General features: G+C 45.1%; 1 protein-coding gene across 1 annotated transcript; it reads left to right on the forward strand.

The window, feature by feature from the left end:
* The first annotated feature begins 8,344 nt into the window (after positions 1-8,344).
* NOL6 (nucleolar protein 6) lies at positions 8,345-118,256 on the forward strand. The gene is made up of 26 exons (XM_073618408.1): positions 8,345-8,482; positions 13,148-13,378; positions 14,832-14,948; positions 15,034-15,213; positions 24,350-24,518; positions 25,457-25,588; positions 27,023-27,189; positions 28,315-28,435; positions 32,047-32,105; positions 35,626-35,727; positions 46,314-46,429; positions 54,611-54,788; positions 57,200-57,322; positions 65,477-65,625; positions 66,015-66,090; positions 68,716-68,853; positions 69,130-69,247; positions 73,857-74,011; positions 75,040-75,203; positions 76,268-76,420; positions 79,162-79,259; positions 84,332-84,456; positions 92,485-92,574; positions 112,221-112,421; positions 115,386-115,487; positions 117,312-118,256. Exons 1-26 carry the CDS (start codon positions 8,462-8,464, stop codon positions 117,453-117,455), a joined length of 3,429 nt encoding a protein of 1,142 aa, XP_073474509.1. The 5' UTR covers positions 8,345-8,461; the 3' UTR covers positions 117,456-118,256.
* The last annotated feature ends 170,102 nt before the right edge of the window (positions 118,257-288,358 follow it).

A 288,358-nucleotide genomic window follows, 5' to 3' on the forward strand; every position in this document is an offset into this window, starting at 1 on the left:
GTAACTATTAAATTATAGGTATTGTAATTTCCTTTCAAATTTGGCTGTTAGTGAACGTAACACATACAAATTTATCCGAAGTTATGAATGATCCGAAAAAACGGAATGGAATGTAATTAATTAATAATAATAAATAACAATAATAATAATAACAACGTTTTATTATTATTATTTATTATTAAATTGTTCCGTTCCATTTGTTTAAATGCAGCATTCGTTTTGGATAATTCGTAACTTCGGATAAATTCGTATTTGTTACGTTCACTGACAGTCAAATTTGAAAGGAAATTACAATACCTATAATTTAATAGTTAGTTACTATTTCAGATTTTTGAATTTTCGGGTTTTTGGATTTTCAAACTTCGAATTTACAAATTTCAGAATTTTATAATTTACAAATGTACGATTTTACGAATGTACGAATTTACGAATGTACAAATGTACAAATGTAAAAATGTACGAAAGAACGAATGTACGAATGAATGAATGTTCGAATCTACGAATGTACGAATGAACGCATTTATGAATTTACGCATGAACGAATTTCCGAATCGCGATCATAACGAATGACCCGAAAAACGAAAAATAAATAATAAACTAATGAAACGAAAACGAAAATGAACGAATTTTTTGGCTGTGCACATGTCTACTGAGCATGCTGCCTGAGAAGATTGAGGAGGAGGTGAGCTCAGCTAAAGCACTAGTCATGGAGGAGGAGAAGGAAGTGAAATCCTCCTCCGCTCTGAATGCTGGGGCCTCGGCCTCGCTCTGCGGTGACGTGACTGGTTGCTAGACAGAAGTCGCTTACCCGTTGTATGTCCCGCTATAAGCCCCTAATGTGCAGCTACAAGTCGCTGATCCCGTTGTATGTCTCGCTATAAGTCCCTAATGTCCCGCATACATAAGTCGCGCCCGCATATGAAAACGGTGTTCAAACCACACATGTGAGGTATCGCCGCGATCAGTAGAGCGAGAGCAATAATTCTAGCCCTCCTCTGTAACTCTAAACAGGCAACCTGTAGAAATTTTTAAATGTCGCCTATGGAGATTTTTAAGGGTAAAAGTTTGTCACCATTCCACGAGCGGGCGCAATTTTAAAGCGTGACATGTTGGGAATCAATTTACTCGGCATAACATTATCTTTCACAATATATAAAAATATTGCACTAACTTTACTGGTGTCTTATTTTCTAATTTAAAAAAGTGTATTTTCGCCAAAAAAGTGCGCTTGTAAGACCGCCGCGCAAATACGGTATGACATAAAGTATTGCAATGACCGCCATTTTATTCTCTTGGGTTTGAGAAAAAAATATATAAATATATAATGTTTGGGGGATTCTAAGTGATTTTCTAGCAAACCCCCCCCCGATTTTAACTTGTAAACACTGAGTCTGAAAAATAGGCTCAGTCCTTAAAGTGGTTAATGGATGATTATTTTTTATTTTTTCAAATTACATTTTTTTTAAATTGCATTTTAGTGTAAATATGAGATCTGAGGTCTTTTTGACCGCAGATTTCATATTTAAGAGGTCCTGTCATGCTTTTTTTCTATTACAAGGGATGTTTACATTCCTTGTAATAGGAATAAAAGTGACCTAAATTTTTTTTTCTTTAAAAGGACAGTGTAAAAATAAAAAATAAAACGTCAAATAAATAAGAAAAAAAATTAAAAATTTAAAGTTTATTTTAATTAATTAAAAAAAAATTGGGCTAACTTTACCGGTGTCTTATTTTTTAAGTCAAAAAAGTGTATTTTCTCAAAAAAAAAAGTGCGCTTGTAAGACCGCTGCGCAAATACAGTGTGACATATAGTATTGCAACGACTGCCATTTTATTCTCTAGGGTGTTAGAAAAAATATATATAATGTTTAGGGGGTTCTAAGTAATTTTCTAGGAAAAAAACAAAAAAACAAAAACTGATTTTAACTTGTAAACACTGAGTCTGAAGAATAGGCCCAGTGCCTAAGTGGTTAATGCATGATTATTTTTTATTTTGTTGTCTTTTTGACCCCAGATCTCATATTTAAGAGGTCCTGTCATGCTTTTTTTTTCTATTACAAGGGATGTTTACATTCCTTGTAATAAGAATAAAAGTGACCTAATTTTTTTTTTTTAAAAGGACAGTGTAAAAATAAAAAATAAAAAGTAAAATAAATAAGAAAAAATATTTAAAAATTTAGATTTTTGGAAATTTAGGTTTAGATTTTTTTTTTTTTTTGCACCGTTGACAATCTCAGCACCCAACTTTTGCTCCTCTGCAGTAACTTTAACTCTCTACTGCCACCTAGTGTTTCACAAAGGTATTACAATAAGAGGTCATTTATTGCTGTGGATTCATTTATCTATTCCAGGTCTTTATAGAGTGCTGACAATTCTACAAATCACTTTCCATATTATACATTCACACAAGAGCTTACACTCTAACATACAAATTGGAGTTGCTAGTCCATTTAAAGCAGCATTAAACCCAAAATGTAACATATTAATAATCATTAGATGTGGTGGCTGCATTCGTTTTCTTTTTTAGGCTTTTTTTTCCTCCGTTTTCACCTGGTGATCTGGCCAGTAACACACTTCCTGTATTAGAGCACCCCCCCCCCCCCCCCACACACACACACACACTCTGGATGAAGGAGCACAGGAGGCATAGCAGCATTCTTAGTCTGGGCCCTGGGGGGGTGGGGGGAGGGGAGTGTTAGGTGTACTAGCAGACTTAAACACACTAACAAATTGAAGCCAAACTCCAGCTCACACTTTATAATTAGTCACAGTTCTTTTTGAGAAAAAGGTTTTACAGGAATAAATAAAAGCTAAAAAAAAATTGTAAGCACCCTGTCAGTGGTAAATGGTTTGTCTCTTCCCTGTAAACCAGGGGTCTCAAACTAGTGGCCCTCCACCTGTTGCAGAACTACAAGTACCATCATTCCTTTGCCTATGGGAGTCATGCTTGTAACTGTCAGCCTTGCAATGTCTCATGGGAATTGTAGTTCTGCAACAGCTGGAGGGCCACCAGTTTGAGACCCCTGCTGTAAACTGATACATTCTGCTGTGGAAACAACAGACTTACTGGTTGGATCACCAGATGAAAATAGATGATAGAAATAAAGAAAACGAATGCAGCCATCACATCTACTGTAAGAATTGGTAAGCTGCAATATAATGAATGGTTGCTTTTGGGTTTATTATCACTTTAATGGCTGATGATATAAAGATGACATGAGAGCTCTGAGTCTATAGAACATTGGAGGGGCTCTGCTGGGCCCTGAATTTTCTAAAGTCTGAAGCTGGATCCCCGAGCCGTCCCCACAATCTGCCCCCTCTCCAGTCTGTCCCCACAATCTGCCCCCCCATATGTCCCCACAATCTGCCCCCCCTCCCCACAATCTGCCCCCCCATCCGCCCCCACAATCTGCCCCCTCTCCAATCCGTCCCCACAATCTGCCCCCTCTCCAGTCCGTCCCCACAATCTGCCCCCTCTCCAATCCGTCCCCACAATCTGCCCCCTCTCCAGTCCGTCCCCACAATCTGCCCCCTCTCCAGTCCGTCCCCACAATCTGCCCCCTCTCCAATCCGTCCCCACAATCTGCCCCCCCATATGTCCCCACAATCTGCCCCCCCATATGTCCCCACAATCTGCCCCCTCTCCAGTCCGTCCCCACAATCTGCCCCCTCTCCAGTCCGTCCCCACAATCTGCCCCCTCTCCAGTCTGTCCCCACAATCTGCCCCCTCTCCAGTCCGTCCCCACAATCTGCCCCCCCATATGTCCCCACAATCTGCCCCCCCATATGTCCCCACAATCTGCCCCCTCTCCAGTCCGTCCCCACAATCTGCCCCCTCTCCAGTCTGTCCCCACAATCTGCCCCCTCTCCAGTCTGTCCCCACAATCTGCCCCCTCTCCAGTCTGTCCCCACAATCTGCCCCCTCTCCAGTCCGTCCCCACAATCTGCCCCCTCTCCAGTCCGTCCCCACAATCTGCCCCCTCTCCAGTCTGTCCCCACAATCTGCCCCCTCTCCAGTCTGTCCCCACAATCTGCCCCCTCTCCAGTCTGTCCCCACAATCTGCCCCCTCTCCAGTCTGTCCCCACAATCTGCCCCCTCTCCAGTCTGTCCCCACAATCTGCCCCCTCTCCAGTCCGTCCCCACAATCTGCCCCCTCTCCAGTCTGTCCCCACAATCTGCCCCCCCATATGTCCCCACAATCTGCCCCCCCTCCCCACAATCTGCCCCCCCCGTCCGCCCCCACAATCTGCCCCCTCTCCAGTCCGTCCCCACAATCTGCACCCCCGTCCATCCCCACAATCTGCCCCCCCGTCCGTCCCCACAATCTGCCCCCCCATCCCCACAATCTGCCCCCCCGTCTGCCCCCACAATCTGACTCCTCTCCAGTCCGTCCCCACAATCTGCCCTCCCCGTCTGCCCCCACAATCTGACTCCTCTCCAGTCCGTCCCCACAATCTGCCCCCCCTTCCGTCCCCACAATCTGCCCCCCCGTCCCCACAATCTGCCCCCCCGTCCCCACAATCTGCCTCCACCGTCTGCCCCCACAATCTGACTCCTCTCCAGTCCGTCCCCACAATCTGCCCTCCCCTCTGTCCCCACAATCTGACCCCTCTCCAGTCCGTCCCCACAATCTGCCCTCCCCTCTGTCCCCACAATCTGACCCCTCTCCAGTCCGTTCCCCCAATCTGCCCTCCCCTCTGTCCCCACAATCTGACTCCTCTCCAGGCTGTCCCCACAATCTGCCCCCCCGTCCATCCCCACAATCTGCCCCCCATCTGTCCCCACAATCTGCCCCCCCGTCCCCACAATCTGCCCCCATCTGTCCCCACAATCTGCCCCCCCGTCCCCACAATCTGCCCCCCCGTCCCCACAATCTGCCTCCACCGTCTGCCCCCACAATCTGACTCCTCTCCAGTCCGTCCCCACAATCTGCCCTCCCCTCTGTCCCCACAATCTGACCCCTCTCCAGTCCGTCCCCACAATCTGCCCTCCCCTCTGTCCCCACAATCTGACCCCTCTCCAGTCCGTTCCCCCAATCTGCCCTCCCCTCTGTCCCCACAATCTGACTCCTCTCCAGGCTGTCCCCACAATCTGCCCCCCCGTCCATCCCCACAATCTGCCCCCCATCTGTCCCCACAATCTGCCCCCCCGTCCCCACAATCTGCCCCCATCTGTCCCCACAATCTGCCCCCCCGTCCCCACAATCTGCCCCCCACCCCCGTTTGCCCCCACAATCTGACTCCTCTCCAGTCCGTCCCCACAATCTGCCCTCCCCGTCTGTCCCCACAATCTGCCCCCACAATCTGACGTTACAAAGATTTTTTAAAAGTCTTTCATGGAGGAACCTCTTGAGACTGTTGGAGCTGGAACCTTCTACCATCTTACAACAGACTGTAAGAGCGTTCTACCACGTTACAAGAGACCATTAGAGACTACTACAATGTTACAAGGGACTGTTACAGACTGTTTATACATTACAAAAAAGAGTGTTGGAAACATCTCCCATGGTGCAAGAGGTTGTTAGAGACTTCTATCGTGTTACAAGAGGCTGTTAAAGCTTTCTACCACATTACAAAAGATTGTTACGGCCTACAGCAACGTCACAAGAGACGGATAGAAACTGCTACAACATCACAAGAGAATGTTAGCTCCTTCTACTATGTTACAAGAGACCATTAGAGCTTTCTGCAATTCTACAAGAGACTGTTAGAAATAGCTACCATGTTACAAGAGTCTGTTGCTCTTGCTGCTTTCATCTCATATGACAGCACTGGTGATGCCCCCCCCCTTCAATATGAGCACCAAACTTCTAGAACGTTACAAGAGACTGTTAGAGACTGTTACCACATTATTAGAGACTTTTGAAGACTGCTACCACCTTACAAAAGACTGTTAAAAGATTGCCAAATTACAGGAGGTTGCTTGAGCCTGCTGCAATGTTATAAGAGAGTATAGCCTCGTACACACGATCGGATTTTACGCAAAGCGTCAGACTTTTTGTCCGAAGGGCGTGTGCCAGGAACTTGTCTTGGCATACTTGGCATACAAACGGCACACAATTGTCGGCCAACAAACACGAACGTAGTGACGTACTACGAGGAATTTCAGCTCTTGAGCTCCACCCTTTGGGCACCTTCTACTAATGTCGTGTTTGGTGAGCATTGATTCCGAGCATGCGTGTTTGTACTTTGGACTTTTGTGTGATGGACTTGTGTACACACGATCGGAAAATCTGACAGAACAGACCGCTTTCTGCCGAAAATTTACTAGCCTGTCATCCAGCATTTGTTGGCGGAAAGTTGGACAACAATTGTCTGATGGAGCGTACTAACGGTGGGATTTTAGGCAAACAGTCTGTCATCACACAATTCCCTGCCGAAAATCCGATCGTGTGTACGAGGCAATAGACTGTTAGCGATGGCTACGACATTACAAGGGACTGTTGAAGTCTTTTCAGTGATCGGGGTGAAGTGGGTGGGGCCGGAGCAGGCAGCACTGGGTACCCATGTATGTCCATGGCAGAGATTAAGGGGAAGTGGAGACAAGTGAGGCAGGACGCCTACAGTACAAAAGACTGTTAGAGACTGCTACCATTGTAAAACAGGCTGTTAGAGACTGCTGCCATGCTACAAAAAACTGTCGGAGACTGCTACCATGCTACAAGAGACTGTTAGAGACTGCTGCCATGCTACAAGAGACTGTTAGAGACTGCTGCCATGCTACAAGAGACTGTTAGAGACTGCTGCCATGCTACAAGAGACTGTTAGAGACTGCTGCCATGCTACAAGAGACTGTAATTCGACGTACACACGAGCGGACTTTACGGCAGACTTTGTCCGGCGGACTTTTCAATGGACTTTACGATGGACTTTCCGAATGAACGGACTTGCCTACACACGATCAACCAAAGTCCGATGGATTCGTACGTGATGACGTACGATCGGACTAGAACAAGGAAGTTGATAGCCAGTAGCCAATAGCTGCCCTAGCGTCGTTTTTTGTCCGTCGGACTAGCATACAGACGAGCTGACTTTTTGACCGGACTCAAGTCCGTCGAAAAGATTTGAAACATGTTTCATTCCTAGGTCCGTCGAACTTTTGGGGAAAAAAAGTCTGCTGGAGCCCACACACGATCGAATTGTCCGACAGACTCCGGTCCGCAGGACCAAGTATGCCGTAAAGTCTGTACGACATACTTGGTCCTGTGGACTGGAGTCTGTCACAGCATTAGAGACTGCTGCCATGCTACAAGAGACTGTTAAAGACTGTTGCCATGCTACAAGAGACTGTTAGAGACTGCTGCCATGCTACAAGAGACTGTTAGAGGGTGCTGCCATGCTACAAGAGACTGTTAGAGACTGCTGCCATGCTACAAGAGACTGTTAGAGACTGCTGCCGTGCTACAAGAGACTGTTAGAGACTGCTGCCGTGCTACAAGAGACTGTTAGAGACTGCCGCCGTGCTACAAGAGACTGTTAGAGACTGCCGCCCTGCTACAAGAGACTGTTGGAGTCTGCTGCCATGCTACAAGAGACTGTTAGAGACTGCTGCCATGCTACAAGAGACTGTTAGAGACTGCTGCCATGCTACAAGAGACTATTACCATGCTACAAGAGACTGTCTGCTGCCACGCTACAAGAGACTTTTAGAGACTGCTACAATGCTACAAGAGACTGTTAGAGACTGCTGCCATGCTACAAGAGACTGTTAGAGACTGTTGCATTGCTACAAGAGACTGCTGCCATGCTACAAGAGACTGTTACCATGCTACAAGAGACTGTCTGCTGCCGTGCTACAAGAGACTGTTAGGGACTGCTACCATGCTACAAGAGACTGTAAGGACCTGCTGCCGTGCTACAAGAGACTGTTAGGGACTGCTACCATGCTACAAGAGACTGTCAGAGACTGCCGTCATGCTACAAGAGACTGTCAGAGACTGCCGCCGTGCTACAAGAGACTGTTAGAGACTGCTGCCATGCTACCAGAGACTGTTAGGGACTGCTGCCGTGCTACAAGAGACTGTAAGGACCTGCTGCCATGCTACAAGAGACTGTTAGAGACTGCTGCCATGCTACAAGAGACTGTTGCCATGCTACAAGAGACTGTTAGGGACTGCTACCATGCTACTAGAGACTGTCAGAGACTGCTAGAGACTGCTGCTACATTACAAAAATTGTTGGAGCCTTCAACCATGTATGTATAAATACATGAAGAAGATACGTTTTTATATATCTCCAATATGTGTTTTTCCTCTTAAAACATATATGACTAGGGGCACTCTGCCAGTAACCATCATGGCTCCCGCTACTCTTCACGTGAGGCGTTTCCCTTACCTGACATGGCAGCGCCAGACAGTGACGTCAAGCTTGCGCCAGCGGCGCTGCCCAGTGATCGGGGCGAAGTGGGCGGGACCGGAGTAGTCAGCGCTGGGACCCACGTGTGTGTGTGTCCGGTGCGGAGATGAAGATGAAGCGGAGACAGGTGAGGGAGAGGCCGGCAGTCACGTGATGCGGGTGTCCCCGTCCCCTCTGGTGGTGGGGGGGGATGTTCCCCATGGAGGGGTAAACACTGGGGGGCAGTAGAGAGCATGGAGTGTGTACCAGTTAAAGGGGACAGGACCTCTTCCAGGTTGGTTGGGGGAGGGGCCTGTGTGTGAGAAGTGGAGTCTATGGAGCTAAAATGTATCAGGCAGAGAATTCTGTTATTGAAATTGGATGCAGATTGGACAGTGAATGGGCCCTTTGTTTGCACTTTGTACCATAAACAATTTCTGTCCCCCCCCCCCCCCATAAAATCCAGCTTCCGGCTCTGCTGATCTTCTACGGCTTCTTTCAGTCACTTCCTGTCTACATGCGCTCCATCCAGCGGCACTTCATTGCTCGGGACCGGCTCCCCGATGGTGACGACAGGTGACCTGCATGATGTCTGCTGGCAGGACTACTTGTAGACCTCTCCAGAATCAGAGTGACAACCCTGAGGAGCTATGGAAGTCCAGGACAGAGAGTTGTCACCCGATCACAGGAAGTGCCTGATCGAGGACCCCAGTGGCGGGATCACTGGGGGTTCTGGTAATGAAAGCTTCCACTCTACTAGCACACACTCCATTGCTGTAGACCGGCTTCCTGGTGGTGGACAATGTCGTCTCTATTATTTGGGACATCGTAGAAGAGAAAGTGAAAGAGCGGGGGTGGGGGGTTGTCACCCTGTAAAAGGAAGTGCCTGGACAAGGATCACGTTGGTAGGATTGACAGAGATTTTTGGAGGACGGCTTCAAATCTGTATATGTTTGTCCAAAGGCTTTGGTTCACAGGAGGTATGTGAGCATTTTTTTAATCCAATATATGAGCAGGAGCTTTTTTTTTTATTTAACCCGAAGTAGGGACGGGAGCTTTTATTGGTCCGAAAAAGGGACGGGAGCTTTTATTGGTCCTAAATAGGGACGGGAGCTTTTATTGGTTTGAAATAAGGACGGGAGCTTTTATTGGTCCGAGAAAGGGACGGGAGCTTTTATTGGTCCGTTAAAGGGACGGGAGCTTTTATTGGTCCGTTAAAGGGACGGGAGCTTTTATTGGTCCGTTAAAGGGACGGGAGCTTTTATTGGTCCGTTAAAGGGACGGGAGCTTTTATTGGTCCGAATTGGGGACGGGAGCTTTTATTGGCTTGAATTGGGGACGGGAGCTTTTATTGTCCCGAAAGGACGGACGGGTGTTAGAGCAGCACATGCTCCCATCCAGCTTTTTTTTTTTTTTTTAACCTAAAATAGGGAGAGAAGTTTTTATTGGGCCAAAATAGGGATGGGAGCTTTTTTTGTCCCGAAGGACAGACGGGTGTTAGAGCAGCACATGTTCCCATCCAGATGATGTCTTTTTCAGGGAAGTCCTCACATATCTCAGCAGGACAATGCTAAACTCCATACAGCATCTATGACAACAGTGTGGCTTCCTAGTAGAAGAGTCCGGGAGCTTAACTGGCCTACCTGCAGTCCAGACCTTTCACCAATGGAAAATATTTGGCGCATTTTGAAACGAAAAATACAACAAAGAAGACCCAGGACTGTTGAACAGTTAGAACCATTTATCAGGCAAGAATGTGACAACATTCCACTCCCAAAACTCCGGCAACTGATCTCCTCAGTTCCAAGACCCTAAAGATGGGATGCTACACCGTGCTGAACATGGCGCCACCCCCAACTTTTTTGAGACATGTTGCTGTCATCAATTTCAAAATTACCCTTTTTTTTTTTTTTTTCTTAAAATGGTTCATTTATTCAGTTTAAACATTTGATATGATTTCTATTGTGAATAAAATATGGGTTTCTGAGATTTGTACATCATTGCGTTCTGTTTTAGGCTCGGTTCACACTGGTGCGATGCGGGAAACGCTGCGAATCCTGCGTGGGTCCCCACATCGCACATGAATCGCGGACGGTTCACACTGATATCTGCAAACTGCTGCAGGTTTCAGATTTAAAGTTATTGACACCCCCATATCAGTTTTGCAAATCGCAGTGCGAACTGTGAAATGGTCCAGGAATCGGATCGCGTGGGTGTGAACTCCGATTCCAGTGCGGACCAAAAATTGGGTCCTGTGCCAACTTTTTGGGAGTTTGATTTGTACCTGGGGAAGAGATGGCACCAGGGTACACTGTGGGAAGAAGGCAAGCCGGCTCTGTCTAGTGCAGGTGATGCTTTGTCTAGTGTAGGCTTGTACCGATACTAGTATCAGTGCTGGTACTGAGTATTTGCACAAGTATCGGTACTCCTGCAAATGTACCGATACCTGAAACCGATACTTTCAGGCTCGGTTCTTTGAGCTGTCAGCGGGTCTCACCTGTTGACAGCTAAAGTGTTAAAGAAGTCCGGTAATTGGAGCTGTGAAAAAAAAAGCAGCTGGCAATGTTTATTCACAACATTGCTCAGCGCTGAAACACTAAGATAAAAAGAAACATTGTTTCTTTTTGTATCTTTCTGTTTCTTCATCTGCAGATCAAAGGGAAGAACAAATGTTCCTCTTTTTAACCCCTTAATTTACTCTAATCAGCCTTAATTAACTCCCTACCCTCTTCCATTTAATTATTATTTTCCTGCTTTTTTTTTTTTTTTTAATTTTTGTTCACGTCTATTTTATAAACGATAAACAATTTAAAAAAAATTATTGTTTGCTTTGTTAGTGAATATTTTTGCACATATATATTTAACCCTTTCATGACTAAGCCTATTTTTGAAATTTGGTGTTTACAAGTTAAAATCCATATTTTTTGCTAGAAAATTACTTAGAGTTCCCAAACATTATATATATATATATATTTTTTTAGCAGAGAATCTAGAGAATAAAATGGCAATTGTTGCAATATTTTTTATCACACGGTATTTGTGCAGCGGTGTTTTAAACGCAAAATTTTGGAAAAGGGACACTTTCATGAATTTTAAAAAATACAAAAAAGTAAAGTTACCCCAATTTTTTTGTATAATGTGAAAGATGATGTTACGCCGAGTAAATAGATACCAAACATGTCACCCTTTATAATTGCACGCACTCGTTGAATGGCGACAGACTACGGTACCTATGAATTTCCATAGGCGACGCTTTAAAATTTTTTTACGGTTACCAGGTTTGAGTTACAGAGGAGGTCTAGTGCTAGAATTATTGCTCTCGCTCTGACGATCGCGGCGATACCTCACATGTGTGATTTGAACACCGTTTACATATGCGGGTGCAACTTCCGTATGCGTTTTCTTCGCTGCGCGAGCTTGCGGGTACAGGGGCACTTTGAAAAAATTTTTTTTTTACTTTTATTGCTGGCACAAGGAATGCAAACATCCCTTGTGACAGTAATAGGTGGGGACAGGTCCTCTTTATGGAGGCATCGGGGTTCTAAAAGACCCCCGATCCCTCCTCTGCACTTCAAAGTATTCAGATCGCTGAAAACGGCGATTCTGAATACTGTGTACTTTTTTAAATTCGGCGCCATTGGCAGCCGAGTAAACGGGAAGTGACGTCATGACGTCGCTTCCGCATTTACAGTGAGAAGGCTGGAACGAAGCCGCCCACAGCTTCGTTCCAGCCCGCCCCCAGCCGCCGAAGGCAGACGATTAGACACCGGGCCTCCCGATCGCACGGAAGGCCCGGTAACAGCGGCGGGAGGGGGGGGGGATGTCCCCTCCCGCTCCTCCGGTATAACAACCGAGTGGCTTTTAGCCGCATCGGTTGTTATACTCAGGTAGCCGATCGCCCGCTGTAAACAACGGTACCGGGATGATGCCTGCAGCTGCGGGCATCATCCCGGTATAACCCGGGAAAGCCGAGTACGCATATCTGCGTACGGTCGGCGGGAAAGGGTCAACATGTATTTACACATCTCACATTGAAAAAGCGCAAAATGTAAAACAAAAATCAATTTATTTCATTTGTAAATAACTTTTCAATGCTTTGTACCATTGCTCACAGCTGAAGTGAAAACAAAACAGTTGCGGTAGGTATCGGTAATTGGTATCGGCGAGTACTAAAAAAAAGTATCAGTACTTGTACTCATTGTAAAAAAAAAAAAAAAAAAAAAAAAAAATGGTATCCCTAGTCTAGTGGTGTCCTTGCCTTGAGGGGTCAGGGCTGTAATGGCAGCAAAAGAGGGACCTACTCAATATTCGGTGGGTGATCCATGTAGATTAGTCCTTCTCAACCAGGGTTCCTCCAGAGTTAGCTAGAGGTTCCTTGATCTGTAGATGATGAATCTCCTATCTAATGGTGCCTATATAATCCTGGCCCCGTAAAGGGTGGTGATCACCATAGTAAGGGGCCTTCTTCCCACTGACCCCCTGATAAATTTATTTTTTAGCAGGGGTTCCCTGAGACTCAAAAATTATTCCAAGGGTTCTCCTGGGGGAAAAAGTTACAGAACAGCTGTTCTAGAAGGTAATTACCAATGCTCACGTAATGAACCTGCCTGATGTGCCTATGGGGAGGAAGAACTACAGGTGGTGGCCTCTCATGGGTGGTGGGGGGTGCCGATCTATTCTGCCCACCCTTGAAGGCTCAGCAGTAAGGCACCGAGGAGGACCTGCAGACAGTATTGTGAGCGGGAAGCTTAGATCTATAGAAAGGATTTTGGCCTTTTTCTTAAATAAACCCATGGACTATTCTCTTTTCTAGAAGAATGGCCATGCCGCAGGAGAAGCCTTGCCTGAAGATGTGGAAAAGTCGAAGAAGCCCTCTGCTCCGAAACAGAAAGGGAAGCAGGCTGCCAAGAGACCATCAAAGGCTAAAAACCCGAAACCGGCCAAGATGAAGAAGTCTGACCTCAACAAGCCAATGACTACAGAGGAACTGATCAAACTGAAGGAGGCGGAGCAAACTTATCATACCAGCCTCCTGCACATGCAGGTAACGACACCCGTTCTTCTTCTAGTCCTCTCCTGTGATAGACCTGTGTAAAAGATCATTTTACTTTCTTAAAAAAAATGAATAGCGTATAGCGTGTTATTTTTAGTTATATATATTAAAAGCAGACCTCCTACTCTCCACTTGTTTAATGGCAATAATAATACATTTTGTGCTGGATCTATAGCAATATAGTAATACAGTGGAACCTTGGTTTAGGACCAGCTCGGTTAACGAGCGTTTTGAAAGACGAGCAGGTTTTTTTTTGTTTTTTGTTTTTTAATTCTGACTCCGTTTGCAAGTGTTGTCTCGCAAAACGAGCAGAATTCAACCTAATGGGGTGTTGGCCAGAGGTGCGGGGCGCTTGTGAAACTCGAAATGGTTCGGAGCCATTCGGAAATACTCAGAAATACTCAGTTGCTGAGTGTTTCCGATGCTTTCCGAGTTCAGCCGAGCTGTCCCCGAGTATTTCCGAGGCTCTCCGGGCGCCCCTCCCCCCCACCTCTGGCCACATACGGTATTGCATGCAATAGAAGTTAATGCAGAATGAATTATCTTCATTTCCATTGATTTCAATGGGGAAACTTGCTTTGATATGCGAGTGCTTTGGATTACAAGCGTTCTCCTGGGACGGATTATGCTCGTAATCCAAGGTTCCACCGTATGTAGTTTCCTTAGACTTTTGTGTTACCCAAGATCCCTAAGTTCTGCCCACGTCACGCTTTACTAGACTGCACCACCATTTTAGCCACTTGCCGACCGCGATAAAGCCGAATGACGGGCTAGAGCGCGGACGGCCAGTTCTGGGAGGCCTCCCGTGATCGTGCCCCCACTGGCCCCGGGCGGCTTGCTCTGTGATCAGTGTCCGGAGGACGCTGCTGATCACAGATTGAGGTAAAGAGACAATTAGCGGCTCTTTACCATGTGATCAGCTGTGACACGGTTATCAGTGAAGCCTAAACAGTGCCCACCAGTGCTGCCAATATGTGCCCATTAGTGCCACCTATCAGTTAAATCTATTAGTGCCGCCCACCAGTGCAGCCTATTGGTGCCCATCAATGCCGCTTTGTAAGCGCACATCAGTGAAGGAGAAAAATGACCTGTTTCCAAAATTCTTTAACAATCTATGAAAACGTTTTTTGTTTTTTTTTAATTTTTTGTCATCTTTTTCTGGGGTTTTTTTTCGTCAGCAAAAAATAAAAAACCCAGGGGTAATCAGGTACCACCAAAATAAAGCTCTATTTGTGTTAAAAAAAGAATTAAAAATTCATATGGGTACAGAGTTGCATGATCGCGCAATTGTCATTCAAAGTGAGACAGCGCTGAAAGCTAAAAAATTAGCCTGGGCAGGAAGGGGGTGAAAGTGCCCGGTAGGCAAGTGGTTAATGTCTTACATTACCTGTGGCCACTGGTAATAATTAGTCTGGTAGATTCTAAAAAGATTTGTCCCCATCAGATTGAAGAGCTTCTTCAGGAAGTTAAGCTGAAGGAGAAGCGGAGAAAAACCATTGATGACTTTCTCAAGGAGATCAGCAATCTCATCGAGAAGATCCCAGAATCCCCCGAGAGAGATGTAAGTAGTGAGATCATTTCATGAGGATGTTGTCATTGCTCTTCAGTCTTCATTCTCATAGCGTGGCTCTGCTGTTTTTCTGTAGCTGGTGGACCAGACCTGGCTACCCAAAAACGTGAAGGTTCCCTTCCTGCAGGCCCCCTATCAAGTGAAGGGCAAGTTCCATTTTCGTCCTCCGACCTCCATCAAAGTGGTGGGCAGCTACCTTCTGGGAACATGCATCAAACCAGAGATCAATGTGGACCTCGCTGTCACCATTCCGCAGGTAAGGCACTGATTGTGGTCTCATACACTCTCTCTCACACACACACACAGACATTATATATATAACAGTTGTGCTCAAGTTTGCATACCCTGGCAGAAATGGTGAAATTTTGGCATTGATATTAAAAATATGACTGATCATGCCAGAAAACTCCCTTTTATTTAAGGATAGTGATCATATGAAGCCATTTATTATCATATAGTAATTTGGCTCCTTTTTAAATCATAATGATGACAGAAACGACCCACCTGGCCCTGATAAAAAGTTTACATACCCTGGAAGGTTTGGCCTTGGTACAGACACACAAGGCGACACACACACACAGGTTAAAATGGCAATTAACCCCTTGCCGACCGGCTCACGCCGATATACGTCGGCAGAATGGCACGTACAGGCATATTAAAGCGGAGTTCCGCAAAAAAATGGAACTTCCGCTTTTCGGAACCCCCCCCCCCCCCCTCCGTTGTCACATTTGGCACCTTTCAGGGGGGAGGGGGGTGCAGATACCTGTCTAAGACAGGTATTTGCACCCACTTCCGGCATAGACTCCCACGGGAGTCTATGCCTCTTCCTGTCCCTCCGTGCTGTCTCCTGGGAAACACACAGGTCTCAGGAGATAGCGGGGACCAGTTACGATGCGCAGCGCGACTCGCGCATGCGCAGTAGGGAACCGGGAAGTGAAGCCGCAACGCTTCACTTCCTGATTCCCTCAGCTAGGATGGCGGCGGCAGATGCCGAGAACCGAGCGGGTTATCGGCGTTGGCTGCCGACTTCGCTGGACCCTGGGACAGGTAAGTGGCCATGTATTAAAAATCAGCAGCTGCAGTATTTGTAGCTGCTGGCTTTTAATATTTTTTTTTTTTTTTTTTAGGTTGATGTAGGTGGACCCCCTCTTTAACGTACCTGTACGTTGCCCTTCAAGACACGTAATTGTGGGCGCCCGCCGCGAGCTCCGTGAATGTGATCGCGGGTCCCGCGGACTCGATGTCCGCGGGTAAACCCACGATCGTCTCATGAAGAAGAAGAACGGGGGAAATGCTGAAGCATTTCCCCCGTTCTTCCTAGTGACAGGACACTGATCACCGCTCCCTCTAATCGGGAGCAGTGATCTGTGTCGTGTCACACGTAGCCCATCCCCCCCCACAGTTAGAATCACTCCCTAGGACACACTTGACCCCTGCAGCGCCCCCCTAATGGTTAACCCCTTCATTGCCAGTCACATTTACACAGTAATCGGTGCATTTTTAATCGCACTGATCGCTGTATAAATGTGAATGGTCCCAAAATAGCACCAAAAGTGTCCGATCTGTCCGCCATAATGTCGCAGTCACGATAAAAAATCGCAGATTGCCGCCATTACTAGTAAAAAAAAAAAAAATTAATAAAAATGCCATAAAACTATCCCCTATTTTGTAGACGCTATAACTCTTGTGCAAACCAATAAATAAACGCTTATTGCGATATTTTTGGTAAAAAAAAAAAAATTTAGAAGAATACATATCAGCCTAAACCTGAGGAAAACATTTTTTTATATATTTTTGGAGAATATTTATTATAGCAAAAGTAAAAAATAATGCGTTTTTTTTTTTCAAAATTGTCGCTCATTTTTTGTTTATAGCGCAAAAAATAAAAACCGCAGAGGTGATCAAATACCACCAAAAGAAAGCTCTATTTGTGGGGAAAAAAGGACGTCAGTTTTGTTTGGGAGCCACGTCGCACGACCGCGCAATTGTCGGTTAAAGCGACGCAGTGCCGAATCGCGAAAAACTCTCTGGTCTTTGGCCAGCCAAATGGTCCGGGGCTTAAGTGGTTAAAGGTTATTTTCCCACATTTCTGGCATTTAAATTGCAATTAGTGGCTGTGTACACTTGGTCAATGAGTTTTTTTTTTTCCTTGCATTGATGCACTGAGCAGGCTAGATACTGAGCCATGGAAAGCAGAAAAGAACTGTCAAAAGACCTGCGTAACAAGCTAATGGAACTTTATAAAGATGGAAAAGGATATAAAAATATATCCAAAGTCTTAAATTTGCCAGTAAGTACCGTTCAGTCACTTATTAACCAGTTGCCGACCGCCGCACGACGATGTACGTCGACAGAGCGGCACGGGCAGGCAAAAGGGCTTACATGTACGTCCTTGCCTGCCCGCGGGTGGGGGGTCCAATCGGACCCCCCCCCCCGGTGCCTGCGGCGGTCTGCAAATCTCCCCCGGCGATCGGTGGTGAGGGGGAGGCCATCCATTCGTGGCCCCCTCCTCGCGATCGCTCCTAGCCAATGGGATCATTTCCCTGCCTCTGTATTGTACACAGAGGCAGAGGAAATGATGTCATCTCTCCTCGGCTCTGTATTTTCCGTTCCGGGCCGAGGAGAGAAGACTGTAATGTGAGTGCACCAACACACTACACACACAGTAGAACATGCCGGGCACACAAAACACCCCGATTCCCCCCCCCCCCCCCCGATCGCCCCCCGATCCCCCCCCAATCACCCCCCCCCCCCTGTCACAAACTGACACCAAGCAGGTTTTTTTTTTTTTTTGTTTTTGTTTTTTTTTCTGATTACTGTATTGGTGTCAGTTTGTGACAGTTACAGTGTTAGGGCAGTGAGTGCTAGGCCCCCTTTAGGTCTAGGATACCCCCCTAACCCCCCCTAATAAAGTTTTAACCCCTTGATCACCCCCCCGTCACCAGTGTCACTAAGCGATCATTTTTCTGATCGCTGTATTAGTGTCGCTGGTGACGCTAGTTAGGGACGTAAATATTTAGGTTCGCCGTCAGCGTTTTATAGCGACAGGGACCCCCATATACTATCTAATAAATGTTTTAACCCCTTGATTGCCCCCTAGTTAACCCTTTCACCACTGATCACCGTATAACTGTTACGGGTGACGCTGGTTAGTTCGTTTATTTTTTATAGTGTCAGGGCACCCGCCGTTTATTACCGAATAAAGGTTTAGCCCCCTGATCGCCCGGCGGTGATATGCGTCGCCCCAGGCAGCGTCAGATTAGCGCCAGTACCGCTAACACCCACGCACGCAGCATACGCCTCCCTTAGTGGTATAGTATCTGATCGGATCAATATCTGATCCGTTCAGATCTATACTAGCGTCCCCAGCAGTTTAGGGTTCCCAAAAACGCAGTGTTAGCGGGATCAGCCCAGATACCTGCTAGCACCTGCGTTTTGCCCCTCCGCCCGGCCCAGCCCACCCAAGTGCAGTATCGATCGATCACTGTCACTTACAAAACACTAAACGCATAACTGCAGCGTTCGCAGAGTCAGGCCTGATCCCTGCGATCGCTAACAGTTTTTTTGGTAGCGTTTTGGTGAACTGGCAAGCACCAGCCCCAAGCAGCGTCAGGTTAGTGCCAGTAGCGCTAACACCCACGCACGCACCGTACACCTCCCTTAGTGGTATAGTATCTGAACTGATCAATATCTGATCTGATCAGATCTATACTGGCGTCCCCAGCAGTTTAGGGTCCCCAAAAACGCAGTGTTAGTGGGATCAGCCCAGATACCTGCTAGCACCTGCGTTTTGCTCCTCCGCCCGGCCCAGCCCAGCCCACCCAAGTGCAGTATCGATCGATCACTGTCACTTACAAAACACTAAACGCATAACTGCAGCGTTCGCAGAGTCAGGCCTGATCCCTGCGATCGTTAACAGTTTTTTTGGTAGCGTTTTGGTGAACTGGCAAGCGCCAGCGGCCTAGTACACCCCGGTCGTAGTCAAACCAGCACTGCAGTAACACTTGGTGACGTGGCGAGTCCCATAAGTGCAGTTCAAGCTGGTGAGGTGGCAAGCACAAGTAGTGTCCCGCTGCCACCAAGAAGACAAACACAGGCCCGTCGTGCCCATAGTGCCCTTCCTGCTGCATTCGCCAATCCGAATTGGGAACCCTCCACTTCTGCAGCACCCGTACTTCCCCCATTCACATCCCCCAACCAAATGCAGTCGGCTGCATGAGAGGCATTTTCTTTATGTCCTCCCGAGTACCCCTACCCAACGAACCCCCAAAAAAGATGTCGTGTCTGCAGCAAGCGTGGATATAGGTGTGACACCCACTATTATTGTCCCTCCTGTCCTGACAATCCTGGTCTTTGCATTGGTGAATGTTTTGAACGCTACCATTCACTAGTTGAGTATTAGCGTAGGGTACAGCATTGCACAGACTAGGCACACTTTCACAGGGTCTCCCAAGATGCCATCGCATTTTGAGAGACCCGAACCTGGAACCGGTTACAGTTATAAAAGTTACAGTTACAAAAAAAGTGTAAAAAAAAAAAAAAAAACACACACAAAAATATAAAATAAAAAATAATAGTTGTCGTTTTATTGTTCTCTCTCTATTCTCTCTCTCTCTATTCTCTCTATTGTTCTGCTCTTTTTTACTGTATTCTATTCTGCAATGTTTTATTGTTATTATGTTTTATCATGTTTGCTTTTCAGGTATGCAATTTTTTATACTTTACCGTTTACTGTGCTTTATTGTTAACCATTTTTTTGTCTTCAGGTACACCATTCACGACTTTGAGTGGTTATACCAGAATGATGCCTGCAGGTTTAGGTATCATCTTGGTATCATTCTTTTCAGCCAGCGGTCGGCTTTCATGTAAAAGCAATCCTAGCGGCTAATTAGCCTCTAGACTGCTTTTACAAGCAGTGGGAGAGAATGTCCCCCCCCCCCCCCCCCCCGTCTTCCGTGTTTTTCTCTGGCTCTCCTGTCTCAACAGGGAACCTGAGAATGCAGCCGGTGATTCAGCCAGCTGACCATAGAGCTGATCAGAGACCAGAGTGGCTCCAAACATCTCTATGGCCTAAGAAACCGGAAGCTACGAGCATTTTATGACTTAGATTTCGCCGGATGTAAATAGCGCCATTGGGAAATTGGGGAAGCATTTTATCACACCGATCTTGGTGTCATCAGATGCTTTGAGGGCAGAGTAGAGATCTAGGGTCTAATAGACCCCAATTTTTTCAAAAAAGAGTACCTGTCACTACCTATTGCTAGCATAGGGGATATTTACATTCCCTGAGATAACAATAAAAATGATTAAAAAAAAAAAAAAAATGAAAGGAACAGTTTTAAAATAAGATAAAAAAGCAAAAAAATAATAAAGAAAAAAAAAAAAAAAAAGCACCCCTGTCCCCCCTGCTCTCGCGCTAAGGCGAACGCAAGCGTCGGTCTGGCGTCAAATGTAAACAGCAATTGCACCATGCATGTGAGGTATCACCGCGAAGGTCAGATCGAGGGCAGTAATTTTAGCAGTAGACCTCCTCTGTAAATCTAAAGTGGTAACCTGTAAAGGCTTTTAAAGGCTTTTAAAAATGTATTTATTTTGTTGCCACTGCACGTTTGTGCGCAATTGTAAAGCATGTCATGTTTGGTATCCATGTACTCGGCCTAAGATCATCTTTTTTATTTCATCAAACATTTGGGCAATATAGTGTGTTTTAGTGCATTAAAATGTAAAAAAGTGTGTTTTTTTCCCCAAAAAATGCGTTTGAAAAATCGCTGCGCAAATACTGTGTGAAAAAAAAATGAAACACCCACCATTTTAATCTGTAGGGCATTTGCTTTAAAAAAATATATAACGTTTGGGGGTTCAAAGTAATTTTCTTGCAAAAAAAAATAATTTTTTCATGTAATCAAAAAGTGTCAGAAAGGGCTTTGTCTTCAAGTGGTTAGAAGAGTGGGTGATGTGTGACATAAGCTTCTAAATGTTGTGCATAAAATGCCAGGACAGTTCAAACCCCCCCCAAATGACCCCATTTTAGAAAGTAGACACCCCAAGCTATTTGCTGAGAGGCATGTCGAGTCCATGGAATATTTTATATTGTGACAAAAGTTGCGGGAAATAGACAAATTTTTTTTTTTTTTTTCGCACAAAGTTGTCACTAAATGATATATTGCTCAAACATGCCATGGGAATATGTGAAATTACACCCCAAAATACATTCTGTTGCTTCTCCTGAGTACGGGGATACCACATGTGTGAGACTTTTTGGGAGCCTAGCCGCGCACGGGACCCCGAAAACCAAGCACCGCCTTCAGGCTTTCTAAGGCCGTAAATTTTTGATTTCACTCTTCACTGCCTATCACAGTCTCGGAGGCCATGGAATGCCCAGGTGGCACAAACCCCCCCCAAATGACCCCATTTTGGAAAGTAGACACCCAAAGCTATTTGCTGAGCAGTATAGTGAGTATTTTGCAGACCTCACTTTTTGTCACAAAGTTTTGAAAATTAAAAAAAGAAAAAAAAAATTTTTTTTTTTTTGTCTTTCTTCATTTTCAAAAACAAATGAGAGCTGCAAAATACTCACCATGCCTCTCAGCAAATAGCTTGGGGTGTCTACTTTCCAAAATGGGGTCATTTGGGGGGGTTTTGTGCCACCTGGGCATTCCATGACCTCCGAAACTGTGATAGGCAGTGAAGAGTGAAATCAAAAATTTACACCCTTAGAAATCCTGAAGGCGGTGATTGGTTTTCGGGGTCCCGTACGCGGCTAGGCTCCTAAAAAGTCCCACACATGTGGTATCCCCGTACTCAAGAGAAGCAGCAGAATGTATTTTGGGGTGTAATTCCACATATGCCCATGACCTGTGTGAGCAATATATCATTTAGTGACAACTTTGTGCAAAAAAAAAAAAAAAAAAAAAAAATTGTCACTTTCCCGCAACTTGTGTCAAAATATAAAATATTCCATGGACTCAACATGCCTCTCAGCAAATAGCTTGGGGTGTCTACTTTCCAAAATGGGGTCATTTGGGGGGGGTTTGTGCCATCTGGGCATTTTATGGCCTTCAAAACTGTGATAGGTAGTGAGGAGTAAAATCAAAAATGTACGCCCTTAGAAATCCTGAAGGCAGTGATTGGTTTTCGGGGCCCCGTATGCGGCTAGGCTCCCAAAAAGTCCCACACATGTGGTATCTCCGTACTCAGGAGAAGCAGCTGAATGTATTTTGGGGTGCAATTCCACATATGCCCATGGCCTGTGTGAGCAATATATCATTTAGTGACAACTTTTTGTAATTTTTTTTTTTTTTTTTTGTCATTATTCAATCACTTGGGACAAAAAAAATGAATATTCAATGGGCTCAACATGCCTCTCAGCAATTTCCTTGGGGTGTCTACTTTCCAAAATGGGGTCATTTGTGGGGGTTTTGTACTGCCCTGCCATTTTAGCACCTCAAGAAACGACATAGGCAGTCATAAATTAAAGGCTGTGTAAATTCCAGAAAATGTACCCTAGTTTGTAGGCGCTATAACTTTTGCGCAAACCAATAAATATACGCTTATTGACATTTTTTTTACCAAAGACATGTGGCCAAATACATTTTGGCCTAAATGTATGACTAAAATTGAGTTTATTGGATTTTTTTTAGAACAAAAAGTAGAAAATATCATTTTTTTTCAAAAATTTCGGTCTTTTTCCGTGTATAACGCAAAAAATAAAAACGGCAGAGGTGATCAAATACCATCAAAAGAAAGCTCTATTTGTGGGAAGAAAAGGACGCAAATTTCGTTTGGGTACAGCATTGCATGACCGCGCAATTAGCAGTTAAAGCGACGCAGTGCCAAATTGGAAAAAGTGCTCTGGTCAGGAAGGGGGTAAATCCTTCCGGGGCTGAAGTGGTTAAGAAGTGGAAAATTTGGAGATCTCTTGATACCAAGCCAATGTCAGGTACACCATGGAAGATTGCAGCCACAACTGCCAGAAGAATTGTTCGATATACAAAGAAAAACCCACAGGTTTCCCTCAGGAGATATACAGGCTGCTCTGGAAAAAGAAGGTGCGGTTGTTTCAAGGAGCACAATACAACAATACTTGAACAAAAATAATCTGCATGGACGAGTTGCTGGAAAAAAGCCTTTACTGCGCCAGTGTCACAAAAAAATGCTGTGAGGCGTGTCAAGGTGTTGCTGGGCATATTGTACAGGCATACCCCACCTTTAAGTACACAATGGGGGTTATTTACTAAAGCTGGAAAGTGCAAAACCAGGCTCCCTTCTGCATAGAAACCAACGAGCTTCCAGGTTTTATTACCAAAGCTTAATTGAACAAGCTGGGGTTAGAAGCTCATTGGTTTTTATGCAGAAGTGAGCCTGATTTTGCACTTTCCAGCTTTAGTAAATAAACCCCATTGTGTACTTAATAGTGGGCTATGCCTGTAATCTGTCTTTTTAGTGGTATTGGCGCAGTAAAGGCTTCTTTCTGACAACTCGACCATGCAGATAGTTTTTGTTCAAGTATCGCTGTGTTGTGCTCTTTAAAAACAACCACACCGTCTTTTTACAGAGCAGCCTGTATTTCTTCTGAGGTTACTTGTGGGTTTTCTTTGAATCCTGAGCAATTCTTCCACAAGTTGTTGCTGCAATCTTTCTTGGTGTACCTGACCTTGGCTTGGTATCAAGAGATCCACAAATTTTCCACTTCTTAATAGGTGATTGAACAGTACTGGCTGTCATATTTTAAGGCTTTGGATATCTTTTTTTATATCCATTTCCATCTTTATAAAGTTCTGTTACCTTGTTATGCAGGTCTTTTGATAGTTCTTTTCAGCACCCCCATGGCTCCAGTATATGGCTTGCTCAGTGCATGCATCAACTCATTGACAATTTATGCGCATTGCCTAATTGTAATTTAATTTAATTTATTGAATTTATATTGTATATGTATTTAATTTGTGTGTGTGTGTGTGTGTATATATGTGTGTGTGTGTGTGTATATATATATATATATATATATATATATATATATATATATATAGTTGATATATCAAAGGGGTTAAGAGCATCTGAGATGTTATGTCATATTATTTAACCCTTTGGCTGCCAAAGGTGCAGGGCTTACGACGGCAGCAGCCGCATTTACACACACTCCTGGCTGGCATAATGTGTATACTTCCTTATCCAACTGCCGCCCAAATTCTTCCACATAACTCGGTAAAGTGCTCCCACCCTGCGCAAGCCCCCCACTATGTATGCCGGGCTTCGGTTGCCCATCTGCGCGCCCAGAACCGGCATAGCGAGTGCCGCTCTCCTCCCCCTCTTGTTCCTGGCCTGTGTATGACGTCACTTTCAGGTCCCCGTTGACAGTTTCCCCAGTCAGCGTGACCGTTTTGTTTCTTTTGCAGGAGATTCTCCAGGAGAAAGACAACCTGAACCAGCGCTACCTGCGGAAGAGGGCGCTCTACCTGGCACACATGGCTCACCATTTGTCACGAAGCAAGATTTTTGGCAGTGTAACGTTTGCCTACATGAACAGCAACCACTTAAAGCCCCTGCTCCTGCTGAGGCCCCAAGGTAAGCTTGAGACGGACGACAGCATGCATTGAACAGGATCTCCTTTAAAGTGAGAGATAAAGTGGGCCTCCCCGCACTGCCAAGGGTTCAATGCTCATTAAGTCCAGGGATGGTGAATAGGCTGATAGAAATCTTTTTGGCCATGCTTTATTTTTTTATTTTATTTTTAATACCCCCCCGGAACAATTTGTAAAACCTGCTTGATCCTGCCACTGGAACCATTGGATCAGTGCTTCCTTAGATAGGACGACAACGCCCCACTTTCTGCAGTGATAGCCCTCCAAAAAGTGTTACCCTTGTGTCTGCTGTAGCTGCTTAGATGCTGGAAAAATAGATAGCCCTGTTAGCTAATAGTCACACCTATAACACCCTTCCACCCACCAATAACCCATGGTACTATGGCATTTTTTTTCCTTCTTATCTTGTGAAGGCAGGTATACTCCCCCCTAAGTCCCCCCTAAAGATTGCCCGTGTCTTCTGCCGATTCCAGGTGGTGCACCGATCCAGTGTTGCTGTGATGCCATCCATCCTCTTCTGGATCACATCCAATAGGAAGTGTTCACATCATGCAGGTGTTTCATCAGACCCGTCAGAATTGGTAACAGAAGTGATGTTCTGTTGCCGCCATCTTGCTACACCCCGCACTCCTCCACAATGAGGGTACACTGAGAAGGGGGCAAGCGGACATCTTGTTACACCCACCGGAGTTTTGCATTTCACACTTATTTTTAACAGTAAATGGAGCTTATATGGTGAAATACCGTATTTAGAAATCCGACGGACTGTTTACATGTTGAATTATAAAAGCAATAAAATTCAACATCTAAACAGTTTGTCGGATTTATAAATACTGTATTTCACCTTTTTTATAAGCTCTGTGTCCCGGTAAACTGAAAAAAGGGATGTATTTTACTGTATTTTACTGTTTCTCCCTCCAGGTAAAGATGAACAATTTGTGACCGTCCGTGTTCACGTCTGTCTTCCTTCCGGCTTCTTCAAATCCAGCCGCTTCTCCCCAAACAAGAACAATGTGAGGACGGCCTGGTACATGGAGAAGAGTAACCAGGACGGTAAGCCAGGGGCTCCCAGTTTGGATATGTGTGTACATTCACAGCTGTTTTTTTCTTTTTTGGCATACATTTAAAAATCAATAAAATGTGCTTTGGGTGCATCATTCATTTTTTAGACTTTTTTTTTTTTTTTTTTACTTATTGGGAGTCTGAGGAAGCAGGCGTGCATTCCACAGACCCCCATTAACCACTTCCCGCCCGGCCTATAGCAGATTGACGGTCGGGCGGTGGTTCAGTTATCCTGACTGGGCGTCATATAATGTCCAGCAGAATAACATGCCGGCCCTTGGTTCAAGCTGACAGGGAGAGCCGATCGGCAGCTCTCCCTGTCGGGGGGGGGGTCTGCGCTGATAATTAACACATTGATTATCAGCGCAGCTCCCAGGACAGGTGCCCACCACAGTGCTAATCAGTGCCCATCAGTAATACATGTCAGTACCTCATCAGTGCTACCCATCTGTGCCATCTATTAGTGTCCATTCACACAAATGCTCCCCCCCCCGGCGCCCACGTCATTGGAGTTGATTGACAGCAGCGGGAGCCAATGGCTGCGCTGCTATCAATCTATCCAATCAAGAGCCGAGACAACGGGGAGAGAGGTAAAGCGTGTCTCCGCCGTGGGAACGAACAGGCTCTGGTGAGTAAAACGGGAGGATGCATTAAAGGGGTTGTAAAGGTTCATGTTTTTTAAGGTGAAAAAACATCTGATGATTACCACCCCACCCGGTTTACTTACCTGAGCCCTCGAAAGTCCCGCGCTTGATCAATGCCCGGGCTTCTCGGCTCCTCATTGGATAGATTGATAGCAGCGCAGCCATTGGCTCGCGCTGCTGTCAATCAAATCCACTGACCTGGGGGGCGGGGCCAAGTCCTGCACTCAGCGGCTATGGACGCCGAATGCAGGACTCGGGAGCGCGCCCGCAAGGTACACCCCCCCCCCCCCCCCGGGAGAGCGCTTCTCCCAGGGGGTTATCTGAGACAGGGAGGAGCTAGGAGAGCCGCCGGGGGACCGCAGAAGTCGAGGTTCGGGGTCACTGCGCAAAACAAGCTGCACAGTGGAGGTAAGTATGACATGTTTGTTATTTTTAAAAAATAAAAATCAAACCTTTAGTGTCACTTTAAGGTGAAAAATCACGAGGGTTTGCAACCCCTTTAAATATGATTTTATAATTTTATTTTTTTCAACTTGCATTCCTTGGAGATTTCTTACTGTTTACCACTTATTATTTATGTTTGAGATATTGTGAGAAGTAATTGTGAGAGATATTAATATTGTTGACCATAATAGTGGGCACCTGGCACATCCTACTAATTTATTTTATTGTTCCATTTAAATTGCTGAGCTTGTAACATTAGCGGTAAGTTTTATTTCAGTACTAATGACCTTTGTGGTGTGTGTTGTGTTTTTTCTTTTTATACACATGTGGCCAACAGAGAGCGCCAGTGAGCCTCCAACACCACACTATAACAACGCTGTTCTGTGGGACCTGGCTTTGGAGCAGCATTTTCACCACCTCTCCAGTTGCATCACCGACTTCCCTGGCATGAGAGATGCCATTTTCATTCTCAAGGTTTGGCTGCGCCAACGGCAGCTTGACAAGGTAAGATCTGTGAAACGTTCAACCTTAAAGTGACCTTAAAAAAAAATAACAAACATGTTACACTTACCTGCTCTTTGCAGTGCTTTTGCACAGAGCAGCCCGGATCATTTTCTTTTTAAGTCCACTGACTGTGGTCCTGGCCCCCCCCCCTGCCAATTTGCCCCCGGTAGCAAGCCTCTTGCTATGTGGGTACTCGTGCAGCCTCGCTCCCAAATAGCACTCCATTCACACGTGGAGCACATCTCAGTCCTGCCCTCCCACTCTTTCCTCATTGGCTCACTGGCTGATTGACAGCAGCAAGAGCCAATTGCTCCCCCCTGCTGTGAGCGAGTGAGGAGAGACCCAGGAGAGCCACTGCTCTCATGCATATCGCTGGATCAAGATGGGTCAGGGGGGGAAGGAGTTGCACCCAGAAGGTTTTTTTTTTTTATCTCAATTCATAGAATGTTGGCGTCTTTAGAACCACTTTAACCACTTCTAGCCTGGAATAATTTACCACCTTACTGACCAGGCCATTTTTTTGCGATACGGCGCTGCGTCGCTTTAACTGACAATTGCGCAGTCGTGTGACGTTGCACCCAAACAAAATTAACGTCCTTTTTTTTCCCCACAAATAGAGCTTTCTTTTGGTGGTATTTGATCACATCTGCGGGTTTTATTTTTTGCGCTATAAACAAAAGAAGAGCAACAATTAAAAAAAAAAAACGCAATTTTTTATTTTTTGCTATAATAAATATCCCAAATGTAAAAAACAAAACAAATTTCAGTTTAGGCCGATATGTATTCTTCTACAATATTTTTGGTAAACAAAAATTGCAGTAAGCGTATATTGATTGGTTTGCGCAAACGTTATAGCGTCTACAAACTATGGGATAGATCTATTGTGTTTTTTTTTTTTTTCTATTGGGACTGCAACATTGCGGCGGACAGATTGGCGATTTTTACACTTTTTTTAGGACCATCGACACATATACAGCGATCAGAGCTAAATATAGCCACTGATTACAGTATAAATGTCATTGGCAGGGAAAGGGTTAATTAGAAGCAGCATCTGTTCTGTTTTCCACATTTAGAAGAGTGGTGCGAGCTTTCTCTTATAGTGAATGTATTGTCTTGTCCCTCCAGGGTTACGGCAGCTTGAATGGCTTCTTGGCGTCGATGCTTGTTGCGTATCTTCTCTCCAGGAACAAGATTACTCGAACGATGAGCGGCCATCAGGTGCTGAGGATCACGCTGCAATTCTTGGGTATAGGCTCAAATCATTTTCCTTTTTTTATTACCGTATTATTTATTTAATTCTTTTTATTGCACTTACCACTCGTCTGAATGATATTGGATATTAATGAATTTACTGATGGTGCATTATTAATCAGTGTGTTTTAGTATAACATACAACTCGGAGCTGATCTGTCCGTGTACTGTCCCTTAATACATTTCGGTTATTGCAGTGTCTACATTAGAGAGTCTTTTAATATGACTCTTACATTCTAAAATAAACTCCAAACAGATACAAGAGACGCACATTAATGGAGGTCTGTATTCATTAGTATGTTATTAACCTCTTCCTGCCTGGGCTATAGCCGACAGACAGCTACAGCGTGAGCTCGCATTGCCGGGAGGGCATCTATGATCCCCTGCGGCGCACATCGGCAGGGATCTGTGATCGCTGTATCCTTTTGGACACAGCTGATCACAGATCAGGTTAAAGAGCCAATCACAGTGGCTCTTTACCATGTGGCAGCTGTGTCCAATCGCAGTGTAAACAGTATTTGCTGGTTATTGGCAGTCCTCACCTCATGATGACAGCACGTGAGCCACACAGGGGAGTGTCCTGAGTCTTCTGATTATCAGTGCTGCCAATTGGTGCCCACCAGTGCTGGCAATCAGTTCTTCCAATCAGTGCCCACTAGGGCTGAAACGATTTATCGATTAAATCGATAATGAAAATCGTTGTCGACGATTTTCATTGTCGATTCGTTGGTCTGCACGCACCTTCCTCCCTGCCTGTCAGTCCTAGCTCCATCCGAATGTTACACAATCCCCTGTGTACAAGCCTCTTTCTCATAGTGGCGCTCATGTGACCGGGTACGTCCACCTCTCTCCTCCTCGCTGACGTCAGCGGTGTATTCTCAGCCCCACCCACTTTGCTGGCATCGTGGGAAGAGAGAGAAGAGAAGCAGCGGTGAGCGTCAAGCGGGAGCTGCAATAAGATAGCGCCTTACAGTGGCAAAACATTCGTACAATGACAAGTGCCCCACCATAAGTATTCCTGGGGGGATAGTGCCCCATCATTGGTGTTCCTGGGGGGGGGGGGGGGATAGTGCCCCATCATTGGTGTTCCTGGTGGGGGGGATAGTGCCCCATCAGTGGTGTTCCTGGGGTGGGGTAGTGCCCCATCATTGGTGTCAGTTTGAGGAATACACAGACCTCTCCTTCCCACACTCCGGTCCAGTTCCTCCAGCCCGCTCTCCCGCTTATGGGTCTGGTCCCTTGTCTAAACAAACTCCTTTTCTATCGCAACCCCCTCTGGTCCAGTTCCTGTCCTACATGCTTCTCTTCCAAACTCCCTCCCTCCCAACCTGCTCCCTCTAACGCCTGGTCTCCAAACTAGCTAACTCCCTCCCACCCTCCAGTACGGTCCCCTCTCCCATTCAGGGCCGGCCCCCTCAATGCATTGTCAATAATGAATGAGGAATTTACTTTAGTAGTTATGTTATGATGCAGTTTGATTGTAACACTCCATTTTTTCAATATTGTTTGAACTAACCGAATAAATGGCATATTACATTTTTTTGAATTATTTTATCCGATTAATCGAAACAATAATCGGCCAACTAATTGATTATGAAAATAATCGTTAGTTGCTGCCAATCGGTGCCCATCTGTGATGCCTGTCAGTGCCTCGTATCAGTGCCTCCTCATCCGTGCAGGGAAACAAATACTTATTTACAAAATTTTATGACAGAATGTATGAAAAACCTTCTTTATTTATTTTTTTTATTTGTCAAAATTTTCGGCCTTTTTTTATTTGTTTAGCGAAAAATAAAAAACCCAGTGGCGATTAAATCCCACCAAAAGAAAGCTCTATCTGTCTCAAAAAAAAAATGATGAAAATTCTGTGTACAGTGTTGCATAACCACGCAATTTTCAGTTTGACAGCGCTGAAAATTTGCCTGGGCAGGCAAGGGGGTGAAAGTGCCGGTATTGAAGTGGTTAAAAGGTTAATTTACCTTTAGGGCCAGTTCACACCACATTTGTTCCAGTGCACTGGAATGCATCAAAGCCGCACTGGTCCCCAGTACACTGAGGGCCAGTTCGCACCACATGCGGTCCAGTGCGTTTTTTTTTCTGCATCAAAAGCACATTGGATAGTTTGATAAGCGCACCAACATATTTTATCTTGATCTATAGCAACAGGTGTCACAGCACTAATTGGTTGGTTGCAGCTTACACATTTCTTTTTGGTGTTTTGCTATTTTATAGAGAATCCACATCAGCGCTTTAGTTTTCTTTTTTCACATATGGTTTTCAATGGCTTTCAATAGTTCAAACCAGTGCCGCGAGTTCCAAAAAAAAAAAAGTAGAACATGCTACTTTTTTTGTGTGCACTGCACTGAACTGTACTGGAACGCGGTAAAACGCACTGGAACACACGTCTCCATTTAACCACTTCAGTCCCGGAAGAATTTGCCCCCTTCCTGACCGGGCGATTTTTTTGTGATACGGCACTGCGTTGCTTTAACTGGCAATGGTGCGGTCGTGCGACGTTGTACCCAAACAAAATTGATGTCCTTTTTTATTCCCCCCACAAATAGAGCTTTTCTTTGGTGACATTTGATCGCCTCTGGGCTATTTTTGCGCTATAAACAAAAAAAAAAAAAGACCAACAATTTTGAATAAAACCCACAGTTTTCTTTACTTCTAGCTATAATAATTATGCCAAAATAATAAAAAAAACCACATTTCTTCCTCAGTTTAGGCCGATATATATTCTTCTACATATTTTTGGTAAAAATAAAAATGCAATAAGGTTTGCGCAAAAGTTATAGTGTCTACAAAATAGGGGATAGATTTATGGCATTTTTATTAGTAATGGAGGCGATCAGCATTTTTTTTATCAGGACTGCGACATTGCGGCGGACAGATCGGACACTTTTGACACTTTTTTTGGGACCGTTGACATTTATACAGCGATCAGAGCTACAAATAGCCACTGATTACTGTATAAATGACACTGGCAGGAAAGGGGTTAACACTAGGGGGCGATCAAGGGGTTAAATGTGTTCCCTTAGTGTGTTCTCTAACTGTAGGGGGGATGGGACTGCCTGGGGGAGGAGACCGATCGGTGTTCTTACATACTAGTAACACACGATCTGTCTCCTCTCCCCTGCCAGAACGTGGATTTGAACGTAATTTACACACACACACACACACACACACATCCCCGTCCTGGCTTTGTCAGGAGCGATCGCGGGTGCACAGCGGACATCACGGCTGACGGGCACGTGCATCGGCCCCTCAGTGACGTGGCGGCGCGCGCGCCCCTTACACCCCTTAAAGCAGCTATGACGATTCGCGCAGCGGAGCCATTCTGACGCCGTCAAGGGTGCAGTGCGGTAATCTGAATTTGACCTGGTATCGGCCAATTGCTATATACAGCAGAGCTCAGGCTGGAGGAGGGAGATTTTTCACAAGAAGACCATCGGTTGTAGTGCAGTGCAAGGAACATGTTGATAGGAGGATAGTGAAGAATGACCGAAAGAAAAGCTCACCATCTGCTAATTTTTTTCTTTTGTGGTGTGACTTATATTTTAATGCCCGCATTAGCCTTTTAGTGATTGTCTTGTTTACTTACAGCCAACACGGACCTGACAGTTGATGGAATAACCATGTGCAGATCGAGCGGTATGTCCCTGGTAAGTGCAGGTGTCATGAGGCATCATTGTGCATGTGTGTGCCTTGTAGGACTGGCCATATACCTTACAATAAATAGATGCAATTTTTGTATTCTGTCCTATAGCAGGGGTGCTCAACCTGTGACCACAAACCAGGGAAGCACAAGGCCATTGCTCTAGGATGGCGGGTCAGCAAGCCTGGATCGCATTCAATGGGTCACCGACCTGCCATCCCAGAACATCAGAGTGAATGGAGCCGGCAGCGGAGGAAGCAGGCTGGATGTGGAGGGAGAAGGAGCCGCATAAACTGATCCTTCCTCTGCAGCACCAGCTCCTGTTCCAGGAGGAGTGATGGCAACTGCACTTCACCTGGGACCTTTCTAGCAGCCTGGATGCCAGCAAAAGCTGGAAGAGGCAAAGGTCAGTGTATTAACCACTTACCGACCGAAATATGTATATATACATTGCGGTTTGCCAGTGGTTTACCCGGAATGTGGCTGAAGATGTCAGCCATAACCCCGGTATGGTTTTTTTTAACCACTTCCGGACCGCCGCACGCCTATATACGTCGGCTGTTTGAAGAGGGATATCTTTGTTATGGCAGAAGCTAGCTACCATAACCCTAGTATCCTCTTCTTCGGCCGGCAGTCCGGTTTCCGATAATAGTGGTCTCTGCGGCAGATTCACAGTGCCTCCGGTGCCCTCTGCCGGCTCCGGAGGCGGGTCCTCTTCCGTGTGTGGTATGGAGACGAGCGAGGGGAAGATGGCCCTCACCCGCCTCCATACCTTTGCAGGGCGGAAGCGACGTCAAAACGTCACTTTCGCCCATAGCTCTTTTTTTTTTTTTTTTTTTTTATTATTGCATTTTAGTGTAAATATGAGATCTGAAGTCTTTTTGACCCCCAGATCTCATATTTAAGAGGTCCTGTCATGCTTTTTTTCTATTACAAGGGATGTTTACATTCCTTGTAATAGGAATAAAAGTGACACAATTTTTTCTTTTTAAAAGAACAGTGTAATACAAATAAAAGGTAAAATAAATAAGAAAAAAAAAAAATTTTAAACGCCCCGTCCCGCCGAGCTCGCGTGCAGAAGCGAACGCACCCGTGAGTAGCGCCCGCATATGAAAACAGTGTTCAAACCACACATGTGAGGTATCACCGCCATCAGTAGAGCGAGAGCAATATTTCTAGCCCTAGACCTCCTCTGTAACTCAAAACATGCAACCTGTAGAATTTTTTTAATCTATGGAGATTTTTAAGGGTAAAAGTTTGTCACCATTCCACGAGTGGGCGCAATTTTGAAGCGTGACATGTTGGGTATCCATTTACTCGGCGTAACATTATATTTCACAATATAAAAAAAAAAAATTGGGCTAACTTTACTGTTGTCTTATTTTTTTAATTCAAAAAAGTGTATTTTTTCCAAAAAAAAAGTGCGCTTGTAAGACCGCTGCGCAAATACGGTGTGACAGAAAGTTTTGCAACGACCGCCATTTTATTCTCTAGGGTCTTAGAAAAAAAATGCATAATGTTTGGGGGTTCTAAGTAATTTTATAGCAAAAAAAAACTGTTTTTAACTTGTAAACAACAAATCTCAGAGGCTCGGTCCTTAAGTGGTTAAGCCGGCGGCTGGCTTTCTCATAAAAGCTTTCCAAAGCAGCGGGAAGGGACGTCTCCAACCCCCCTCCCCCTCCCGTTTGGTGTTTCTCTGGCTTACCGTTTCCGCCGGTTCACCTGATTAACGATCCAGCGGTGCGGCCAGCTGCTCCTGTAAGCAATCAAGGAGTAGATCCTCTTTGATCGCCTCCTTGGCCTGGTGAGGACTGGAGCGACGTCATGGCATCACTTCCAGTCCAGGCCAGAAGAAAATAATCTTTTATTTATTTATTTTATTCTAAAGTAAAAGATCAAAAACCTTCTTTTTCGTCTTTTTTTTTTTAAATTTTTTATTATTAAAATGTCAAGATGCACAAGTACAGTAAGAAGGCATTTGTAAACCAATACATTGTACATTTCAGGAGCAAGACCTGTACAGTAAACGGAATATACATAGACTATTTCTATATTTTTTCTATACTTTTCCATGGTTCCTAATATGATATGTTGGGGTATCCTCAGTCAGAGGAGAAGCCTGTCACCCCTATTGGGAGCATACTGTGGGCAGGCTAGTCTGATGTGAGTTCAGGAACTCCTAAAGCGACCCATATATTGGTCGCTTGGAGTACATGGCATTATCTGTCAAACAGAAATTATAGGAAAAAACAATAAAAGCAAACCATGTAAAGAAAATGAGATACTGTCTGTAGGGAACTATGATAAATACTTAGAGTTTTCAGTTTATGCTACAATATATTCCTTGTGGACACCCTTAGGTGGATTTTTCACTTATCAGAGATTTGGGGTCTTTTTGACCCCAGATCCCAACATAGAGGACCTGTCATACCTCATTACTAAGGGATGTTTACATTCCTTGTAATGGAAAAAAAAAGTAAATAAATAAAAAAAAATTAAATGAACAGTATAAAAAGTAAAATAAATAATAAAAAAGTAAAGTGCCCTCATCTCTCCATGGACACGTAGAGAAGACGAACGCATATATAAGTTACGAACACATATGTAACTGGTGTTCGCACCACACGTGAGGTATCGCCACAATGATTCTAGCGCTAGACCTCCTCTGTAAACAGATTACCTGTGAAGGTGTTTAAAGTGTCGCCTATAGAGAGTATCGTCGTTTGTTGCCATTCCACGAGCGTGCAAAATTGTTATTTTTTTGTTATTTTTGTAACATCTCTCACATTATACCAAAAAATTGGGGTAACTATTGCACTTTGTTCTATTTTTAAATCATATATTTTTTTTACAAAAAATTTGCATTTGCAAAACTGCTGTGTAAATGCTGTGTGACATAAAAATTTGCAACAATCGCCATTTTATTCCCCAGGGCAGGGGTAGGCAACCAGTAGCCCTCCAGTTGTTGTGGAACTACATTTCCCATGAGACATTGCAAGGCTGGCAGTTACAAATACTACCAGAGGCATGATGGGACTTGTAGTTCTGCAGGGCCCCAGGTTGCCTACCCCTGCCCTAGGGTCTCTGCTAAAAAAAATAAAAATAAAAAATAAAAATGTTTGGAGGTTATAAGTAATTTTCTAGCAAAAAAAATACAAATTTAAACTAAAAGTGCTAGAGCCTGGTCGGCAGGTGGTAAAATTTGTCCAGTCTGGTAGTGTCTTGTATACATATTTGTTGGTAGATTTAAAGGAGATTGTACAATCAGATTGTAATGTGTAAGGTCATTGCTGTGACAGCGCTATTATGTGTATGTACAAACCTTGCCTAAAAAAAACTTGCAGTCTAAGATAAATATTATCTAAAAATTAAATGCTTTTGTCTGCTGATATTTCAGGGTTGTTTGGTTTTAATTATAATTTTTTTTTTTTAATTAATTGTTTTTTAAATAAAATTTTACTTAATATAACTGTTTTTCATTCCTTGCACCCTTGCTCTTTTTCTTTTTTTTTTCTTCTTTCACTCAGCCCTCCATTGCTGATTTTCACCGGGCGTTTGAAGTTGTCTTTGTGGATCCTCTGGGATTGGTGAATCTGTGTGGCGATATGACAGCTGCAAAGTACAGACAGGTAACTGATTTGATTGCAAGTGAGGGTCGGATGTGTACATTTCTGCTGCCGGAATGATTATTAAAGTAGAATGAAACCATCATTAAAAAAAAAAAAAATAATAATAATAAGCTCTCTAGCTCCACCAGTATCATTGATGTACTATAGTAATTTTGCACCAAATTGCACCAAACATGTAATTTCTCTTCCATCAATTGAAGAACACAGCCAGATCGTCATGACGGGTGGTTTTGATGTCACTTATGCCTAATTCTTTGCCAGTCTTCAGTGTAGAATGCTAGATGCATCCTAAAACCATATCCTTGGGGCCACCCCCTGACGGAGGCCAAAGGCCTTATCTGCAATGCACAGCTCAGTGTTTTTGCCTAGTGTCTAAAGTGGAAGTCCATGCAAAAACTAAAATCCCTGCATCTATAGACACCAGGGATCTAACACTGACCTTTTTGGAGGCCGATCTGACCCGCTCCAACCTGATCTCCAGTGGCGGAAGCTCTGCAGGAGGACATGGCTGACAACGGCTGTGAAATGAACGGGAAGTGACGTCACCCGTAGAGTTACTATGGGGCGCCCGTTGTCCTTCGTCTCCTCTGCACCCGCCTACACAGTGAAGCTGTGGCTGACAGCACAGGGTGGGATTGAGTTGGAGTGGGTCAGATCGGCTTCCAAAAATGTATGCATACTCATTTTATTCTTTACAGGGATAGAGAGGTTAGTGTTAGATCCATGGTGTCTATAGATGCAGGGATTTTAGTTTTTGCATGGACTTACACTTTAAGAACCCTTTCACACTGAAGGCATTTTTCAGGCGTTTTAGCGCTTGTAAAGCGCCTGAAAAATGCCTCCCATGCCTCCCCAGTTTGAAAGCCCGAGTGCTTTCCCACTGGGATGGTGCGCTTGCAGGACGTTGGAAAAAGTCCTGCAAGCAGCATCTTTGGGGCGGTGTATACAGCGCTCCCAAAACGCCCTGCCCATTGAAATGAATGGACAGCGCTGCAACACGGGTACTTTCAACCCTTTAGTCGGCCGCTATCGGGGGTTAAAGGCGCCCTGCTATCGGTCGAAAAGTGCCGCTAAAATGACTAGAGCGGCCGTGGCTGAGTGTGAAAGGGGTCTTATGGGGAAAAAATGTAGCGCTAACACAATAGTGGGTGCAATAAATGAAAACATTGCATATAGTCCAACTTGTGAATACAGATATGTGCAAACAAATACGTGCAATGAATGCAAAATTGTGTAGAGTCCAACACAAACAATAATGTGACTGTGATTCTTTAACCCCAAATCCTGGTGTTATGGAAATGATTAAGAGCTCCAATCGAGCCCAAGGTTATCTGCTGCTGTCTCTAATTTGAAAAGTGTTGATATGCATGCATATAAAAGTAAACACTCTGAGACACGCTCAGCAGCATTACTGTTACACTTCTAATTTATTCAAGGCGGTGTTAATGTTTTATACACACAAATACGTCATTGCTATGTTAGTCTAATAGGTACATCTCATTGGTTAAGAAGATAAAGAAGATGGAGAATTTTCATAACGAGGTTTGGCTGTCTTTGGTCTTATCTTCAGTTCCGCGTTCTTCTGATGTGTGGGATGTAGGGGGTACCCGCCATCTTGAGAAAATATAGGAACAGAGCAAACCTGTATACTTATATAATGAGTAAGGAGAAAAATATGTATGCACATAAGAAAATAGACATTTTCAGATTACTATTATTATCTACATCACATTCCTTCACAATCCCCCCTAAAATGACTATTTTCTCTTTCCTGTCCCTAATACTAAAGGTCCCACTTTGGCTTGGCCCTTCTCCTCAGCAACTCTTTTAGGCTGTATATAGAATTGGGCAGCAACTGTTCACTTCCCTCCTCGATACAGCTGGAGAGGTGCAGTCAGGCGCTATCTATCCCTATAACCCTATAGGATTGTGAGGTTATGGACAGGGAGTGACTGTAGAGGAGTGAAGGGTTTGTCATCTTCCATCATAAGGTGGTCCTCTTCTTCTTGGTGGAGAAATGTAGGTGTGCTATTGTCTACAGCCTTGCTCATTAACTTTTTACGAAAGGTAGAATACAGCATACAATCAGGGTTAAAAGAACCAGGATTATTAATACCCTTACCTGTATCTGGGCGAGCACCTTCTGCCACCCACTCATCCAGCTAAAATATTGGTCCCATGGGTCTGTGATACCTGAGTTCTTCTTCAACTCTAGTGACAGATCTTCTAATTTCTTTATAGCTAAAGTAACCTTACCATTTGGGCCAATATTATCAGGAATGTATGTACAACAGGTTCCCGTTTTTTCCTATGATTTTACAGACACCCCCCTTCTCGGCTAACACCATGTCTAAGGCCATCCGGTTCTGGAATGTCATGTAGGAAGTGGGGGCTAACTGGTCAGCAATTCCCTGGAGGGCATCTTTAGTGTAATTTACACATCTCTGTTGGTTATAATATGTGTAGTGTCAGGTCACCTAGAGGCTGGGTGACAGATGCACACCGTTGGGATCAGGAATGCACCGCAAGGTAGTGGTCCCTATGGCTGACTGCTGCGGATTGAACCCTGGGAGGTTCAGGAATCAGGTCTACTGGATCACTGACATAGATCCCACTGGGAGCTAGAGCATAGATTCCCCAGGGCGCGGAGTCTAAGAGCCAGCAGGTGTTCACCAGAGCCTCTAGTGGTGAGGATGGACTGCGCTGCAGTCTGGCTCCAGGTCGCGGCCCCCGGGGTCTCACAGCTCACGCTCACACTACAGGAGAAGAGGAAGGAGGCAGCAGACTGGAACAACAAGGAAAGTAAGGTACAAGCCAAGGTCGGTAACCGGAATCAGATGTAGGAAACACAGCAAGTACACACAGAGGCTAACACACAGTGGTTGATCAGCACTGCTGGCTTGCAGTGCACAGGTTAATATAGGGTTCCCTGATAGGGCCTGGGGTGGGGCCATGCTTAGAGGAGAGGTTACAAAAGCAGTCAGGTGAGGGTCAGCTGGTCTCTAGAGATGAACACATGGAGACAGGTATGCTGATCGACAAACTCTATTGCATAACCATGATATGTAGTTAATCCAATCTACATTCTTGCTGACAGTTGTTATGGGGATCAAAGACTCAAAACCAGCTTTTACCAGATCCCTGGCTTTAAACTCATCGGGTCAGTGTATGTATCAGGGGTATCTTTGGTTAGGATATGGGGCTTTCTATTTTCATCTTTTTTGTCTAATGCACTCTGTGGTCGCCCAGTCTGGCCCTGTGTTCCAACCCACTGGCCCCCACAGAAACCACAACTCTGTCCCCAGTAACTGTCTGTGTGGCATACATATATGTCCTTACCGTCAGGGATATCACTGTACTAATGGCATCACCATGAAGGGTCAAACGGACAAGGTACTATGTCACAGTAATCTAAGGTAAAGATGGTCACATGTGTACCTGAAGAGTTACACCAAAATGTAATTATGTTATCATTTTTGTGATGGCCACCTCCTGGGCCCCTCCCCCCTAGATCAAACAGAAAAAGGATATGCAGCACCCGAAAACACGCTCTCCTGCAGTGATAAGCGTGCATTCAGGTGTTCTTCCTGGCCAACTTGACTGAGGTGGCTGTGGTCACCAAAACTTGGAATGGACCATCATAACTTGGCTCAAGGATCTCCAGACAGTAGTTGGTGTGTTCCTGTATCTAATTCAGGATCTGGAATGGAAGAAAACACCTGGACATGCATTCAGGTTAATTCTCGTGATAATGTGGTTAAATAATTAGTCAACACATCAGACTGTAACTGTAACTGTTGTAGAAAGTAACAACCAAGTCTGGGAGCTGAACCAAACAAAATTTCATAAGGGGATAGGGCATGTTTCCCCTGGGGGTGTGTCTGACACTGAACAGGGCAATGGGCCAACTCATGTTAGTCTCTTGGGCCATCTTTAACATCCTGTTTTTAGTGTCCCATTCATCCTTTCTACCTTCCCGCTACTTTGAGGGGTGGTATGGGATGTGTAGTGCCAACTGAACCCCCAGTGCTGCCCAATTCTCTTTTGTAAGGGTTGTTGTTAGGGCTGGTCCCTGATCTCTCAATATCACCTCTGGGACCCCAAATCTACATACTATCTCACTCAGTAGTTTCTTAGCTGTGGTCCTGGCAGTCGTGACCACTTCCACTAGGGCGTTTTCAAATCTGTCACTTCTTGGCACTTGAGAATGATCAATTTGCATCCTCTGGAATGGGGTATAGGGCTTTTGCCAGGTGCTTCTTCTGTGCTTCTTCTGTGCATCCTGGGTTACATTTGGTGCAGATAATGCATGATCTGCAGAAGCTGTCGGTCAGTGGAGTAACTCTTGGTGCAACACTTGTTGATAAGAGAGTTCATAAAAGTCTTTGTCAAGTGGGCAGCTCCATGTGCCCATTGCACCACGGCTGGGTACATACTCCTGGGTAGACAAGGCTTCTTGTTGCACTCGAATAGTCCATTTCTGAGAGTTGTTCCTCTCCGTTTCCAGCTTTCCTTCTTATCCGCACTTGTTGTTTCCTGTAGTTCTTTTAGATAAACTCTGTCCACTGGGAAAGTCTGTAAGGTAAGCACGGGGTGGTCTTCTTCTACCACCCTGCTGTCCACTTCCCGTGGACCACCAGCTGTCTGTTTGGCAGCTGTATTGGCTCAATGATTGCCTTAAGCTTCCTTTGAGTTCATTTTGTCGTGTGCTTTACTCAGAATAGTCACTTGAGTGGTGAGAAGCAAGGCATCAATCAAGTTTTCACAGGTGTTCCTGCAGCCATCAGGAATCCTCTGTTCTAGATAACACCATAATCATGGGCAATGTTGAAAGCATATCTTGAGTCCATATGAATATTGGCTCTTTTTCCCTCTGCCCATTTACATGCTGTAGTAAGTGCTTACAGCTCTGCCTCCTGTGTAGACATCACCAGTGGTAAGGCTTCAGCTTGTAGAACAGTGTTTTCAGTGGTGACCGCGTGTCCTGTGTGGTCATGGGGTAACAAGTCAAGACTCTACTCCTCCTCCTTTCCCCCCTCGAGAAGTGGAAGAAGGGTGGTAGGGTTCAGTGTTTGACAACTTAATAGAGTAATGCTGTCCAGTAGGAGGGAACACAGGAGTCTCAAGTGTCTGGTAGTGGACAAGTGTTTCGGCTGGATCTTGGTTGAATATGGCAACAACGTCATGGGGAGCAAGCAGAATGAGGCAGTGTCCGAGGACCAAGTTCAAAGTTTTGTCAAGCAAGGCTTGTGTAGCAAATCCAGCTCGCAGACACAATAGGCCTCCTCTTGCTACCTCATCCAGCCGACAGGAATAATATCCTATGGGGCGTAGGCTGATGCCGTGTGATTGGGTGAGTACACCTGCAGCATGTCCCAGACGTTTGGATACAAAGAGCTTGAGCGTTTTGTCGTAGTCTGGGAGCCCTAGCGCCTGAGATGGCACACTTGAGGGCCTCAAACTTAGATATTTCTTCAGGAGACATCTGGAAGGGGTCTGATTGCAGAGCATCAGTAGGAAGGCTTCTGGAATCCATGCTCTGCACTAGGAAATTAGTCCAAGGAAAATGACAGGTGTTGAACACCACTGCATTTTGGGCTTTGTGGTTCTGCAGCCCTGGTTGGCAAGATAGCACAACAGGCTTTCTGAGGTGACTTCAACAGGGGGTAAGTCAGCTGCACAAAAGAGAAGGTCATCAACATGTTGGAAGAGAATCACTTCCGGGTGTTCCTCTTGTCATGTGTCAAGGATGATAGCCATAGCTTTTGCAAACTGGCTTGGAAAGTTCTGTGCCCCTTGTGGCACAACTGTTTAGGTATGTTGCCGTTTCTTTCCGTGGATGAATGCAAAAAGGTACCAGCAGGAGGGGTGAGGGTGGACACTGAAGAAAACGTTTGTAAGGTCCACCTCTGTGAGGTATTTTGCAGTCAAAGGCATCCACAGTAGGTACCTGGTTCTCTTTTTAGGATTCTCTTCTTGGGGTTATTGTGTGGTTTCCGGGGCAATGATGCGCCCTCTTTTAGCTTGACTGAAACTGGTGGCACCTTTAAGTGACCGTTGTCTTCCGGTCCTGTGGACCATAGGCACGCAGGGATTCTGTCAAGTACTTCCTGCAGTATTGAACTTGAAGTTTTTTTTTTTTTTTTTTTTTTTTTTTATTAAGTGTCATCAGGAGAGGCAGAGAACACAAAGCAGATTAGTCTTCTAAAGATAGGGGAGTATGTAACTTCATCCCCCCTTCAGGCGTGTCCTGATTGAGGCCTGTAGTCTGGACAACACATCAGCTCCTAGTAGATTCAAGGGACATGTAGAGGACACCACAAATCTGGCAAGCAAATCAGGAAGTGGAAAGGAAAGAATTATTAGGCAGGTTCACCGCCCTCAACACACTTTTGGCTGCACCCCTGTCAATGAGGAAAGTGGTAGGTTTTTCGTCTGGGACATCTTGGGGCTCTGCATTCTTTTCTGAAGTGACCCCGTTTCCCACAGTTGTAACAGGTGATCCTTTCCCTGGTATTGGGCAGTGGTGGTGGACTAGTGTAGGCGGGATCTTCGTCATGGGTTACCATGAGGGGCGTTGGTTTTTTACCTTTTTGATTTTCTATACCTCTGGCCACCAACAATAAATCAGACATTTTCATTGAACGGTATTCAGGGCGGGCCACCATCAGGCCTTTTCTGATATCCTCTCTGAGCCCTGAAACAAAAGCAGTTGATAACATGTGTGTGTGTGCCTTTAAGAGTCTAGCATGATACTTCTTCACAGACTCCCCTTTATCTTGGGTAATATCTTGGATTGTGGTCTTCTGATCCGTCAACTTCTCCTTTGCCCAGTCATGGAGTTGTGCACAGAACTCCACGCTTGAGGTGTAGGAAGTGGCACTTGTCAGGCAGGCATCATTGAAGGCCATCTGCAAGACTGGCCAAAAGACATATCCTGTTTTGATATGGCATAGGCTGATCAAGTCTCTCCAGGCAGCTGATTAAGTTTCTTGTATCTGCACTATCCTGTGGTAGAAGGGAATTGGCTGCTTCTCTGGGTCAGGCAGACTTGTCACTAAGGCCGCTGCTTGTGATAGAGTAAAAGCGACATACATCACTGGTGCCCCTTCTGGTAACCGAGACTGTTGTTGGGGCAGGGGCTGGCAAGGGGCACTGTTCTTTACGGTTGCCAGCATGTGTTTGAGATCCTCTGGGAACTGAGAGTCTGGAGCCGGATTGGGGGTTAAATCAGTGGGTGGCCTTGCTGCCTGCTGTCGGGCTTCCCACTCAGATGCTTCTTCATCATTAACATATCCGGCCTGGGAATGTGATGCTCCCGTATTGGGGAAGACAGGTGTGTGGTATGAACCATCTTGGTGTAAAACAGGGAGGGCTGGGTACAGGCTGTTTAAGCTTACTGGGTGTACCAAGATGGCCGCCGGCAGGAAGTGCACTGGACTGGGTAGAAAGTGAAGGCATGGGTGCACTAAGATGGCCGCCGGGCTGAGTTGTCACAGTGGGTTGTGCTTGGGTGGTGAGAAAGGAGTGGTTGTTAGACAGAGGGCAGTGCTGTCTCTCCCCTCCTTTGTTTCAAGTTCCAACATATCATCAGCTCTGTGATACACATACATAATACAATTGCCATCTTTCTTAACTTCCTTTATCCAATTTTCTTTATCACACAGGATTTTTCTCCCTGTTTTCTTCAGCAACATAACTTTCGCCACTTCTTTCAACTTTGTTAACTATTTCAACATCTTCTTTGCAATATCACTTTCTTTTCTCTCGTACAACCAAGGGGTTAATATTTTTCTCAGCGTTCTTATCAGCAAATTCCTTCGGTGGGGGCTCATAAGACTAATGTACGGTTAATCTCAGAACAAGAACAAACACATCAGGGGTAGTGAGGAGCTACAGCCCGCGACCCAACAGATCCCCCGGGCAGCCCCCCCTCCGACCTTAACCAGTCCCCACCCCAACCCCTCTTGTGTATAGCGAACAGTAAACCACAAATACACTCACGACAGGACATTACACCTGCCACTCTTCGAACTGCAAAATTTCAGCAGGCTAAGATAACCACAAGGGCAGACCACCCTGCAAAAATAAACCCGTTTATAGACGTTTTTTTTTTTTTTTTTTTTCCCCGCTCTACACCAAGAGGCCGACAACTCGTCTTGGGGTGAGACTTCTGTAACAGTTTCAGACTGCAAAGCCAGCAGCTGAGATAACCCTCAAAGGTTCATCGAACCCAGAGTACACCCATCTATAAACGTTTGCCACAAGGGAAACAATCTCATTCCAGAGGCCGACAGCTCATCTGGAGATGAGACCACACATTCACGCATGTAGCACCCTTAGACTGCTGAGTTTCGCAGCCCAAAGAATGGCAGACAGTGAACAAATACAGTCAGCAGAAACCCATTGACAGGTTCGTTAAAACCACCTCAGGCAAGGAAATACCTGCCTCTAAGACAGTCTCAGCATACCGACAGAATCCAGCCGTCAACCGAAAGATAAGAGAGTCGTACAGTGGTAAGAATATAAATCAAACTTACCGTACTGTTAGGGCTGCGCAAAGACCCCACTCTCATCAATCAATTAACGCCCAAATGCTTGTCGCGGTATAACTTCGACTGTAGCCTGAGGTCCCGGGTTTCGGCACCATCTGTTATGGAAATGATTAAGAGCTCCAATCGAGCCCAAGGTTATCTGCTGCTGTCTCTAATTTGAAAAGTGTTGATATGCATGCATATAAAAGTAAACACTCTGAGACACGCTCAGCAGCATTACTGTTACACTTCTAATTTATTCAAGGCGGTGTTAATGTTTTATACACACAAATACGTCATTGCTATGTTAGTCTAATAGGTACATCTCATTGGTTAAGAAGATAAAGAAGATGGAGAATTTTCATAACGAGGTTTGGCTGTCTTTGGTCTTATCTTCAGTTCCGCGTTCTTCTGATGTGTGGGATGTAGGGGGTACCCGCCATCTTGAGAAAATATAGGAACAGAGCAAACCTGTATACTTATATAATGAGTAAGGAGAAAAATATGTATGCACATAAGAAAATAGACATTTTCAGATTACTATTATTATCTACATCACATTCCTTCACACTGGCTAGGAAATGGGAAAACAAAAAGCATACCTCGGAGGGGAAGGAGGGGGACAAGTGCCGCTGGAAATCACCGAGCCGTCATCTCCCCTCCGCTCGCTCGGCTCTCTCTGCTCTAACTCGGCTCGCATGTCACACACACAGTCCCGCGTCTGCCACCGGCATTGGACCAGTGTTCTGTCTATCACAGGAGCTGGTCCAATGCCGATGGTGGAGGCGGGACTGTGTATGTGACTGGCGACTGAAAGCCGAGGAAACAGATGACGGCTCGGTGATTTAATATGAGAGATGGTGAGCTGCATTAATGGGGGAGATGGGCGCAGAACAGGCTGCAGATGGGCACTAATCAGGCTGCATTGATTCTCACTAACCATTATTTTGCTTCAAAGTGGTTTATTTAAAAAAAAAGTTTTTTCCTGAAACTTCCCTCTTAAATTGGGGTGCGTGTTATGCGCCGATAAATACGGTAATTAATACAAAGGCTTTTGTGATTGGGCAGGAGGAGGAGAGGAGCAGGCATAGCAGCTGCACCAATTGTATTGTTGTAGATGCTTAGACATGATGCTTCCCAGAAATACAGCGATGGCCATCTTCTGGCAGATGTAAATATAAGCTCAGGAGATGTCATGCAGCTCTTAGACTTAAAACTTCATATTCCTGATATATGCCTGCTGTACCATGTACTTGTATGAGAAAGTCCCCTGTTCTCTTTGTATTGCTTCCTTTATGTGAAATCCCTGGTGTTCCTGCCAGTCCCTCTGCTTTCCTGTTAAAAACTGACCACACCAAGCAGGAGAGCACACCATGGTCAGTTCTCTAGCTGGGCCGGGAACTCGGTGTGCTCTCCTCCAATGATCAGACTTACAAGGTGATCGTTTACAATCACTTCAACTCTTTGTGTGCCTTCACTTGAAGGAGTTGAATTGCTGGCATTCAGCTTTAAAACTTTACTTTGAATTAAATTTCCACTTTAGAGGAGACCCTGTCAGCAGGACCATTCCTTTCCACAAAAATCTTCCACTAAAATCTTATATGTGCATTTAATATGTTTTATGCATGTTATGTGACCTGTAAAATCCTCCCTTGTGTAGACACCTGAGAGCCCTGTGATTGCCGCTGGGTGCCGCCACCTTGGACGCCATGTCAGCAGAGATGTCACTCGAGTGGCACTTTATAGCCCCGATTCCCGACACGTGGCCTGTGGCTGAAACACATCTGTAGCTCAAAAGCTTTGACTTCACTTTTAAGTCGATAGCATTTTCAGAAAGTCCACATAGGCTACATATTTTTCTTAGCACAGGTTCCTTTTGACCACGTCAGCGTTTTTTTGTTTTTTTTTGTTTGTTGTGTTTTTTTTTTTTTTTTTTTTTTTTTTTTTTATTTAGCCTTTTTTTTTCTTTTAGACTTTTTTTTTTTTTTTTTTTTTTTTTTTTTTTTGTAATGTGGACCCAAGATAATCTTTTGTTTATTTTGTCGTTTTCAGATTCAGTTTGAAGCAAAAGAGTCTTTGAGGCACCTGGATGACACAAGGACCAATGGCTTCCTCCTACTCCTCATGGTCCGCAAACCTTTCATTAGGACATTTGATCACGTCTTTCAGTAAGTGTACCATACAGAAAAAAACACTTCCGGAACCACTCACTGTAGGCGCATGGCTACATGGCAGTTCGGCTGTGCTGGATCACATTACATGTATGTGATCCAATATTTCCAGGGAGGGGGGCCACCCGCGCTGGGACTGTGTGGTCATTCGTTACAGCACAAGCCAATCGCCGGTTCCGGCCAATGATTTATGGCCGAAACCTGCTGAGCGAATGACAGGCGAGAGCTCTTTGCTGGTGAAAAACACAGCGCTCTCTACGGACAGCAGCAACGTGCCATTTTTGTTTTTTTTTCCCCCGGCACATTGCTTAGTAAAAACAGCACACATTTAGCCCTTTTGATTGCCCCTAAATGTTAACCCCTTCCCAGCCAGTGTCACTAGTAAAGTGACAATGTATAGTAGTATCACTGTATTAGTGTCACTGTCAGTTATTTCCCCACAAAGTATCAGTTAGTGTCAGATTGTCCGCCGCATTATCTTAGTCCCACTATAAGTCGCTGATCACCGCCATTACTGTTTTAAAATAAAAAAAAATTCCAGTATAAATCCCACTGTTTGTAGATGCTTTAACTTTCACGCGAACTAATTAACCACTTACGGACCGCCCGCCGTGGTTATACGTCGGCAGTTTGAAGAGGAGTATCGTTGTTATGGCAGCAGATAGCTGCCATAACACCCAGTATCTTCTAAAGTGGGAGGTCTGCTTTCAGATAAAAGTGGTCTCTGTGGCAGATTCTCCGCAAGATCACTTTTATCGGTGACAGTAGAGGAGTCACCCGCCGCGCTCCGGTCATCTCCACCGCTTACCGTAGCCGTCCGTAGCGGCGGAGACAATTGCGTCCGCTCTCCTCTGAGCCTGGTGAGGGAAAGATGGCCCCCACTCGGCTCCATAGCATTGGAGGACGCAAGCGACTTCGAACGTCACTTCCGCCCATAGCTCCTAAATATTTATATTTATAAATATAAATAAATATAAATATTTATATTTTTTTCAAATTACATATTTTTTTTTTTATTGCATTTTAGTGTAAATATGAGATCTGAGGTCTTTTTAACCCCACATCTCATATTTAGGAGGTCCTGTCATGCTTTTTTTTCTATTACAAGGAGCGTACGCATACGTAAGTCGTGCCCGCATAGGTGCTCAAAAACCACACATGTGAGGTGTCGCCGCGATCATTGGAGTGAGAGGAATAATTCTAGCCCTAGACCTCCTCTAACTTAAAACTGGTAACCCGTAAAAAAATTTAAACATCACCTATGGAGATTTTTAAGGGTAAAACTTTGTCGCTATTCCACGAGCGGGCGCAATTTTGAAGCGTGACATGTTGGGTATCAATTTACTCGGCGTAACATTATCTTTCACAATAAAAAAAAAAAAAAAAAAATTGGACTAACTTTACTGTTGTCTTGATTTTTTTAATTTAAAAAAGTGTATTTTTTCCAAAAAAAGTGCGCTTGTAAGAGCTCTGCGCAAATACAGTGTGACATTAAGAATTGCAACGACCGCCATTTTATTCTCTAGGGTGTTTGAAAAAAAATATATAATGTTTGGGGGTTCTAAGTAATTTTCTAGTAAAAAAAAAAAAAAAATGATTTTAACTTGTAAACACAGAGTCTGAAAAATAGGCCCGGTCCTTAAGTGGTTAATATACACTTATGGGGATTTTTTTTTAACAGACATGTAGCAGAATACATTTTGGCTTAAATTTTATGAAGAAACTAGATTTGTTATGGGATATGTTTTATAGCAAAAAGTAAAAAAAAAATTGTGTTTTTTCTAAATTTTTGGTCTCTTTTTATTTACATAATAAAATACCCAGTGGTGATTAAATGGCAAAAAGAAAGCTCTATTTGGGTGAAAAAAAAAGATTTAAATCTCCTGCAGGTACAGAGCTGCATGACGGTGAAATTTCCAGTTAAAGCAGCATAGTGCTGAATAGCAAAAAATGGCCTGGTCATGAATGGGGGCAAAACTTTCTGGAGCTAAATTGTATAATAATGTGACATGTTTAATGTGACCCCCGGCACTGTACCAACATTTTCAAGGCAAGCTGTAGCTATAGAGCTGTGAAAATAATAATAGGGGGCCTAAAGTTCAGCTCCTCGCATTTAGCGAGGGCAGCACAATAACGGTGCATTGAGGTACATTGCGTTGAGCTAGGCAGCCCATGCGAAAGGAATGGGTTGTAACACCTGAAAATTTTGGTTCTGCTGCATTTTTGCTCACTAAAGTGAAAGTTGGAGCCTTCCATTACGATGGCCATAATAACCCACAGCATTGATGGCAGTGGTGTTACCCCCCCAAGCATTGCTCACTGCTATTTAACCCCTCTTCCCCATTAGTCATTAGTGTTTTTTTTTTTTTTTGCCTGTTGCCTTCTCTGCTTTAAAGTTCATCTGGAAAATATTCACAGCGCTTCACTTTTTCTACATTTTGTTATGCTCCAGCCTTATTCCAAAACGGATTAAATTCAGTATTTTTATTATTTTCCCCAAAATTCTACAAACTATACCCCATAATGAAAGAAGTTTGTTTTGAAATCTTTGCAAATTTTATTAAAAATAAAAAACAAAAAAAAAAATCCCACGTACATAAGTATTCACAGCCTTTGCCATGACACTCAAAATTGAGCTCAGGTACATTCTGCTTCCACTGATTATCCTTGAGATGTTTCTACCACTTGATTGGAGTCCACCTGTGGTAAATTCAGTTAACTGGACATGATTTGGAAAAGCACACACCTGTCTTTATAAGGTCCCACCGTTAACAGTGCATGTCAGAGCACAAACCAAGCCATGAAGTCCAAGGAATTGTCTGTAGACCTCTGAGACAGGATTGTATGGAGGCACAGATCTGGGGAAGGGTACAGAAAACTTTCTGCAGCATTGAAGGTCCCAATGAGCACAGTGGCCTCCTACATCTGTAAATGGAAGAAGTTTGGAACCACCAGGACTCTTCTTACAGCAGGCCGCCTGGCCAAACGGAGCGATCAGGTGAGAAGGGCCTTAGTCAGGGAGGTGACCAAGAACCCGATGGTCACTCTGACAGAGATCCAGCATTTCTTTGTGAAGAGAGGAGAACCTTCCAGAAGAACAACCATCTATGCAGCACTCCACCAATCAGGCCTGTATGGTAGAGTGGCCAGATGGAAGCCACTCCTCAGTAAAAGGCACATGACAGCTCACCTGGAGTTTACCAAAAGGCACCTAAAGGACTCTTAGAAACTTCTCTGGTCTGATGAAACAAAGGTTGAAGTCTTTGGCCTGAATGGCAAGCGTCATGTCTGGAGGAAACCAGGCACCGCTCATCACCTGGCCAATACCATCCCTACAGTGAAGCATGGTGTTGGCTGCATCATGCTGTGGGGATGTTTGTCAGCGACAGGAACTTAGCAGACTAGTCAGGATCGAGGGAAAGATGAATGCATGAATGATGTAAACCTGCTCCAGGACCTCTCTGGACCTCAGACTGGTATGAAGGTTCATCTTCCAACAGGACAACGACCCTAAGCACACAGCCAAGATAACAAAGGAGTGGCTACGGGACAACTCTGTGAATGTCCTTGAGTGGCCCAGCCAGAGCCCAGACTTGAACCTGATTGAACATCTCTGGAGATATCTGAAAATGGCTGTGCACCGACACTCCCCATCCAACCTGATGGAGCTTGAGAGGTCCTACAAAGAAGAATGGGAGAAACTGCCCAAAAATAGGTTTGCCAAGCTTGTAGCATCATACTCAAAAAGACTTGAGGCTGTAATTGGTGCCAAAGGAGCTTCAACAAAGTATTGAGCAAAGGCTGTGAATACTTCTGTACATGGGATTATTATTTTTTTTTTTTTTTGTAAATATGCAAATATTTCAAACAAACTTCTTTCATGTTGTCATTATGGGGTGGTGTTTGTAGAATTTTGAGAAAAATAATGAACTTAATCCATTTTGGAATAAGGCTGTAACATAACAGAATGTGGGAAAAGTGAAGCGCTGTGAATACTTTCCAGATGCACTGTATAATAAGGCTTACCTCTAGGTACAGGGAATATCTCTTAAACTTATTATTTTATATATACTGTGATTCTGTCCTTGCCAAATATGCTGCAGAAATTTCCCTCCACCAAGTGTGGCTGCATCCATTTTAACGGTGGGCAGCTGAAGATGCTGCCTGTTCACTTCCTGGATTTAGACAGAGGCACACCTCCAGCTCTGAAGCTTTCATTGGCCCTCTTATGACTCACCCCCCCCCCCTCCCTTCCTGGCAAACTCTCAGGAGAGTGAGCGAGAGAGCTGTGCATTTTTGATACTTTTTTTTTGGGAACCAGTGACATTATTACAGTGATCAGTGCTAAAAATATGCACTGACATTGTGCTGACACTGGCAGGGAAGGTGTTAACATCAGGGGCGATTAAGGGGTTAAATGTGTTCCCTCACTGTTTGTTTCTCACTGTATTCTTGGTGGGCAGCCTGGGAAAACACACAGATCCACCTCCCTAGTCAGAACCGAGATCTGCCTTGTTTACACAGGCAGACCCCTGTTCTGTCTCTGTGGGGAACGATCGCGGGTGGCCGGTGGACATCGAGTCTGCCGGACCTGCTGATTGGCTCTCCCCCCCCGCTGGCCAATGGGCACGCCCGTGCCCACAGATCGCCATGTACGAGCCCGACTTACACCTACGGCGATTCGCACAGCCGAGCCAACCTGCCGCAGTATAACTGCGGCGGCTGCTCAGCAAGAGGTTAAACCTGCAGGGGGGGCACAATTTTTTTTTTTTTATGTGCCGGTTTACTACCGCTTTATCAAATCAAATTTCCTTTAAACAAGCTGCATTAAAACACACCCAATTTGTGATTTTATAGCTCCTTGTCTGTACACATTGGTGTTCCTAGTTTTCATACTGCCTTTCCCATAAAGATTGCTCTGGTCTAGTTTTAAAGTGGATGTAAACCCTCACATATACCCAGTAAAGTGAACAGCCTCAGATGATGCACAGAGATGAAACAAATCTCCCTATATAAGTTTTACTTGTATATCTGCTGTCTTCAGATTTATATATTCTTTAGAAAGTGCACGTCCTGTTAGAGATTTTCTCTTCCTGTTCCACACTGGGAGTAGATTATTGACATACAGCCAAGACAGCTGATTGGAGGAAAGGCATACACCCCCACTCCACGTAGGCGAAGGAAGGAAGGAATGTGCAGAGCTGTGCTGCGACAAGACAAGCTCTCTGCTAATTATAGAAACCTCCCTGACACAAATTTCAGGCTGTTTTTATCTGGGTTGACGGAGAACTCGCCAGAAGTTATCATGCTGATAACAGAGCAACGAAACAGCAGAAAGACACACAGGACTAAGTGCTTTGGAGAGAGATAAGAAAAAAACTACATTTTTATATTATATATATATATATATATATATATATATATATATATATATATATATATATATATATATATATATATATATATATATATAATGGGACGGAAAGAAGTATTCAGACCCTCTTAAATTTTTCCCACTTTGTTATATTGCAGCCATTTGCTAAAATCATTTAAGTTCATTTTTTTTCCTCATTAATGTACACACAGCACCCCATATTGACAGAAAAACACAGAATTGTTGACATTTTTGCAGATTTATTAAAAAAGAAAAACTGAAACATCACTTGGTCCTAAGTATTCAGACCTCAGACTTCATTTGAGTCCCGCTGTGTTTGATTATACTGATTGGACTTGATTAGGAAAGCCACACACCTGTCTATATAAGACCTTACAGCTCACAGTGCATGTCAGAGCAAATGAGAATCATGAGGTCAAAGGAACTGCCTGAAGAGCTCAGAGACAGAATTGTGGCAAGGCACAGATCTGGCCAAGGTTACAAAAAAATTTCTGCTGCACTTAAGGTTCCTAAGAGCACAGTGGCCTCCATAATCCTTAAATGGAAGATGTTTGGGACGACCAGAACCCTTCCTAGAGCTGGCCGTCCGGCCAAACTGAGCTATCGGGGGAGAAGAGCCTTGGTGAGAGAGGTAAAGAAGAACCCAAAGATCACTGTGGCTGAGCTCCAGAGATGCAGTTGGGAGATGGGAGAAAGTTTTAGAAAGTCAACCATCACTGCAGCCCTCCACCAGTCGGGGCTTTATGGCAGAGTGGCCCGACGGAAGCCTCTCCTCAGTGCAAGACACAGGAAAGCCTGCATGGAATTTGCTAAAAAAACACCTGAAGGACTCCAAGATGGTGAGAAATAAGATTCTCTGGTCTGATGAGACCAAGATAGAACTTTTTGGCCTTAATTCTAAGCGGTATGTGTGGAGAAAACCAGGCACTGCTCATCACCTGTCCAATACAGTGCCAACAGTGAAGCATGGTGGTGACAGCATCATGCTGTGGGGGTGTTTTTTAGCTGCAGGGACAGGACGACTGGTTGCAATCGAGGGAAAGATGAATGCGGCCAAGTACAGGGATATCCTGGATGAAAACCTTCTCCAGAGTGCTCAGGACCTCAGACTGGGCCGAAGGTTTACCTTCCAACAAGACAATGACCCTAAGCACACAGCTAAAATAACGAAGGAGTGGCTTCACAACAACTCTGTGACTGTTCTTGAATGTCCCAGACAGAGCCCTGACTTAAACCCAATTGAGCATCTCTGGAGAGACCTAAAAATGGCCGTCCACCAACGTTTACCATCCAACCTGACAGAACTGGAGAGGATCTGCAAGGAGGAATGGCAGAGGATCCCCAAATCCAGGTGTGAAAAACTTGCTGCATCTTTCCCAAAAAGACTCATGGCTGTATTAGATCAAAAGGAGCTTCTACTAAATACTGAGCAAAGGGTCTGAATACTTAGGACCATGTGATATTTCAGTTTTTCTTTTTTAATAAATCTGCAAAAATATCAACAATTCTGTGTTTTTCTGTCAATATGGGGTGCTGTGTGTACATTAATGAGGACAAAAACATGAACTTAAATGATTTTAGCAAATGGCTGCAATATAAAAAAGAGTGAAAAATTTAAGGGGGTCTGAATACTTTCCGTCCCCACTGTGTATAATGCACATTGCTTCAGGGTTCATTAGTTGCATACCTACATACACATATATATACATACAAACACACACATATATATATATAACACACATGAGGGAACACTCAACACTCAAAAGTGTCAGAAGTGTCCGATCTGTCCACCGCAATGTCGCAGTCCCGCTAAAAATCGCAGATCACCGCCATTACTAATAAAAAAAAAAAATTATAATAAAAATGCCATAAATCTCTCCCCTGTTTTGTGGACGCTATAACTTTTGCGCAAACCAATCAATATACGCTTATTGCGATTTTTATTTTTTTAAATTTTTTTTAACAATAATATGTAGAAGAATACATATCGGCCTCAACTGATGAATAAATTTAGTTTTTTATATTTTTTGGGGGGATATATATTATAGCAAAAAGTAAAATATAATATATATATATATATATATATATATTTTTTTTTTTTCCAAAATTGTCGCTCTTTTTTTTGTTTATAGCACAAAGAAAAAAAAACGCAGAGGTGATCAAATACCACCAAAAGAAAGCTCTATTTGTGGGAAAAATTTTGTTTGGGTACAACCAATTGTCAGTTAAAGCGACGCAGTGCCATATCACAAAAAATGGCCTGGTCATTAAGGGGGCAAATCCTTTCTGGGGCTGAAGCGGTTAAGGAAGACTAAGAAAGCTTTAGTCCGCTGTTAAAACCGATTGCTTGTTGAGATGGAAGGGGCATTACATATTCAAACCTAGTAAAAACCTGAGAAAATGTATTGGCACCCAAGCACCAAAATCCAAACACGATAGCCGGAGGATTCAATGATCCTTTATATTTGAAAGGAAAGGATTTGTGTTTTTCTGATTAGCTATCCAAATTTTTATTGATCTAAAGGTCATTGTTTGCATCCTTTTTTTGGCCTTTTCCTTGGATTGAGCATTTCAGGCTGATCATAGTAGCCAACCTCTCACTGCTAAATAGTACACACACCGTGTCATGACTCCATCAAAGTTGCTTGTTGCCCTATCTTGTCTTCTGTTAGAACCTTCGTAATAGTCGGTCATGTCACCTTGTTGGGGGGGCTTCATTGACCTGCAGCCTTGGTGAGCTGCACATCATTCATCCATTAAAGCTAATGTCTTTTCCCTTGCAGTATCACTCAAGTGGCTAAGCTACAGGACACGTGTACAAAGATGAATCTTCAGAACGAGCTGATAGACCGCGGAGGAGATTACGTATCCACCTCCCTTCCCTTCATACTGCCTGTGCTGAAGAGGGGTCTGGACCAGAGGCTGCTTCTGCTGTCCCACACCCTGCCCAACAGGCCGGAGGTAACACCAGCCAAGCTTTTCAGCGGGCATTTTTTTTTGTGTGATCTATTTTATTAAAACGTTGCTTGCTATGACCTCCGTTATCTAGAAAAACCTCTTTAACCACTTCCGGACCCGCCCTCCTGCGCAGGATTTTATATATATATATATATATATATATATATATATATATATATATATATATATATATATATATATATATATATGTGTGTGTGTATATGTATATATATATATATATATATATAGTGTGTGTGTGTATATAGTAAAACCTTGGTTTGAGAGCGTTTTTGCAAGACAAGCAAAATTTCTTAATAAATTTTGACTTGATAAACAAGTCTTAATATAAGAGTAGTGTCATGTCACAACTGAGTATAAAAGAGAAGAGAGGCGCCTCCTAAGTGTAGCAATATGGTTAAATTTTATGAAGGTCCAACATTTAGAAGCTCACATGGTTGACGATTAAGAGGCACATCTAAGTATGCAGCTATCCGGGGTAAAGCTGTCCACACCACCATCAATGTCATCCCTTTTTACGCTGCGCTCCATGAGCGGTTCACGCCTCGGTTTCAGATCGCTCTTCTGCAGGGTAGTCTTTCCGGTCAGGATTGCAGACTGACAGTGGTTTTCATTTGTGGATGGACATTTTATGGTTATGCAACCTGGTCACATTGTTATAATCTCTTTATATAGACTATACACTTGAAGGCCTTCTAAATAAATGGTTATGGAACGAATCATAAGTGCTTTGGACTACAAGCATGTTTCCGGAACGAATTATGTTCACAATCCAAGGTTTTACTGTGTGTGTATATGTTTGTATATGTGTGTGTGGGTGTATATAGATAGATATGTATGTGTGTGTGTGTGTGTATATATATATATATATATATATATATATATATATATATATATATATATATATATATATATATATATATTCACACACACAGATAATAGATATATCTACATATAGTGATATTGGGGGTGTTCAGCTCAAGTGATAGATGCATTTTTAGCGCAGAGAGTCCACATCAGACAGACGTTTATAGTTAAGGGCTTGGTAGGCCACGTTTATTAAACGGAAAAACACAAGTCCATTCAGGATTCCCACGCAGGGGTTTAACTTCATTTCGCACTCCTAAATGAAAACATACCGAGCCACCTGGCTCTCTCCTGCCAGCAGTTCCTCCTCCCGACAGGCTTCACGATTTCTTTCCAGCCCCCCAGGACTCGCTGGCTTCCTTCGTCTCCCCAACTCTCAAGGCTGGCCAGCCTTTCCCAGTCCCTGGGCAAAGAATCCCCCCCCCCCCCCCCCTCCCTCCCACGGGCTGCAGACAGCTTTCTTGGCACTGGTCTGTCTTCAACCAGCAGCAAGCTGCTCACACTCCACCTTCCACCCCCCTCTGCTCTTACCAGTCCCTTATTATATGGGGCTGTGTGCACCTGGGCACACAACCTGCTGGCTACCCACAAGACCCGGACACAGGGTTGGAGATCCCGTCCCACCCAAGACTTTTGGGGATCTCCAAACTACAGAGCCCCATCCGGAAATAGCAAAATCCAGAGAAAACGGTCAGAGCGCTTTTCTCCTCTCAAAACCTACACTCTGTAGCTCTGCAGTCCACCAATATGCAGTTCCTCTGTTCCATTTTAACCCCCTTTTCCCAGAGACAGGGACTCTCACTATTAATATATATATATACATACATACATACACATATATATATATACATACATACATACACACACGCGGCGCACATGCGCTGCTGGCGGGCCTCTTCTGCTGTGATTAATCACAACAGAAGCTGATCTGCGGGTGCTGGCATCCGCTGATCGTCTGTAATACACACAGAACAGGTATCTGCCAATGTAAACAAGGCCGGCGGGTGGGAAGAGGTTACCGCTTAGGGACCGCTCCACGTACATTTACTGTGGCAGGGCGGACGCCCTGTGCCAGATCAATTACCTAGTACCTGATCGGACACGTCCAGGTCTGGGGCGCTTGCCATCGGCAACCCGCTCCCGGTGTGATTATACAAAGTGGGAACTGCGGACTTGATGTCTGCCGCCGCCCACCGATTAGACATTAGAGAGGCAGAGCGACAATCTGCCTATGTAAACAAAGCAGACTGTCGTTCTGGGTGGACGTCATATGATGGCCCTCCAGAACGCCTGCTTGGGTAAGTGATCTGGCACAGGGCGGCCGCCCTACCACAGTAAATGTACATGGGGCGGTCCCTAAGTGGTTAAGGGAGGTAGTAGGAGATGCGTTGTAGTGCCTGATCTTGGGCAGCACTTTTACTTTTTTTCTTTGATTTAGGTTAGGTGGAGCAGATAGTTTTCAGTTATGTAATGGCTCATTATTGGTTGTTTGGATGTCCGTATTGAGAGACTGTTTGTTGTCTTCACAGTGGAAGATCACAGAGGAACCTGCAAAGCACACGGACGTTGGCATGTTGTCAATAGGCCTACTGCTCACGTCGGAGTTTTACAGCAGCGTCCTGGAGAAAGGACCTGCTGCAGACAGTCCAGAGGTAAGAAGATTGTATGTGCGTTCGTCCGTATCTCTTCTGACCAGTCCCAGCCCAGCTGTTACCTGAAAGAGCCCTAGCAAACCTTTTTTCTTTTTCATACATCATGGGACACAGAGTCAGGCTAATATTCATTACGCCATCTATACTCCATCTCCAGGTGAATGGACACTGGTAGACCAAAGGTCTTCAGACTGGAAGCGATCCCTTATATAACCCCTTCCATACAGGAAGCACTTCAGTTTTTTACCAGTGTCTGCAAGGTGGATGGCAGGGTTTGTTTGAGCTGTCTGAGCTCCGAGTCTCTAGTCCCACAAACGGTTCTTAAATGAATCAAGGGATTGACCAATCGGATCCATTTGACACCGGCTCTATACGCTTAGATAAATGGTACCTGAGCTTCGCAATGAAGACTCAAGATCCTGCAAGGTTTTGCCTGTAATGCGGCCTCCGGGCGCTGGACCCTGCGAAGTGGAATTCTGGACACTACAGGTAGTGGGCAGGAAGTGTACAGGCGGCTGCCTGGTTTGCCTAGTGGTAACGCCGGCCCTGTGTGACGGCAACCAGGTGAAGAGGACAAAGACAAGTGTGTTTTGCCTACAGTCAAGCATGGTGGTGGGAGTTTCATGGTCTGGGGCTACATGAGTGCTGCCGGCACTGGGGAACTACAGTTCATTGAGGGGACCATGAATGCCAACATGTACTGTGACATACTGAAGCAGAGCATGAGCCCCCCCCTTCAGAGACTGGGCCGCAGGGCAGTATTCCAACATAACGACCCCAAACACACCTCCAAGACCACCACTGCCTTGCTAAAGAAGCTGAGGGTAAAGGTGATGGACTGGCCAAGCATCTCTCCAGACCTAAACCCTATTGAGCATCTGTGGGACATCCTCAAACAGAAGGTGGAGGAGCACAAGGTCTCTAACATCCACCAGCTTTGTGATTTCGTCATGGAGGAGTGGAAGAGGACTGCAGTGGCAACCTATGAAGCTCTGGTGAACTCCATGCCCAGGAGGGTTAAGGCAGTGCTGGAAAATAATGGTGGCCACACAAAATATTGACACTTTCAGCCCAATTTGGGATTTTTTGTATAGGGGTGTACTCATCGTTACCAGCGGTTTAGACATTAATGGCTGTGTGTTGAGTTATTTTGAGGGGACAGCAAATTTACACTGTTATACAAGCTGTACACTCACTACTTTACATTGTAGCAAAATGTCATTTCTTCAGAGTTGTCACATGAAAAGATAGAATAAAATATTTACACAAGTGTGAGGGGTGTACTCACTTTTGTGAGATGGTGTATATCCCATAGTTTGTAGGAGCTATAACAAACCAATTAATATACCCCTATTGGGATTTTTTTAACCACTTGCCGACCAGCTGCGGCAAAATGGCACGGCTGGGCGAAACGATGTTATGTTACGTCGCTTCGCCCTGTGGCCACTAGGGGCATGCCCGGAGCCAATGCGAGTGCCCGGCGGGCTCCCGCGATTGCTCTAGACACACCGAGAACCAGGATCTGTGTGTGTAAACACACAGATCCCGGTTCTCGGAGGGGAGAAGAGACTGATCGTGTGTTCATACTGTCGTGAATAATCAGTCAGAATAAGTTGTTCCTTTTTAAGGACAGGTTTCCCGCACAATAATTATCATTGAGTAATTTTTAACGAAGATATTTTTAAGATACAAAATCAATCTATATGACACAGTCTATGCTTGTGAAACTTATTCACGGAGACGTGTGATCATACGAAATAGAAATTTATTGGTAAACAAACACAAATAATCACATGAAATTAAGATACCGATTGCGTTACATGAACGTCTTGAAAATCAATAAAACACTTGCAAAAATGGGCGTACCGTCCCTTTGACACAATACCACCATGATAACTTCTCCGTAGAATCAATAACCTTGTGAACTTGACAATTAAACAGAACATCTGTATTTCACACGTGCAACCGTTACTTTGCTGCAGGTAAGTAAGTGGTTAAAATTGTGAAATAAATTAGACGTTTGTTTTGTCAATAAATGTGGCAACTATGCAAAAAGAAAAATATAATGAAAAATTTTAATCTTTAGAGAAAAATCTACAAGGCGGTTATTGATTCGGGAGAATGATTGTCAATTGAATAATATTCAATGCATCAATATTTGAGAGAACATACAAGATAAAATCAACATGACATAATTACCCATTCCAGGATGGCTACTGTTCCTATCAGCTGGTTACCAGAGTTAAGATGGCTGCCGTGGTTTCAAGATGGATACTCTTAAAGAGGATTTACTTCTTGTGACCTCCGAGTTCTAAGTATTAGGTGTTGAGGAATCCTCATGAATGTAAAGATATGTATTCCTGCATGGTGCATGAGTGTCAGTCTGGGAGTGTGTGTGTCTCCCAGTGTCCCCCCTTCAGGGTGGATCCCTGAGCTCTCCCCCTGAGCTCTCCTCTCTCTTTTCTTCTCCCCTCCTGCCATCTTACTTGCCTCTAAATACCATTTCAGATAATAAGACCATAAAAATTATAATGGCTCTGCCCAAAAGGACGTGGCTTATTTCCCATTGGGTTAGGAGACTTAATTATTAACCTTCTCTGGAAATTTAGTGAGTTCAAATAATACCACCTTCAACCACCAGGTGTCTCACATGTGTTTTGAGTTGTCGTGAATTTTCAGTCAGAATAAGTTGTGCCTTTTTAAGGACAGGTTTCCCGCACAATAATTATCCTTGAGTAATTTTTAACGAAGATATTTTTAAGATACAAAATCAATCTATGTGACGCAGTCTATACTTGTGAAACTTATTCACGGAGACGTGTGGTCACACAAAATAGAAATTTTATTGGTAAACAAACACAAATAATCACATGAAATTAAGATACCGATTGCGTTACATGAACGTCTTGAAAATCAATAAAAACGCTTGCAAAAATGGGCGTACCGTCCCTTTGACATAATACCACCATGATAACTTCTCGGTAGAATCAATAACCTTGTGAACTTGACAATTAAACAGAACATCTGTATTTCACACGTACAACCGTTACTTTACTGCAGGTAAGTAAGTGGTTAAAATTGTGAAATAAATTAGACGTTTGCTTTGTCAATAAATGTGGCAACTATGCAAAAAGAAAAATATAATGAAAAATCTGAATCTTTAGAGAAAAATCTACAAGGCGGTTATTGATTCGGGAGAATGATTATCAACTGTATAATATTCAATACATCAATATCTGTGAGAACATATCAATATTTGAGAGAACATACAAGATAAAATCAACATGACATAATTACCCATTCCAGGATGGCTGCAGTTCCTATGGGCTAGTTACCAGAGTTAAGATGGCTGCCGTAGTTTCAAAATGGATACTCCTGAAGAGGATTTACTTCTTGTGACCTCCGAGTTCTAAGTATTAGGTGTTGAGGAATTTTCATGAATGTAAAGAGATGTATTCATGCATGGTGCATGAGTGTCAGTCTGGGAGTGTGTGTGTCTCCCAGTGTCCCCCCTTCAGGGTGGATCCCTGAGCTCTCCCCCTGAGCTCTCTCCTCCTTCCGTTCGTTCGTTCGTTGGTCGTCCATCTTCCTTGCCTCTAAATACCATTTCAGATAATAAGACCATAAAAATTATAATGGCTCTGCCCAAAAGGAGGTGGCTCACTTCCCATTGGGTTAGGAGACTTAATTATTAACTTCCTCTGGAAATTTAGTGAGTTCAAATAATACCACCTTCAACCACCAGGTGTCTCACACATGTTTTGAGTCCATCCTTTTAAATTAATACGTCCTATTTTCATAAGGTGTATAATGGTAAGTATAAGTATATACATTTACATATTCTGGTACTCGGTCTAATGTAAAATACACTCAGTATAAGTTTGATTAATCATCATTACATAACTTGGTTATATAACTGTATCTCTATAAATGTATATCTGTAAACTGGTCTATCTAGGAAACACACACATTGTTATATATTTCATCAATACCACATAAAAATGATTATCTATATGGATACCTGTATAACTTCTGGTATCTCCACTGAACATTTGTTTATCTTAAGTGTAGGCTACAATCTTATATGATTATAATCATGATTATATGTTTTTCCTAATACTAATTCGTTACCTAAAACACTTCTACTTATAAAATCACACTTTCATATACATTTTCTTCATAGCAAAGTTGTTGGGTCCGCAGACGCCAACATTATAATGTCTCTGTGACCTACAATGTCAGAGATAGTTTAAAATGACTTATGATAACCTTATTGATACCTTATAGTATTTTTGACTAGCACAATATTCAACTTTCACTAATGTGTTGAGAGGGACCGTGAACCTTCTCACTGGGTGTTTGGAACTGACTTGTTTGTTTGAACCATCCTTAAAGTTCATACAATGGTTCTGTTAACCAAGGTGTTAGCTATTTAAACAGTTCTCCACTCGAACACAATGTGAGGCTATCTCTATGCTATAAAAGTCTATGTCTCCTTGTGTCCTGTGGCAGTGTTTGTTTCTTCACAATACCATGTAAGTATCTCCTTGTTTTGTGACAGGAATAGTCTTTGTTCCAACAGCTTCCTTTACAATACATGCTTGTAAAAGTCTTCAATATTTGAGGTGTAAAGGAAGGCTTTTCAAACATGAGAATGTCCATTTTATCCTAAAGGTCCCCAAGAGGGCAACAGTTCAACTATTTAACATCACAGTTCATCTACTTGGTGAGGCCTAAGCATCTCTCATATTTCTACCCGTAAATATAAATATTTCTTCATGAATTCACAACAGAGTCCATCCTTTTAAGTTAATACGTTCTATTTTCATAATGAGTATAATGGTAAGGATAAGTATATACCTTTAAATATTCTGGTAATCGGTCTAATATAAAATACTCAGTATAATCTTGATTAATCACTATTGCATAAACTGGTTACATATATATGTGTCTCTATAAATGTATGTCTATAAAGACTGGTCTATCTAGGAAATACACCCGTTATATATTTCATCAATACTACATAAAAATGATTATCTATATGGATACCTGTATATCTTCTGGTATCTTCACTGAATATTTGTTTTTCTAAGCATAGGTTACAGTCTTATGTAAGTTATGCTTATAATTATATGTTTTTCCTAATACTAATTAGTTTCTTAAAACACTTCTACTTATAAAATCACACTTTCATATATATTTTCTTCATACCAAAGTTGTTGGGTCCGTAGATGCCAAAATTATAATATGTCTCTGTGACCTACAATGTCATAGATAGTTTGAAATGACTTATAATAACCTTATAGATACTTTTAAAATATTTTTGACTGGCACAATATCCAACTCTCTCTAACGTGTTGAGATGGACCTTGAACATTCCCACTGGGTGTTTAGAAATGACTTGTTTGTCTAAACCATCCTAAAAGTTCATACAATGAGTTTTGTTAGCCAAGGTGTTAGCTATTTAAACAGTCCCTCACTTGAACACAATAGGTTTATGCCAGGTGAGGTCATCTCTATGTGAGAATAGTCTGTATAACCTTGTATCCTGTGGCAGCTTTCGTTTATTCACAATACCATGTAAATATCTCCTTGTTTTGTGACCAGAGCAGTTTTTGTTCCAACAGTTTTCCTCACAATACATGCTTGTAAAAGTCTTCAATATTTGAAGTAGTAGAGAAACTTGGAAAAACATGAGAGCGTCTAATTTGTCCTAAAGGTCTCCAAAAGGGCAACAGTTCAATTATTGTCACATCACAGCTCATCTACTTTTTGAGGCCTAAGCATCTCTCATGTTTCTGCCAGTAAATATAAAATATATTTCTTCATGAATTAACAACAATACAAAGTATGAACAACGATCTGTCTTCCCCCCCCTAGACAGTCCCCTCCCCCCTTCAGTGTTAACCCCTTCCCTGCCAGTGACATTTTTACAGTAATCAATGCATTTTTATAGCACTGATCTTTGTATAAATGCCAATGGTCCCAAAAATGTGTCAAAAATGTCCGCCATTACTAGTAAAAAAAAATAATAAAAACTCTATAAATCTATCCCCTATTTTGTAGACGCTATAACTTTTGCGCAAACCAATCAATATATGCTTATTGCGATTTTTTTACCAGAAATATGTAGAAGAATACATATCGGCCTAAACCTAGGAAGAAATTTGTGTTTTTTTTCGAAATTGATGCTCTTGTTTTGTTTATAGCGCAAAAAATAAAAACCGCAGAGATGGTCAAATACCACCAAAAGAAAGGTCTATTTGTGGGGGGGGGGGGGGGGGGAGGACGTCAATTTTGTTTGGGTGCAACGTCGCACGACCGCGCATTTGTCAGTTAAAGCGACGCAGTGCAGAATCGCAAAAAACATGTAGCAGAATACATATTGGTCTAAATTTATGAGGAAATTAGATTTTTTTTTTTAAGCATTTTTTTTATTGGATATTATAGCAGAAAGTAAAAAAAATAATTTTTTTTTTTTTTTTTTTTAATTCTAAATAGTCAGTTTTTTTGTTTATAGCGCCAAAAAATAAAAAAAAGAATGGTGATCAAATACCACCAAAAGAAAGCTCTATTTGTAGGGAGAAAAGTACATCAATTTAATTTGGGTACAGCACAGCGTTGCATGACTGCGCAAATGTCAAAGTAACGCAGTGCCGTATCGCAAAAAATAGACTGGTCATGAAGGGGGTTAAATCTTCCGGAGGTCAAGTGGTTAAATTGATGTGTTTTTAATTTTTGCAGAAATGACCCCTCTATATAGGACCACTTCACCTTTGATTGTCCTATGCCAAAGCCCCCCACTCCCCTAAGATCCAGAGACCCAACCAGTTTTTTTTTTTTTCAGCATTCTTGCCATGGCCACATTTATTCCTAGGAGTAAAAAAATCTATAAGAATCGAGTTAAATATCAAATTTAAGAGTCCATGTGAATAAATTAATCTGAGCATATTGAGTCTGTAAGTAATGTGTTAGTGGTTCAAACCTCCTTTAATAGTAGTATCCATCCATCACCAAAACCGCAGTGAATCCACCACCAGCTGTAGAAACGGCTTACCAGCTCCTGTAGAACCCTTATTACAGGGGGTTGGTGTACGCTTGTGGCTCAAAATCCAACCGGGGCCTTTCTTGGTGTCTCAGGGTTCCTTTGCGCCTCCGATTATACTCATTGAGTTAAATGGAGATTGGGTACCAAAAAGATACCAAAGGCTCCACATAGCATAAAATCTTTGATGGGTTTATTGGATAAAAAACACTTTCAACAGTAAGTAAACACCTTAAGTTTGGTGTGCCGGCCGACACACAACCAAACAAACCCGTCCGTCGGTAGATGGTGAGGTCAACACGTCTCTCCTCCCCAACGCGTTTTGTCACAAATTATGTTGTTTTGGGGCATCCTAGGAGTGTCTGTACTCATGGTGGCCTTCAGTGGCTGTTCAGTGTACAGCTCACACATATTTAGCATTGAGCATCCAATTACCAGTCTCCAGCACTGTCACATGGAGTAGGAATGTGCCTGCTTAACCCTGTGAGAGCATTTTCTCCCATGTCTAAACTTTCAGGGTGCTAATTTTTACAGGTTTACTTTTAAGGGCTCAGCCACAAAGTGGTGCTTTGCAATGCAAATGTTCTTCTACTCTTGACGGTTCCTCCCTTTGACCTCCACATGAATGTTGTATCCTGTATTGGGTCAGAGGGTGGAAACAGTGACAGCTGCTGGGGCACTCAAACGTTTGACACTTGCAGAAGTGTCAGTTTTCCTGTGGACTTTAGTAGAAGATCTCTTAGCATTCGAGTTGTTTTTCGTGGTGTGGGAAGCAGGAGGTTTTTCTGGTTAGCGCAGCACCCCTTCCTCTTTTACTCTTGACTTTTTGGGTTCATGCCTGGCCCTTTTATGATTTGTGCAGCTGTCCAGTCGCATAGATTTTCCACAGCTCTTATCTTCTTTACCTATTCCTCTTTTCTTTTTCCAACTGGGTAGCGCAGGAATATCTCTCACTTTATAAGCAGGAGTATGGCTTCGTTTTTTGTTTAGCACAGCTTTTTACTCCAGTAGGGAGTCGCTGTAGTGTATTGCATGGACCTCGTGGTTCTAGGTTTCATAGTTATGTAATCCACTTAAATCTCTCATAATCCTCTCCTCCCTTGTTGCAGGCTGTGGACTTTAGGAAGTTTTGGGGAACAAAATCGGAGCTCCGGAGGTTCCAGGATGCATCAATCTGCGAGGCGGTGGTGTGGCCGGCAGACAACGTGCAGGAAAAACGCCGGATTCCGGAACTCCTCGTCAAACACCTTCTACAGCTGTGAGTGCACTTACAGGTTTATTATTCCAACAAGGACACATGCACTGAGCTCCTGCAGGGGTTGAATCTGATTGGAAGCTGGAAAGGTTTTTATAGAATGCTGTACAGTTGGATCTGATGTGGAGTGTTCAGTGTGGGGGCATGTAATAAATAATGATTACTTCTCTCTGCTTGATCTGTGTTGTGGACATGACAGATAGTTCTGTACATCTAACACGGTCTGTCCCCTTTCACTTTATTAGAAGCTTACACTCAACATTTCTAAACATTTAGTGTTAGTAATGCTGCATTTCATAGGTGTTTCACATTGCTGGCTAGATTTTAAAATCAGTGCACCATTCTGGTTGTGTGAGGAAGGGATTAACTTGTACAATGTCTCCAATCCTTAGACATGCCGCCCTGCCAGAGTCTGCCATCAGCTACACGGGAAATCTTCTGGACTGCACACTTACCAGGGGGAAAAGGGTGAGTGGCAGAACACCTGGCCTATTATAGGAGAGCGCTGGTGTATATGTGTATCAGACTCTTCTCACACTCATCCCTCTCTTCTTCTCACTCTCGCCCCTCTCTTCTCCTCACACTCGCCCCTCTCTTCTCACACTCGCCCCTCTCTTCTCCTCACACTCACCCCTCTCTTCTCCTCACACTCACCCATCTCTCCTCCTCACACTCGCTCCATCTCCCCTCCTCACACTCGCTCCATCTCCCCTCCTCACACTCGCTCCATCTCCCCTCCTCACACTCGCTCATCTCTCCTCCTCACACTCGCTCCATCTCCCCTCCTCACACTCGCTCCATCTCTCCTCCTCACACTCGCTCCATCTCTCCTCCTCACACTCGCTCCATCTCTCCTCCTCACACTCGCTCATCTCTCCTCCTCACACTCGCTCATCTCTCCTCCTCTCGCTTGCCGTTCTCTCTTCCCGACGCTCGCCTTTCTCTCCTCCCGTCGCTCGCCTTTCTCTCCTCCCGTCGCTCGCCTTTCTCTCCTCCCGTCGCTCGCCTTTCTCTCCTCCCGTCGCCCGCCTTTCTCTCTTCCCGTCGCTCGCCTTTCTCTCTTCCCGTCGCTCGCCTTTCTCTCTTCCCGTCGCTCGCCTTTCTCTCTTCCCGTCGCTCGCCTTTCTCTCTTCCCGTCGCTCGCCTTTCTCTCTTCCCGTCGCTCGCCTTTCTCTCTTCCCGTCGCTCGCCTTTCTCTCTTCCCGTCGCTCGCCTTTCTCTCTTCCCGTCGCTCGCCTTTCTCTCTTCCCGTCGCTCGCCTTTCTCTCTTCCCGTCGCTCGCCTTTCTCTCTTCCCGTCGCTCGCCTTTCTCTCTTCCCGTCGCTCGCCTTTCTCTCTTCCCGTCGCTCGCCTTTCTCTCTTCCCGTCGCTCGCCTTTCTCTCTTCCCGTCGCTCGCCTTTCTCTCTTCCCGTCGCTCGCCTTTCTCTCTTCCCGTCGCTCGCCTTTCTCTCTTCCCGTCGCTCGCCTTTTTCTGCTCCTATGGCTCTCCCTCGCTCCTTTCAACCTGCACTGCATCCCTCACTCTCTCTTTGCCACTCATTTCTCGCTTTCTTCAAGTCTGCTCGTCCCTCTCTTCTTCTCACTCTCGTCCCTCTCTTCTTCTCACTCTCGTCCCTCTCTTCTTCTCACTCTCGTCCCTCTCTTCTTCTCACTCTCGCCCCTCTCTTCTTCTCACTCTCGCCCCTCTCTTCTTCTCACTCTCTCCCCTCTCTTCTCCTCATACTCGCCCCTCTCTTCTCCTCATACTCGCCCCTCTCTTCTCCTCACACTCGCCCCTCTCTTCTCCTCACACTCGCTCCATCTCTCCTCCTCACACTCGCTCCATCTCTCCTCCTCACACTCGCTCCATCTCTCCTCCTCACACTCGCTCCATCTCTCCTCCTCACACTCGCTCCATCTCTCCTCCTCACACTCGCTCCATCTCTCCTCCTCACACTCGCTCCATCTCTCCTCCTCACACTCGCTCCATCTCTCCTCCTCACACTCGCTCCATCTCTCCTCCTCACACTCGCTCCATCTCTCCTCCTCACACTCGCTCCATCTCTCCTCCTCACACTTGCTCCATCTCTCCTCCTCACACTTGCTCCATCTCTCCTCCTCACACTTGCTCCATCTCTCCTCCTCACACTTGCTCCATCTCTCCTCCTCACACTCGCTCCATCTCTCCTCCTCACACTCGCTCGCCTTTCTCTCCTCCTGTCGCTCGCTTTTCTCTCTTCCTGACGCTCGCCTTTCTCTCTTCCTGACGCTCGCCTTTCTCTCTTCCTGTCGCTCGCCTTTCTCTCTTCCTGTCGCTCGCCTTTCTCTCTTCCTGTCGCTCGCCTTTCTCTCTTCCTGTCGCTCGCCTTTCTCTCTTCCTGTCGCTCGCCTTTCTCTCTTCCTGTCGCTCGCCTTTCTCTCTTCCTGTCGCTCGCCTTTCTCTCCTCCTGTCGCTCGCCTTTCTCTCCTCCTGTCGCTCGCCTTTCTCTCCTCCTGTCGCTCGCCTTTCTCTCCTCCTGTCGCTCGCCTTTCTCTCCTCCTGACGCTCGCCTTTCTCTCTTCCTGTCGCTCGCCTTTCTCTCTTCCTGTCGCTCGCCTTTCTCTCCTCCTGTCGCTCGCCTTTCTCTCCTCCTGTCGCTCGCCTTTCTCTCCTCCTGTCGCTCGCCTTTCTCTCCTCCTGTCGCTCGCCTTTCTCTCCTCCTGTCGCTCGCCTTTCTCTCCTCCTGTCGCTCGCCTTTCTCTCCTCCTGTCGCTCGCCTTTCTCTCCTCCTGTCGCTCGCCTTTCTCTCTTCCTGTCGCTCGCCTTTCTCTCTTCCTGTCGCTCGCCTTTCTCTCTTCCTGTCGCTCGCCTTTCTCTCTTCCTGTCGCTCGCCTTTCTCTCTTCCTGTCGCTCGCCTTTCTCTCTTCCTGTCGCTCGCCTTTCTCTCTTCCTGTCGCTCGCCTTTCTCTGCTCCTATCGCTGTCCCTCGCTCCTTTCAACCTGCACTGCATCCCTCACTCTCCCTTTGCCACTCATTTCTCACAACTTCTGGCGCTCGCCCCTCTCTCCTTTCTCGCATTCTGTTGCCCTTTTGTTTCTTTTCTCTTTGCTTATGATGTGGGTTTGTGTTCAGCCCGGTACAGGGGAGGAGCAGATGGCCACTGTCATCCAGTCCTATGATGACCTCAGCAGGAAGCTTTGGAATCTGGAGGATTTACCACTTACCGTCACCGCGGTGCAGGGGACCCACCCATCACTCCGCTACACAGATGTGAGTTTGGAGAATGTTCATTTTGCGGCATATTGCCATCAGCCAGTTTTTCACTTGGAAACACATTGACTCTTCATCTTAGAGGGCCCATTTACTCATCTGTAACACCAGTGTCCCGACAGTGTGGATATTTTACATGTCATCCCTATGACCAGTAGCGGTGTTTGCTACCATCTTCAATTTTCCTGTCTTTGTCCAACATGGAGTTTGTTGTTATTGAAATTAGTGGCAATTTATTTTTTTTCTTATATATATATTTTTTTTTTTACCCTGAAGGTTTTTCCTCCTCTTGTTGTAAAACCAGAGTGGGCCTTTTTTAAGACTGTGATGGAAAAGAAGTCTCTGGTCCCATTGGTGGATAAGCCCAGCCCAGCCTATGTTTCACCTATAAAGGGTAAGTGCAACATCCACAGCTTGTGGATCAAATGACCTTGCAGCACTGGGGTTATGGTAGCAGTTTTCTCCTGGTTCTGAGTGTAGAGGAAGTTCTCATGCTAATTATACTATTCCTGCTTGCAATGCTGGTGGCCATACACTATACGAAAAATCGTCCGAAATTCTGCCATTTAGACAGTTTGTGCGTATTTCGGCCAGTTAATGGGCACAAAATCGATAATCGTTGGGACGTTTTTGAGCGAAAAAAACGAAGGACAAGTTTGAAAATTTTCTAACGAACGATGAATGAAAAGGTTAATGTGTTTCCCATCCGAACTGTCTGCACTAGGTATATGTAAAAAAAAAAAAAACTAACAAAAAAATTGATTCATTTATGTCCACTGAGTGATTTATCGGTTATTACATGATGACACTATCGTTTGCACTCACAGGCAAATGTAGTTTTTCAAAAATGGGTTCGGCCGATTTTTCATATATTGTGTATGGTTAGCATTAGTAATCTTCTTTCTACTTTGTATTATTGCTGCTCAACCAATTCAATAACTGGGCACTTTCAACCCCTTTCTGCCCAGGCCAATTTTTCAGCTTTCACACTTTGAATGACAATTGCGTGGTCATGCAACACTGTACCCATATGAAATTTTTATCTTTTTTTTTTTTTTTTTTTACTGGGTTTTTTTTCTGCTAACTAAACGAAAAAAGACAAACGAAGAAAAACTTATTTTTTTCAAAATTTTCAGTTATAAACTTTGCAATTAAATAATCTTTCTTAATAAATTTAGGCCAAAATATATTTGGCTACATTTCTTTGGTAAAAATAACCCAAATCAGTGCTTATTACAGGCAGTCCCCGAGTTACGAACCTCCGACTTGTGAACGATGCGTGGCCTCTTTTCGACGGCGGGCACCTCGGAAAACATCGGAAAACGACGTCTGCGCATGCACGGCTACTTGGCAGAACATCGGAAAACTACATCTTTGCCGTTCTGCGCATGCGCTTCCGACTTACGAACATTTCCTACTTAAGAACAAACCGGCAGTCCCTAACCCGTTCGTAACTCGGGGACTGCCTGTATTTTGTCTGTAGGAAAGGAGAGTGTCCACAAACAGATGGCAGAGTGGCCAGAAGAAAGCCATTACTTTCAGCAAAAAACAAAATGGCACATTTTGAGTTTGTGAAAAGGCACATGGGAGACTTCCAAAATGTATGGAGGAAGGTGCTCTGGTCTGATGAGACTAAAATTGAACTTTTTGGCCATCAAAGAAAACGCTATGTCTGGCGCAAACCCAACACATCACATCACCCAAAGAACACCATCCCCACTGTGAAACATGGTGGTGTCAGCATCATGCTGTGGAGATGTTTTTCAGCAGTCAGGACTGGGAAACTGGTCAGAGTTGAGGGAAAGATAGATGGTGCTAAATACAGGGATATTCTTGAGCAAATCCTGTACCACTCTGTGTGTGATTTGAGGCTAGGACGGAGGTTCACCTTCCAGCAGGACAATGACACCAAACACACTGCTAAAGCAACACTTGAGTGGTTTAAGGGGAAACATGTAAATGTGTTGGAATGGCCTAGTCAAAGCCCAGATCTCAATCCAATAGAAAATCTGTGGTCAGACTTAAAGATTGCTGTTCACAAGCGCCAACTTATCCAAAGTGACTTGGAGCTGTGATAGCCGCAAAAGGTGGCTCTACAAAGTATTGACTTTAGGGGGGTGAATAGTTATGCACATTGACTTTTTTCTGTTATTTTGTCCTATTTGTTGTTTCCATCACAATAAATAAAAATCTTCAAAGTTGTGGGCATGTTCTGTAAATTAAATGGTGCAAATCCTCAAACAATCCATGTTAATTCCAGGTTGTGAGGCAACAAAACACGAAAAATGCCAAGGGGGGGGGGGTGAATACTTTTGCAAGGCACTGTAGTTGGAGGGCAAGTGAGCCTGGAGGTAACCCAATCCTCCTTAAAAGCACAGGGGCACACTGGACACCCAGCACATAGCACAGTGGCAGCAAAGGTGTCCAGTGTGTCCCCTCACCAATATTACATCAGTAACAAACAAATGGCCACTCCCCCCACCTGTAAGTGGCCTTTGCAGCAAGGAGCACATGGAAGAGCGCTTTGGATAAGTCTCTATGAGTTTGCCACATCTTACCACTGGGATTTTTGCCCATTCCTCCTTGCAAAACTGCTCCAGCTCCTTCAGATTGGATGGTTTGCGCTTGTGAACAGCAATCTTTAAGTCTGACCACAGATTTTCTATTGGATTGAGATCTGGGCTTTGACTAGGCCATTCCAACACATTTACATGTTTCCCCTTAAACCACTCAAGTGTTGCTTTAGCAGTGTGTTTGGGGTCATTGTCCTGCTGGAAGGTGAACCTCCGTCCTAGCCTCAAATCACACACAGAGTGGTACAGGTTTTGCTCAAGAATATCCCTGTATTTAGCACCATGCAAAACAAAACCAAAGAAAATTCCCAGCTGAACTCGCCAGCCTGCAACCAACCAAATTATCCTAACAGTTTTGGTTAAAAACAGGGGTTTAGTTAGCATGCATTTGCAAATAATACTGGGGTGCCATGGAGCTGCTCTGCAGCCTACGCATGTGCTAAGCCCCTGTTTTTATTTAAAAAAAAAAAAAAAAATTTAAAGGTATTGCAGGTTACAGGCATAGAAATATAATTTCCCAAAAAAAAAAAATATTTTATATATATAATGTGTGTGTGTGTGTATGTATATGTGTGTATGTATATATATATATATATATATATATATATATATATATATATATATATATATATATATATATGTATATATATATATATATATATAAAACGCTTTTTTTTTTTTTTTTTTTTTATTACCCCTGTAAGGCAAAAGGCATAATGAGCTAGTATGCACCGCATACTAGCTCATTATGAAATACTTACCTTAGAACGAGGCGTCGGTATCTTACCTGGTCCATGCCGAGGTCGCTGACATGTTGCCTCGGCGTGTCTTCCAGGCATGTCTTCCAGGCATGTCTTCCAGCCACTCACAGAGCTGGAGACGCGATGTCGTCACTCCCGCACATGCGCGCGGGAGATTTCTTTCCGGCAAGGTCTGGCATCTGCCGGGCCTTCAGCCAAGAATCCCCTGTGCGCATGCGCCGCTGCAGTCAGCGGCTCATTGCAAGGGGAATATCTCCTAAACTGTACAGGTTTAGGAGAGATTTTTTTTTACCTACAGGTAAGCCTTATTATAGGCTTACCTGTAGGTAAAAGTTAAAAAATTGACTATACAACCACTTTAACAGGTATATAACCAACACTATAGACAATAAATGAAGAGTCTGCATTAGGTTCTGTGAATGCATAATAGATTTGGTAAATAAGCAATGGTTGGTATGTGGCTGGACACAGTTACTAAAGGTTATGGAGAAGTTAGGAACAAGTGGGATGTCTATTCATATTCTCACAGTTGTCAGTGCTGGGGTAAGGAGATCAAGCCTGTGGTCTTTTCTTATCCATACATCAGATATGAAGTGTAGAGATTTTCCCTAAGTAAGTGGGGAACTAGAATTGGTTATCCAGGACCACGCCCCCCCCCCCCCCCACTGTCTAAGGAATTTGGTCATGGTGAGATGAGCCCTGGCGAACATATATTCCAATTGGAAGTGGCGGTTTAGGATTGTTATAAGCTGAGTAATAGTCGGAGGTGTGGCGGATTTCAAGTTCCGAGCAAGGGAAAGCCGGGCCGCTATAAAGATTTGAGTGGCATTTGATGTGGCCATTCTTCGAGCCCTATCCCCAGCAATGCTAACTGTGGTGTGAGATCACAAGCTATTCCTGTGATTGACCCGAGCAGTGCGTGCACATCTGTCCAAAACCTAGAAATGACTGGACAAACCCACCATATGTGCGGGGGAAGATTAAGCCCCTGTTTTTAATGCAAACTGTTAGGAGAATTCGGGGTTGGTTGCAGGCTGGCTGGTGAGTCGAGCTGGGAATTTTTGTTGGTTTTGTTTAGCCTAGCGTGAAAGCCTGCGGGGGAATATATCTGTCCCTGCTCAGGGAACTGATGATAGGTGGGGGGATTCGGATAATCTCTGGTCTCTGGATTCCGGTGTATTCACAATAAAACGGTCTTTGAACCCCAAAAACGAAAAAGTGGTGTCAGAGAGGCGTCCGAATGTGAAGGGGTAGAGCTGAGTCTTCACAAGTTTCGATATTTATTGCTCACAGAATAGTATAAAACACAGTCGACGCGTTTCGTGGCGCTACACTAGCCACTTCCTCGGAATGGTGCATAAAACAATTACTGCCGTACTGGAATACCTAAAATGTGCAAAAGAAATGTTTACTTGTCATTGATGTTCTGAGGTGCTGGAATTTTACAGCGGGTTTCAATTGTATTGCTGGTAAATTATGTAGTATAACATGTAAAAAATGTTTCTTTTTTAGAATTGTATTACTTCACTGGTAGAAATGTGATAGAACTGGTAAATTTCCTTGGAAAATGATGTTAATCTTCTGGTACAGATGGGACGCAGTGATCAGTGAAAGATAATTATATTGTACAGGAAATTGGATGAAATTTTCCTTTTTTTTTTATTGGCAGTGATCTGTCACATGGAAGGAAGTGGGAAATGGCCACAAGATAAAGACGCCATTAAGCGAGTGAAGGCCGCTTTCCAGATCCGGCTGGGCGAGCTGCTAAAGGAGCAACATGATCTACTGTGCCGACCCACAGCAACCTATACAGATGTGTACAAGGTGAGGTTCCAACACCCCTACAGGTTTCTCAGTAATACCTGCCTATTCTCTTCCCTTGTCCTTGTTTATATAGATCTGTATATTATCTGATGCTTTTTCCTCTTCTTAAAGTGGTTGTAAACCTTCATTTGACCACTTACTTACTGGGCACCTAAACCCCCCTCCTGCCCAGATCAATTTTCAGCTTTTAGCGCTGTCACTCTTTGAATGACAATTGCGCGGTCATACAACACTGCACTCAAGTTAAATTTTTATCATCCCCCCCCCCCCCACGAATAGAGCTTTCTTTTGGTGGTATTTGATCATCTCTGGGTTTTTTCTTTTTTGTTAAAAAAAAAATTAAAAAAGACCACATTTAAAAAAAAAAAAAAAAAAATACAAAACCATTTTATATTTTGTTAATTTTGCAAAAAGGTAATTTTTCTCCTTCATTGATGTACGCTGATAGGCTGCACTGATGGGCACTAATAGGCGGCACTGATGAGGTGGCACTGGTGGGAACTGAGAGGTGGCACTGATGAGCGGCACTGAAGGGCATTGATAAAAATGAAAAGCTGCCTCCCATGCCACCCCAGCGTGAAAGCCCGCGTGCTTTCACACTTGGGCGGTGCGCTTGCAGGACGGGAAAAAAAGTCCTGCAAGCAGCATCTATGGGGCGGTGTAGGAGCGGTGTATACAGCGCTCCTCCACTGCCCCTGCCCATTGGAATGAATGGTCACCGCTTCCGAAGTGCCTGAAAAGTGCTTCAGAAGCGCCGCAACACCGGCACTTTTAACCCTTTCTTCAGCCGCTAGCGGGGGGGGGGTTAAAAAGCGCCCTGCTTACAGGCTGAAATGTGCAGCTAAAACGGCAGTAAAGCGCCGTTAAAACGGCGCTTTACTGCCAACGCATGGGAGACCCCAAGGTGAAAGTACCCCTAATAATGTCACGCTGTTTTGAAGAATAATTTTTCCTAAATGTCGGTCTGTGTTCATTTTAAAATGTATTACTCGTGATTTCCCACGCTCTCCATCGCTCTTTCATTACAGGATGGCTATGTTTTCCGTCTCCAAGTTGCGTATCACCGAGAGCCGCAGTTTATGAAGGAGGTTATCACTCCGGAGGGGATGCTGAAGTACCGCGATACGGAGGAGTCGCTGCAGCTGGAACTGGAGACTATTCACCTGACGCAGCTGACCAGCACGCTACACGGGTAGGGCACCCAGCAATGGGGTGGATTTGCTAAGGCCCCTTTCACACTGTGGCAGGGGCGGCATCGGCGGTAAAACGCCGCTATTGTTAGCGGGCCTTTACTGTCGGTGTTTGCCCACTAGCGGGGGGTTTTACCCCCCGCTAGCGGCAGAGAAAGGGTTAAAAACCACCGTGGCGCTTTGCCGGCGGTATTGCTGCGGTGTCCCATTGATTTCAATGGGCAGGAGCGGTGAATGAGCGCTCCTTCACCGCCCCAAAGATGCTGCTAGCAGGACTTTTTTCAGCGTCCTGCCAGCGCACCGCTCCTATGTAAAAAGCCCTCGGGGCTTTCACATTGGAGACAAAACAACGGCACTTTTAGGTCAGTTTGCAGGCGCTATTTTTAGCGCAATATCGCCTGCAAACCGCCCCAGTATGAAAGGGCCCTAAAGGCAAATAATACTGTGCACTGCAAGTGCGGTTGCTGCAGAGCTTAGTAAATGAGCTAAAGCTTCACTTTACACAAGAATAAAAAGTCGTAATATCGTCTCGCTGCCGATACTAAGCATTTTGCATGAGCACTCGTGCAAATGCTCCGATACCTGAAACCGATACCTTTTGCGGTGCGATTCGCATCCATACAAAATTAATGGGCTCAAATCACACTGCAGAAAATCGCATGCAATGTGATTCCTGTCCAAGTTGCATGCAGTTTCCCCCCCCATTGTTCCTGTGTGAACCCAGGCTTGTCATAGTGACTTCAGCCCAGCTTCACGCTGGATCGGTGCCCCCGCATTCCTGTTGCAATTTCCTTGTACGGGCTCAAATCGCACCGCTAAGGTATCGGTAATCGATATCAGCAAGTTTTTGAGTCACAAGTATCGGTACTTATACTCGCCGATTAAAAAAAAAAAAAAAAACAGTATTAGTGCAATCCCAACCAGGATGTTACTTTTTGCATGCCTAAACTGTATACAGAATACTTGAAATCCAGAGGCGTGAAAAAAAGGTGCGTGCTAAAGGCCTGATGTGGTGTGAAAGCCCATGTTGAGTTATTGTTTACAGTTTTCCTTTTATTTCTGCTAGTCTCCACCAGCAACTTCCTGCATTTGGAGGCACATCGCGCCTCGCCAAGCGTTGGATTCGGGCCCAGCTGCTGTCGGACGGCCTGTCGGAGGAGTGTGTGGACCTTCTTGTGGCTCATCTCTTTCTGCATCCAGCTCCATTCACTGCACCAAGGTACAAACACAATACACAATAACTGTACATTACACCTGTGCTTTGCCCATGGCAAGGCAGAGCAGAAGGGTAGTCTTAAAGCGGAGTCCCACCCTCAATTTTTTTTTTTCAGAATTGGACTCCTCTAAACCTATAAAAAAACATTTGAAGGAAAAATTTTTTTTTTTTTTTTTATACTTACCAGAATCGCCCTGTTGCTATGTAGTCCTCCTAATCTGCCACTTCCTGGTCCGCGGAGCTCCTCCTTTCTTCCTTCCTCGCCTGTGACATTCCCCAGGAGTCTGTGGGCAGTACTGTGATGTAGCCATAACAATGTGGCGGGACCTTTCTCCGTCGCCGCCCGTTGTTACTGCAACTTTAGAAACAATCGGCGCTACGGCCGGTGAATCGCGCATGCGCGAGATCGAGAGTTGCATGGTGGTTACCCAGCATGCACCTCTCCAAAGCTTAATACAGGAAGAGATATCGATTGGGCTTCACATGCCCACAATCATGATGGCAAGGGACCACAACAAGAGCCAGAAAAAAATCAGTAAGATATTTATATTTTTGCTAAATACATAACAAACATTGTATAATAGTTTTGTATTTAATTAGTAATAATGATAGGGTCAATTAAAAAAAAAAAATATTATAATTTTTTCGCCAGAACTCCGCTTTAAAGGGGTTGTAAACCCTCGTTTAAAAAAAAAAAAAAAAATCACTAACATGTTGTACTTGCCTCCACTGTGCAGTTTGTTTTGCACAGGGTGGCCCTGAACCTCCTCTTCTGGGGTCCCCTGGTGGCTCCTCCCCGCATCGAGTGTCCACGTTGGGGAAGCGCTCTCCTTGGTGGACACCCGTGCAGGGCGCGCTCCAGAGTCTCGAATCTGTGTCCATTCACACAGAATGCAGGACTCGCCCCCCCCCCCCCCCCAACGCCGGATTTGATTGACAGCAGCTGGAGCCAATGGCTGGCCCTCTTCCGCGGACTCCGGCTCTGTGATTTGCCAGAGCCGCGTGATGTCACTCCCGCGCATGCACACGGGAGTCGCGATTAACGGCATAGGCTAGGGAAGAAATGGCACTTAGTTTAGTTTCTGTCCCACGCATGCCCTGTTGGAATTTCCGGCGGACTACAAGTGAAATATCTCCTGAACGGGGCACGTTTAGGAGATATTTCTACTACCTATAGGTAAGCCTTATTCTAGGCTTTCCTATAGGTAGAAGTCCAAAAAGTGGGTTTACAACCACTTTAATGCCGACTCCCTATAGCGGCACATACTCTGCTTTTGGCTCTTCAGCTGCTGATGTCGAAGAAAAACAGCTTTCCACGTCTCAGTATGGGAACATTTTCCATTGTGATGATTTTAAAGTCTTAAAACACTGTTTAGTAATTTTTTTTTTAACATACTTGCATTGGCTGGAACCAAGGCGCTAGAAGGCGCTGTTCTTTGTCATTCTTAAGTCCGCTGTTGGCTGACGTCACTCAGCCGGTCCAGCCACTGGATCGACTTTACAGTCTGGATCTACCCAGAAACCTGGACCGACCGGCAGCTGGCCCATCCTCAGTGAGCCGCTGGGAGACTGAGCCATCCACTGCCACCCCCTCCACAGCCCAGCAATGTTGTCCTCTGCCCCCTTCCTCCCACATTAGTGTCCTGTAACCCCCCAATGTTGTATCCTTTGCCCCCTTCCTCCCACAGTAGTGTCCTGTAACCCCCCAATGTTGTATCCTTTGCCCCCTTCCTCCCACAGTAGTGTCCTGTACCCCCCAATGCGGTGTCCTCTGCCCCCTTTCCTCACAGTAGTGTCCTGTACCCCCCAATGTTGTATCCTTTGCCCCCTTCCTCCCACAGTAGTGTCCTGTACCCCCCAATGTTGTATCCTTTGCCCCCTTCCTCCCACAGTAGTGTCCTGTACCCCCCAATGCGGTGTCCTCTGCCCCCTTCCTCCCACAGTAGTGTCCTGTACACCCCCCAATACTGTGTCCTCTGCCCCCTTCCTCCCACAGTAGTGCCCTGTAACCCCCAATGTTGTGTCCTCTGCCCCCTTCCCCCCACAGTAGTGTCCTGTACACCCCCCAATACTGTGTCCTCTGCCCTCTTCCTCCCACAGTAATGTCCTGTACACCCCCCAATACTGTGTCCTCTGCCCTCTTCCTCCCACAGTAATGTCCTGTACCCCCCCAATCTCTTTCCTCCGCCCCCTTAACATCCCCCCCCCCCCCACTGTTTTTTTCGCTTCTACTTTTGGACAGAGTGGGGAGGGATTAGCAGTAAAAAACAGGCGGGTTCCAACCTTTCCCCACTCTATCCAAAACCTTGAGAAAAAAAAAGATTTGCTTCGACATACACGTTAACTCTTTTATACCAGGAGGCCGTTGATGCCTTAGATGTCCAGGCAAAATGATGCAAAGTCCGCATCTGTCAGGTAATGTGACTACGCTTCTGACCGATTCGCACACCTAAATAAGTTTCATGTATTTTCTTATAGCCCCATCTCCAGGCAAAATGTTCACCCCCCTTCCCCAGCAAAGCCCACATGTTTTGTGGTCAAACTGCTTTGTAGGAGAGACTTCTTTATAACTGCAGTAAACTGTTGTATGCACACCGATGTTAACATGCGTCAGCGCATGCAAAAGTGCACAAGCAGAAAATTCTTGGAACTTAATAAAAAATGGCGGCTGCTCTGCCACACTGACGCTGAGAAATTGATGATCTCTGTGTATCCGTCCAGGACTGACAGTGTTCTTCTTTCAGCTCCCCCCAAGTGGGCTTCCTGCGCTTCCTCAACCTCTTGGCGACGTTTGATTGGAAGAACAGTCCGCTGATTGTGAATCTGAACGGTGACCTGACAGGTAAGTGTATCCAGTTAACTTTCCGCGTCTCTAATCCCGCATGGCATAGCTCAACAAGGTCACTTTTGTGTGCAGCAGCTGAATTTTTTTTGGTATTAAAGGGTAACTCCACCTTTGCGGGGGGGGGGGGGGTTGCAAATAAAAAATATTATAGCATATACAATTGCGACACAAGTCTTATTGTAATCGAATGTTATTAAAAATGACCTTTTCCTTTTCAAATTGCAGCCGCTGCAATTTTCTGTAAAATGCAATATGGCCACCTGGAGGTGTTCTGTACACCCCCAACCCCCCCCCCCCCCCCACCAGAATTGTCATTTCCTGCTTGTGTGATTGGCTCACTGATTTTCTTAGAAGTCTGTCAAGATACAAATCAGATTTTGAGCATCCCCTGCAACAAAACATTTTTGGTGAGATACTTCCAAAGGGAAAATCAGATCTAAAGGGATGCTAACCCTGCCACTTTCCTCATCAGTGCCCTGCAGGTGCAGCAGCTGATTGATAATTATAAAAGCACTCCTATTCACGTTAATTTTGCACATGGACACAGACAAGTAATAACAAAAAGTAAGACTCAACAAAATTTGGTAAAATCCCTGCAATGTACATAGGGGAGTGTTTTTTTTTTTTTTTCAACAAAAGTAGAGATACTCTCTTAAATGGTTGTAAACCCTCGTGTTTTTTCACCTTAATGCATCCTACGCATTAGGCCCCTTTCACACTGGGGCGGTTTGCAGGCGCTGTTGTGCTAAAAATAGCGCATGCAAACCGACCCAAAACAGCAGCTGCCGTCTCTCCAGTGTGAAATCTCCGAGGGCTTTCACACTGGAGCGGTGCGCTGGCAGGACGGGAAAAAAAGTCCTGCTAGCTGCATCTTCAGAGCAGTGTATACACCGCTCCTGCCTATTGAAATCAATGGGACAGCGCGGCTATACCGCCGGCAAAGCAGCGCTAACAATAGCGGCGCTTTACCCCCGCCCCTCTCCACGGGGTCCCAGGCTTTCGATTGGATCGATTGATAGCAGCGCAGCCATTGGCTCCCGCTGCTGTCAATCAAATCCAGTAAAACGAAGGGAGGGGCTGAGTCAGGCATTCGTGTCTATGAACGCAAATGCCGGACTCGGGAGCGTGCCGGCAAGGTATCCCCCTGGAAGAGTGCTTCTCCTAGGGGGTCATCTGATGCGAGGAGGAGCCGCCGGGGGACCCCAGAAGACGAGGTTCCGTGCCACTCTGTGCAAAACAAGCTGTACAGTGGAGGTAAGTATGACGATCGTTGGTGTGGTGTGTTAGTCTGACGCACCACATCTCAGATCCTGGTAAAGAGCCTAAGACGTCGGCTCTTTACCATGTGATCAGCTGTGTCCAATCACAGCTGATCGCAGCGTAAACGGGAAGAGCCATGTATCTGCTTTTCCTCCACTCGCGCTGACAGACGATCGGCTACTCTCCTGACAGGAGGGGTCTGCGCTGGTTATCATCCCAGCCCCCCTCGAGGAAGCCCACCCAGGACCACCAGGGTTGCCAATTAGTGCCCATTGGCGGTGCCAATCAGTGGCCATCAGTAATGCCTGCTAGTGTCTCCTCATCAGTGCTGCCTATCAGTGTCGCCTATCAGTGCGGCATATTGGTGCCTCATCAGTGCCACCTCATTAGTGCGGCCTTATAAGTGCCCATCGGTGAAGGAGAAAACTTGCTTATTTACAAAATGTTTTAACCGAAACAAAGAAACTTTTTTTTTTCTAAATTTTTTTTTTTATTTAGCCAATAATAAAAAAAACCCCCAGTGGTGATCAAATACCACCAAAAGAAAGCTCTACTTGTGTGAAAAAAAAAAATGATAAAAATTTAGTTTGTGTACAGTGTTGCATGACCGCGCAATTGTCATTTAAAATGTGACGGCGCTGAAAGCTGAAAATTGGCCTGGGCAGGAAGGGGGTGAAAGTGCCTGGTAGGCAAGTGGTTAAAATTGCACTCAATACAAAATATGCAGCCACACCTGTAGTCTATTGATGCCTCCTCCAGCTCAGAGGTGCGGACCTCCTCCAGGTGCCAGAGCATTGTGCTGCATTCACTGATTGCGGTGGCAGTGCTTCGCAGGCTCGAATGCAAGGAAATATTAGGTGCGCATTTTTCAATATGGGTACATTTTTATTTATTTATTTTATTTATTTTTTTTAGCAAAAGGCAGAATATTCTTTAAAATCATAACTCGCATAAAGTGTAGGCCGTTTGTTTACAATTTCATCCATGCTATCGCATTACTTCCAGCTCACTGTTGCTGTCGTACACAGAAGCCGTAGTGTCATTCATTCACCCCTCCTCTCCCCTTGCCCATTCACAAAACTCCTTGCATTCTGTGAGCCAAGCTCTGCATTGAGTTTACAAGAAGTGGGTTAAGGCCACCAACACGCACCTACGCAGCAACAAAATGGATATGCACCACTTTTCCAATGCGTAACGCATTGCTCGCCACTGTTCATTGGGGTAATGCACGTGCAATGTGTTGCTCGCTGCTGTACTAGTGCATTGGGGAAATGCACGTGCGATGTGTTGCTCGCCACTCTACTTGGTGTACCATTCAAAATAAAAAAAAATAAAAAATGAAAATTTATGAAAATGAAAAAAAAAAAACATTTACTGGTGACTTCCTCCGTGTCCTAGTTTGCTTTCCCCTATCAGCAGGCTCAGGTCAGTGACGCTGCAGGAACCCCTCCCAGATAAGCAGACCTGCGTACTTCGTTTACCTTCAAATTTCACTCTCTCAGACATGTTTCTTATACAGATAAGGGAATAATTCAGCTGTGTTATATTTATAACTTATCAATGTGTCCTGCTGCTGCTACACTATACATTCAGCATTTTTTTTTATATTGTATTAAATAAAAATGTGTAATATATATATATATATATATATATATATATATATATATATATATATGTATATATATTATGTGTGTGTGTGTATATATATATATATATATATATATATATATATATATATATATATATATATATATATATATATATATATATATATTATGTGTGTGTGTGTGTGTGTGTGTGTGTGTGTGTGGTTCTAAAGGCAGAATGTTTTTTTTTTTACCTTAATGCATTCTATGCATTAACTTCTTGGCACCAGCCATACACACACAGTATCTCACAGAAGTGAGTACACCCCTCACATTTTTGTAAATATTTTATTCTATCTTTTCATGTGACAACACTGAAGAAATGACACTTTGCTACAATGTAAAGTAGTGAGTATACAGCTTGTATAACAGTGTAAATTTGCTGTCCCCTCAAAATAACTCAACACTCAGCCATTAATGTCTAAACCACTGGCAACAAAAGTCAGTACACCCCTAAGTGAAAATGTCCAAATTGGGCCCAAAGTGTCAATATTTTGTGTGGCCACCATTATTTTCCAGCACTGCCTTAACCCTCTTGGGCATGGAGTTCACCAGAGCTTCACAGGTTGTCACTGAAGTCCTCTTCCACTCCTCCATGATGACATCACAGAGCTGGTGGATGTTAGAGATCTTGTGCTCCTCCACCTTCCGTTTGAGGATGTCCCACAGATGCTCAATAGGGTTTAGGTCTGGAGACATGCTTGGCCAGTCCATCACCTTTACCCTCAGCTTTTTTAGCAAGGCAGTAATTGTCTTGGAGGTGTGTTTGGGGTTGTTATGTTAGAATACTGCCCTGCAGCCCAGTCTCCGAAGGGAGGAGATCATGCTCTGCTTCAGTATGTCACAGTACATGTTGGCATTCATGGTTCCCTCAATGAACTATAGCTCCCCAGTGCCGGCAGCACTCATGCAGCCCCAGACCATGACACTCTCACCACCATGCTTGACTGTAGGCAAGACACACTTGTCTTTGTACTCCTCACCTGGTTGCTGTCACACGCGCTTGACACCATCTGAACCAAATACGTTTATCTTGGTCTCATCAGACCACAGGACATGGTTCCAATAATCCATGTCCTTAGTCTGCTTGTCTTTAGCAAACTTTTTACGGGCTTTCTTGTTTATCATCTTTAGAAGAGGCTTCCTTCTGGGATGACAGCCATGCAGACCAATTTGATGCAGTGTGCGGCGTATGGTCTGAGCACTGACAGGCTGACCCCCCCACCCCTTCAACCTCTGCAGCTATGCTGGCAGCACTCATACGTCTATTTCCCAAAGACAACCTCTGGATATGACACTGAGCACGTGCACTCAACTTCTTTGGTTGACCATGGCGAGGCCTGTTCTGAGTGGAACCTGTCCTGTTAAGCTGCTGTATGGTCTTGGCCACCGTGCTGCAGCTCAGTTTCAGGGTCTTGGCAATCTTCTTATATCCTAGGCCATCTTTATGTAGAGCAACAATTTATTTTTTTCAGATCCTCAGAGAGTTCTTTGCCATGAGGTGCCATGTTGAACTTCCAGTGACCAGTATGAGAGAGTGAGAGCGATAACACCAAATTTAACACACCTGCTGCCCATTCACACCTGAGACGTTGTAACACTAACGAGTCACATGACATCGGGGAGGGAAAATGGCTAATTGGGCCCAATTTGGACATTTTCACTTAGGGGTGTACTGACTTTTGTTGCCAGCGGTTTAGACATTAATGGCTGTGTGTTGAGTTAATTTGAGGGGACAGCAAATTTACACTGTTATACAAGCTGTACACTCACTACTTTACAATGTAGCAAAGTGTCATTTCTTCAGTGTTGTCGCATTAAAAGATAGAATAAAATATTTACAGAAATGTGAGGGGTGTACTCACTTGTGTGAGATACTGTTAAAAGGTGTGCTCCCTGCACGCTCCCAGCACATATTTGCGATTGGGTGCTTTCCGATCATGTGACAGCCAATCAGAGGTCACTTGACCCGGATGCCCACCTCCCGGCTTTTAGAACTCTTAAAGGGCCAGGAGGCGGTTGGGGTTAAAGGAGTTTTTCTCCTTCGTGCACAGAAATGGAATCCTGATTTTTTTTTTTTCTTTGCTCTTTCCACTCCATATAAACCAAAAAGCAATTTATATTTTAATATCCTTTTTTTTTTTTTTTTTTTTCTTCTGGTAGATGATGAGATTAAGGAGATTCAGGATGGCTTTTCATCGGCTCGTGCCCAGTTACCGGTCATGTTCATTGCGACACCAAAGGATAAGAAAGCATCAGTGTGGACCAAGAAACAGCCGAGCGCTCAGGTAAGTGGACCCCCCTCTCCTGTGTCATTTGTACTGAGGGTACGAGAAAGCAAGCCTGCAGAGCATGGAATGAAAATGGAAGTCAAAACTCACAATCTGCTTGCCTGTTTTAGGTTAGTTATTTGAAAGGTAGGGTTCAGCCAAGGAACTGGTATTTCTCTTCCATTCATTGAAGGACGCAGCCAGATCTTCATGACCGATAGGAAACCAATCTTCCCATCAACATCCTTAAGCTCAGGGCGATTCGTCTCCCTCTGTCCCATTGGACTTCTCTTCCCTAGGGTTGCCCGATTAGAGTCCAGTTGGGAAATGCCATGGCCTACATCAACCACCAAGGCGACACCTGCGGCTTTGGATGTGTCTTGGATCCTTGATTGGGTGCCCCGAGCCTTATCTAGTAGTTCACATTCTAGGAATGGACAATTGGCAAGCGGACTATCTCAGTTGTCAGAATTTGGATCACAGGAAATGGTCTCTACATCTGGAGGTCTTTCTCCAGACTTGCCAATGCTGGGGCACACTGGACATGGATCTCTTTGTGTTCAGACTCAATTGGAAGGTTCCCAGATTTGTGTTCAGGCCACTGGATCCTTGGGTAGAGGCATTGGATGAGCTAGTAGCTCTGTGACACCAATACTCCCCGATATATGCCTCAACCCTTCTAGAGCTCATTGTTACATAGGATTGAGTGGGAAGGCATTCCAGTTATCCTTGTGGCTACGAACTGGACGCACCAGGTCCGGTTTGTGGATCTTGTTCATTTGGTTGCCTATGCTCCGTGGCACCTTCCACCTTCCTTCCACCTTCCCAGATCTTCTGTCTCAAGGGCCAGTTTTCCATCCCGCTTTACATTTGCTGGCTTGGAGACCATTTCCCTTGGTCCAGACTCAGATGACAGAGATAGTCCGCTTGCCAGTTATCAAATCCCAGAATGTGGTCTGCTGGTAAAGCTGGATTGTAGAGTTCTGCCCAGTCGAGAATGTGAGACGCCTCCAGAGCCACAGCTGAGTTCTTGGTACCATCTTGGTGGTTGATGTAGGCCACAGCCGTAGCATTGTCCAACTCGACTCTGGTCGGGCAATCCTCAAGGGCAGACGTCTGATGGGATAGAAGGAAATGGCTCACCCAGAGCTCCAGGATGTTGATGGGAAGACTGGTTTCCTATTCATTCTGAAGATCTGGCGGTGTCCTTTAATGAACTCGGAGAAAAGGATTCTAAGGTGAGTACATAGATACTAAATTAATGCTGGAATGCTGGCAAGTTGATGCAATTCTCAGCTGCTTTCAGAAGGGTACAGGAATGAACCTTTTCACATAGTTTTATTTATTTATTTATTTTTCATATTTTTACACATATACCAAAATGCACATTATTTGCATCAAACTGTACTTAAAACCCCAAAGCAATATTTTGTGAAAGCAGATGACCTGTAGAATAACAGAATGGTAGTTGCAGTTTTTAAGGTTGCATGATATTTGCGCAAATATCGATAAGATCTGTAATTATTTATTTTTTTAAGTAAAAAATATATTTAAGCTGAACATACATTAATTAGTTGCTGCCCGCCCACTGTCAAATGACGGCAGGGCGGTTGCGGTTCCTGTTCTGGGACGCCGTCAGAATGGCCAGTCTCGCGTCTGCGGCTCTTTAACCATGTGATCAGCTGTGTCCAATCACAGCCGGTCACATGTAAACGCGGAGATGCCGGTAATCGGCGCGCCTTGTCTCACACTGACAGAGTGTGTGACGAGGAGAGCCGATCAGCGGCATCTCCTCACAGGAGACATCTACACATGTAATCGGGGCACTGATCATCAGTGCCCTGATTACAATAGCGACACCAGTGCCAGCAATCAGTGCCCACCACGGCCCACAAGTGCCACCAATTAGTGCCCATTAGTGATGCCAGTCCGTGCTGGCTATCGGTGCTGCCCATCACTGCTGTCCATCAATGCCCATCAGTGCCGCCCACCAGTGCCACCTATTAGTGCCACATATCAATGCCCATAAGTGGCTTTTGCCAGCGCTCCTGGCTCCTCCTGCCTCCCGGGGTCCCTCGCCAGCGCTCCTGGCTCCTCCTGCTTCCAGGGGAGCCTCGCCAGCACCTAAAAGGTTTTTTTACCTTGATGCAGAGAATGTCTTAAGATAGAAACGAAAACCTTTAGCCTTTACAACCACTTTAAGGGGAGAGGAGTTTGAAAGCCCTGTGACTAAAGGGCACGAATGCGGCTCCTCTGAGATAACACCTGGGCATGTTGGTGCTTGGCACCATGATCTCTGCCAGGATGGTCTTAACAAGCAACCAGCACTACAAAGAGACTGAGCCCCCGGGGCAGCATTCTGTCTTGGCACGTCTTCACCCTTCACTCGAAGGTGTTAACTAAACACTTCTGACTGTGTAGACATTTACATTAATTAATGCTCCTGTTGCCAGGATGAGCAACAAAGGGAAAAGGGCTTGTGGGCAGACCAGCCCTTCCTGTAGAGACTGTCAAGCTCGGGCCGGTCACTGCATGGTGTGACTACATTTATGATTGCTTCTAGCTGACCGGAGAGGTGGCATTCGCTCAAAAAATATTTTAAAAATTTGCTCCAATCCGATATTTTTGCATTTAAAGTGTCTGTAAAGTCACTGAAATGCAGATATGCTGCCATTAACCACTTACAGACCGGACGAATTTCCCCCTTAATGACCAGGCCATTTTATGTGATTCGGCACTGCGTCGCTTTAACTGACAATTGCGCGGTCGTGCGACGTTGTTCCCAAACAATATTGACATCCTTTTTTTCCCACAAATAGAGCTTTCTTTTGGTGGTATTTGATCACTTCTGCAGTTTTTATTTTTTGCACATAAACAAACAAAAAAAGACCGCCAATTTTGAAAAAAAAAAAAAAAAAAACATATTTTGTTTTCTTTTTTGCTATAATAAATATCCCCAAAAAATAAACAAATTTCTTCATCAGTTTAGGCCAATATGTATTCTTCCACATAATTTTGGTAAAAAAACCACAATAAGTGTATATTGATTGGTTTGCGCAAAAGTTATAGCATCTACAAATAGGGGATATATTTATGGCATTTTTATTTATTTTTTTTCTTACTAGTAATGGCGGCGATTTTTAGCGGGATTGCGACGGACAGATTGAACACTTTTTCCACTTTTTTTGGACCATTGACATTAATACAGCGATCAGTGCTATAAAAATGCACCGATTACTGTTTAAATGTCACTGGCAAGGAAGGGGTTAACTCTAGGGGGGCGATCAAGGGGTTAAGTGTGTCCTAGGGAGTGAATCTAACTGTGGGGGGAGGGGACTGACTGGAAGAGGAGAGAGATCGCTGTTCCTAATCACTAGGAACAGCAGATCTGTCTCTCCTCCCCTGACAGAACGGAGATCTGTCTGTTGTACATTAATAGATCCCCGATCTGTCTCTCTCAGGAGCGATCGCAGCCGCTGGCCACGCGCATCGGCTCCTACGTCACACGGCGGGCACGTGCCCCTATACCCCTTTAGAGCGGCCGCCGTACAGCTACGGCGATTCGCGCGGGGGGGGAGTCGACCTGCGGCTGGTCGGCAAGTAGTTAATGAAAGTGTAAGCGTTTGTTAAAAATGAATAGGGGAAATACCTTTTTTCTGACACTGCAGCCGTGCGATCACATGATTCCCCTGTGCTGGCCAGCCGCGATCTTTGCAGAGAAGTGGGAGGGGCCGAGATTCCCCTCTGCTGGTCGGCTGATGTCACAGGGTAATCTCTGCCCCTCCTGCTTCTCTCCATAGAGGGAGGCTGGCCGGCACGTGGGAATCATGTGATATCGCACGGCTGCACTGTCAGAAAAAGGTGCATTTCCCCTATTCGTTTCTAACAAACACTTTCATTAATGGCAGCATATCTGCATGGGATTTCTTATCTTCCTCTTCAGAAGAGAGAGTAAAAACAGGGGCGGGTTCACAGTGACTGATCACTGTGATAGCCAATTAGAGGTGATCACTGTGATAGCCAATCAGAGGCTATCACAGCGATCTGGTGTCTCAGGTCCTGATAGCTAAAAGGAACTACAGTCTGCTCACATAATTTGTAATAAAAACATTCTGAAGTTTCCTTCCAACCACTTTGCATATTATTTTATATATACTGTGATTCTTTACTTGCCAAATATGCTGCAGAAATCTCCCTCCACTGAGTCTGGCTGCAACCATTTTAACTGTGGGCAGCTGAAGCTGATGCCTGTTCACTTCCTGGATTTGCACAGACACACAGAGGCACACCTCCAGTTCTGGCGCCCTGCAGCTCTCATTGGCCCTCTTATGAGCTGTGCACGATGTCATAAGCCTAGGCTAATGACCAGACAAGAAACAGGAAGTGGGCTGTATAAGGTATTTACTGGCAGAAAGAAAAATGTTTCACTATCCAAAGTTAAAACAACAACAAAGGCGAAAGATGAAATAAATGACTGAAGTTCCGCTGGGGCTCTCGGTGAGGGCCCGGTCTCTGTGCTGGGAGTGCGCTGTTCTCCCAGAAAAAAGACCGCTATATGTGTGCAGTAGGGGGAGGGTTAACTTGCATAAGTTAGTTGGCAAAACTACAACAGGGCCCGAGATGGCGCAAGTGGGGAATAACTCACTTACACCATGTTTTTAAAGAGGGTGTTCTGTGCCCCTTCGAGGAGCACTGTGTGTAAAATTCTCCTTGCGGAAATCCATGCTGTTCTATTATGTCCAGCTCAAGCATGCCATAGTGACCCAGGGCTCGGCAGTGGATTGGCAACAATCCCCAACGCCAGTGTTTCACTGATGGCTGAATCAGTCTCATCAAAGGGTATTATTTCTCGTTGCTATGCAATGCTGCTTAATGATTTTTTTTTTTTCACGTCCTTTCATCTGAAAGTGGGCATGAGATGGAAGCGAGATATTGGCCCCTATGTGGAGGATCAATGGGAGGAAGCACTACAGGCAAATACCCCCAATGTTCCTTTAACATGACACAAAGGCTCATGCAATTATATATATTGTTGAGAGCGCACTATACCCCGGTTAGGATACACAAAATGGGCATCTAGGACACCCCCATCTGCAATAAGTGCTCCAGGGATCATGGGGACCTGATCCACTTGACTTGGCGTTGCCCCAAGTTACATGCCTATTGGACAGGAGTATTGCCAACAATAAATATGGTATTTCAGACATCCATACCACTAGAACCCAAGTCATGTCTGTTGGGTATTGTAGACAATTTCCAACGCGATGTTCACACTAGAGACGCAGTGGCTAGGGCTCCTGTTCAAGCTAGGAGGGTTATACTTGGATACGGAAAGTCCACTGACCCCAGCCCCCCCAATACCATAAGGTGTGGGTACAATGTATGGGTGCCACTCTGAGACTGGCAACACTGAGACTCTGATAAACAATCAGCACAGACCCCCCTGTCAGGAGAGCCGCCGATCTGCTCTCCTTCACTCGCGTCTGTCAGACGTGAGTGAGGAAAGGCCGACAAATGGCTCTTCCTGTTTACATCGTGATCAGCTATGATTGGACATGGCTGATAACGTAAAGAGCCTCCGTCAGAGGCCCTTTACCGAGATCAGTTTAGTGGTGTGTCAGACTGACACGCCGCACCACCGATCGCCGCGATGCGTGCCCCCCACTGGCACGCAACGACAGTTATCCTGCTGGACGTCAAATGACGCCCAGTCAGGATAACTAAACCACCGCCCGGCCATCATTCTGCTATAGGCCGGGTGGGAAGTGGTTAAGGATATTCTGCACGTGTTCTTTGATGCGTACTTTCAGGGGTCTTTTCATGCATCTGATATATATTGTAGTCCACAACTACATTCTAAAGTGTAGACTGCCCCTTCTGTATTACAGCCTTATGAAGTCTTTCACCTCCATAGGTATTTCCTGTATTGGTGGATGTGAAATTAAATTTCTTTTCGTTTTGGACGTTTAGTTTTTGTGCATGCAAAACAGCGTTTGCAAGGGAAGAAGCCTTTACACCGTATAAAACGTTAGTCCCCTAAAAAGATGGACCCAAGATTTGACAATCTTGTCGCGTATGGTGGGAGCTCTTTTATATAATAAATTTAGGGTTGTCAGATGGTCCTCTCCATATACATTCTGTAGCCTTCCATGGATGTTGGGGAGCCTGCACCCATCCTTCATCAAGAACTCAATGACTGCACATTGCTTCTGCATGGGATCCATTATTTATCTGCAATGAAGGAGAAGAAAGGTTACTATAGAGGAAGAGTGAAATTTGAACAACCTATGTAGGTTGGTAAAAAGTTATGCCTACTTTTGCATTACTTTTAGTTAGGGGTGCAACGCATCGTCATCGATCTGTGATCCAATCCGCGGAGGTTGATCTGTACGGGACACCCGCGATCCGCGGAGCGCTCTGTGGCCTCGGCCATAGGAAAGGCCGCGGCTTCGGCCTAGCTCTCTTGGTACACCCGGCGGCCGTTTAGCACGTGATCGCTCCGTCAAATGACGGAGCGATCACTTGTAACAAACCAGCGTCATGTCATAACGCCGGTTCCTCTCTCCCCTCTGTGTACTGATCTGTACAGTGGAGGGGAGAGATTGGATGGCAGCAGTGCCAATACTCTGCAATGCCCTGCCAATGCTCTGCTGCAATACCCTGCCAATACTCTACAATGCCCTGCTGCAATACCCTGCCAATACTCTTCCATGCCCTGCCAATACTCTGCAATACTCTGCCATACCCTGCCAATACTCTGCCATACCCTGCCAATACTCTGCCTTACCCTGCCAATAGTCTGCCAATACCCTGCCAATAGTCTGCCAATACCCTGCCAATAGTCTGCCAATATACCCGCAAATACCCTGCCAATACTCTGCCACACCCTGCCAATAGGGAGATTGTGGATATTTACAGTGGTGTGAGATTTTTTTTTTGTTGATCCGAAAATGATCCGAACCGTGACTCCTGATCCGAGGAACGATCCGAACCGTGAGTTTTTTGATCCGTTGCACCCCTACTTTCAGTACATCCCTCACATAAATTCAATCTCAATAAGATTAACCTTGGTGAAGCAGCCTTGCTGCATGGCAGAAAAAAAAAGCCTGTGATGTTCTCCAAGAAAAGGATTTTAGAGGTAAACTAAAAATTTCAAAATTTCTTAACAGCTGACTGGAGCCAACCTTTAAAATCCTGTTATGGGGTGATAGCTATCCTCCAACTGGTAAGAAAATATACGGGTATTGCACTGGACCCAGATGTTTCTGCTTGGGGTTGTTTTTCAGGGGTTGTGTTGGCCCCTTAGTTCCGGTGAAGGGAACTCTTAATGCATCAGCCTACCAAGACATTTTGGACAATTTCATGCTCCCAACTTTGTGGGAACAGTTTGGGGATGACCCCTTCCTGTTCCAACATGACTGCCCACGAGTGCACAAAGCAAGGTCCATAAAGACATGGAAGAGAGAGTTTGGGGTGGAGGAACTTGACTTAACTGCACAGAGGCCCTGACCTCAACCCGATAGAACACCTTTGGGATGAATTTGAGTGGAGACTGTGAGCCAGGCCTTCTTGTCCACAGCTGACCTCACAAATGCTCTTCTGGAAGAATGGTGAAACCATTCCCATAGACACACTCCTAAACCTTGTGGACGGCCTTCCCAGAAGAGTTAAAGCTGTTTTGGCTGCAAAGGAGGGGCCAACGCAATGTTGAACCCTACGGACTAAGACGCCATTAACATTCATATGCATGTAAAGTCAGGTGTTCCCAATACTTTTGGTAATATAGTGCATTTAGTTATATTTTCTATCACTGGTATCCAGGAATAATAGCTTGTGGCTGCAGTGCCCAATAAGGTAACAAAGCCTCATAAAATCCAGGATATTCTACCACTAGGCTGTGAATAGCCTTAGTTGTGACCTGAATAACAGGTTGTAGTTGTCACATGTACTGTAAGAACTCCATAGCCATGTGTGTATTCTTTCTGATGCTGTGTGGGAATAGTTGGATAGCAGAATGGTGTATAATGGGCATCTGATCCTTTTCAGATCCTACAGCGATTAATAGTCCTGGCTTCGGAGTCTCTACATTTGCTGGAGGAGCAGCTGAGTAAACCGGCTCAGAAGACCGATATTAAGGTGAGCCACTGTGGTCAGTTGTTTTTATTCCTTGTTACACTGTTTTGAAGCATATCCAAGCCCAACAACACCTGTAATAAATTGCAGCCCAGTCCTTAGATGTGTTCACCTTTTTTTTTAGTCTTTTTTTTTTTTTTACTTTATTTTCACCTGGTGGTTCTACCAGTAACACACTAGAGTGACAGCTCACTTAACCCTACTGTATCTATGGAGGAGCAGTGTTGTTGAAAGGACTACAAACACCTACCCCTCCCCCCTTTTCCATAACCTAGAGCAGGGGTCTCCAAACTACGGCCCTCCAGTTGTTCAGGAACTACAATTCCCATCATGCCTAGTCATGTCTGTGAATGTCAGAGTTTTACAATGCCTCATGGGATGTGTAGTCCCCGAAACAGCTGGAGGGTTGTAGTTTGGAGATCCATGACCTAGAGGGAGGTGTTCTGTAGTCAGAACTGGAAACAATGTAACAAACTAATAAAAGTGATCAGAGAGCATGGGAAGTTGACCCCTAGCTGCCCCAAGCCAATTCTGACACTTCTCTCATATGTCAAAAAAAAAAAAAAAATATATATATATATATATATATATATATATATATAATAATTGTATTTTTTTTTTTTTTTTGGTTTTGCTAGATAAATACTTAGAACCCGCAAACATATATTTTCTGAAAGCAAAGGCCCTGGAGAAAAATATTTTGGTGGTTGCAATTTTTTATGTCGCACGATATTTGCGCAGAGGTTTTTCAACTGCAATTTATTTTGGAAAAAATACACTCTCAATGAATTTTAACTACTTTACCTCCGGAAGGTTTTACCCCCTTCATGAACCGGGCATTTTTTGCTATTCATCACTGCTCTACTTTAACTGGCAATTGCGCGGCCATGCAACGTTGTACCCAAATTAAGTTTTATATCATTTTTTTCAAACGGAGCTTTCTTTTTTTTAGTGATATTTATTCACCACTGGGTTTTTTTATTTTTTGCTAAATAAATCACAAGAACACAATGTAATACCCAATTTTTGTTGGTAAAAAAATAATTTGATGATACACCATGTAAATAGATACCCATTATGCTTTAAAATCGCGTATGCCCGTGGAATGGCGACAAACTATGCTACTTAAAAATCTCCATAAGCGATGCTTTAAAAGCCTTTACAGGTTACCAGGTTAGAGTTACATAGGAGGTCATGTGCTAGAATTATTGCTCTCGCTCTGACATTTGCGGCGATACCTCACGTGTGGTGCGATCACCATTTACATATGCGCGCTGGACTTGCGTGCGCTCTTAGGCCATACGCAGAAGCAAATTTCTTTCCTACAACCACGGGTTGTAGTAATGCCTTCTCATGCCTCTATTCAAAATCAATGGTTCCCTATGGGAGCCCATTTATTTGAATAGAAGTCGCACCACAAGTCAGATCATGATGATCCGACTTATGGTGCGGCTTCTGTACTGAGGATCTTGAAGGGAAACCCCTCGCCAAAATGAGAAAAAGAAACTGGCGTGGGGTTTCCCCCCAAAACAATACCAGACCCTTTGGTTTGGTATGGAATTTAGGGGAACCCCCACACCAAAAAAAAAAAATGGCTTGGGGTCCCCCCCCCAAGATCCAAACAAGACCCTTATCCAAGCATGCAGATCAGGAAGGTGGGGACGAGCGAGCGGTGTAATGATAGGGGCACCGTGTGCTATTACTTATATAGGCATGGGGCCAACCGGAGGCCCCACCCGCTTGTGACGTCGCCGCCCCATCATGCACCAGGCGGTGATGTCACAAGGGGTTGGGGCCTCCGGATGACGTCACCAGGTGGCCACTTCCCATGCCTATATAAGTAATAGCACACGGCGGCCCTAGCATTACAATGGGAGAGCACTTCCAGACAACATCGGAGGAAGAACAGAGGGAGAAGACAGAGGAGAGTGGAAACCTGGCAGAGGCAGAAGACCGCGCAGAGATAAGAACCGCAGAGGGGAAGAAGACATCAGCGGAGGATGGAGAAGAACTGGAGGATGAAGACCTCGCAGGAGGGAGAAGAAATCGGAAGAGACGCTGGAGCTGCCTTAATAAATTACTTTAAAAACCTGTGTAGTGTTTTCATTCTTGACACCTTTTTTTTTTTTTTTTTTGGGGTGAATGGGTAGGGGTACAATGTACCCCATACTCATTCACATAGAGTGGGGGGGGGCCCTTGTTAAAGGGAGCTTCCAGATTCCGATAAGCCCCCACCCGCAGACCCCGACATCCACCGGCCAGGGTTGTCGGGAAGAGGCCCCTGTCCCCATCCCATCAACATAGGGACAAGGTCCTTTGGGGTGGGGGGGGATGCAGGCCACCCAAAGCACCCACCCCCCCCCATGTTGAGGGCATGTGGTATGGTCCGGGGGGGGGGGAGGGGGGCGGCTTGCTTGTCATCCCCTTTTTTCCTGACCTGCCAGGCTGCATGCTCTGATAAGGGTCTGGTATAGATCTCGGGGGGGGTTTGGGGGAACCCCTCGCCATTTTTCTTTTGGCATGGGGGTTCCCCTTAAAATCCATACCAGACCAAAGGGTCTGGTATCGTCTTGGGGGGGGGGGGGTAACCCCATGCCATTTTTTTTATTATACTCATTTGGGGGAGGTGCTCCCCTTCAAGATCCTCAGCACACAAGCCATGCCGCAAGTTGGATCATCATGATCTGACTTCTGGTGCGACTTCTCCCATAAGGAACCATTGATTTTGAATAGCGGCAGAGAAACGCTGCTAAAGGCACATTAACGCCAATGCAAAAAGCTACTAAAAGCACGTTTGTTTTTTTACAGCCGCCTTTTCCTGGCGTCGGTAGTGACTTTACAGCTCGTTTTTTTTCTAACGCCTGCATAAGTCCTTAAATGTTTTTCACCTTTTTATGGTTCAGACAGGTCCTTTAAGGTAATAACTTGCCTGTGGCATCTTCGCTTCTGATTGCCCAATGATCAGGGAGGAGAAGTTCTATAATTGCTGCTCGGTGGATTATATAGTACAGGCTGATATGTTATAGCTGGGAGGCTTCTAGTACTGGGAAGCGGCAAGGCAAGGATTGCATGGGAAGTTTATATTTTATAATATGATTATCTAATGTCACATTTGCATGTTTTAATACCGAATGGTTTAAAGCGGAACTCCAGGCAGATATATAAGGCACAAACTGATGCAGCTTCATAATTACACCAATAAAGAGAGCCTGTTGCCAGACCATTTTATTTTAATGTCACTCTTCCCATGAGATGACGTGTGCTCTTCATGTATTTGATGCATGTTGTTTCCCTGTAAAAGCCTCCCTTTATGTACACATCCAAATACACGGAGGGTGCTGCTGGGTGTCACCATCTTAGCTGTGACGTGAGCAGACTCAAGTGACGCACTATAATCCCCTTTATTCCTCCGCCAGCTAAAAGATGATAAAGGGAGGAGTAAAGGAGCTGGGCCAGCACAGACATTAATTGAATACTCCCAGAGGAAGAGGACTTGCAAGGAGGAGGGCTGTGATATTTCTTATTAGTCAGGGGCCCAACTAACATGGCAGCTTAAAGTGGTTCTTTAGTCCCCCCCCCCCACAAGTACTGGAGCTGCTGAGTTTTTTTAAAATAAAAGGACACCTACCTGTCCAGGGATCCAGCACTGTCCTCACCCAGTAGTGTAGCTTCAATAAGAGCCAAGAAGATATCCTGAGTTGTCATGCTCATCCTTGCTTGGCTGCACACCGGTTCAGTATTGGGAGTCAGCCACTCGCTAGGAGGATGATGGCCCTAGAGCAGTGATGGGGAACCTTGGCATCCCCAGGTGTTTTGGAACTACATTCCCCATGATGCTCAGCGACACTGCAGAGTGCATGAGTATCATGGGAAATGTAGTTCCAAAACATCTGGGTTGCCAAGGTTCACCATCACTAGCCCTAGAGTTTGCACCAATGTTGGCTCTTGTATTGGTTTACAGGCAGGTTCCCTTTTAAAGTGGATATGTTGTATTTCTTAAACCTACCACAAGGGGTCACAGTAGTGATATCGCACACAATGCTGCGATGTTCTCATCCTGCCTGCACTAAGAGCTGCCGGATCTGTGATACTTTTATACTGGGGAGCGTCCTGTTTGCATTTAGTATTTTGGGATTATGGAGAAGTGCTGTGTACACAGAGAGAAGCCTCCCGAAAAATGGTTTTGAACATCTGTCTGATGTAGTATGATGTCATAGGCGCCATCCAGCTGGCTGTTGTATTTTTTTAATTCTTTTTAGGTGGGCTTTGAGTATTAAAGTATGATAAAGCTGAACTCCAGGCAAAAGAAAGAACATTTTACAATGCAGTGGGGCACAGGTCAACTGCTCGTTTTTGTGTAGAAGATTGAGGATCCCCTAATCCTCCATGCACAAGACCAGTAGTCACTGTGGCTTCCTCCTTGCAAAACAGCTCCAGCTCCTTCAAGTTGGATGGTTTGCGCTTGTGAACAGCAATCTTAAAGTCTGACCACAGATTTTCTATTGGATTGAGGTCTGGGCTTTGACTAGGCCATTCCAACACATTTACATGTTTCCCCTTAAATCACTCAAGTGTTGCTTTAGCAGTGTGTTTGGGGTCATTGTCCTGCTGGAAGGTGAACCTCTCTTAACCTCAAATCACACAGAGTGGTACAGGATTTGCTCAAGAATATCCCTGTATTTAGCACCGTCCATCTTTCCCTCAACTCTGACCAGTTTCCCAGTCCCGACTGCTGGAAAACATCCCCACAGCATGATGCTGCCACCACCATGTGGTCACAGTGGGGATGGTGTTCTTTGGATGATGTGATGTGTTGGGTTTGCACCAGACATAGCGTTTTCTTTGATGGCCAAAAAGTTCAATTTTAGTCTCATCAGACCAGAGTGCCTTCCTCCATACATTTTGGGAGTCTCCCACAAACTCAAAACGTGCCATTTTGTTTTTTGCTGAAAGTAATGGCTTTCTTCTGGCCACTCTGCCATAAAGCCCAACTCTATGGAGCGTACGGCTTATTGTCGTCCTATGTACAGATACTCCAGTCTCTGCTGTGGAACTCTGCAGCTCCTCCAGGGTTACCTTAGGTCTCTGTGCTGCCTCTCTGAATAATGCCCTCCTTGCCCGATCCGTGAGTTTTGGTGTTTGGCCGTCTCTTGGCAGGTTTGCTGTTGTGCCATGTTCTTTCCATTTGGTTATGATAGATTTGATGGTGCTCCTAGGGATCATCAAAGATTTGGATATTTTTTTATAACCTAACCCTGACTTGTACTTCTCCACAACATTGTCCCTTACTTGTTTGGAGAGTTCCTTGGTCTTCATGGCAGTGTTTGGTTAGTGGTGCCTCTTGCTTAGGTGTTGCAGCCTCTGGGGCCTTTCAAAAAAGGTGTGTATATGTAATGACTGATCATGTGACACTTAGATTGCACACAGATGGACATCATTTCACTAATTATGTGACTTCTGAAGGTAATTGGTTGCACCAGAGCTTTTTATGGGCTTCATAACAAAGGGGGGGGGGGGGAATAAATACGCACATGCTAATTATCAGTTTGTTATTTCTGAAAAATAGTTTTATGTATATATTTTTCTAATTTTACTTCACCAACTTGGACTATTGTGTTCTGATCCATCACATATAGATCAGATTTAAAAAAAACATTGAACTAAAGGCTGTAATGTAACAAAAGAAGTAAAAAGCCAGGGGGGTGAATACTTTTGCAAGGTACTGGTATGGACTGGGTAATGTGTTAGGAACAAAAGTATGCCACGTCGTTTGATGGAAATGAAAATTATCAACCTACAGAGGGCTGAATTCAAAGACACCCCAAAAATACTCATCTTTTCTTACTGTTTTTCACTAGTTTTGCATTTGGCTAGGGCCAGTGTCACTAATGGTAGCATGAGGCGATACCTGGACCCTATAGAGGTTGCATAGGCAGTCCAACTCCTCCAGGATGGCACATCAATATGTACCGTTGCCAAAAGGTTTGCCGTGTCTCTTAGCACAGTGTCAAGGGCATGGAGGAGATTCCAGGAGACAGGCAGTAACTCTAATAGTGCTGGACAAGGCCGTAGAAGGTCCTTCACCCAACAGGAGGACCAGTATCTGCTACTTTGTGCAAGGACGTACAGGATGAGCACTGCCAGAGCCCTACAAAATGACCTCCAGCAGGCCACTGGTGTGAATGTCCCTGGCCGAACAATCAGAAACAGACTTCATGAGGGTGGCCTGAGGGCCCGACGGCCTCCAGTGGGCCCACTGCCCGGCACCGTAGAGCTTGATTGGCATTTGCCATTGAACACCAGAATTGGCAGGTCTAGCATTGGCACCCTGTGCTTTTCACAGATGATAGCAGGTTCAGCCCGACATGAAAGGGTCTGGAGAAGCCGCGGAGAACGTTCTGCTGCCTGTAACATTGTTCAGCATGACCGGTTTGGTGGTGGGTCAGTGATAGTCTGGTGGTTTAAGCTGCCAGGCCATGGCGATGTATAGCTTTTCTTGGGCTTCTGATCAATACAAATACCACAGCACCCTCCTTGCACGTCACAGCCCTCTCCTCCTTTGGGAGTGTCCAATTACTGTCTGTGCTGGCCCAGCTCCTTTTCCCCTCCCATCACCTAACTTTATATTGGCGGAGGAGTGAAGGGGATTATAGGGTGTCGCTTAAGTCACTAGAGCCAAGATGGTGACACCAAGCAGCAGCCTCGGTGTATTTGGAGGTGTACATAAGAGAGGCTTTTACAGGTAAATAACGCATCAAAGGCATGAAGAGCACACGTCATCTCAATGGGAAGACTGATGTTACAATGAATGGTCTGGCAACAGGCTCTCTTTATTGATGTAATAATGCAGCTACATCAGTTTGTGTCTTTTTTTTTTTTATATGCCCGGAGTTCCGCTTTAAACAATTTAGTATTAAACATGCAGATGTGAGATTAAATAATCATATTATAAAATATAAACTTCCCATGCAATCCTTACCTTGCCGCTTCACAGTACTAGAAGCCTCCCAGCTATAACAGATCAGCCTGTACTAAATAATCCGCCGAGCAGCAATTCTAGAACTTCTCCTCCCTGATCATTGGGAAATCAGAAGCTAAGATGCCACAGGCAAGTTATTACCTTAAAGGACCTGTCTGTACCATAAAAAGTGAAAAACATTTACGCACTTGTGATTAGATCATCAAGATTTTGCAAAAAATAAATAAAAAATTACACAGCATAAACTAGAATGATTTCTGCTGCCATCTAACGATCTTAATAACCAGTAGACAAGGGCCGGGCGGGTGACGTCACAGACGCCAACACAACTGCAGGGCCGGCTTCCCTCCAATCTGATTAGAACATGTCTGGAATGGAGGAGTGGAAGATTCAGTTAATGGAGGAGGCAATACTGATCTAAACCCAAACATAAATTTCAATCATTGCAGCTTACCACTCCCGCAGATCTATCGGCTGCATTCGTTTTCCCTTTTTCAGGCTTTTTTCCCCGTTTAACCACTTGCTGCCCTTAGAATGTACCCATACGTCCCCGGGTTTACGTGGTTATACGGGGCTGCAGTCATGACCCTGGTATCTTTTTTTTTTTTTTTTTTTTTTCTATATAGAACTGGCTAAGCACAGTGTGATGCCGGATTTGGGTAGGCCACTACACGTTTCAGGAGCCCTGTTCCTTACAAAGGTAGCATGGACCCTGAAATAGTAGGATGACAGTTTTTTCAGAGACTGTTTCATATATGGACTGCATGGCTAATTAGAATGTAGCGACCGACCGATTAACGACTGACGATAGTCACTTTTTTTAAGTATCGATCACAAAACTTACCGATTATTGCTTCAAGGGGTTGTACCGGGGTGATGCCTGCAGCTTCAGGCATCACCCCCGTACCGTTCTTTAGAGCGGACGGTCAGCAAACCGCTCAGCTGTTATTACAAGCAGCCGGAAGGAACAACCCCCACGCCGCCTTCCACTGCTCACCCGGGCTCTTCCGAGCCACCAGCCGGCTGCCAAAGACCCGAACAAAGTCGATGCTTTGATCGTCTCGGATCTAGTACCCCGGAAGCGATGTCATGACATCACTTCCGGATTACTGGCATTTTAACCACTTCTGGACCGCCGCACGCCGATATACGTTCTAAGTTTGGAGAGGAAAATCGTTGTTATGGCAGCAGCTAGCTGCCATAACCCTGGTATCCTCTTCTTTGGCTGGCAGTCCGCTTTCCAATAATAGTGGTCTCTGTGGCGGATTCGCCGCAAGATCACTTTTATTGGCGGCGGGAAAGGGCCCCCTTCCGCCGCGCTTAGGTGTTCTCCTCCGCTTACCTGAGCCGTCGGCGAAGGCGATCGGATCTTTTCCCTTGCCTGGGCATGGAGATGAGTGAGGGGAAGATGGCCCCCACCAGTCTCCATACCATTGCAGGGCGGAAGCGACGTCAAAACGTCACTTCCGCCCATAGCTCTTAAAGGGCCATTTTTTAATTTTATTTTTTAAATGACAAAATATTTTTTTTTTTTTTTTTTGCATTTTAGTGTAAATATGAGATCTGAGGTCTTTTTGACCCCAGATCTCATATTTAAGAGGTCCTGTCATACTTTTTTTTTCTAGGAATAAAAGTGAAGGAATCTTTACATTAAAATAGGAATAAAAGTGACACTTTTTTTTTTGAAAGAACAGTGTAAAAGTAAAAAATATAAGGTAAAATTAATAAGAAAAAAAAAATGTTTTGAACGCGCACCGTCCCGCCGAGCTCGCGTGCAGAAGCGAACGCATACGTGAGTAGCGCCCACATATGAAATCGGTGTTCAAACCACACGTGAGGTGTCGCCGAGATCAGTAGAGGGAGAGCAATAATTCTAGCCCTAGACCTCCTCTGTAACTCAAAACTGGTAACCTGTAGAATTTTTTTAAACGTCGCCTATGGAGATTTTTAAGGGTGAAAGTTTATCGCCATCCCACGAGCGGGTGCAATTTTGAAGCGTGACATGTTGGGTATCAATTTACTCGGCGTAACGTTATCTTTCACAATATAAAAAAAAAATTGGGCTAACTTTACTGTTGTCTTATTTTTTTAATTCAAAAAAGTGTATTTTTTCCAAGTGCGCTTGTAAGACCTCTGCTCAAATACGGTGTGACAAAGTATTGCAGCGACAGCCATTTTATTCTCTAGGGTGTTAGAAGAAAGCGTGACATGTTGGGTATCAATTTACTCGGCGTAATGTTATCTTTCACAATATACAAAAAAAATTGGGCTAACTTTACTGTTGTCTTATTTTTTTAATTAAAAAAAGTGTATTTTTTCCACAAAAAAAAGTGCGCTTGTAAGACCTTTGCGCAAATACGGTGTGACAAAGTATTGCAGTGACCGCCATTTTATTCTCTAGGGTGTTAGAAAAAAAAAAAAAAGTATAATGTTCGGGAGGTTCTAAGTAATTTTGTAACAAAAAAAATGTTTTTAACTTGTAAACAACAAATCTCAAAAAGAGGCTCGGTCCTTAAGTGGTTAAAGGCGCCAGTTTTAAAAAATAGAAAGTATTCAAAAACGTCTAAAGTTTTGAATACTTTCAAGTGCAGAGGAGGGGGTTCGGGGTCTTTTAGACCACCGATCCCTCCATAAAGAGTACCTGTCGCTGCCTATTACTGTCACAAGGGATGTTTACATTCCTTGTGACAGCAATAACAGTGATAAAAAAAAAAAAAAGTGAAAAAATAAAAATGTTAAATGTACAGAATATCAGCACATAATATCGGCCTGAGAGGTAGCCTGAAATATCGGTAACGTATCGACACCGAAAAAACGATATCGGTCAATCCCCATTATAATGTGAGGGGCGCAGTGTAAGCGGTGCACACTGTGCACGTTTACCTTGTGTATTGGTTTTTCTTGGGTATGAAGATATCCTGAGTTGTCATCCTCATCCTTGCTTGGCTTCATCCCGGTCCAGTATTGTGAGTCAGCCACTCGCTAGGAAGATGATGGCCCTAGAGTTGCACCAATGTTGGCTTTTGTATGTGTTTCCAGGCAGGTTCCCTTTTAACGTGGATATGTGTTTTCTTCAGCCTACCACAAGGGGTCACAGTAGTGATATCGCACACAATGCTGCAATGTTGTCATCCTTGCACTAAGAGCTGCCGGATCTGTGATACTTTTATACTGGGGAGCGTTCTGTTTGCATTTAGTATTTCTTGGGATTATGGATAAGTGCCGTGTACACAGAGAGAAGCCTCCCGAAAAATGGTTTTGAACATCTGTCTGATGTAGTATGATGTCATAGGCGACTCGTCACGTGAGCTGATTTGCATCCAGCTGGCTGTTGTATTTTTTATTTTTTTCAGCTGGGCTTTAAGTATTAAAGTATGTTAAAGCTGAACTCCAGGCCAAAAAAAGTTTTCCCATGCAGTGGAGCTGTGCTCACACTGCGCGGGTCAACTGTTCGTTTTTATCTAGGGCAGGAGTCTCCATACTTTTCAAACAAAGGCCCATTTTATTGTCCTTCAGACTTTAGGAGGGCCGGATTGTGGCCAGCAGAGGCAGAAAATGTCACAGGCCCAGCATCAGTGAGAACAAATATGGCCTCATGGTTGGTGGTCAATAGGAGGAGTAGTATTCTATTAGTAGGAGGAATAGTATCCCATCATTGGTATCGGTGTAAAATATAGTGCCCCATTGTTGGTCTCAGTAGGAGGAATAGTGCCTCATATTAGTGGGAGGAATTGTGCTCCAAGGGATGGATAAAGGCTGGAGAAGGGCCACAGTTTGGAGACCCCTGGTCTAGGGCATTGGAGAAGGAAGATATACTTGCCTAATCCTCCAATGCTCCCTGCACAAGACCAGTCCCTGTGGATCCTGCCCTCTGCTGTCTAGTGGTCTTGTGCGGTGGACTGTTCCTGATGTCATCATGACCTGATAGATATATACAGTATCTCACAAAAGTGAGTACACCCCTCACATTTTTGTAAATATTTTCTTCTATCTTTTCATGTGACAACACTGAAGAAATGACACTTTGCTACAATGTAAAGTAGTGAGTGTACAGCTTGTATAACAGTGTAAATTTGCTGTCCCCTCAAAATAACTCAACACACAGCCATTAATGTCTAAACCGCTGGCAACAAAAGTGAGTACAAATTGGGCCCAAAGTGTCAATATTTTGTGTGGCCACCATTATTTTCCAGCACTGCCTTAACCGTCTTGGGCATGGAGTTCACCAGAGCTTCACAGGTTGCCACTGGAGTCCTCTTCCACTCCTCCATGACGACATCACAGAGCTGGTGAATGTTAGAGACCTTGCGCTCCTCCACCTTCTGTTTGAGAATGCCCTACAGATGCTCAATAGGGTTTAGGTCTGGAGACATGCTTGGCCAGTCCATCACCTTTACCCTCAACTTCTTTAGCAAGACAGTGGTCGTCTTGGAGGTGTGTTTGGGGTCGTTATCATTTTGGAATACTGCCCTGCGGCCCAGTCTCCCCAAAGGGAGGGGGATCATGCTCGGCTTCAGTATGTCACAGTACATGTTGGCACTCATGGTTCCCTCAATGAACTGTAGCTCCCCAGTGCCGGCAGCACTCATGCAGCCCCAGACCATGACACTCCCACCACCATGCTTAACTGTAGGCAAGACACACTTGTCTTTGTACTCCTCACCTGGTTGCCGCCACACACGCTTCACACCATCTGAACCAAATAAGTTTATCTTGGTCTCATCAGACCACAGGCGATGGTTTCAGTAATCCATGTCCTTAGTCTGCTTGTCTTCAGCAAACTATTTGCGGGCTTTCTTGTGCATCATCTTTAGGAGAAGCTAACTTCTGGGACGATACCATGCAGACCAATTTTATGCAGTGTGCGGCTTATGGTCTGAGCACTGACAGGCTAACCCCCCTTCAACCTCTGCAGCAATGCTGGCAGCACTCATACGTCTATTTCCCAAAGACAACCTCTGGATATGACGCTGAGCACGTGCACTCAACTTCTCCATGGGGAGGACTGTTTTGAGTGGAACCTGTCCTGTTAAATGGCTGTATGGTCTTGGCCACCGTGCTGCAGCTCAGTTTCAGGTTCTTGGCAATCTTCTTACAGCCTAGGCCAGTGATTGTGAACCTTGGCACCCCAGATGTTTTGGAACTACATTTCCCATGATACTGACCTACACTGCTTAGTGCGTGAGCATCATGGGAAATGTAGTTCCAAAACATCTGGGGTGCCAAGGTTCACCATCGCTGGCCTAGGCCAATCTTTATGTAGAGCAACAATTTTTTTCAGATCCTCAGAGAGTTCTTTGCCATGTTGAACTACCAGTGACCAGTATGAGAGAGTTAGTGCGATAACACCACATTTAACACACCCGCTCCTCATTCATACCTGAGACCTTGTAACACTAACAAGTCACATGACACCGGGGAGGGAAAATGGCTAATTGGGCCCAATTTGGACATATTCACTTAGGGGTGTACTCAATTTTGTTGCCAGCAGTTTAGACATTAAAGGCTGTGTGTTGAGTTATTTTGAGGGGACAGCAAATTTACACCGTTATACAAGCTGTACACTCACTACTTTACATTGTAGCAAAGAGTCATTTCTTCAGTGTTGTCACATGAAAAGATATAATAAAATATATTTAAAAAAATGAGGGGTGTACTCACTTTTGTGAGATACTGTGTGTGTGTGTGTGTGTGTGTGTGTGTGTGTGTGTGTGTGTGTAGATAGATAGATAGATAGATAGATAGATAGATAGATAGATCTATATATATAAAAAATCAGATTTTTTTTTGTTTAAATTTTTTTCTTAAAAAAATAAATAAATAAATCATTGATTTTTTTTTTATCCACCCTGCAGTGAGGACGCAGCCCCATTGCATGGGAAAATGTTCTTTCTGCCCAGAGTTGGGTTTTAAATAAGTTTTAAAGCCTGACTCAAGTCCAAAAATAGTGGGTAAGGGCTCATTCAGAGGTGCGGCAGCCTTAGCCGCCTCCCTGAAAAGTGATCTGTGGTAGATCGGTCTTGAGACCGGCAGCTAGGAAGTGACGTTTCACCTCCTTACCACCCATTTTGACCCTCCTTTCTGTTGAACCAGCCGATATTCAGCCCATGTGTACCAGCCTTTTACGGAGGGCCACTTGCCTAGTTTATCTGATCAATGGTTAAGCTCTTAGAGCTGTGGTTCTCAACTCCTGTCCTCAGGACCCACCAACAGGCCAGGTTTGCAAGATAACTGAAATACATCACAGGTGATATCATTTGCTACTCAGTGATTGCAGTATTCTAGTCTCCCCAAGGCAATACATAAAATCTGGCCTGTTAGTGAGCCCTGAGGACAGGAGTTGAGAACTGTTGTCTTGCAGCCAGCTCTTTAAAATCCAATAAATATTTTTTGTTTGTTCTCACATCTCCATTGAAGCAGAACCAGTGGAAAGGCGTTATGTCTGACTCACCCAATCCCCTGTACAAAAGAGGAGTATACTGAACACCTTGTCCATGTGTGCCTTGCTCTTGAACTCCATGCTGCTCCATTTCATTCCACTAGATTAGGTTGCAAACATGGCATTTGCTGGCACTGGGCACGCTGGCATGCATAGACTTGTGATCGGGGGTTGTTGTAAAGCCACTGTTTGTATGCTGGCAAACGGCGAGTTTATGCAGTGTGTGTTTATTATAAGCGCACTAATCATTTATTGGTATTGACGCATTTAATCCATTCCCACCTGCAGAATGTTTATTAAAGTTTCCCAGCCTGGTGCCGGTTACCGGGAACTGGTTAACAGACACCCTATGATTGAACTTCACTTTGCACAACTGGTGGCTCTCAAACTTGACTGTCACTGACCATTCTATTCTACAGAATGTTTATTAAAGTTCCCCAGCCTGATGCCTGTTATTGGGGACTGGTTAACAAAGATCCTCCTACCCCCTGAGCTCCACTTTACACGGCTGGTGGCTCTCAATAACATCTGTCACTGACCACTCTGTTCCCCAGAATTTTTATTAAAGTTCCCCAGACTGATGCCTGTTACTGGGGACTGGTTAACAGACATCTTCTCATTGAACTCCACTTCACACGGCTGGTGGCTCTCAAACTTGACTCTCACTGACCATTCTGTTCTGCAGAATGTTTATTAAAGTTCCCTGGCCTGATGCCTGTTACTGGGAACTGATTAAGAGAGATCCTCCCCTCGAACTCCACTTTGCACGTCTGGTGGCTCTCAGTGCTGTCTGTCACTGACCACTCTGTCCCCCAGAATGTTTATTAAAGTTCCCAAGTCTGATACCTGTTACCGGGGACTGGTTAACAGACATCTTCTCATTGCACTCCACCTCGCACGGCTGGTGGCTGTCAAACTTGACTCTCATTGACCATTCTGTTCTGCAGAATGTTTAATAACGTTCCCCGGACTGATGCCTGTTACCGAGGACTGGTGAAAAAACCATCTTCCCTTTTGAGTTCCACTATGAATGGTTGGTGGCTTCCAATTAGGGCTGCAACTAACGATTATTTTCATAATCGATTAGTTGTCCGATTATTGTTTCGATTAATCGGTTAATAAGCTTAAAAAAAAAAGGTGCGGTGTATAATTTAGTTAATATGTAAAGTTTAAAAAAAAGACAATTTATTCTTAAATATCTCTATGCAGTGATAAATATAAATAACTATATGGTTAGGGAGCAAAATATCTCATCCACTCTGAGAATAACAGACAGAAGAGATATACTATTAGAGGAGATGTACTGTATATACTATTAGAGGAGAGATATACTGTATATGCTATTGGAGGATATATACTAATAAAGGGTGAATCTGGTAAATATCATCAGACTCAGAGATCAAATTTTTTTTTATTTAAAAAACAATGTCTTTCTTCAAAAAAAAAAAAAAAAAAGGCATTTTAAGAACGTTGGTTCGATTTTCTAATCGTTAGTGGGGTCAAATCGATGTTCATTTTCAACCATGGTGACAATTTGGAAATAATAGAAAACTTTTTGGTCAAAGGAATTTTCAGACGGTGTATGTGGTTTTCCTTCATTTTAAAAACAGAATGTTAAAAACAAGTGAAAATTTCAAACATTCTTTCATTCAGCGAATGTACAAAGATTTTCCGTCTGAATATTCTTGTCTGAAAATTGATCGGTGTGGCCAGCATAAGGCTCGGTACACACCTATGCAGTTTGCTTTTGATCTATTTCTGCAGTGCTTTTTGCTGTGCATTTTGATTTTTGCACACGTGATTTTGCTGCAATTTGCGTTTTTGCATTTTTTTTGGCCAACTTGTTGTTGGGCAGATTAAAAAACACAAATTTCTGCAAAAATGCGTTACATGCTTTTCTGCAGCTTCTTCATTGAAGTATATTGAACCAAAAAAGCACCGTTTTGCGTTTAAAAAAAGTCCCTGACCCTTTCCAAATACGCAGCGGCTAAAAAAAAGTATAGATGTGAACGCGTCCCATAGCAAACCATGTGAATGAACTGTAGTGCAACCAGGTCTAAGACGTTTAGTAACATAATGGGGTTAAAAAAACTTAAATTAGCCTTTTATAGTAGAAAAAAAAAGCAGATAATCACTACTGTAAGGGGTTAATTTTTTTTACTGTAGAACTGTGAAAGTAATATTTACAATAGCGATTATTTGCTCTTTTTGTACTATAAAGGGCTAATTTTAGTTTTTCTTAACCCCATTACGTTACTGGCCGAGTAATCTATTATGAAAATAGTAATCGATTAATTTCATAATCGATTAGTTGTCGATTAATCGATTAGTTGTTTCGGCCCTACTTCCAATCTCGGTTGTCACTGACCACTCTTTTCCCCACTGATTGGGACTCTTGATGTGAAGAGGGGATGGGGGACTGAGGACTATGATGTGAGAGTGTGTGGGGGAGGAGGGTGTGACAGTGGACTCTTCTCTAAAAGAGAGGGGGGGGGGGGGGCTGAGCACTCTTACGTGAAAGGGAAAGAGGAAGGTGGAGGGGTGGGCTGGGGACTCTGATGTGAAAGGGGGGGTGATTGAGGACCCAGAGGTGAAAAGGGGGTTTCTAATGTAAGAGGGGGGCTCCTGATGTAAAGGAGGGACCCCTTCTCCAATTGGATTGCCTTGGGATTTTGCATAATTTTAAAGGGTGACGTGACTGAAGAAAGGTTGGGGAACGCTTGTACAGAGGAACTTGTGTCCCTCGCAGAGCTCTGATCTTAACACTGCTAAACACCTTTGGGATGAAATCTGACTGAGCCAGGTCTTCCCGTCCAACATCGGTACCTGATCCCACCCATATTCTTTTGGCTGAATGGGCACAAATTTCCCACAGACCTCTTCCAAAATATTGTGGAAAGCCTTCCCAGAAGAGTGGAGTCTGTTATAGCCTCAAAGGAAGGCCAACTCCATCTTCATGTCCATGGTTTTGGAACAGGGATGTCCAGCAAGGTCATGTAGGCATGATGGTCAGGTATCCTTCCATCCTGACTCCTCCTTGTGTATGCCCAATGCCGCGTACACATGAGTGGACTTTACGGCAGACTTTGTCCGGCGGACTTTTCGACGGACTTTACGAAGGACTTTCCGAATGAACGGACTTGCCTACACACAATCAACCAAAGTCTGACGGATTCGTACGTGATGACGTATGACCGGACTAAAACAAGGAAGTTCATAGCCAGTAGCCAATAGCTGCCCTAGCGTCGGTTTTTGTCCATCGGACTAGCATACAGGCGAGCGGACTTTTCGACCGGACTCGAGTCCATCGGAAAGATTTGAAACATGTTTCATTTCTAGGTCCGTCGAACTTTTGGGGAAAAAAAGTCCGCTGGAGCCCACACACGATCGAATTGTCCGACGGACTCCGGTCCGCCGGACCAAGTATGCCGTAAAGTCTGGTCGTGTGTACGCGGAATTATAAGCACTTGGGAATCCCCTGTTGGTGAGGCAGTCTCCCACCTGTCGCTGCGCAGTATGTTAACACAGTACAGACCAGATTTTCTACGCCTGAGCGAAAAACAAGTCTCCTCTGTCAGGTCTCATCTTGCACAATGCCAGTTATGCAACCGGGTGAATTTCTGTTTGTCTTCTCTATATAACTCTGCAGAGCGGGGGGAGCGCGATTCCTGTTTACTTTCCCATCCACGGGCAATTGTGTCTGCAAGGTCCTCTGCACATCAATATCGCTGCCGCCGTTCCTTTATAGAGGACGCGTCTTATTTTGCAACCACAAATTTTATCTTTGTGTTCGGAGTGAATGATTTCACATCAAATAAATCCTTTGTTGGGGGTTTCTGTTTAGGAATCGCTTTCCCGACACAAGCTTTTAGTGAGATGTCCACATGGGGCCCATTCTGAGAGCTTCTCTAATGGTTTTGGGTCAATAGTTTACATTTTTAGTTGAGCTGTTTTTGTTTGTTTGTTTGTTTTTTAATACTGATGTGTAATTTATGATTTTTTTGTTTTTTTACAACATAAAACATTTAAAGCCGAAATAAAGTCTTTAACCCCTTCCCACCCAGCCCCGGTTTCCCTTTAATAGGATATGTATGTCAAGGGGGTGGAAAGCATCAGTGATCATGTGACCGCTGTGATTGGCTGTCACAGTGGTCACATGATTGGGAACCAGATCCTGTTGGCTACTGATTCTTAGTGGGGACAGTGCGCTGTGTTGACAGCTTGGTCTCTGTGCTGGGAATGTGCAGTGAGCGCGCTCTCGGGGTTAGTTCACACCACAAAAGCGTCTTCCAGATCTGTTCCGGGTGCGTTTCTGCATGCACATTTTTCACGCTTTTTTTTATATGCATTCTGGTGCATTTTTGATGCGTCCCAGAAAGGGTTTTTTTTTTCCTTCTTCCTCTTCTTGGTTCTTTTTCACTGTACTGGAGGTCATGCAGTTTTTGAGTTTTGATGAGTTCCGGTGCCGTTTTGATGTGTTTTAGTTCAGTTCTGTGCAGGAAAAATGCAGCATGTTCTACTTTTTTTTTTTTTCTGGAACCGGAACGCACTGGCACCGCAAGCACTGGCGTGAATTATGCCATTTGAAAACCATGTAACCTTCTTTCTGTGCATTTTTAGATGCACAAAAAAAAGCACTGTGTGAACTGGCCCTCAGCACAGAAACATTGGGTCACCCAGTGATGCATTTGAGTGCCGTATGTTTAACACCCCACCCTTTTGCAGCCACACGTGTTATGTGGGCAGTTAAAGTGGTTGTAAAGAATTTATTTTTTTTAAGTTACATGTTATACTTACCCGCCGTGTGCAATAGAATTGCACAGGGCAGCCCCGATCCTCCTTTTCTCGGCTCCCCCGTCGGCACTCCTGGCTCCACCTCACTTGCTTTATGCATTGACCTACATCCTTAGACCCAGTTTGTCTGGACAGGGTGGTTACTTGTTGACTTGGCACCATCCACAGGCAGCTTAAAGCGGAGTTCCACCCAAAAATGGAACTTCCGCTTTAAGTGTCATGACCCCCTGACATGCCACATTTGGCATGTAATTTTTTTTTTTTTTTGGAGGGGAGCGGGTACCCTTTTTTTTTTTACAGGCACCCAGCTCCCATTTCCGCCCCTGGCGCCGCAGGGCCTGAAGGAAGATCACCTCTCCCCCCTCCTTCCCTGCAATCTTATGGGATGCGTCACAGGTCCCAGAAGATTGCCCGGCCATTCGCAGCGTGCGCCCGGCTGTGAAGCCACAGCTGGGCGCCCACAGTTAGAATGCCAGCGCCACGGAGAAGAGTGGGGCTTCGTGCGCCCGCATCACTGGACCGTGGGACATGTGAGTGTCTGGTTATTAAAAGTCAGAAGCTACACTTTTTGTAGCTGCTGATTTTTAAATGGGTGTAACTCCGCTTTAACTCTCCAATAAGATTTACGGGATGCCCCAATTTAAATAGGCAATGTTCCACGGGAGCGGTATTGCCCACAGACTTGCGACATCAGGGTTAATTTTTTGCCACGCTATATTTACACCCCCCACCTTTGCCTTTGCAGCATAAAGGAGAGTGGTAGGGGACAGTAAGATCACAGCTTGACCTTCATATTTTTGTAATCCAATTTGTAGGCAGCAGGTGGCGCTTTAGTCTCCCTTTCACTTATCTATCTTTATCTCCTTACCACCCATTCTAAATTGCCTGTATTAGTATTATTTTACGCAGTGCTTTACAATATAAAAGGAAGACAGTTCATTTACAAGAAAATACAAGCGGGTTCAGAGGGTCCTGCTCATAATAACTTACAATCTAGCAGATTTTTACAGAGTGCAATAGCTCAAGCCTAGAATTTACAAATGCTAAAATTACTTAAAGCGGAAGTAAAACCCATCCATAAAACAGTTTCATTTCCGGTATGCGCCAGAAATGTAACACTCCCCATTGGTTGTACTCTCAACCAAACTGTCAAACCATCCAATGGCTGGTGTCATAACTGATCACATGTACAGCATCATGGCAGTTGTAGATTAAACAGAGGCAAAGATGGCAGCTTCCTTGGCTGAAAACGATAGGGGGGGGGTTACTTCCATTTTAAGACTGGCAATTCCTGCTGTGTTGTCTGTTTTGACAACTCGTGTAAATACTGTTCCCCAAATATTTATGTTGTGGTCCTTTTGATTGTTTTAGTTTCCGTATAATCACTTTCTTAAAATCACGTTTATAAATTTGACCTAATTTTTCTCTTTTGCACAGGTAATCTTCCGGCCTCCCCTGGACCTCTATGATGTGCTGATCCACTTGAACCCCAAGCATATTCCCCGGCACCGAGAGGCGGTGGATCAGGCCGCCAAGTCGTTTTCCCGTGGTCTTCTGGAGGAGGACGCTCAGGTCAAGGCCCTGAAGTTCCCTGTGGTGGATTATGATCCAGCTCAGTTATACCTTCAATCTCTCAGGGTGAGAATCTGCCTAAAAATTGTCTTCAAATTGGGTTCAAATGCTTTTAATTATCGATCGATTTAACCGCTTCAGCCCCGGAAGCTTTTACCCCCCCTTCATGACCGGGCCATTTTTTGCGATACGGCACTGCGTTACTTTAACTGACAACTGCGCGGTCGTGCGAAACTGTACCAAAATAAAATTGACGTCCTTTTTTTTGTTCCCACAAATAGAGCTTTCTTCTGGTGGTATTTGATCACTTCTGCGGCTTGTACTTTTTTGCGCTGTAGGCCAATGTGTTTTCGGCTATATATTTTTGGTAAAAAAATATCCCAGTAAGCGTATATTGATTGGTTTGCGCAAAAGTTATAGCGTCTACAAACAATGGGATATTTTTATGGAATTTGTATTTATTTATTTTTTACTAGTAATGGCGGCGATCAGCGATTTTTAGCGGGACTGTGACATTGCGGCGGACAAATCAGACACCAAACTGACACTTTTTTGGGAACCAGTGACATTATTACAGTGATCACTGCTAAAAATATGCACTGTTACTGTACTAATGACACTGGCAGGGAAAGGGTTATCAGGGGCGATCAAAGGGTTAAGTGTGTCCCGGGGGGGGGGGGGGTGATGCTCTGACTGAGTGAAGACAGAGATTGGTATTCCTGCTTAGCGGGAACACAAGATCTCCATCTTCTCCCCTGTCAGAACGGCCGTGTGCCTTGTTTACATAGGCAGATCGCCGCTCTGCCTCTCCCAGGAACGGTCGCAGATCTACCATGTCCATATGGGACATTCCTCCTACATGGGACAGAATAGGGAATGCTGAAGGCTCCCATGCCGCCCCTTCCAACTTGGTCAGGCTTTCGAAAATGCAGATCAGATCAGTGCGACATTATTATACTGGCTATGTACCGCATGTTAACCACTTGCCCTCTGGAAGATTTTACCCCCTTCATGACCAGGCCAGTTTTTGCTATTCGGCACTGTGTTATTTTAACCACTTACTCACTGGGCACCTAAACCCATACCCATCCCCCCCCCCCCCCCCCCCCCTCCTGCCCAGACCAATTTTCAGCTTTTAGCGCTTTCACTCTTTGAATGACAATTGCGCAGTCATGCAACACTGTACCCAAATGACATTTTTATCATTTTGTTCCCACAAATAGAGCTTTCTTTTGGTGGTATTTGATCACCTCCTGGGTTTTTTATTTTTTGCTCAAAAAATAAAAAAAGACTGAAATAAAAAAAAAAAAATACAAAACCGTTTTATATTTTGTTAATAAATTTTGCAAACAGGTCTTTTTTCTCCTTCATTGATGTACGCTGATGAGGCTGCACTGATGGGCACTGATTAGGCGGCACTGATGGGCACTGATTAGGCGGCACTGATTAGGCGGCACTGATGGGCACTGATTAGGCGGCACTGATGGGCACTGATTAGGCGGCACTGATGGGCACTGATTAGGCGGCACTGATTAGGCGGCACTGATGGGCTCTGATTAGGCGGCACTGATGGGCTCTGATGATTTGGCATTGGTGGGCACTGATGGGTGGCACTGATAGCTGGCAATGATGGGCACTGGTAGGTGACACTGGGCAGCACTACTAGGTGGCACTGATGAGTCACTGATTGGTACCACTGGTGGGCATTGATAGGTGGCACTCATGGGCATTGATAAGTGGCACTGATTGATGGCACTTTTATGTACTGGTGGGCACTGATTTGTGGCACTGGCAGGCGGTACAGGTGAGCACAGATGAGGCAGCTTCGCCTCTTCCTCTTCGGGACCGATGTCCCTTCAACAGAAGCCGGTGAACAGCTTTTTTTTTTCTCCTCACGTTGTCAGCATAAGAAGAAAAAAAAGCGATTACGATAATCTTCTGTTTACATCGCATGATCAGCTGCCATTGGCTGACAGCTGATCACGTTGTAAGGGGCCGGGATCAACCCCTTACTCCGATCTGTGATCACCCGAGTTTTATTGACTCGGCTGATCACAGCGTGCGCTCTGCAGGGGGCGCGCAGGGAGCGTGCAAAGGGAAGGACATCTATTGATGGCCTCCCGGCAAAGTAGATCCGCGCTTCGGGGTTAATTGACAATTGCGCGGTCATGCAATGCTGTACCCAAACACAATTTTATATCATTTTTTTTTTTTTACACAAATAGAGCTTTCTTTTGGTGGTATTTGATCACCTCTGGGTTTTTGATTTTCTTTTATTATATAAACAAAAAAAAACCCAATATTTTCTTTAACTTTATCCTATAAAACATATCCAAAAAAAAAAAAAAAATCTCTTAAAAAAAATTTTGGCCAAAAAGTATTCTGCTACATGGTTTTGGTAAAAACAAAAACAAACAATAAATGTATACCGATTGTTTTGTGTGAAAGTCATAGTCTACATACTATGGGATATATACTGGAATTTTTATTTATCTATTTTTTATATCTAGTGATGGCAGCGATCAGCGACTTTTAACAGGACAGTGCGTGTTCCCACTGGTCCCTGCTGTCTCCTGGGACCCGTGTGTCTCCCAGAAGACCGCGGGGGGGGGGGGGGGGGGGGGAGGTAGTGGGAGCAAAATACCTGTATTAGACAGGCATCTGCTCCCCCCCTCCCCCCTGAAAGGTGCCACGTGTTACACCGGAGGGTGGCGGGGGAAGGATTCCCAAAAGCGGAAGTTCCATTTTTGAGTGGAACTCCGCTTTAACAGCAGGGGGTGATCGGCATGTTCTGTGACAAATCACAGCACAGCCGGGCGCTCATGCGCACGCCCCTACCTGGAAATGCAGAATCATGTACATATATGTGATTCTGTGCGGCCGGCCCGCACTGTCGCAGTAAAGTGGTTAAGTATTGGATTCATCAGAAGCCGGTTGACCTCTCGGGTATGCTTTTCTTTAGTAGGAGGCCATACTGTACTCTGCGATGTATCGGTCTAAGTGTTCTCTCCCAATTTCCTTTTCCCTCAGGACTCATACGGGGATTTTGCTCTGTTCTTCTACGATAAACACGGAGGGGATGTTATTGGCGTTCTATGGAATCCCTCTAGCTTCGCACCACAGTCTTTTAAGGTAGGATGAAAATATGCGCTTGTAAAAAATGTACATTAGTATTGGGGGAAGGTGCAAAATTAGCTACACTATCCTTTGTAAAAAGAGCTGGATTCATTCCTAAAATGCACAAAATACACTGTATTACCAAAAGTATTGGGACACCTGCCTTTACACCCACATGAACTTTAATGGCATCCCAGTCTTAGTCCGTAGGGTTCAATATTGAGTTGGTCCACCCTTTGCAGCTATAACAGCTTCAACTCTTCTGGGAAGGCCGTCCACAAGGTTTAGGAGTGTGTCTATGGGAATGTTTGACCATTCTTCCAGGGGGGGTTAAGCAAGAAAGGTTGGGACTTTGAATGAGACACAGGTCTCCATCCCTGTACGAACATGAAACAGAAAGGTTTGCGACTTTAAATGAAGTGGGTAAGAGAGGCCAGGGAACAGTTACCATTATAAAAAAAATCATTTTATTGAGAGGCAATAACATGGTATCATAAATACCCAGGTATAAAATAACAATCACATCGTACAGTATATACACAATGATTAATACATTATGGACAAAATAGAAAGCCCCCAGATGATACAGGGCAAAAAAATCCTTGATAGGTGATGCATCCATTCTAAAATGACAAAATCTAAAAGTTCTAAAAACACACTGTGGTATATAAACCTGGTACAGGGGTTAATTGTTTGGTGCTTGGCGTAAGCCCGACGCGTTTCGTGTCTCAAAACACTCTTCAGGGGCAGTTTGCACCAAAATCTAGAAAAGAATAAGGGTCAATAAGTAGAATTCAATGTGTATTGTTGTAGGAAGGGTATACGTATAGGGGAAGAGAAAAGTCACCCATTCCCAATGGATACTCGCATGTCAATAAAGTGTGAACCCCATGAGGTCCGCAGCCGACCATTCTTCCAGAAGCGCATTTGTGAGGTCAGGCGCTGATGTTGGGGGTTCTATCGGGTTGAGGTCAGGACTCTGTGCAGGCCAGTCTAGTTCCTCCACCCCAAACTCGCTCATCCATGTCTTTATGGACCTTGCTTTGTGCACTGGGCCGCAATCATTTGGTGGAGGGGGGATTATGGTGTGGGGGTTGTTTTTCAGGGGTTGTGTTGGCCCCTTAGTTCCAGTGAAGGGAACTCTTAAGGCGTCAGAATACCAAGACATTTTGGACAATTTCATGCTCCCAACTTTCTGGGAACGGTTTGGGGATGACCCGTTTTTGTTCCAACATGACTGCACACCAGTGCACAAAGCAAGGTCCATAAAGACATGGATGAGCGAGTTTGGGGTGGAGGAACTTGACTGGCCTGCCCTCAACCCAATAGAACACTTTGGGATGAATTCGAGCGGAAACTGTGAGTCAGGCCTTCTTGTCTAACATCAGTGCCTGACCTCACAAATGCTCTTCTGGAAGAATGGTCAAACATTCCCATAGACACCCTCCTAAACCTTGTGGACGGCCTTCCTTGAAGAGTTGAAGCTGTTATAGCTGCAAAGGGTGGGCCAACTCAGTACTGAACCCTACGGACTAAGACTGGGATTCCATTAAAGTTCATGTTTGTGTAAAGACAAGCGTCCTAATACTTTGCATAATAAAGTATATAAAAGGGATATTAAAATAGTTTGGTAAATAACACTAGAGATTGTTGATCCTGGGAATATCCAATTGCCATTGTTAGATCGGAAAGGAATTTATCATTTCCCCTGCTGGATTAAGTTGGATTGTGCGTCTAGGATTGTATGTATGCAGGTTTTTGATTTATTTTAATTTTTTTTCCTTACGGTATTTGGCCAGTGTTATTATTGATACTTGTTTATATTTTAATCTCTTGCAGACCACCAATATTAATGGGCGGATGATGGACAGTAAAAGCTCATTACTGGTCCCCAATGTGGAGGCCATTCTGGGGGATTTTGAGATCTTGGGTAAAGGCTTGGTGCTGCGTGTAGAGACACGGACAGAGAAATGGAACATCTGATGATCGATCGTATTCCACAACCGAGGACCACATTATCCTTTTTGCATCGTCCACAACAAGCGCAGAGGAACGAGAACGGAGAAAGCTTTGTTGGAGATCATTGGAAAAATGTTTTTATACCGTTCAAAGTGAAACTGTAGGAAAGACTGAGACGAGTGTGTGAAATATTTTGTAAGAAATATATAAAACATTTTAAAACGATGAAACTTTTTAAAAATTTTTTTTTAATAATAGTCATTCCTGGCTACGCGGAGAATCTTGATAACGTGTTCTGTACAGTCATTTCATAGCAGCCAATCAGAATCTCTCACAGCACTAATTTCGGTGAGCTGAGTTTTTCTTGCTTGCGGAATAATACTATGCCGCCCACAAAATCCGTGTTCTTTATACTGTTGTAATAAATATCTATAAGTTTTTTTTTTTTTTTTTTTGGCTGGTAGGTTAAAGAGGAACGTATATTAATCAGTGAACTGATAACACCCATCCAGTAAACATTGCAACTATGGTGAAATCAGAATCTGCTTTTAAGTTATCTTTTGATCTAGCATTATAAAATGAGTGCCCTCTGATCGAGCAGAATTTTTCAAATTTGTCTCTGGTTGGGACCCAAAACCTTTTGCCAGACAATTGGGTGCTGCACATCAGCCCTTCTGAGAACCTCAAAGGAAGGATAACATTGATACTGGGATTGTACCTGTAAGTTTGCGACACTGTGTATTATGCAGAGGCTGCCTTCAGGTCTGAATGTTGACCACCCTGTGTGTTGCATTGGGTAGGTGCAATTGTAGTCGTTGCCCCCCCCCCCCCCCCGATCTGAACCCCCATCATTGATTTTTGGCCTGTGGGCAGGAGCGGCCAGTGCATTAAGGGCACACGGGCACCGCCCCCTCTATCCTCGCCAACCTCATGTATGGTTAATGGATAGATTAATGCATTGCATGAATCTATCCATGGCCGCTGTAGCCACCCCCTATTCAGGCGTCCGGCCCCTTTTCGGGCGCCTGAATTACAGCAGCTGGGGTGTTTTTTGTTTGTTTTTTTTTTTTTTTAAGCACCTGAGTAGAGCCAAAGGCTCTAATAGGCTTCAAAATAGGGTGGACTCGGAGCACAGAGCATTGAGCCCTTCGGAGTCCACCCAGATATGTTAGAAAAGCAAATGAATGTTTGCTTTTCTAACACTGAATCGCCTCTCCACCAATCAGGAGGCGTGGGTCTGTTACCCACTTCCCGATTGGCTGAAAGGTTAGGCGATCCTATTGGACGCCTAGGAGGAGGGGAGGAGACGCACGGCGGAAGCCGCCGTGATCTCAGAAGGGAAGAGGACACAGAAGATGCTGCAAGATGCCTGCTGCAGCCTGTCCCCCTGCCCGATGATCCCTGATGTGCCCGCTGATCGGGTAAGTTTCGGTGGACAGGCAAACAGCGCGGGGGAGATGGGGGTTGAGGTGCCACAGGGGTGGTTGTTTGCCGCCCCCTCCCAAACAAAAAAACACCATTCGCCACTGCCTCTGGGGGAGGCGCAGAACCCACTAGGGAGGATCTTGAAGAAGGCGCAGTAGTGCCATGCAGGTTGGGTACAAGTGCATACATGTACTCTTACACCATGCACAGGGAGGGGGGTGCAGACCATTAGGAGTATGTACTCCTTTAGTGCCAGTGAAAGCATTAAAGGATACGTTCACCTTTTGTAACATGTTACATGCTACACCCATATTTATGGTGTTTTGTGTTACTTTGGAGCAGCCGACCTCACCCCACCCACCCCATGACAGGGGGGGGATCCTCTCCCTGCACCCACTGTCCCATGTCAAAACCAGCACGGCTGTGCAGTGCTCAGCCCACACAGCCGCAATATTCATTCACAGCAATCTGTGAATGAATGAATGAACGAACTACAAGTCCTGTCTTCCACCGCGGCAGACAGTTTGCAGTTCTCAGTGAGCTGTGGGGGTGTTGGTGAGCGTTCTCGTAGATTATTGATTCATCCTGTACTTTAGGGACTGTCTGCCGTATGCAGGTACAGGCAGACAGCTGAGTGAAGTGTTTGCAGGATTCTGATATTGCACCCGCGTACGACTGATTGCGGGTGCAATGTTTTGCGGGCTACAGCGTAAAGAGATAAGTGCATTTATTTTTACCTGCTAAATCATGTGCTTTTATTATTATTATTATTATATATTTTATTTATTTATTTTTAAAAAGGTGAACGCCGCCTTTAATGCTTTCACATAATTGGGCCAAAGTTTGTCCTGTTTAATCAGCCACAAGTCAAAACCATCCTTAAATTGGAGTTCCACCCAAAAGTGGACGTTCCGCTTTAAAGCAGTTGTAAACCCATAAAAAAAAAAATACCTGCAAGACAAAGGCATAATGAACTATACTATTATGCATTGCATACTTGCTCATTATGAAATACTTACCTTGGATCGAAGCTGTTGCAGCGCTCCCCGTATACCGCTGTGACTGGCGAGATGTCTCCAGGAGTTATTTCTGGGTTTGCGGGCTCGGGCACTGTGATTGGCTGGAGCCGCGATGACGTCACTCCCGCGCATGAGCCGCCGGTCACGGCACAGGCCCTTTAGAAACTATGACGTCGGCGCAAGCGTATATGGTAAATATCTCCTAAACCGTGCAAGTTTAGGAGATATTTACAGTACCTACAGGTAAGCCTTATTATACGGCAGATTGGAAAGGCAATTTTTAATAAAATTCAATTACAATATGACTTGTGTCGCAGTTGTTATATGGCTTACGCTATATTGTTTTTTTTATTTGCTATTTTTTTTTTCTACGAAAGTCAAGTTACCCTTTAAAACCCCAAAAAATACAGCTTAGGCTGCAAGTCACCTCCTTTTTGGCACTGTCCCTCAAAGACTGCCGGCTCTATGATCCCACCTACAGAGGCATTTATGGTAACAAATTTCAGTCATTCTCTTTGTTGCTTGTGAAGATGAAACTTCACAAGCACTGTGGGCTACCTCAAGCACTTGGGTCAAAATTCACAGCCAAGCCTTTGAAAGCGATCAGATTTCTTTCTTTTCGATTAATGAACGTAGGAAGTCATTCACCGTTCGATTATATTGCCACACAGGGAGATTGGACACTGGCAAACTAAAAACTGTAGACCAGCCCAGGATATCCCTTCCAACTACCAGCATAGCTCAGTTTTTGAGTAGGATGGATGTCTCTTCAGATCTGCTGGGTAAAAGACTAACCTGTTTTTGCTAGCATCGTTTTATTTCCTCAATCAAAAATATTCTCTATAGTCTATATTGATGCTAGAGCTGGTCTCTCTGCAGCTATGTGTCACTACCATGGCTTTAGGAGTGCCATGTTTGGACCCCAGTGGACGCTGCAGGGCTAGACTGGAAGACCCCTTTGGGCACTGGTTTGCATGTAGGGCACTTTTCCGGCTCCATTCCAGTAAAAAGTAGCCACAGAGTGCTCTCCAGGTCTAAAACCACTGGTATTACCTCGTCTTTGTGAGTGGGTTGATTGGATCAAAACACTGGGGGCTAACTCTTGTACTTGGGGCACTGTGATTCTATACATTTCCTGCTTCCCGTGGGTTTTTACCACAGAATGTTAGGTTTTTTTTGTTTTTATATTATTAGAATTCAATTTAACAGTCAACTAAGGACAAAGACGTGTCCATATATAACATTTACATAATATCCAAAACTCTATATACACATATCAAAATATTCTATTCAAAACTATTCAAAAAGAAGAAAAGAGAACAAAAAAAAGGGGGAAAAATCACTTCCCATCTTAACATACAATATATTAAAAAGGTTGAATTTGCTCTGATAGCAACCCCCCCAGTTGAGGGCCCCAACCTCCCTAGCTATTCATGTTCCTAATATCTCTCGGTGCACCAATCATTTATTACACCCCTAATTCAATGAAAAAAAAGTGAATATTTAGTAGTATAGCATAGTAGCATATTTAGTAGTAAAAAAAAAAGGGGGAGAGGGATGTGAAGAACCAAAATTTTATTGTGCATTTATTAGTGTAAAAGTCACTATTATGAAAGAGGCCTCTATAGGCCTAATTACCACCATGAGTAAAAATAAATGATGGATAGATCCATAAATTCATTGTGCACTTGTTAGTGTAAAAAAAAAATCTATGTAAAAAGGCCTCTAAGGGCCACTTTGCCACCATGTGCTGAGTTGAGTTGACTAAGGCCCCTTTCACACGGACGGACCGTTCAGGTCCGCCTGTCAGTTTTTTTTTGGTGGACCTGAACGGACGCTCCTTGCAGGTCTATGGAGCAACGGATGTCACTGGTGACGTTTCATCCGATCCGCTAAAATCAGACGTATGGTGATATGTTCCCATCCGTCCTATCGGATCGGATGAGATCTGATGAAAACGGACATGCTGTCTGTTTTCGTCCAGTCCCTCCATAGGTAACAGCAGCGCTCTGACAGGCCCCTCCCCACTCAGTGAGCAGAGACGGACCTGTCATCCGCTGGCTCAGCGGAGATCAGGGGAGAGATCCCCCGCTGAGCTGGTGGACTCCGCTGAGCAGATCTGCCTCATGTGAATGAGGCCTTATACAGAAAAAACAAAAACGTGATCATTTGATAATAAAGGTTATTACTTCTCTTCTCTCTCTCGCTCCCTTCCCCAATCCGCTTAGACAAATTACATTGTCTTGCCATATTTAATAGGTGATTTATTATACCCACTTATACCCATATTATGCTACTACTGTACCCAGTCCATGTGTGCCCACTCTCTTTAACCCATTTAAATATATAACAACACCATCTCTCATACTTCAAACCATTCATCCCAATACCCCTGTGACTTTCCTTTCTTTTTCCCCTTTTTTGAGGTGATGTCGGAACACATCTTCCCCCTACGGATGTGTGCATACATGTACCCATACGCACATGCTACCCATATGCACATACCTACATCTATACAAAAAAAAAAGGGGGGGGGGGGGTTTAATAATATAACCATTCAAAGTCATCTAACTATATAACAAATTCAGGAAGCATTTATGCAGGGAGCAAGCGGCACTTTATACATGCTTAAATCACAGGCATTGTTAACTCTATATCGATCTCTGGAGAGTGCAACTCCCATCCTACCCATATATTTTTAAACTTGTCCTCTTGGTCTTTGAGCGCATATACCCATCCTTCGGCTTCCATTATTGAATTAGCCTCCCTTTTCCAATCCAACAGAGTAGGGCATAAAGTCTGTTTCCAGAACCTTGGTATTAATTTGGCTATGTTTAATAAATGCGGGGTAATGCTTTTTTTTGTAGGACTTAATGGACAATGGCACCCCATGAAATAGGAAATGTGTGGGAGTAAATTCACTGGGACTAGGGGACAGCCTTCTGACCCATGGAGCAATTGTCTCCCAGAATGGTTTGATCTTAAGGCATGTCCACCATAGGTGGAGAAATGTGCCCTTCTGTCCACACCCCCTCGAGCAGCGGGCATCAGATGTTGAGTACATCTGTGCCAGCTTAACTGGAGTCCGATACCATCTAGCTAAGAATTTATATGACATTTCTTGTACATGAGAACTTATAGAAGTAGAATGAGCTGATTTAATTATTTTTTTGATTTGTGTAGAAGTAAATACCTGATTTAGTTCTCTTTCCCATTCTCTAACAAAATAAGGTACTGTAGTGTTTTGGCCACTTAAGATTAGTTTATACATTTGTGATAACAAATGTTTCCCATTTGTTATATGTACACATAAAGATTCGAATATGGTGAGTGAGTTTAAAGGCCTTAATAGAGGTTTCAGTTTATTAAAGAAAAACGTCATTTGATTGTATCTCCACCTGGCTTAGGGGTACATTCCCCAAGCCTGAAGCCAGCTCTGAAAAGGGTGATAGAATTCCCCGTGGGGTGATTTTGCCACATGTCGTACCCCCATCCGGCCCCATGCACCTACTTCCTCCCCATGGGGAAATTAAGGGTATCCCTCCAGTGGAGCCAGAGGGGATATCTGAGGTGCATATTTACCTAATTTATTCAATTTATCCCAAACGGATAAAGAATTCCGGGTTAGAGAGGAAGTCCATTGTGAGAGGCCCTTTGATAATGTCCGTATCCATGGGGCACCCATCAGATTTGTACCCGCCATTGTCTTCTCTAAAGAACCCCATATTTTATTGGAGGAGTCGTGACACCAATTCAAAATACGTACTAAAGCCCATCGCCTTGTAATACAAGACTACATCTGGTAACCCCACTCCTCCTTCCAATTTACTTCTACATAGCATATCATAAGCCAACCTGGGTCATCTATCTCTCCATACAAACGCTACAAAAGCTTTCCGTAAATGTTAAAAAAGATCTGTGGGAGTGTAATTGGTATCGTGTGTGGAATATAGATTATTCTGGGTAATATACTCATCTTAAGAGCACTCACCCTTCCAAACCATGTTAAATAGTGGCCCTTCCATTTCTGCAGGTCCCCTGTTATTCCCGGCAATAGAGAAATATAATTAAGCTCATATAAAAGTTTTGGGTCTGATGTAATGTGCACCCCCAGATAGAGTCAGTATTCCAGATAAAAGGGTAGGAATATTGTTTTTATTGTCGCTACCATAGTTGGAGGGACATGACTGGGCATGAGTGCAGACTTCTCAAAGTTTATTTTAATATTAGATAACTACCAAATCTCTGAACTTCAGACATCAAAGCAAATAGAGATGCCCGAGGGGTGGAAAGATAAAATAACAAGTCATCAGCATAAGCTGAGACTTTATGTTCGACAGATCCAATACGTATCCCCATTATCTCCATATTTTTCCTTACTTTACAAAGAAAGGGCTCCAGTAGTATCATAGCAAATAATTGTGGAGAAAGCAGGCACCCTTGCCTCGTACCATTACGTATATGAAAATGGTCCGAGAGTGTACCATTCACCTTAACCCTAGCTCTTGGATCCGCATATAGTGCCAACACCTAGCCCATAATACGGTCACCTAGACCCACCCCCCTCAACACTTCGGTAATAAAGACCCAGTTCACCCTATCAAATGCCTTTTCGGCATCCATTGATAGTACCACTCTTGGGGTTCTGTCAGGGCCTTGTTGCATCCAATGGAGTATATGAAGAGCACGGATAGTATTGTCTCTAGTTTCACAGCCCTTCATAAACCCCATCTGGTCTGGGTGGACTAACTTCACTATATGGTTCTGTAGTCGAAGGGCTAAGATCTTGGCTAAAAGTTTGGTGTCAGAATTAAGTAGGGAGATGGGTCTATAATTGGCACAACATTGCGGATCCTTCACTGATTTATGACTGTGATATAAGCCAATAGGGCTTTGGGGGGGGGGGGGGGCAAAGGGTTAGAGGCATTAATTGAATTAAAATAGTTACATAATGGAGATGCTAATATAGAAATAAACTTCTTATAGTATACATTCGTCAGACCGTCCGGCCCCGGACTTTTACCTGTTGGCAAGGCCGCTATTACTCTACCCAGTTCTTCTATAGTAATTGGATGTTCTATTTCTTCAGTAATCCCGGAGGGCAGCGAGGGCATCGCCGAGTCCTTGATATAATCTCAGATCTCGTCCACCTGCTTTCCCTCCCTGGCGCTTGAAGACGATATTATATAAGACATTATAGAATCTATGAAATTCTTATTGTGCACCATTAAACTATGAACGTGCCTGGAGTCCTGCTGCTTTTTAAGTTGTCTGCCCAATAACCGACCACATTTATTCCCTTGTTTGTAACACCGGTGTGCAAAATATCTATACTTGTTTTTGACTTTACGGTCCAGGCATTGTGAGAGATTACATCTTAATATCTCTAGTTGTTGGGCGTCAGCTGGATTAAGATGGGTTTTATGTTTTGTCTCCAACTCATTAATTTCTCCCAACAGGTCTGCTATCTCTTTCTGTCTTTCTTTTTTAATATGAGAGCCCTGTGATATCAATTCACCTCTAATTACAGCCTTATGGGCTTCCCAAACCGCTTGTTCTGACACTTCCCCAGGTATATTCACTTCAAAGTATGTTCCCATGTTAAGAAGTAATGCCTCCACTACACGTTTATCATCTAGTAGTGACTCATTCAACCACCAGGTCCGTTCCACCTGACCTGCGGCGACCGGAAAAAAGGTCAAAGTTATAGGAGCATGGTCTGAGATAGTTATAGATTCAATTTGTACATAAACGAACATTGTTCAAATAAAATTGGTCAACAAAAAATAAATCAAGACGAGAATATGTACCATGCGTTTTAGAATAGTAGCTATAGTCCTTTACCCCGGTGTGCATTACCCACCAGCTGTCCACCAAGTGGAGAAAGCGCAACAATTGCTTTACATATATTAATGCTCTGAAAGATAGTGGGGTTTTACCCGTTGAAGTATCCATACTCGGGTCTAATGTGAGGTTAAAACCTCCTCCCAGAATCAGGAAACCCTCCCTAAATTTTTCCAGCATCCTCAAGGTTCCGGTGAGGAAATTAACCGTTGAGATGGGGACAGGAAGTGTCTTCTTCCTTACCATCCGTGAAGAAACATCTCTGCACACCTGCACCTACCAGGTTTGTACCCAAAACTTGAATACCAGTCCATCTACAAGGTCTGGGGCTCAAAGTCAGCATAAACTTGCACCCGTACTTTCCAAAGTGGGGAAAGTTTAACATTTATGGACACTTGACACTAAGTTCTGGAGATTATCTTCAAGGGTTTCAGTAGGGAGTTTCACCTCCGCCATTCTTGTGTCACTGCACAGTTTAGCAAGTCTCTGTTTGGTGCTCTCAGGTCTTCTAGATCATGTTTTCATTGCCCCAGTTCCTGTGGCAGAATGTTTTCAGGGGTTTGAATCTAACCTGTCCAAAGTTCCCTGACTCAAAGCAGTAGTAAAGTCCACTTTTATTAATTATAACTACAGCTAAGCCTATACTAAGGCTTACCTGTATGTATACTAAATCTCTCTTAAACGTACACCTGTGTAAAAGTACAAAGATACAAAAAACGAATCACTGATAGCAACAGTTGGTATCAAAACTTCACAATAAAAAAAAAAACAGTATTATAAGGTACATAGAAATACAGTGGCATGGTGCACATATGATGTCGTAGCATACATGCAGTGGAACAGTACACAATCCCAATCGCCCCAGCTGTGAGGAAGAGGAATAAAAACCAAAGGAGTGGGAAAAAGTTTGGAAAAAAAAACGGAAGGGGGGGGATGGTGAAAAAGAGTAGGAACTGATAATAAAACCAGGGTCAAGAAACCTACAACATTCTCCGAGTGTGCAGGTATTATAGAATTATACAGTAATACCTTGTGCATCAACCCAACAATAAGCTATTTTTTTAATGGAATCTACCAGGAACGTCATCTCCTCCCTTCACCAGGGGGACTTTCTATTTTCCGCTGAAATTAGGGAAATGTAGGTACAAGACCTTATCTTTCCAGTTCAAAAACAAAGCATTTCTTATACTTTGTTTATGGTCACCCTACAATACCAGTTTGTGGCCTTGCCCTTTGGCCTCTCATGTGCACCTTGGGTAATCACCAAGGTGCCTGCCCCAGTACTAGCACTGATGCTCTCTTGTTATATATCGAGGCAACCTCCTTTTGAGGGAACAGTCGATGCAGGCTCTGTCAGACAACATAACTGTCCAGACATTCTAACACAACATTCTATCGGTGTGAGACTTGTTTCAGACCAGATTGTATGAAGTTCGTAGGAGTTCTGCTCTGGAATTGTCAATTTCCTTCCTTCGTCGCAAGATGTTGGACTGGGAAGGAAATCTGAGCCACCCTATCAGAAGAATCTCTTCTCTCAATCAACATCCAAGAGCTTTGGCTGATTTGCCCATCTCTTCAGCATTGAACCATCTTTTGGGGGTTATGTGACCCAGGCAATTCACTTGATGAACACAATGAGGCAGCTACTGAGGGGAGAGGGTTCTGACCCTATTATCCAAGTTCACATTTCCTTTTGGAAATGGATATCCCCTACTTTATTGCTTAAATCACCAGTGTGCTTTTGTTCTTTATGAAAACTGTAGTGTAATTATCACCTTTTATTGCATTTCAGAGCTGTGTTTAAACATTGACTTGCTACATGGTGCCATTGTTTTGCTCTTGGAAGATTTCAATATAGTGTTTATTGTCTGGCCTGGCAAAGTTCAGGAAAACCGGATTAAAGTGGTTTAGATAACATGCACATTGGAAATTTGCCACCAGTAATAAGTGGGAGGGAGGAGGCTCATTTCATAAGAGAGAGGTGTTTCACTTTTACAGCAGGTAAACATAAACTCTCTTCTGGATCAAAATCCTCTGATCACCACACTTAATTTCCAAGATCTGATCTCATATTTGTAAAAGACAAATTTGGTATTTTGATTTTGCATATGTAGTTGTCTCTCACGAGATGATGTATGTAAGGTATTCAGAATACCACCAAATGGGTCTAATATTGCCTTTTTTTCATTAGATTATGAACCATGTTGGGTACACTCCGCCTATTGCCTGTGTGGTCACTAGGACAGAAAGCAAGGGGTAATTTTAAGTATGCCAAACCAAAAAATTTTTTACTTAGCTTTTAATTGCGTGGAGAAGGATTCAAATCTTACTGCCATCCTGGGTTCAGTTAAAGGCTGCTCATGGCGTCGTGTTCTATTGCAAAAATACAAGTCTATCTGCCACGGTTTGCGGGTTAGGGGGTCCCATTTGCACCATGTTACATGTTGCGCCCTAAATGTGGGTGTAACCTGGTGCAAAGAGGTGAGTTAGCCTTTAAAGAAATTGGCCTTCACTTCCTGTCTTGCTGACAGGTGGTTTTACTGGACAGAAAGGGAAGGGAATGCCCAAAAGTCAGCAGATTTTGGATTCATGTCTACAATATCCTATATTCCCTGACAGGTACAAATCTTTAAAAATAAAAACCCACAACAGGCTTTGTTGAACCAACCAATTCTAGAGGCTCCGACATCTGAGAAGACATCTCTTTTGTGTTTCTAGCAGCCCATATTGCGATGACTAGGTCATGGAATACTCCCACTATCTCGTTTGACATGATTAAGATCAAACTCTTTTGGATAATGGTCAACAAGAAACTCTTGGCCATCCTGGCTCCATCCACACTGGGCTTACATAGGAAGTAAACCTTGATGGGTTTTACGTCCTCTTTTTTTGCCTGCAAAGGTAAAGCATAATGGGCTACTATGCATCGCATAATAGCCCATTATGGGGTTGATTTACTAAAACTGCAGCATGCAAAATCTGGTGCAGCTCTGCATAGATACCAATTAGCTTCCAGGTTTTATTCTCACAGCCTAATTGAACAAGCTGAAGTTAAAAGCTGAATGGTTATTATGCACCGCTGCAGTTCAGTGTGTGGACCACTTTTAGTAAATCACCCCCTCTGTGTCACTTACCTGGAAACAAAGCCTGTGATGTGCCCGCTGGCTGGAAGCGTCCATCTTCACCCCTCTTCCTTTCGGGGCTGTGGTCTCCGGCTCTGTGACTGGCTGGAGTCACGTGACGTCATTCCAGCGCATGCTCACGGGAGCCGACAGTCACGGCATGGTCCCTTTAGAAACGGCACAATCGTGCCCTTTCTAAAATGCGCATGCACTGATGACATTGGCGCACACGTATATAGTAAATATCTCCTAAACCGTGCAGGTTTAGGAGTTATTTCCAGCACCTACAGGTAAGCTTTAATATAGGCTTACCTGTAGGTAAACGTGGTTGTACAGAGTTTACAACCACTTTTAAAAGATGTCTGTTCTCTTGGGAGTAAAAAACGCTCATTTAGAGCATTTTTTGTACAAAGTGTAGACAAGTTTAGAAGAATTTTACGTTTTTTCTGCCAGTGAGCTCCAATCAGAAACACTGATTTCCTGCCTCTAAACGTTGAGCTCAAAATCTGCCTGTTATCGTCCTAATGTGCATTGACACATAGGATAACATTGAGTTGCTTCTACAGGCAGAACACAAAACTCCTGTAGAAGCAACGTTTTTGATTCTCTTTTTTGGATAATTGCCTGCGGTCAATTAAGACAATCAATGGGTGGAGCCTGTGATCTTTAGAGCTACTATTTATTTCAAAGTTTTATGTCTGTAATGTGATTATGACTAAGGCCTTATAGGCTGAAAACCGTCAACTGACTTAATCTGCGTTTGTTCACTGTGGCTATTCAAGAAAATGAAGAAGAAAATGAAGAACGTCATACAGTAGAGAAGAATGTCCGCATTCACAACTTTCAACCACATCCTTAACGTCAGTTGTTCCCCATAGATCCACCTCCTAGCTATGACTTTCCGAACTTTTGGGGAGTACTCAAGAAATTAGCCCATCCAATGTGGGCCAAGCTTTAAAATGTTTAATCAAGGCGACTTCTGCCATCAGGAAGTCGGAGCATCTGTTTGTCATTCCAGGTGGAACATAATGATTTTACGTATTCCAGCAAGATTATTGCATCTTGGTTGGTAAAGCTCATCTCCTTGGCCTACAAGTTGAAAGGGTTGGCTGTGCCAGAAGAATCACGGCACTTTTCACTAGAAGGGTCTCGACTTTGAGAGTGGCAGCAGGCCGAGTGTCTGAAACTATCTGCAAGGCAGCTACGTGGGCACCAAAATATTCATATTCATGGCTTAATAACAGTTGAGTTTGGCAGAGGCATCCTGGCTTCCGTTTTTTTAGTCAGAATTGAGGAGTGTGTGTAGCATTATCCCTCCCCTGTTTTGGCTAGTTAGTTCCCAGCTGTGCTGACATGGAGCCGTCAGGAAAACTGAAAATTTAAACAGAAAATTGAATTCAAATACTTACCGTAATTTTCCTTTCCTGATAAGCTCCATGGCAGTGCAGATCCCACCCAGCTTGGTAGGACTAGTTACAGAACGCCGAGGCTGTAGGTGGGCTCAAATTTATATGAGTTAAGTCCTTGAGGCATGGGGTGCGGAGCCTATAGCCAGCTGTGCTGCCATGGAGCTTGTCAAGAAACGAAAATTACGGTAAGTATTTGAATTCAATTTTCTGTTTTTGTTGCCAGCGGTTTAGACATTAATGGTTGTGTATTGAGTTATTTTGAGGGGACAGCAAATTTACACTGTTATACAAGCTGTACACTCACTACTTTACATTGTAGCAAAGTGCAATTTCCTCAGTGTCACATGAAAAGATATAAAATATTTACAAAAATGTGAGAGGTGTACTCACTTTTGTGAGATACTGTACATTTAAGAGAACATCAGGCATAATGTTTAGGGTTGAAGATGTGTAAAACCTGGTTCACACCTATGCAGGTTGCAGTTTACATATTCCAGGTGCATTTTGCGTTTTTCAATACATGTTTTTGATCCATTGAAGTCTATTGTACAAAAAAACAGAAAAAAGTCCCTGGCCCTTTCCATAAAATGCACAGATGTGAACTATATCCATAGGAAACCATGTTAAATGGACTGTAGTGTGTTTCTGCAAAACTGAAATTGCACTAAAAAATGCATAGGTAGGAACATAGGCGTGCACAAGGGGTGTGCCTGGGCACACCCTAATCCTGGAGTTGGCAACCCATCAATTGTGAGCAGGTGACAGGTAAGCTGCGATCATTACTTGCCCACCCCCAGAACCTGGACAGGATAGGCGGCTGGAGTGGAAATTAATGGACCGATCTGTATTTTCTTCTGCAACAGCTGAAAGCAGGCTTCTCCTCTTCCTCTCGCCAATATTCAGCTGCCACTGGAGGAAAATACAGGGGATTGGTACCAATGTATGCCACCCTTCTTGTCCCAGTTACTTTTCTTTCTGCTGCCCAGGTCCCCCTGGGTGCTCACCTGCTCTCCCCCCCCCCCCCCCCCCCATTGTTTTAGGATGATGAGTGGGGAAGACGCTGGTTAATATGTCACAAATGCATATGTGTTGGAGCTTTGAGGTGCACACCCTAATACAATAGGCTGCGCACATCTATGGGTGGGAACCAGGCCTAAGAGCCTGTGTTGATGGGCTTTTGGATTGTGTTGATGGCTGCAGTTTGAGATGCTTAACATCATTCAGAATTTAATGATTAGCGTTTCCATAGACTTGTATGGTAATGCAAATCTGTTTGAAGTGAACAAAAGGCTATCAATCCAGGCTGTGTAGTCTCTTCAAGTTAACAAGTGATCCAAAGGACCCCTTTACCTGTTCACTGTATACTAAGCAGTTTGTAATGTTGCAAGGTTAATTTACTTCCCCTTTTGACTTGGTCTGCGTGACCATGGTTGGGACATTCAACTAACTTTCTTTGGAGGACCAATGTGGTTTATTCAATGTTGTCTGCAAAGGAGTGTGCAATAGTGACAATGTAATACAAGGGGTGTTCAAGTCAAACTGGGACTTTTAAATTTTACAGGTATAAAAAGGGATGATAGCGTGGTGGTACTAGATGCAATCAAGGCGACTTCTGCCATCAGGAAGTCGGAGCATCTGTTTGTCATTCCAGGTGGAACATAATGATTTTACGTATTCCAGCAAGATTATTGCATCTTGGTTGGTAAAGCTCATCTCCTTGGCCTACAAGTTGAAAGGGTTGGCTGTGCCAGAAGAATCACGGCACTTTTCACTAGAAGGGTCTCGACTTTGAGAGTGGCAGCAGGCCGAGTGTCTGAAACTATCTGCAAGGCAGCTACGTGGGCACCAAAATATTCATATTCATGGCTTAATAACAGTTGAGTTTGGCAGAGGCATCCTGGCTTCCGTTTTTTTAGTCAGAATTGAGGAGTGTGTGTAGCATTATCCCTCCCCTGTTTTGGCTAGTTAGTTCCCAGCTGTGCTGACATGGAGCCGTCAGGAAAACTGAAAATTTAAACAGAAAATTGAATTCAAATACTTACCGTAATTTTCCTTTCCTGATAAGCTCCATGGCAGTGCAGATCCCACCCAGCTTGGTAGGACTAGTTACAGAACGCCGAGGCTGTAGGTGGGCTCAAATTTATATGAGTTAAGTCCTTGAGGCATGGGGTGCGGAGCCTATAGCCAGCTGTGCTGCCATGGAGCTTGTCAAGAAACGAAAATTACGGTAAGTATTTGAATTCAATTTTCTGTTTTTGTTGCCAGCGGTTTAGACATTAATGGTTGTGTATTGAGTTATTTTGAGGGGACAGCAAATTTACACTGTTATACAAGCTGTACACTCACTACTTTACATTGTAGCAAAGTGCAATTTCCTCAGTGTCACATGAAAAGATATAAAATATTTACAAAAATGTGAGAGGTGTACTCACTTTTGTGAGATACTGTACATTTAAGAGAACATCAGGCATAATGTTTAGGGTTGAAGATGTGTAAAACCTGGTTCACACCTATGCAGGTTGCAGTTTACATATTCCAGGTGCATTTTGCGTTTTTCAATACATGTTTTTGATCCATTGAAGTCTATTGTACAAAAAAACAGAAAAAAGTCCCTGGCCCTTTCCATAAAATGCACAGATGTGAACTATATCCATAGGAAACCATGTTAAATGGACTGTAGTGTGTTTCTGCAAAACTGAAATTGCACTAAAAAATGCATAGGTAGGAACATAGGCGTGCACAAGGGGTGTGCCTGGGCACACCCTAATCCTGGAGTTGGCAACCCATCAATTGTGAGCAGGTGACAGGTAAGCTGCGATCATTACTTGCCCACCCCCAGAACCTGGACAGGATAGGCGGCTGGAGTGGAAATTAATGGACCGATCTGTATTTTCTTCTGCAACAGCTGAAAGCAGGCTTCTCCTCTTCCTCTCGCCAATATTCAGCTGCCACTGGAGGAAAATACAGGGGATTGGTACCAATGTATGCCACCCTTCTTGTCCCAGTTACTTTTCTTTCTGCTGCCCAGGTCCCCCTGGGTGCTCACCTGCTCTCCCCCCCCCCCCCCATTGTTTTAGGATGATGAGTGGGGAAGACGCTGGTTAATATGTCACAAATGCATATGTGTTGGAGCTTTGAGGTGCACACCCTAATACAATAGGCTGCGCACATCTATGGGTGGGAACCAGGCCTAAGAGCCTGTGTTGATGGGCTTTTGGATTGTGTTGATGGCTGCAGTTTGAGATGCTTAACATCATTCAGAATTTAATGATTAGCGTTTCCATAGACTTGTATGGTAATGCAAATCTGTTTGAAGTGAACAAAAGGCTATCAATCCAGGCTGTGTAGTCTCTTCAAGTTAACAAGTGATCCAAAGGACCCCTTTACCTGTTCACTGTATACTAAGCAGTTTGTAATGTTGCAAGGTTAATTTACTTCCCCTTTTGACTTGGTCTGCGTGACCATGGTTGGGACATTCAACTAACTTTCTTTGGAGGACCAATGTGGTTTATTCAATGTTGTCTGCAAAGGAGTGTGCAATAGTGACAATGTAATACAAGGGGTGTTCTAGTCAAACTGGGACTTTTAAATTTTACAGGTATAAAAAGGGATGATAGCGTGGTGGTACTAGATGCAGTAGCAAGTGGCAAGTGTGTTCTACTACTGATAGGCGGCGCACATGTCAGGGGCCAGTCCAGAGACCGTTAATCAAGATGGCAGACAACAGTGTTAGTGCGTGCATGGATCAGTGTGTAGTGACTACGTTTCTTGTGAACAAAGGTGTAAAACCCGCAGATATCGACAGAAGACTTCAAGCACAGTATGGTGATGAAACACTCAGCTGCAGTAGGACATTTGAATGGTGTAAACATTTCAAAGATGGCCGTACGTCTGTCAGTGATGATCCTGGTCGTGGTGGTCTCCAGCCCACAGCAATCATTCCTGTGAACAATTAGTGCGTGGAACGCCTGATCCTGGATAATCGACGCGTAACCTGTCATGAAATTGCACAAGAGACTGATCTTTATGTGGGAACGGTGAACACAATCATTCACAAACATTTGCATTTTTTGAAAAGTTGGACCCCCTAAATAAGTCCCTTGAAGCATTTCAGCACTAGTAACGAAGTGAAGCAGGCCATCCTAGGATAGTTCAGGCGTATGGACAAATTTTTATATGCCAAAGCTTTCCAGGCATTCCAGGCTGGGATAAGTGTATAAATGTAGCAGGGTAGGATGTTGAAAAATACATGTAGTTTTCACTCCTTGAAATTTGTTCTTTTATTATATAAACTCAAGTCCCAGTTTAACTTGAACGCCCCTTGTGTGTATATGTATATATACTGTATATACAGTGTCTGTGCACTTGGGGGTGGGTAGCTGGATGGGGCACCCTTCTTATTCTTAATTCAGGGACCCAAGTTATGCCAATAGGGAAGGTTGTGGGCCCAGTGAGCTTCCCCACTTATGCCCCGTACACACGGTCGGATTTTCCGACGGAAAATGTGTGATAGGACCTTGTTGTCGGAAATTCCGACCGTGTGTGGGCTCCATCACACATTTTCCATCGGATTTTCCGACACACAAAGTTTGAGAGCAGGATATAAAATTTTCCGACAACAAAATCCGTTGTCGGAAATTCCGATCGTGTGTACACAAATCCGACGGACAAAGTGTCACGTATGCTCAGAATAAATAAAGAGATGAAAGCTATTGGCCACTGCCCCGTTTATAGTCCCGACGTACGTGTTTTACGTCACCGCGTTTAGAACGATCGGATTTTCCGACAACTTTGTGTGACCGTGTGTATGCAAGACAAGTTTGAGCCAACATCCGTCAGAAAAAATCCTAGGATTTTGTTGTCGGAATGTCCGAACAAAGTCCGACCGTGTGTCCGGGGCATTACAGTTTTGTAGGGCCAACAGGCCAGAATGATTAGCAGACTACCCAGAATCTGAAAAATATTTCTCAAAAAGGGTGGAAAAGGGAATACAAAAGAGAACCATTAGTGCAATGTTATATGGCCAACACACAGTATATATTTCAGAGCATAAACGGGAGGGTATTCACTATGTACTATGCATAAAGTGTGTTAAAATGGGCACAATGGCTGACAATGCGGTATGGTTGGAAGGCAGGGACAACGCATTGGTTTACATCTACTTTATCATTGACACAAAGAGGCACCTGGCGATTTCCATTTTCGCAGCTCCCTTCCAGAAATACCCAGAATACTGAATGCAAGACTTTTTTTTTCTGCACACTGAATTGGCGCCAGAAACTTCTAGCTTGGGTGCAGCACCTGGCAGCGAAGTCCATGCCAACTCTTTTAAGGATGATGGTGTTGTAATTACTAGGCACCTGAGCCCCGTAAATCAGCAATTTTCTCTTTATGAAAGTCATTATTTTAATGAGTGGTTAATCGTTAGTCATGTGCTTGAAGAAGAATAATACAGCTTTTATTCAATAAAAATATGCAGCAACAGCAGTCTGTGGCTTCTGTACAGTATGTAGTTCAAAAATATCTTGCCTAATATCAGTCCCTTCACAAGTGGAAAATTCCTCACCCATATCTGTTTTTTTCCTTTCATTGCACTAGTCTAGAGGGATTACATTTGTTGTAGACATCTTTAAATAAAAAAAAATAAATTAAAAAAAAAAGACCAAAACCTGTAGAAAGCAACCAAATGGAAATGATCTATGCTCTGTAGTAGTAGTATACAGCTTTTGCAGCGGTAGACTAAATTGCCAAATGTTTGTGGACAACTGGCTATCACATCTACATGAACTTGTTGAACACCCATTCCAAAGCCCTGTCCATTATTATATGGATTTGTCCCCTCCATGGTGGCTATAACAGCTTCCACTCTTCTAGTAAAGATTTTGGAGTGTGTTTGTGGGAATTTCTTGGCATTTAGTCCAAAGAACATTGGAGAGACCAGGTGCTGATGTTGGGCAAGAAGCTTGCAGTTTGAATTACAATTTATTCCAAACAATCAGTAGGGTTGAAGTTAGGGCTCTGTGCAGGCAACTCTAGTTGCTCAGTACTAAACCCACCAAACTATGTCTCTATGGACCCAACTTTGTGCAGAGGGGCACAGACACTCATGCTAGAACTGAAAAGTGTTTTTAGAAGACTAGAAGCACGCAGTTGTATAAAATCTCTGTATGCTGTAGCGTGAATGACCACCCTTCACTGGTAACACTTGAACCCAATAATTTGGAGGGGTGTCGACCAAAGTTTGGCCATATAATGTAAATTTGGTATGGTGCATGTAACCACTCGTCAACTGTCATTACCAAATGTCACTTTTTTAGCAACCCTTAGAACCAGTAAGAAATGATAAAAGCATAATGCCCCGTACACACGAGCGGACTTTACGGCAGACTTTGCCCGGCGGACTTTTCGACGGACTTTACGACGGACTTTCCGAATGAACGGACTTGCCTACACACGATCAACCAAAGTCCGACGGATTCGTACGTGATGAGGTACACCGGACTAAAACAAGGAAGTTCATAGCCAGTAGCCAATGGCTGTCCTAGCATCGTTTTTTGTCCGTCGGACTAGCATACAGACGAGCGGACTTTTCGACCAGACTCGAGTCTGTCGGATAGATTTGAATAATGTTCCAAATCTAAGTCCGTCAAACTTTTGAGAAAACAAAGTCCCCTGGAGCCCACACACGATCGAATTGTCCGACGAAATCCGGTACGCCGGACCAAGTATGCCGTAAAGTCCGATCGTGTGTATGCGGCATTAGACCCCCTTTAGACCTTTGTGGTCCATGTACAGTGCCTTGAAAAAGTATTCATACCCCTTGTAATTTTCCACATTTTGTCATGTTACAACCAAAAACGTAAATATATTTTATCGGGATTTCATGTGATAAACCAACACAAACTGGGAAATAATTGTGAAGTGGAAGGAAAATGATAAATGGTTTTCACATTTTTTTGCAAATAAATATGTAAAAAGTGTGGGGTGCATTTGTATTCAGTCAATACTTAGTAGAACCACCTTTTGCTGCAATTACAGCTAAAGTCTTTTTGGGGATGTCTCTACCAGCTTTGCACATCTAGAGAGTGACATTTGTGCTCATTCTTTGCAAAATAGATCAAGCTCTGTCAGATTGGATGGATTGGTTTGTGAACAGCAATTTTCGAGCCATTCCATTGTAGCCCTGGCTGTATTTTTAGGGTCGTTGTCCTGCTGGAAGGTGAACCTTTGCCCCAGTCTCAAGTCTTTTGCAGACTCTAACAGGTTTTCTTCCATAATTGCCCTGTATGTGGCTCCATCAATTTCCCATCAACTCTGGCCAGCTTCCCTGTCCATGCTGAAGAAAAACATCCCCATAACATGCTGCTGCCACCAAGTTAAATTTTGGTCTCATCTGACCAGAGCACCTTATTCCACATGTTTGCTGTGTCCCCCACATGGCTTTTCGCAAACTGCAAATGGGATTTCTTATGGCTTTCTTCTTGCCACTCTTCCATAAAGGTCAGATTTGTGGAGAGCTCCTCCAGAGTTACCATGGGCCTCTTGGCTGCTTCTGTGATTAATGCTCTCCTTGCCCGGCCTGTCAGTTTAGGTGGACGGCCATGTCTTGGTAGGTTTGCAGTTGTTCCATACTCTTTCCATTTTCCGATGATAGATTCAACAGTGCTTTGTGAGATTTTCAAAGCTTGCGATTATTTTTTTATAACCTAACCCTGCTTTATACTTCTGCACAACTTTATCCCTGACCTGTCTGGTGTGTTCTTTAGCCTTCATGATGCTTTTTGTTCACTAAGGTTCTTAAACAAACCTCTGAAGGCTTCTCAAAACAGCTGTATTTATACTAAGATTAAATTACACACAGGTGGACTTTACTAATTAGGTGACTCCGGAAGGCAATTGGTTCCACTAAATGTTAGTTAGGGGTATCAGAGTAAAGGGGGCTGAATACAAATGCACGCCACACTTTTCAGATATTTATTTGTAAAAAATGTTGAAAACCATTTAGAATTTTCCTTCCACTTCACAATTATGTACCACTTTGTGTTGGTCTATCACATAAAATCTCAATAAAATACATTTATGTTTTTGGTTGTAACATGACAAAATGTGGAACATTTCAAGGGGTATGAATACTTTTTCAATGTTGGACCAATGTAACTATGCATATGAAATACTTGTGGGACAGCCGTGGAAGTGGAAAACCAAAACAGTAGTCACTGCTATTAGACTGCTTTCACACTGAGGCGGTTTTCAGGCACGTTAGCGCTGGAAATAGCATCTGCTAAGCGCCTGAAAACCGCCTCCCGTTCATTCAAGTGTGACTTTTCACACTGGGGCGGTGCTCTTGCGAGACGTTCTGAAAAGCATCTTTGGGATGTTTTGGGAGCGCTGTATTTAGCACTGCCAAAACACCCTGCCCATTGGAAGGAATGGGCAATGCTTCTGAAGCACCTGAAAAGCGCTTCAGAAAGCGCCCCAACACGGGAGTTTTTAACCCCTTGTTTGGGGTTAAAAGCACCCTGCTAGTGGCCGAAAACCGCAAACACAGCCCCAGTGTGAAAGGGGTCTTAGAGTAATTACTGCTGTCTTCTAGATCCCACTGCCAAGTAGCTGTCCTGCTGCAAGGGGGCTGCTCAGTTAGCATGATGGCCATTCACAGAAGGCTTTGCAATAAATGCAAAGTGCTCTGTGATTGGATGAAGTTGAGATCATGACATCACCTCTCCACAGAGAACACTTTGTATTCATTGAAAAAAATGCAAGGCATTGTGTGAATGCCATCCATGCTGAGAGCATACTCCCTTGAGATTATTATGCAGCAGAGCACAGGATCCAGAAGACATACTTTTTTTTTTTTTTTTATCTTTTTATTAAGTGGCATATGCATGCTTACATTGGGCCATGCAATAAGCTCAATACCTGTTACCCAGGTTCAAAGTATATTAGGAAAGGTCTGTATTCACAGCTTCCACACCCTTTCCTTTCTGCAGTCTTAATGTCCTCAGTTGGCAAATCCAAGAGGCGGAGAGTTAATGCAAGAAGAAACTCACATACTGCAGATAATTAACCTTTATTAAAACATTAAAAGGTATAATATTACAGAAAAAAGAGTAACTCTAATACAGTAAAACCTTGGTTTGAGTGTAACTTGGTTTGAGAGCATTTTTAAATGAATTTTAACTTGATATACAAGCGATGTCTTGATATACAAGTAGCATCATGTCACAACTGAGTATGAATGAGAAGAGAGGCGCCTCTAAGTGTAGCAATACAGTTACATTTAATGAAGGAACAACATTTAGAAGCTCACATGGTTGATGATTAAAATAGGCACATCTAAGTATGCAGGCTTCTGGGGTAAAGCTGTCCAAATAGACCGTCCTCCTCACCGCCATTGACGTCACCCCTTCCACGCTGCGCTCCACGAGCAGTTCAAGCCTCGCTTTCAGAACGCTCTACTGCAGGGTAGTCTTCCCGGTCACGATTGCAGACTGACATCGGTGAGAGCCGGCGGTGAGGAGGAAGGTCTGTGTGGACTGCTTTACCTCGGATGCCTGCATACTTAGATGTGTCTTTTTTAATCATCAACCATGTCAGGGCCGTCTTTAAGGCTGGGCAAACAGGGCAGCTGCCCCGGGCCCAATTATTGTTATGGGGCCCAAAGCAGCTGCCCCTTGAGCCCACTGGCCAGGGTTGCCATTGCTAACAGTATATTTAGCTCTGGTAGGTAGGCCCTTTCACCAAAAGACGCTGGTAGCGCTGGGCAAGCATCACGGAAGGAGAAGTCGGCCGCATTTCCGGATTCTGCTACTCTAGTCCTGACTGCAGCCCTGTCACGGCGGAGTGATCCATCCTCTTCCTTTCTCTCTCACCTGCCTGCTGTGAAGGAGGAGGGGAGAGCCACATGGGCTCAACTTATCTCAGGTGAGACCCACATACAGGACACACACCTGAACCCCAACACTGCCGGGAGGAGAGCACAGTGTTCCTCACTACTGTAACTATTGTCACTCCTGGGGCTTTCCATTCTATGTCTCTACAATAGGAGAGGCCCCTGGACTGGAAGTAGTAGTGTCCCTCTATGGAGGGGCCTCTGGACTGGAGGTAATAGTGTCCCTCTATGGAGGGGCCCCTGGACTGGAGGTAGTAGTGTCCCTCTATGGAGGGGCCCCTGGAATGGAGGTAGTAGTGTCCCTCTATGGAGGGGCCCCTGGACTGGAGGTAGTAGTGTCCCTCTATGGAGGGGCCCCTGGACTGGAAATAGTAGTGTCCCTCTATAGAGGGGCCCCTGGACTGGAGGTAGTAGTGTCCCTCTATGGACAGGCCCCTGAACTGGAGGTATTAGTGTCCCTCTATGGAGGGGCGCCTGGACTGGAGGTAGTAGTGTCCCTCTATGGAGGGGCCTCTGGACTGGAAGTAGTAGTGTCTCTCTATGGAGGGGCCCCTGAACTGGAGGTATTAGTGTCCCTCTGTGGAGGGACCCCTGGACAGGAGGTAGTAGTCTGTCTATGGAGGGGCCCCTGGACTGGAGGTAGTAGTGTCCCTCTATAGAGGGGCTCCTGGACTGGAGGTAGTAGTACCTCTCTGGAGGGGCCCCCGGACTGGAGGTAGCAGTCCCTCTATAGAGGCACCCCTGGACTGGAGGTAGCAGTCCCCCTCTAAAGAGGGGAGCCTGGACTGGAGGTAGCAGTCCCTCTATGGAGGAGCCCCTGGACTGGAGTTAGTAGTCCCTCTATGGAGGGGCCCCCGATCTGGAGGTAGTAGTCTCTTAATGGAGTTGCCACTGGACTGGAAGTAACAGTCTCCAAGGAGTGGCTCCTCAACTGAAAATAGCAGTCTCTCTTTGGTGGGCCTCCATAGGGAGACTGCCACCTCCAGTACAGGGGCCCCCATCATAGGGAGACTGCTACCTCCAGTCCTGAACCTCTTCATAAGGAGACTGCTACCTCCAGTCCAGGGGCCCCTTTATAGGGAGATTGCAACCTTCAGTCTAGGGGACACTCCATAGGGAGACTGCAACGTTCAGTCCAGGGGAACCTCCATAGAGAGATTTCCACATTTACTTCTAGCAACCAATGAGTAAGTGGCAATGCTTAACAGTAAGCAATAGCAACCCATCAGTGAGCAGTAATGATGTGCAGTAACCTGTAACAACCAATCAATGAGTGGTATTGATGTGCAGTAACATCTAGCAACCAATCAGCAAGCAGAAATCGCAAATAACTGCCCGATCTGCTGCAGTAAACTGAGTCTTTTTTTTTTAGTCTGGCTACTATTTTTATTTTATGTCTCAGATCAGTTGGAGAGAGAAATTGCATGGGGGGCCCAAGAAAATGTTTGCCCAGGGTCCAATCGGTATTAAAGACAGCCCTAAACCATGTGAGTTGCTAAATGTTGTACCTTCATTAAATGTAACCATTTTGCTACACACACAAAAAAAAAAAAAACCATACTTCTCTTTTAATACTCCAATTCATGGCTGTGCCTGCAGTAATTAATTTCCACCACAAGATGTCCCGGGTTGAATGACGGCCAGCATCATTCAGACCACTGCCTGTGAACTCAGGCTGTCATAGACAGTACTCCTGGACCGAGTGGTGCTCATTCTTTTCCAATTTCTGGAGGAGGAAGGATCTGTGATGTCATCAGACTAGAGTAAAAACTACAGGACCATTTGTCTACCAGGGCAATTTTTTTTTTTTTTGCACACGTTAAAATCTGCATTGTTTGCTAGAAATTAGTTTAACCACTTCAGCCCCGTAAGGATTTACCCCCTTCCTGGCCAAGCCATTTTTTGCGATACGGGACTGCGTCGCTTTAAATGAGAATTGCGCGATCGTGCGGCGTTGTTCCTAAACAATATTGATGTCTTTTTTTCCCCACAAATAGAGCTTTCTTTTGGTGGTATTTGATCACCTCTGTGATTTTTATTTTGTGCGCTATAAGCAAAAGAAGAGCGAAATACTTAGGCCGATATATATTTTTCTACATATTTTTGGTAAAAAAAAAAAAAAAATTGCAATAAGCGTATATTGATTGGTTTGCACAAAAGTTATAGCATCTACAAAATAGGGGATAGATTTGTGGCATTTTTTTTTTTTTTTTACTAGTAATGGTGACGATCTGCGATTTTTATCGGGACTGCAACATTGCGGCGGACAGATCAGACACTTTTGACACATTTTTGGGACCATTGACATTTATACAGCGATCAGTGCTATAAAAATGCACTGATTACTGTATAAATGTCACTGGCGGGGAAGGGGTTAACACTAGGGGGCGATCAAAGGGATTAAATGTGTTCCCTTACCATGTGTTCTAACTGTGGGGGGATGGGACTGACTTAGGGAGTAGACCGATCTTTGTTCCTATATACTAGGAACACACGATCTGTCTCCTCTCCCCTGACAGGATGGGGATTTGTGTGTTTACACACACAAATCTCCGTCCTTGCTCTGTCAGGAGTGATCGCAGGTGCCCGGACCTTCAGAGCCCTATAAAAGTGATCATTTTTACTTAAAAGCCCTTTGCCAGTCCCAAAAATTTGATACCAAGCTTGCTTTAACCCCTTGAATACAAGATGTTTATAAAAGTACCTTGTTTGACAATGGGGTTAATTATATGTATAACGCATAACTCCCAACTGTCCCTGATTTGGAGGGACTGTCCCTGATTTGGAGCAATGTCCCTCTGTCCCTCGTTCCTCCTCATTTGTCCCTCATTTTGGCCTGATCAATATAGATGTATATAAAATGCACTTTTTATCTATCAAAAAGTGTTTCCCAGCTCTAAACCTTTCATCTGATTTCTAAATTGCTGCATTTGTAAATTCCAAAAGCCAATATAAAGGAATAGTAGTGGTAAAAAAAGCACTTGTGGGTTTAACCAATCTTGTTTTTTTTTTAACAATTCTCCTTTAAGGGGGTGTGGCAAGGGATGTGTCCTATGCCTGCATATCTTTGCTGATAGGTGTCCCTCATTCCCATCTCAAAAAGTTGGGAGGTATGATAAAGCCATTTCTCCCTCTATTCCAGTTTAAATCTTGTTACCATTCTATTTATTTGCGTCACACCTTAATCCTCTCCATAGTTATTCTTTTGTGATTTTTCCAGCTTTTATCCCACTCTGTCATCGAGATCTGTGTAATGTCATTTTCCTTTCGTGATGTTATTGAAAAGTTCTTCTAAAAATAGCAAAAAAAAAAAAAAAAGGAGGAAAAACAAGAGGCCTCGTACACTCCCCTCGCGATGGTTTTGCTTCTCAATGAGGCGTGATACTCTTTATCAGTGGCGTATTTGAGGCGATCTAGAGTGACATCTGTGATAAGTTGTGGAAGTTTTTACTTCCTGAACGCTCTGACGAAGAACAAAGAACCTTTGTTGCAATATGTATTGCCAGGATTTTTTCCTTTTCCTATTTTTATCTTTTTATTTTTATTCAGGATACAAAGGGCCTGTCACCAGTTCAAGATTTTTATTCTGAATACTTTTTTTTTTTAAATATGAAGATCAGGTCAGGTTTTTTTTTTTAATTACTGCTGCTTCTTGGATTAATTACAAGTCCTTCAAAACTGTATCTAAAATTTGACCCAGATAGATGGAGGTTCGGGATTCAACCAAACCATTTTAAGGCTTGGTCTGTCTGCATCATATTGCAAGTCAGAGTTTGAGCGGATTGTTACTGTAATAGGAGACCAGAATAGGGGCCAGAACCTTGGTGAACATGAAGGATTTAGAGGATACACAAAACAATAGGGTTACAAACTGATGATTTTGAGAGCCCATAGCAAAACAAAATTGTTGATGTCCACAGAAGCTAGAAAATCTCCCCGATGAAGGGTAACTATGACAAACTTGGTGCATTCAACTCAGAAATTTTGAGTTTGAATGAAGACATTTAGAGCCTTCAGGTCCAAGATGGGGTAAATGCCTCCTTTGGGTTTCGGAACAGTGAAAAGGTTGGAGTAAACCCCTTGAAACATTTCAGAGAGAGCCATGTTATTAACTCCTTGGTTTAATAGATCTGCAAGAGCAACATGAAGGTCTGCTAGTCTGAAAAGAGTCACAGGCAGGTTGGATGACATAAATCGGGGCTGAGGGAGAGAGGTGAACTCTAGCTTGTAGTCCCTGGCCACCATGTCACTTAACCAGGCATCCTCCGAGATGCTTTCTGACTAGGTGTCTGTAGACAGGGTCACTTGTGTAGCGCACCCCCTTAAGGGCTAAGTAATTGCGATCCTCCATCCTGCACAGCCAGGCACACCAAATTTTCACAGTCACTTCAGAGTCAAAAAACAGTCCAGTACTTTGTTTTTTGTTTTATTGAGGGATTAGAACTTGGATAGAGATTGGAAAATTATGGGAGGCCCACTTGTTTTCAGAACAACTTTAGGGACAACTCTTCCTATATACAGTCCTCTGCTTCCTTATTTGCTTGCAGAACTCCACTGTCACATTGCTGAAAAATCTGACAAGGCACTCAGTCAGTATCCAGCATACATCCCTGTGGCTACTGATCCCAGCACCACCTCTTCAGGCACTGCCAGCCCGCCTGGCTTCAGCTGCTCCTTTCGCTAGCCCTTCTGGCTAACTTCTCCACAGTCCCCCAGACTGACATTCTCTCCACAGTCCTCCCAGACTGAACACTCACCAGCCCAGCCAGCTGTCTCCTTGAGAGATCTCCAAGACATGCTGACCTGCTCCTACTGTCCTCTCCTTGCTCCCATGCCTCCAGGAAAGGGTTCCTCCATGTGTTGTGGGATCCTTCCAGCACCCGAGCCCCAGGCCCAAGGTCACCCTCCCCCAGACTAGGGGATGCCCTGCGAGGGCCTCCAACAGCCTCCTTAGCACCCTGCTGGGGTTTGGCTGAGCCCCTTATAAATATTCCAAGCAGCCCTTCCGGGCTTCCGCCCACTACATCTGGAAGCTTCTCCAAGGTTCCAGAAAACAGAGGGAGGCACCAGAAGAGCTACCTGATGAGTCATTCAGCCTCCCTGAGTCACTCAACCCTGACCCAGATTCAACCCAGGCCTGGCTCTCAGCCTAGCCAATTTACCTACACTAACAGCTAACTATATACAACTATCACACTAGCCAGAGCAGGGGTCTCAAACTGGTAGCCCTCCAGCTGTTGCAAAACTACAAGTCCCATGAGGCATTGCAAGGCTGACAGTTACAAGCATGAATCCCATAGGCAGAGGCATGATGGGACTTGTAGTTTCGCAACAGCTGGAGGGCCGCCAGTTTGAGACCCCTGAGCTAGAGGGTGCTACACTCACCCCCTCCTACAAAACAGCCTTTCCCCCCGGCTGGGGAAAAAAGTACACAAATAGCTCCTGTGCCCAGGAGCAAGGGCATCCCATAAAAAAACAAAGGAGGGGAAAAGGGGACTAACTTGGACAGGGCTATGTACAAATAAATTAGCAAGTATCAAAAATAGACATTTCTCTTTTTTTTATTTTTTTAAACACATATGTACATCACATAACATATATACATCCTAGCTTCAGGTCCCTGCAGTTAACTCACCAAAGTATAAACACTTTATTGAGCTGGAGCACCACCCCCTAGGAGGGAAGCAAGCTGGAAAATGTACAGTCCATCACGAAGCAGGGTGAACAACGGTCCACAACCATACCTGCAGAACAGAACAAGGAAAAGAAACACATTCCTAGCCCCAGAGAACAGAGGGAGGCACCAGAAGAGCTACCTGATGAGTCATCCATCCTCCCGAAGTCACTCAACCCTGACCAAGATTCAACCCAGGTCTGGCTCTCAGTCAAGCCAATTTACAACTAGCACACTAGCTAGAGGGTGCTACACTTGGTTGCCCCTTTAACCATTTGCCGACTGCGATATAGCCGAAAGACGGCTACAGAGCAGTCGTCTAGTTCTGAGAGGGCATCTATTGACATCCTCCCAGAACCCCGTCCCCTGCTCGCCTTTGGGGCATTCACTGGGTGTGCTCTGTGATTAATGTAAAGGGCCAATCACAGCAGCCCTTTACCATGTGATCAGCTGTGTCCAATCACATCTCATCACATGTAAACAAATGCCGGTTATCTGCATTTCCTTTCCTCAGCGCTGTCACTGTGTGAGGCAAAGAAAGCCAGTTATTGGCTATCCAGTGACAAGGGACATTAATACTGATAAGCAAGGCACTGATCATCAGTGCAGACCCATCAGTGCCATTCAGTGTCCATCAGTGCCCATCAGTGCCGCCTTATCAGTGCAACCTCATCAATGCCTCCTTATCAGTGCAGCTTATCAGTGCCCATCAGTGCAGCCTCATCAGTGCCCATCACTAAAGTCTCATCAGCGCACATCAGTGAAGAAGTAAAATTACTTATTTAAAAAATTGTATAACAGAAGCAGAGAAAAAAATGTTTCTTCCCAAAATTTTTGGTCTTTTTTCATTTGTTTAGCAAACAATAAAAAAAACAGTGGTGATTAAATACCACCAAAAGAAAGCTCTATCTGTCTTAAAAAAAATGATAAAATATTTCATACAAGTACAGTGTTGCATGACTGCACAATTGTCATTCAAAGTGCAACAGCACTGGAAGCTGAAAAATGAACTGGGCAGGAAGGGGATGAAAGTGCCCAGAAGGTTAAAGAAGATTTCCTCTTTAAATCTTCCCATAAAGGGGAATGATTTCATATCCTTCCTGGCAAGATAGTATATAAGCTTGGAGTGGATCTTAGCTCAGGGAGTCCAGGCTGGCCGATGGGAAGAGAAGAACCAAGAGAGAGATGAAGTAAGGACTTATTCTTACATTGCTACCCCAGGGATGGACATCCCTTCTACTGGGCACAGAAGGTACAATTTTTGCAAGACAGAAGACTATTGCTGATTGACATGGAAATTATTTCACTGAACTGTTATAGGACTAGCTTAATAAAGGCTTGGACCAAGCCTCTGGCTGTTTCAAATGTCTGAAGTGGATCCATAATATCTTTGCTGCTGTGAAGTGGGATAGCACCCTGTTAAGCCTATGCTAGACTCTGCATCTCACGAGAAACATCTATTGAGAAGTAGGAACTAACTCTGTGCAGACCTGGTTGGGCTAGGGGATGGTGGTGGATAGGGGAATTGTAGCTCTATCCTGCAACTATGTGAAAAACATCGGGCCTGATGCAAGGAGAGTCCTCAGCTGGAAGAGTGTCGTTACTACAGGTGACCAGGAATATGATGAGTGGGTGTACAGGGCACTTCATGTTTCAAGCACTCCATACATGCACAGGTGGGGGAGCAATTATGTACTGAGAGGACTGTGGGCAGCCTGGAAGTTAGGCCTTAGTCTACCGTGTTTTAGGCAGGTTCCTGGTGGAGAGCATGTGGGTGATTGAGTCATGTTCTCTGACCTGCCCACATATCTACAAAGACCAACATACAATTGTCTCACTTTCATAAGTGGGGACCTGCCTACATGCTGAAGAGGACTTGTCTGCAGGCTTGGAGAGTTTAGAGGCCCAAGGTTTGTGGTGGTACTGGGACCATCCCTTAGGCTTTGCTTTTGCATAAGAAGCATGGGAGAAAGGAAAATTATTATTTTTGGCTTCAGAGACAGGAGAAGATCTACCAATTTGAGGCTTAGGGTCCTACCACCAGTATTGTTCTCAATGGCTTTATTCACCAAAGCTCCAAAAAGATGTTCACCATTAAAAGCCATGCACAGCAAGTATTTTTTACACTGCTATTCTGCAATCCAACATTCAACCAGAGAGATCTTCGTATTTTAACTGACAGGAGACTGATTCGGGAGATGAAGCAGATAGCATCAGTGAAACCATCCACACAGTAATGTAGAGCTGAGGGCACATGCTCTAAGCCAGTGATGGTGAACCTTGGCACCCCAGATGTTTTGGAACTACATTTCCCATGATGCTCATGCACTCTGCAATGTAGTTGAGCATCATGGGAAATGTAGTTCCATAACATCTGGAGTGCAGAGGTTCGCCATCACTGCTCTAAGCGCTCCATAATGAAATGACCAGTTAGGACTGTAGTTGGGTCATTAGCCTTAGCCTGAGTCCATCCTGCTAAAATCTGACAGACCAAGATAACCACTATAACAGGTTGCATAGTGGGCCTGCAAGTGACAAAAAGGATTTGGAAAGCATTTCCAAACATTTGTTGGTTGTATATTTCAACAGCTGGAGTCAGTGTTTTATTTGGGTGAGATATCACCAGATCCACAATGCAAATGGACCATTCTTATGGACCTCTTCAAAAAGATATCGATCAGCAAAATGCTTGGGAGGAGAAGATAATTGTCAGGATCTTCCAAGTCACCGTAGAGAACAAACAAAAAAATGCTACATGGTTGCAGTAAACTCCCCCCTGGATAAAGCAGAGGAGGGGGCCTTACTTGATGGACTTATGGATACCAGGTAACATCTTGGTTTATTCATAACAAGCTGCATAAGCAGGAGGGATTTAATGGCCAGGGGATGACCAGATTACTGTATTCGGAATAAAGGATTAACTGATATGTTAACCGCAAGTCCCCTGAAGATAGGTGCAAAGGTGGAAAAGAGCTGCCTCATGTTGAAGAAAAAGGGCAGGAAGACACCAGAGAGTGCGCATGTTGCTCTCCAGCTGATGACGCAACAATAATTTTTTAGCTGTAATTAGCGTAATACCGCTTTCTGTGGCGACTGATACCAAAGTGCAGTAGCTCCCAATCTTTAGCTCCATGTGGCCTACTAATAAGTGCCACGGCTCTCTGCCTGAAAAGTGCTCCATGGCTAATTAACGCCGTACCTGAAAAACTGGATACAGCCGATGGCAGAGCCCAATGCCTAGGGGACACATTCCAGGCTCCAAGGCGGCACTAAGGTTTTGCCTTTTCTCAGACGAGAAAAGACAACCCCCTCCTAGGACACTAGAAAAAAAAAAAGCATGCTGGGAGGGGTTGAAACATGCTGGGAGGGGTTATACCTGGCTGGATAATAGTTTTTTTCCCTTCCTGGTGGCAGTATAACTCAATCATATTAGAATATCTAATGATCCTGTGTCCCTTAATGAACAATAAAAAAAAAAAAAAAAAATTCTATCTATCTATCTATCTATCTATCTATCTATCTATCTATCTATCTATCTATCTATCTATATATATATACACACACAGTATATTCACCTCTATATATTAAGTGGAAATCAGCAATTTAAAATTATTTACAATAAATGTATTCCTGGTCTTGTGTCATTCCTAGTGGAGACCATTTGGTAGATGTTTAGAATGAGCATTTGCTGGGGTGGCCTGTGCGATGTGCCCGGACAGGAGCCTAATAAAGGGGTACTGGACCCAACCCAGCTGGAGGTAATGGCTTTATAGGCGTCTTCCCTTTTTCCAGGGAGGATCATGTAACACCCGCCCCGGCAGGCCCGGGCTTGTCATGAAAACACCAAATCTTTAATAACATTATATAAGTTTTCCTGTAGTCCCAGTAACTATGTGTGTCACCAAAGGTGAGATCAGCAAAAAATGAGCTTACCAGACAAGAAACAGAAAAATCTGATGTGTTTAGCCTTCAATTCATTATGAGATCTGCAAAGCATTTAAAGCCCAAGTTAGTATATATTTTTTAAATCATCACAAGGGATGATGGTACTTACAGTCAATCAAAAGTCTCCCATGTGTTGGTTGCTGCTCTTTTTGTTTAAATGTTCGTTCCCCTGCCCCCACTCCCCATACCCCCACAGCGGTAATCTTCCTGTGCTGCAGGGGCTAATACAAGTCACTGGACCTGCACGCCTATTCCTCCCCTTCTCCATTCATAGGAGATGCATTATAGCTTCCTGCAATCTAAAAGCACTCTATGAATGGAGGACGGGCAGATGAATGAAAGGTCTGCCTCCTCCAGTCACCCCGTGACCAGGCCTAATCCTCAGCTAGGAATCAGAGGAAAGTATCAAACTCCTGCACAGTAGCATTGAACAAACAACTCATGTGAGGTTGGGCAGTTATGGTTTCCATCATTGTTCCTGGGCATAAATCTGACCATCTCTGGATGTCTAATTATTGTCTGTGCTGACCCAGCTCCTGTGCCGCTCTCCTTACTTCTCGACATAACCTTTTATGAAGCAACCAGTGGAGGAGTGTAGGGGATTACTACAGAGTGCAGGCCTGTACTGGCCATTGGGACTACAGGGAGTTTCCCGGTGGGCCGATGGCTCAGTGGGCTGGTTTCAGTGACAGCCTGTCAAAGTAATGGCTTTCTTGGTTCACCCTCAACTTCACACAGTGATGTGAGAAAGATGAGAAAAATACAGAGGAGAATAAGTGAAATAGTAAAAGAGGTTAGTGAGGACTCCTTATGTTATGCTACTTATGTTTTTTTGCACAATTGCGTATAGTTTATATACTGTTTTTGTGCTTGTTTGCACAAATAAAGTGGGCCGGTCTGGATGAAGTCCAGGGCCAAATTTTTATCACAGTCCAGCCCTGACAGAGTGTCATTTCATTTGAGTCTCCTGGGGTTGCTGACATCACATCTCAGGGCTTTTGGATGTCTACAAGAGTGTGACGTTTCAGGTAAATCACACACCCAACATATACTAAAATGTACATATAGTATTATGGAAAGATTTCCTAATGGAATTATTGGTCTGGTTAATGCAAAGAAATAGCACAGGAAGTAGGTTCTCTTATCCATTGTTACAGAAAGATCTTTAATGTATCTGCCTACAAGTAGCAAAGTCTCAATACATTGTACTTATCTGGATATGGTCCAGCATACATCCGACCTGTTTTTGTTTCGACCCAGCCTCTGTATTTTTCTTGAAACAAGATCCAGATGCATAGCCATTCAACTGGATGCTGCGCTTTTGTCTCTTTAAGTCAACAAGAGTGACTCCGAACTTCGAATGTATGTTGGACCCTTTTCAGATAAGTACAATCCATTGGCACTTTTCTCTTTGTAATTTGCCACACTGAATATCATTCTTAAATGATGGATTCGATTCTAGAGAAGAGGTCCCCCGTTGAGAAGGTCATGGGCCAGTCTAGAATCCAAAGGCTAGAGCCTGGGCCTAGAGAGTGCCATCCCCTCTGTATACAGGCCTTGTGGCTGGAGGCCTGCATACAGAGAGGGTGGCAACTCTTTTCTTTGCCAGCTTCAACAGAGAAACACTAGAATGTGAACTTTATAGGCACACATGTAGCATCGATGTAGAAAAAAAATATAGAAATTTTATTTAAACATGATTAAAAAACAAACAACATTGTTGACATACATGTTTTTTAACATTTATGTCAACAATGTTGTTTGTTTTTTAATCATGTTTAAATAAAATCTCTATATTTTTTCTACATCGATGCTACATGTGTGCCTATAAAGTCCACGCAGGGGTGGACTGACCATTAGGGCACTCGGGCACTGCCCGAGGGCCCCAAGGCCAGTAGGGGGCCCCATGAGCAGGGACAGTCACACTCATTAAGAAGGTGTTCCATTACAGCTCAATCGCGGGGTTTGTCAGTAGCAGTGTCATTGCTTCTAAATACATATACTGCCCGGCTGTTTATTTATTTAGAGTCTTTGTTCTGTCTCACCACTCAGCGTTCTCCTGCAGACTTACAGGTCCCACCTTGAGTGCCATGTGACGGGAGGACCCAGAGGAGGGACATAGCTACTGCCGACTACTGCACACTGTATGCAGAGAGAGAGATGAGCTGAGTGAGTGAGGAAAGTTTTTGTAGAGGTAAGCTGTTGCAGTGCACACAATACCAAGTTTCATGTCAGGAGGAAATGTTTGTGGCAACATGTGAAGGGTTAGGTAAGGTGACAAGGAGGGTTGAAATAGCAGGCAACTGTGTGTGTGTTGGAGCCAGCAGAGTTTGCAGCCCCCCCCCCCAGCTGACAGACATTGACACAGACACCACCTAAGCAGGCACACAGCACTAATCACTATCTATCTACATAAACATCCCTCCATCACTCTGTGTATGTCCCAGATAATGGGTAGTTCATTTAAGACCTTTCTATTTAACCCTGTGTCATGCACACCCTCTGTACAATGAAGTGTACACTCACCACATAAACTATACACTCTATATACAAAACAACATTCCTCAATAAACATATCAGAGCACAATGTTCATGGCTATTTGCATGGTACCACAACTGTATAAACACTGATCATTTAGAGAATCATCTATGTTCATGGAGAATTGTTATTTTTTTTTATGTGCTAATGCCCCTTTCCCACGGGCTTTCCGATCAGGTCTGCCTGTCAGCTTTTCAGGCAGACCTGATCGGACCCTCCAGTCTCGCCTATGGAGCGGTGGATGTCAGCGGTGACATGTCCGCTTGCACCCGCTGCTATCCAATCTGATCCTGTCCAATAAAATCCAGACGTATGGTGACCCTATTTTCCCTCTGCCTATCGGATCGAATGGTATCAGATGAAAATGGACAGGTGGTCCATTTTCATCCAATCTCCCCATAGAGGAGAGCAGAGATCTGACAGATCAGTCTCTGCACAGTGAGCGGACACGGACCTGTCATCCGCCTGCTCAGCAGGGATCAGCGGATCGATCCACCGCTAAGCAAAGTGGGGCCAGTCAAAACGGATGTGTCCCATGTGAAAGGGGCCTAACAGTTAGGCTTGGTTCACAACTGCAGGTGCAACCAAGCATGGGCATGTTTTTCACATGTAGCACCCTGATGTTTAGGCAGGGTTGCTCCTAAATTTACCTGCCAGGTGTATTTGCCTTGGCCAATTGTTAGGGATCAATTGACTTCACCCTAAGTCTGGAATTGATGCACTTCTCTCTTCTGTCACTAGATGGTTTTCGGGTACCTGGTGACATTAGATAAGAGAAGGGCAAAACAAGGTCAGATTATGAGTATATGGGGTATCTCAGCCAATGGGCAGGGGTTTTCTTGAATCCCCTGTCCTACTGGGAGAACCTATATATTTGGGTGAGGTCAGGTGATCGGTGTTCTGTGCCACCTGGATGGCTGATTAGGTGAACGTGTGTTGTGCTGCCTGGGCTGCTAGGTTTGCTTGCAGTCCAACCAGAAGTGACAGTTCTGCCGGCCAGAGAACCTGTAATGGTCAGAGTTAGAGGGGAAGCTGTCGCCACTAAGGGACTAACCACCTTGTTACCAGGGATCACAATTCATAGCTAAAACAAGTACAGGAGCAGTATTTTCACCAACCGGGGACGGTAAAGAATCTGAAAACTTCAGCAGTAGCCTCTGTTTTATGATCATTCATTTTCATTGCAACTGAGGCTGCAGAGAAAGGTACTGTGGAATCTCTTTCCTCAGTACCTGTCTCTGTCTCAAAAGTGAGACTTCAGGGAGTCTGTTTAGAACCCTGATATCTCACCAAAGCCCCCCCCCCCAACAGAGTTGTGAAAAAAAAATATTAAATTAACAATTAGTATAAATAAATAAAAAATTAAATAAACTCTGTATTACCACTTGTACCTATAACAAGGCTTACCTGTAGGTACTGTGAATCTCTCCTAAACTTTTACAGTTTAGGGGATATTCAGAGTGTATGCAGCTGATGACATAAATCAGCGCATGAGCTCTGAAGATCCGGCTTACAGTGCTGGACCTTCAGAGCCCTTGCCGGAAATGGCGGTTCCCGTGTGCATGCCTGGGAGTGACGTCATCGCGGCTCTGGCCAATCACATAGCTGGAGCTTGCGAACCTGGGAACCTGTCAATCTCCTCAGAGGTGACTTTACTGCGCTGGAGGGCTTCGTTCCAAACCACGCCCAAAACATGCCATTATTTTGCCACACCCACTGTGTACCGTGGCTATGCATGTCGCAGGTCACCTTCACCCTGGTAGTGGCCCCAGGGGCCCATGATGCTGTTAAGGTGGCACTGCCCATGAGAGGTTCCCGGTACCTTTAATGAATCTCCAGCTTTAAGTCTCCTGCCACTCTGCATGTCGCCAAGCTAGGTGCCCTTCCATGAGGCCCTGCCGCATTAATGTTGCATCAGAAAGATGGCTGCTGTGTGGTGGCCATCTTTGAACCTGGGGGCCCCCTGATCCCCTAGTGCCCGGGGGCCCCATGAGTTGTCAGTCCGCCCCTGAGTCCACCTTTTCGTTTTCCAAACAATTTTCCAATCTATTTAGGACGTTGGCACACAAAACGCCATCTTGTGGTGATACAAGAACTTCAATTTTCAGAGAAACACTAGAACTGAGAAACACTTGAACAGTGAAATACCAGAACCTCCAGTTTTGTGGTGCTACAGTGGATATAAAAAGTCTACACTCTGTAGAATGTCAGGTTTCCGTGAGGCAAAAATATTAGACAAAGATAGATGTAGCACCTTGATGTTTAGGCAAGGTTGCTAGTAAATTTACCTGCCAGGTATAGTTGCCTTGGCCAATTGAGGAGATCAATTGACTTCACCATAATTCTGGAATTGCTGCACTTCTCTCTTCTGTCACTAGTTGGCCGGGTATCTGGTGGCACTAGGTAAGACAAGGGCATTGCAAGGACAGATTAGGAATAGATGGGGCATCTCAGCCAATGGGCAGGGATCTTCTTGGGTCCCTTGGTTTGCTGGGAGAGCTTATTTATTTGGGTGAGGTCAGGTGATCGGGGTTCTGTGCCACCTGGATGGCCGTCTGGGTGGACGTGTGTTGTATTGCCCCGGGCTGCTGGGCTAGAGCTTGAGGCCTATCCCAGGGACATTTGGCTGCCAGGCTGTCTGAGGGCCTATCCAGAAGCAAGAGAGCAGTATAGGGTTGGGACTGCGGCTTGCAGTTCAACCAAAAGTAATGGTTCTGCGGGCCGGAGAACCTGCCGTGGTCAGAAGTTAGAGGGAAAGCTGTCACCACTAAGGGACCATCCACCTTATTACCAGGGACCACAGTGAGTAACTGAAGCAAGTACCAGAGCAGTATTCTCACCTACTGGGGATGGTGAAGAATTGGGAAACTTCAGCAGGTATCAAGCCAGGGACCCAGCCAGCGGAGGTGATGCTTGCAGAGCAGCCTTGTGTGCAAGCATCACCAAGCAGGCCACTGGGATCACGCTTGAGGAGTATCTGTGTGTTCCAAGCTAGGGACCCAGCAGGGACGCGGGGGTGATACTTGAGGAAGATACTCAGTGAGAAGATTGGAAGAGCTCAGGAGATCCAGTGGCAGTGGATCAGCAGGCCTAAGTGATAGACTGGGAGCTCGGTTGAGTGAAGATCTAAAAAGGAGATTGTGGAAGAAGTGAAAGAGTTCATTACAACTTGTGTTAATAACTGTTCAAGATTGTTGTCATAGGAGACAGCTATTCTACATATTCAACATTGCAATTACTAAAGGGTGTCCTGGCCTTAACCCTCTCTCCCACAGTTCTGTTCAAGAGAAAATAAATCTCTTTGCATTCAAGAAGTGTCTGGTGCCCAGTGGCGGCTGATGCTCAAAATTTTTGGGGGGGCACAAACTAACTGATAAATTCAGAAAAATACTGAAACAAAAATATTAATTGTAGCCACTATGCCATCAAATACAGCCAATGTACCCATCATATGCAGCCACTGTGCCCATTATATGCAGCCAACTGTGCCCAGCAAATGCAACCAATGGTGCCCATCATGTGCAGCCACTCTTCCCATTATATGCAGCCAACTGTGCCCATCATATGCAGCCACTCTGCTCATTATATGCAGCCAACTGTGCCCATCATATGCAGCCACTCTGCCCATAATATGCAGCCAACTGTGCCCATAATTTGCAGCCACTCTGCTCATCATATGCAGCCAATTGTGCCCATCATATGCAGCCACTCTGCCCATCACATGCAGCCAACTGTGCCCATAATATGCAGCCAACTGTGCCCATCATATGCAGCCAACTGTGCCCATCATATGCAGCCAACTGTGCCCATCATATGCAGCCACTGTGCCCATCATATGCAGCCACTGTGCCCATCATATGCAGCCAACTGTGCCCATCATATGCAGCCAACTGTGCCCATAAAATGCAGCCAACTGTGCCCATCATATGCAGCCAACTGTGCCCATCATATGCAGCCAACTGTGCCCATCATATGCAGTCAACTGTGTCTATGATATGCAGCCAACTGTGCCCACCAAATGCCACCAACTGTGACCATCATATACAGTCTCTTTGCCCATATGCAGCCACTGTGCTCCCCCCCGCTCGCCTGGCCGCTGTCTGTCCGGCACTTACTCCATCGTGCCAGCGGGTCAGGTAACGAGTAACGGCAGCGAGTTGTGGGATGTGTAGCACGGGTCAGACGATGGCTCCTGTGTCCTCCCTGCATCTCTTCTTCCTGTTCTTCCCAGTGGTGGCTGGTGCTCAAAATTTTTTTGGGGGGGCGCAAACGAACTGAGAAATTCTGAAAAATACGGAAACAAAAACATCAATTGCAGCCACTGTGCCATCAAATACAGGCACTGTGCCCCTCATTAGAGGCTATGGCTCTAATCAGGTGCTTCAAAAATACATCTCCTCCCGCTGTAATTCAGGCACTCGACGTCCCAAAAGGGGCCGGATGCCTGAATAGGGGGTGGCTACAGCGGTCATGGATAGATTAATGCAATGCATGAATCTATACATTTTACATAGAGGGGGTGGCTGGAGAGAAGGGCCGGCGCCCGTGCGCCCCTAATGGATGCACCGCCACTGCTGGCGCCCATAAATCTACCTTGCATTGCACCCACTATGCCTCGTAACCCACTCTACATAGAAGGATGTCAGCTGCCCTAACTCTGGAGGTCACCATTAGGTCCCAGGGGCCCTGGGACCTCGCTACATAAATCATTTCAGAACATTTTCCACCTTTAACCAACTGCCAACCAGGCACCGCAGATATACTGCAGCAGGGCTGTTCTATTGCGTGAACCGCCGTACCGTTACGGCGCATCGTGTGATAGCTATAGCAGGTGTGCACTGTCCGCCCGCAATTGCTCCACAGAGAGCCAGAACGGGGATCTGTCAATGTAAACAAACAGATCCCCGCTCTGACAGGGGAGAAGAGAGAGATTGTCTGTTCCTAGTGATTAGGAACAGCGATCTCTCGCTCCTCCCAGTCAGTCTCCCCCCCCACAATTATAAACACCTCCCCAGGGAACAATTAACCCCTTAATCACCCCCTAGTGTTAACCCCTTCCCTGCCAGTGTCATTTATACAGTAATCGGTGGATATTTTTAGCTCTGATCACTGTAATAATGACACTGGTCCCAAAGTAAGTGTCAAAAGTGTCCGATCTTTTTGCCGCAATGTCGCAGTTCCGCTAAAAATCATTGATCACCGCCATTACTAGTAGAAAATAAAAAATTAAAATAAAAATGCCATAAATCTATCCCCTATTTTGTAGACGCTATAACTTTTGCACAAACCAATCAATATATGCTTATTGCGATTTTCTTTACCAAAAATATGTAAAAGAATATATATTGGCCTAAACCGATGAAGAAATTTGTTTTTTTTTTAATTTTTTGGGGATATTTATTATAGCAAAAATGTGAAAATATTGTTTTTTTTCTCAAAATTGTCAGTCTTTTTTTGTTTATAGAGCAAAAAATAAAAACCGCAGAGGTGATTAAATACCACCAAAAGAAAGCTCTATTTGTGGGAAAAAAAGGACATACATTTTGTTTGGGTACCGCGTCACACGACTGCGCAATTGTCAGTTAAAACGACGCAGTGCCACATCGCAAAAAATGGCCTGGTCATTAAGGGGGTAAATCCTTCCGGGGTTGAAGTGGTTAATGTGACCTATGAACTGTACAACTCAGTTGAACAACAAACTGAAATCTTTTAGGTGGAGGGAAGTAAAAATAAAAACTAAAATGATATGGTTGCATAAGTGTGCACACCCTTAAAATAATGCTTTTTTGAAGCACCTTTTAATTTTATTAAAGCACTCAGTCTTTTTGGGTATGAGTCTATCAGCATGGCACATCTTGACTTCGCAATATTTTGCCCACTCTTCTTTGCGAAAACACTCCAAATCTGTCAGATTGCGAGGACATCTCCTATGCACAGCCCTCTTCAGATCACCCCACAGATTTTCAATGGGGTTCAGGTCTGGGCTCTGACTGGGCCATTCCAAAACTTTAATCTTCTTCTGGTGAAGCCATTCTTTTGTTGATTTGGATGTATGCTTTGGGTCGTTGTAATGCTGAAAGATGAAGTTCCTCTTTATGCTCAGCTTTCTGGCAGAAGCCTGAAGGTTTTGTGCCAATGTTGACTGGTGGAACTGTTCAGAATTCCCCCTACCTTGACTAAGACCCCTGTTCCAGCTGAAGAAAAACAGCCCCAAAGCATGATGCTGCCACCACCATGCTTCACGGTGGGTATGGTGTTCTTTTGGTGATGTGCAGTGTTGTTTTTGCAACAAACATATCCTTTGGAATTATGGCCTAAAAGTTCAACCTTGGTTTCATCAGACCATAACACATTTTCCCACATGCTTTTGGGAGACTTCAGATGTGTTTTTGCAAAATGTAGCCGGGCTTGGATGTTTTTCTTCATAAGAAAAGGCTTCCGTTGCCACTCTACCCCATAGCCCAGATATATGAAGAAAACCGGAGATTGTTGTCACATGTACCACACAGCCAGTACTTGCCAGATATTCCTGCAGTTCCTTTAATGTTGCTGTAGGCCTCTTGGCAGCCTCCCTGACCAGTTTTCTTCTCGTCTTTTCATCAATTTTGGAGGGACATCCAGTTCTCGGTAATGTCACTTTTGTGCCATATTTTCTCCACTTGATGATGACTGTCTTCACTGTGTTCCATGGTATATCTAATGCCTTGGAAATACTTTTGTACCCTTCTCCTGACTGATACCTTGTAACAATGAGATCCTTCTAGTGCTTTGGAAGCTCTCTGCGGACCATGGCTTTTGCTGTAGGCTACGACTAAGAAAATGTCAGGAAAGACCTACTAGAACAGCTGAACAGCTTATTTAGGGTTAATCAGAGGCACTTTAAATGATGGCAGGTGTGTACTGACTTCTGGTTAACATCAGTTTGAATGCGATTGCTTAATTCTGAACACAGCTACATCATTATAAGAAGGTGTGCACTCTTATGCAACCACATTATTTTAGTTTTTAGTTTTACTCCCCCACCCCTAAAACATTTCAGTTTGTTTTTCAATTGAGTTGTACAGTTTATAGGTCACATTAAAGGTGGAAAAAGTTCTGAAATGATTGATCTTTGCCTAATTTTTTACATCACAGAAACCTGACATTTTAACATTTTTGCTTCAGAAGATGTTCTGTGTGATGCTTCTGGACCCCGAGACCCACCCAGGGACTTCTAACCCTAGAATCTGTTGGAGCCTGACCATTGAGTTTTGGGTTGTTCCACCTTCTCCCAGCCTAACTCATATCAAGTTCACGAATAAACAGTTAAACTGTATTCAAGTCTAGACTTGGACTTCTTTATTTACAGAAAGTGTAAGGGCCCATTTACATTTGTGCAGTGCTTAATGCATATATATTCACATTGTGACAACTTGGGGGTTTTGTAACTCATTGGTAGTGAGTTGACTCCACATCAGAAATGTCTTTTCAGGGCTTGTTCTGCCCACTTTTATTTAAAACAGAAGAAAAGTTCACGATTAAATATTTTCCCACACAGGGGGTTCTTACCATCGATACGAAAAAACATAATATTGGTCCTCAGCTCAGGCCTCGTGCCTCAGTCATCCTGACCATCAAACACACAGTCCCGGAGTTCATACACCAAACGCTGTACCTTGGCTTCTTATCCTGCAACTCCCAGCTGCTACACCTCTCACAGGCTCGGGCCTTTGTCTGTCCTGACCTAGGAAGCACGGTGCAGACGTACACCTCTCACTGCTCCCTTCACACACTGACCCCCTCGGGAGGGTGGGGTCCAGACCTCTGGCTCCAAAATCAATGCAGCACACACCTGCATCATTAGCGTACCTGCTTCCTCCAAAATCTGTCCTAGACCGCCATATTAAACAGTGGCACGGGCTCGCCCTGCCACAATGCGTATTATGTCACACAATACTGTACTTTGCATTAGGACAAGTCATTGAAATCAACGGGTCTCCAAAACACCAAAACATTCTAAAAATCAGACATGTCCAAAAATGTAATTTGCAGTGCCCCATGGTGTGTTGCTATCTGCATTGCCTTAGTGCAGGGATATGCAATTAGCGGACCTCCAGCTGTTGCAAACCTACAAGTCCCATCATGTCTCTGCCTCTCGTGTCATGCTTGTGGTTGTCAGAGTCTTGCTATGCCTCATGGGAATTGTAGTTCTGCATCATCTGGAGGTCCACTAATTGCATACCCCTGCCTTAGTGCATCGGGGATGCTATTCAAAATGAATGGCACCTCAATGCATCATTGCAACTCATATATATAAATCAGCCATTAATGTGATGTACCCTTGGGACCACGTGTTCCTAGGAGGGAGTACCCTGTATTATAAGGTTCATTTGGGTGGAGGCACTGATGATTTATGAATTCAGAGATAATTGTTGTAAACTCCTATTTAGGGCTGGTTCACATCTATGTTTCTATTGCGTTACATTTTAGGCACGTTTTACATGTGTTTTAGGTGCATTACTATTGAACTCTATATGGTGTGCATTTTCATGAAGCAAATCAAGAAGCAGCATACATAAAATGCACAGGTGTGAACAGGGCCATGGTGGAGGATCGGATATCCCTGTTTGCCCAGGTGCTGCTATAACATCAGGTCATCTTACATTACCAGCCCCTCCCCCATCCGAAACACCATTACATAATTGTAGCACCCTGGGGTTTAGTCAGGTAGCTCCTCACAAATTCACTTGCCAAGAGTCATTCATCTTGGTTGATTGATAGAAATCTATTGATTTATCCTTAAGTTTGGCCTTGTTGCACTTTTCTCTTCTACCACTAGGTGGTCTTGAACGTGGTGGTATTAGATATGAGGATGGCAACCCAAGGTCAGGTTATGGGTATATGGGATATCTCAGCCAATGGGCAGGGGTTTACTTGAATCCCATGGCCTGCTGGCAGAACCTATATATTCGGGAGAGGTCAGGTGAGCTGTGTTCTGTGCAACCCGAACTGCCGTCTGGGTGGACGTGTGTCCAATGGCGACCCTAGGGGGGGGCCAGAGGGGGCCCTGACCCCCCCAACATTATGCTGTGCCCCACCATGTGCCCCCCCCCCCCCCCCCCCAAAAAAAAAAATTTTTTTTTTTTTTTTTTTACAAAAAAGGCAATGTCTTAGAGGGAGAGCGTCCCCAGTCAGCTCCTGCGGGTAATTCCTCCCCCCTCCCTCTGCTCACTGACACTGCATAATGCGAGCGCTCACACAACCACGGCCGCCCCGATCTGCTCCTTCCCCTGCATCCTCATTGGCAGGGAGAAGAGCGAGTTGCAGGAAGGACTCCACCAGGACTCTCAGTTACTGAAAAAACAGACTGATTTCTCCCGTCCTTAGGACAGGAGAACCAGCCTGTAAATTCCAAGAGATGCCAGACCAGAGCAGTCAATAGCAGGGACAGGGCAGCAAGAGGAGGCTGGGGAACCCCACAGTGGCAGAACAGCAGGGCCTGGTGGCAAGACAACCTTTGCAACCCTGATAGTTCCCCCACTGCTTTGGACCCTTATAGTTTCTTGCTATGCTGGTGACATATATCTCTTGTTTTCTGCCACCCTGGGGGCCCCAATACATTAGGAATGGAGCTCACTGCAGAACATGTGAAAGGGCCGTTGTGAGATCGTAGTAAAGGGCCCCAGGATATATATAATTGCATTTTATAGTTGCCCCCTACTTTTGTCCCTGTCCCCCCATGTGCCCCCCCTAAATATGAAAGCTGGAGACGCCACTGCGTGTGTCGTCTGCCCCAGGCTGCTAGGCCGGAGACTGGGCCAATTCCAGGGTCATCTGGCTGACAGGCTGTGTGAGGGCCTATCCAGAAGTGAGAGGGCAGCGCAGGGTTGGGACTGCGGCTTGCAGTCCAACTAAAAGTGACGGTTCTGCCGGCTGGAGAACCTGTAGTGGTCTGAGGTAGAAGGTAAGCTGTCGCCACTAAGGGACCAACCACCTTTACCAGGGACCACAGTGAGTAACTGAAGCAAGTACAGGAGCAGTATTATCACCGCACGGTGGAGAATCAGGAAACTTCAGGCAGTGATCAAGTCAGGGACCCAACCAGCGGAGGTGACGCATGCAGAGCAGCCTTGTGTGTCAAGTCAGGGACCGAGTCGGTCAGCAGGGGTGAAGCTTGAAGGTATCCGAAGTGCCAAGTTAGGGACCCAGCAGGAAAGCGTGGGTGATGCTTGAGGGGGATACCAACGCAAAAGCCTTGAGGAGCTCACGGGATTCAGAGACAGTGAGCCACAGGGTCCAGTGAGAGACCAGGAGCTCAATGGGCTGAAGAACTACAAGTAGAAGTTGTACTAAAGCTGAGAAAACTGTTACGTTTGAATTAGGAACTGTTAAGTACTGTAGCCATAGGAGACAGCAAACCTGCATGTGCGGAAGTGGCACCTTGCTGGGGCCTTTCCCTGTACGGCTGTCCTCCTATTGAAGCCTCGGAGTCTGCCTATTGAAATTGCAGCTACTTAAGGGTGTCCTGGCCCCGTCCATCTTCCCCTTGCAAAATATAAAAGGACTGTTAAAAGAAATAAAAGCTCTTTTGCATCCAAGAAGGCGCCCAGTGACTTTTACCACCTTTGCTCCCACTATGCCTCACAACCCACTATATATTGAAGGATGTCAGCCGTTTGTGGCCTCAAAGGTTCTCATTAGACTGCAAGAGGTCAGAGATTCTGCTACATAAAGATGGACTTTTTCCTATTGCATGGAGATGTTGATCATACTTGTCTTTTGTTGGTAGTGAAGATTGCTTTGGTCATTCACCCGGAATTTATTGCAGGTGGAGCTGTGTGCTTGTAACATCATGAACATAGTGCACACCATGTGTCAAAAGGCATCACGTCAAAAATCTTTCCAAACAGAGATTACAATAATAACGAGAAAGGTTTACTCACTAATTTTACTGTATGGCATATTCAAAACCAATCAACGCAGCAAACACTACAACTATGCATAGGTGGCTCTAGCATCAGATATATTATTTCATTATAAGTACATGCATTTCAATTTTTATGTCAGTGCTTCCAGTTATTTATCACTATTTATCACTTCTCACAGATACACTATATTTCCAAAAGTATTGGGACGCCTGCCTTTACACACATATAAACTTTAATGGCATCCCAGTCTTAGTCCATAGGGTTCAATATTGAGTTGGCCCACCCTTTGCAGCTATAACAGCTTCAACTCTTCTGGGAAGGCTGTCCACAAGGTTTAGGAGTGTCTCTATGGGAAAGTTTGATCATTCCTCCAGAAGAGCATTTGTGATGTTGGACGAGAAGGCCTGGCTCACAATCTCCGCTCTAATTCATCCCAAAGGTTTTCTATTGGGTTGAGGACAGGACTCCGTGCAGGCCAGTCAAGTTCCTCCACCCCAAACTCAATATCTTTATGGACCTTGCTTTGTACAATGGTGCTCAGTCATGTTGGAACAGGAAGGGGCCATCCCCAAACAAAGTTGGGAGCATGAAATTGTGCAAAAAGAGGTGCCTTAAGAGTTCCCTTCACTGGAACTAAGGGGCCAAGCCCAACCCTTGAGAAAAAACTTCACACCATACTCCCCCCCTCCACCAAATGATTTGGACCAGTGCACAAAGCAAGGTCCATAAAGACATGGATGAGTTAGTTTGGGGAGGAGGAACTTGACTGGGTTGCACAGAGTCCTGACCTCAACCCGATAGAACACCTTTGGGATGAATTAGAGCGGAGACTGTGAGCCAGGCCTTCTCGGCCCACAATAGTGCCTGACCTCATAAATGTGCTTCTGGAAGAATCGTCAAACATTCCCAGAGACACACTCCTAAACCTTGTGGACAGCCTTCCCAGAAAAGTGGAAGCCGTTATAGCTGCAAAGGGTGGGCTAACTCATTATTGAACCCTATGGACTAAAGCCTCGTACACACGATCTGATTGTTGGTCAACCGAGCATCTGATTTATGTCCAAAGGGTGTGTGCCAAGATCTTGTCTTGCATACTAATGGTACACAATTGTTGGCCAACAAACACGAACGTAGTGACATACTACGAGGAATTTCACCCTTTGGGCCTCTTCTGCTAATTTCGTGTTTGGTGCATGTTTGTACTTTCGTGTGTTGGACTTGTGTACTGACCATCAGAAAATCTGACAACAGACCGCTGCCCGCGGAAAATTTACTAGCCTGTCATCCAACATTTGTTGGCAGAAAGTTGGACAACAATTGTCAAAAGGAGTGTACTAGCGGTCAGATTTTAGGCCAACAGCCTGTCAACAGACAATACCCTGCCAACAATCTGATCGTGTGTACAAGGCTTTAGGCTGGGATGCCATTAAAGTTCATGTGCGTGTAAAGGCAGGCGTCCTAATACTTTTGGTAATAGAGTGTGTCACAGTAATCTCCCTGACAATGCCTTCATCTGCTTTTTTTTCCAAAAATACGGTGCGTGTAATAATGTTTATTCGTGTGGTACGCCACATGCATTTGTTATCTTGTTACACTGTTAATCCTTTCCTGTTTTCCCCACCCATCCCAGTTTTTGCCAGGACATTTGCTCTCAGGTTTGAGAACTCAAATTGTATTTTTCTGCAAACTCTGAGACGTAGTTTCTTGGGCAGGGGGAGGATGTAGCACCCTGGGGTTTAGTCAGGGAGCTCCTCACAAATTTACTTGCCAAGAGTGGTCATCTTGGTCTATTGATAGAGATCTATTGATTTTCAGTGCCTGACCTCGCAAATGTGCTTCTGGAAGAATCGTCAAACATTCCCATAGATACACTCCTAAACTTTGTGGACAGCCTTCCCAGAAGAGTGGAAGCAGTTATAGCTGCAAAGGGTGGGCTAACTCAGTATTGAACCCTACGGACTAAAGTCTCGTACTCACGATCCAATTGTTGGCCAACCGAGTGTCTGATTTTTGTCCAAAGGGCGTGTGCCAGGATCTTGTCTTGCATACTAATGGCACACGATTGTCGGCCAACAAACACGAACGTAGTTTCAGCTCTTGATCGCTGCCAACAAACACGAGGAATTTCAGCTCTTGAGCGCGACCCTTTGGGCCCCTTCTGCTAATTTCTTGTTTGGTGAGCATTGATTCCGAGCATGCGTGTTTTGTACTTTCAACTTTTGTGCGACAGACTTGTGTACTGACCATCAGAAAGTCTGACAACAGACCGTTGTCCGCCGAAAATTTCCTAGCCTGTCATCCAACATTTGTTGGCAGAAAGTTGGACAACAATGGTTAAAAGGAGCGTACTAACCGACAGATTTTAGGCCAACAGTCTGCCAACAATCTGATCGTGTGTACGAGGCTTTAGGCTGGGATGCCATTAAAGTTCATGTGCGTGTAAAGGCAGGCGTCCTAATACTTTTGGTAATATGGTGTATCACAGTAATCTCCCTGACAATGCCTTTATCTGCTTTTCTTTCCAAAAGTACGGTGCCATCTTTGTTTAGACATCATGCAGAGTCACCATCTACTTTCTGGACTAAGCTCCCAGCTCAGAGATGACACAATCATGTAAAGGACCTTTGCATGCATGTTCAGACTCAACCGTAGAAAGACCATGACTACACGTCTGCCATCTGAGGCCAATGAGCTCTTTAATACTTGAGGCTGCAACACTCTGCTGTAGTGATAATGGTAGAGTTCCGGAACAGCGGCAGCTGTGTGAGATGGAGAGAGAAGGAAACTGATTAGAGAGCTAATTGGATTATAAAACAGAGAATGTTCATTATTGAGGCCCAGCATTAAATAGACGGACAGGATCCAGTCCATTCATAGAGGAAATAGATTTGAGAAGCTCCCTCTCTAGAGATTTATCCACAGGGTGTAAAATGGAGAAAAATCTGCGTGTTACATTCACAGCTCATTAGAAGAAAGAAAAAAAGATCAAGACTCGTCCATTTCTATATTCCCTGTACTCATCCACTTATATAGGACACTATAGAGCAGACTTCTTAACACGTCAGAAACCAATGATATCGTTTTCATGTCTCAGGCAACCCGTGATAAATGATTACATTTACAGTACATTAGCATTGTAAACTAAACAAAATATTCTAAGCAAAAATGCTTGCTTAACCACTTGCTTACCGGGCACTTTCACCCCCTTCCTGCCCAGGCCAATTTTCAGCTTTCAGCACTGTCACACTTTAGCCCCATACACACGATAGGACTTTGTACAAACTTCCCCTTGGATTTTTGTACAAAGGGCGTTGCCCAAAAGTTTGTCTTTACATACAGACGACAGGACTTTTCCAGCCAACTTTTACCAAATCACGTGGTTTTTCAGCTCTTTACCACCACCCTTTAGTCAACTTCTTTATTGTTGTCTGATATTGTGTCAATCTTGCCACTTTTATTGGCGAGATTGACACCTTGCGAGCCGGGTTCCCATTGGCACTGTGTTTGGTATGAATCTTGAGGGGGAACTCCACGCCAAATTTTAAATAAAAAACTGACATGGGTTCCCCTCCAGGGGCATACCAGGCCCTTCAAACTGGTATGGATTTTAAGGGTAACCCCCTACGCCGAAAAAACGGCGTGGGGGTCCCCCCAAAATCCATACCAGACCCTTATCCGAGCACGCAGCCTGGCCGGTCAGGAAAGGGGGTGGGGACGAGCGAGCGCCCCCACCCTCCTGAGCCGCACCAGGACGCATGCCCTCAACACGGGGGGGTGGGTGCTTTGGGGGAGGGGGGCGCCCTGCAGGCCCCCCCACCCCAAAGCACCTTGTCTCCATGTTGATGAGGATAAGGGCCTCTTCCCGACAACCCTGGACGTTTGTTGTCGGGGTCTGCGGGCGGGGGGCCTATCGGAATCCGGGAACCCCCTTTAATAAGGGGGCCCCCAGATCCCGGCCCCCCACCCTATGTGAATGAGTATAGGGTACATCGTACCCCTACCCATTCACCTAGGGAAAAAAGTAGTGTCAATAAAAAACACAGTACACAGGTTTTTCGGGGGTCCTTTCCGACTTCGGGGGTCTTCTTCCAACTTCGGGGGTCCTCTTCTGACTTCGGGGTTCTCTCCGGCGTCTTCTCCTGGTGTCTGAATCTTCTGCTGGCTCCACCGCTATCTTCTGCCGCTCTTTTGCCATCGGTGGCCCGGACTTCTGGATCGTCTTCTTCCCTCTTCTCTTCCAGAGATGTTGACACAACGCTCTCTCCAGCTGGAATGCTCTTTGAGTGCTCCACAACGGGGGTGGGGGGAAAGAGGCCCTTGTCCTCATCAACATGGGGACAAGGTGCTAGGGGGTGGGGGGGCCCGCAGGGCGCCTCCCTCCCCCAAAGCACCCACCCCCCCATGTTGACGGCATGCGGCCTGGTACGGCTCGGGGGGGGCGCTCGCTCGTCCCCACCCCCTTTCCTGACCGGCCAGGCTGCTTGCTCGGATAAGGGTCTGGTTTGGATTTTGGGGGGACCCCCACGCGTTTTTTTCGGCGTAGGGGGTTACCCTTAAAATCCATACCAGACCGAAGGGCTTCATATTCTTCAGAGTGGAATTCCCTCTCACGCCCGCCGCAGTAGGAAAATGTGTTTTTCCTATTGCAGTTAGCGCGAGATGTACAGTAGCCTGCCGCCGAGAACCAGCGCGATCCGATCGCGCTGGAAAAATTCTCGCGGCTGCATACTGTAGTTTGTACAAAAGTCCGATGGCTTTGTGTATACACGATCGGACTTTGCTCCATCGGACTTTTGTTGCCGGAAAGTTTGTCCGTTCGCACAGCCAACAAAAGTCCGATGGAAACAGAAAAAGTTTGTCCGATGGAGCGTACACACGGTCGGATGTTGCTCCAAAACAGCTAATTTGCATGTTTGTTGTTAAAAAGTCCGATCGTGTGTACGGGCCTTTTGAATGACAATTGCGCGGTCATGCAACACTGTACTCATATGACATTTTTATCATTCCCCCCCCCCCACAAATAGAGCTTTCTTTTGGTGGTATTTAATCACTACTGGGGTTTTTATTTTTTCGCTAAACAAACAAAAAAAGACCGAAAATTTAGAAGAAGAAAAAAAACGAAACATTTTCATATTTTGTTAAAAAGTTTTGCAAACAGGTAATTTTTTTCCTTCACTGATGGGCACTGATAAGGTGGCACTGATGAGGTGGCAGTGATGGGCACTGATTAGGAGGCACGGATGAGGCTGCACTGATGGGTGGCACTAATAGGCGGCAAGGAGAGGTGGCACTGATAGGCGGTACTGATAGGTGGCACTGATGGGCACTGATAGGTGGTGCTGATGGACACTGATAGGTGGCACTGATAGGCGGCAAGGAGAGATGGCACTGATAGGCGGCACTGATGGGCACTGATAGGTGGCACTGATGGGCACTGATAGGCGGCACTGATGGACACTGATAGGCGGCACTGATAGGTGGCACTGATGGGCTGTGATAGGTGGCACTGATGGGCACTGATAGGCGGCAAAGAGAGGTGGCACTATTGGGCACTGATAGGCAGCACTGATGGGCACTGATAGGTGGCACTGATGGGCACTGATAGGCATCACTTTTGGGCACTGATAGGCGGCACTGATGGGCACTGATAGGTGGCACTGATGGGCACTGATAGGCAGCACTGATGGACACTGATAGGCGGCAATGATGGACACTGATAGGCGGCACTGATGGACACTGATAGGTGGCACTAATGGGCACTGATAGGCGGCAAGGAGAAGTGGCACTGATAGGCGGTACTGATAGGTGGCACTGATGGGCACTGATAGGCGGCACTGATGGGCACTGATAGGTGGCACTGATGGACACTGATAGGCGGCAAGGAGAGGTGGCACTGATAGGCGGCACTGATGGGCACTGATAGGTGGCACTGATGGGCACTGATAGGCGGCACTGATAGGTGGCACTGATGGGCACTGATAGGCGGCACTGATGGGCACTGATAGGCGGCACTTATGGGCACTGATAGGCAGCACTGATGGACACTGATCGGTGGCACTGATAGGCGGCACTGATGGACACTGATAGGCAGCACTGATGGGCACTGATAGGCGGCAAGGAGAAGTGGCACTAATAGGCGGTACTGATAGGTGGCACTGATGGGCACTGATAGGCGGCACTGATGGGCACTGATAGGTGGCACTGATGGACACTGATAGGCGGCAAGGAGAGGTGGCACTGATAGGTGGCACTGATGGGCACTGATAGGTGGCACTGATGGGCACTGATAGGTGGCACTGATAGGTGGCACTTATGGGCACCGATAGGCGGCACTGATGGACACTGATCGGTGGCACTGATAGGCGGCACTGATGGACGCTGATAGGCAGCACTGATGGGCACTGATAGGCGGCACTGATGGACACTGATAGGTGGCACTAATGGGCACTGATAGGCGGCAAGGAGAAGTGCCACTGATAGGCGGTACTGATAGGTGGCACTGATGGGCACTGATAGGTGGCACTGATGGCACTGATAGGTGGCACTGATAGGCGGCAAGGAGAGGTGGCACTGATAGGCGGCACTGATGGGCACTGATAGGTGGCACTCATGGGCACTGATAGGCAGCACTGATGGACACTGATAGGCGGCACTGATCGGTGGCACTGATAGGCGGCACTGATGGACACTGATAGGCGGCACTGATGGACACTGATAGGCGGCACTGATGGACACTGATAGGCGGCACTGATGGGCACTGATAGGCAGCACTGATGGACACTGATAGGCGGCAAGGAGAGGTGGCACTGATGGGCACTGATAGGTGGCACTGATGGGCACTGATAGGCGGCACTGATGGGCACTGATAGGTGGCACTGATGGGCACTGATAGGCGGCACTGATAGGCGGCACTGATGGACACTGATAGGCGGCACTGATGGGCACTGATAGGCGGCACTGATGGGCACTGATAGGCAGCACTGATGGGCACTGATAGGCAGCAGTGATGGACACTGATAGGCGGCACTGATGGGCACTGATAGGCGACACTGATGGACACTGATAGGCGGCACTGATGGGCACTGATAGGCGGCACTGATGGGCACTGATAGGCAGCACTGATGGACACTAATAGGCGGCAAGGAGAGGTGACACTGATAGGTGGCACTGATCGGTGGCACTGATAGGCGGCACTGATGGACACTGATAGGCAGCACTGATGGGCACTGATAGGCGGCACTGATGGGCACTGATAAGTGGCACTGATGGGCACTGATAGGCGGCACTGATAGGCGGCACTGATGGGCACTGATAGGCGGCACTGATGGACACTGATAGGCAGGTCTGATGGGCACTGATGGGCACTGATAAGCGGCACTGATAGGCGCCACTGATGGGCACTGATAGGCGGCACTGATGGGCACTGATAGGCGGCACTGATGATCACTGATAGGCGGCACTGATGGGCACTGATAGGCGGCACTGATGGGCACTGATAGGCAGCACTGAAGGACACTGATAGGCGGCACTGATGGGCAATGATAGGCGGCACTGATGGACATGGATAGGCAGCACTGATAGGCGGCACTGATGGACACTGATAGGTGGCACTGATGGGCACTGATAGGCGGCACTGATGGGCACTGATAGTTGGCACTGATAGGCACTGGTAGGCAGCACTGATGATGAGGCAGTGATGGGCACTGATAAATGGCACTGGTGGGCACTAAGGGGACTGATGTCCCTCTAACAGAAGCCGGTTATTGGCTTTCTTCTTTTCTTCACGATGACAATGTGAAAAAAAAAGATAACCGGCTTCTGTTTACTTTTTAATTGGGGGGGCACATGGTGGGGCACAGCATAATGTTGGGGGTCAGGGCCCCCTCTGACCCCCCCTAGGGATGCCATTGGGCACTGATGGGCACTGATAGGCGGCACTGATGAACACTGATAGGTGGCACTGATGGGCACTGATAGGCAGCACTGATGGACACTGATAGGTGGCACTGATGGGCACTATTAGGCGGCAAGGAGAAGTGGCACTGATAGGCGGTACTGATAGGTGGCACTGATGGACACTGATAGGAGGCACTGATGGACACTGATAGGCAGCACTGATGGGCACTGATAGGCGGCACTGATGGGCACTGATAGGCGGCACTGATGGGCACTGATAGGCGGCACTGATGGGCACTGATAGGCAGCACTGATGGGCACTGATAGGCGGCACTGATGGACACTGATAGGCGGCACTGATGGGCACTGATAGGCGGCACTGATAGGCAGCACTGATGGGCACTGATAGGTGGCACTGATAGGTGGCATTGATGGGCACTTATAGGCGGCGCTGATGGACACTGATAGTTGGCACTGATAGGCACTGGTAGGCAGCACTGATGATGAGGCAGTGATGGGCACTGATAAATGGCACTGGTGGGCACTAAGGGGACTGATGTCCCTCTAACAGAAGCCGGTTAATGGCTTTCTTCTTTTCTTCACGCTGACAATGTGAAAAAAAAAAGATAACTGGCTTCTGTTTACTTTAGCACTCAGCTGTCATTGGCTGACAGTTAATGACATGATAAAGGGCCCGCTGTTATTGGCCCTATAACTCGATCTAAAATGGAAAAAAAAAAAAAAAAAAAGCTAACCTTACTGTAAATGTATGTCATTAGTTTGATGTTAAATACGGCTAGCTGCCATAACCTCAATATCTTTTTTTTAGTCAGGCGGCCGGCTTTCAGATAAAAGTGGTCCCAGCTGCAGATTTTCCGCGAGGTCACTGTTATAGGCGGCCGGAGAGGTGTCCCCTCCCGCGGCTTTCCGGTCAATTCCAACTGATCCAATGCAGCCGATGGCTAGGCAGGAAAGCCGAGTGAGGGCAAGATAGCCCCCATCTCGGCTCTATGCCCTTGGAGGACCGGAGCGACCTCCGAAATCACTTCCGGTCCTTGGGCAGATTGACTTCTTTTTTTTTTTTTAAGTCAAAAAGACATTTCCTGACAGACTCCATGGCAGCCTACGTATGGGTTAATCCCGCCTCTCATACCTCATAGGACCCCACTCCCATAAATCTTTGCTTCTAGACAGAGACTGTGTTCCTTTTTTGTCCTCCTCCTAGGACCAAGGTGTATCTTACCTTATGAAAGTTTTGTTGATCCAGTCCTGGTGGTTCGCACGTTTTAATGATGGCGGTGTCTTATTGAGGTCCAGCTTCCCCAGCTATTAGCAGGGCGGACATACGGGGTGCACTCTGATGCCTGGAAGAGCTGATTGTACCGGCCATTGGCTGGGAAGCGGCATTGCGGCCAAACGTCCCAGCTATTAGCGGGAGGCCTCCTTCATGATTACCCCGGGCGTGCGGTGAGCGCTCCTCTTGCTCCCATTTCCAGGATGGATCCCCTCAGGTGCCGTGGTAATGTATGCTCTTCTGTTTTTGAGTTTTGGCAGCCTGTTGTGTGTGTTGTCTTGTCTTTTAAATTGCTTCCTAGTGGCCATGGCGGCTGGGACGCATCTGCGTTCCAGTCCGCCGCTTCCCCGCTCCGACTGCGCAGCTGCGAAGTCTCGATTGAGATCGAGGCTTGGTTCGCGCCTGCGCAGTCCGCGCGTGATGACGGCGACTGCGCATGCGCGCGAGCGCCGTGGAGCGGCGTCGGTCACAGCGTAGGGACGCTGTGGCCGCGATGACGTCATCACAGGCGGCAGATTCAAATAGCTGTCACATACAGCTATGGTTTGGGTTGCTCTTTCGCTTAGGCAGCGGCTTCCCTGTGTCCATCTCTCTGGCTTCTGAGGTAAGGAGCTTTGCTGTACCTTCCTGTGTCTAGGTCTCTTTCTCCAAATAGGGGAAAGAGAAAGCTGAAAGTATACATAGTTATTTGTCTCTTATTGATTGTTTGCAGTCTTTTGTTTCTGTCGCCATGGATGTGTCACCGCCCCCTTGTGGCCAACCCTTACACCGCAGGTAGGATGAAGTATTTTTATTTTCATTCTGCCTGTATTGGTTGGGGTACTATTTAGGAACAAAGTATTCTTTTTCTCCCCTGCAGCCCTTCTAGGTCTGAACCACAGTTATCGGCACATAAAGAAAAGGACCAGTCTAGGTCTCATCATCACCAGTCTACGTCGGGTTCTAGACGTACTAGGTCATCTTCCAGACACCGCAAAGAGGGGTCAAGGTCTAAATCTAACCATCATTCCCCCCGCCATTCCAGCCGCCCTGAGAGGAGAGCTTGCTGGGGATGTAAAACTCAGGTCCCAGAGGGTAAATCTCTCTGTGAGTTGTGCTTTTCAAGAGCCACGAAGGAGAGAGGAGCTGAGGACCAGCAAGTGGAGCAGGATTCCTTTCGAAGGCTCCTCACTCTTCGGAAACAAACTGGATTCTGCTATCTCCCGTGCTACTGGGGGCAAGTCAGGATTCTTACCCCAGGACCGTCGCATCCTTAATCAAAGAAGGACTCAACCCAGACAAGAGCCAGAACGCGCTAGAGATGCGCGTCGCTACAGACCTGGTCGGGAGTTTAGGAAAAACTGGAGGAGAGGCCAGCCTTCAGGCCAAAAATCCTCAAAGTCAGCCCCGTCAAGTGGTCGGGAGACTTCCAAGTCCTTTTGATACGACGCCTGTCCAGGTAGTGCAAGTAGGAGCTCGTTTACTCCGGTATCAGCACGTCTGGGCAGCCTCGATTCAAGATTACTGGACCGTAAAAACGGTCTCCTCAGGTCACACTTGGGTTTTCACCAATCCACCCAGTCACCGGTTTGGGCCTACGGTCCTTCCGCACTCAGAAGAAAAAAGACAAATTCTTCTATCGTATACAGACTCTCTGATTGCCCAGGGGGCCGCCATTCAAGTTCCATCAGAAGAAAGATTTCTTGGAATTTATTCCCCCCTTTTCATGGTCCTCAAAAAGACTGGCTCTTGGAGACCAGTAATCGACCTGACACATCTAAATTCCTTCATCAAGAAGGAAAAGTTCAAGATGGAAACCCTGCTGACAATCCGACAAACAGTACAACCAGGAGATTGGCTGGTCTCCATAGACCTGAAAGACGCCTACTTTCATGTGCCGATCGCAAAAGATTTCCAGAGGTATCTCCGATTTGCAGTAGGCCAGAGGCATCTCCAATTTACTTGTCTCCCATTCGGGCTCACAACATCGCCTCGAGTGTTTTCGAAGCTCTTATTGGCTGTGGTAGCTCTAATCCGAGTAAAAGGCATTCGGTTACACCATTACTTGGACGACCTACTCCTACTGTCACAGGACAGGGAACAGATATTGTCACATCGGGATCAAGTCATATCTACTCTGACGGAGTTCGGTTGGCTATTGAACAGGGAGAAAAGTCACCTAGTTCCGACACAAGCTCTAGTGTTCCTCGGAGCCCTATTCAACACAGTGGAGAGCACCATCTCTCTTCCTTTGGAGAAGATTCCGGTAATTCGAGAGAGAATTCGCCTAGCATTGTCAGCAACTCTCCTCAGAGCCTCTCAGTGTCTCAAAATAATCGGCACTATGGTAGCCACAGCCCCCATGGTGAGGTGGGCGCAGTGGAAAATGCGGCCCTTTCAGAAGGGTTTTCTCCAGCAATGGGATCCAGGGTCTCGAGACCATCTGGTGCGGGTAACCACCTCCATGCGGGAGGGCCTCCCCTGGTGGCTGCTACGGAAGAACCTCCTCAATTGTCACTCCATAGCACCTGTCTCCTGGATTACAGTGACAACGGATGCGAGCAACAGAGGATGGGGCGCTCTCTGTCTGACGGAGATAGCCCAAGGCAGGTGGGACTTCCCATCCCAAGGGATAGTCTCAAATGTCCTGGAGCTCAGAGCTGCCTTCCGTGCCCTTCAAGCCTTTCTCCATCTGATATCAGGAGCCTCAGTCCTCCTAAGACTGGACAACACGACCGCAGTATCATACATCAAGAGACAGGGGGGCACCCGCAGTCTCTCCTTACTGAGGGAAGTAAGCCCGATCATGTCCTGGGCCCAGACGAACTTAACAAATCTATCCGCTGTTTATCTCCCAGGAATTCAGAATGTCCAAGCAGACTTCCTTTCAAGAGTCACCCTGGACAACAACGAGTGGTCCCTCCACGCCGAAGTTTTCGATTGGCTCCTGTCTCTAGGGATGATGCCGGAAGTGGACCTGTTTGCATCCCCATGCAATTTCAAGCTGGGAAAATATTACACGAGGTGTCGCTGTCCCCAGGCCTTCGGAGTGGATGCCCTGACGGACCAGTGGAAATTCCACAGGGCCTATGCCTTTCCCCCAGTTCCAGTCATTCTTCGTTTCCTTTCGAGGCTCAGGTGGGAGAATGTCGAGGTGCTGGCAGTTGTTCCGTTCTGGCCCAACAGGCCATGGTTTCCTCTCCTGATGCAGCTCAGTTACCGAGAGCCGGTTCCTCTCCCATCCAGACCAGATCTCCTGCTGCAGGGAGCGTCTCTTCACCCTTGTCCATCCCAGCTCCATCTGATGGCTTGGTGGTTGAGAGGAGAAGGTTGGAAGCACTAGGTTGTCCAAGTACAGCTATTGCTACATTGTTGAATGCCAGAAGAGCGGGCACCAACAGAGTGTATCAGAGGATTTGGGCGAAGTTTGCGGATTATGTGATTTCCACCAATGGATCCTGTAGTAATCCAAGGATTCAGGACGTTCTAGGTTTTCTACAAACTGGCCTGGATCTGTCCCTATCGGTGAGTTCCTTGCGGGTCCAGATTTCTGCAATCTCAGCCTTTACAGGCATATCATGGGCCAGACACCCCCTTACTAGGCAGTTCTTCAAGGGAGCAATGAGGCTTAGGCCTCAGAAAAGACCAAGATTCTCTAAATGGGATCTTCCTCTCGTCTTGGATTTCTTCTCAGAAAAGGAGATACGGCATATGGATCAGTCATCAATTAGAGAGCTTTCTCTCAAAGTGGTCTTTCTAGTGGCCATAACATCGGCCAAGAGAGTTTCTGAAGTTGGATCCCTAGGATACAAAGAACCTTTTCTTACCTTCTTCCCAGACCGGGTAGTCTTGATCCCCATGTTAGGATCGAATCCTAAAGTAACAACCATCTTCCATGAAAATCAGGAGATTGTCCTCCCTACTTTCAGATCCACTGAGGACTCTAATGTTCACCCTCTAGATGTTGGGCAGGTTCTGAAACAATACCTAGAAGCCACAGCCTCTTTCCGCCAGTCTGATTATCTGTTTGTGCTTTTTCACGGCAAGAACAAGGGTTTACGGGCTTCCTCTAGAACCATCGCATCATGGATCGTTCAAGCTATCCAATGGGCATACAGGTCTAAGGGTTTGGCTCCTCCGGAGGCGGTAACCGCTCATTCTACCAGGAGCGTCTCTACATCATGGGCAGCATCCCGACATGCGTCTCCAGATGTAATCTGTAAAGCGGCCTCATGGTCATCAATTAACACTTTTATGACACACTATTGTGTAGAACCGGCTTCTTTGTCTACGGTTAAATTTGGTTTGCACGTATTATCTGTTGATGGTGCCAATTAAACCTTTTTTTCTTTAAACCAGCAATTGCCCACCCGGGTGTGTATGGCTAGTTATTTCCCATACGTAGGCTGCCATGGAGTCTGTCAGGAAAACGGAAAATTTATATCAAATACTTACCGTAATTTTCCTTTCCTGATGGACTCCATGGCAGCAGGAGTTCCCTCCCAGTTGCTGGAGTAGGCTAAGTTACGGAACACAGTCTCTGTCTAGAAGCAAAGATTTATGGGAGTGGGGTCCTATGAGGTATGAGAGGCGGGATTAACCCATACGTAGGCTGCCATGGAGTCCATCAGGAAAGGAAAATTACGGTAAGTATTTGATATAAATTTTCCGTTTTATTTATTTAGTTTTTACTTTTAAAGGTAAATGAGAAGCTGCCTTTCCTATTTCTCTTTTTCAATAAAAAGAATCAAAAGTGATGGGCACAGACGTCTATGTTTACCCCATATTAGACTTCAGCGGGTGGTATAATTTTGATTGAATAGCGACCTTCACTCACATGCAACTTTGCATGGTTGTTATACCAGTTATGTTCATTACATTCTATATGCATTGTGAAGTTGTCTTTATGTTTATATCTGTGTCTCATCTTTAAATAAAAAAATTAAAAAAAAAAAAAAAAAAAAGGTAAATGAGAGATCTGGGTTCTTTTGAACCCCAGATTTCTCAATAAAGAGAATATGTTATGCTTATTTCTATTGCAAGTGATGTTTACATTCGTTGTAATAGGAATAACAGCGATAAAAAAAAAGGACAATGCAAAAATAAAAAGAAAAATAAATAAGAAAAAAAAAATGAAAGCTCCCCATCCCACGCATATGTAAAACGGTGTTAAAACCACACATGGGAGGTATCGTCGCGATCGTTAAAACGAGAGCAATAATTCTAGCAGAAAATCTGTAACTCTCAACAGGTAACCTGTAAAAAATTTTAAAACGTCACCTATGGAGATTATTAAATACCTTAGCTTGTTGCAATTCCACAAGCGTGCGCAATTTTAAAGCATGACATGTTAGGTATCTATTTACTTGGCATAACATCTTTCATATCATACAAAAAAATTGGGCTAACGTTACTGTTTTTTTTTATTCATTAAAGTCTATAATAAGATAAAAAAAAATTGCGTTTGAAAGACTGCTGCGCAAATACAGTGTGACATAAAATATTGCAATGACCGCCATTTTATTCTGTAGGGTCTCTGCTAAAAAAAAATACAATGTTTGGGGGTTCAAAGTAATTTTCTAGCAAAAAATACTGATTTTTACTGGGAAACAACCAACAGAAAAAGACCTGGTCTTAAAGTGGTTAGTTCTACTTTAACCGCTTTGCGACCACCCCACGCATATATACTGTGGCAGGGCGGCCACTCTTTGCAAGGTCATGTACCTATTTCGTGATCTGACACTTCCGGGGGCTGGGGTGCAGGGGCGAACGCTGCTGGCAACCTGCTCCTGCTTTGATTGGACACAGCAGGAGCCAATCAGCGGGTCCCGACGATCGTTTGGGAAAAAGGCCGAACGGCGGTCTGCCTATGTAAACAAGGCAGACCGCCGTTCTGTGAGAGGGGAATGTGCTGATCCTGTGTTCCTGCTAAGCAGAAACACGGATCTTTACCTTCCCCCAGTCAAAGCACCTCCCCCACAGTTAGTAATCACTCCCATGGAACACAGTTAACCCTTTGATTGCCCCTGATGTTAACCCCTTCCCAGCCAGTGTCATTAGTACAGTGATAGTGCATATTTTTTTAGCACTGATCACTGTATTAGTGTCACTAGTCCCCAAAAAGTGTCAGTTAGGTGTCCGATTTGCCCGCTGCAATATCGCAGTCCTACTATAAGTTGCTGATCGCCGCCATTACTAGTAAAATAAATAAATAAAATCTATCCTATAGTCTGTAGACGCTATAAGTTTTGCGCAAACCAACCAATATACGTGTATTGGGATTTTTTTTACCAAAAATATGTAGCAGAATACATATTGGTTTAAATTGATGGAGAAATTATTTACTTTTTTTTTTTATTGGGAATGTTTTATCGCAGAATGTAAAAAAAAATTTTTTTTTTTTTCAAAATTGACGGTCTTTTGTTGGATATAACGCAAAAAAATAAAAAACGCAGAGGTGAACGATCAAATACCACCAAAAGAAAGCTCTATTTGTCGGAAAAAAAGGGACATCAATTTGGTACAACGTTGCACGACCGCGCAATTGTCAGGTAAAGTAACGCAGTGCCGTATTGCAAAAAAATTGCCTGCACTGATTCTTTTTTTTTTTAATATTCAATTTTTATTAAATTTTTTACATTTAAGACAAACCATACAATACTGTACAAAAAGATATGTAAAAACAAAGAAAAAAAGTAAAGAGTAGACTGCATATATACTCTTTTATCTTTGCTCTTCTATCTTAACCACTTCAGCCCCGGAAGAATTTAACCCCTTCCTGACCAGAGCACTTTTTGCGATTCGGCACTGCGTCGATTTAACTGACAATTGCTTGGTCGTGCGACTTGGCACCAAAACAAAATTGATGTCCTTTTTTTCCCACAAATAGAGCTTTCTTTTGGTGGTATTTGATCACCCCTGCGGTTTTTATTTTTTGCGTTATAAACAAAAAAAGAGCCAAAATTTTGAAAAAAACGCATTATTTTTTACGTTTTGCTATAATAAATATCCACATTTAAAAAAAAAAAACTAATTTTTTCTCAGTTTAGTCTGATATGTATTCTTCTACATATTTTTGGTAAAAAAAAATCACAATAAACGTATATTGATTGGTTTGCGCAAATGGGGACCATTGTCATTTATACAGCAATCAGTGCTATACAAATGCACTGATTCCTGTGTAAATGACGCTGGCAGTGAAGGGGTTAACCACTAGGGAGCAGTGTAGGGGTTAAGTGTGTCCTAGGGAGTGATTCTAACTGTGGGGGGGAGGGGCTATGTGTGACACATCACTGATCTCTGCTCCCGATCACAGGGAGCGGTGATCAGTGTCCGGTTACTAGGCAGAACGGGGAGATGCTTATTTACATTAGCATCTCCCCGTTCTTCCTCTCCGTGAGACGATCGCGGGTATCCCCGCGGACATCGAGTCCACGGGACCCGCGACCCGACTCACGGAGCTTCCCGCGCACGCAGGCCGCTTCTTAAAGGGCAATGTACGGGTACGTTAGTTTGCCTGTACATGCCATTCCGCCGCAGTATATCTGCGTGAGGTGGTCGGCAAGCGGTTAAATCACTTTTTTCAATTATATTGTTTATCTAACAAACCCTTTTATACAATATTTAGAACCCACCATCCCCACCCCATCCAAACAATAAAAAAAATAAAAAATAAAAAAATAAAATAAAAACCCAACCAACCTAAAACTCCACCCCCCCCAAAAAAAAAAAAAAAGGGAGGAGGAGAGGGGAGAGGGAAGGGGAGGAAGCAGAGGCAAAAGAGGGGCACAATGTAAAAAAAAAATGTATTAAAAAAATGTGCATGGAACCTACCAACAATGACGGGGGAAAAAAAAAGAAAAAACAAAAAAACAAAACAAAAACAAAACAAAAAAATTTTAAGACCGCTGTAAAAGAGAACGTAATCCCTTCCTAGGTTATGTGGAATTGTGTATCTGTTATCAGTGCATTACATACCAAAAATGTGCATAAAGCCTACCATCAATGACGGGGGAAGAAAAAGAAAACAAACAAAAAAAAAATTTTAAGTAAAAGAGAACATAACCCCTTCCTAACTAATGTGCAATCGTGTATCTATTATAAGTGTATTACTTTATGTTTGTGCCTTTGTCCATATATATTCCATATAAAGAATAATAAAAAAAATAAGAATAGAATAAAAAAGATAAAAGATAAAAAAATAGAAAAAAAAAAAGCCCCTCTCCACTTTCCTGTTCCGTCCCCTCCCCTCCCCCCCAAAAGAAAAAAAAAAACCCCACCCTACTCACCAAATTAAATACTCTACATTTACTGCACTGATACAACCTTGAAAAAACAGGGTTATAATTACCCCCAACCCGCACTTCAAATTATAATGCAACCTGTGAAACTTATATGATTTGTTTAAAAAAGTGGAGTTTTCTTTAATTTGTCACATCTGACAAGAGACAGCCGTTTAACAGAAGCAGTAAAGCTGTCTCCCTCTCCAATGGAAACATTGATTCATCCATCAGTTTGTCTTTGTAACATTTAAATATTAGTGTTACTTTGTTTCCAGCAAAACAAAACAGAGCGCCGCGTGTACAACGCTGCGCTCACAGAATTGCGCTCGGTTCTGCATTTCAGGAACACGCAGGGTGCGGCAACGCTCGTTACTTCCATTGGCGCAATGTGGTGCCATTCAATTCTGCATGGCATACTAATGAACCATGCCCACGCATGTGTGTTGTCGTTCCTGCGAACTGCATGGCAGCACCATTTTCACCCAGTGCACTGCCAGAAAAAAAAGTGCTGACCTTTTTTTTTTTTTTTTTTTTTTTTTGGGGACATCAAGGCGCTTTGCCCATTCATTTCACGTTCATTTGATCATTTTCTTTTGTGTTGTATTGAATTGCATTGGGTTTACCCCGGTCGACGGCACTCCCACCTGCTCATGTACGGACCAGCTGTCGGCTAACTTTTGTTCTTCTGCTTTGCCACCTTTCTGTAACACGCTCTCACGTTGGAAACTATAGCTGGCTGTGCCAACACAGATCAGGCATTTAACCACTTCAGCCCCGGAAGGATTTACTCACTTCCTGACCAGGCCATTTTTTTTAGCGATACGGCACTGCGTCACATTAACTGACAATTACGCGGTCGTGCGATGCTGTACCCAAACGAAATGAATGTCCTTTTTTTTTAGAAAGAACGAAAATTTGAAAATACGAAAACTCAAAAATCTGAAAATTTCGAAAGAAGAACAATTCGAAAGAACGAAAATGCGAAAATACAAAAATAAGAAGGAAAATACCAAAATTTGAATTTACGAAAATAAGAACGAAAATCGGAAAATTCAAAAAACCAAAAGAACAAAAAACATTCTATTATAATTAACCACATCAGCCCTGGAAGAATTTACCCCCTTATTGACCAGGCCATTTTTTGCGATACGGCACTGCGTCGCTTTAACTGACAATTGCGCGGTCGTGCGACGCTGTACCCAAACAAAATTGATGTCCTTTTTTTCCCCACAAATAGAGCTTTCTTTGGATGGTATTTGATCACCTCTGCGGTTTTTATTTTTTGCACTATAAACAAAAAAAGAGTGACAATTTTGAAAAAAAAAAAAACTATATTTTTTACTTTTTGCTATAATAAATATCCGAAACAAAAAAAAATTCTTCCACAGTTTAGGCCAATGTGTATTCTTCTACATATTTTTTGGTAAAAAAAAATCCCAATAAGCATATATTGATTGGTTTGTGCAAAAGTTATCGCGTCTACAAAATATTGGATAGATTTATGGCATTTTTATTATAATTTTTTTTTTTACTAGTAATGATGGTGATCAGCGATTTTTAGCGGGACTGCAACATTGAGGCGGACAGATCGGACACTTTTGACCCTTTTTTGAGACCATTGACATTTATACAGCGATCAGAGCTAAAAATGGCCCCTGATTACTGTATAAATGTCACTGGCAGGAAAGGGATTAACACTAGGGGGCGATCAAGGGGTTAAGTGTGTTCCCTAGGGAGGTGTTTCTAACTGTGGAGGGAGGGGACTGACTGGCAGTAGAGAGAGATCGATGTTCCTGATCACTAGGAACAGCAGATCTCTCTCTACTTCCCTGACCGAACGCGGATCTGTCTTTTTACATTGACAGATCCCCCTTCTGGCTCCCTGAGGAGCGATCGCGGGTGGCCGGCGGACATCGCCCACGCAGCCTACAGCTCTTAAAACGGCTGACGTACACCTACGGCGATTCACGCAGCTGTGCCAACCTGCCGCAGTATAATGGTGGTGGCTGGTCGGCAAGCAGTTAAGGTTTACTGTTGTCACCACGGTCAGGGCAAGGGGGGGACAGGAGGGGCAGCTGCCCCAGGATGAGATGAGCAAGGGGGCAAAGAACAGACGCAGGGTGGTACACCGATTCTAAGGCGTGTAGGAAAAGTGCGGGAGGGGGTGCGATTCTTGATTCTTGCCCTGGGTGCTGGACGACCCTGTCCCAGTACTGGTTGTCACCATCAGGAAAGCCACCCTGAGAAATGCCATGAAGCCATCACTGAAGTGCTTGTAGACAGGAAGTGCCCGAAAGAAAGGCTGCAGAAGATCAGCAGCACTGAAATGCGACAAAGGTTAAAAAAAAGTGAAAACAATATTTTGTTTAGAAAAAAAAAAACTATGGCAAGTGGCAACTGTTAAATTTCATTAATTTAGGGTGTACCTCTACTTTAGGAACATGGCATATACATAAAACTATATATCACTTACTTAAATGGTCCCTTTCTGGGTGTTCTTTTCCAAAATCGTGTAAATTAAACATTACCTGGTTCCTAGAGAGACCTTCCCAAGGACTCATTAGGGAACAGTTAGGCACACCCAACGGTAATAGCTCGCTTTCCAAAAACCAAAAAAATTAATTACAAATTAATCTTGTGCAGTCACCCTGTAATTTGTGTCACAATTTTGAAATAATTCGGGTCAAACTATCTATTAGGTAGATGGCTGGGTGTGTTGTTACCTTGTTGGAAATATACAGATTTGCTCTCTTTCACACAGAGTGTGGGCTTTACTACCTGGGAGATTTTTTCTTACCATGTTACTGCGTAGTCGAATGTCAACAACACAGAGTTGCAGAGTTTGCGATACGCAGCTATGGCCTGCTTACAGGTTGAAAGGGACCAGTGGTCAATCTGGGACAATTGCAGACGCCAAGTACCTGTAATAACTGTACGAATTTCCTTTATTGTGCTCACAGATGTTTTAAAGGGTCAGTCTAGACAAAAACTGGCATTTTCCTGTCTAGGGACTGGAACGGGCATCACTAAATGGTGGACCGCGGCCCGGATGCGGACTGAGTCAGTGTCCAATCTGGACCGCCACTAAGAAGGGGTTTTTTGGCCTTTTTTTTTTCTTTTTTATATGTAAGGTAATATGTTATTGTTGTATTTTTTATGTATGTTTCACGATGTGATTGTAATGGAGAAAAATATTAATAAACAGATTAAAAAAAAGAAAAGAAGGGGAGTTTGGGGCTTTAGATGGGGCACGTGACAACCAGCTTGGTAAAAAAACATATTGACATGCTTATTATCATAAACAAATAACATAGCACATTGCAGTTGTACATGCATGGATATTAATAATTATATATATATTTATATATATATACACCAATGACATATTGACAATTCATATATATACATAGATAGCAACCTAGCACAATGCAGTAAACAATGATGTAAGCCAATTGTACTCCGTGTCATGGGATCAGTTACAATAGTAAAAAGTTACATAATGGTCTAAAATGAACCGCGTAATAGGGACCTGGCTGCATCTAACAAAGCTTGACGCGTTTCGTGGATTCGCTCCACTTCCTCAGAAGCAGATGCATAACATATCCGCAAAAGACTCATAAATACCAATGTAGTCAAATGTTTAACCCAAACAACCAGGAGGAAATGAGGGCTGAAGGAAAGAAAATTTCCAGCCCCAAAATACTTACATATTGGCCTTTGAGTGAAGAAACTCACTAAGTAGTTACCTTATGTTACCACATGGAGCCATGATCCAAATGTGGTGTGCAATGTGCCCAAACCTGTGGCTAAAAGAACTCTCTGTTCCAATTAGGGGTATTTAATGCACCGGGGCGACCACGGATACCTCCCAATTTCACATTGGCGTAGGTAATAAAAGGAAGCGTCCTCATGAGAGTGGCAGCTGCTGCCTGGCAATCGGCGCCAAAACGCCTCTCTCGTGGACCAGCCAAGATGTAAAAGTTGCCAAAGAATGACGTCATGCGCTCAGCGCAAGGCATGGCGCTGATGCTCATCATGTGCTCACCCAAACGTTCCCCCGCATGGAAGAAGGGCGGAGGGGAGGGCGCCCAATGCGCATCGCAGCTCCCAGGTGCATAGACAGCCAACCAACCCTACAACCAACCCTACAGAATCAGACCACATGGGACTTAACAAAGTGACTACTCCATACGTGTAGGACAAAGTGCTAAGGTTGATATACATGTGGACTCTATATATCCTATAAATCCACCAAGTATGTACAGAGTACAGACCAAGAGATAAGGTCTGCTATCTATACTGAGGATACATAAAGATACATGGATAGTGGTCAAAAATTATATACCAGTGAGCCACATACCTCCATCCCTATGTTCAATATTGACCAGAAGGATGTACTAATGCGCCTCCATCCCTAAATCTGACCACCACGGTTCTACCATTTAGGAGCTGGTTCTTCACCTACGGCTGCTGTCATTGTCACTGCAGAGCGGAGGACAGGAGGCAGCCGTCTCGGCGGGTGACGTGGTTTGCTCCTTCCTGTCCCTACAAATGACTCTGAAGCATTTTGAGATGGTATTACTGAGCAAATACTCATCTCCATCAAACTAATTCATGTTGCACTTACATTTTAAATGATTCTGCCCTTAGTCTGACAAGGAAGCCTCGACCATCATGATCCCATTCTCGGTGCCTAGGTATGCTCCACTATGGAGGCCCGACCATTAATGGGGCACACAAAGTACCAAGCTGTTCCCTGACCAACAGGACCCCGTCACTTACCACCATCACTGCTCTTTCTGGCTGCTTCTCCTTCTGATTTCTTTTCACCAAAGTTGCACATTGGCACTGGTTACCATCCATCACAACCTAAGGGGTTAATACCTTCTCCTCTTCAGTTCCTAGTTCTTTTTGATGCACCACTACTACTACACTACTACACACTGTTAGGCACATTGATTTCCTTTTTCCCCATTAATTGAACCAGACAACGTCTTTTGTAAGGAGTTTTTGTTCCATTTACTGATTCATAAAATTACAGTTGAGATAGAACAAATGGGTGCATTATACATCCTTACACATGGTTGTTAGGAACTGCAATTGCCTTTGCACGATTAAGTACTACATAGATTGGCTTAATTGGCTACTGGTGAGACCCATACCTTTTTAAATATAAAAATGAAAATAAAAAAAAATATTGCCTTCCAGGCTTGGCCCTGCAGAGCTTGTAGGTGAGAAGGGTTTTTTTTTGTCTACCAGGACTTTGCTTAGAGGAAACCAGAATGAAGAAGAGTTTGGTGTTCTTAGATGTCCATCTGGGCATGAGGAACCTAAGCTTGCTGATCTGTGGTAGAGGTCTTAGAAGTACGGTTGCCACCTGTCCAGGATTCACCCGGACAGTTCGGGTTTTGAATCATGTGTCTGGGTTTCAGACCACCTGAAACCCGGACACATTATTCAAACCAGACTATGGCTTCCCAGCAGGGTTGCTAGCTGCAGTTGTCCAAGCTGAGAGTGTCTGTTACCCTCTCTTTCACACTGCCCAAAGCCAGCACTAACAACCCCCCTCCCCCCCCAAAAAAAAAACACACAGACAGGAGAGGAGAGAGGGCTTGATCTGCTCCTCTTCCTGTGTCTGCCCACACTCCAATCCAATAAGAAAAGGGAAGTGGGGGAGGGACATTTGAAGCCCAGCAGACGCAGATACATCTGGATGAGAGGTGCTGACTGCCAGGGGGTGAATGAGCTCACCATCCATCCCTATCTGTGACTGAAGTCTCCCCCTCCCCCTTCTCTCTCCTGCCTCTGAGTAAGTACACTAAGGTAAATCAGGGTTCTCAGAGCACCCCTTACATCAGAGTTTACCTTCATACCAGAGGTTGCAGTGTTCCCCCTTATATCAGAGTCCTCTCCGTACATCAGAGTTCTCAGTGTTAACCCTTAAATCAGGGTTTCCAGAGCAATCCCTTATGTCAGAGTCCCCAGAGTTCTCCCTTACATCAGAGTCTGCAGAGTCTGTAAGGGAACTCTGCAAGTTCAGATGTAAGAGCAAACTCTGTGGATTCAGATGTAAAAGGGGAACTCTGCGGATTCAGATGTAAAAGGGGAACTCTGTGGACTCTGATGTAAGAGGGGACTCTTGTGATTAACTTCATATAATTATAAATGTTATTTAACCACTTGCCGACCAGCAGCCACAGTTTTACTGCAGCAGAATGGCATGGCTGGGCGAAACGGCGTCACCTTACGTCGCTTCGTCCTGTGGCCACTAAGGACACGCGCACGCCCGCTGCTCACCCCCGGAGCCAATAAGAGTGCTTGGCGGGCGCGATGACCGCTGTGTAGGGGAGATCTGTCATCTCCCCTACACAGTCCCCTCTCTCTTCAGTATGAACACAGAGAGGGAACACAATTAACCCCTTGATCGCCCCCTAGTGTTAACCCCTTCCCTGTGTATAGCACTGATCGCTGTATAAATGCCAATGGTCCCAAAAATGTGTCAAAAGTGTGCAATGTGTCCGCCATAATGTCGCAGTCCTGATAAAAATCGCAGATCGCTAGTAAAAAAAAATAAAAAAATAAAAATGCTATAAATCTATTCCCTATTTTGTAGATGCTATAACTTTTGCGCAAACTAATCAATATACGCTTATTGCGGTTTTTATTACCAAAAATATGTAGAAGAATACGTATCGGACTAAACTGAGAATAAATTTGTTTTTGTTTTTTTAAAAATGGGGATATTTATTATAGCAAAAAGTACAAAATATTGTGTTTTTTTTTTCAAAATTGTCGCTCTTTTTTTGTTTAGAGCGCAAAAAAATAAAAACCGCAGAGGTGATCAAATACCACCAAAAGAAAGCTCTATTTGTGGGAAAAAAAGGACGTCAATTTTATTTGGGTGCAACGTCGCACAACCGCGCAATTGTCAGTTAAAGCGACGCACTTCCGAATCGCAAAAAAAATGCTCTGGTCATTCAGCAGCCAAATCTTCCGGGGCTGAAGCGGTTAATCACAAAATATATGCACTGTCCCCCCCCCCCCCAAAAAGAAAGAATACTACCAGCCGCCACTGCCTGTGGCAGTCCCCTATCTGGGCCTAATGAATTCTTGAAAAAATCCACTGCATGGAAGGATTTTTTTATGCTGTTTTTGGGTATCCTGTTGTTGACCCCAAGGTTACGTCTGTGTCTACCAGACTGGGACCATCAGGGGTGCATGTGATAAGATGACAACCGAGTGCCAATTGGGCACAACCGCGGCTCCCAATTTGACATCTGTGTGCAGGGGCGGACTGACCATTGAGACACTCGGGCACTGCCCGAGGGCCCTGGGCCACTAGGGGGCCCCATCAGGGCTGCCAGCCTCAGTAAAACCAGGGACAGTATGTAAAAATCTGTGTTTTTTTTACATCTGAAATGTCCCTTACCGACATCCTTTTGGTCTAAAAATCCCGAGATTATAGCTGCCCCACCTCTCCAGTACCTTCTCAGCCAATAGAAACATGTCTGTGTATACAGTGTGATTGTATACTGTGTGTGTGTATACTGTGTGGCCCCATGATCTCTGATTGTCTGGGGGCCCCATAATCTCCTATTGCCCAGGGGCCCCATGAGTTGTCAGTCCACCCCTGTCTGTGTGGGTGGGTGTCCCTAAACGCAGACAGTGTGAGTTTGAGTCATGCACCCGAACACCCCCGAACTCCACGGATGTCAGATTGGGAGCAGCGGCTGTGTCTGTGCAACTGCTGCATCCCAATAGACATTAATGGTACTGCCTGCATGTGGTTGCATAATACGCCTGTGCATCCTGAGCGGGCAAACGCGGCTCTTTTCACAGATGTACGCTTAAGTACGCCCATGTGAACAAGGCCTTCCATTGTTCTCAGTCATCTCTAAGGACTACATAACCCCTTTGCCCTTTGTTTGGAGATGTGGAGAGGGGAACGTGGTATTAGACTTGCCCTAGGGTGAAAATGTTGCTCCTTTATAAATACTGTTCAGTACAGTCAGTGAGCGTCGTCACCCTAGGGCAGGACGTGTGTTAGTGGCAGGACGGCCAGTTGAAAAAAAGGCTGAAAAAAACGAAACTATTGCAGCCACCACATCTACGGATGGGTAATATTGGAATACATCACATTTTTGTTCTTGGGTTTAAATACACATTAATAAAGACATATTGCCAGGCTGCAGGCATATATAACAGAATAGCTGACAGATAGGATTCTCCAATCATTATTACTGACAAGCCATCGGCAAGAAGATTTAACCTTCCAGTCTGGGTCATGGTACGTAGTGTAGGCACCTCTCCCAGCACTCCCTGTAATCAACTGGGGTCATCAGTCTCTGACCTGAGCGGTGTCTGGAATATCTCACTAGAAGGATATTTATTTAGATGCCTCTGACCATGGAAAGCACCAATTTTACAGATATAGCGCATCACCACTTACACACGCCGGCCACTTTATTAGGTACACATTGCTAGTACCGGGTTGGGCCCCCTTTGGCCTTCGTTCTTTATGGCATAGATACAACAAGGTGTTGGAAACGTTCCTCAGAGATTTTGGTCCATAGTGACATGATAGCATCACGCAGTTGCTGCAGATTTGCAAATCGCTCCTTCCACCACATCCCAAAGCTGCTCTATTGGATGAGATCTGGTGACTGTGGAAGCCATTGGAGTACAGGGACCTCATTGTCCAGTGGTGAGATGATTGGAGCTTTGTGACATGGTGCATTATCCTGCTGGAAGGAGCCATCAGAAGATGGGGACACTGTAGTCATAAAGGGATGGACATGGTCAGCAACAATACTCAGGTTGGCCGTGGACCACTTGCCGCCCGCCCATCATCAAATGACGGCTGGGTGGTGCGGCTCTCATTCTGGGTGGTCGTCATATGACGGCCTCCCAGAACGACCGCTGTCGCGCGCCTCCCGGGGGTGCGCAGCATGGCGGACGTGCCGCGTTGATAGGACACAGCGAGACCCTGATCTGTGTAAAGAGCCGCGGGCGCGGCTCTTTAACCATGTGATTAGCTGTGTCCAATCACAGGCGGTCACATGTAAACACGAAGATGCCGATAATGGGCGCTCCTCGCCTCAAGCTGTCAGAGTGTGAGGAGAGGAGAGCCGATCAGCGGCATCAACTCACAGAGGACGTCTAGGGATGTAATCAGGGCACTGATCATCAGTTCCCTGATTACAATTAAGTGAGCACCAGTGCCAGCAATGCCACTGCCAGCAATCAGTCCCAACCAGTGCCAACAATTGGCACCAATCTTTGCCCACAAGTGCCAGCAATCAGTGCCCACAAGTGCCAGCAATCAGTGCCCACAAGTGCCAGCAATCAGTGCCCACAAGTGCCAGCAATCAGTAGCCATCAGTGATGCCAGTCAGTGCTGGCTATTAGTTCTGCCCATCAATGCCCATCCCTGCTGCCTATCAATGCCACCCATCAGTGCCGCCTATCCGTGCCACCTATCTGTGCCCACCAGTGCCACCTATCTGTGCCCACTAGTGCCATCTATCTATGCCTACTAGTGCCATCTATCTGTGCCGCCTATCAGTGCTCATCAGTGCCACATATCAGTGCCCATAAGAGCGGCATATTCGTGCCTCCTCATCAGTGCCACCTAATCAGTGCCGATAAGTGCCATCTCATCAGTGCAGCCTATCAGTGCCCATCAGTGAAGGAGAAAAATTACTTATTTACACAATTTACTGACAGAAAGAAAAACGTATTTTTTTCAAAATGTTTGGTCTTTTTTTTTTTTTTTTTAGAAAAAAATTAAAAACACAGGAGTGATTAAATACCACCAAAAGAAAGGTCTATTTGTGTGAAGAAAATGATAACAATTTCACATGGTTACAGTGTAGCATGACCGCGTAATTGTCATTCAAAGTGCGACATCACTGAAAGCTGAAAGATGGCCTGGGCAGGAAGTAAGTGCCCTGTATTGAGGTGGATAAACGATGCTCAATTGGTACTAAGGGGCCCAAAGTGTGCCAAGAAAAAATCCCCCCTCACCATTACACCACCACCACCAGCCTGAACTATCGATACAAGGCAGGATGGATCCATGTTTTAATATCATTTACGTCAAATTCTGACCCTACCATCTCAATGTCGCAGCTGAAATCGAGACTCATCAGACCAGGCAATCTTCTATTGTCCAATTTTGGTGATCCTGTGCCAATTGTAGCCTCAGTTTCCTGTTCTTAGCTGACAGGAGTGGCACCCGGTGTGATCTTCTGCTGCTGTAGCCCATCTGCTTCAAGGTTTGATGTGTTGTGCGTTCAGAGATGGTATTCTGGATACCTTGGTTGTACCGAGTGGTTATTTGAGTTACTGTTGCCTGTATATCATCAGGAACCAGTCTGCCCATTCTCCACTGACCTCTGACATCCACAAGGCATTTTCCTCCACACAACTGTTGTTTACTGGATATTTTCTAGACATGTGCACTGCTGAAAAATTTGTTTTTATTTTCGTTTTCCTTATCATTCGTTATGATCGATATTCGTTATTTCAAATTAATTAGTAAATTCTGAAAAATTCGAATTTCTTCCGTTCCATTCGTATAGATGCAGTATTCGTTATTTTGATAATTCGGAAATTTGGAAAAATTCTATTTCGTTATGTTACATTAGTATAGATGCGGTATTCGTTGTTTTGATAATTCATAAGTTCTGAAAAATTTGAATTTGTTGCGTTCCATTCGTATAGATGCAGTATTTGTTATTTCGATAATTTGGAAATTTGGAAAAATTCTAATTCGCTATGTTACATTCGTATAGATGCGGTATTAGTTGTTTTGATAATTCGTAAGTTCGGATTAAAATGCGTATTCGTTACGTTCACTAACAGCTAAATTTGAAAGGAAATTCCAATACCTGTAATTTAATAGTTTATAACTATTATTATAGTTTTTATTTTTATTTTTTTCACAATAAAGGATTTTATTAAAGATAATGTAGCTTACATTGACATTATAAATTTATAAAGCAATATTCAAAAATTAACGTCGGTTAACATTACAACTTTTGGCTGTTAACATTTTTTATTATTATTATTTTTTATTAATAAATAATAATAATAAAAAAAAACTGTAATAATGGTTAACAAATGTAATAATTTAACTACTTCCGAACCGCCCATCGCAAATATACGGCGGCAGGGCGGCCCCCAGCTGCGTGAAACAGCGTACCTGTGCGTTGTTCGCAATTCCCGGTCTTGAGCGCACACATGCGCCGCCGGCGACCTGTTCCTGCTGTGATTGGACACGGCGGGAGCCAGTCAGCGGGCGGCCGCCGGCCACTCGCATTGATTGGGGGGAATGACAGCACGGCGGTCTGCCTATGTAAACAAGGCAGACCGTCGTTCTGTCACAGAGGAAGAGAGAGATCTGTGATTGCTACTAATCAGGAACACCAATCTCTCTCTTTGTCTAGTGTCAGCATCCCCCACACACTTAGAAAGCACACATCGGGAAAGGAACACATTTAACCCTTAGATTGCCCCTGATGTTAACCCCTTCCCGGCCAGTGTCATGTATACAGTGAACGTGCATTTTTTTGGCACTGATCACTGTATTGGTGTCACTGGTCCCCAAAAAGTATCACTTAGTGTCCAATTATTCCACCACAATGTCGCAGTCCCGCTAAAAATCGCTGATCGCCGCCATTACTAAAAAAAAAAAAAAAAAAAAAAAAGTCCCTAAATCTATCTCATAGCTTGTAGATGCGATCACTTTTGCACAAACCAATCAATACACCCTAATTGGCATTTTTTTTTTCCAAAAATATGTAGCAGAATACAAATTGGCCTAAATTGATGAAGAAATTCGATTTTTTTACATATTTTTATTGGATATGTTTTATAGCAGAAAGTAAAAAATGTTTTTTCTTTTTTCAAAATTGTCGCTCTTCTTTTGTTTATAGTGCAAAAAATAAAAACCGCAGAGGTGATCAAATACCACCAAAAGAAAGCTCTATTTGTGGGGGAAAAAAAGGACTTCAATTTTGTCTGGGTACAACGTCGCACGACCGCGCAATTGCCAACGCAGTGCCGTATCGCAAAAAATGGCCTGGTCAATAAGGTGGTAAATTCTTACGGGGCTGAAGTGGTTAATTATAATAGAATGTTTTTTGTTTTTTTGGATTTTCGAATTTTTGTTCTTTCGAATTTTCGTTCTTATTTTTGTATTTTCGCATTTTCATATTTTCGTTCTTTCCAATTTTTTTTTTACGATTTTTGAATTTTAAAATTTCGTATTTTCGATTTTTTTTGAATTTTCGTTTTCGACAAAATTTTTTTTCGATAAAATTTGTTAAACAGTCTTTCGTTTATTCGGATGTTTCCGAATTAACAAATATGCCACATTTTAATGAAAAACGAATTCGGAACGAAACGAATTGCACGTGTCTAATATTTTCTCTTTTTTTTCGGACCATTGTCTGTAAACCCGGGAGATGGCTGTACATGAAAATCCCAGTAGATCATCAGTTTTTTAAATACTCAGACCAGCCCGTCTGGTACCAACAACCACGCCACGTTCAAAGTCACTTAAATGCCCTTTCTTCCCCATTCTGATGCTCAGTTTGAACTTCAGCAAGTCGTCTTCACCCCGTCTAGATGCCTAAATGCCATAGGCGTGCGCAAGGGGTGTGCCTGGGCACACCCTAATTCTGGAATTGGCAACCCATCAAAAGTAGGCTTCTCCTCCTCTTCCTCTCGCCGATATTCAGCTGCCACGGGAGGAAAATACAGGGGATTGGTACCAATGTATGCCACCCCTCTTGTCCCAGTTCCTTTTCTTTCTGCTGCCCAGGTCCCCCTGTGTGATCACCTGCTCCCCCCCCATTGTTTTAGGATGATGAGTGGGGAAGAGGCCGGTTAATATTTCACAAAGGCATATGTGTTGGAGCTTTGAGGTGCACACCCTAATACAATAGGCTGTGCACACCTATGCTAAATGCATAGAGTTGCTTTCATGTGATTGGCTGATTAGCAATTTGTGTTACCAAGCAATTGAACAGGTGTACCTGATATACTGGCTGGTGTGTGTATATTGACAGCACTCATGTCTAATCCACTGGAAAGTCAGTGAGTGTTTGAAGTGTCCATGCAGAGTACAATACCCTCCAAGAGTAGGATGCAACTCCAACCAAAAATGTTAACATTACATTTTGGATATGTAGCAAGGTCCCAGGCCTCCTTCTAATGAGAACCTCCAGGGCCAGAGGTAGCTGACATCCTTCTGTATATGGTGGGTTGTGAGGCATAGTGGGTGCAAGTTGGTTAAAGTTATTGGGCACCAGACACTTCTTGAATGGAAAAGAGATTTTTATTCCTCTTAACAAACTTTTGGGGGAGAGAGGGTTAGGGCCAGGACACCCCTAGGTAGTTGCAAGTTCAATTGGCTGACTTCAATAGGAGGACAGCCATGGAGGGAAAGGCATCCAGCAAGACACCACATCTGTATCTGCAGGAATGCTGTCGCCTATGGCAACAGTCTTTAACAGTTCCTAACACAAAGTGTAACAGTTCCTTTCACTTCCACTACAATCGCTCCTTGTAGTTCTTCAACCCACTAAGCTCCTGGTCTCTCACTAGACCCACTGATTCACCGGCACTAAATCCCTTGAGCTCCTCCACTCCAATCTTCACAGTGGTATCTTCCTCAAGCGTCACCCCCGCCTCTCTGCTGGGTCCCTAGCTTGGCACTCAAGATACCTCTCAAACTTCACCCCACTGGCCTGCTCGGTCCCTGGCTAGACACACAAGGCTGCTCTGCAAATGTCACCTCCGATGGTTGGGTCCCTGGCTTGATACCCACTGAAGTTTCCAGATTCTTTACTGCCCCCTGTTGGTGAGAATACTGCTCCGTTACTTGCTTCAGTTACTCACTGTGGTCCCTGGTAATAAGGTGGTTGGTCCCTTGGTGGCAACAGCTCCCTTTCTACCTCCGACCACGACAGGTTCTCCGGCCGTCAGAACCGTCACTTCTGGTTGGACTGCAAGCCGCAGTGTCAACCCTGCACTGCTCTCCTGCCTCTGGATAGGCCCTCAGATGTGCCCGGGATAGGCCCAATCTCCGGCCTAGCAGCCCGGGCAGTACAACACACGTCCACCCAGACAGCCATCCAGGTGGCACAGAACACCGATCACCTAGGTTAACAGTTGTTTGTGGACTTTCTACATTGGTTCTTTGATCCTCTTGCAGATATGGGCATATGAAAACTAAAAACTAAAAGAGTGGACTTTAAAGGCACACAGGTAGACTGTCTAAAAATAATAAGATTGGTTTGTTGGATACAAAATTCATAGGGTGAAGACAATTAATACAAATAAATACATATAAAAAAAAATCATGATATTGGTGTTTTATAGCCCACACATAACCTTTGACACCACTTCGAACGATACATAGATATAGTAGTGTATCCGAAAAGGCGGAAATCAAAATTCCCATAATAGTGTTCCAGTTAGGGATGTGGGTAGGCAGGCTTGTGGGTCAGGATGTAAATCCGGGTATAAATATTCTTTTATTTGCTCGACATGTTGCGCGTAGAGATACACTTCTTCAGGAGCATAAGAAGTTCTATTGGATATACATGAAAAGACGAAAAATATACAGTTTGTCAACTTATAGAAGAAAAAAAAAAAAAAGAAAAAAAACTTAATAAAACATCATTAATAAAGGATACGAAAAATGACTCCAACCAGGCCAGTTGGCTACAACCAGACCCCCCAGAAGAGGTATGGCCACCCGGAGACAGAAAGCAAAGCCAGGTAGCTGGGACGCATAATATAGCATGGTAAAAAGATTAAGATATATGGTATTTCTCTGTTAGTATAACCTAGTTCTAAAGCTAGACAACGGTGCCAAAATATGTGTAACAAATAGAGCAATCATGGTAAGCCATAATATGAGGTGAATTTAGGTCATGATAAAAGGGTCGATAATATTTGCAGAAAATGCAGAGATAAGTAGTATTAAATATGTTAAAGAACATAGGGGACTGATAAATCCCCAAAAAAGGGGCTCAAAAATGTTATGCGTGTAGATGGAGGCTAAACAGGGCTATATAGTGGAGGGTGGCTTGCATTAGAAAGGATATTATAGTACTAAATGTGGAAAACAGCAATAGGTAGAGCAAAGCACACAGCCTACCACACAGTAATCAGACGCGGAACAAGCAGTATAATAAATTGCTGGTAAGCAAGGTTGTCTAGGTATATCCAGAGACAGAAGAATAGAGATGAGTTTTCAGGGATCGCCTGAAGGTAGCAAGAGTAGGGGATAGCCGGATAGATGGAGGTAGCGAGTTCCAGAGGATGGGAGAGGCTCTGGAGAAATCCTGGTGACGAGCATGGGAGGAGGAGATGAGAGAGCTCGAGAGTAGGAGGTCTTGAGAAGAGCGGAGAGGTCGATTTGGGTGATATTTGGAGACAAGATTGGTGGCAGAGTTGTGAATGGCTTTGTATGTTGTGGTTAGTATTTTGAATTTAATTCGCTGGGTGATTGTCTAATGTGTTAATACCCACATAAACAGTTATTGCAGAGTTTGATGATTTAGATTTCTAAGCTAGGGCAATTGTTTGTGTTTGTTTATTTTTTCTATTTTTAATCTAACGTTAGGGTTTGGCTAGGGAACTATTGAGTTATTTATTGTTTTAGAGAGGGGAACAGAGCAGGGTTGTTGGATGAACAATCAATATCCTATAGGAACATTATACCAAAGGAGCCCATTGAGCATTGGCTCTTCCTACCGGGCTATAACTGGGATAGTTAAGTGTATCGAGGAGCTATCTAAATGACACCTGGATCACATATTACAGGCAACATGGTAATTACAGGCAATTTAAATACAGTCGACCATCAAACTAGGTGAAAGTCAGACTTGATGGGGCATGGAGAGGGGGGATGAGGGAGCCGATAGCAAGGGAACTACAGGAAAGGTTTGTAGGACTGGTTTTCATTGAGCCCCAGAGCTCAGGTAGTGTTAAGTCGCTCTATCCAGAGAGTTTCCTTTTGCAAGATAAGCTTGTCCCATTAACCCCCTCTAGGGCTTTTTGAGACGAAAGCCAGAACAACAAATGAGACAGAGGAAGTATCAAAGTGATGGTAGAAGTCCAAATGTCGGCTGATGGGAGTGAGCATTTTCCCATTGCCCGAATAATATAGATGATCGTTGATTCTCTGTCTCAGTTGTCTGTCCATCTTCCCTACATAAAAAGCCCCACATTTGCACACCATAAGGTATACCAGCCCTAGTGTGCAGCAAGTGGCGGAGAATTTGGGGTAATAGGTCTCACCATTGGGGAGTAGGATTCTATGTCCAGGTAATACCCAATGTCAAAAGTCACAGTTGCCACAACGTGATGTCCCCAAAGGCAACTTGGATGTACATAGGTTATGTGCTGTGTAGTGGCTAGTTACAAGTCTATCTCTGAGGGAGTTAGCACGCCTGAACACAATTTCCGGATGTTGGCCAATGTATTTTCTAAATATTGGGTCTTCCTGTAGAAGATGCCAATGTGTGTCCATTATCATTCTGATGTCCTCGTGATGTGATGAGAATTTGGTAATCAGTTTAACTGTAGGTTTTTTCAGGGGGATCTTGGTTTTATATAGCAGGTCACTGCGTGGTTGGCACTTGTTGTAGGCATGACGCAGCAGTGAGCGGCTATATCCTCGTGCCAGTAAACGTGATTGTAGTGACTTGGCTTTGTACTAACAATCTGATGCATGCGTACAGTTTCGGCGGAGCCTAATGTACTGAGAGTACGGTGTGCTTCGAATGAGTGCTGGAGGGTGTGCGCTAGCCACGTGCAACAATGTGTTGCCAGCTGTTGTTTTACGGAAGAGGTTTGTTGCTAATGTGTTGTCCTTGTCCTTGGAAATAACAAGGTCGAGGAAAATGGTTTTCTTGATGTCACAACTATAGGTAAATTTTAGGTTAAACTGGTTGGTGTTTAACCGCTTGACATCTGCGCTATAGCTGAATAACGGCCACAGCATGGATCTGAATTTCCGGGAGGCCATCATATGATCACCGAGTCACTGAGACTCGGGTGATCAACGATCCAAGTAAGGGGCCTGTCCTGGTCCCTTACCATGTGTCAGCCAATGACAGCTGTTTACATGATCAAAACAAAAGCTCTGTGATAGTTTTTTTTTCTCCTCACGCTGACAGCGCGAGGAGAAAAAAAAGCCGATCACCGGCTTATCTGCAAGGGACATCGGTCCCTAAGAGGAAGAGGCAATTCTGCCTCATATGTGCCACCAGTACCCCCTGCCAGTGCCACCTGCCATTGCCACCTGACAGTGCCCATAGTGCCCACCAGTGCCACCTATCAATGCCCATGAGTGCCACCTATCAATGCCCACAAGTGCCACCTATCAATGCCCACAAGTGCCACCTATCAATGCCCACCAGTGGTGCCAATCATTGCCACCTAGCAGTGCTGCCTATCAGTGTAACCGATCAGTGCCCATTATCGCCACCCATCAGTGCCCATCATTGCCACCCATCAGTGCCCATCACTGCCACCTATCGGTGCCCATCAGTGCCGCCTCATCAGCGTACATCAATGAAGGAGAAAAATTACCTTTTTTAAAATTTTATAACGAAATATAATAAAAATTATTTTTTTAATTGGTTACATTTTTTAAACAAAAAATAAATACCGCAAAGGTGATCAAATACCACCAAAAGAAAGCTCTATTTGTGGTAAAAAAATTATAAAAATTTCATTTGGGTACAGCGTTGTATGACCACGCAATTGTCATTCAAAGTGTGTCAGCGCTGAAAGCTGAAAATTGGTCTGGATAGGAGGGGGGTTTAAGTGCCCAGTAAGCAAATGGTTAAGGATTGAATAAAATCATCAAGAGATTCAGGAGTGTCTGTCCATATGATGAAGACGTCATCAATATAACGTCTCCAACATAGGATATGATCAGTAAATTTAGTCAGAGATTCACAAGAAAAAAGATGTCGCTCCCACCCCCCCAGATACAGGTTGGCGTAGGCAGGAGCACAACAAGTGCCCATGGCTACCCCCTGTATCTGGAGGTAGTGAGAGCCCATAAAGTCAAACCAGTTATGGGTTAAGATAAATCTCAGCAGTTGCAAAATAAATTCAGTGGTGGTGGTCCTCCTCGTAGAGGAAGGTACGGATCATCTCGACTCCCTGCTCGTGTGGGATGCTGGAGTATAGTGCCTCTACATCCAAAGTCATGAGCAGGGAGTCAGGAGGAAAGACCACCCCCTCAAGCCTGCTGGCATTTTCGGTAAGGCAAACGATTCCCGAAATTATCGGTCTCCCAGGGGGCGACAGGGGGTTCTTATGCACCTTGGGAAGTGCATAGAACGTCGCCACCCTGGGAGACCGAACATTCAGGTAAGCGTAAACATCTTTATCAATGAGGCCCTCAGAGTACGCATCATTGATAATGTTGAGGAAGTCATCTTTGAAGGAGGAGGTGCGAAGTATGGAAATACGTCGATACCAATGAGGGTTACCTAAAATGTTGTGGCACATAGTTTCATAGAGCTTCCTAGTCATCAGGACTATGCTGACACCCTTATCTGCTGCCTTCACAACCACATCGGGGTGGGTTTGTATTTTTGAGATGGTTTGTCGTGTCAAAGTTAGATTGCTCTTTTTGGGAATAATGCGCATTTGTTTAATGTCACTCACAACATATTGTAAAAAAAATCCAGGCTGGAGGGTTAATAGACAGGTCGGGAAAGTGTTTAGATTTGGGTTTAAACTTGTTGATAGGGGGTGAAGGTGGGGCATAGGTAGTAGTGTTGGTGGTACTGGTGTCGTCACGGAGGGCTCGAAAGTCCTCCATTTTGAAATGCTTAATGCTTTCTGAGAAGTCACGTTCTTCTTTGGTTCTCAGGCATTCCTTGTCAAATAAGAACTTGTATGTCAGGTTTCTAGTGAACATATAGACATCCTTGATAGTTTTGTATCTGTCTATTTCTTGTGAGGGACAAAAACTCAAACCAAATTTGAGTACATTAAGTTCTTGCTCAGTGAAGTGATAGGGAGTGAGATTTATTATATCGAGTTCTACATTTGGGGTAGCTGAATCTCGAGTGTTGGAAAATTTAGAATTGGTGTAGTTATTTGATTGATATGAAAATCAAAAGTGCTTTGTTTTTTAACCACTTGAGGTCCAGTCCATAGCCGAATGACGGCCACAGCGCGGACCTCAATTTCCGGGAGGCCGTCATGGGACGTCCTCCCCTGTGTACGCGCACCGCGCGCACCCTGCAGGGCGTGCGGTGTGCGCGCTCTGATCACCGAGTCACAGAGACTCGGATGATCACAGATCCGAGTAAGGGGCCGGTCCCAGCCCCTTACCATGTGATTAGCTGTCAGCCAATGACAACTGATCACATGATGTAAACAAAAGCTCGGTGATCGGATTCGTTTTCTCCTCACGAAAAAAGCCGATCACCGGCTTATGTCAAAGAGACATCGGTCCCGAAGAGGAAGGAGGCACATATGCCTCATCTGTACCTGCAAGTGCCATCTGTCATTGCCACCTGCCAGTGCCCACAGTGCCCAGCAGTGCCACCTATCAATGCCCACAAGTGCCACCTATTAATGCCCTCAAGTGCCACCTATCAATGCCCACCAGTGGTGCCAATCAGTGCCACCTAGCAGTGCTGCCGTCAGTTTAAGCAATCAGTGCCCGTCACTGCCACCCATCAGTGCCCATCACTGCCACCTATCGGTGCCCATCAGTGCCGCCTCATCAGCGTACATCAACGAAGGAGAAAAATTACCTGTTTGCAAAATTTTATAACAAAATATAAAAAAAATATAATTTTTTTTTTTTAAATTCTGTCTTTTTCAATTTTTTTAACAAAAACTAAAAACCGCAGAGGTGATCAAATACCATCAAAAGAAAGCTCTATTTGTGGGAAAAAAATGATAAAAATGTCATTTGGGTACAGTGTTGTATGACCGCGCAATTGTCATGCAAAGTGCGACAGCGCTAAAAGCTGAAAATTGGTCTGGACAGGAGGGGGGGTTTAAGTGCCCAGTAAGCAAGTGGTTAAAGGTCTGTAGTTGTGCTATAGGGGGTAAATTGGGTGTATTTTGTGAATTAGAAAGGCTTTCTAATGCAAGCCACCCTCGATTATATAGCCCTGTTTAGCCTACGTCTACACGCATAACATTTTTAAGCCCCTTTTTTGGGATTTATCAGTCCCCTATGTTCTTTAACATATTTAATACTACTTATCTCTGCATTTTCTGCAAACGTTATCGACCCTTTTATCGTGACCTAAATTCACCTCATATTATGGCTTACCATGATTGCTCTATTTGTTACACATATTTTGGCGCCGTTGTCTAGCTTTAGAACTAGGTTATACTAACAGAGAAATACCATATATCTTAATCTTTTTACCATGCTATATTATGCGTCCCAGCTACCTGGCTTTGCTTTCTGTTTCCGGGTGGCCAGGCCTCTTCTGGGGGGTCTGTTTGTAGCCAACTGGCCTGGTTGGAGTCATTTTTCGTATCCTTTTTAATTATGTATTATTTAGGTTTTTTTTTTCTTCTATATGTTGACAAACTGTATATTCATTGTCTTTTCATGTATATCCAATAGAACTTCTTATGCTCCTGAAGAAGCGTATCTCTACGCGCAACATGTCGAGCAAATCCTAACCCACAAGCTTGCCTACCCACATCCCTAACTGGAACACTATTACGGTTACGGGAATTTCGATTTCCGCCTTTTCTGATACACTACTATATCTATGTATTGTACGAAGTGGTGTCAAAGGTTATGTGTGCTATAAAACACCAATCTCAATAATTTTTTTATATATATTTATTTGTATTAATTGTCTTCACCCTATGAATTTTGTATCCAATAAACCAATCTTATTATTTTTAGACAGCCTGTGTGCCTTTAAAGTCCACTCTTTTAGTCTAGTTTTTATATGCCCAATTTGGGACGTTGGCACACATCTGTGTACCCACAGTGTCACCCTGTGTAAGTACACACTTACTTGGAATTTCCTTCTTGCAGATATGGTGCTACTCATATGCGGATATGTATCCATATGTGTATAAATGCTCTATGTCCATCCAATCTGCAACTTTATTGTTATTGTTGTTTCTAAGATTTTGTAATTCTTTCTACTTTATTGAAGACAGTGTATATTTTTCTTCTTTTTTTACTACCGTATATACGCGAGTATAAGCCGAGTTTTTCAGCACATTTTTTTGTGCTGAAAGTGCCCCCCTCGGCTTATACTCGAGTCAAGCACTTTTCTGCAGCAAACAATGTAATTTTCCGAACCGAATTTGGGGCCCTGTATCTCGGGGCCACTTGGTGCTAGGAACCCCAAATTTGGTGTGCAAACCCAGTGGAACTAGCACTACAATATATTTAAAGCTGGGGTTCCAAGCACCAAGTGGCCCCAAGATACGGGGCCCCAAAATCGGTTCGAAAAATGTCATTCTCTGCTGCAGAAAAGTGCTTGACATTTTCTGAACCGATTTTTGGGGCCCTGTATCTCCGGGCCACTTGGTGCTAGTTCCACTGGGTTTGCACACCAAATTTGGGGATCCTAGCACTAAGTGGCCCCGAGATACAGGGCCCCAAATTCGGTCAACTGTGTCCATCTGCAGCAATGTCATTTCGTGACCCTTTGGGTCCAGAGACCCCAAATTTTGGCTGAAGCTAGGGGGCATCTAGGAACCCTTAACTACTGAGTTTGAAGTTTGGGGGACCTATGGCTGCAAATGGGCACAGTGAGGCATGAAAATGGGCACAGTGGGGCTGCAAAAGGGCACTGTTGACCCTCTTTTCCACTTACAGTAGCTGCGCATTTCTCACCCTAGGCTTATACTTGATTCAATAAGTTTTCCCAGTTTTTTGTGGTAAAATTAGGTGCCCTGGCTTATATTCGGGTTGACTTATACTCGAGTATATACGGTATATGGAAAATTTGTACTACCCATGTAATTTTGTAATACTCTGCAAAACTCTTTAAATAAACAATTAAAAAAAAAAAAAAGAACACCGTTCACCTGACCTCACCTGAAAATATAGGCTCTCCCAGTAGGCCAAGGGATCCAATAAAACCCCTGCCCATTGGCTGAGACGCCCCACATACCCATAACCTGACCTTGTATTGCCCTTCTCATATATAGAACCACCAAGTACCCGGCCACCTAGTGGTAGAAAAGTGCAACAAGGCCAAATTTAGGGAGAAATCAATAGATCTCTAACAATCAACCAGGATGACTGTGAGGAGCAACCCTGCCTAAACTCAAGGGTGCTACAGACAGAGTGTGGTGGTGGTGGTGGTGGTGGGGGGGGATTAAAACCTTTGCTGGGTCATGAACTCCAAACTAAATGATGAAATAGTCTTAATTGCTTTAAGGATACATGGACATGGATTACTGTAGGCACTTCTATGCCTAGCGTAAATCTTCTAGGACTTTACTACGTGGCATGTGCGGCTCCCTGGATAAAAAATGCCATAGTCCATGTGCATGAACCCTAAAAGTTGACAGCATGATCAGATTTTATCACTGCTACAGAAAAAGGTGTAAATATGAACCTTATAGGTATAATAGGTATATAGGTATAATAGGTCCATCTGAATACTTTACATTTTAAAATTATAGGTATAAAAGGTCATATCAATTAATCGAAAAATATACAAAAATAAAATAGAAGAAGATTAATAGGAATAAAAAAAAAGTGATTTATCCCTGTAAAATACACTTCCATAAGTGTGTTTTTTTAACAATGCCAAAAGATTTAATAAATAAAGTGTTTTCTGGGAACTTTTTATTGCTGTGTGGAGATTCACCAATCTCTGTTTGTCCTTGTTGGATATTGTTGCTGAGATAAAAAGTGATGGGAAAGCTAAAGTTTGGAGAAGGGTAGATTTTCCTACGCTTCTTGGTACAGTGATGATGTGGTCACCAAAACACGAAATGAGGGAAATTGTCCCAAAGGGGCACACACAGCAATAAAAAAGATGATAGGAACATATAACAAGGCAAAGGCTCACTATGTCCATCAGGCTTCACAAGTAGACAAATTACCACTTTTGGTTGGACTCTTTTAGTGAAGTTCCCAAAGATTTTTTAGAAGGTCCACAAGTGGCCACCTAGTCCCACAGGCACGCTCTTTCCTCTTTCTGTGGCTTCAGCCGTTTTGTTTTGTTCTGTATACTAATACCGCGTACACAGGTTCGGAATTTCAGCCCGCAAAAGACCGATGGGAGTTTTTCATTGGAAAATGCGACCGTGTGTATGCTCCATCATTTTTTTGCTGGCCGAATTCCAGCCAGCAAAAGACTGAGAGCATGCTCTCAATTTTTCGGTTGGGAAAAGTTCCTATCCGAAAATGCGATCGTCTGTGGCAATTCCGACACGCAAAATTCCTATGCATGCTCGGAAACAATTCGACGCATGCTCGGAAGCATTGTACTTCATTTTCTCGGCTCGTCGTAGTGTTGGACGTCACCGCGTTCTTGACGGTCGTAATTTCAGTGAACTTTTGCGTGACCGTGTGTATGCAAGGCAAACTTGAGCGGAATCCCGTCGGAAAAGCCGTCATATCTTTTTCCGACGAGAATTCCATTTGTGTGTACGTGGCATTAGCAGAAGTCTCAGGTGGCTATGCTCTCTTCTTCTGCCCATCCTTATCGGGACTAGGATTGTTAAGGAGTATTTTTGCTATTTTACAGTATTGTGATTTTGTACTGACCTTATTCTATGTCTCTTGTGCTTTTAAATCCTCCTCATTTTTATTGTAGCACCCTCCTAGATAGGTTGCTAGTTAGGTTAGGTAAATTTAGTACTGGTGGCTCCTGTAATCAGTTAGGCAGCTTGTGATTGGTTTGGGCTGTTCTGGGCTCTACAGGCTACAGGTTTGATTGCTTCCCCCTGTTTTCTGGAGGATTCCAGATTATAGTAGGTTGGGAGAGTCAGATAAGCAGTCTGAATATTTATGTGGTTCCAGACAATCCCTAGTGGAGGGTGTCCAGTAGGTGACTGGAGATGGCCTAAATAGTCTGAGACCTGAGGCAGCTCTGTTCTTGTGCAAGAGGAGAAGTTCCCAGCCTGAAGGGCTTCTGCCCTCCTGGGCAGCCCTGCTGAAAATTCTACTTGCTCCTATGGAGGTCCCAGCTGTAGCAGAGCTGGGGGGGGGCCTGTTCTGCTAAAAATCCTTGAAGTTAAGCAAGAGATTTTACTGGGGATCTGGTCTGGAAGACTCACTGAGGAATTGTCTGTCTGATATTGGAGGGAGGCATCCAAGGATTCAGGGAAAATGTGAGTACAGACCTGAATGGAGGATCCAAGTGACTGTTGCTGCTGATATCCCTAGCATATTTTTAGTGCTTGCCTGGCCTAGGACATTACTGAAGGTTTCCCAATGCTGTTCAATTTCTGGTCTTTTGCTGGAGGAACTGCCCTGAGAAGTAGGGAGACAGTGAAGGGTGTCCTTAATCTATTGCTCAGTGTTTATGGAGTATCCCACAGCTCCCTATGTCCTATCCAACTTAATCCACAATAAATCTTGTAAAGGCAATCCCTAGACTGTTTATTGAGCCAGTAGAAGGACTGTTCCTTTCTGCCTGGCTGTTGTTGCATCTGGGAAAAGAACCATCAGCGGTCCTCTCGGGGGGCGAGCGCTACATGCATATGTGCATTTGATGTACTATTGATTTTGCTTTGTTTAATATAAAACGTAATACAAATGTGGGTAAAGAAGGTCCACAAGTGGTTAAACACAGAACCAAAATACAACATAGATGGGATGACGTGATTCTAGTTATGGGAGGTCCAAGGCTCCCTTGTCTGCTCCACGCTAGATGGAAAAAAGGTCAGTTGTTATGGTTGCTAAAAGCAATGTGTGTACAGGAGTCCTAATCCCCGGGGTTCAGGAGATCTTTGGTGGTTCATTATTTTTACAACAGGCTTCTATAATGTAAACAGTTTTATGAGTCTCAGTTGCTCTGGGAAAAAAAAGCACAAACACGAGACAAACAAAACCAGGCTTAATATTGAATATCGGTTTTATGCAAAGTCAAAGCGTAAACTGTAGCACAGAAATAGATGCAGGGGTATACTTAGATGGCCAGGGCTTTTGGGTTACCTCCTGGCACTGAGTATACTGGTCTACGTGCTGTGTAAAACCTTTACTGGCCGCCTGGGAACCCCTAGTCTAAAAGTTTTCAATATATAAAAAAAAAGAAATGTCTGTTTGACTTTGCCACAAACAACAGTGCATACAAGGAGACGCAGATTGTAAGGAGGTTGCAAGGAAACATTGCATTGGGAAGGCAAACCTGGCTAGATTAAAATCTGTGTGCAGCCATTGACTTTGTCACTAAAGTTAGATGTTTGAAAAAAATGTGCCCCCTGCAAAGGTGTTTAACCATTTCAGCTTTCCCTTTATACCCCTTATGAACCAGAACACTTTTTACATTTCCTTTAAGGGTCTGTTTAAAGGTTGGAAATAAATAAGATAACAAAGTAATTAATACATACCTAGTACAATGATTTTGGGGGACAAACTGGCTTTTCTTTTGGCAATATTGTCTTTTAAATTATTTTACTGATGCATGGACTTATCACTGCCGATGGAGGGCACACTGAAACATACAGTACATTGTGCCATAAACTGTATCCATCTTTAGGTAGAAAGCCTTTCATGGGTCATCCACTATAGATAGGAAAAACCCTTTATGGTTAACCCATCTATAGGTAAAAAAAATCCTTTTAACATTTATTCTTCTCAAGTAAATCGGTTGCTGTCACAAAAGGGGTACTGCAGGCCCTGGCCTATAAAGGGCCATCAAGTAAAGACACTGGGACTTATTCAGAGTGAGGCCTAGTCATGTTCTGATGGTGTGACAGGATTACTAAAATTGGACAATGAAGTAGTGTCCTGGAAGAAGTGTTCTGAGGTAAAAGTCTGTCAAGTTTAGGGTCAGCCATCATGTTTCTGCTGAGAAGTGTGATGCAGTTACTTTATTCTACAAAATATTAATTTATCCTATGGGCATCCCATGTCCCTTTCCCCAACCAAGTTCAATCCCCTAATAAATAAAACAAAAACAAGCAAGAGACTGTTCATTGACTGAGGAGTGTGTCTAATGGATGCCTGGCAGCAGGGTGAAATGTGTGGATGCTGTAACACGTAGCAACACCGCGGGGTCATCGCTACACATCTATTAGGTAGAAAAACCCTTTAGGGGCCATCAATCTATGAATAGAAAAACGCTTTAATGGTAATCTATCTATAGGTGTAAAAACCTTTATGGGTCATATACCCATAGTAGAAAACCCCTCTATGGGTAATATATCTTTAGATAGGAAACCCATTTATAGGTCATCCATCTATAACAAAAAAAAAAACAAACATTTTATAGATCATCCATATATAGGTAGAAAACCCTTTATAGGTCATCCATCTATAGGTACTGTAGAAAACTATATATGGGTCATCCAATTATAGGTAGATAACCCCCTTATGGTCATTCATCTAAAGTTAGAAAACCCTTTTATGGGTAGTCCATCTTCGGGTAGAAAACCCCCTTCATGAGTCATCCATCTTTAAGTAGAAAATCCTTTGTGGGCTATCCATTTATAGGTACAAAACCCCTTTATTGGTCATTCATCTGTTGATAGAACACCCCTTTATGGGTCATTCATCTATAAATAGAAAAACACCTTCATAGGTCATCCATCTGTAGGTAGAAAAACCCTTGTAAGTCTCTCGTAAAAAAAAAAAAAAAAAACTTTATGGGTAATCCATCAATAGGTATATATAAAGTAAACCTTGCACTAGAGCAAACACAAACTGCTGCACCTTAAAATTCTTGAATACAGAAAAAATATACCAATTTTTGAAAAAATATACCAATTTTTGAAAAAAAGATGCGCTGTCTGTGAATCAAAGAAATTAATCCCCAAAAATTACCTAACCAACATGTATTGCATCCAAATTAGTTACAATGAACTTGTGAAACAACTATGTTTAACCAAATAAAAATATAACACTACAATATCAAATGTAAACAAAATTGTCCATCAAAATATATCTGTGAGATACAAAATGTGGGATATACAATGTCCAAATGTGTCTTAAAAACAGATGGGTAAAAGTGTGCTGCTCTAAGTATCTATACTGATACATGCGTGACTCTTTAACCGTGTTCCACCAGTGCTCAAAAAGAAAAGTATAAGCCTCTTACCAGAACGATATGATCTCTATTTTATGAGAGATCATACAGAGCATAAGATCAAGACATGTCATAGAAGCAGCCAGCTTTCGTAACCACACTTCTGGATAATCTCCTCTGCGTCTGGCATCTCAACTTCCACAGACCTACGATCACAGTCAGTGCAAGCCATGGGTCAGGTCCTCCTCTGTACTCCAGGATGCAGTGTGATTGTTACATGCAAGACAGAGGAAGGCTCATCGTGCAGTATGTCCACATACATTTTTTAAATTTAAAATACCACATTGCACTTACAAAAAAGTGGATAAAATATAGCAGTAGAGAGAAAGTGATCCGACTGCGGAATACACCAGTAGGACCAGAACATAGTGACGTCACAGCCCCTATCTCTTACCGACGCGTTTCTCAGTATAAGGCATCATCTGGGAATGGAGGAAAAACCCTTTTTGGGTCATCAGTCTATAGCTAGAAAACAACTTTATGGTTCATTCATCTATAGGTAGGAACCCTTTTATGGGTCACTCACCTATAATTAGAAACTTTTTTTAATGGTAATCCATGTATAGGTAATAAAAACTTTATGGGCCACCCACCTATAACTAGAAATCCTCCTTTGCATCATCAAACCATAGCTAGAAAGCCTATTTATAGGTCACCTATCTATAGGTAGCAAAACCCTTTATGGGTTATCCACCTATATGTAGAAAAAAACCTTTATAATTCATCCATTTTTAGGTAGGAACCCCTTTATGCGTCATACATATATAGCTAGAAAATTCTCTATAGGTAATACATCTTCAAGTAGAAAACCCTTTACGGGTCATCCATCTGTAGCAATAACTCTCGGTGGAGCTGCTGGTTTTAGCGGGTCTGTTACCTTCACTCTGCTTCCCTCTGTTTCACCGGCACCGGGTCTAGGGTTCCGTTGAGTTTACCTTTGGACGATACACGCACCTACACTGGAGTACGTTTTCAATGCTTTATTAAACACTTGACTTAGGAAATAGCAGGAAAGAGACGAAAGGGAAACTGCAGAAGAAACTCAAACATCTTCCTTTAGGGTTCTTTTAACAAATGTTCGGGTAGAATTCAGATATTGTATGGAATGCGCTCCCCTCGTGGGACACACTCCTTGCTCGTCTGGATAGGCCTCTCTCACCAGCCTAGCAGCCAGCATGCAGCACGAATCAAAGTCTCTGCCACAGACTTGCTTGAGAACAAAATCCGTACGATCCTCTGCCACAGGATGTATCAGATTTTCTGTAGTGAATGTCAGTCACAGCGCCTGAACCTTTAAGCCAACCCGGCAACACTATGCTGTATAGTTACTTTCGGATACGTCCTCCAACCAAGTCACCAGGCCCCTCTATAGACCAGCACGCCATGTGGTCCCTCCAAGACGGGTCCTCCCCTGGGATCTTGTCGGTTGTCCAGCTTCGCCACACAGGACCGACAGCTCAGGACCATTCCTCGGCTGCGATGGTAGGCCCCAGACAAGCCTCTGGACCCACCCCTGCGCCGTAGTATCGTGGGCCTCCGGAACGTAGGACCACGATGTAGCTCCTTAACGCATACCTGTCGGCCAGGAGGGCTAGCAGGTGGCTGAAAAACGAACCCCAAAATATGCCGTCTGTCCCATAAATACCCTCGCCCAGAATGCAACTCGGAGGACCACCTCCACCGAGTTGTCTCCGGGACAGAAGAGCATCCATACGCTTCAACACATTGCCTTTCCAACACTAACCAGTGATAACAGTGACACCCACCGGTCAGCATGGAAACACACACAACGTCAGCCAAGCTGGAACAGAGACAAACTTAACCTTCCTAACGAACAAGTTACTAAATTTACCTAACATGCGGTAGATTGCAAATCTACCAGCGCTACACATCTATGGATAAAAAAAACCTTTATGGGTCATAAATGGTAGACACTCTTTCATAAGTTATCCATCTATTGGTAGGAACCCCATTATGGATCATCCATCTATAGTTAGAAAACCCCTTTGTGGGTCATCCATCTATAGTTAGAAAACCCCCCTATAGGTTATCCATCTTCAAGTAGAAATCCTTTTATGGGCCACCCATTTATGGATAGAATAAAACCTTTATGGGTCATAAATCTTTAGGTAGAAAACTCTTTATGGGTCGTCTCTGTATGGGTAAAAAATCCCTTCACTGGTCATCCATCCATAGTAGAAAAACACTTTATATGCCCCTCTCTCTAAGTTTTAGACAAAACATTTAAAAACCTTTTCGAGTCATTGATCTATACTTAAGAGACCACTTTGTGGGTCATCCATCTATGGGTAGGAAAAAACCCTTATGGGTCATCCATCTATAGCTAGAAAACCCTTCTATGGGTCATCCATTTATAAATATAAAACCTTTTATGGGTCATCCATCTATTGATAGAAAAAACTCTCACCTGGGTCACTGCAACTTTCTTGACAAAGTAAAAGAACAAATTATGGGTGGTATTAAAACATGGCTGAGAAACTGGCCTGAAAATTACCAGCTGCAGATTCCACCCATCCAAAATTGCAATAAATGCATACTGGGGTATTTACATTGGCAGTTCTCTATCTGTATGTAGTAAAAGAAAGGCTCTCTATATCGTAATCTGCTAATGAATGTGCAAAACAATGAAACCAAAGGCAAAGTAAACAGGATGAATAAGTAATCACATAATTAGGATGCCACTACACATGTGCCAAAAGGCAATCGGATCCAGTACAGCTGGCACCTCACCACTTAGCAGTATGGTAGAGTATTATGTGGAGACTAGCACAGTTTGCAGTAAAAAGTACAGTACAGAGGTTTCCGAGCAGCTCAGGTCTCTGGAGAAATGGAGAGAAAGTCTTCAGATTTTAAAGTTTAGGTACACCCAAACTGATATTTCAGTTATTAGCAGACTTTGTGGAGTAAAGCCCCAGGTTCTTATATTGTGCTGAACTAGGATGCCAGTTCTGTGTACTCCTGTCTCATTTTGTCACAAGTAAAGATGACCTAGCATCAGCTTGGACCAATGTAAGCATGCATATTCCATACCTGGCTAATCCCCCGTGGAAGTGGATAATTGACTGCCCTTCTGCATAGTGAACACAGGGGGGCACCATTCAAAGAATGCTTTGCATTTTCTCAATGCATTTTCTGATTGGATCAGGTGGAGAGCTTGGGTGGTGACGCCATGATCTACAACTTTTCCAATCAGAGAAAACTTCACAACCAATGAAAAAAATGCAAAACATCTCTGAATGATGCCCATGCCGAGTGAGAGACTCTCTGTGGTTACAATGCAGCAGCACAGCCACTTGGTGCTGGACAAAGTCATCTTTATTCAGACATCATCCATAGTCACCATCTACTTCCTTGACTGAGATGCCAGATCAGAGTACTTGGAAAAATCCTCCCTTGCAGTGAGACTGCCCCTACATCTAATGGACATGTGTATGGCATTGAAATTGATTACATCAGGGGACCTGCAACTGCCGGAGCATAGAGGAGAAGAGGGTGCAGAGGCTGGTCTTCCAGTCTAGAGGTAGTCTGTGGGAGTGGAAGCTGCACTGCACGTGAGCAATTTCCTTTCCTTGATGTTCAGCTTTAGAGATTTCCTTCCACCCCCTGAAAAAAGCCAACCCAAGTAAGTCTAACACCTTGGCCCCAGTTCCAGCAATCCCCTCTTGGAGCCACACAAGCTTTCTGCAGGTGTTGTCTCTACTAGGCCCTCTTCTCTCTGCTTTGCCATGCCATCAAATTTTCCAATCGCCTACTCGTGTTTTGCGAGTGGAAAATGATGGCTGGCGAGCGTGGGCTGTCTCGGAGGAGGGGAGGGCGAGCATCGCTGGCAGGCGGGGTTGAATGGGAGCCGTTCTCCCAGCCAGGGGAAGAGAGGAAAGGAAGAGTTGAGCTGGCTGATCATCAGAAAGTGGGGATTGCCTGCTGTAAAAGCTTTAATTTGAATTGCTGGGTTCCCGGCGCCGCTCACTGTCACATACATCCCCACCTCCTTGCCTGGCGCCGCTCACGTTACACAGTCCCGCCTCCTCGCCCAGGCACATTTGATAGACAGAACACCGGTCCAATGCTGGGAGGCCCCAGGCGAGGAAGCGGGACTGTGTGACGTGAGCGGGGCCGAGCGAGGAGGTGGGGCTGTATGTGATGGTATCATCAGGAACCCAGCAATTCAAATGAAAGCTGTTACAGTGGGCAATCCCAGCTCTCTGATGATCGGCCAGCTCGACTCTTCCTCTGCACAGGTGAGGCTGTATTGCCGGGCACAGGTGAGACTGTACTGATGGGCACAGGTGAGACTGTACTGACAGGCACAGGTGAGACTGTACTGATGGGCACAGGTGAGACTGTATTGATGGGCACAGATGAGATTGTACAGATGGGCACAGGTGAGACTGTATTGATGGGCACAGATGAGACTGTACAGATGGGCACAGGTGAGTCTGTATTGATGGGCACAGATGAGACTGTACTGACAGGCACGGGTTAGACTGTACTGATGGGCACAGGTGAGACTGTACTGACGGGCACAGATGAGACTGTACTGACGGACACAGGTGAGACTGTACTGACGGGCACAGGTGACGCTGTATTGACGGGCACAGGTGAAACTGTACTGACAGGCACAGGTGAGACTGTACTGACGGGCACAGGTGAGACTGTATTGATGGGAACAGGTGACGGGCACAGGTGAGACTGTACTGACGGGCACAGGTGACGCTGCATTGATGGGCACAGGTGAAACTGTACTGACAGGCACAGGTGAGACTGTATTGATGGACACAGGTGAGACTGTACTGACGGGCACAGGTGAGACTGTATTGATGGACACAGGTGAGACTGTACTGACGGGCACAGGTGAGACTGTATTGACGGGCACTGATCACCATGTATTGATGGGTACTAGTCATGCTGTAATGACGGGTACTGGTCACGCTGTATTGACGGGCACTAGTCATGCTGTAATAAAAAGAAGAAATGGGGTGAGTGGCGCTACCCTATATTAGAGAGGGATAATAATTTAACCACTCTCTATATATTCAACAGTGGTGTACCACCCAAAAACTATTGTGCTCTACAAGTGATATTAATTGTAGTTAGAATCACATATGATAACATAGCATATAAAGTGCAATAGTGCGCACACCAAAAGAAAATCTACTTAAAACATTGGTTATATGATTAATCCTAAATGTCCAAGGGATAATAAAATCCCATCTGTGAAAAACAGCACCATAAAAAACTCAGAAAATAACAATGTGAACTTAAATGTCAACCAAAAATATTATGAATTATATATATATATATATATATATATATATATATATATATATATATATATATATATATATACATAAAGTATAAAAACTAGCAGTTCATCAAAAATTGATATGTGTATTAGCAAAAATAGCCATAATAATAGTCCCACAAGTGATGTGCAAAATTGCTGTATAAATTACCAAGGACTCCAAAGTGACCACAGTGCTCAGCAGATCAGGTGACTCTTGTGCTCTCCCTTAAGGGTCCCCACTCACCAGCACAATAGATTTTGGGTGGTACACCACTGTTAAATATATAGAGAGTGGTTAAATTATCATCCCTCTATTACTTTTTAATATAGCCCCTTAGGGGAGTCTATTAGGGGAAGCTGCAACCCCTGTTTGATCCTAAGTGCGGAGCCTCTACCATTTTTTACTAGTCATGCTGTATTGACGGGTACTGGTCATGCTGTATTGATGGGCACTGGTCATGCTGTATTGACGGGTACTGGTCATGCTGTATTGATGGGCACTGGTCATGCTGTATTGACGGGTACTGGTCATGCTGTATTGATGAGCACTGGTGAGGCTGTGCTGAGGGGCACTGATAAAGTTGTTGTTAATATTTATTTTTGTAACTTAATTCTGCATAAAACATTTCATGAGATAATTTATGAGGGTGTGTTAAGGGGTGGGAATAGGGATGGGACATGGTTGGGGTTAGGTGGGGCAACTGGTGGCAAGTAACCTTTAAGGCCTGGCTAGTAGCTCATGGCTTAAAATTTTGAGCCCTGCCCCCTTTATTATTTTTTTCTTTGCACCCCCTGAGTAAAGCCAACCCAACCCAACCCAAGTAATTCTAAAACTTGCACAAATTGTGAGTATAGCCTCAAATAATAAGGGTAATAAAATTTAAACCGTACCATCATCCAAATTAATATGTACAAGGAAAAGAGAGTGGGACATAGGGGACAGTGGCTGATGTTGGCCCCATAATGTTCACACCCTAAAATGGCTGGACTATACCGGTACAGGTAAACGATGATAGACAGAATGTATAAAAGGAATTTATTACAAACAGGAAATACATGGTATATAGATTAAAATGCAAAAACAGAAATTCAAAGATCACCAAAGAATATCTGTTTGTCTTATAGATTGGTCCTCCTGAGGAAGCGATAATATCGCGAAACTAGTCGAGAACCAGACCAGTCAATATTTTGTAATTTACAGATATTCTTTGGTGATCTTTGAATTTCTGTTTTTGCATTTTAATCTATATACCATGTATTTCCTGTTTGTAATAAATTCCTTTTATACATTCTGTCTATCATCGTTTACCTGTACCGGTATAGTCCAGCCATTTTAGGGTGTGAACATTATGGGGCCAACATCAGCCACTGTCCCCTATGTCCCTAATTCTAAAACTTACCTTGGCCCCAGTTCCAGCAATCCCCTCTTGGACTCACACAGGCTTTCTACAGAAGTTGCCTCCATGGGGCCCTCTTCTATCTGCCATGCCCCCTTTATTATTTTTTTCTCTCCACCCCCCTGAGTAAAGCCAACCAAAACCAAATAAGTCTGAAACTTACATTGGCCCCAGTTCCAGCAATCCCCTCTTGAAACCAAACGGGCTTTCTGCAGAAGTACATCCTCTCTCTGCTATGGCCCCCTTTATTATTTTAATCATGGGTGTCTCCAGGTATCCTACAGAGTATAGTTTGCCCTATAGGAATGAATGAAGCTGCTGCATGCATGCACAGGATGAAAAGGACCTAGTGGTGACAATTTTTGCAAAAAGTCTGGGCGGAGCAACACTGAAGATAGATGGAACCAGGGATCAAGGTAGTTGTTAGACTGAGTGGACTACACTCAAATGGGTTGGGGAGAAATCTTTGAAGGACAATTTTGTCAAATGTATACGACGCTAGGGCAGCTATTGGGTACCGGCTATCAGCTTCCTTATTTTAGTCCGGTGTACGTCATCACGTACGAATCCGTCGGACTTTGGTGTGATCGTGTGTAGGCAAGTCCGTTCGTTGGAAAGTCCGTCGGAAGTCCGTCAAAAGTCCGTCGAAAGTACGCTGGAAAGTCTGTCGGATCCTTCCGGTCGAAAAGTCCGACCGTGTGTACGCGGCATAAGTCAATTAGCCTGTAAGTGTTTAATTTGATGCTCTTTAGGTCTATTTACGACAAAGCTGTAAATCCGGCTGTAGAAAACATGGAATAATAGACGTGCACTAGTCACATGACAAAATTAGGCTATTTCTACATAACAGGAATATTAACTATATACTATATATTGACTAAAAATAGAAAACATTACACTTTTTTAACATTCACAGGTCTATCTATAAAAAAAAAAATGTGCTCTTCAAATGCTTGAGCATTCACACAGTCATCACAAGTAATCCCTGTAATTTGTCTATATGTGTTTTTCTTATGATCGTCAGCTCCACCTAGTGTCTGTAATACAGCATTTCCTTGATTGTGGTATTTTAGGGAAAATACCACATTATGGCCACTAGATGGCGGTGACGATCATAAAAAATACACATATACTAACTACGGAGATTTGTAATGATGGCTGTGTGAATGCTCAGACATTTGCACAGTGATTTTTATTTTTTTATAAACAGACACCTTAAATTGATTCTGTGCTTTGCCCATGCAAGGCAAAGCAACAGGTTAAATTTATTGCACACCTCCCTGAATGCATGTATCCACCTTAAATTTGCTACCCCCAACGCACTGCTCAGGAGCCATATGAAAAACCTTTGCAAGCTGTGAGTCGCCAGAGTCATAATTACATAGGACTATGGGCTCCCTGTGTGACGGTGCTGATTGGCAAAGCACAGATGGACTAAAACAAACCTATTTTCCTGCCCTGAATGGGCAAATCACAGGTTTTCTTTAAAGAGAACCAGTCACAATTGGGCTTTTTTTGGCTTTTACTTGACTCTTGGAGCTAAGAGCCAGAGCTGAAGCACTATACGGGGTTGTCTTGTTACCTGGCTGAACTCATGCTGATAATACATGCTGTCTTTCAGCTCCTAAGTAGCATTAACAGTATTAATCATAGAGCTATGTACCTGAATGAAGTCATCCTAACTTTAGAACTCTGTGATATCATGCTGTTGTGCACACACTGAATAATGAGATTTTACAGATATGCTGTACGAACAAAAGGACATTTTGAGAAATGTAATCTCTTTTTGTAGATATTGTACATGCAGTGGTAACCCATCCGAAATGAATGGGCTACAATGCATGAAAAAAGGGGCTTTCTGCATGTAGCACCCTGGTTGCGGGCAGGGTTGCTAACAAATTTAGTTTGCTAGGTGGTAACTAGCCTGGCTAATTGTTAGGGGATCTACTGACTTTTCTCTAACTCTGGATTTGATGCACCTCTCTCTTCTGTCACTAGGTGGCATTGTTGCTTGTGGCATTAGAATGACAAGGGCTCAGTGAATTCAGACTAGGAGTTGATGGGTTGTCTCAGCCAATTGGCAGGGGTTTCTTTGGCCCCTTGGCCTGCTGGGAGAGCCTATTTATTCGGGAGGAGTAAGGTGATCGGGGTTCTGTGCCCGCTGGATGGCTGTCTAGGTGGACGTGTGTTACAATTCTCCGGGTTGCTAGGCCAGAGGCCTATCCCAGGAGCACCTGGCTGTTAGGCTGTCTGAGGCCTATCCAAATTGAGAGAAGGTTGGGGCTTTAGGCCAGAATCCCAACCAAGTTGCAGAGGTTCCACTGGAAAACCAAATTGTTGCCAGCGGAAAGGCAGAAGCAGTTGCCACAAGGGACAACCACTCCTGTCGCCAGGGGCAAGTGAGGATCAAGGCCAGAGGTAAAGGAGAAGCAGGACAACCACTGCTGTTCTCAGAGGCCAGTGTATGGAAGTCTGAAGAAGTACCAGAGCATCCTTTTCACCAGCCGGGGACGGTGAACAACTGGGAAAGTTTCATCAGAGTGTCAAGCCAGGTACCCAGCGGGTTAGCGTGGGTGAAGCATGAGGAGAATACAGCGGGTCAGCTGTGGAAGAGCTCAGGGGATCCAGTGATGTCTGGGATCATGAAGTCTAGTGAGAGACGGGGAGATCAGCGAGTGAAGATCTACAGTGGGATATTGTGAGATGTGAGAGAAGATCTATAACTGGTTACTGTGAGTTACGTGTATGGGTTGGATCTCTATTGACTGTTGAAAGTTCAGTTGCCATAGGAGACAGCAGTTCTACAAATACAGTTGCTGCATCCAGCTTAAAGGCCCTCCACCTGTATAGCTGTCTGCCTATTATTTTCACCTCGGAGTCTGCCAAAGGGTGTCCTGGCCCTAACCCTCTCTCCATGTTTCCAACTTGCATTGCACCCACCATGCCTAATAACCCACACTTCGAGGAAGGATGTCAGCAATCCCTGACTCTGGAGGTCACCATTAGGCCTTTAGGGGTCTGGGACACAACTGCATGCTTTTCCTGCAGCACATGGCAATGCACATTGCGGTGAGCTGTGTTTTGCAGCGCAGGTGCATTCTAGCCAAGCGTTGGAATGCCATGCAAAATGACAGTTACTGCAATGCACTAATCGTGTGAAGAATGGTGTGTTGGCAGGTGCAGTTCAGCCTCCCTTCTGTAGGTGGCGCTTTTATGACAACTGCTGTGCAGAGGGAATATCTTTACTCCATGTCAGGTATGAATCAACTGGCCCCGCCTACAGTTGTGGTGCTACTACATGTTGTATTAACACATGCATTTAAAGCGCCTAAAGCTAAATCCGTGCTGTAAAAGGACCCCTTTGGTTTACGTTCTTTGGAAAGCAGCCACAGCCTGAGTAGAAAAGCCTGTACCCCACCACCAGCCTGCAGAGAAGGACCCTTGCTCTCTGTGTGGAAGCAGTGGCCTCTCTACAGAGGCTAAAACTCTACAGTAAGCAGGGAGAAGGAGCTTTGTTGACTGCAGTGTTATAGGTCTGTAGGGGGCATGTTGGATCTCTGCAGAGGGGCCACTGCTTCCACACAGAGAGCACGGATCCTTCTTTGCAGGATGCTTGTAGCATACAGGTTTTTCTACTTTGCCTGTGGCTGCTTTCTCAAGAAAACGAAATGTGAGGGCATTGTTCACACCACAGTGCTTGCAGTAGGGTTCTGTAAATGTACAGTATGTGTGCTCACATGTGATTTTTACAGCGCTGGATTTGTATGCCTGTCCATCCAAACCTGACATGTACCCAGTTCTGCCACACAGCTCAGCCCTGTCTGACGGGACAGAAGACCTGGTATTTCTCTGCTACAATTAAGTAACAAATTACAGGTCTTGTTCTTCGCCCCAAACTGGCGTGCTCATCTCTTTGTCGCTCTGCTGTCTCCTCCTATAGGCATCTTCTTAAAATAGCACATACGCACTTCAGCATAACTGATAGGCTCTTTGTGCTGCTTCTTCTCTCCCAGTCTGAGCTCTGCTGTACAGGGACTGCAAGAGGCTGATAACATGTCAAATTACGGTACTTACACTGCTACTGTTGAAACAATATGTATTTAATGATCTGTTAATGATTACAACGTTACATTAATTTGCGTCTTATATAACATGTTCCTAATGTCTAGTTTCTATAATATTCAGCATTTAAAGTGTCACTAAACCCACATCATAAACAGCTAACATTAAATGGTGTATTACTGTACATGCTGTTCATATTTACTCAGTCACTACGGGATTCGTTTTCTGTATTCTTCAAAAAAACGGCTTAATCCTGTTGTTCTCTATCTCCCCCTTCTGTCCATGTCCCCAATTCAGCTGGAGGATTTTGCAGCTGTGGTGGCAACACTGCACATGCTCAGTTTTCAGTGAATTTCTATGCTGAGCATTTACTCCCTGTCACATTTGAGCAACCCATGTGACTATAGAGTCGCACATGTGGGCGTATACACAGTGGTAAATAAGAGCGCACTCCCTCCCTTCTCCTCCATGCCAGCTAAACACATTGGGGGTGGGATATTAGACATGTGCAATTTGTTTTGGTCCGAATACAAATTTGGACAAATTTTTGGTTATTCAGAGATGTATCCGAATCTCCGAATGAAATAGTGAGGAATATTCGAATGTATCTGTAACGTAACGTCCCATACTCCGCTTGAGTGCTTCCTTCCAGTCTGAATATAGATATTAGATATTACAGCCGCTTGCAACCAAGAACTAGGCAGGACTCGTTTTGGTTGCTGAACTGGAACATGAACTATTTATTTGAACACAGGTACAGACATATCTACTCAGAGGACAAAACCCCCTCCTCTGCATAATGAAACAGGGCGGGGTAGACTTTACCTCCACCAGTAGCATGACACAGGTGTATTCAAACTTCTCATCATTAGACTGTCTTTGGGAGTGGCTGCTGGAGAAATCACCCCCCTCCCCTTTTACAGCTAATCCACAGAGACATATACATCCCATAATAGGTTGCTCCCAAGGCAGACACAAACAATAGATCACTGGGATACAGCCACACCTCAAACGATTTAGTAAAGGGTCTACAACAGTATATGAGACAATATACAATATATATATATAGGGTTCTCGGTCACCCTGTGCCCCTAATAGACACAGGGTAACGTACACATAGGAGGGGCTGGGGGAGCTGGGCAAGAGGATTCCAGTGCTCCCCAAAGTGACTCCTGTCACAGTTCCTGAATCTCCGAATGAAATAGTAAAGAATAGTAACAAATTTTGTTGAAATCTGTTAAAATTAGTTTCCTTTATTCGCTTTCTAACGAATAAAGGAAGCGGGAAGTCGGCCGCCTGCGTCCTTAACAACTATGAGTCACCATCTGTCAACGGGTTTCCCCACTGACAGATGAATGTAAAGATAAAGAATATTGTACAGCAATAGAAAAATTATTAAAAAAACGGCATGCCCCCCAGTCCATACCAGGCCCTTCTGCGTTTTAATTTTTTTCGGGTTCGGCGGGCTTCGTGATTGACGATAGATGTACATCAAGGGACACTATTTTTTTATTTTTTAATAAGGGACTCGTCAAAAACTGTTTCTTGTGGTTATTATTTTTGCACACTTTTTTGGTGAATGGGTAGGTGTACGAAGTACACCTACCCATTCACATGGGGGGGGGGCTGGGGCGGGATCTGGAAGCCCCCTTGGTAAAGGGGGCTTCCAGAATCTGATAAGCCTCCCATCTGCAGACCCTGACAACCACAGCCCAGGGTTGTCGGAAAGAGGCCCTTGTCCCCATCAACATGTTGAGGGCATGTGGCCTGGTATGGTTCAGGAGGGAGGGGGGGCGCTTGCTTGGAAAAGGGTCTGGTATGGACCTAGGGGGGAACCCTACGCCGTTTAAAAAAAAAAAAAATTGCCGTGGAGTTCCCCTTAAAACCCATACTAGGGAGGGCGTGTCCTGGCTGTGGAGGAGTAAGGATGTGCTGTCACGAGAGACAAGTCGCCTCCGTTCGCCGGGCTGCGGGGCGCATGCGCAGTGGGCTGTTGTTGAGACGTGCACCCGTTCGCGGCCTGATGGTGCGGCGGGTGCACGGCGGTCCACGTGTGCGCGCCGTCGCCCGGGAGGCTACTTCAGATGACACAAGCACCCAGTCGGGTTGCTGGTTTGTCGTCAGCTGTACCCTGCTCTGTGTTTTTTCCTGGTTCCTGATTCTCTGATACTTGATCCCTGCTTGTTAAACGACCACTCTCCTTGTCTGCCGGATACCCTGATCTCTGCCTGTTTAAACGACCACTCTCCTTGTCTGCCAGATACCCTGACCTCTGCCTGTTATAAGACCACTCTCTCCGCTGGCCTGATACCCCATGATCTCTGCTGTCCGAAGGACTTTCCTATTTGCCTGTTTAATACCCCTTGACCTCTGTTTCCTGTACGATTAGGTACACCGGTCCTGCACAGTTCCGCCAGGAGGCTTCCCACAACCCAAGTGAACCTGAGCCTTCTTGCAGCAACTACCGGAGACCCAAGCCTCCGCGTGCTTCCGATCCCCTGTACCACCCTCGGGGGTTCGGGTGCGCGTGGTTGTAAGGGCGAGCCACTCTCGGCATCTCGGCCTCAGTGAGTATTGACATGGCATGTGCATTGCCTCAGCTTCGCTCCACCACCGCACACAATCAGCTTAAAAAACGGGGGATACTCACTTTTCCAGACTCCCCCGATGTCACATCGTCCGCGGCAGTCCTCCCAACCGGCAAGGACCGACAGATCCTTGACAGCAGGGACAGCTGGATTTCTACTTCCCTGGGACCCGAGGACAAGGCCGTGAGGCCTCCAAGATGGCGCCGACCGGGAAGGCCCAGAAAGCAACAAAATCCAGCCAGCAGCGGCCACGGTCCAGGCGGTGAAAGGGACAGCTTCCCCAGCATCCCCGGTTCCATCCCCAGGGTCCGTGAGTGATTCGAACCCCTGTGCCTCCCCTGCTTCACTAGATGGTCGCTCTGAGGTTTCTGACTACCTCAGTGATGAAGACATCAGCGCCATATTATGTCCCTGCCCACTAAAGAGGATCTTGAACGCTTCACATGCAGGGTAGAGAAAGCTTTCACGGAGGATATTGCCCAACTAAAGGCTGACGCTTCCCATTTGGGTAATAGGGTGGAATCCATAGAAGAAAAGCTGTAGGAGGTTCTCCCCACCATAGGCGTGCGCAGCCTATTACATTAGGGTGTGCACCGAAAGCTCAAGCACACATACGTGTGTATACATATATATATTGGGACGCCTGCCTTTACACACACATCACCTTTAATGACATCCCAGTCTTAGTCCGTAGGGTTCAATAATGAGTTGGCCCACCCTTTGCAGCTATAACAGCTTCAACTCTTCTGGGAAGGCCGTCCACAAGGTTTAGGAGTGTGTCTATGGGAATGTTTGACCATTCTTCCAGAAGGGCATTTTTTGAGGTCAGGACTCTGTGCAGACCAGTCAAGTTCCTCTACCCCAAACTCGCTCATCCTTGTCTTTACGGATCTTGCTTTGTGCACTGGTCCAAATCATTTGGTGGAGGGGGAATTATGGTGTGGGGTTGTTATTCAGGGGTTGGGCTTGGCACCTTAGTGCCAGTAAAGGGAACTCTTCTGTCATCAGCATACCAAGACATTTTGGACAATTTCATGCTCCCAACTTTGTGGGAACAGTTTGGGGACGGCCCCTTCCTGTTCCAACATGACTGCCCACCAGTGCACAAACAAGGTCCATAAAGACATGGACTTAGCAGGGGTGGTGGGAAATTAACTTCAAGTGCAATCATTCACATTATAACCGTAACTAAAACATATACAATTAAGTGTACCACTCTAAAAAATCACTCTAAAAAAGAAAAATTCCAAAGTCCTATACTGGTGTGAACCTCCCAACTAAAAAGTTGTTGCACTTTAAGGTAATTTGTATTGCAATTATCTGTAGAGGGGTTTCCACCATCCCTGCTAAGGCAGCACTGATGGGCACTGATAGGCAGCACTGATGGGCTCTAATAGGCTGCACTGATTGGCAGCATTGATGAGCACTAATTGGTAGCACTGATGTGCACTGATAGGTGGCAATGATAGGCAGCACTGATAGGTGGCACTGATGGGTGGCACTGATGTACGCTTATTGTCAGCACTGATGGGCACTGATTGGTAGCACTTATGGGCACTGATAGGCTCTGATTCGCTGCACTGATAGGCAGCATTGGTTGGCACTGATTGACAGCATTGGTTGGCACTGATAGGGTGCACTGACTGGGACTGGTTGCCACTGATAGGCAGAATTGGTTGGCACTAATAGACAGCATTGGTTGGCACTGATAAGCAGCATTGGTTGGCACTGGTTGGCACTGATAGGCAGAATTGGTTGGCACTGATAAGCAGCTCTGGCACGGATAGGCAGCACTGGTTGGCACGGATAGGCAGCATTGGTTGGCACTGTAAGCAGCACTGGCACTGAAAGGCAGCATTGGTTGGCACTGGCACTGATAAGCAACACTGGCACTAATAGGCAGCATTGGTCGGCACTAATAATCAGCACTGATTTGCACTGATAGGCAGCACTGGTTTGCACTGGTTGGCACTGAAAGGCAGAATTGGTTGGCACTGATAAGCAGCACTGGCATGGATAGGCAGTACTGGTTGGCACTGATTGGCAGTACTGGTTGGCACTGATTGGCAGCATTGGTTGGCACTGATTGGCAGAATTGGTTGGCACTGGTAGACCGCACTGGTTGGCACTGATAGGCAGAATTAGTTGGCACTAATAAGCAGCACTGGCATGGATAGGCAGTACTGGTTGGCATTGATAGGCAGCATTGGTTGGCACTGAGGATCAGCACTGGCACTGATAGGCAGCATTGGTTGGCGCGGATAAGCAGCACTGGCACTGATAGGCAGCATTGGTTGGCACTGATAGGCAGCACTAGTTTGCACTGATAGGCAGAATTGGTTGGCACTGATAAGCAGAACTGGCACAGATAGACAGTACTGGTTGGCACTGGCAGCATTGGTTGGCACTGATTGGCAGCATTGGTTGGCACTGATAGGGGAGAGGGGGAGTTTCACATTCAGGAGATCGTGAGAATTGCCAGAGCTGTTCAGTGTATGAAACTGTCAGATGATGACACTGCATGCAGGGAGAGATACCAGCTGTTAAAAGTCAGCGGTGATGTTGGTGGTGGGCGGGACTGAACAGTTACCAAACAGCAGCCAATAGGATGGGTCTGGGCGGGCCGCTACATTTCTCTGGCTCCGCCCTCTCTCTGAAGCAGCCCAATCATTGGCTGGTGTTGGCGCTTGGTCCCGCCCACCCCCGACATCACGGCTGAGTTGTGATGACTTACAACTGAGCCGCGATGTCGGGGTGGGCGGGACCAAGTGCTATAAACACCAGCCAATGTTTGAGCTGCTTTAGAGAGGGGGCGGGGCCATATAAATGTAGCGGCCCGCCCAGACCCCATCCCATTGGCTTGTGTTTGATGGCCGTTCAGTCCCGCCCACCCCCGACATCACCCCGATATTTTGACAGCTGGTCTCACTTCCTGTTTGCAGTGTCATTATCTAACAGTTTCATACACTGATCAGCTCTGGCAATTCTCACGATCTGCTGCTATGAAACTGTTTCACAGGCAGCGCGGGCCACACACTATCTTGGATGCGGCATTTTGGGGCAAATCTCTGGAGACAGCACGGGGTGATTAGGGTGTGCCCAGGCACACCCGGCACACCCCGTGCGCACGCCTATGCTCCCCACTATTGCTCTGCTGCAATCTAAATGTCAAAGGCAGGACCAACAGATTGAAACCCTACTATGTCAACTCGATGATGCTGAAAATCGCAGCAGGAGGGCTAATATTAGGATTCGGGGACTGCCAGAAGCTACAGCCTCAATGGATATTATTCCCACGCTTCCGGACATATTTAGAGACATATTGGTCCTATCAGCCTCAGCTCCCATAGAAATTGATCGGGCATAGGGCATTAAGACCTCCATCACAAGATGTGGATAACCCCAGAGACATCATTTGTAAACTCCACAAATACACCCTAAAGGACCGCATTATGCAAAAAATGCGTGGCAAGCCCTTTTATGATTTTGATGGTGCGCGTTTATTCTTTTATCAAGACATATCCAAGCGCACCCTTATGCAGCGCAGAGCTCTCCGCCCCCTCCTGACGGCGATCCAGGAAGCTGGTTTATCATACCGCTGGGGCTTTCCTTTTTTCCTGCAGGTGACTAAGGATGGAAGGTAAATCACACTACGCAACAAAGATGACCTCCCACATTTTCTTTCCTCCCTTGGTCTAGACCCCGTGGACTTTCCGGATTGGAGGGGTCCATCCGACGCTCATGGGATTAATCTTCCTCCTCAGTGGTCAACGGCTACACACAAGAATCGCAAGAGGGACAGACAACATCAAAATCAAGACCCTTTAGTGGGCCCTTCCACTACCCGAGATTGAAGCTGTGGTCCTTCTGTGTCCATACGGTGATCATTGACTCTTCCTATATCTGATTGGAGAAGATCCTGCACCTATCTTTTGTCACGCTCCCCTTTCTTAAGCCTGACCTGGGAGACGGGATACCCCGGTCTGTATTTTGGGACTGCCCTTGTTAGAGCCCTGATCCCTCGGAGGTGGCTTCACTATTACCTCGGGACCCCAGTCAGCTGAACTTTGCAGACCATACTTGAGACGTGGATAGGACTCTTATTTTTTCACATTAATCCCTAATAGGAGTTAGCAAACTTTTGCTTTTCCTCACAGATCATATCCCCCTTTCCAACTCCCAACACCCTATAAGATGCGGTGGTCGGAGACGGGGCTTTCTGTCTCCCCCCCTCCCCCGTGCGCAGGCTCACATTCCCCCATGTAGGCCACCCTTTATTGGGTATAGTCCCCAATTGGGACAATAGGTTGAGGTTTGGGGCCCCCTCCTCTGTTGGGGAGGACCACACACCTAGCATACAGATGTGTTGCTTACAGACACTGCTAATGCTATGTTACAATGTTTGGTTTACTCTAACAGTTAACTCTCTATGCTCTTTCTTCACTTGCTTTTCTCTGTTCCTCCCCCCTTATCCATCCTCTCCCTCCTTTCTGAGGAGCAATTCACTGATTCAGATCCTGCGCCGGGGAGTTGGACCATTCGACATCCTTCCTGCTACCTGACCCCCATAGGTGTGCACAGTCTATTGCATTAGGGTGTGCACCCCAAATTTAGTAAAACATGGACAGTGTTAGTAGGGCAGTGGATGATGTCAGTAGGGTAGTGGACGGGCAGTAGGGCAGTAGGGTCAGTAGGGTAGTGGACGGGCAGTAGGGTCAGTAGGGTAGTGGACGGGCAGTAGGGCAGTAGGGTCAGTAGGGTAGTGGACGGGCAGTAGGGTAGTGGACGGGCAGTAGGGCAGTAGGGTCAGTAGGGTAGTGGACGGGCAGTAGGGTAGTGGACGGGCAGTAGGGCAGTAGGGTCAGTAGGGTAGTGGACGGGCAGTAGGGCAGTAGGGTCAGTAGGGTAGTGGACGGGCAGTAGGGCAGTAGGGTCAGTAGGGTAGTGGACGGTGTCAGTAGGGCATAGGTTTGTGTCAGTAGGGCAGTGGACGATGTCAGTAGTTTTTTATTTTTTATTATTTTTATTTTTTACTATTTTCTTTTAAGACCCCATGGGGGGGGGGGGGGGTTTGGTGAAATATCAGAAGGAGGGATCTGCACTACACGGGTGATTAGGGTGTGCCCAGGCACACCCGGCACACCCCTTGCGCACACCTATGCTGACCCCTCATGTCTACACTTAAGGTAATATCCTATAACTCTGCCCCCCTGGGAAAAGAAATAAATTATGGTGGGAACTTAAGAAGTTAAAGGCCCAAGTGGTCTTCTTACAAGAAACCCATCATTCCTTGCCTAGATTACCTACCCACTTATTCAATCAATGGTTCCACAGTACCTCCCCTATCTCTAAATCTAAAGGCACTACGATTGCAATTCACAGAACCTGTCCTTTCCAACTTTCGGATAGCAAAATAGACCCACTGGGCAGCTACATTTTCCTGAAAGGTATAATAGCGGGGCGAAGGTACATATTCACCTCCATCTATGCGCCTAACTCTAACCAACTTACTTTCATAGACAATACCCTCGAACTGTTAGCAGAATTTAAGGAAGGACTTGACATCCTCGGGGGGGGGGGGAACTTTAATGTTAGCCCGGACCCTTTAATAGACATCTCTAGCACTAGCCATTCATACTCTTACGCCTTTCTTAAGCATTTCCAAAAGTCCTTTCAATCTCACTTGTTACTTGATAGTTGGAGGGTCCTCCACCCTGTGGAGAGAGACTTCAGCTATCACTCGGCTTGTCCACGATGTATATACCCGCATAAATCATATATATGTGGACCGCCCCACACTGGAGCTCCTGCAGTCCGCGTCCATCGGGAATATTACACGCATCAATAGGGGTGACCCTCATACTCCCATCCAGCTCCCGTGGGGCTTGGACGTGGAGGCTGAATGAAAACCTGTTGGACGATACAGCGGCGGTTGCCAAAGTGTCAGAGGCCATCACAAATTATTTCAGAGAAAATGTCACTGAAGACCTCAGCGCGGGCATAGTGTGGGAGGGCCACAAGGCAGTAGTCAGAGGGGAGTTAATATCCTTGGGTGCCAAACTTAAAGAGATTTTGACAGGGTGCTGGCTGCTCTGCAGGAAGCAGAACTTAAACATAAATAAAATGGGGGCCCTGAGGCACTGCAGAGGCTCACTGACTTGAGAAACTTGTTTCTACGTTTGCTGGATCGGCAGACACGCAAACAAGCCAGGCACTTGTCGCACAAATATTACGAGCATGGCAATAAGTGCGGCCGTATGCTTGCAAGGGCCCTTCGCAAGAAGCATGCTCAGACTTATATACAAAAACTCCACTCCCCATCTGGCCACATTTCAGTCCAGTACTCTAAAAATGCCTCAGGGTTTCAAGACTACTACACACGACTTTATAACTTGACTCCTGATTACCCTTTAGATGCTCAGACACCCAGGTCTGCTGCCATCCAAGATTATTTAGCCTCAGCTGGCGTCCCAGCTTTGAGTGTAGATCAATGTACCGTCCTCGAACTTCCGATTTTCTTTAGGGAAATTGAATTAGTAGTGAAATCCCTCCCCAAAGGGAAGAACCCTGGACCGGATGGGTACACCGGGTTATACTATAAAACTTTTCTACCCCTCTTAGTACCCCACATGTGCACTTACTTTAACTCAATTGCGGAAGGGACCCCCATCCCCTCGGAGGCGCTTTTGGCACAAAAGAGGGTAAAGATCCGATGATTCCCCAAAGCTACTGTCCCATATCCCTCCTTAACGTCAACGTTAAGATTTTAGCAAAAGGTTTTGGCAAACAGACTTGGGAGTCTTATGCCCCATATTATTCACCCGGATCAAACAGGGTTTATTACAGGGAGAGAGGCGAGGGACAATTCCATTAGAGTCGTCCAACTCATTCACTGGGCCCGCACTGGCCCTGACCCTAAACCTTACATAATCCTTTCTAAGGATGCCGAGAAGGCTTTCGACCGGGTCGTACCTCAAAGCGGTATTGGAGGCTCTAGGGCTGAGAGTGCGCATGCTGACTTCTATTTTGGCCCTTTACTCCACTCCCTGTGCACAGGTCAAAGTGAATGGCGTGCTCTCCTCTCCGAATCGGAATGGCACGAGACAGGGGTGCCCCCTTTCTCCCCTCCTCTTCGCTCTAGTTCTTGAGCCGCTGCTATGTACTGTAAGAGCGAATGTGGACATAAGGGGCTTAAGGGTAGGAAACACTAAGCACAAACTGTCGGCATACGCGGACGACGTGCTATTCCACCTCTCAGAACCCCTGATCTCGCTGCCAGTCCTGATGAGGGAACTAAAAACATTTGGGTCGCTTTCTAATTTCAAAATTAATTTTTCACTTTCACTTGACTCCCTCACTGACAAGCAGCCTACAAGCCGCCTTTCCTTTCACCTGGGCCAAGTCTTCCATTTGATACTTAGGTATTCAATTAACGGACCTCTATGCCACAAACTTCCCCCCCTTACTTAACACAATTTAAAAAGATCTCTCCCACTGGACCAAGACCGCTTTTACATGGATAGGCCACATTAACATAATAAAAATGAATATTCTGCCCCGCATACTTTTTTTTCTACAAATTATATCAATCCCCCTGCTTAGAAACTTCTTCTCCCAGATTAATAGCATACTAGCTGGATTTGTGTGGAATGCACGGAAACCCAGAATAGCCATGAAGACACTGAAACATTCAAAACTGACAGGAGGCCTGGGGATCCCAGACATTAGCGTGATAGTCGGTGATGGCTGCAATATAAGCCCTACCCCCCAAATAAGCCCTAGTTAAAGTCCTTGTAGGTCTTCTTTTCAGGGTAGGGCTTAGTTTCGGGGAAACAGGGTAGGGCTTATTTGGGGGGTAGGGCTTATATTGCAGCCATCACTGACAATCATGCTAGGTCTTATTTTCGGGGAAACAGAGTACTATGGGGCCATCGCTCTCCAGAGAATCCTCAACTGGCGTTTCCACACCCAGTCCAAGCTCTGGGTCTCCCTGGAAAAATGGCTAGCGGGAAGGAACTTAGCCTATGCACCATGGCTGCCCCGTGAATATAGAGGGCTGTCAGATGCTACCTCCCCACTAACGACACACGCTCTTTCCACTTGGGACAAGATGAATTCGGCTTTAAATTTATCACCTCCCATGGCACCGTCAGGGGGGTTCCTGTGGTTTCCGCCAGGTGAGCAAATGGCTTTTTTCGGCCCTTGGGTGGATGATGGTAACGCCAGTTGCGGAAAACTAATGAGCAATGGTAAGCTGATGAGTTTTGAATCCCTGCAGACTAGACATGGGGGCTCCAAAATGAACTTCTGGAGGTATAGGCAGCTCCACCACTTCTTCGAAGTCCATGGGCACTCTATAAGAGACACCTCCACTCTTACTCCCTTCGAACAATTTTTCGTAGAAGAGGATCCGATCCCACACATGATTTCTGAAATGTATCGCTTACTAAGCGCTACAACTGACAAACTTAGACCAACGTACATACGGGCATGGGAGAGGGATTTAAAGCTTGACTTTTACACATCCCAACTGACACACCTCTACCAGCTCACTCACTCAAGCTCTATGGAATCCAAAACCCAAGAAACAAATTACAAGATTTTGTCATGCTGGTACAGAGTACCGGCTGATCTAGCTCGTATCTACCCCTCGGTGTCGGATCAATGCTGGAGGGAATGTGGCCACAGAGGTACACTCCTTCACATTTGGTGGGAGTGTCCTCTGATCAAGCCATATTGGGCAGATATTAAATCTCTAATAAGAGAAATTCTAGATCTCGATATCCCTCTGTCCCCGGCTTACTTCCTCCTGCATGTCCCCCGGATACCGATTAGTGGATACAAAAAAAGTGCCCTACCACACCTTTTAAATGCGGCTAGACACCTTCTCCCAATTTATTGGAAACAATCCAGGGTCCCTTCAAGGGCAGACTGGATCAAAAAAGTAAACGATATTAGGGAGGCCGAGCACTGGATAGCGACCTGTAAGGGGAAGGTGGACTGTTTTGAAGCCATATAGTCCTTCCTTGGGGACCATGGAAGGACTATATGTCTGACCCAGATCATGTAACCTCTAGCTTAGACTTGGCTTATATGTAGATTAATGGAGGCTTCACCTCCCTCTTATTCTAAGACACAGGCTGGAGGGGTGTCACACAGCCTGTAACTGGCAGAAATCCACCCACACCATATTATTTCCACAGAATAATAAAGATTTAATTTCAAATATATATTTGTATAACAATTTAAAACAGTTTATTGATATTATTTATTTATTTTTACTCTGTATCCCAAAGGCTGCAGCAGCAGAGAACTTTAAGCTCCTCCTGCTTAGGTTATCCCTGCTGACAGGCTGGGAGAGAGCTGAGTCATGTAATAGCTGTATATTGATTAGGAAAAAGGTACTTAGATGTTTTTTTTTAAATTAAAATATTATGAGTGCCGTCGTCCACATAGAGAAATAGAAGGGATAATGTAAATTAAACAGTGCGTGTTTAGTATCACTTTGACTTACCTGATAAAAGTGCTTTATTAGTTCGAAAGTTCACATTACAAACCACTTCTCCCACGATTCTTCATTCTGTATTAAACATTGACGTTGTGGGTACTTTCACTTCCCGGAAAAAACTCACCCATGTCTCGCACGCTGTCACGCAAAACTGAAAACTCCAGCTGCTAAACAAAAAGATATTACTTGCTTTTCATTTTTGGATTATGGGCCTGTAAAGCGAAACAAAGCACATCTTTAGGAATACCCCGATTCTGAGGATCCCAGACAGAAAACTGTAATAGAGTGTTTATTTACTTACCAGGTGTAGGCCTCTTAAAGTCCCTTTCTCACATTTCCCAGGGTTTCTGGATACCCCCAAGGAGGATAAGTTTCACTGCTTCACTCCCTCAGCAACTCAGATTGACCCCAATTGATGACCCAGAAGTGATCTGCAACCAGGTGAGAGGCTCTCCACTGTTAAAGCTGAGCTAGAGCCTAAAATCATGCCTAATTCCATTAGGAAGGTCCTGTGTCCTTGGGCCTGGGATCCCTCCAGCTGTTTGCCTGTGTTACAGAGTTACCTTGGAGATGCTGTTTATAAAGATGAAATAGGGATTTTCAGTTTGGCTCTGTTGATAGAGAGCAGCCCTTCGTAACCAAATTTCCATGGAGCACTAGGGTTCCTCCAGAGGTTCCTCAGGGTCCCCTGTGCAATGAGCAAATTCTCTCAGACATGCTAATAATGACTCTATTGATCTTTTTAGCTCTCTGTAAGAAGGGAATTCTTCCCATTGAACACTAATGTAAGGGACTATCTTCCCATTGACCGCCAATGTAAGAAATATTCTTCTCACTGAGCACCAATGTAAGGAGCATTCTTTGCACTGACCACTAATGTAAGGAACATTCTTCCTACTGATTACCAATGTAAGGAGTATTCTTCCCACTGGCCACCAATGTAAGGAACATTCTTCCCACTGACCACCAATGTAAGGAAAAAATGAAAAGCTGGATAGCCGCACTCCAAATATTCACCTCACCACCATAGCTATGAGCTATGACTAAGCACCGTGCCTGGTGTGAAACATGTCAGCAGCAGTGCAGTTAGTCTGTACTTACCTTTGATGCCTTGATTTTACTTTTCAATAAAGGTGAATATTTGGAGTGCGGCTATCCAGCTTTTCATTTTTTCCATTATCTCTGTTGCAAATAGAGCCAGCACCCTGTTTAACTGTGGAGACAGCTGACCTCAGGAGAGGTAATCATTCTGGAGCGGTGAACACCTACCAATGTAAGGAACATTCTTCCTACTGATTACCAATGTAAGGAGCATTCTTCCCACTGGCCACCAATGTAAGGAACATTCTTCCTACTGATCACCAGTGTAAGGAGCATTCCTTCCACTGGTCACCAATATAAGGGGCATTCTTCCTACTAGCCACCAATGTAAGGAACATTCTTCCCACTGACCACCAACACAAGAAGCATTCTTCCTACTGATAATCAATGTAAGGAGCATTCATCCTACTGGCCACCAATGTAAGGAACATTCTTCTCACTGGCCACCAATGTAAGGAACATTCTTCTCACTGGCCACCAATGTAAGGAACATTATTCCAGCTGACCACCAATGTAAGGATCATTCTTCTCACTGATCACCAATGTAAGGAACATTCTTCCCACTGATCACCAAGGTAAGAAGCATTCTTCCCACTGACCACCAATGTAAAGGACATGCTTCCCACTGATCCCCAATGTAAGGAACATTCTTCCCACTGACCACCAATGTAAGGAGCATTCCTCCCATTGATCACCACCAACATCCACCAGTGCTGTATCAGTAATCTGTATATAAGGTGATAGTCTGTGTCTTGTCAGAAAGCAGGGGATGGAGCACTGATACCGAACATCTACTTTAGCAGTTATAAAGTTTGTGTTATAACTGTGGATTTGTCGGAGTTCCTCTCTAATCTTCCCTTCGTTGTAGCATTCGTTCTCTTACATCCTGTGCCTTCCTGAAATGACCGCGGTCCTGTTAACAAGCAGCCTTTGATGTGCCATCCATGGCTCACAATGGCGTCATTCCACTCTGCTGACATCGCTGTCCTGCTCAGTGAACGGGCAAAAAGAAATCCTCGCCCGCAGCATATTTGGGCCCGTGGGGCTCCGGCGAGAGGCCACAGGAAGCACGGCCAGTGGATTCAGCCAGGTTAAAGGTGAAGAGATGAAGCAGCACAGCTATAGAGAGGGGCTGAAAGATACTCGGGGTGCAAGATAAACACACAGTGCTGAGAGCGGCCTGGAATGTGCTGACGGGGACACACATCAGGAACACAGCAATGATATTGTAACACTTCATCATTTCTGTTTACTGGCAATGAAAACAAGAGTTCTTACTGTAACAATGTGTCTTGCTTCTTAACGTGTATACACTGCCTTGCAAAAGTATTCACCCCCCTTGGCTTTTTACTTCTTTTGTTACATTACAGCCTTTAGTTTTTTTTTGTTTTTTTTTAATGTTTTTTTAATCTGAATTATATGTGATGGATCAGAACACAATAGTCTAAGTTGGTGAAGTAAAATTAGAAAAATATATACATAAAACAATTTTTCAGAAATAAAAAAATGATAATTGGCATATGTGTATGTATTCACCCCCTTTGTTATGAAGCCCATAAAAAGCTCTGGTGCAACCAATTACCTTCAGAAGTCACATCATTAGTGAAATGATGTCCACCTGTGTGCAATCTAAGTGTCACATGATCTGTCATTAAATATACACACCTTTTTGAAAGGCCCCAGAGGCTGCAACACCTAAGCAAGAGGCACCACTAACCAAACACAGCCATGAAGACCAAGGAACTCTCCAAACAAGTAAGGGACAATGTTGTTGAGAAGTACAAGTCAGGGTTAGGTTATAAAAAAAAATCCAAATCTTTGATGATCCCTAGGAGCACCATCAAATCTATCATAACCAAATGGAAAGAACATGGCACAACAGCAAACCTGCCAAGAGACGGCCGCACACCAAAACTCACGGACCGGGCAAGGAGGGCATTAATCAGAGAGGCAGCACAGAGACCTAAGGTAACCCTGGAGGAGCTGCAGAGTTCCACAGCAGAGAATGGAGTAGCTGTACATAGGACGACAATAAACCGTACGCTCCATAGAGTTGGGCTTTATGGCAAAGTGGCCAGAAGAAAGCCATTACTTTCAGCAAAAAACAAAATGGCACATTTTGAGTTTGCGAAAAGGCATGTGGGAGACTCCCAAAATATATGGAGGAAGGTGCTCTGGTCTGATGAGACTAAAATTGAACTTTTTGGCCATCAAAGAAAACGCTATGTCTGGCGCAAACCCAACATATCACATCACCCAAAGAACTCCACTGTGAAACATGGTGGTGGCAGCATCATGCTGTGGGGATGTTTTTCAGCAGTCGGGACTGAGAAACTGGTCAGAGTTGAGGGAAAGATGGATGGTGCTAAATACAGGGATATTCTTGAGTAAAACCTGTACCACTCTGTGTATGATTTGAGGCTAGGACGGAGGTTTACCTTCCAGCAGGACAATGACCCCAAACACACTGCTAAAGCAACACTTGAGTGGTTTAAGGGGAAACATGTAAATGTGTTGGAATGGCCTAGTCAAAGCCCAGATCTCAATCCAATAGAAAATCTGTGGTCAGACTTAAAGATTGCTGTTCACAAGCGCAAACCATCCAATTTGAAGGAGCTGGAGCAGTGGTACAGGTTTTGCTCAAGAATATCCCTGTATTTAGCTCCATCTTTCCCTCAACTCTGACCAGTTTCCCACACTGCTGTAAAACATCCCCACAGCAGTGGCGGCTGGTGCTCAAAATTTTTGGGGGGGTGCAAAAGAATTTTGAAAAAAAATCATCAATTGCAGTCACTGTGCCATCAAACGCTGCCACTGTGCCATCAAACGCTGCCACTGTGCCCTCAAATGCTGCCACTGTGCCATTAATTGCAGCCACTGTGCCATCAAATGCTGCCACTGTGCCCATCAAACACTGCCACTGTGCCATCAAACGCTGCCACTATGCCATCAAACGCTGCCACTGTGCCATCATTTGCAGCCACTGTGCCAAACGCTGCCACTGTGCCCATTAAACGCTGCCACTGTGCCATCAAATGCTGCCACTGTGCCCATCAAACACTGCCACTGTGCCATCAAACACTGCCACTGTGCCCTCAAATGCTGCCACTGTGCCATCAATTGCAGCCACTGTGCCAAACGCTGCCACTGTGCCCATTAAACGCTGCCACTGTGCCATCAAATGCTGCCACTGTGCCCGTCAAATGCAGCCACTGTGCCAAACGCTGCCACTGTGGCTATCAAATGCTGCCACTGTGCCTATCAAATGCTGACACTGTGCCATCAAACGCTGCCACTGTGCCATCAAACCCTGCCACTGTGCCCATCAAATGCTGCCAGTGTGCCCCTCATATGCTGCCAGTGTGCCCATCAAATGTTGCCAGTGTGCCAATTAAATGTTGCCAGTGTGCCCTTGAATGCCCCTAGTGTGACCCCCGCCCACTCGCCGTCTGCCTGGCACTTACCCTGTCTTGGGGGGGCAGCGGGTGACGGCGACGAGTGGGGTCCTCCATGCGTCTCCTGCCGTCCTCATCTCCTGTCCTCTTCTCCTGATAGGTGTCCAATAGCGGCGCATGTCGTTTCAGTCAATCAGGTGACAGGTAACAGAACCGAACACCTGATTGGCAGAGAGGCGGTTTAGTGTTAGGAAAGCGAATAGTCATTTGCTTTTCTAACACAGCTGAGTGACCTGCGAGTGCCCAGCATGGCGCTCGCAGGTCACTTTTTTGAAGCCTATTAGGGCCTATGGCTCTAAGGTGCTTCAAAAACAACCCCCGCCGCTGTAATTCAGGCGTCCTGCGCCCGAAAAGGGTCCGGCGCCTGAATAGGGGGTGGCAGCCATAGATAGATTCATGCAATGCATGAATCTATCTATTGGTAATAGAGGGGGTGGCAGGAGAGAGGAGGCGGCGCCCATGCACCCTTAATGCACGGGACGCCACTACCCCACAGCATGATGCTGCCACCACCATGTTTTACTGTGGGAATGGTGTTCTTTGGGTGATGTGATGTGTTGGGTTTGCACCAGACATAACATTTTCTTTGATGGCCAAAAAGTTAAATTTTAGTCTCATCAGACAAAAGCACCTTCCTCCATACATTTTGGGAGTCTCCCACATGTGCTTTCCATTTGGTTATGAAAGATTTGATGGTGCTCCTAGGGATCATCAAAGATTTGAATATTTTTTTATAACCTAACCCTGACTTGTACTTCTCAACAACATTGTCCCTTACCTGTTTGGAGAGTTCCTTGGTCTTCATGGCAGTGTTTGGTTAATGGTGCCTCTTGCTTAGGTGTTGCAGCCTCTGGGGCCTTTCAAAAAGGTGTGTATATGTAATGACAGATCATGGGACACTTTGGTTGCACACAGGTGGACATCATTTCACTAATTATGTGAATTCTGAAGGTAATTGGTTGCACCAGAACTTTTTATGGGCTTCATAACAAAGGGGGTGAATACATACGCACATGCCACTTATCAGTTTTTTATTTCTGAAAAATAGTTTTATGTATATATTTTTCTAATTTTACTTCACCAACTTAGACTATTGTGTTCTGATCCATCACATATAATTCAGATTAAAAAAACATTGAAATAAAGGCTGTAATGTAACAAAATAGGTAAAAAGCCAAGGGGGTGAATACTTTTGCAAGGCACTGTATCTGATGCTATGTCTACTTTAATTAGATGTCCCTTAAAAGTTCAAGTTGTCTTCTTTTACATGGTTTACATGTTACTTATTTTTCATCCCTTCTTTATGTTCCAGGTTATAGTTAATTGTTAACCACCAAGTGCTTGTTGGGGCTCCCCATAGAGAGACTCTGGACTGGGAAAGAAACCATTCCAAAGCCACTGATCTCCCACTAGACATCAGGTCAAGGCCAAAGAACCTAGACCTATACCACCTTCTCCACTTCCTCTTCTTTCTATTGGCCATGCCAACTTTTTAGCATCTTTTGCTGGTTTGGCAACCATCATTGTACATGTAGTAGGGGCAGGGCTGGACTGGGACAAAAATTTGTCCCCGGACTTCATCCAGACCAGCCCACTTTAATTTTGCAAACACGCACAAAAACAGTATATAAACTATACGCAATTGCGCAAAAAAACATAAGTAAAAACATTCCACTATTGGGCATAGGACAGAACATATGTCTGTCCTCCAAGTTTTACAACATTTATTTTTCTGGATGAAAATGTGTTTAACTGAAAATATACTCTAACTCCTCACCTCTTTTATTATTTCGCTTATTCTCCCCTGTATTTTTCTCCTCCTTCTCACATCACTGCATTAAATGGGAGGGCTAACGTCATGCAGGAATATTGCTACAGCCTCACTGGCTGGAATTTCAGAAACCGGCATTGCTGCACAGCCAGCGGCGCTGATGCTGTGCAGATGACAAATCTCTCCCATACCGGCCGGCTGGAAACCCCCCCCCCCCCCCGGCCAGCCGGCCAACCCGTTGGCCAACTCTCCCCCCTTCACTGGCCATTAGTTGTTCTACTTTATTTCTCTTATATGTAGGGGTGTACCTAGAGCATTGGGCACCCGGTGTGGACCCTATATCTGGCACCCCCCCATCTGGCACCCCCCCAAAAAAGAACACTGTTGCAGCGAGGTGGTTCAGGTTTTTAAGTATAAAATGAGATGGTGAGTAGGCACCATCAGCACAGCCTCATCAGTGCCCATCAGCGCAGCCACACCAGTGCCCATTAATGCAGCCACACCAGTGCTCATCAGCACAGCCACACTAGTGTCCATTAATGCAGCCACACCAGTGCTCATTAAAGCAGCCTGATCAGTGCCCATTAGCACAGCCACACCAGTGCCTATTAATGCAGCCACACCAGGGCCCATCAGCGCAGCCACACCAGTGCCCATTAATGCAGCCACACCAGTGCCCAATAATGCAGCCTGACCAGTGACCATCAGCGCAGCCACATCAGTGCCCATCAGCGCAGCCACCCCAGTGCCCATTAATGCAGCCACACCAGTGCCCAATAATGCAGCCACACCAGTGCCCATTAATGCAGCCTGATCAGTGCCCATTAGCGCAGCCTCATAAGTACCCATCAATGTTATTCCCCCCCAGTACCTGGTCTGCACAGCTTCTTCTACCTAGGTCCCGGGTGCAATGCTTGTCCTGCAGGTGATTCCTCTGGAGCTGGGAGCCATCTGGTCCTCTCCCTTCCTCCTGGGCACCGCAGAGCTGGGTAACTAGGGCTGGAGGAAACTGGGGGGGTGGGGGGGGGGCGAGGTGAGCAGGCGGGACTCACAAATCCTGTCCACCAATCATCTAATCTCCCGACTCCCGCTGTATAGCTGTTTAGAAAAAAATAAGCCTCTCCAGGTCTCCGCTGTGTTCAGTGGGGGCCAAGGGAAAGAAAGCGGACTATTTCATCACTTTTGGCGGATTAATCCGCAGCAGGGATCCCGGCCAGCTCCAGCGCACTGATATAGCACAGGCCGGCCTTCAACTGTGTAGTGCATTGCTGCGGATTAATCGGCCTAAAGCCGAAAGTGATGAAATAGTCTGCTTTCTGTCCCCCGGCCCCCCACTGAACACAGGGGGCCAGGAGAAGTTTTTTTTCTAAACAGCTGCACAGCGGGAGATTAGTTTATTGGTGGACAGGGTTTGGGATTCCCCGCCCGCTCTACCTTCGCTGTCACTGAAACCGGCCCACTGAGCCATCGGCCCACCGGGAAACTTCCGGTAGTCCCGATGACCAAGACCGTAACATGCCTGAGTAGGGGCCCTTACAGTCAGAGAAAGTGTACAATAACCTGTAAGAGTGGTTCAGGCAAAGTATAGCTAAAAGAAACGGAAGAGTGAATCACATAAGTCTTAATACTTTTTTCTTTTCTTGATATATCTTAGGGCTTATTCACACTAGTGCATTGAGTTCCTTTTATCAGCATTGAAGAACGCTGGCTCAGCACAAGGTCACATAGAAAAATGATTGTTAACGCCCCAGAAAATGCAAGTAACCACAAAAGGGCACCATCCAATCATTTATAACCCAACCAAAACAGGAAACAGAGGGCAAAGCCTTCACAGCACGGACTGTCTCAATACCCAAAGGACAAGGGATGTACGCAAAATGTTTTAAATATGCTAACAAATTTTATCACAAATATAAAAAATACAGTACCTCACATTTTTGTAAATATTTTATTATATCTTTTCATGTGGCAACACTGAAGAAATGACACTTTGCTACAATGTAAAGTAGTGAGTGTACAGTTTGTATAACAGTGTAAATTTGCTGTCCCCTCAAAATAACTCAACACACAGCCATTAACCACTTGCCACCCAGGCCATTAAAATGTGAGGTTACGCCGTGAACGTTAACGTAAGAGCAATAATTCTATCCCTAGACCTCCTCTGTAACTCAAGACATGTAACCAGTAAAAAATGTTAAAGCGTTGCCTATGGGGATTTTTGAGTACCGAAGTTTGGCGCCATTCCACGAGCGTGTGCAATTTTGAGGCGTGACCTGTTAGGGTATCTATTTACTTGGTGTAACATCATCTTTCACATTATGCAAAAAAACTGGGCTAACTTCACTGTTTTTTTTTTTTTTTTAAAGCATGAAACTGTTTTCTTTTCCCAAAAAAACGCGTTTGAAAAATTTCTGCGCAAATACCGTGCGAGATAAAAATTTGCAATGACCCCAAACACACCTCCAAGACAACCACTGCCTTGCTAAAGAAGCTGAGGGTAAAGGTGATTGACTGGCCAAGCATGTCTCCAGACCCAAACCCTATTGATCATCTGTGGGACATCCTCAAATGGAAGGTAGAGGAGCGCAAGGTCTCTAACATCCACCAGCTCCGTGATGTCCTCATGGAGGAGTGGAAGAGGACTCCAGTGGCAACCTGTAAAGCTCTGGTGACCTCCATGCCCAAGAGGGTTAAGGCAGTGCTGGAAAATAATGATAGCCACTCAAAATATTGACACTTTGGACCCAATTTGGACATTTTCACTTAGGGGTGTACTCACTTTTGTTGCCAGCGGTTTAGACATTAATGGCTGTGTGTTGAGTTATTTTGAGGGGACAGCAAATTTACACTGTTATACAAGCTGTACACTCACAACCTTACATTGTAGCAAAGTGTCATTTTTTAAGTGTTGTCACATGAAAAGTAATAATAAAATACTTACAAAAATGTAAGGGGTGTACTCACTTTTATGAGATACTGTATATCTAAAAAAATAAGTGGAAGACACAGAACCTCACAAAGACAGTTGTGCTATTTAGGCTCAGCTTTAGCATGCTCATTTCCCTAGGCTCATTTTCCAAAACAAAATTGCACATTCCAGATGATAGAAGTAGGCAAAGAGACTGCAGCTGTTCCTCTACATGTTTCACAACATTTGTCGCTTCCTCAGGAGGAATGTGAGCCAGTGCTTGTCTGAAATAGGACATACATGAACATTAACAAATGATTGAAAAAGAGATATATCACAATGGCCAAAGCTCAAACAGCGGATAACAGGAGACAAAAAGAGGATCTGAATGATAAATGCTGCCTCATCCTTAAATGTAGAATTCTATGAAAGGGAAATACAGAACTGAGTAGCCTTGTCATGATGAATAATGTCCATTATCATGATTAAGTATTAATCAAACTGGTTCCACCCCCACTCATCAGATACCCAAAATAAAGATATGAACTGCATGACTTTAAAATTGTCCATGACGGCTTTTATTAAGCAAGCAAGTTGCTTAGGGTCCCTATTTGTCACAAGTTATTCCTTTTCAGGAAGCCTTGGCAGCAGATAGTCTGTTCTGATTAATAGGGTAAAAATTGCCCAATCAAGGAGGAGAATGGTTGAAGAGAGAGGATTTGAGGCCTCTAGAGTCTGATAGATATAAGATGGAGACCAGGCTAGGAGAAGGAAAGGATGGCCAAGTTCCCCTTCTCCTTAGTACTGCCTCTGGAGGATAGGAGTGGAGGCATTCTATAATACTGGATGGTTAATGGACAATGCAATTCAGAATGGTTTGTAACTGATATCTTGGATTTCAGAATGAACTTAAAGTCTGAATTACATTTCTGAGTTTTGAGCATTCAAAACTCAGGCAGTCTTTGGACTGCCCTCTTTGACCCCCCTAAAGTGACTTGAGGAGATATCTTTGGACTGTCCTCTTTGTCCCCCTGAATGTGACATGAGGAGGTATCTTTGCACTGTCCTCTTTGTCCCTCTGAATGTGACATGAGGAGGTGTCTTTTGACTATCCTGTTTGTCCCCTGAATGTGACATGAGAAGATATCTTAGGACTGTCCTCTTTGTCCCTCTGAATGTGACTTGAGGAGATGTCTTAGGACTGTCCTCTTTGTCCCTCTGAATGTGACTTGAGGAGATGTCTTAGGACTGTCTTCTTTGTCCCTCTGAATGTGACTTGAGGAGATGTCTTAGGACTGTCCTCTTTGTCCCTCTGAATGTGACTTGAGGAGATGTCTTAGGACTGTCCTCTTTGTCCCTCTGAATGTGACTTGAGGAGATGTCTTAGGACTGTCCTGTTTGTCGCTCTGAATGTGACATGAAGAGATAACTTAGGACTGTCCTCTTTGTCCCTCTGAATGTGACACGAGGAGGTGTTGTTGGACTGCCCTCTTGGTCCCTCTGAATGTGACACAAGGAGGTGTTGTTGCACTGTCCTCTTTGTCCCTCTGAATGTGACATGAGGAGCTGTCTGAGGACTATCCTCTTTGTCCCCCTGAATGTGACGTGGGGAGATATCTTAGGACTGTCCTCTTTGTCCCTCTGAACATGACTTGAGGAGATGTCTTATGACTATCCCGTTTGTCCTTCTGAATGTGACTTGAGGAAATGTCTTAGGATTGTCCTCTTTGTCCTTCTGAATGTAATGTGAGGAGATGTCTTAGGAATGTCCTCTTTGTCCCTCTGAATGATGCATATAGGAGCTTCAGTTTTAGGTAATATGAGTACCCTCTCCATGGGAGAAGTGTTCCCAAGCACACCCACTGCAGGTTCCTTGCTGTCACTCACATACAGAAAGCCTGTTATACAAAAACGACGGTATTAATACTAAGACGTTTCTTACTGCCACCATTCAGAAGTTTGAATGTGATTGGTGCTACAGTAAACAGAGCAAAAAGGTTACAAAGTATAGTTTTCAGGAAGTGCACAACCAATAACCCTGTGCGGTTCTCTCTGAAATCTTGCTGGAGTGTATTACAGGCAGTGAAATTAGTAAACACTCCAGCTTCAGCACAGCTGCAATGTTTGCTCACTGACTATTTTTGTTTGGTTCCTGGAATTGCTTTCCAAAACTAGGTCAATGAGTAGAAAAAACAGTTAAGGAAGTGAGAAAATGGAGTTCAAAACAAACACAGAGCTCTAAAACTTTTCTAGTGTAGGAAGTTATTGATTCTCTCCATATCCACATCAGAGCAAATGTAAGAGAATATAGGTGTAAAGAAGAATTCCATAAGAGCTTACTGATATGGTTGGCCACAGGGTGCATGTGACAGGGTGACAACGCAATAACACAATTGGGAGAAAGTTGTCACCCCATACCAGGAAGTACCTGAATAAGAATCTTCATGGCAGGATCGCCAGAGATTATATTAAAGCTGAATTCAAGCCTTACCTTCGGTCTTGCTCAGTTGTACAGGGCAGGCTCTTCTCCTGTAAATTATTTACTCTGATTTTACTGCACACTTGGCATTAGAGTCTGTGGCAAGTATCATTTCCTGGCTGGAGGACATCCAGCATCATCTAACCCAGGTGTGTCAAACTCAATTTAATTTGCAGGCCACATCAGCATTATGGTTTCCCTCAAAGGGCCTGTTGTATCTGTAAGACTATATAAATGTATCCAGGGCTTTTTTGACAGAATAGGTGGAGGAACTCAACCACCCCACCCCCCAAACTATATTGAACGGTGGGAGGATCTTTTAGGGGACGATTAAATACCAGGAGTGTGTTATGTGCAGAGTTCAGGGGTGCCCTATGCACAAAGTGCAGCGTTCAGGGGTGCACTTGGTACAGAGTGCAGATTTCAGGGGTGCACTTGGTACAGAGTGTAGAGTTCAGGGGTGTGCTATTTAAAGAGTGTACAGTTTAGGAGTGCGCTACATACAGAGTGCAGAGCTCAGGAATGAGCTACTACCAGAGTGCAGAGTTCAGGGCTGTGATACTTACAGGGTGCAGAGTTCAGGTGTCCTCTACTTACAGAGTGCAGAGTTCAGGAGTGCGCTACTAAGGGAGTGCAGAGTTCAGGGGTGTGCCACTTACAGAGTGCAGAGTTCAGGGGTGCGCTGTGTACAGAGTGCAGAGTAAAGGGGTGTGCTGTGTAAAGAGTGCAGAGTTCAGGGGTGTGCTGTGTACAGAGTGCAGTGTTCAGGGGTACATTGTGTAGTGTTCAGGGGTGTGATACTTGCAGAGTTCAGGGGTGTGATACTTATAGAGTGCAGAGTTCAGGAGTGCACTAGGTACAGAGTTCAGAGCTCAGGGGTGCATTAGGTACAGAGTGCAGAGATTAGGGGTGCACTAAATACAGAGTGCATAATTCAGGTTTGCGCTGTGTGCAGAGTTTAGGGGTGCACTACATACAGAGTGCAGGGTTTAGGGGTGTGCTATGCACAATGTAGAGGGTGTAGCTCTCTTTCACAGGCTGTCCACCTCTCCTCGACTCCGACCTCACACAGCGCCCTCCACAACCCTTTTCTCTCCCCCTGCCCCAAAAAGCTCCTTGCATCTCACCTTCCCGGCCCAGCTCTAGTACCTCCTGGCAGTGTAGGCGGCTCTGCCTCTCTCACTTGCAGGGAGATCATTGGTCGGCGTCTGTGCACTCAGGCACAGATGGGGGACCATTGCACCTGCATCTCCCTTGTCCCCGCCATGAGTGCAGGGCAGGTAGGGATCTGTGAGAGACGTGGAGAGGGAAGCTGTACTTGTAAACACAGAAGGCTTCAGTATTTACAAGTGACAGTTGTGAGTAGGGAGCAGAGAACTGGAGGTGGCGGAACACATCCTGGCTGAAAAAAAGCCCTGGGTGCGAGGGCCACATAAAATGGCCTGGTGGGCTGGATTCAGCCCAAGGGCCTTGTGTTTGCCACATGTGATCTTACCCTTTCCTCCCCAGCCTGACTGTCCCTTCCCCACCCCTTTCATTGACTAGATTTCAGTGCTTCCAATCATAGAAGTTCAGCATCACATGTGGGATTTAAGCTACATTCACCCTTCAGCATTTCCATCTTTGGTTGTTTTTGTGTGTTATTTTTGGGGGCATTTGTGTATGAAATTTTTATGCTCTTTTTCAGGCTTGAGCTTTTTTTGTGTTAGCCAATGGAAAGCTAGTTACTATGAGGAGGAGATGATTGCTCATCATAAAATCATTTTCAGCTGCTCCCATTGAAGTCCATTAAGACCAAAAAAGCACAATTGTGCCCCAAGGTAGCTCCTGAACTTTTTCTGATTGTTGAGGGGCCGCACCTCACTCACGTATGAAGAAGCACAATAGAGTAGCATGGAAATCTGAGTGTTGACAATTGAAGTGTTCCTGGAAATGCCACCCAAATCACTCAGGTGTGAATGGGGGCTTACCCAGGGCAGGGAGCTGTGTGCAGCCCCTCCCACTAGTTATGATCTTCCTGCATTACATAGAGAAGCACAGAGACCCACTGGTGACATCACTGGGTCTAAAATGTAAAGTATCTCATTCAATTTTCATGTTGATTGGGGGGGGGGGGGGGGGGGGGCAGGGAAGGCAAGTTATAAGAAGATTAAGCTTCAGCTTTAACCCCTTCCCACCCAGCCCTAGTGTCCCTTTAACAGGGTCACAGCAAGAGGATGACAGAAAGAATTGGCCTGTTGGCAGAGCCTCAGACAATGTACCCGCTCGGTGGGGACCACACATGCTCACAGGGTTTTAGCACTATAGTAGTTTTATAGTAATGGTTTGGAATTGTAACACTTACAATGGAAGAATGTTATGGCACACTGGTGAACAGGATAGATTCAGTACAGCCCACTGTAGTATAAATGACAGTATTGTTAGCAGAGAATGTCCTCTGCTGGAGGAGTGGCAGTATATTCTATAACCATGCTGTACTGGTACAAATCAATGGATGCTGGATTAACTGTGGACTTCCCTTCCCACAATTCCCTGTATTTAGTGGTGGAGAGACCAGGACTTCTCAAGAAAAATCTACAGGGATCGGGAGAGACCACAGACCAGTGGCCGGAGTCTTTGCACTGTGTGAGATGAGAGGCTGAGCCTGAGAGACTGAACCATAAGGGTCCTGGGACTGGAGCTGGGAGACCTGTGTCCATGTGGGTCCACAGCTGGGGAGGACCTGATCATGAAGACTGAGTCTGCTGGGGCGATTGACCGTCAAGCATATGGAACCACACCTGTTGCATGCCAGGATTGAACGGTGGTACACAGAGTTTAATCTCTTGCTGCCCAAAGTTACTGCTTACTGAGATCGCCCTTATTTACCAGCAAATCAGCCATCTCATGTGTACAGTCTAAAAGAGACAGTTGAATGTATACCACTGGCAGAAGGGCCCCAACATTGGCCAACATTGATGATTAGACAGTCACCTCCAGGGGTACCAATTTTTTTTTTCTGAAACCGCGGTGGTGCAAAAAAATGAAGACCGTTAAGTGTACAAAAAAGGTGCAGGTGAACACACAAAAAAAAAGTGTACTTAAGTTGCTTTTGTCCACCCACCGAAGGAGTAGGACATTTCCCTGAACCCCCTGGGCACAAGGCTCATGACCGGGGCAAGGTTAGAAACTTGGTCCACCTAGCCAGAGGGCGTGGTGGACCGCTTTCCTCATGGCCAGCTGAAGTTGACACTGAGTACTAGGTCGAGGGGCTCACCTGAAGAGAGACCCACTAGGTTCAGGGGAGAAAGGAACCTGATGGCCACACATCCTCCCCCTGAACTTCAAGGCAAACCCGAGGACTCATTTCCTCCATCCAGGAAAAAAACACACACAAAAGTAAAAAGTGACAAACCTGAGGAGAAAAATAAATGAACCACTTGCTGACCGGCTTACGCCGATATACGTCGGCAAAGTGGCGCGGGTGCGCAAAATCACGTACCCATACGTCGCTCGTGGCAGCAGGCCGGGGGCGCGCGAGGTGATCGGATTCGTTGCAGAACCCGATCAGTCTTCAGGTCCAGGCCAATGATTTCTGCCCTGGACCTGCTGATCGGTTCTGGCGAATGAAAATGCTTCCCCTGCCTGTAAGTGTAAACACAGGCAGGGAGTGATGTGATCTCCCTCTCTGGAATTCTTTTCCGTTTCAGAGAGAGGAGAGAGGACGTCTTACAGTGAATTGCACCAACACTACACTGAAACAGTACACATAGGCACACTTGTCACCCCCCGATCACCCCCCCGATTGCCCCCTTCAGTTAACCCCTTCACTCTGTGTCACTGTGTCACCAATTGCAGTTTTGCAGCCTGATCCCTGCGAACGCTAACAGTTTTTTTGGTAGCGATTGAAGCAGTCGCTGACTATCAGGTGCTCTTTTTTCCTGTGAGTTTCACTAGTTGTACCAGTAAATTTAGAGGCCACAATATCCAATCGAAGGTACACTAGTGAAGAGGTCTACACGTTTCTGAGCATGACAGATGAGAGTGAAGAGGAAGTCACCCATCTGTCAGATTCAGGCTCAGAATACAATCCAGTAGACAGCAGCGGCACCCTGACAGATAGCTCTGATGACGGAGTAGTGGTCCCTGCTAAGGTCAGGCATACCCATCCCCATTCTTCTGCTGTTGTTGAGGTGCAAGACCTACAGGGCTCTCGTATTGAGCAGAAAGCCAGTACTAGTGCCGCTCATCCTTCTGATGAACTGGCAAGCACCAGCGACCTAGTACACCCTGGTCATAGTCAAACCAGCACTGCAGTACCACGTGGTGACGTGGCGAGTCCCATAAGTGCAGTTCAAACTGGTGGCTAGCACAAGTAGTGTCCCGCAGCCACCAAGAAGACAAACACAGGCCCGTCGAGCCCATAGTGCCCTTCCTGCTGGATTTGCCAATCCTAATTGGGAGCCCACCACTTCTGCAGCACCCGTACTTCCCCCATTCACTGGCCAACCCGGAATTCAGGTGGAAACAGTTGATTTTACGTCACTTGATTTTTATCCACTGTTTTTCTCTGTAGATCTATTGTGGACCAAAGCAATTTGTATGCTGGTCAATTCATCACCGCTAATCCCCAGTTGACGCTTGCCAGAGGTTGGAGACCTATCACGGTCTCCGAATTTAAGACCTTTCTGGGCCTTTCCCTCCTCATGGGCATAACTAAAAAAAGGCCACTGACCCAATTCACCTTATGCCCGTGTTCTCTGCCTCCATGACCAGGGCTAGATATGAGCAGATCTTGCGATTTATGCACTTCAACGACAATGAAATCTGTCGTCCTTGGGGGGACCACGAATACAATCGGCTCCACAAAATTCGGCCCCTCGTAATCTACTTTAACCAACAGTTTGCAGTCTTGTTTACTTCCGATCAAGTTGTCTGCATTGATGAGTCCCTGATTACATTTTCTAGTCGCTTATCATTCAAACAGTATCTTCCCAGCAAGCGTGCCAGATACGGGGTCAAGATGTATAAGCTCTGTGACAGGGCCACAGGCTATACATGTAGTTTTATGGTTTACGAGGGAAGAGATAGCCACGTAGAGCCGACAAACTGCCCTGACTACATAGGAAGCGCTGGCAAGATTGTGTGGGACTTGGTGTCACCCTTATTCGGAAAGGGGTACCATTTGTATGTGGACAATTATTACACGAGCGTGCCACTTTTTAGTCACTTGTTTGATCATGGAATGGGCACATGTGGCACTGTGCAATCTAATCACTGGGGCTTACCCAAGCGGCTTGTAGATTCCCATCTTAGGCTGGGGGAGAGAGCCTGCTTGAGAAGTAATAATTTGCTTGCAATGAAGTGGAGGGATTCACGGAATGTTTTTGTTCTGTCCTCCCTTCACGCAGATACGACAGTCCAGTCCACAGAAACCCCTCTGTGTCCATGAATACAACCTTAATATGGGAGGGCTGGACCTCAAGGACCAGTTGATGGCGTTGTACTTACCGTAATTGCCCATAAGGCCAGACGCTGGTATAAAAAAGTGTCTGTATACTTATTCCAATTGGCTCTGCTGAACGCTTATGTGCTATACAAGCGGCAGGACGAACTGGATCCTTCCTTAAATTTCAGAGCCCTTCTGTTTCCAGATGGTGCTGTGCCCCAGCTGCCCAACACATATGCAGTAAGCCGGCTGCATGGGAGGCATTCTCCGTATGTCCTCCCTGGTACCCCTACCCAATGATCACCCCAAAGAAGATGTGTCTGTAGCAAGCGCTACATATAGGCGTGACACCCGCTATTATTGTCCCTCCTGTCCCGACCCTCCTGGTCTTTGCATTGGTGAATGATTCGAACGCTACCACACACTAGTGGAGTATTAGCATAGGGAACAGCACAGCACAGTCTAGGGTACACTTTCACAGGGTCTCCAAACATGCCATCACATTTTGAGAGACCCGAACCTAGTTACAGTTACAAATAAAAGTGTAAAAAAAAAAAAATATATATATATAAAATAAAAATGCCAAAAATAGTCTTCGTTTTATTGCTATTCTCTCTCTATTGTTCTGCTCTTTTTACTATGTTTACTATGTTTTATCATGTCTGCTTTTCAGGTATATAATTCTTTTATACTTTACTGTTTACTGTGTTTTATTGTTAACCATTTTTTTGTTTTCAGGTACACCATTCAGCTGCAGCACTGATTTATTTATCTTGACAGCAACAGCGTTTGCTCTCACGATATGTAAATCAGCGACTCCAGCGATGTAGGAGGTGATTTCACCATCACAGTTAAAAAAAAAAAAGAGCATATATGCCGAAGCATGGGGGCAGGGGTGGAGGGGCGATTTGCCCCTAACATTAGGGGTGGATTGCCCCCATGCTACTGCATATATATTTTACTCTTTTTTTTTTTTGGCACAGATTGTTGTGGTATTATTGAGTTAATGTTTTATTGTTACCATTATTTGCTTTTCAGGTACACCATTCAGCTGCAGCACTGATTTATTTATCTTGACAGCAACAGCGTTTGCTCTCACGATAGGTAAATCAGCGACTCCAGCGCTGTAGGAGGTGATTTCACCACCACAGTTAAAAAAAATGGTGCATGTATGCCCATCATTAGAAGTGGGTGGATGCAGGGCTATATTCTAATGGTGGGCATATCCACCGATCAATATCTTTTTTTTTCGTTCAGCCCACAGGCTGCATGAAAAAAAAGAACATTACAATATATGCCCAACAAGGACCAGGAACATACTGGTATGTTGCTGGACTTTGAGCGGTTATACCAGAATGATGCCTGCAGGTTTCTTTTCAGTCAGCTGTCAGCTTTCATGTAAAAGCAATCTTAGCGGCTAATTAGCAGCTAGACTGCTTTTACAAGCAGTGGGAGGGAACGCCCCCCCTCCCCCATCATCTTCCTTGGTTTTCTCGGGCTCTCCTGTCCCACTGGGGAACCTGATAATGCAGCCGGTGGCTCCACCAGCTGACCATAGAGCTGATCGAAGATCAGAATGGCTCCAATCATCTCTATGACCTAAGAAACCGGAAGCTATGAGCATTTCATGACTTCAGTTTCCCGGATATAAAGAGCGTCATTGGGAAATTGGGAAAGCATCTTATCACACCGATCTTGGTGTGGTCAGATGCTTTGATGGCAGAGGAGAGATCTAGAGTCTAACAGACCCATTTTTTTTTTAAAGAGTACCTGTTATCATAGGGGATATTTACATTTTCTGTGATAAAAATAAAAATAATAAAAAAAAATGAAAGGATATCCCTGTACTCAGGAAAAGCAGCAGAATGTATTTTGGGGTGCAATTTCACATATGCCCATGGCATGTTTGAGCAATATATCATTTAGTGACAACTTTGTGAAAAAATAATAAATTTTTTTTTTTAATTTTCCAAAACTTGTGGCAAAAGATAAAATATTCCATGGACTCAACATGCCTCTCAGCAAATAGTTTGGGGTGTCTACTTTCCAAAATGGGGTCATTTGGGGGGGGTTGTACTATCTGGACATTTCGGGCCTCTGAAACTGTGATAGGTAGTGAGACTGCCAAAAAGTCTCACACATGTGGTATCCCCGTACTCAGGAGAGGCAGCAGAATGTATTTTGGGGTGTAATTTCACATATTTGTTTGAGCAACATACATGTTTGAGCAATATATCATTTCAGTGACAACTTTGTGTAATTTTTTTTTTTGTCATTTTTCAATCACTCTTGACAAAAAAATAAAATACTCAATGTGCTCAACATGCCTCTCAGCAAATTCCTTTGGGTGTCTACTTTCCAAAATGGGGTCATTTGGGGGGGGGGGTTGTACTGCCCTGCCATTTTAGCACCTTAAGAAATGAGATAGGCAGTCATAAACTAAAAGCTGCATAAATTCCAGAAAATGTACCCTAGTTTGTAGACGCTATAACTTTTGTGCAAACCAACAAATATACGCTTATTGAATTTTTTTTTTTACCCAACACATGAGGCTGAATGCTTTTTGGCCTAAACGTATGACTAAAATTGAGTTCATTGTATTTTTTTTATAGGAAAAAGTAAAAAATATCTTTTTTTTCAAAATGTTTGGTCTTTTTTCATTTATATTGCAAAAAATAAAAACTGCAGAAGTGATCAAATACCACCAAAAGAAATCTCTATTTCTGGGAAAAAAGGACACAAATTTTGTTTGGGTACAGCATTGCATGACCGCGCAATTACCAGTTTAAGCAGCGCAGTGCCAAATTGTAAAAGTGCTCTGGTCAGGAAGGGGGTAAATCCTTCCGGGGCTGAATCGGTTAAATAAGGTGGTTGTGCAATGTGCACTGGACTTAGCCAAAAGGCCTAGCCCAAGAGGCGCAGTGCAGAAAAAGTTTTTAGTGCTGTGATCATGTGCCTGTTCACACAGTGGGGTCCCACACCCAAGTGTTACTAAGGGCACCCCTGGGGCGACCACTCCCAGAGCCAGGGGGGCACAGACACAGTGGACTCTCTGCCTTTATTAGTACTTTCAATAAAATCTATTTTAAACAATAAGAAAACATGCCAAAAAAATCAAAGATTAATCAACACAAAATGCACAGTACAGAGGGGGAAGCAAAAGGGCTCAGTACAGGGGTTGTCAGGAGGGCACTATACTGGGATGAGGATGGCACACTAAAGGTTCTGGGATGCTGTCTGGGACACGGCCATGCTGGGACAGCTTATTAAAAAATGTGACTGTCCCAGCACATCCGGGACACTTGACAAATATGATGTATTGCAAGATTATCATGCGACCCCCGTGCCTGGGCTGTCTTAATGCATGGGCACTCCTGGGCACTGCCCAGAGGCCCTAGGTGCATGAGGGCCCCTTGATAATCTTGCATTACATTGTACTTGCCACACCCCAAGTTTAGGAGGGAATTTTAAGGGAAAAAAAACTTTTAGGAGGGAAGTTTACCTTTCACATGAGGCGGACTCCGTTTCTACGGAGCCCGCCTCGGTCCGCCGGCTCAGCGGGAGATCTGTCCGTTGATCTCCGCTGAGCCGGCGGATGACAGGTCCCTCTCTGCTCACTGAGCGGGGAGGGGCTTGTCAGGCGCCGCTGCCGCCTATGGAGGGATCGGACGAAAACGGACAGCGTGTCCGTTTTCGTCAGATCTCACCCGATCCGATCCGCCAGCGACGGATCTGGACGTAGAGCCATCCGTCTGCTTTTAGCGGATCGGACGGGGTCGGATGTCAGCGGACATGTCTCCGCTGACATCCGACGCTCCATAGGCTAACATGGATCGCCCGTTCAGGTCCGCCGTCAAAACTGACAGGCGGACCTGAACGGTCCGATCGTGTGAAAGGGGCCTAAGGGAAAAAAACTTACATTTAAATGCCCATCATTGCAGCCTTCTCAGTGCAGCCTTGCCCCAGTGCAGCCATGTCAGTGCAGCCTTGTCAGTGCAGCCTTCCCCAGTGTCCATTGCAGCCTTGCCCCCGTGCAGCCTTGCAGCTTGCAGTTTGAAAATCCTGTGATCCCCTGCGATCCTGAGCTTCAAAATCGCCGGCCGCGATTTGAAAATGGCACCGCCGGCGCCGAAATACACAGAGCCGGTCCTCGGCTCTTCTCGGCAGCTCTCGTTCACTTTCGGCTCCACTCGTAGTCACACCCGGGATGGGCGTGACTGTGAGCGGAGCTATCCCAACCTAGCCGAGTACACTCGGCTAGGTTCGGGCGGCGCTCGAGTGAAGCCGAAAGTGGCCGAGAAGAGCCGAGGACCGGCTCTGTGTATTTCGGCGCCAGTGGCGCCATTTTCAAATCGCGGTCGGCGATCTTGAAGCTCAGGATTGCAGGGGATCCGGCGTATAACACGCACCCGTGATTTTCCCCTGATTTTAAGGGGAAAAAAGTGCGTGTTATACGCCGATAAATACAGTATTTACAAAATTTTATAACAAAAACAAAGTAAAACTTTTTTTTTTCTTCAAAATTTTCTGTCTTTTTTTATTCATTTAGCAAAAAATAAAAACTGCAGAGGTGATCAAATACCACCAAAAGAAAGCTCTATTTGTGGGGAAAAAAATGATAAAAATTTAGTGTGGGTACAGTGTAGCATGACCGTGCAATTATCATTTAAAAAGTGACAGCGCTAAAAATTGGCCTGGGCAGGAAGGTGCGAACGTGCCCGGTATTGAAGTGGTTAAAGACAGTTCTCAAAGGACAGGAAAGGAAAATGCAACATTGTAAAACTTTCTTCATTTGCTTGGATGGTTTTGTTCATGTGTGCCAATCCTTTAAAACCTAATTACATGTGCCTCACTATGAATTTAAATGGCCTATTATTTATAGCTGCTTTCATAATGTATGTGTGATTTGTTAATCATGGATGGAAGTCTCTCATTATTTATTGACCCATTTATTTGCTCGAGAACCGATCCTCCTGATCCAGTTTCTGGAGGCCTCTGGACTCTGCGCTGTCCTGAAAGCCTCACCTGTTTTGTAATATAATTGCCTTTGTCTCATGAATTATGTGCCGAGCGTTCACGGATTACTATCGGAGTTGGTGATCTGCCCAACTGATGTTGCTGAATATGAATATTTAATGAGTAAAATGTATTCCATTGTGTAAGCAAAACTGAGATTTCATAACTGATAAATGGTTCACAGGTCTGTTATTTGAGGGATTAGATCTGACAGTTTTGTAACTGATTATTATTTTTTTTTTAAGAAGACCTGCCTTGAGATGCACAAGTCTGGGGATGTAATTAAAGTAAAACTCCAGCCCAAAATGATATTTTTTTTATAGGCCCCTTTCACGTAGGTGGCATTGTCTACCACCCTTTGAAAAGTGATTTGCCGTGGATGGATTTGGGCGGCAGAGCAATGGCTTCCAGTCATTCAGGAGGCTGTTTCATTTATTTTTTAAATCCCAAGGGGGCATTTTATATGGAAATACTGTGCCACAACCACGAGCAAAGCGTTTGAAGACGTAGTCCCACTGACCTCAAGCCGACTGCAAAAGGAATTCCAGGTATGAATCTTTTTACACAGTTACATTGTCCAGTTTGGACAAATGTTACCATATGTGTGTGTCATACCTGTGGTATTCCTCTAGAACAGTGGTCTCCAAATGGCGACCCACGGGGCAGATGTAGCTCTTTACTTGCTTTCGACTGGCCCACTGATATGAGGCACTATTCCTCCCACTGACACCAATTGAAGGGCCACTATTCCCTCCACGGATACAAGGCACTATTCCTCTCACTGACACCAGCGATGGTCCACTATTCCCCCTCCCCCAATGACACCAACGTTGGAGCACTATTCCTCCCACTGACATCAACAATGGGGCACTATTCCTCCCACTGAACCCAACGATGGGCCACTATTCCCCCTCCCCCAATGACACCAATGTTGGGGCACTATTCCTCCCACTGACATCAACAATGGGGCACTATTCCCCCTCCCCCAATGACACCAATGTTGGGGCACTATTCCTCCCACTGACATCAACAATGGGGCACTATTCCTCCCACTGAACCCAACGATGGGCCACTATTCCCCCTCCCCCAATGACACCAATGTTGGGGCACTATTCCTCCCACTGACATCAACAATGGGGCACTATTCCTCCCACTGAACCCAACGATGGGCCACTATTCCCCCTCCCCCAATGACACCAATGTTGGGGCACTATTCCTCCCACTGACATCAACAATGGGGCACTATTCCCCCTCCCCCAATGACACCAATGTTGGGGCACTATTCCTCCCACTGACATCAACAATGGGGCACTATTCCTCCCACTGACATCAACAATATCTCTCACTGACACCAGCGATGGGCCACTATTTCCCCTCCCCCAATGACACCAAATTTGGGGCACTATTCCTCCCACTGACATCAACAATGGGGCACTATTCCTCTCACTGACACCAAGATGGGCCACTATTCCCCCTCCCCCAGTGACACCAACGTTGGGGCACTATTCCTCCCACTGACATCAACAATGGGGCACTATTCCTCCCACTGGCACGAATGATGGGTCACTATTCCCCCCTCCACTGACACCAACGTTGGGGCACTATTCCTCCCCCTGACATCAACTATGGGACACTATTCCTCTCACTGACACCAACGATGGGCCACTGCCCCCCCCCCCACTGCCACCAACGTTGGGGCACTATTCCTCCCACTGACATCAACAATGGTGCACTATTCCTCCCAGTGACATCAACAATGGGGCACTATTCCTCCGACTGGCACGAATGATGGGCCACTATCCCCCCCCAGACTGACACCAATGTTGGAGCACTATTCCTCTCACTGACACCACTGGGCCACTATTCCCCCTCCCCCAATGACACCAACATTAGGGCACTATTCCTCCCAGTAACATCAACAATGGGGCACTATTCCTCCCACTGAAATCAACAATGGGGCACTATTCCTCCCACTGGCACGAATGATGGGCCACTATCCCCCCCCCACTGACACCAATGTTGGGGCACTATTCTTCTCACTGACACCACTGGGCCACTATTCCCCCTCCCCCAATGACACCAACATTGGGGCACTATTCCCCCCAATGACACCAACGTTGGGGCACTATTTCTCTCACTGACATCAACAATGGGGCACTATTCCTCTCACTGACACCAGCGATGGGCCACTATTCCCCCCCTCTCACTGACACCAACGTTGCGGCACTATTCCTCCCACTGACATCAACAATGGGGCACTATTCCTCCCACTGGCATGAATGATGGGTCACTACTTCCCCCTCCACTGACACCAACGTTGGGGCACTCTTCCTCCCCCTGACATCAACAATGGGGCACTATTCCTCTCACTGACACCAACGATAGGCCACTGTCCCCCCCCACTGCCACCAACGTTGCGGCACTATTCCTCCCACTGACATCAACAATGGGGCACTATTCCTCCCAGTGACATCAACAATGGGGCACTATTCCTCCCACTGGCATGAATGATGGGCCACTATCCCCCCCCCCCCCAGACTGACACCAATGTTGGGGCACTATTCCTCTCACTGACACCACTGGGCCACTATTCCCCCTCCCCCAATGATACCAACATTGGGGCACTATTCCTCCCACTGTCATCAACAATGGGGCACTATTCCTCCCACTGGCACGAATGATGGGCCACTACCCCCCACTGACACCAACGATGGGGAACTATTCCTACCACTGATGCCAACATTAGGGTGTATTCCTTCCACTGACACCATCAATGGACCACTATTTCTCCTACTTACACCAACAATAGGGTGCTATTCCTCCCAATGGCGCCAACAATAGGGCACTATTCCTCTCACTGACACCACTGGGCCACTATTCCCCCTCCCCCAATGATACCAACATTGGGGCACTATTCCTCCCACTGGCATCAACAATGGGGCACTATTCCTCCCACTGGCACGAATGATGGGCCACTACCCCCCACTGACACCAACGATGGGGAACTATTCCTACCACTGGCACGAATGATGGGTCACTATTTCCCCCTCCACTGACACCAACGTTGGGGCACTCTTCCTCCCCCTGACATCAACAATGGGGCACTATTCCTCTCACTGACACCAACGATAGGCCACTGTCCCCCCCCCATTGCCACCAATGTTGGGGCACTATTCCTCCCACTGACATCAACAATGGGGCACTATTTCTCCCACTGGCATGAATGATGGGCCACTATCCCCCCCCCCCCCAGACTGACACCAATGTTGGGGCACTATTCCTCTCACTGACACCACTGGGCCACTATTCCCCCTCCCCCAATTATACCAACATTGGGGCACTATTCCTCCCACTGGCATCAACAATGGGGCACTATTCCTCCCACTGGCACGAATGATGGGCCACTACCCCCCACTGACACCAACGATGGGGAACTATTCCTACCACTGATGCCAACATTAGGGTGTATTCCTTCCACTGACACCATCAATGGACCACTATTTCTCCTACTTACACCAACAATAGGGTGCTATTCCTCCCAATGGCGCCAACAATAGGGCACTGTTCCTCTCACTGACACCAACGATAGGCCACTGTCCCCCCCCACTGCCACCAATGTTGGGGCACTATTCCTCCCACTGACATCAACAATGGGGCACTATTCCTCCCAGTGACATCAACAATGGGGCACTATTCCTCCCACTGGCATGAATGATGGGCCACTATCCCCCCCCCCCCAGACTGACACCAATGTTGGGGCACTATTCCTCTCACTGACACCACTGGGCCACTATTCCCCCTCCCCCAATGATACCAACATTGGGGCACTATTCCTCCCACTGGCATCAACAATGGGGCACTATTCCTCCCACTGGCACGAATGATGGGCCACTACCCCCCACTGACACCAACGATGGGGAACTATTCCTACCACTGGCACGAATGATGGGTCACTATTTCCCCCTCCACTGACACCAACGTTGGGGCACTCTTCCTCCCCCTGACATCAACAATGGGGCACTATTCCTCTCACTGACACCAACGATAGGCCACTGTCTCCCCCCCATTGCCACCAATGTTGGGGCACTATTCCTCCCACTGACATCAACAATGGGGCACTATTTCTCCCACTGGCATGAATGATGGGCCACTATCCCCCCCCCCCAGACTGACACCAATGTTGGGGCACTATTCCTCTCACTGACACCACTGGGCCACTATTCCCCCTCCCCCAATGATACCAACATTGGGGCACTATTCCTCCCACTGGCATCAACAATGGGGCACTATTCCTCCCACTGGCACGAATGATGGGCCACTACCCCCCACTGACACCAACGATGGGGAACTATTCCTACCACTGATGCCAACATTAGGGTGTATTCCTTCCACTGACACCATCAATGGACCACTATTTCTCCTACTTACACCAACAATAGGGTGCTATTCCTCCCAATGGCGCCAACAATAGGGCACTGTTCCTCCCACTGATATCAATGATGGGGCACTATTCCTCCCACTGAAACCAACGATGAGGTATTTTGAGGTATTGTTCCTTTCACTGATATCAACGATGGGGAACTATTCCTACCACTGATACCAACATTAGGGTGTATTCCTCCCACTGGCACCAACAATGGGCCACTATTCCTCCCACTGATACCAACGATGAGGCTTTTTTCCTCCCACTGATATTAACGATGGGGCTCTCCAAGCTTTGGGTATGGCTGGAATATGCTTTTGCGGAGGTTGATCTATCTGCTGTTCCGTTGGCTTCCCCGCACACATAGGTCTTTGGTGTCCTCGGCATCTGTTTGATGGTATCCACCCTGGTTAGTTGGGATTTTTTGCACTCCCGGTACTTATGAGGATACAATTCTCCATGGATTCCATTGTTAAACCATTCTTATTTTCTACCTGGCTCTTTAGATAAAGGTTTTAAGTCATGGTTCTTGGATGATATACCTCAACTCCATCATCTGGTTGAGGACTCTAAAGTTAAACCTTTATGATCACATAGTGGTTCTATAAGATACACATACACTGCGTGCAGAATTATTTAGAAAGTGAGTTGACCAAATCATCTTTTTTATCTATATTGTCCAACTCCAAGCTGTATAAACTTGAATGCTTATTGGATTTAAGCATATCAGGTGATGTGTATTTGTGTAATGAGGGAGGGTGTGGCCTAAGGAGATCAGCACTCTACAAGTAACATCTTACCATACTGGTGACCCCACAATAGGGATAAAACTTTTTTGCGGAAGGGAGTTCAATAAGACACGTGGCCACTCATTAAAATTAGAAGAAAAGAGGTTTAACCTTAAACTACGTAGAGGGTTCTTTACTGTAAGAGCGGCAAGGATGTGGAATTCCCTTCCACAGGCGGTGGTCTCAGTGGGGGGCATCGATAGTTTAAAAAAAACTATTAGATAAGCACCTGAACGACTGCAACATACAGGAATATACAATGTAATACTGACATATAATCACACACATAGGTTGGACTTGATGGACTTTTTTCGACCTCACCTACTATGTAACTATAGGGTTTTCTCCACCAACAACTAAGTCATGTTTTGCTTGGAGATCAAATACTTATTTTCTCACTGAGCTGCAACTCAGTTTATAACATTTGTATTGTGTTTTTTCTGGATTTTTAGTTGATATTTTGTCTCTATCATTTCAAATACACCTATGATAAAAATGATAGACCCCTCCATTTCTTAGTAAGTGGGCAAACTTACAAAATCTGCAGGGGATCAAATGATTATTTTCCCCACTGTATATTCAGCACATGTTTACGAGCCCCTGTGTACAGGCACATTGAAAACAATGGGCTGCATTTAGATCAGTAAAAAAAAAAAAAAAATCCGTATGGTTAAAAACGCTCAGTATTTTGGTAGCAAGGCTCTCGTTCCGGGATGACGTCATATGACGGCGTCCCAGAACGGCCGCTCTCGCGCGCCAGCGGGAGCGTGCAGCGCGGCGATCGCGGCAGCGCCGTGTTGCTAGGACCGAGTTGCTAGGCTCTTTACTCCGATCTCTGTAAAGAGCCGCGCCCGCGGCTCTTTAACCATGTGATCGACTATGTCCAATCACAGCCGGTCACATGTAAACACGGAGATGGCGGTAATCGGCGCACCTCGCCTCACACTGACAGAGTGTGTGGCGAGGAGAGCCGATCAGCGGCATCTCCACGCAGGGGTACATCTAGGAATGTAATCAGGGCACTGATCATCAGTGCCCTGATTACAATAAAGCAATACAGTGTTGGTACTCAGTGCCCACCATTGCCCACCAATGCCAGCAATCAGTGGCCACCAGTGCCAGCAATCAGTGCCCACCACTGCCCACAAGTGCCACCAATCAGTGCCCATTAGCGATGCCAGTCAGTGCTGGAAATCAGTGCTGCCTATCAGTGCTGCCCATCAATGCCCATCACTGCTGTCGATCAATGCCCATCAGTGCCACCCATCAATGCCCATCAGTGCCCACCACTGCCCACAAGTGCCACCAATCAGTGCCCATTAGCGATGCCAGTCAGTGCTGGAAATCAGTGCTGCCTATCAGTGCTGTCGATCAATGCCCATCAGTGCCACCCATCAATGCCCATCAGTGCCCACCAGTACCACCTATCAGTGCCCATCAGTGCCTCCTCATCAGTGCCACCTCATCAGTGCCGATAAGCGCCACCTCATCAATGCCCACCAGTTCAGCCTATCAGTGCCCATCAGTGCCGACTCATCAGCGCACATTAGTGAAGGCGAAAAATTACTTGGTTACAACATTTACTGACAAAAAAAAGTAAAAAAAAATAATTTTTTCAACATTTTTGTTTGCTTTTTTTTTTTGTAAAAAATAAATTCAGCAGTACCACCAAAAGAAAGCTCTATTTGTGTGAAGAAAATGATAAAAAATGCGTTTGAGTACAGTGCAGCACGACCGCGCAATTGTCATTCACAGTGCAACAGCGCTGAAAGCTGAAAAATGGTCTGGGCAGGAAGGGGGTATAAGTGCCCTGTAGGCAAGTGGTTAATGTATTAGGAATGTTTTTGGCTGATATAAAATTTGACGTTAAACAATAGTTTATGCAAATATTTATATCTGTATACAAATCCTTTTTAGGTATTACATATTGTGATTGTTGTCCCCCTTCAAAAAAAAACCCCCATTAATCTGGCCATCTAATAGTTGACACAGATAATAATAAAGGTTTCCGTAATCCATTTTCTTGTTTGTGCATCTGCTTCTGGGTGTGTCCCTGTGTATCTGAACCCAAAGGGACAAATACTTGTTTTTCTCATCGGAGCAGACCGAGCCATTGACTTGTATCTTCTTATTAAGGTGTTCACTGTCCCTGGAGCCAAACTGTAATGCTCATTGCTCAAAGTGTGCAACTGCCAAACAACCTTACACAAGGCAGAAGTAATTAGTTACCTAACATACAGTAGTGAACTTACCACAGCGTCTTCCGGATATCGGCTTGGAAGGAAGACCGGGGGGAATTGCTTTAATTCTGCTGTAAAGCAATGCAAAAAAAAAAAAAGGAGCAGTGAGACCAATTTACCATGAGACCGCAGCTTGATTTATAAATTCCCCCTCGTAGGTTGAAGAAGAACTGCGGTCTGCTCACATAATTTGTAATAAAAACATCTTTGCCATTCTGAAGCTTCCCTCCAACCACTTTGCATATTATTTTATATATACCGTGATTCAGGGGTGGATCCAGAGTCTAATCTCGGGAGCGATTCAATCATCACGGCACCATGGTTAATATAGTGTCAGGATGATTGAAATGCATTATTTCTCTTATTACATTGTAATATAAAATGAAATAGTTCAACTCACCATAATGCAGAATCAGCGGGAGCCCTGAGTGTGTCACTTGCTACCGTCACCTGCCACCAGATGGGGATGGTCACTTGCCACGTCGCCTGTTATCAGATGCAGATTGTCACTGCCAGTGGCCAGAGACAGTGTCCCTGTTGTCCCAGAGTGACTCGAGGCCTGCACAGTAATGGCAGTCCTCCTTTAGATGCAGAATGCAGATGCGGCGATGCAGGGGGGCAGTGAAAGACAGTGGCGTCTCCAGCTTTGATATTTAGGGGGGCACATGGGGGGATAGGGGCAAAAGTAGGGGGGCCAACTATAAAATGCAATTATATATACACACACACATATAAATACACAGTGTCTCGAAAAAGTATTGGTGGTTGCAGCCAGGTGGAGGAGAGCACAGGGTGGGTGTAGCCAGGTGGAGGGGAGGAAAGGGTGGATGTAGCCAGGTGGAAGGGAGGACAGGGTGGATGTAGCCAGGTGGAGGGGAGGACAGGGTGGGAGCAGCCAGATGGAGGGGAGGACAGGGTGGGTGTAGCCAGGTGGAGGGGAGGACAGGGTGGGTGTAGCCAGGTGGAGGGGAGGACAGGGTGGGAGCAGCCAGATGGAGGGGAGGACAGGGTGGGTGTAGCCAGGTGGAGGGGAGGAAAGTGTGGATGCAGCCAGGTGGAAGGGAGGACAAGGTGGATGCAGCCAGGTGGAGGGGAGGACAAGGTGGATGCAGCCAGGTGGAGGGGAGGACAGGGTGAATGCAGCCAGGTGGAGGGGAGGACAGGGTGGATGTAGCCAGGTGGAGGGGAGGACAGGGTGGATGTAGCCAGGTGGAAGGGAGGACAGGGTGGATGTAGCCAGGTGGAAGGGAGGACAGGGTGGATGTAGCCAGGTGGAGGGGAGTAGACATGTGCAATTCCGCAAAGTACCGTATTTATCGGCGTATAACACGCGCTGGCGTATAACACGCACCCCAAGTTTAGGAGGGAATTTTAAGGAAAAGAAACTTTTAGGAGGGAAGTTTAAGGAAAAAAAACTTACATTAAAATGCCCATCAATGCAGCCTTATCTGTCCATCTGCAGCCTTTTCAGTGTCAGTGCAGCCTTTCCCCAGTGCAGTCTTGTCAGTGCAGCCTTGTCAGTGCAGCCTTGTCAGTGCAGCTTTGCCCCAGTGCAGGTGCAGCCCCAGTCCAGCCATGTCAGTGCAGCTTTGTGCACTTGGTGTAGATTCAAATATGGCGCAGAGACTGCAGGGAGCCGAGATACACATACCCGAGTGTTCTCGGCTTTTATCGGCGCCGCTCACAGTCACGCCCAGTCCCGCCCTATGATGGACATAACACAGGTCCAGGGGCGGGACTGGGTGTGACGGCGGCGCCGAAAAAAGCAGAGAACACTCGGGTATGTGTATCTCGGCTCCCTGCAGTCTCGGCGCCATATTTAAAACTACCCAGGGCTGTGTATGTCGGCGGCGACCGCGGCAATTGCCGCGATCGCACCGATGACACAGAAATATGCGGGAATCGGCCTATAACACGCACCCACGATTTTCCCCTGATTTTCAGGGGAAAAAAGTGCGTGTTATATGCCGATAAATACGGTAAATCTTACAGTCCAAACAGCTGATTCATTTTGTGCTGGAGGTTGGATTACTGGCAAAGTGCATTCCTGAGAACTGAGTGAGAAGGGTGTTGTATTGTATTTGGGCAGAGGAGAAGAGATATTGTCATTGTGTGTGTTAACAGATTCAATAAACAAATGACTTTCCAAACTACGAATCATTATCACGAATATATATACATACATAAATATCGAATTTCAACTAATATAAAAGAAATTATAGCACATATAACGAATGAATTCAACATGATTCGAGATTCAGTATAATGAATATCGACACTACAGAAATAACAAATTATCCAAAAACGAATGAAAGTAACATAACGAATATAACAGAACGAAATTATGTATTTTACGAATGACAATGAACCGAAACTAAACAAAATTTTCCGTTGTGCACAAGTCTAGAGGGGAGGACAGGGTGGGAGCTGCCAGGTGGAGGGGAGGAAAGGGTGGGAGCAGCCAGGTGGAGGGGAGGACAGGGTGGATGCAGCCAGGTGGAGAGGAGAACAGGGTGGGAGCAGCCAGGTGGAGGGGAGGAAAGGGTGGATGCAGCCAGGTGGAGAGGAGAACAGGGTGGGAGCAGCCAGGTGGAGGGGAGAAAAGGATGGATGCAGCCAGGTGGAGGGGAGGACAGGGTAAATGCAGCCAGGTGGAGGGGAGGACAGGGTGGGAGCAGCCAGGTGGAGGGGAGGACAGGGCTGGAGCAGCCAGGTGGAGGCGAAGAAAGGGTGGTTGCAACCAGGTGGAGGGGAGGACAGGGTGGATGTAGCCAGGTGGAGGGGAGGACAGGGTGTATGCAGCCAGGTGGAGGGGAGGACAGGGTGGATGCAGCCAGGTGGAGGGGAGGACAGGGTGGATGCAGCCAGGTGGAGGGGAGGACAGGGTGGATGCAGCCAGGTGGAGGGGAGGACAGGGTGGATGCAGCCAGGTGGAGGTGAGGACAGGGTGTATGCAGCCAGGTGGAGGGGAGGACAGGGTGGATGCAGCCAGGTGGAGGGGAGGACAGGGTGGATGCAGCCAGGTGGAGGTGAGGACAGGGTGTATGCAGCCAGGTGGAGGGGAGGACAGGGTGGATGCAGGGTCGATGCAGCCAGGTGGAGTGGAGGAAAGGGTGGATGCAGCTGAATGTAGCCAATAGGTGGGCATTGCCAGGTAAATGCTTGAATCTCGGAGGAGAAGGAGGGGTGGAAATCCCCTGCAGCGGCTCTGCCTGTGTCACTCCCTTCACAGAGCCTGTCAGTTTCGGCGCCGCTGCTCTGTGTCAGCAACGGCTGATGGGGGTCGGCATCAGCACAGCCTGCTCACTATTTTCTCGGGGGGGGGTCAAATGACCTATTGCCTCCCCCCCCCGGATCCACCCCTGCTGTGATTCTGTACTTGCCAAATATGCTGCAGAAATCTCCCTCTACTGAGTCTGGCTGCAGCCATTTTAACTGTGGGCAGCTGGAGCAACTGCCTGTTCACTTCCTGGATTTACACAGACACACAGAGGCACACCTCCAGCTCTGCAGCTCTCATTGTCCCTTTTATGACTCATCCTCCTCCCTTCCAGGCAAACTCTCACGAGAGTGAGAGAGAGAGAGCTGTGCATGATGTCATAATCCTAGGCTAATGACCAGACAAGAAACAGGAAGTGGGCTGTATAAGGTATTTACTGGCAGAAAAAAAAATGTTTTACTATCCAAAGTTAAAACAACAACAAGGGCAGAAGATTTAATAGATGGGAAGATGAAAAAAATGACTGAAGTTTACCTAGAGCACTAATATATACTGTAAAACATGTACCTGACTGCCTCTTAAAGTGGACCCTTATGTAACTTTGTATTAATAAACTCTTGACATGTCACATTACACAGCAACAGTATCAATTAAAAAAAAAATAGCTCCAACTTTTATTAATTAAAAAAAAAAAAGTGACTTTGTCCAGGCTGAGATGATGTCATCAGTCTGCTGCAGGCATTTCCCAAGTCTTCTCTCCCCCAGTGGTCAGATTGCAGCATTGTAACTTTGTATGAAGTCACCAGGGGAGAGGCTACAGCAGGGGCTGATCTGTGTCAGACATCAGGGAACAACTATCAATATTCCTATCCAGTGCCGGGACAAAGTCATCTAGAGCTCAGGGCCAACATGCTAAACTGCGACCCCCCCCCTCCAAAATGCATGAGCATTATATGTCAGCAAATATCCTTCCCAAAAAAAAACTGAGCACTAACTGAGCACAAATCCACCCCCCCCCCTGCTGAAATCCCCCCTTCCAGCACAAATCTTCACTTCCCATCCCCCAAATCCCTACAGCACAAATCTTCACTTCCCATCCCCCAAATCCCTCCAGCACAAATCTTTGCTCCCCATCCCCCAAATCCCTCCAGCACAAATCCCCCCCCCCCCCCCCAAAGAAAAAACTTCCCCCTCTTTGCACAAATATTCTACCCCTAAAATTTCCCCTCCAAGTACACACCTCCCCCCCACTCCAAATCCTCCCTCCCAGCACAAATTCCCCCCCCCCACCTCCCTCGTAGCACAAATTTGCTCCCCATATTTCCCCTCCAAGCACAAATACCCCCTAATCATCCCTGCTAGCACAACCCCCCCCAAAAAAAATATACCCCTGTGAGCACACTTCCCCTCCCCCTCTACCATATTACCTCTTCTAGTATAACTCCCCCCCTCCTAGTAAAAATACTCTTCCTCAATCCACGCTCCCGCCCCTAAATCACCCACTCCTAGCACCCCCCCCTAGTAGAACAATTCTTACCCCTACTGCCCCCCCAAAATTCCCCCTTCTAACTCAAATCCCCTCCCCCCTGAATCTCCTTGTGGAACCCGCCCACCTCACATAATACCACAGCGCCCAGGGCAGTCTCCCCCTCCTGCCCACCCCTTGTCCCGGCCCTGTTCTCATCGCACATTACTGGAGTAGGCTAAGAACTAATTGGGTGCTGCAGCAACAAACAGCTGGGGACTGGTAACATCACAGATCAACGTACATATTTGCCAGCAGAAGAACTAGTGGTAGAATCAAGCTGGCTACTCGGTGTCATTGCTAAAATGCAATTCTTTATTGGCTACATATAGAAATACGACTTAACAAGTTAACACTTTTCGGCTATAACAACCTTCCTCGTAGCATAGTTGATATGAGGAAGGCTGTTATAGCCAAAACGCGTTAGCCTGTTACGGTTGTATTTCTTCATGTAGCCAATACTACTACTACTATTGCGGTCATTCAGGTGCTTATCTAATAGTTTTTTGAAACTATCAATGCCCCCCCGCTGAGACCACCACCTGTGGAAGGGAATTCCACATCCTTGCCGCTCTTACAGTAAAGAACCCTCTACGTAGTTTAAGGTTAACCCCTTCCCGCCGACCGAACGCATATATGCGTACTCGGCTTTCCGGGGTTATACCGGGATGATGCCCGCAGCTGCAGGCATCATCCCTGTACCGTTGTTTTCAGCGGGCGATCGGCTACCCGAGTATAACAACCGATGCGGCTGAAAGCCACTCGGTTGTTCTACCGGAGGAGCGGGAGGGGACATCCCCCCCTCCCGCCGCCTCCCGCCGCTGTTACCGGGCCTCCCGTGCGATCGGGAGGCCCGGTGTCCGTTCTGCTGCCTTCGGCGGCTGGGGGCGGACTGGAACGAAGCTGCGAGCGGCTTCGTTCCAGCCTTCTAATTGTAAACGCGGAAGCGACATTATGACGTCACTTCCCGTTTACTCGGCTGCCAATGGCGCCGAATTTAAAAAAGTACACAGTATTCAGAATCGCCGTTTTCGGCGATCTGAATACTTTGAAGTGTAAAGGAGGGATGGGGGGTCTTTTAGACCCCCCCATCCCTCCATAAAGAGTACCTGTCACCACCTATTACTGTCACAAGGGATGTTTACATTGCTTGTGACAGCAATAAAAGTAAAAAAAAAAAAAAAAAATTTTAAACACAATTTATAAAGTACAAAAATAAATAAAATAAATTAAAAAAAAAAAAAAATTTTTTAAAGTGCCCCTGTCCCCGCGAGCTCGCGCAGTGAAGAAAACGCATACGGAAGTCGCGCCCGCATATGTAAACGGTGTTCAAACCACACATGTGAGGTATCGCCGCGATCGTCAGAGCGAGAGCAATAATTCTAGCCCTAGACCTCTTCTGTAGCTCAAACCTGGTAACCGTAAAAAATTTTTAAAGCGTCGCCTATGGAAATTCAAAGGTACCGTAGTACGTCGCCATTCCACGAGTGCGTGCAATTATAAAGGGTGACATGTTTGGTATCTATTTACTCGGCGTAACATCATCTTTCACATTATACAAAAAAATTGGGGTAACTTTACTGTTTGGATTTTTTAAAATTCATGAAAGTGTCACTTTTCCAAAAATTTGCGTTTAAAACACCGCTGCACAAATACCGTGTGATAAAAAATATTGCAACAATCGCCATTTTATTCTCTAGATTCTCTGCTAAAAAAATATATATAATGTTTGGGGGTTCTAAGTAATTTTCTAGCAAAAAATATGGATTTTAACTTGTAAACACCAAATTTCAAAAATAGGCTTAGTCATGAAAGGGTTAAACCTTTTTTGTTCTAATTTTAATGGGTGGCCCCGAGTCTTGTTAGACTCCCTTCCACGAAAAAGTTTTCTCCCTATTGTGGGGTCACCAGTACAGTATTTGTAAATTGAAATCATATCCCCTCTCAAGCGTCTCTTCTCCAGAGAGAATAAGTTCAGTGCTCGCAACCTTTCCTCATAACTGATATCCTCCAGACCCTTTATTAGCTTTGTTGCCCTTCTTTGTACTCGCTCCATTTCCAGTACATCCTTCCTGAGGACTGGTGCCCAGAACTGGACCGCATACTCTAGGTGCGGGCGGACCAGAGTCTTGTAGAGCGGGAGAATTATCCTTTTATCTCTGGAGTTGATCCCCCTTTTAATGCATGCCAATATTCTGTTTGCTTTGTTAGCAGCAGCTTGGCATTGCATGCCATTGCTGAGCCTATCATCTACTACCCATGTGTCTGAAAAAGGACACAAAATCATACGCTTCCCCTGAAAACACACAGAAATGCACTACCCTTTAGCAGACGTGCCGCAGTACCATTATTTTTTTAATAGCAACCCCGTGCATCTGCTAACATGCGCACCAGTGGCGGCCTGTCCATTAGGGGCGCCCGGGCGCCGCCCCCCTCTCTCCTCATTTTTTTTTTTTCTTTTTAAGCACCTGATTAGAGCCAGGCTTCAAAATAGGGTGGGCTCAGGTCGCAGAGTATGCATACTCTGCGACCCGAGCCCACCCAGGTGTGTTACCAGGTGTGGTCCTCAATCCAGGCCAATCAGAAGCGGGTGTGAGACCCGTTTTCTGATTGGCCGAAAAGAGAAGACTCCCAATTGTCCAACGAGGAGGAAGAAGGAAAAGGAAGTCGCTGCTGCCGTGATGCCGCCCCCCCCCAAAAAAAAATCATTACTGATGCGCAGTAAACTGCATTGTGCTGCTGCTGCTGTTCAGTGCGATGCATTTTTTAAAAAAGAGACTTCTTTTCCATGTTTCTCATGCATAGGGCAGCCTATTGAAATGTATAGGCAGCGCCGAAACAAGGTCATTTAGAGCCCAGGGCAAAAATCAAATTGCCCCCCCCCTTCCCCTTCATGATGTGCAAGCTTAGGGGACCTGCATAGGGGGGTGGCTCTCTCCTCCCTGCTCCCAGTACTGGGCTTACAAGAGTAGTAATGCTGCTGTCACTACCCCTGTAAGCCTTGTAAAAGCAGAAACTCAGCACAGGGTGCCGCCATCCCTGCAATAAACCATTGCGCCCAGGGCAGCGGCCTCTCCTGCCCACCCCTTGTCCCGGCCCTGTGTATAGGCACATGAAGGCATTGTCAGGGAGCGTACTGTGAGAAGTAAGTAATAACTGCAAGAGTTGGGCTGACACATTATTGAGGATCCTCGCACCCATGAAAAAGTATACCTGATACAATTTTAACCACTTCAGCTCCAGAAGGATTTACCCCCTTCATGACCAGGCCATTTTTTGCTTATCGCACTGCATTGCTTTAACTGACAGTTGCACGGTTGTGCAACATTGTACCCAAGCAAATTCCCCCCCCCCCCCCACAAATAGAGCTTTCTTCTGGTGGTATTTGATCACCCTGCGGTTTTTATTTTTTGCACTATAAACAAAAAAAGAGCGATAATTTTGAAAAAAAAAATTTTTTATTACTTTTTGCTATAATAAATATCCCTTAATGAAAAAAAAAAAAAAATCTTCATCAGTTTAGGCCAATATGTATTCTGGTAAAAAAAATGTTGCAATAAGCGTATATTGATTGGTTTGCGCAAAAGTTATAGTGTCTACAAAATAGGGGATAACTTTATGGCATTTTTATTATTATTATTATTTTTTTTACTAGTAATGAGATTTTTTAGCGGGACTGCAACATCACGGCAGACAGATCGGACACTTTTGCCTCTTTTTTGGGACCACTGATATTTATACAGCGATCGGTGCTATAAAAATGCACTGATTACTGTATAAATGTCACTAGCAGGGAAGGGGTTAACACTAGTGGTGATCAAGGGGTTAAATGTGTTCCCTGGGAGGTGTTTCTAACTGTGGGGGGTGGGGGGTGGGACAAACTGGAGGAGGAGGAGAGAGATCGCTGTTCCTGATCACTAGGAACAGACGATCACTATCCACTCCCCTGTCAGAACGGCAATCTGTTTATTTACATTTACAGAGCCCCGTTCTGGCTCTCTGTGGAGCGATCGCGGGTGGCCGGCGGACATCGCAGCCCCCAGGCCACACGCATCGGCTCCCCCCGCCGTGCAGCGGGCACGCCTGCTAAAGCTTCTAAAAGAGCCAGACATACACCTACGGCGATTTGCGCGAACCAGTATAATGACAGCGGCTGGTCGGAAAGTGGTTAACTGACAATTGCGCTGTCGTGCGACGCTGCACATAAATACAATTTACATCCCTGTTTTCTTACAAATAGAGATTTCTTTTGGTGGTATTTGATCACTTCTGCGGTTTTTATATTTTGTGCTATAAACAAAAAAAAGACAATTTTGAAAAAAAATAACTGTTTTTTACTTTCTGCTATAAAACACATCCAATAAAAAAATGTAAAAAATCTAATTTTGTCATCAATTTAGCCCAATATGTATTCTGCTACATATTTTTGGTTAAAAAAGAAAAATTCCAATAAGCGTAAATTGATTGGTTTGCGCAAAAGTTTTAGCGTCTACAAACTATGGGATATATTTTCGGAATTTTTATTTATTCATTTATTTTGAGTGGTAATGGCGGCGATCAGCGACTAACTGCGATATTGCAGCGGACAAATCGGACACTAAGTGACACTTTTTGGGGACCAGTAAAACGAATACAGTGATCAGGGAGTGCTTGTACTCTGGGAATGCAGAGATCCGTGTTCCTGCTTAGCAGAAACACAAGATCACTCCCTTCCCTTGCCACAGAACGGTGATCTGCCTTGTTTAGATAGGCAGGCCGCCGTTCTGCCTGTCTCCCAAATGATCGGCGGGTCCCGGCAGACATCACGTATGCCAGACCCGCTGATTGGCTCCCGCTCTGTCCAATCACAGCGGCAGACCCGGAAGTGCAGGTTCACATACCTGTACGCGGTAAATGAGTGTGGGGCGGTCACCATCAGGCTAAACTTTAAGACCAGGCCAATTCTGACATTTCTCACATACATGTCAAAATCTGCATTTTTTTTGCTAGAAAATTACTTAGAACCCCCAAATATTATATATTTTATGAAAGCAGAGGCCATGGAAAATAAAATGGTGGTTGTTGCTTTTTTTTTTATGTCACACAATATTTCTGCAGCGGTTTAATAAATGCAAATTTTCAAGAAAAAATACACTTTATGAATTTCAGTGCACACAAACACAATGTAATACTGCATTTAAATAGCAATCCTAAAAATATAAAAGATGATGTTATGCTGAGTAAATAGATACCAAATATGTCATGCTTTAAAATTGCAGATGCCTGTGGAATGGCGACAAACTACGGTACATTAAATTACATCTTACATTACCTTTACAGGTTACCAGTTAAGAGTTAAACAGGAGGTCTGGTGCTAGAATTATTGTTTGTGGTGATACCTCATATGTGTGGTGCGATCAAAGTTTACCTATGCGTGCGGGACCTACATGTGTTTTCGCATTTACGTGTGAGCCAGGGGGGGACAGGGGCACTTAAAGTGGTTGTAAACCCTTACAGACCACTTTGACCTACAGGTAAGCCTAGATTAAGGCTTACCTGTAGGTCCAAGAAATATCTCCTAAACCTACACGGTTTAGGAGATGTTTCCAAAAAGACAGACACCGCTGTCTACATATATGTCTATATATATATAATTGTGTGTGTGTGTATATATACAGTATATCACAAAAGTGAGTACACCCCTCACATTTTTGTAAATATTTTATTCTATCTTTTCATGTGACAACACTGAAGAAATGACACTTTGCTACAATGTAAAGTAGTGAGTGTACAGCTTGTATAACAGTGTAAATTTGCTGTCCCCTCAAAATAACTCAACACACAGCCAGTAATGTCTAAACCACTGGCAACAAAAGTGAGTACACCCCTAAGTGAAAATGTCTAAATTGGACCCAAAGTGTCAATATTTTGTGTGGTCACCATTATTTTCCAGCACTGCCTTAACCCTCTTGGGCATGGAGTTCACCAGAGCTTCACAGGTTGTCACTGAAGTCCTCTTCCACTCTTCCATGACGACATCACAGAGCTGCTGGATGTTAGAGACCTTGCGCTCCTCCACCTTCTGTTTCAGGATGCCCCACAGATGATCAATAGGGTTTAGGTCTGGAGACATGCTTGGCCAGTCCATCACCTTTACCCTCAGCTTCTTTAGCAAGGCAGTGGTTGTCTTGGAGGTGTTTTTGAGTTCATTATCATGTTGGAATACTGCCCTGCGGCCCAGTCTCTGAAGGGAGGGGATCATGCTCTGCTTCAGTATGTCACAGTACATGTTGGCATTCATGGTTCCCTCAATGAACTGTAGCTCCCCAGTGCCGGCAGCACTCATACAGCCCCAGACCATGACACTCCCACCACCATGCTTGACTGTAGGCAAGACACACTTGTCTTTGTCCTCCTCACCTGGTTGCCACCACACATGCTTGACACCATCTGAACCAAATAAGTTTATCTTGATCTCATCAGACCACAGGACATGGTTCCAGTAATCCATGTCCTTAGTCTGCTTGTCTTCAGAAAATGGGGCTTTGTTTGCAGGCTTTCTTGTGCTTCATCTTTAGAAGAGGCTTCCTTCTGGGACGAAAGCCATGCAGACCAATTTGATGCAGTGTGCGGCGTATGGTCTGAGTACTGACAGGCTGACCCCCCAACCCTTCAACCTCTGCAGCAATGCTGGCAGCACTCATACGTCTATTTCCCAAAGACAACCTCTGGATATGACGCTGAGCACATGCACTCAACTTCTTTGGTCGACCATGGCGAGGCCTGTTCTGAGTGGAACCTGTCCTGTTATACTGCTGTATGGTCTTGGCCACCGTGCTGCAGCTCAGTTTCAGGGTCTTGGCAATCTTCTTATAGCCTAGGCCATCTTTATGTAGAGCAACAATTCTTTTTTTCAGGTCCTCAGAGAGTTCTTTGCCATGGGGTGCCATATTGAACTGCCAGTGACCAGTAAGAGAGTGAGAGCGATAACACCAAATTTAACACACCTGCTCCCCATTCACGCCTGAGACCTTGTAACACTAATGAGTCACATGACATCGGGGAGGGAAAATGGCTAATTGGGCCCAATTTGGACATTTTCACTTAGGAGTGTACTCACTTTTGTTGCCAGCGGTTTAGACATTAATGGCTGTGTGTTGAGTTATTTTGAGGGGACAGCAAATTTACACTGTTATACGAGCTGTACACTCACTACATTACATTGTAGCAAAGTGTCATTTCTTCAGTGTTGTCACATGAAAAGATAGAATAAAATATTTACAAAAATGTGAGATACTGTGTGTATATATATATATATATATATATATATATATATATATATATATGTATATATCCGGCCTTTTCCACTAAGGAGAAAGATCAGTGAGTTAACTCTGCCTAAGAATCTTAGGATTCACACTGTGTTTCATGTGTCTATATGTCTTTATAAAAACAGACCAATTAATTTCCTGATCAAGAACCAGAGACTCCAGCTCCACTGCTCATGGAGCTGGAGTCTGAAGAATGTGAGGTCTGAAGAATGTGAGGTTGAAGTTATCCTGGATTTGCATGGAAAGGGGGGTCAAACCCAGTTCCTCATTAAATGGACAGTCTAGAAGATAATTCCTGGGAGCCTTCTTCTAATGTTCATGCTCCACGGTTGGTGCAATCTTACCTCCGACTTCACCCTGAGAAACGGACCTTGGTGGGCATCCGGAATCTGCCCTTAAAGGGGGGGGGGGGGCAATGTCAGAGAATGGCTGTATGGTGTTTGGCTCATGCGTGCAGCATTATCCCGGGGTGAGAATTAAAGCTTTGTGTTTTTTCACCTTAATGCATCCTATGCATTAAGGTGAAAAAACACCTTGCACTCTCCGGCCCCCTTCGAGCCCCCGTTTTACTTACCTTAGCCCCAAATCTCCATGGGCGCGATGCCGCGTTGCTTTCCCCCAGCTCTTGTGGGCTCTTCATTGGATGATTGATAGCAGCGCAGCCATTGGCTCCCGCTGCTGTCAATCAAATCAATGACGTGGCGTGCCGGGGGGCGGGGCCGAGTGATACACTCAGCGGCTATCACTCGGGACCGCGCCCGCAAGCTAACCCCCTTGGGAGAGCGCTTGCCAGAGGGGGGTTAGCTCTTGCGGGGAGGAGCCGAGACAGCTGCCGAGGGACCCCAGAAGAGGAGGATCGGGGCCACTCTGTGCAAAACGAACTGCACAGTGGAGGTAAGTATGATATGTTTGTTATTTAAAAAAAAAAAATTAAACCTTTACAACCCCTTTAAGGATGCTTCTGCTCATGCTCAAGTGCTGACTGGTCTTTCAGCTGTTCATGTGTCCTCCTATTACTCTGCATTTTCCCTTGTTGCTGATTTGGCTTGCCTCTGACCTGAATTTGGATCCTACTTTTGCTTTGTTGCCAGTTTCTGACCCTGGTTCTGTTTCTGACCATGTCTTTGCCTTATGATTCTGTACCTTGCTGCTCACCTGCTGCTGACCTCGTCCTCTGACCACGCTTCTGTTCCTGATTCTGTTTCCATGACCCGTATTGAGTGTCTACCTGGCTGTTATCTGTACTAGCTCTGCTCACCACCGTGTGTTCCTGTCTCATGTCTGCTGGGTGCTCTAACAAGCTATGCATCTGGAACCTGCAGCCCATGAGGAGTGCCCCTTTAACCTTGGCTGGATTTCCATACACAGTTCCTGACCTGCTCTGCCAGCCTGCCTTGGACCGCATCTCTTGCTCTCCTGCTGCAAGTGCTCCTAACAACAGCCGACACTATGCCCTCTGTTCCCTCTGGAGATACAAGAAAGTCCAACCTCGTCATTTCAGTTTCCGATCAGGTATGTGACACTTTTTCAAAAGATGTCATTTCCTTGTGTCGCTTCCTCACTAGTGTCAGGTACTCACCAAGGCCGAGTTGCTGAGAGAGGCTTCCCTTGCAGCTGGGCGCACGATACCCCTGGAAGTGGCACAGCGGGTATTGGGCACTAAGAAGCACAGGTCACCAGCAGGTAGAAGAGGTAGCAGGAAGTTCCTCTGGCAGAGAGAAGATCCGTGCAGGGTGGACCTTACACTGGACTGGAACTGGCTTGGCTGAAGTCCAAAACAGCGGAGTCTGGAGAAGAGGACTGGGGCCGGTTCAGTGAAACAGCTGAGGGTCAAACACAAAGGCAAAGTCCAGAAACAAGCCGGGGGTCAAACATGGGTAGTCAGGCAGAAGTGGAGCAGGCTGATGATCAATAACTGGGATCAGGCAGAGACAGAGTCCAGGAGGAGGCCGAGGGTCAAACACAGGAATCAAGCAGGTAGAGAAGTCCGTGAGGCTAGCCAGAGGTCAAGGTGCTGGAGAGGTTCAGGAGAGGTCAGGTCAATCCGGGTCACAACAGGTAGGCACAGGTACACAGGTTCAGGAACAGGTTACAGGAAGCTGAGAAGACAAACCAGTAGAGCTGCACAATTAATTAGTCAAGAATCGTTATCGCGATCTTGACTAAAGTGTTTCACAATTCTTTCTATGCAAAGAATTCTCTCTCTGCTCTTCTGAAGCCACAGCCCTCAAAAGAAAGGAAGAAAAAAACGGGCAGTCTGCCAAGAATCACAACATTCTTTATCAGTTGAACTTAAGTATAAACATTGTAACAATTTGTCAATGTAATATACTTTGTGTAAGTGGAAAAAGATAACCCACTTAAACCTTTTACATTTGTTGGTTTCAAGTTAAAATCATTTATTTTTTTTTTTTTGCTCGAAAATGACTTAGAACCCCCAAACATTATATATATATATATATATATATATATATATATATATATATATATATATATATATATATATATATATATATATATATATTTAGTAGACACCCTAGAGAATAAAATGGTGGTTGTTGCAATATTTTATGTAACACTGTATTTGCGCAGCAGTCTTTCAAATGCAATTTTTTTTCAAAAAAATTACTTTAACGAATTAAAAAAAAAAACAAAAAAAAAACTAACCAGTAAAGTTTTTTTTGTATAATATGAAAGATTTTACGTCGTGAGAATCGTGATCTTTTTATTCTAAGCAAAAAAATCGTGATTCTCACTTTGGCCAGAATCGTGCAGCTCTACAAACCAGCAATGAGACAATACACAGGTCGTCCTTTATAGGCCCGCCAGGGGGACTCCCGCTGTGTGCACAACGGCGCACACGTCCCCACGCAATTGCGCTGCATTATCGTGCACTTGTATGCGTGAAACCGCCGAATCGTGCACCCGTGTGCACCGAAGTGCAGCTCTACCGCGCAGGCGCACAGGAAAGCGGCGACGCTGACAGGTCAGATTTCTGTTGTTCCTCTGACAGTGCCCCCCCCAAGGGGCAGCCTCCGGATACCCAGCCGGGTTCGCATTCCTGGGTGTCTTCTATGAAAGTCTTTCACTAAGCGAGGGGCATGAATGTTGTTAGAAGGTTCCCAAGAATTGTCCTCTGGGGGATACCCCTTCCATTTAACTAGGTACTGGACCCATCCTCCCTTTTTCTGCAGTCTATTATGGCCTCAACTTCAAATTCTTTTTCCCCTTCAATCTCAATTGGAGGGGGAGGTAGTTCTTCTCTTCCTGGAAAAGGATTTTGGATTACTGGCTTTAGTAAAGAGGCATGGAACACTGGGTGTATCCTGGGTAGAGCTAGTTTGAAAGCCACAGGATTTACTGCCCTCCTAATCTCAAAAGGACCAATGAACTTTGGGCCTAATTTACGTGAAGGGTAGGGAAGTTTGAGATTGATGGCAGATAGCCACACTTTATCTCCAACCTTAAAGCTCGGGTTGCTCCTTCTCCCTCTATTGTAGTATTTTTCATAGCTATTTTGTGCTTTCTTCATGGCCTCTTGAATCTGTAAAAAATTTGTTTGGATAAAGTTTATCCGATCCTGTATAGCAGGAGTTGACACTTCAGGGATGGAATCTGGTAGGAAAGAAGGGTGGAACCCGTAATTTGCCCAGAAAGGTGTTTGGTTGATGGCAGAGTGTATGGAGTTATTGTAGGCAAATTCTGCGCAGGGCAGAAGGGTAGACCAGTCATCTTAGGAGCATGAGCAGATGCAACGGAGGTATTGTTCTAAGGATTGATTAGTCCTCTCTATCTGGCCATTACTCTGTGGGTGATATGCAGATGAGAGAGAGGTTTTGATTTCCAGAGATTTACACAGATCCTTCCAGAACTTTGAAGTGAACTGAATTCCCCTGTCGGACACGATGTTGAGAGGAACGCCATGAAGTCTTACCACCTCTTTTATGAAGATATTTGCAGTAGCGGAAGCAGAGGAAGTGCCCATCATGGGCAAAAAGCGTGCCATCTTTGAGAGATGGTTGACCACTATTAGAATGGGGCAGAAGGGGGTAGATCCACGATGAAGTCCATAGAGACTTCCACCCAGGGACATTCAGGGATGGGTAAGGATCTTAGGAGTACCCAGGCCTTGGTGTTTGACCCCTTACTGCGCTGACAAGAGATACAGGATTGCACATAATCCTTGCAGCCTTGTCTCCAGCCCGGCCACCAAAAAGAGCGATTAATTAATTCGGAGGTCTTTTGTATTCCAAAGTGCCCTGCTTTGGTCGTGAAAAGTCTGCATAATTTGGAGTCTTATTGAGGGGGGAACAAATACCTTGTCCTGGGGCCATAGTAACCCATCTTTCTTTTCCAGAGAGGATACTTCGGACCCGGTGCATTGACTGGAGTCCTGTTTTATGGCCGATTAAGACTGGGCTGAATGAGGCAAAGGAAGTTGTGTGGGGATAGGATGGTTCCGGGTTCTGTTGGTTTGCAAACTTCAGGGAACATACAGGAAAGTGCATCCGCCTTCCCGTTCTTGGAACCAGGTCGATAAGAAATGTGGAAATTGAACCTTGAGAAGAATAAAGCCCAACTGGCTTGTCGGGGTTTGAGGCGCTTGGCTGTTCGAAGATACTCCAAGTTTCGATGATCCGTGAAGATCATGATGGGCTGGAAAGCCCCCTCCAGCAACTATCTCCATTCTTCTAAGGCAAATTTTATAGCTAACAGTTCTCGGTCCCCAACGTCGTACCAGGGGGGCTGAGTTCACGAGAGGCAAAGGCTTCCGGGTCACAACAGGTAGGCACACGTACACAGGTTCAGGAACAGGTTACAGGAAGCTGAGAAGACAAACCAGCAATGAGACAATACACAGGTCGTCTTTTATAGGCCCCCCAGGGGGACTCCCACTGTGCGCACAACGGCGCACACGTCCTCACGCAATTGCGCCGGCCCGCAGTATCGTGCACTTGTATGCGAATCGCGCACCCGTGTGTGCCGAAGCGCAGCTCTACCGCGCAGGCGCACAGGAAAGCGCCGCCGCTGACAGGTCAGATTTCTGTTATTCCTCTGAAAACTAGTCACTACCTATCAGTTTTGGAGGCCCTGAAATGCCAAGATAGTGCAAACACTCCCCCAAATGACCCCTTATTGGAAAGCAGACACTCCAAGGTATTTGCTAAGAGGCATGGCGAGTATTTTGCAGATTTCATTTGTTGCCACAAGCCTTCAGGTGAAGTGTTACCCCATATGCAAGGATCAGTTATGCCGCGTACACACGAGCGGAATTTCTGCTGGAAAAATCTTGAATGGTTTTTCCGATGGAATTCCACTCAAACTTTCGACCGTCAAGAACGCGGTGACGTACAACACTATGACGAGCCGAGAAAATGAAGTTCAATGCTTCCGAGCATGCGTCGAATTGTTTCTGAGCATGCGTAGGAATTTTGCGTGTCGAAATTGGTACACACGATCGGAATTTCAGACCGGAATATTTTCCGACCGAAAAATTGAGAACATGCTCTCAATCTTTTGCTGGCTGGAATTCTGCCAGCAAAAGTCCAATGGAACCTACACACGGTCGAATTTTCAGACCAAAAGCTCTCATTGGACTTTTGCTGGCGGAATTTTTGCTCGTGTGTACGGGGCTTTACCCCGTTCAATGCCTGGCATAGCCTACAGAACCCAATGGGCAGGCCTCTCATGTGACCCTTGCTTAGTGCCCAACGAGGAGGGAAACATGGAGGAAGTGACGACCAACACATCACCTGACCTACTCCCTCTTACAAGTGCATATATGTTTTTTATGTTTTATATTTATAAATAAATGGCTGCACTTAAAAGGTGGCACCCTCTTCCTTTTGTTTACGATTTTATAATTATTATGAATATATGATTTCATTTATGCACGTTTCACAAAATATATTTGATTGTGTTATATGTTTTTTTTTTTTTTTTTGTATATTAGATTAGAAAAAAGTCATTACACAAATGTGATTTACTGTATAAGTATATGAAGTGGAGGTGCACCATCTTTGTTTTAACAGGGATGCAGACAACAGTATACTCTAAAGAAGTTTCTAACCTCCCTTTTAAAAGGACTTTAAAAGAAAAAAGATGAGCAGACGCCTGCTGTTAAAGAGCCAAGACGCTCTAATATTTCAACTTGATCAGAGTGACTGATTTACAGCGTAAGTATGACAGTAATGCAGATTTATTGGTCCTATAGTTAACATGCAGGTATGCATTAGCCAAGGAAACAGATTGAGAACTAATCCTCTGACTTTTCTGTTTTATGTCATCGTATGGTGCAGACATCACTTTTTAGGGCCCATTCAGTCTTTTGTGTTGCATTCATGCACTGTAAAATGTGTGCTTTACCACTCCTTACCACAATGCACAGTGGCCTGCATACCACTGCGCGTTGTGTTGCAGTGCCGTTCATTTTGAATGGCATTCCAATGCACTAATACAGCGGCCCTCTGTTAACTGTCCTTCAGAGTTCATGGGGGGCCTGACTGTGACCAGTGAGAGTAGAAAATGACCCGGTGCCATCGGTCATTCTGTGTAAAAGAAACTTTAGGTTTGATGGTCATTTGGAGAAAAAAATTAGCTAGTGTTTGAGGTCGAGGAAGGTAGAATAACGACCAATCGTTTGTATCAATGGGAGGAACAGTGCCCCATTATTAGTGTCTAGGGGTGGAATAGTGCCCCATCATTAGTGTAAACGGGAGGAATAATGCCCCATCATTAGTGTCAGTGAGAGGAATAGATTTCTTAAATAATGGTGCGCTTGTTCTGTATATAATAGTGTGACATGTGCATAAATAAATTGTTAAATAATAATAAATCGATAAATACATATTAATAATTCCAACCATTAAGTATAAGAAAAAATCCAAAAATACAGTCAATATATAATGAATATTGATGAAGTGCTCCTCCACAGAGTGTAGTAGTTATTATATTATCCGTGCCACTTCCATCACCAGGTGCAGTGCCTGCTCACCTTAGGAGGCGACCCCCCTGGGTCATACAAAGCTCTTAATAATGTCTTCTAAGATGGTTGAATCGTTTTCTTAGGAGGCGACCCCCTTGGGTCATACAAAGCTCTTAACCACTTCAGCCCCGGAAGAATTTACCCCCTTCCTGACCAGAGCACTTTTTGCGATTCGGCACTGCGTTGCTTTAACTGACAATTGCGCGGTCGTGTGACATTGTACCCAAACAAAATTGATGTTTTTTTTCCCCGCGAATAGAGCTTTTTTTTGGTGGTATTTGATCACCTCTGCGGTTTTTATTTTTTGCGCTATCAACAAAAAAAGAGCAACAATTTGGAAAAAAACGCATTATTTTTTACTTTTTGCTATAATAAATATCCGCCAAAAATATATAAAAAAAATATTTTTTTCCTCAGTTTAGGCCGATACGTATTCTTCTACATACTTTTGGTAAAAAAAAAAAAAATCACAATAAGCGTATATTGATTGGTTTGCGCAAAAGTTATAGCGTCTACAAAATAGGGGATAGATTTATAGCATTTTTATTATTTTTTTTTTTCACTAGTAATGGCGGCAATCTGCGATTTTTACTGTGACTGCGACATTATGGCGGACACATCGGACAATTTTGACACATTTTTGGGACCATTGGCATTAATACAGAGATCAGTGCGATTAAAAACGCATTGATTACTGTAAAAATGTCACTGGCAGTGAAGGGGTTAACACTAGGGGACGGTGAAGGAGTTAACTGGGAGGTGATTCTAACTGAAGGGGGAAGGGACTAACTACAGGAAGTGACGGATCATGGTTCCTAGCTAATAGGAACACACGATCTGTCACTCCTGTCAGAACAGAACAGGGAAGTGTGTGTTTACACTCGTCCCTGTTCTGTCTCTCCTGGTCATGATCACTCGTGGCCAGTGGTCGTCGCGACCATCAGCCACGAGCATCGGCACCCTCACTGTGCAGCGGGCAGGTGCACGTGCCTGCTATCCGGACCCCGCTAGCCAGAGTATAGTTACGCTCTTTCGCGCAGGGGAGCCAAACTGCCGCTGCGGCGGCTGGTCCAGAAGCGGTTAATAACGTCTTCTAAAATGTTCCAACCGTTTTCTAGAATGACTCGGGAAGAGAAAAACAGGCTTTTCACTCTAACAATATTCCACTCACATGTTACGTCATCTTGTATATAGCTTATAATTTGTGTGATGCCGCGTACACACGATTGGTTTTCTTGTCGGAAAAAGATATGATGGCTTTTTCGACAGGATTGCGCTCAGTGCCTTGCATACACACGGTAACGCGAAAGTTCGCTAAAATTACGACCGTCAAGAACGTGGTGACGTACAACACTACCACGAGCCGAGAAAATGACGTTCAATGCTTCCGAGCATGCGTTGAATTGTTTCCGAGCATGCGTAGGGATTTTGCGTGTCGGAACTGCCACAGACGATCGCTTTTTCGGACAGGAACTTTTCCCAACCGAAAAATTAAGAGCATGCTCTCAATCTTTTGCTGGCTGGAATTCGGCCAGCAGAAGGCCGATAGAGCATACACACGGTTGCGTTTTCCGACGAGAAACTCTCATCGGTCTTTTGCGGGCCCGAAATTCCGATCGTGTGTACGCGGCATAAGACTAATCAGGGAGACACTGCTCTCCTCCTCACCGTTACAGCCGTGTAACTGAGACACCGGATAAAATGCCACCAACTCCTCCTGGCGTGTTGCGTCACCGATCACGTGACTCTTTCAAGGGATCCCTTGAGGTGAGCAGGCACTGCACCTGGTGATGGAAGTGGCACGGTTAATATAATTAACTACTACACTCTGTGGAGGAGCACTTTATCAATGTTCATTACATATTCATTATATATTGACTGTGTTTTTGGATTTTTTTCTTATACTTAATGGGTGGAATTATTAATATGTATTTATCGATTTATTATTATTATTAATTTAATTTTATTATTATTAATTTATCAATTTATTTATGCACATGTCACTCACTTTATGCAGAACAAGCGCACCATTATTTAAGAAATATATACCTATACCTTCATGCTTGAAATAATATTTTGAATGGTGCGACTGTTCTGTGTTCACTTCATTAGCAGTCACGTACACACATAGCAGCGCTTCAGTATTTTCACACAGTGACAGGAATAGTGCCCCATCGGTGGTGTAATTGGGAGAAATAGTTCCCTGTCATTAGCGACAGTGGGATGAAGTGTGCCCCATTGTTGGTGTCAGTCGGAGGAATAGTTCCCTATTGTTGGTGTCAGGGGGCAGAAATAGTGCCCCATTGTTGGTGTCTGTTGAAGGAATAGTGCCCTATCGTTGGTGTCAGTGGGAGGAATAGTGTTCCACTGTTGGTGTCAGTGGGGGAAAACGTAAACCATTGTTGGTGTTAGTGTGAGGAATAGTTCCCTATTGTTGGTGTCAGGTGGCAGAAATAGTGCCCCATTGTTGGTGTCTGAAGGAATAGTGCCCTATAGTTGGTGTCAGTGGGAGGAATAGTGCTCCTTTTTCTGGTGTCAATGGAGGGCCCATCGTTGGTGTCAGTGGGAGTAACATTGCTGCATTGTTGGTTTCAGTGAGAGGAATAGTACCCCATTGTTGGTGTCAATGGGAGGAATAGTGCCCCCTTCACTGACAGGTAGGAATAGGAATAGTAATAGTATAGGTATAGGAATAGGAATAGTGCTCCATTATTGATGTCAATGGGAGGAAAAATGTACCAAGGGCCTGTTAAAGGCAATCAAAAGGTCACATCCTGCCCACACGCTGCTGTTTGGGGACCACTGCAATAATACAGCACAACTTATTGTATATTTTTGGCCATGCATTATTGCACCACATCTGATTCTGACCCCAATAATGTGCAGAGGGTCTCAATCTCACCTCATTATTGATTTCTCTCAAAGGGCACCTACACACAGTTGGCTCTCTGTGCATTTAAAACAGGACACTCCTGCTGAACACTGCACTGCATGCCTGATTTCATCCATCGGCTTGTGTGCAGCAACATGAAACAATTATTTTCATTTTGTCCCTTCAGAACCACATGACAGATTCTGCTGAAAGCTCCCCCTTCCCCTGCACATCCAGGGTTGATCCTAGGGTCACACATGCCTGGGTGCAGAAATATTTTTGGCGCCCACACATGGGTGGGCATCTTACTAACTCCTCCCCTTTACAAATGTTTCTATGGCAATGACTGCAGCCTCATCAGTTCCCATTGATGCAGCCTGATCAGTGTCCATCAATGCAGCCTCACCAGTGCCCATCAATGCAGCCTGATCAGTGTTTATCAATGCAGCCTCACCAGTGCCCATCAATGCAGCCTGATCAGTGTTTATCAATGCAGCCTCACCAGTGCCCATCAATGCAGCCTGATCAGTGTTTATCAATGCAGCCTCACCAGTGCCCATCAATGTAGCCTGATCAGTGCCCATCAGTGCAGTCTCACCAGTGTCCATCAATGCAGCCTCACCAGTGCCCATCAGCATAGCTTCACCAGTGCCCATCAGCGCAGCCTGACCAGTGCCCATCAATGCAGCCTGATCAGTGCCCATCAATGCAGCCTGATCAGTGCCCATTAATGCAGCCTGATCAGTGCCCATCAATGCAGCCTCACCAGTGCCTATCAGCGCAGCCTCATCAGTGCCCATCAGTGCAGCCTGATCAGTGCCCATCAGCGCAGCCTGACCAGTGCCCATCAGTGCAGTCTCACCAGTGCCCATCAATGCAGCCTCACCAGTGCCCATCAGCGCAGCCTCACCAGTGCCCATCAGCGCAGTCTGACCAGTGCCCATCGGCGCAGTCTGACCAGTGCCCATCAATGCAGCCTGATCAGTGCCCATCAATGCAGCCTCACCAGTGCCCATCAATGCAGCCTGATCAGTGCCCATCAATGCAGCCTGATCAGTGCCCATCAATGCAGCCTCACCAGTGCCCATCAGTGCAGCCTCACCAGTGCCCATCGGCGCTGCCTCACCAGTGCCCATTAGCGCAGCCTGACCAGTGCCCATCAATGCTGCCTCACCAGTGCCCATCAGCACAGCCTCACCAGTGCCCATCAATGTAGCCTCACCAGTGCCCATAAATGCAGCCTCACCAGTGCCCATCAGCGCAGCCTGACCAGTGCAGGGGATCAGAGAGAGGAGAGGAAGAGGAGAGCCACCTGGATCATCACACAGAGCGGGGATCGCCTGCTGAGACAGCTTTGATTTGAATCGCCTTGTGTTCCTAATGCTCGCAGTCACACAAAGTCCCGCCTCCTGGATCGGCTCCTATGATAGACGTCACAAGTCCTGGCATTGCACCAGTTTATCAGTGCAGCCTCACCAGTGCCCATCAATGCAGCCTGATCAGTGCCCATCAGTGCAGTCTCACCAGTGTCCATCAATGCAGCCTCACCAGTGCCCATCAGTGCAGTCTCACCAGTGCCCATCAATGCAGCCTTACCAGTGCCCATCAGTGCAGCCTGACCAGTGCCCATCAGTGCAGCCTGACCAGTGCCCATCAATGCAGCCTGATCAGTGCCCATCAATGCAGCCTCACCAGTGCCCATCAATGCAGCCTGATCAGTGCCTATCAATGCAGCCTGATCAGTGCCCATCAATGCAGCCTCACCAGTGCCCATCAGCACAGCCTCACCAGTGCCCATCGCCGCAGCCTCACCAGTGCCCATTAGCGCAGCCTGACCAGTGCCCATCAGTGCAGCCTCACCAGTGCCCATCAATGCTGCCTCACCAGTGCCCATCAGCACAGCCTCACCAGTGTCTATCAATGCAGCCTCACCAGTGCCCATCAATGCAGCCTCACCAGTGCCCATCAGCGCAGCTTGACCAGTGCAGGGAATCAGAGAGAGCAGAGGAAGAGGAGAGCCACCTGCATCATCACACAGAGCGGGGATCGCCTGCTGGGACAGCTTTGATTTGAATCGCCTGGTGTTCCTAACGCTCACAGTCACACAAAGTCCCGCCTCCTGGATCGGCTCCTATGATAGACGTCACAAGTCCCGGCATTGCACCAGTGTGCTGTCTATCTAAGGAGCCTACTTTGTGTGACTGTCTGCGGGCACCCGGCGATTAAAATAAAAGCTGTCACAGCGGGCGACGCCGGCCTGACATCCCCCCTAATGTGTGGCACCTCCCCCCCCCCCTCTGCCTCAGCGCCTGGGCGCGGTGCACCCTGTGCCCTGTCCAGGTTTGGCCCTGTGCACACCCACTGAAACTTTCACTGCACTTTCCCACTACTCCATTTGTGGAAAGTACACGTTCCTTCCAGGTATGGGGGGGGGGGTGCACATTTGACCTTCTCCCTTTCCTCCCACAATGTGCGCTTCTGCTCAAACGGCCAATCACCAGTCTAAAAAACTGTCACAGGGGAGGGGAGGGGAGAAGAGGTTATTTACCCCGTGTAAGCTCTGACACAGACTGACTTGAGCTTACACAGGGGTGAACGGAATGTTGCGGGAGCACAGCAAAACCGAGTGTGAGCTTTTCTAGAACAACTGCCACTATTCCTAAACTGAACTGGTAAAATGACAAAGTCCATTCCACACACAAGTGATAAATCAATATACTAATTTTGAAGGATTGCTTAAACCTGTTCGACTTAACTGTATGTCCTTAGAGTAAAATGAGGACATTATATATAATTGAACATTCATCATCTCACCTGCCTGACAAGGTTCGCATGGCGCTCCTTTGTTATCTAAGTAGAATAGATGACTCACGGCCTACCATGCCTGTGGGGTGTCTGTGGTGTCTAACACAGCGAATGGATCACTAATCCTAAAAGCACCCCGGGGTGGGGTGCAAGGGAGGGGGCTGTGCAATAGACAGGTATTCATTAATAATTATTAATGCTCCACTTACAAAATCCCTCTGATCGCCCTCCAGATTTGGAGTGGAGGTACACCTACACAGCAGGGGGGTTGTATAAGTTATTGAAAAAAAAAAAAAATATATAGTTCATGGCAAAGTCTAAATCACTAATATCTCATGTAATCTTTTTATATAATCTAATGTTATATACAAAGTCAGTCGTTTTCATTATTGTTAAAGCTGAACTCCTGCCTTTACACGCACATGAACTTTAATGGCATCACAGTCTTATGCCCTGTACACACAGTCGGACATTGATCGGACATTCCGACAACAAAATCCTAGGATTTTTTCCGACGGATGTTGGCTCAAACTTGTTTTGCATACACACGGTATCACAAAGTTGTCGGAAAATCCGATCGTTCGGAACGCGGTGACGTAAAACACGTACATCGGGACTATAAACGGGGCAGTAGCCAATAGCTTTCGTCTCTTAATTTATTCTGAGCGTGCGTCGGATTTGTGTACACACGATCGAAATTTCCGACAACAAGGTCCTATCACACATTTTCCGTCGGAAAATCTGACCGTGTGTACGAGGCATTAGTCCAAAGAGTTCAATATTGAGTTGGCCCACCCTTTGCAGCTATAACAGCTTCAACTCAGTGGCGGAACTACTAGGATCGCCCAGGTTGCACTTGCGACCGGGCCCTGGCATTCCACCACTGTGGGGGGGGGGCCCCCAAGACAGCTGCGTGTCTGGGGCAGGGTTAAAAGGCTCCCTGATGCCGCGTACACACGAGCGGACTTTTCGACCGGACTGGTCCGACGAAACTGAGTGCGGCGGACAATCCGATCGTGTGTGGGCTTCATCGGACCTTCAGCGGACTTTTCCAGTCGAAAATCTGACGGACTTTAGATTTGAAACATGCTTCAAATCTTTACGTCGTAACTCCGCCGGACCCAGTTCCTATCGAGAAGTCCGCTCGTCTGTATGCTAGTCCGACGGACGAAAACCGACGCTAGGGCAGCTACCGGCTATCAACTTCCTTATTTTAGTCCGGTTGTACGTCATCACGTACGAATCCGTCGGACTTTGGTGTGATCGTGCATTCAAAAGTCCGTCGGAAGTCCGTCAAAAGTCCGTCGAAAGTCCATCGGAATGTCCGTCGGACCAGTCCGGTCGAAAAGTCCGCCCGTGTGTAGGCGGCATAAGGCTGTCTGTAAACAGGAGAAAAGCGCATGGAAAAAAATGTGCATGTGCTTTAAACTGCACATGCACAGTTCCAGAAAAAGCCAAATAGAGAACTGCCAGGTTTAGCTGGGGTGGCGGGTGTGGCTTATATACAGTGCCTTGAAAAAGTATTCATACCCCTTGAAATTTTCCACATTTTGTCATGTTACAACCAAAAACTTAACTGTATTTTATTGGGATTTTATGTGATAGACCAACACAAAGTGCCACATAATTGTGAAGTGGAAGGAAAATTATAAATGGTTTTTAATTTTTTTTTTACAAATAAATATGTGAAAAGTGTGGCGTGCATTTGTATTTACTCCCCCCCCCCCCGAGTCATTACTTTGTAGAACCTCCTTTCTCTGGAATTACAGATGCAAGTCTTTTTGGGGATGTCTCTACCAGCTTTGCACATCTAGAGAGGGACATTTTTGCCCATTCTTCTTTGCAAAATATCTCAAGTTCTGTCAGATTGGATGGAGAGCGTCTGTGAACAGCAATTTTTAAGTCTTGCCACAGATTTTCAATTGGATTTAAGTTTGGACTTTCCCTGGGCCATTGTAACACATGAATATGCTTTGATCTAAACCATTCCATTGTAGCTCTGGCTGTATGTTTAGGGTCGTTGTCCTGCAGTCGCAGGTCTCAGTCTCAGCTCTTTTGCAGACTCTAACAAGTTTTCTTCGAAGATTGCCCTGTATTTTACTCCATCCATCTTCCCAACAACTCTGACCAGCTTCCCTGTCCCTGCTGAAGAAAAGCATCCCCACAACATGATGCTGTCACCACCATGTTTCACGGTGGGAATGGTGTGTTCAGGGTGATGTGCAGTGTTAGTTTTCCGCCACACATTATGTTTTGCTTTTAGGTCAAAAAGGTCAATTTTGGTCTCATCTGACCAGAGCACCTTCCTCAACGCATTTGCTTCTCGCAAACTGCAAACGGGACTTCTTATGGTTTTCTTTCACCAATGTCTTTCTTCTTACCACTCTTCTATAAAGGCCAGATTTGTGGAGAGCACAACTAATGCCGCGTACACACGAGCGGACTTTTCGACCGGACTGGTCCGACAGACCGAGTTCGGCGGACTATTCGACTGTGTGTGGGCTCCATCGGACCTGCAGCGGACTTTTTCGGTCGAAAATCTGATGGACTTTAGATATGGAACATGCTTCAAATATTTCAGACGGACTCGAGTCTGGTCGAAAAATCCGCTTGTCTGTATGCTAGGCCAACAGACAAAAACCGAAGCTAGGGCAGTAGTCCGGTCGTACGTCATCACGTACGAATCCGTCGGACTTTGGTGTGATTTTTTTTTTTTTTTTTTTTTCTAATTTATTTATTTATTTATTTTTTATTGCATTTTAGTGTAAATATGAGATCTGAGGTCTTTTTGACCCCAGATCTCATATTTAAGAGGTCCTGCCATGCTTTTTTTCTATTACAAGGGATGTTTACATTCCTTGTAGTAGGAATAAAAGTGACACCATTTTTTTTAAAAGAACAGTGTAAAAATAAAAAATAAAAAGTACTATAAATAAGAATAGAAAAATGTTATTGCACCCCATCCCACCGAGCTTGCGCGCAGAAGCGAGCGGATATGTGAGTAGCGTCCGCATATGAAAACGGTGTTCAAACCACACATGTGTGGTATCGCCACGATCAGTAGAGCGAGAGCAATAATTCTAGTCCTGGATCTCCTCTGTAACTCAAAACATGCAACCTGTAGAATTTTTTAAAGATCGCCTATGGAGATTTTTAAGGGTAAAAGTTTGTCGCCATTCTACGAGCGGGCGCAATTTTGAAGCGTGACACGTTGGGTATCAATTTACTTGGTGTAACATCATCTTTCACAATATATA

This window comes from Aquarana catesbeiana, linkage group LG01 (assembly GCF_042186555.1).
Source record: "Aquarana catesbeiana isolate 2022-GZ linkage group LG01, ASM4218655v1, whole genome shotgun sequence".
Taxonomy (NCBI): Eukaryota; Metazoa; Chordata; class Amphibia; order Anura; family Ranidae; genus Aquarana; species Aquarana catesbeiana.

What these genes read in the sequence shown, in the direction of transcription:
- NOL6 (XM_073618408.1), top strand. Translation starts at nt 8,462, where the DNA reads ATGAAGATGAAGCGGAGACAG. An exon ending in GATCACGCTGCAATTCTTGG is followed by an intron (nt 28,436 to 32,046) that starts GTATAGGCTCAA and finishes GTTTACTTACAG; the next exon opens with CCAACACGGACCTGACAGTT. An exon ending in CATCACTCCGCTACACAGAT is followed by an intron (nt 68,854 to 69,129) that starts GTGAGTTTGGAG and finishes TTTACCCTGAAG; the next exon opens with GTTTTTCCTCCTCTTGTTGT.